The sequence below is a fragment of the Sturnira hondurensis genome, unplaced genomic scaffold (genome assembly GCF_014824575.4).
Source record: "Sturnira hondurensis isolate 20B ecotype Veracruz unplaced genomic scaffold, ASM1482457v3 Scaffold0005563, whole genome shotgun sequence".
In the NCBI taxonomy this organism is placed as follows: Eukaryota; Metazoa; Chordata; class Mammalia; order Chiroptera; family Phyllostomidae; genus Sturnira; species Sturnira hondurensis.
Genome location: NW_028078194.1, coordinates 2,867,701 through 3,156,058, shown reverse-complemented (window position 1 = coordinate 3,156,058; position 288,358 = coordinate 2,867,701). Strand labels below are relative to the sequence as shown.

The 288,358-nt window shown below is 42.1% G+C and overlaps 1 protein-coding gene, 1 long non-coding RNA gene and 1 pseudogene across 6 annotated transcripts in view; 1 reads left to right on the top strand and 2 right to left on the bottom strand.

Annotated features, from left to right (window-relative positions):
- Positions 1-248, bottom strand: part of LOC118988024 (uncharacterized) — an 8,985-nt gene extending 8,737 nt beyond the window's left edge. Inside the window, exon 1 of the long non-coding RNA XR_005066696.1 lies at positions 149-248. This is a non-coding gene — a long non-coding RNA (uncharacterized LOC118988024). The remainder of the gene's footprint in view (positions 1-148) is intronic.
- A 39,481-nt stretch (positions 249-39,729) lies between these two features.
- LOC118988015 (NADH dehydrogenase [ubiquinone] 1 alpha subcomplex subunit 5-like) lies at positions 39,730-40,951 on the top strand (annotated as a pseudogene).
- An 11,192-nt stretch (positions 40,952-52,143) lies between these two features.
- Positions 52,144-165,510, bottom strand: PCGF5 (polycomb group ring finger 5). Of its 5 annotated transcripts, none has more exons than XM_037047329.1 (10): positions 165,413-165,510; positions 111,704-112,009; positions 92,040-92,136; positions 86,637-86,692; positions 86,463-86,522; positions 83,470-83,618; positions 67,908-68,006; positions 66,024-66,113; positions 58,415-58,474; positions 52,144-54,173 (listed from the first exon to the last, which is right to left on the bottom strand). In XM_037047329.1, the coding sequence occupies exons 2-10, from the start codon at positions 111,813-111,815 to the stop codon at positions 54,126-54,128; spliced, it is 771 nt and encodes a 256-aa protein (XP_036903224.1). In that variant the 5' UTR covers positions 111,816-112,009; positions 165,413-165,510; the 3' UTR covers positions 52,144-54,125. The 5 variants fall into 5 exon arrangements, with proteins under 5 accessions (XP_036903224.1, XP_036903223.1, XP_036903225.1 ...); XM_037047328.1 differs by having other exon boundaries at positions 111,704-111,994; positions 165,413-165,506; XM_037047330.1 differs by lacking the exon at positions 165,413-165,510 and adding an exon at positions 114,298-114,481.
- Positions 165,511-288,358: the final 122,848 nt, after the last annotated feature.

Genomic DNA, 288,358 nt, shown 5'->3' with positions numbered 1-288,358 from the left:
ACAAAAGCAAACTGGCTTAAACAAAAAGAAAGACTCAATTGTCTCAGACACTCCAAATTTTGGAAGGATACGAGTAGAACCGGCCTTGGGGATGACTGAACCAGGATTAGAGAGAGCATCATTAGCAGTCAGCCTTTTGATCTCTCACCTCAATGTCTCTCTGCTTGTGTTGGCTTTGTTCTGCACACCGGTTGCTGCATGAGTCGGGAGAGGTGACCACCGGCAGCTCCCAGCTGTAGCCTTGCCACTTTGTGACCAAAGGGGAAAGGGGCATTGTCCTTCTGGCTTGAGAAATACCAGGGAGTGTTTCTGATTGGTTCAGTCTGTTGATTAATCACTCTAGCAAGAGGCATGAAGTAACAGGAGAAGCTCAGCTGGAATCACACAATCATCTCATTGTTGGGACAAGTGTCAGGAGGAAAAGTAGAGGCAGTTAAGAGCAATAGGCCTCTAGCACTTTTTTTTAATGATCCAAATAGGGTCATAATATGCATACTGTTCTCCAATTTGCTTAAACAGTAAATTACACAGGGTGGGGCAAAGTAGGTTTGCAGTTGTTCATATGGAAAATAATACAATAATTAATAAATAATAATACAAAATAAACTCTGTTTTGCATATTCACAACTATAATTCTACTTTTGCCACACCCTGTAATTGTGGACTTCTTTCCATAAACTTGTATTGCCATCAGTTAACTGAACAGTCTATATTCAATGGAACAGAATACTAAACTGTTTTCTTTCCAATCACTTTTTCAACTCTATTCCATGGAATCTCCCTTTCTGACCATTAAGATTTTGGACAGATCTCACAGCTTTCTGGTCACTTATTGTTAAAATGTTATGTCTTGTCCAAAGTAGTTAAAACTAAATCTCCCATCCAATTTTGTGTTCATTCCCTTCCTTACACCTGCCAATGTGAGGCAGACTTTAGTCAGGGGTGTGGAATGGGGAAAGGATGGGTTATCATTTCACGGTTTCTGCTCTCCCTCCTCTGTGAATGGGGTGACAGAATGGGGTGAGAATGAGAGAAAGAGTATCTCTTATTCATGTGACTGTTACTGACTGAATTATGGTCCCCCAAAATGTGTACGTTGAAGCCTTGACCCCCAGTTCCTCAGAATGTGGCTGTCTTTGAAGGTAGGCACTGGGGTATCTAAACGTTTGGCATCTCTGGGCCACACTGGAAGGAAAAGGGTTGTCTTGGGCCACACATTAGATATACATACACTAATGAAAGCTGATGAGCAAAAAAAGGTTTTAAGTAAATTTACAATTTGGGATTGGGCTGCATTTGTAGTCATCCTGGGTCACATGTAGCCAATGGGCCATACATTGGGCACCACTGATGGGCCTTGAAAAAGATGATTAAGTTAAAATGAGGCCATTAGGGTGTGTCCTAATCCAACTGACCAGTGGCTTTATAAAAAGAGGAAATGTGGACACACAAAGAGAGAGTAGGGGCTCAGGTAAAGAGAAAGATAACCATATAAAGCCAAGGAGAACAGCCTCAGAGGAAACCAACCCTGCAGGCTCCTTGATCTTGAACTTTCAGGCTTCATAACTGTGAGAAAACACATTTCTGCTCTCTAAGCCCCTTGATCTGTGGTGTTTTATTATAGCATCCCGAACAGACGAATTTTTGCTGTGGCCGCCGTTGGGTGTTCTTGTGGTGCTTGTACTTAAAAGCTGCCCGTTCATAGGACAGATGTGGCTCCTTCAGCGGACTCACAGAAAGTTCTCCTCAGAGCACAGATTTATGGCATGGCAAATATGCCCAAGTTCAACTTTATTCATTTTCTTTCAGCTCCAACCCAGGATAGTTCATTCCACAGTGTCTTGTTCCTGGGGAACAAGCTTTTCCAGCAGGGTAACCAGCAAGGTGTCTGGAGTCCAGCCACATTCTGAAGACCATTTCACTCTCAGGAGGCCCACATATCCTTGTCACAACCCGGAGTGGACAGGCAGACTGCTCCAGGGCTATGGCTTCTTTGTCCAGCTGTCTGTCTCCTTTTATTTTCTGCTCAAATAGGCAGAGAGGACCGAAGTTCCACTGAATAAGTAAGTATCCACACAGGGACTAAAATGTGAGGACCGCCTTCCAGCCTATACTTCTAATCTCTGTGTGTTTCTTCTTACTTAATTCTTTTGAGGGAGGTGCTCATGAGGAAAGAAAGGTTGACATCCTAAGACTGAAAATTCTTCTTGAACTTTGTTTCTCAAAGTGGTCTGCATGGATATGTACAGATGAAACGGAATTATGTACTGACAGCTGAGTAACTTAGCCAGTCCAGCTGTTTCATACCTGGGCCCCAATTGCTTGAGGCTCCCTTTTGAATGTGGGTTACTTATCACCTTAGTCTCCAGACAATTCTGGAATAACATTCTACACAAATGTTTGTCAGCAAAGGCTGATAAATATTTGGGTGGAATTCAGGTTCTTGGTATTGCTTCATTGAATGTATTCTTACTATTTGAGGGAACATGTGAGTGTGTAAATAAGTTTCATGGTCTAAATTCCTACATTTAAAACTGTTGAATCAAAATGAATTAGCATAATTTTTAAAAGTTACTCTATACATTATCATAAGGTAAACTTATACTTTTTACATTATCATAATTTCTAGATCTGCTAACAACTAATCATGTTTCCATGTAATTAACCTTAATGAGAAAAGAAACTATTTTAAAATTTATTTCAAAAACATTTAAGTAGAATAGTTTTCAAAATACTCTGTCCTTAAGAAAGGTAAGCCTTATCAGCATAGTCTATCATTACATATTCCATGTGTTTTTAAAAACAATTATAAACTAAATTGCATGACTGATGTGTAAGTACAGTTTAAGAATAATAGGCTTCTGTTCAAGATGGTGGTGTAGGTAAACATGGCTCACCTTCTCACACAACCATGTCAAAATTAGAACTAAACTACAGAACAATTATTATTTATAATTGCCAGAAATAGAGTTGAATGGAAATCTAACAACTATGGAATTGAAGAAGAAACTACATTGAGGCTGGTAGGAGGGGTGGAGATGAGAAATGGGCTGGTCCCACACCCACATGTGGCAGATAAAAATTAAAAGGAATATCTCAGGAACGAAGGGACCCAGGCCCACACAGGATTTTAGTGCCAGAAAGATAAGTCTCCATAACTTCTAGCTATATAAATTAGTGGGGATTGAGACTGGAAGACAAACTGCTAGAGTGTCAGGCAGTTTCTTTTAAAGGTCCTGCACATAGACTTACTTGGAGTCACTTCCTCTGAGCTCCAGCACAGGAACAGAGGTTGAAATGTACCAGAGACATTTGGGGAGGAACTGAGGTGTCTGGCATCAGGGCTAGAGCTGGGGGGCAGCTTTCTCCCAGACAGAAGTGTTGGCAGAAGCCATTGTTCTTTTTCTGAGCAGCTCCCCTACAGAGCCACAGAGCCCGCTGACAGCACCATATCAAACCCTATCAATGTGGTTCGTAGTGTTTTCCCCACCCTGGTGATTCCCTCAGGCTCTGCTCCACCCAACTTTTGGGCCCACCAAAGCTGTTTCCAGTGGCTTGCCATACAAATGGCATGTTTTGGCTCATGCTTCCTATTTTCCTAAATTCTCTCAAACAAGTGGTATCTGGCCTCAGCATGCCCTGTGCCTATTGCTAAGTGGCCCCAGGCCCAGCAGTAGCATCAGCTGGCCTTGGTTCACAGTTTGGACTTGCTTGGATGTTTCCAAGGCCAGCACAAGAAGCAGCCAACTGCAGATCACTGTAGCTTAGCTTGGGTGGCCTCAGACAGCACACAGGCATGGCTGACGTTGGCCTGCATTTTCTAGGAGGCCCCAGAGCCTGAATATCCAGTGGATAGCTCCAGATCATGTCAGAGCAACACCATCCAACCACCTCCACAAGCAGCAGCTCACTCATAGGGTAGATTCAGTGGGCCACCAGAGCCCTGTTGAAATAAGTCCTGCTCTTTGGACTTGACCCATGCACAGTTGATCTTCTACAGTGGTCAGAGGTTGGTGGTCAGTGGTCATAGCCAGTCCTTGTAGCTGACCATCCTGGGTAAATCCCTTACATTCACCTGCCAACAGCAATCAGGGTTCAACTACAAGAAAGGAGTATACACAGTTCACTCAGTGGGTACACTTTGAGTATGCAGCTTGGCTATGGGCAGACTGCCACTGAACCCTACAGGACACTAAGTATGTTAGGCCACTTTTTCAAGTCAGAGAGTTGTAACAGCTCTACTGACACATAGAAAAACAAAACAAAACACAGGGAGGCTACCAAAATGAACAGACACAGAAATGTAGTCCAAATGAAAAAACAGAACAGAACTCTTCCCTGCCCCCATCCCCAAAAGAGCTAAATAAAATGGAGACAAGAAATCTACCAGATGCAGAGTTTAAAATGCTGGTTATGAGGCTGCTCAGTGAACTTAGTGAGAACTATAGTCGCATAAAAAGGGGCATGGAAACCATAAAAAACAACCCATCAGATATGAAGGATACACTAACTGAGATGAAGAACAATTTATAGGGAATCAACAGCACACTGGATGGAGCCAAGAATCCAACCAGCAATTTAGAATCTCAAGAAGCAAAAACCACCCAATCAGAATAACAAGAAAAAAATAAGAATCCAAAAAAATGAGGATAGTGTAAGAAGCCTCTGGGATAACTTCAAGCATACCCACATTTGCATCAGGGGGCACTGGAAGAACAAGAGCACAAATAAGAAATTGAAAACCTATTTGAAAAAATGACAGAAAACTTTCCTAGCTTGGTGATGAAATAGACATACAATTCCAGGAAGTGCAGAGACCCCCCAAAAAATGAACCCAAAGAGGCCCACCCTAATACATATCATAATTAAAATGCCAAAGATTAAAGATAAAGAGAGAATCTTAAAAGCAGCAAGAAAAAAGCAGTTAGTTACCTACAAGGGAATTCCCATAAGACTGTCAGCTGACTCCTCAAAAGAAATTTTGCAGGCTAGAAAGGATTGGCAAGAAATATTCAAAGTGGTGAAAAGCAAGGACCTACAGACAAGATCACTTTAAATAGCAAAGCTATTATTTAGCATCAAAGGCCAGATAAAGAGCTTCCCAGACCAAAAAAAAAAAGCTAAAGGAGTTCATCATCACCAAACCACTATTACATGAAATGTTAAAGGATCTTCTTTAAGAAGAATATCATAAATATGAACAATAACATGGCAGTAAATATAGCTCTATCAATAATCGGATCTAAACAACAAAATAAGTGAACAAGCAGAACAGAAACAGAATCATAGATACAGAGAACATTTTGATAGTTGCCAGATGGGAGAGGGGTCAAAGGGATGGGTAAAAAGGGTAAAGAGATTCAGAAGTACAAATGGGTAGTTATAGAATAGTCATGGGGATATAAAGTACAGCATAGCAAATATAGTAGTCAAAGAATGTGCATGTATATGCATGACCCATGGACAATGGTGTGGGAACTGCTTGAGGGACTGAAGGGTCTGGGTGAGAGGGGCAAAGGAGGAAATAGTGGGATAATTGTTATAGCATAAACAATAAAATATAATTTAAATTAAAAAAGAATAATAAAACAGACACACTGACATTCATTCCTTAACTTAAGGTCTAGTACCTTTGATGCCTTGTATCTTCATCCCTAAGGCATCCCCTTTTCTAGACCTTTGGGTGCTCCTTCCAAACAAAATTATTTGAGTGTTATTTAATATTTATTTGGGAGGGGGGTAGAATTGTTTCTCTTGATATCAAACTGAATTACTCTGTGATAGAATAATTGCCTCCCAAAGATGTTTACATCCTTACCTCTGAGACTTGTAACAAAAGGGACTTTGCAGATGTGATTAGATATAATTAGATATAATATAATATTTAACCATTTTTATTTCAATACAATTTCAACCTTTCATAAATGTCAAAAGAATAGTGAAAGAAGCTTGTGTATTCTCTTTACCCAGATTCACCAATTGTTAATATTTTCCTCCATTGCTTTATCATTCGCTCTCATTCTCTTTCTTTGTAACCGTTTGGCAGGACCTTGAAGATATTATGATCTCCCATCCCTTAATTCTTTAGTGTTCAGTTATCAATGCACAGTGAACCCAAGGGACATCAGAAAAGGTTCAAGAAAGCATCTGCCGTGTTTTCCCGGGGAAGAGCAGCGTGGTGGTGCATGCGTGCTTGGCACCAGGCAGACTTCGGTCTGAGTCGAGGTTTATTTAATGATTCTGTTTGTGGAATGACTTCCAATAATTCATTTATTGAACCCTTCTGACTAAGTTACTTAATCTCTTTAAGGTTTTGTTATCTATACAACAGGCATAATAAAGGTGCTTATACTACTTGGTTGTTGTGAGGATTTATGAATGTGTGTGCCAACTTGGTAAATGTCAGCTGGCTGTAAGTTTACAGAGTCTACTCCATGAAGAGTTTAACTTGTCAGTTCTTAGTTTTGTGAGTAGCAAGGGAAAGGCTCAAAATTGCTTGTTTTTAACTTGGCAAGCTAGTCTTTAAAACAGCGGAATCACGTCTCGCAACCCTGTGAGTGGGGGGAATGTGTAAGCTCCCTGGCGGGCATGATGGGTCTAGCTGAAGAAAATGTGTCACCTCAGCATATGCAGCACAGTTACTATGACGCTCTGTGTTGGGAGGACGTATCGCAGACCACAGACAGCAGCACTCAGTGTGGCCTAACTGTGTGCAGATAAACCACAGGTCTTTTGTTTGGCAATAGGTGGTAGACCTACTGGGTCTCCACTGTGTAATGAGATGAGGACAATGTTCAGGAAATCCTGTTAAAAGAAAAAAAGTAGCATTCTATTGGCTGACTCCAGCATGACCAGTACTTAGGCACGTAAGTTCAGGTCAGAGCCCCTGCCTCCCTCTCAGGAGGACACTGTTGCCCATGGGCACGGAGCCTTTAGACCTGCTGTCTGTCCAGTGCTCTAGATCCGGGTACCGTTCTCACATTTGGCCACGGTTGGTCAGGTTTGCTCCCAGCCTAGTCCCTGAGCTTGGTGTCTGCCATATGTTCTCGGCACTGGCTTCTGTAGTGCACACAAGTGGCATCCACCGCTGGCCCCTGAACGCTCACGCTCCATGCCCCAGTTTGGGATATCGGATATGTCCAGAGGTTCATGAGATGTGTACCTTCTCCAGGAGACATACAGAGGAGCCATGCTTGGTAGGAGGAAACTTCTAAATCAACAGGATCAGAAGTTTCTTATCCTGAATGTGCCCAGACCACCACACTCTAGGACCTGACTGGAATCTGGCTCAATATGCCTCCATTGGCTGCCTACTTACTACCTTCGTTTTAACTTCCTAGCCAAGTCAGTCGGTTATACAAAGCAGATTCAGCGGTAGCCCACTTCCGAGTAACAGACATCGCCATCTAGGCTTGGCAAAAATGGAAGTGAGAAATGTGAGTCAGTTGTTTTATTCCACTTCCTAGTGGAGAGAGACAATGTCTCATCCCGTTCGAATCGACTCATTCAGGAAGAAACTGCATTCCAGAGANAAAAAGTAGCATTCTATTGGCTGACTCCAGCATGACCAGTACTTAGGCACGTAAGTTCAGGTCAGAGCCCCTGCCTCCCTCTCAGGAGGACACTGTTGCCCATGGGCACGGAGCCTTTAGACCTGCTGTCTGTCCAGTGCTCTAGATCCGGGTACCGTTCTCACATTTGGCCACGGTTGGTCAGGTTTGCTCCCAGCCTAGTCCCTGAGCTTGGTGTCTGCCATATGTTCTCGGCACTGGCTTCTGTAGTGCACACAAGTGGCATCCACCGCTGGCCCCTGAACACTCACGCTCCATGCCCCAGTTTGGGATATCGGATATGTCCAGAGGCTCATGAGATGTGTACCTTCTCCAGGAGACATACAGAGGAGCCATGCTTGGTAGGAGGAAACTTCTAAATCAACAGGATCAGGAGTTTCTTATCCTGAATGTGCCCAGACCACCACACTCTAGGACCTGATTGGAATCTGACTCAATATGCCTCCATTGGCTGCCTACTTACTACCTGCGTTTTAACGTCCTAGCCAAGTCAGTCGGTTATACAAAGCAGATTCAGCGGTAGCCCACTTCCGAGTAACAGACATCGCCATCTAGGCTTGGCAAAAATGGAAGTGAGAAGTGTGAGTCAGTTGTTTTATTCCACTTCCTAGTGGAGAGAGACAATGTCTCATCCGGTGCGAATCGACTCATTCAGGAAGAAACTGCATTCCAGAGAATTATTCAGATGGTGATTGTGGCTGCTCCTAATTAGACACAGGTGGACTCAGGAGGCCGGGACCTGACCTGGGAGGCGAGCACAACTGTTCTTGGCCACCACACCATGCTGGCCTCCTCCTCAGTCTTCTGGAACCTGTATTTCTCCCCTTAGAAAATGATCACAATGACAGTTACTACCTATTTAGATTTACCACAACCCATTTTTGCTGTTACATCCACCCCACCCCAACACCTATGCCATCTTCTGAGGAGGTGGGTCCTAGCCCCCAGAGGGTGTGTTCCTTGCTGACGCCCTGAGCTGCTGCCAGCGAGCAGGCTGGAGGCAGACTCCCGAATTGCTCACTGGGATGAGGGTGGAGATGGGGGTTGGAAAAGCTAAAGTTCCAGGGCGGAAAATCCAGAAAAAAGACACAAGACAGCAAGGCCCCGAACTGCCTCAGCAAAGGGCAGAGAAGATTGCAGGTTAGAGACCAGATGCTTCCTAAGAGAATTTGGAGGAGTTCACTGGGGTGTGTAACAGTGGGAACCAAACCCCTTCCCCCCATCTCCTATAGAACAGCCATGTCTCTCACGAGTGCTTTTGATGCAGAACAGATGGTCTGTTTACTTACTAGGAAGACGAGAGATGCTGGAAGGATATTTAACTTACGGTGGTGAGCACACAATACAATACACAGATGATGTATCATAGAATTGTATACCTGAAACCTATATGATTTTATTAACCAATGTCACCCCAATAAATTCAATAAAGAACAAGAGGAGAGATACTGTTTTCTGTATCAGCATGTGGCCTTTTTCTCGAGAGAGGTGGCTTGCAGGGACAGTGACATCTGACTTTCTTGTGTAATTACAGTATTTGTCTAATGCCTGTTCCTCCCTGCCTGATCTGTGAGCTGCATGAGGATAGGAGTTGTGTCTTGTTCGCATTTCCCCATGCCTAACACAATGTTGGCACATAATAGGTGTTCAAATATTTGTTGGAGGAACACACAAATGGCTCCACTCAGTGGCTCCATGAGACTTCTGATCTCCAGCTGAAGTCTAAAAAGCAATGTTTCTTTGTCCCTTTGCCCAAGGTCTGCAGGACGCATTAGAAGGCAGCAGCAGCAGCAGCTTCTGGGACAATGGTTTTAGAGAGACACTTTGGTCTTCATAAAGCATTGCTGTTCCATACAGCTGGGGCACCCTGTGCAGGGAAAGAACAGGCCACCAAGACACCCAATCTAATTTCCATTAAGTATAAAGTCACAGAATTTCTATGGGATTTTACATGCTGATTTATGAGGAGAAACATAATGCTTTGCTAGAAGAATTGCGTATGTTCTTCACAAATTCCTTTGTGAAGAGGAATTGAACTCCCAGTTGAACTCATTGGTGGCATAGGAAGAAATACAAAGTAGATGTAGTCACATTAGCCTTTGATTTTTTTCTTCGGGCTAAAAGGAAGCTTATTATATTAAGAAGGAAACTACAATTTGCAATGTCACTGAAAGGGAGCGGTATTTTGAACGAGAAGATGTGGGTTGAAAGTCCAGCTCAACCATTTACCAGCTTTGGAAGCTGCACGTAGAATGAATCCTTGGAGCTTCGGTTTACCCATCTGAAAGCTGCAATATTGCTGTGCTGTGTTTACGTGACATTTTGATGAAATGGTCTAGATGAAGCTGATTTGGCCTAGCCAACTTCATGAGCCTAACAATGTAACAAACTTTTTACCCCTTAGAAGGTTTTTTTTTTTTAGTTTCAAAGCAATGTACACATGAGAATCCCTGTCTCATTCATGTGACCCATTGAAAGCTGGGCCCAGCATGGAAAATTAGGAATCAAAGGTGCATTAAAAGCCAGTGGTAGCAAGTATAAATAGAAGGTGATAATTAAGAGGGAAAAATCATTGTTTCTGGAAAAAAATGCTATTTATTACAAAAATCCATTTGTAGCAACTTCCATATACCCAAGGAGTGACATAATTTGTGTCAAAGGAGGTGTTTTTCTTAGGGAAATATACCGAAGGCTTCTTTGGGAATGGGCTTAGTCTGAAAGGAGGAGAAAGAGAGAAAGAAAATACACAGAGAGAGTGACAGAGAAAGATGGTTGAATTTTTCTACAAAATAAATTAAGGAAATTGTGGGGTTTCTTAGGGACATTTTAAGAGAGGGAAAGTAAATGTCTGAGATTGATGAAAAGAAAAGAGAGAGAAATGTAAGGATAGGAGGGGAGAGACCGAGGACCGGGACGGTGGCAAGCTAAGTCCTAGGAAGGAATTCCCTGTGACAGAGAGAGGCAGGCTAGTCAAGGGGTTTTTGCTTCACTTCTCTGTTTCAGAAAGCAACCAATAAAATGTATAATTTAACTGTATGAAATAGTAGTACTTGAAATGTGGGAAGGTGAAAAAGTGCAAGAAAAACGTTCCTAGTGCACATAATTCTCCCTAGTTGCTGTTTTTGTGCCCGTGTGTCTAGGTGTGGCTTGTTTTGTTTATCCTTTTGTGGGGCCCAATCTGCTTCATCCTCCTGAGGACCTATGTCTTATTCTAATTCTGAAAAATTCTCCGTCTTTATCTTTTTCAATTCCCTTTATTGTCTCCATTTTGTCTTCGTCCTTCTGAAACTCCTACTTACAATGTTGAACTTTATGGGAGATCTTTGTTTCCCAAAACAGGGACGGTTAAAAACACCACCTTCCCTGACAATTTTTTGTGTTCTGGAAACAGCTAACCTCAAAAAAACCACCCTGCCCTGTGTCCTCTGATATGAGACCCACCTTCATCCTTCCTTATGACTTCCCCAAGACTTCCCATCACTCTCTAATTTACCTGCCTCTGCAAATCCCAGGCCTTCTATTTTTTTCATGACACAAGCCTCATCAATGACAGGCCATTCACTGCAATAGCTTGTTTAAAATCATTTCCTTAATTTTCTGGTCCACTTTGTTGTTTCTCTGTCAAGTACATGTAGAATTAACCCGCTCACTCGGCTCTCCCAATTCCTACTTCTATTTCATTGTTTCCACCTCTTTATCTCTCTGTGCTGCTTTGCAAGTAATTTGTTTGAATCTATCCTCCAGTTCGTTGATTCTCTATACAGTCTAATCTGATACTTAAATAGGTTTTCATTTCTAAAAGCTCGATTGTTTTCTCTCTCTATTTATTTTTATATTCTATTATGTGCTTTCACTATGATGTCTTTAATTATTTGAAGTGTACTTCTATTTTGGTCTCAGGATGGCTCTACTTTCTCCAGACCTTAAAAATGCTGCTTCTCCTGTCTGTTGCCCCTGCCAGTTCTCCCTCGGGGTCAGCTGTTTCCCGCATAGTTTGTAATTTTTTTATTGAGGCTGTATTAGTGTCTTGGGGGTTCCTGGAAGCGGTGGTTTCTGCGTGCTCTGAATTCCTCCTACGGAACGACCGTGAGTTCACTCTGCTTCCGTCCTAGCAGTTTCCACAAACCCTAGGCCATTTTAATGTTGATTGACCACTTTGGTGTCCTGAAATAGGACGGTAGTGAAAATTTCGACTTGCTGGCCTTATGTGGTGTGGGCTTTCATTTCTAGTGACTTGGGTAATTTTTTTTTCTACCCAGCACCCTAGTTACCTTCAAGATCTGTTGACACTTTCCCAGCTAGTGGGTGTTGGGTTTTCTAGAAATATGTCATGAGTAGGACAGCTTTTCAAAATTCTCAGCCTTTTAAAATTGTGTTTTGGCCAGAGGACAGCTCTAGTTCTCCCTTTATGTGAGTTTCCTACACTCACAGGCTTTTGAAAGGATCTCTCAATATAAAAAAAGAAACAAACACATCAAACTCTGGTGCTGTAAGGTATAATTTGGGAGGAGTCTTCCATGGATCTCTACAGTTTTTATGCCTCTCCTGTTATCAGAATATGGGGTTGTATCACACAGCTAGACCTGGATTCCCAACCCTGCTTTCCATGACAAAACCTCTTTGATTGAGTGTTTGGGAGGTGCTGACCAAGGGTAGCAGTAATGGCAAGAGCAGTCAAACCCCTATTTCCCACTGTTGAGCACCCAGTGGGTGGGGGAACAAACCTCCCTATGGGGATGTGATTCGGAACCTTGCAATGTCCCCTTCCCTTGGTAGTTACCAATGCTACCACCAGGCTGACTTAGTGGGTGGCTGCCATCATCTGTGTGTCTCCATAGGTCACATGTAGATGTGCACCCTTCGCTTAAAACAGAAAAGAAAAACTAGCCAGGGACATAAAGTGGAGCTAGGAATGCAGTTATTGCAAGAATGCATACTGAGATGTCTTCACACACTCGCTATGGGAGGGAACTAAGTGTCTCTCTAAGATTCCCGAAAGCCAGCTCAAAGAGGAAAACATAGCCGGTTACCCATTTCACAGTGGCTAAGGGATACAAACTAATAACATTGCTCAACTGCTGCTTGGGGCTGCCAATAAACGAGGAGAGTTATTGTGAAGGGCAAGTTGAAAAAATATTTTGCCATGTGCCTTAGCCAGCTTGAGTGGCTGTAATAAAACACTATAGACTGAGTGGCTTTAGGAACAGACATTTATTTCTCAGGTTCTGGAGGCTGGAAAGTCCAAGACCAAGGTCTGACAGATTGAGTTGGGGCGAGGGCTTTCTTTCTGACGTGCACACTGCTGTCTCCTCCCTACACTCTTGCATGGTGTACAGAGGAGACTCTGGTGTTTCTTCTTTTCTAGTAAAGTCAGTAATCCCATCACGAGAGCCTCACTCTCTGACCTTATCTCAACCTACTTATCTCCCAAAGGGCCCCCCTCCATCACATTGGGGGTTAGGGCTTCAACAGGTGACTTTTGGGTGGGGACCCAAACATTCAATGGGTAACAATAGGCCACTTGGAGTGGGGAGTAGGAGATCACAAAGTTTATGCTTGAGGAAGAATAAATATATGCCAAACTGCCTTTTCTAAAGTGTGGGTCTTACCGGATTTTTTGTTTTGTCGAGTGGAGTTTGTAGGTTTGGGGTCAGTGCTGAAGAGAGGTTAAAAGCTAGCCCCGGTGGTCTCTCCCTGCCTTTTCCCTCCTTTTCCCAGCCTTCCCTCTCAATGGAAGCAAAGTGTAAAGCGGCAGCGAGACTCTTCAGCCTGTCTGGGGGGCCCACATATTTCCACCGGGCCTGTTTCCACAGCGAATTTATCCCGGCACAGGTCCTTCCCTGTGTTCCCAGCTCGTCTGTGTGTTGGGCTCGTATTTGCTTCTCTTGGTTTTCTCTTTTAGTTTTTTTATCACCCTCTGATCTCTATTTGTGGGTCTCTCAACCCTTGAATGTTCATACTGATGCTCTCTGCACAGGCGGCTGAGTAAGCCACAATTCTTTTCATGTGTGGGACAGCTCCGCAGGAGTCCCAGAAGTCAAGGGCCATGGCTTTCGGGGGCTGGGTGGTGTGTTTCTGGGGGGTCCAGCCACGGCAGACTTTCTCTGCCCATAGTCTGGGCACTGCTCCCTTCACTCTGCTTTTTATTTTATTTTAGGTTTTTTTCGTTAGAGGTTCTTCAGGAGAACCCACTCCCAACCGATTTTTAATTGAGATGGTGTGAAGAACTGTTAAACCTGGGAATCATGAAATTCAGGATAGAAGCAGCTGTGTTACATTGAGTAATAAATTTACTTTTGCTCTCCAGTCTTCATTTTCAAACCTGAAAAAAATGTTCAAAATAGTAGATTTAAATTTTCTAGAGTGCTATTTTCCAAAGGAACTTTAAAAAGCAGCCTCACAGCCTGGGATGCTGTAGCTCAGTGGATCGAGCACCGGCCTGTGAACCAAAAGGCTGCTGGCCTGGTTCCCAGTCAGGGCACATGCCTGGGTTGTGGGCTAGGTCCCCAGTTGGGGGTGTGAGGGAGGCAACACATTGCTGTTTTTCTCTCTCCCTCCCTTCTCCCTCTCTAAAAATATATAAATAAAATCTCTCAAATATATATTAAAAAAAAAACACAACCTCACAGACAAAGAGAGTTGGCACATCCAAGTGCAGGAGGCCGTGGTGTTGTGATGGTGGGTGCCATGCCCTTCCCTTCGGTTGGTGGAAACCCCAAAGCACCCTGGCCGAGCATCTCCAATTTCAAAGAGCAAAGCTGAGAAGACCACTGGCCTAGATCCGAAGTCAGCAAGCTTTTCTCTGTAAAGGGCTACACAACCCATCTCTTTGGCTTTGGGTGCCGTACGACTGTAGTACTTACTCAACTCTGTCGTGATAGCAGCAAAGGCACCATAGATGATTCTTCAACAAATAGGCGGGTCTAGATTTGGCTCTTAGGTCACATTTGCCAACCTCTGGTCGGCAAAATCCCCAGGTGGTTTTGAGGTTGCTCCAGGTACGTGTATACTCATCAGAGAATTCGATTCCTATTTTAGTTTTAGTTTTTCAGAGGAGGAAGCAACAGACGTCAGCTAGTAGGTTTTCAGAGGCCCTGGGTAAGTCTTCTCTCCATTTTGCCTGCGTCTCCACTGAAGCTGCCAGTTTAATGAACCCAGGCACCATCTTCAGTAAGATTTCTTCCTGCAGCTTCGAGCAGAAAGCAAAAGCAGACTTTTCTTTTAGAAAATTCTGGCTAACTTGGATTTGGGGCTAAATCTTTGGGAAATTAGGGAGTCAGAAATGACATAGAAATGGCATACAAGATATAATTAGTAAACAATAACATAAAACACTTATTATCACTGCCCTCCATATGTTCAAGAAACTAGAGGAAATATTGAATGTAAGTAGGGAAATGGAAGTTATAAGAGATATATCTTACATCCAAATCAAAATTTTAGACATGAAAATTATGTCTGAGGTGGAAAAAATGCACTGGGTGGTAACAATGGAAGATTGGATATAAATCAGTGGATCTGACACATAGTAATATAAAGACCCAAAATGGGGGGCAGGGAAGAGAGAGAGAGAGAGAGGGAGGGAAATGAGCAAAAAAATGAGGGAACTATGGGACAAATCAAGCAGCCAAATGTTTATGAAATTCTAGTCTCTGAAGGAGGGAAGACAGAAAAAGTATTTAAAGAAATTAATGCCTGAAAAATTCCCAAATTTGATGGAAAAAAAATAAACCTGTAGATCCAAGAAGCTCAACAAATTCCAAGTACTACGATCAACATAAAGGAAATTACATCAAAGATACATAGAATCAAATTGCTTAAAACTACTGATAAAGAAAAAATCTTAAAAGCATTCAGAGGGAAAAAGAGACACACATATCACATAACAGAGGAACAAGAATTAGTGTAGATTTCTTGTTGGAAAATGCACCAAACAGTGGAACAATATCTTCAAGGACTGAAAGAAAAGAAGCCTTAGAAGTAGAATTGTTTACTCAGTGAAAATACCGTCTAGAAATAAAGGCAAAACGTCAACTTTCATACATCCAAAAGCTGAAGGAAGTCGTTGCCAGCAGACTGCAGGGCCAGCACTGGACAAAATATTCAGGGTGGTCGGTCCTTCGGGCAGAAGGGACGTGATACCAGAGAGAAAACCAGATAAGCAAAAAGGAGTAAAAAGCACAGGAAATAAGTAAGTTAGTAAATGTAAAGATTTATTATTAATATTTAAAATATTTTTAAAAGTCTGCTGTTTAGTCAATGCATTGTGGGGTGTCTAATGCATAGAGAAGTAAAATGGAAGACAAAATAGCACCGAGTCTGGGAGGGGAGAATGTATGATGCTGTACAGCTCTGAGGGTGAACTCAGACTCTATGTCACTTGAAGATAGGCTTAAGTTACATGTGTACACTATAAACTCTAAAGAAAGCACTAGAAGCCCAAGGAAAAGGTATAGCCACAATTCAAGAAAGGAGTTCTCAAATAATAGTTCTTGAATGTGCAAATAAGCCAAAAGGAAGACAGGAAGAGAAGAAAAAGGTACAAAAACTGCAAAGGACAAATAGAAAACAGACTCTGGAGTATATAGCTTTGTGGTATAATTTGAGATTGGACGGTGAGGAAGGAAGCCTCGGGGCAATGGGGAAGCCCTTATCCATCTACGTCATTGAGTGTGTAGTTAATATATCCTTACCTACGCATCTGTTACTGGCCTAAGGTTGGGAATAAAACGGCGAACAAGCAAAGAGAAGCACACTCGTTGATGACGAAGAGAGAGAAAGCGAAGGTGAGGTCGACTGCGCTCTTGGATCCAGGCCTGCTTTTCTCCCTGTCTAGGGAGCTCCTGCACTTCAGGACTTCTATGCATTTTCGAAGAAGGGAATGGAAACAGGACAAATGAAAGCATCACAAGTCTTACCCTTGTTATTGAGATCCAACCACTTATTTTGAAAAAACACTCCTTGGATTGCTGCCAGTTTGGAGTTCATATATAGAGTTTTGAAAATGTTAATTTTGACAGTTGTTGCTGGTATTCTTTTTGCTTTTGTGGAGGAGGCTCTTGCACTACCATTTCTGCTGAAGTAGTTCTCTGTAACGTTAAAAACTGTATTTCATTAAGCATGTATACATTTTATTTATTTTAAAAAATATTTTATTTCTTTTTTTTATTTTTAGAGAAAGGGGAAGGGAAGGAGAAAGAGAGGGAGAGAAACATCAATATTTGGTTGCCTCTCATGTGCCCCCACTGGAGACCAGGCCCGCAACCCAGGCATATGCCCTGACTGGGAATTGAGCCGTGACCCTTTGGTTCACAGCCTGTGCTCAATCCACTGAGCTACACCAGCCAGGGCAGGATGTATACATTTTAAACTAAAAACAAATAATGCATTACATAAAGGGAATAAAAACATAAAATAAATGTTGGCCAAGTTCTAGAACTTTATAAACACGGTTTCTTTTTTCCATGTAACTTTGAAGTAGTGAGCCGACTGTAGGTCTGTGTGTCCCAGATGGAGGGTTTCCAGGTAAAAGACAGGATGCCCAGTTAGATTGAATGTCAGATAAAAGCAAATGATATTTCAGTATAAGTGTGTCCCAAATATTGAATGGGATACATTTTTTACCAAAATATCATGTTATTTTTCTGTAAGTCAAGTATAACTGAGAATTCTAGTTTTTGTTTTTGCTAAATATTGCAACTCTACCCAGGAACAATAACAAAGTCTGGGACTTCAAGGAGCAGGAAGCCTTCCCCACTGGTGTTGCAGGCCCCTGAAAGGTTCCTGTCCCAGCTTTCAGCTGTAACTGTGGTTGGAGGGAGGAGAGCCATTGGTGCCTGTGAGCAGGTGGGTTTCTGGCACTGAGGAAGGGGAGGAACAGTGTGGGGGAGTGTGGGGGGCTACAAATGAGAATGACCTAGAAAGCTTTCACTTTCTCTTTTAAAAAATTTATTTATTTAATTGTTGTTCAAGTACAGTTTTCTGTCTTTTACTCCCATCCCCAGCCCACCCCCCCCCCAGTGCTCCCCACCTCCATCCCATTTCCACCCCCGTTAGTTTTCATCCATGTGTCCTTTGTACTAGTTCCTGTAAATCCTTCCCCTTTTCCCCTGAGATTCCCTCCCCTCTCCCCTCTGGTCACTGTCAGCCTGCTCTCTATTTCAATGTCTTTGGTTATATTTTGCTTGCTTGTTTGTTTTGTTGTTTACCTTCCTGTTAAAGGTGAGATCATATTGTATTTGCCTTTCACTGCCTGGCTTATTTCACTCAGCATAATGCTTTCCAGTTCTATCCATGCTGTCGCAAAGGGTAGGAGCTCCTTTTTTTTTTCCCTGCTGCATAGAATTCTACTGTGTAAATGTATCATAGTTTTTTGATCCATTCATTTACTGATGAGCACCAAAGTTCTCACTTTCTATTTTAAAATGTTCTGTGCTGCTCGACTATCTTACAAGTATGTATTCCTTTAACATTTTTTTAAGTTAAATTTAAATTAAAAAATTTAGTTTGTATTGAAGTGTAATATATGCAATAGAATACACAAGTCATTATACACAGTGCAATAAATTCACATGAATAAATTCTTGAGTTTATGTTAATTAAAACTATGTTAATTTTTAAACCAGAATCAAGATAAAGATCTAGACTTTGAAAGCCTTTTTTCTCTCACCTTTCTGGAATCCTTACTTACTCTTACAGACCAACTTTCCACCCCCACTCCCAGGACTTGTCTCATTTAAGTCACTAAAGTATTTTTTATCTGGACCATTACACATCCACCGTCAAATGCTGGTTAGAACCACCATCTGTCTTGATATGGTAATGTCCTGTCTCCTCAATTTTACTCTGAGCTCCTTATTATGGAAACCAAGTGTGTTCACCTTTACACCCCAACTCGTTAGCATCATGCTCAATGGTTCAGTGAGTTTTGAATGATAATGATGATGGCTGACATTGATGGATAATATATAGAATTAGCTCCTGAGGGTGCCCTTGGATTGTCCAAGCTTGATTCTGGTTGAGTTGGAGAGAATATTTCCTGAGTTCATTTTAGCTCTAGGACTGCCTTCTATTCTAAGGGGATATAAGGCAGTCATGATTTTGGGCTGCCCGTAAAATACTTTCCGATGCTGATCTCCTATCTTCGCCCAACCTCACCTGGTAACATTGTTTCTGATGAAGTAATAGGCAATTTCCAAACAATGAGGCTTATTTAGAAATCTTTGTATCCAGAGAGCTAAAAGCTGCTAACCAATTGACCTTTGTATAATGATGGTTTCACACCTTGTTTAATTAATGAAAATGTATTGTTGCCTCTAAAACTTAATCAGAATATCAATCCAATGCAACTTAAAATGATTCCAATAGACTTTTCCACCACAGCATCCCAGTTGCATCGTCTCGCAGGCCGAAGGGTCAGGGTCACGTGTTCAATTCCCGGTCAGGGCCCACTGCCTGGGCTGTGCACCAGGTCTCTGGTTGGGGGCATGAGAGGCAACCAATTGATGATTCTCTCCCACATTGATGTTTCTCGCCCTCTCTTTCTCCTCCCCCACTCCTTTCTCTATAAATAAATAAATAAAATCTTTAAAAAGATTTTTGTCTTGCACTTTTCAAGAGGATTCTTCAGTTTTGTTTTATTTTCATACAAATGTATCGAGTTTTATTCTATTCTTTTATTCTCAGATCCCTCATTTATATTGATATAAAGACCACTAGGAACTGAATTATCTCCAGGCCTCTCAGGTATTTTGTGTTTTTAATTGAGACCAGGGCTTCATCCCTATCCTGATTGTATAAAATACCATCTCAGTTTGGAATTGGGGAAGAGGCCAAAGGAGAGGCCATTTTCAGCACAGCGATACAGAGGCCATTTTCCTGTTGTCCCTAGTCCATTATGTGCCTCCTACGTAGGAGCCCTTTTCTTTAACCGAGCTGCTTCCTGGACATACTTTTCCAATTAGGTTTATCCCATAAACCAGGAGTCTTTGCCTCTAGAAATAAGGAAGCCAATTTCCCACAGGGTTCTGTTGTTGGCTAAACCTCTCAACTTTAGTTGAAACCTCAATGATCTTTCTATAGAAAAATCAACACAAGTTACATTGTTTGAATCTTTTAAGGAACAACAATGCTTTCTACACATTCTTACAACCTCAGGAGCCAGGCCGCCTGGTTCCGATGACCTCTCCGGAAATCACCAGCTCTGTGTCCTTGTGGTGAGTTACTCGATCCTTTCGTTTCCTCCTCTGTGAAATGGACAGTGTAACAGGACCAAGTTCAGAGAGGCACAGTGAGGATTAGAAGAAACCCTGGGAGGAAAGCACTTAGCACACCAGATTGTACGCATTGCAGCGAACGTTCAACAAACGGTAGCTGTTGCTGTTACTCTGTTTGGCTTCTTGTTAAAATCCATGGAGTTTTCTTAGATAAAAAGTTTCACAGACATTCCATAATTATAGAGAGCCATCGCCAAATCTTTTAAAACCCCTGCCCTCAGAAGTACTTTGCCAAACAGGTGAAGTTATTTCTTCTCACATGTATCCCACAAATAAGACCTGGTCCGTTTCTTGAAACCAAATATGGCAAAAGGCCTTCAGCAGAAAGCTCCGGAGAGGAGGCGCAAAGGAATGAGACCAAAATAAACTAAATAACCTTTGTCCCTCTTCCAAGTATTTCTGGCAACTCGAGACTAGTTCAAACGGGTGTATTTAGAAAGATCTGGGGACACACTTATCTTCACACTGAGTTGAGATTTTCGTCTCAGCGGGGCATGTACACACTGAATACTGTGACATCAGGGTGAGCTGTCGGTCCCCTCCCAAGACTGGCTTTCATGTTAAAAGAGGCTGAGGACTTATTGTAAAAGCCCTTTTTATCTGCATAGACTCCAGGCAAGAAACACCCTGGTGGTGAATAGAAATAGTCTGATTTAGGGGCCAGAGAGCAAGTCTTTGCGTGCCACCAGCCGTGAAATGTGCCAACTAATATTGCTCACAATAACAAATGAGCACCCCTGGAAAATTACTCCAAAGGTCACCTTGACAACAAATACGTGACAAGGCTATGTCAGCTGGCCCCGCAGGCATGTAAAGTCCGTCGTCCCAGGGCAGTCCTCCCTGATGAGGAAGCCAGGGGTGCCCTGGGCCTCTTGCTCGTCAGTGTTTCTCAACGAGCAGCGTTGTCCATGTTGGCTATAATGGGATTTACCCATCCTTCACCTTGGGAAAGCACATGCTTGTCATGGATGGATGTGATTAAATCTGGTGAATTCTGTCTTTTGATGCTTTTCCACTGAATATTTTGCCCATCCCTTGCTATCTTACAAAATTTGGGGGAATGAATGGCATCGTTGACTGTGACCCATGGAAATGACTGGATTTATTGTTAGAAGGCAAATTAAAGTAGTAATACAAATAAAAATATAATAAATGGTATAATTCACAGCTGTGCAGTGAATAACACGTGCAACAGTACAGGGTGGCCTGGGGTGATTTATCTGTTAGTGAACTTGGGAGAACTGTGTCTACAACTCAGCCCTGTCCTTCTATGTATTTATCTGGGACCTGACTTTCTGCAGAGATTCTGTGTGTTGTAAATGATACAAGAGAGCCCTCCCTGCCCTGGAGGCCTGCAGATGTCCAGCTCTTCCTGTGGTTGAGCGGGCCAGTTTCATCCTGGGGTACAGTATTACAAAGCCCACTGTGACCGCAGGGCTAAACCTCATTCTCCAAACAGCTTGCTCCTTTTGGCCTTTATCTTTCCGATTTTGGGGTCTTTTCCTCAATGGATTCTAAACTTAGGCAAAGAAAAAGAAAGCAATATTTACTGACCCTTAAAGCCCCAACCTTCATCATTTATTGAGCAACTAGTATATGCCAGATTTTCTGAACACATCATCTCATCTGATCCTCCCTCTGCCTGTGATTTTGGCATCATTATCTTCATTTTGCAGAACTGAGGTCAGAGACGTTCAGTGAGTGTTACTTAGTAAGGTGTAGAGCTGGGGTTTAACCTTATAGCCCTCTGATTCCCAAGCTCTGCAGTGGTTTCCAAATAACTAAAAAATATTTTTAATAATTTTGAAATTATTTTTAATAATGTTAAAGTGAAATATTTTAAGTGAAATATGTGAAACAGAAAGGAGATGAGATGCTCTGCTTGTCATGTATGGGGTGGGGTGGGGGGGTGCTCAGAGTTCCACCCACTTCATCTCCCACCTTCCATTCTCTGTGGTGACCCCCGGGTGTGTCCAGTGTAGCTTTTCTGAGCACAATGTGCAAGCAACTGCCTCTCTGGATAGCGAAGGATCTTTGCAAGGAGGTTGCTGAAGCTAGGGGCTGCCAAGAAATAGCTTACAGTTCTCAGTTGTCAGTCCTGGGGACAGCTACGGGGAGCCAATCCCCGAGCAGCAGTCATTGCCAGGAACCAAAGCCCTGCCTCATGTGCCCTTTGTCCTGGGGCTGCCCTGGTCCCTGGCCTGCCAGGCTGGGGGGACATGTAGGTGAGGACAGCCCAGCTGTCTTTTAACTGTCCCTCAGGCCAGGCTGGGACAACTGTTCCCCAGTGTGGGAAGAGCTGAAGAGCTGAACAGAAAAGGGCAGACAAGGAAGGGTACGACCTCAGAAAGCCTTCTGCTTGGCTGCACGTGGACAGACCATGTTTCTGACGGGAAGGGAGCAAAGTGAGGAGGCACACCAGGGCACATGCATTACTCTTTCCTTCTGTGCCAGCGAAAGGCTTAACTTACGAGTCCTGCAAACTCTCCTGCCAGTGGAAGGATCTGGCCATATGGAAAGGTTTCCCACTGTTGCCTTGGCTGGAGAGTGTATTTGTTAAGTTTGCATGTCAGAGATTAGTCACAGGGACATTTTAGGGGGTGAAGTCAGCATCATGGCTCCACGTGAGCGGCGAGCTGGCTCCAGTCACGAGGTGTTTCTGTGAATGGTTTGTTTTCCCCTGCACTTCTTTGCAAAGGAGAATAATTCCTGGGCTTTTCTGGTAACCAAGTCTTTGTTCAGTAACTAAGAAACATCACTTTAGTGATTAATAATTTAGCCTCTAATAATTATTCTTATGACTCTCATCTTAGACAGGTTTTGCATTTCTTGCCTTAGTTAGGCAGAGACTGCTTCCATTCCAGAAGTCCTCTGGGATTGTGATTTACATTTTGGTGGCTCCTACCTGGGCAAGCTCTGCGTGTTGTTTTCATCTGTGGACAGAGAAACTCCCTGCTGAGCCCTGGAGTATGCCTGCTCTGCATACGACAGGCTGCACTGCCCCCTTCAGTTCGGTGGGAGAAAAACTCAAGGATTTTTTGCAGTAGCAATCCCCAGTGGTAACTGGTCGGGTTACAACTAGTGTGGAACAAGTTACCCTCAAATTCAGCAGTTTTAAACAATCATTTTGCATATGATGTTGGAATCAGATTTAGGAACAGATCAGCAGTCGTCACTGAACTGTCTCAAGCTGCTGCCGGCAGATGTCAGCTGGGGCTACGGTCAGGAGAAGGCTCAGCTGGAGCTGGGCATCCAGCAGGCTCACGCACGTGGCCCGCAGCTGGCGCTGGCTGTCAACTGGGATCTTCACTGGGGCTGACCAGAGGCCTACATGGGGCTTCTCCATGAGGCGGTCCCAGGTAGTTGGACTTCTTAGGTGGTGTCGGGGCAGGCCTTCCCAGAGGGAGTGTGCCAAGAGAACCAGGTGGAAGCACTGTGGCCATCTGGGACTCAGCCCCAGAGGTTACACCACATCATTTCCACTGTATTTTACTGGTTACAGTTGGGTTACCACAATAGTTCCCACGGGGAAATGACATAGACACTGTCTTGATGAGAAGGAATTTCATTTACTGTACTCATTCTCCAGACTTCCAAAGAAACTGAGACTACTTCTCCCATTCATTGACTTTCCAGCTAAGTCCTGAATTTTTCCATAGTAAGGGAAGAAATTTTATCCACTTTTACCTTTTTAATTCTTTTTAAAAATATTTTATGTATCTTTAGAGGGGAAGGGAAGGAGAGAAGGAGAGAAATATCAATGTATGGTTGCCTCTAGCACACCCCATACTGGGGATATGGCCTGAAACCCAGGCACGTGCCCTGACTGGGAATCAAACTGGCGATGTTTTGGTTCACAGGCTTGCACGTTTACCTTTAAATTCTCCATTCACAGAGGAGGAAAAGAATGTATCTTCTGATGTTTATTCATTTATTCTTTCATTCAACAAATGTGTTAATTCTGGGCTTGGCACTGTACCAGGAGCGAGGCCTGCGAGTGGGTGCCTGTTCTCCAGGGATGCCCCACTCACGATGTGGTGGAGCAAGAAGGAGAGCCATCGGTTTTAGTACTTCTAAAACCTGCACGTACGCCTTGCCACGTGCAACTATACCAGTGATGAGAATGAGGCTGCAGGTGGGAAGGCAGCAGCTGTTTCTGAGATTGGAGGAAAAGTGGGACAAAGGCAGAGTTTAAAGGGCCTCAGTAGGGCCAGTCACCACAGCTGCGTCAGGGCTGGGCCGCACAGCCCCCCCCCCCCCCCCCCCGGCTCCGGATCAGGCATTTGGGGTGGGGGAAGAAAATGTGGGTAGGGATTCATTCTGGAAATTTTAACTTTCTGCTTGTTGCCTAGAGAGCTCCCAGGGAGGGAGTAGATGTTGACAGACACTATTTGACAAGAAAGGCGAGACTCAAAACCTAATGAAATGCTAAATAATTTCAAATATACAATGACCTGGTGTCTCCATGTCCACCCATCTCCTCATAGTCAGTAAGCTGTATATAACCGAATGTGACCAGTGACATGCTCCAAGGCGTTCGAGCTCCCATGGGCACGACTCTTTTTGTTCATTCATCGGTACAGTAAGTAGTTACCCAGCCCTGACCAGGAACCAGGAACATGCTCACCATAAGGAATGCCTTGGTGAGCGTGATATGTCATATCCACCTTGTTTTTGGAACATAGTTCTGTTTTGGTCAAATGTGCTGAACTTGTGTAAAGAGTTGATTAATGTTCAAACCCCAAACCAGAATAGGGGAGGTCACTCCTGAAAGGAAATTTGATGTGGCTTAAGTAACATCAAAAATGTCACACCCTTGCAGGGTGAGAATGATGCATGTGCCCTGACTGGGAATCAAACCGACAATGTTTTGGTTCACAGACTTGCACTTTTACCTTTAAATTCTCCATTCACAGAGGAGGAAAAGAATGTATCCAGACCCACGTGGTGAGTCCCAGGTTGCTGGTAGGAATGCTGGGACCGCCCAGGCCCTCAGTCCCATGGGATTCAGGGTGAATTCCCTGTGGACTGTGAGTAAGGGTGCGAGGACCAGGAGGCTCGATGCCGCACTAACGTGTCTCCTCCCGGGGACCACGGAGGAAGATCAATTGGCCATTAGTGGAACACTGATGAACACAAACATCCTACCTAAAAAAAGTTAAGACCATTCACGATGGACAGGACTTCACGTCATCTCAGGGAACAAAGAGATTCTTAATGTTACAGTCCGCTTTGTTCTTCTGATTAAAATAGGATCCCCTCCTTTCACAGGAAGAGCATCTGAATCTATTTTCAGACACGTGTTTACGTTTTTTGCTGTGATTCACCTTGTTGTCAAACTGTGTATTCAAATCCCTCTTCAGAAGCGTGTTTACTTGTGAATCAAACAGCCTCCCTTTGCTGTGGACTCTGAAATGGTGTCTGGGAAGGGGGCGTAGGCAGGGCAGGGTGGAGTGCGCTCGCGCAGAAAAGGGAAATGCAAAGCTGACGTTTCAAGGACTGAGGCCTGACAGTTCCTGGCTTATCCTGGGGCCCAGCTGCTCCATTTCTTCCCACACGCAGCTCGGATGCATTTTGCAACAGCAAGAGCTGTATTTCAGAATTTCTGAGTCTGCACGGCATTTGACATTGTCATCTGTTGGACCTCAGCTGTTGACACTGTCAACATTGTCATCTGTTGGACCTTAGGTCCCTAATCATGTGCCTGCAGACACTGTAAGAGTAGAGATGAGGCAGAAACATTGGGGATGTTAGCACAGGCTAGTTATTTCGCTATTCTAAGGGGTAAGTTCAGGTGAAATGTACCATGGCTGAATGCGGACGAGGAAGAAAATAGGGATTTTCAATATGGACTTTTTCTGCCTATAACCTGCAATCTAAGATGACTTCAAGTTCCATGATTAAGGCATTTTCAAGATTAGAAATCCCAAGTTTGTACAAAATCTATGCAAACCACAAAAGGCAGAAAAGAAAGATATTTGACAAGAGGTGAGACTGCTAGGATTAGGATAAAAGCAAATCTGAATCCCCACCTATACCCCGATAAGGTCTCTCATCAAACGTTTTCACAAGACAAGAGGCACCATCCAGCCTAGACACCCTGGGAAGGCTGGATTCCCCTCGTCTGCCACGCTGCCTCTCCCACCAGGTAGCTGTCATGTCAATTGCATCAAGGTGGAGGCTGTTAAACGTTGGTCTTGAGGGCAGGCAGAGCATAGAGAAGCATGGCGAGGAAATAGGAAATGTGGGACCCTCAGACCTCATTCAGACAAGATTGTTGGCCATTACGGGTACATTCCACACCTAATGGGCAAAAGGCTGGGACCATTCAAGCCCTAAGTTTGGAGGCCATAGAATTTGTACCCGTAGAAAGTGGGCTGCTAAATCCTATAGTCTCTAGGGTAGCACCTTCTCCAGTGCTCACCTGAGAGGTGGCCATGGAGGCCAGGAGGCCAGGAGACAAGGGAGATCCCCCAGCGGAGCAGAGCCTGGACGGCCCGGTTGGCTGGGTCAGGGGAACGGTGCTTGCTGTTCCCATTCTGCAGCAAGTACTAGCTGCTGGGGACCAGTGACAACGGCCACTCTCTTGAATGGGAGCATTTGTTAGATTTATCCTTTTGGTGAGGCTTCAGTTGATTTTCACTTACATATGAACTACATAAATCATGTGGAAATATGAACATGGTTTGAACATGGGTTGAATGGGTGTGTCCAGATGTTGGAAAGCTGAAAAAGTGGACTGTGAAAGCCTGTGGTTGGGTAGTTTTCAGCTACTTTCTTCCCTTTTTTCTTCCCAGCAGAGCCATTGTTGTGTTTGGAAGTGACTCAAGCAAGGGGACTGTATTCCTAATTATAGGAATAAATACCGTTTTGTGCTAAGTATGATAATCCCATTTCCTCTGCCATTGGTTGGTTTCATCAAGGGGCTTGAATGTAATTCTGGCTAATGAGTCATGTTGGGTCTCTGAGGAAGATTTCTAGGGAGAGAGGGAGAGAAAAAAAAAACGCATCTTCTCTTGTGGCAGGGCTGCAAGAAGCTCCTATTTCTGGATATGGCTCCTATAGGAGTGGCCTTGCACTGCCCGGATCCATGGGGCGGACAGTCCGATACGGAAAGAACCTAGAAGATCCTTGTTGATGTCTCGGAACCAAGTCAGCCCACCTCCACACTTCCTGTGATGAGAAAGAATAAATTTTCCTTATTGTTTAAAGCACCTGAACTGGGGCTAGTAATTATTTACATTCTAATTCCCATGGAGCACAAAGAAGGAAAACTACAGGTATTGATGAACATTATATTTGGAATTTGAATCTCAAGGCTGGTGAGGAAAGGCTGGAGAGAAGAGCCCTGTGGGTAAATTACTGTTTGCTTGCTTGGTAAAACATTAGAAGGTTGGTGTTGTCTTCCAGGAATCATGGTACTAATTGCACGTAAGAGGTATTGAGCTGTGCACTCACGGAATGCTGTTAGGCTGAAACGAACAATGTGCAGCCTGACCCGGTGTTTGGAAGGGTGGGCTTTGAGGAGAACCATGGCGGGCTTTTCTGTCAGAAGCTATAGTTTGAACAAGGACAGGGGCAGCTCATCGGTTGTTTTTCCTCCTTCATGAAAAGGAAGCAGCGTGTGTCCTCACTTGAGCTGAGCAAGGCAATAGTCTCAATTAAAATTTCGACTTCATAAAAGCAAGTCCCTCTCCTGAAAGGGTCCAGGCAGTTTGCTGAATCAGATCTCTCCCCGTCGTGATCCGTGCATCACCAAGAGAGCACACAGCTCTTTCTACTAGGTCCCCAGTACCGACGTCCAGGCTACCGTCCATGAGTGGAAATAAGGTTACAATTTTTTACTGGGGATGTGACTCAGCGATGAGAAGGATCTATAACCACATGCAACAATGTAGATGGATCTCACAAATGCAAAAGCAGGCAGACGCAGAACAGAACGTGCTTCTTAAAGTGCAGAAGCAGGTAGAACTAATCTCTACGTCAGAAGATGGGAGGGTGAATGCCTTAAGGTGGGGACTTCCTGCAGGCAGGGAGCAGGAAGGGGGCTTCCGTGTTGCCGGAAACGCTCTGATTCTGGATCTGGAGGCGTATTTTGTAAACAGTCGCGATCGCTCAGTGCTTTTTTTGGTGTGTTATAATTCAATAAAAAGTTTGCTGGAAAATTACATAACTGGCCCTGGCTGGCGTGACTCAGTCGTTGGAACTTCGTCCCACACAGCAAAAGGCTGCAGCGAGTTTGATCCTCGGTCAGGGTGGTCAGGGCCGTCAGGGCGCGTTCAAGAAGGTGATTAATCAGTGTTTCTCCCTCCCTCTCTCCCCTGCCCTTCCCTCCCTCCCTGCTCAACCTTCCTCCCTTCCCCTCTCTCCAAAAGCAATGAAAAGGTGTCCTCAGGTGAGGAAAGAATAAATAAATAAAGTTTAAATGTGACATAACTGACTCTAAAATTCATATGTTTAAGAAAGACGGGAAGCAGCCAAAAAATGTAGAGCTATTGCTTGTTTTCTCTTTTGTTTTCATTTTAATCACCCTGCTGAAGCTGCTCAATGCCTGTTTTGGTCAGGGCTGAGGTCATGAGGGACAGAACCAGAATTCCAATGAGCTTCGTCTCCAGGGGAATTGATTGAGTCACAGAGTCTAAGGGAATGGTGAAAAACCCGGCTCAGGAAAGAGCAGGGAGGCAGAGGCACCTGGGGATGAACTAAAGCCAGATTCTCCCAGAGCTGGGAGGGCCCCTCCCTCGTCTCCACTGCTCTGTCCGAGGGGTGTCTGCTCCCTCCTCTCTCTGTGGACTCGGTCCCTCACATGGCCAGCGACATGTCCACCCAAGTTTGTGCTGCGTACCTTCCAGCTCCAGTCACCAGAGGGAGACTCAGTCTCCCCTCAAGTCCAAACTGCCACCCCCCAAAAAAAGAGGTCAATAGCCCACTTTGGATTGGATGTCAACTCTTGGACAAATTAACTGTGGTCAGGCTGATGGGTCATGCAAAATACACACACACACATACACACACACATCGTCTGGCAGAGGTAACACCTGCTTGAGTGCAGTCATAGGGCAATATCATGGGTGTAATAATTTTTGGTTTTAATTTGAACATTTCACCTAAAATGTCATATGGTATGCTTGAGTGTGATATTATTATGTTACAGAATTACATGCTTGTGATTTTGTAATGAAAGATTTTGTGATATAAAGTCACATATGGTTGGAATATATGTGTGTGTATGTACATGCGTATATATATATATATATACTCACACACATATACATATACTCTCATATGTATGTACACTCTCATATATATACACACATACATATACAGTTAGCCTACTGTTTCCAAAGTAAAATGGACTTTTTATAAAGAAAAGTAAGAATATAGAATTAGGTTTACCCGATCCAAGTGTCACTCAAATAATGTTACACATTCGCAAATACTTCCCATTCTTTTCAGCAGTTTTGACCGGGAGGCTGGCACGGGCTAATTGCGTTTGTGATTCTCTTGTTGGTGTTTGCGCTAGAGGGACAGTCATTCCAAGACTCAGAGCCTCTCCAACAAGTCACAGGTGGGGACAGAGCAGGCACGGTGCCCGATTCCTGCACACCCCGAGGCGTGGCAGCGACCGGTGCCGACGGATTTGTGCAGCCGGCACTTCCGAGGCGTCCCCTAAACCCTGCTCTGCGCTAAGTGCTCTGCAGGTGACAAGGGTGTGAACAGCAGGACCCAGTTTCTCCCTCCGCTTCTCTCTCAGTCTAACCAGGAGTTTGAATTCTGCTGTCATCTCAACCCATTTACACAAACCCTAACTTTCGAGCATAGTTTCTTTTCTCGGAATTAGCTAGGAAATGTTCCCCACGTCTCTGCCACAGCCTTTGCATGTTGAAAGTAGCACATGTAAGAATAATCGCTGGGTGTCAGACAGACGCAGCTTTAAACCTGGGCCCCCACTTGGCAGCTGTGTCGCCTCGCAGTGCATTCGCTCTCTGTAAACCTGTTTCCCCATCTGTAAAACGGGGCACGTTCGAGACTACATCACAGGCTGTGGTGGGGATTGAGTGAGAGGAGTGAGTGAGGCTGTGAGGACCTGCGCATACAGCTCGCCGCCCTCAGAGCACGGAGACGTTGCCATCAATATCAGCTGCCGTGTGACCTCAGCGCCGCTAGGAACTCAGTCTCTCTGACGACCCCAGCATCCGGGCTTCCTGCTTGTCTCCATGCCCTGTGCCTGTTAGACCAGGTGCTCCTCAGGGCAGAGCTGAGCTGTGCCTGTCTGTCGAGTGCCCTCAGCATGTTACTGAGTTGAATACGGGTTTGTGTTTGTGACATGCAGCGACCTCTGGGTTACTCACTCACTTGAAAACCCGGCACCTCTGCAGGGGGACTTTGCAGGCAAGTGACGTCAGACTCACCCCAAATGCTCCACCTCAGGCCACCCAGGCATTTGCACCTTGGAAGAAGGAACCTAACACTTTCTTTTCACAGGCTTACCTAGTTGAGGGAGGCGATGGTGGAGATTGGAAGTCGTGGAGGTGTGGCAATCAGGAGCACAGGGCCTCAAACTTGATCGTGCATGAGAATCACGCAGGGGGGTTGGTAAACACAGATTCCTGGGCCCCTCCTCGGCAGATAGGGTGCGGGCCTGAGAACATGCATTTCTAACAAGTTTGCAGGTGATGCTGATATTGCTGGCTTGGGACCATCCTTTGAGAACCACAGGGCAGTTACAGCAGTGTGGGCTCATGCTGGACTCGCTTCAGAACAAGCAGGTAACCCCCGAGAGGTAATCAAATCAGAATCTTCGGGGGATTGGGCTCCAGGCTGTGGAGTTGACCCTGGAATAACTTGGGTTTGAACCGCATGAGTCCGTTTATATGCGGGTTTTTGAAAAAAATCTGCTTTAAGTGAACCCGCACAGTTCAAACTGTGTTGTTCAAGGGTCAAAGGTATTTCAACTCTCCAGATGAATACTGTACGGTAAGTGGAGGCAGCCTGGCTTCCTCACCCAGGTGTCTGGGTAACTAAGAGAAGCAGTGTTCCCATAGCCTTGGAGGGGCCTGATAATTCATGTTCTCATGGCCTTGAGACTGGGTCCGATAAACTGTTCCCAGAACGTCAAGTGGGCTCGCATGCGCAGAATTAGGTTATGTTCTGTTATGTAATGTTCTGGCAGTTTTCCGGCTCTGTTCCCCTCTAGGACTTCAATAGGTAGGGACTCCCTGCTGGGTGGTGATGATGATGAGAGACACTCAAGGGGACAGGTGCCACTCTGGGGAGCAGAGGCCACAACATGAGACATGCATACAGATGTGCACTTTGCAGCATGCATGACTTACCTGCCCGGGAATAAAAGCATGCCAGACATCCCAACGGCTCCATGAATATTTTTCCACCTGCACAAATACCATGAACCTGCCTGGCCTTGAAGGGTGGCAACACAAATGTAATGTGTGTTCAGAGTTCATAACCCCTGCATTACATCAACCAAGACATATGGAAAACTTAAGGGGCAAGGATGAGGGGTTTGGAGGGAGCCTTATACCTATGGAGTATGACCCAAAATTTCTATATGTCAGTCCATTGTGACCAGTACTGGCTGTTAAATAGTAAAAAAAAGTCCCACATATTTCTGGGAAGGTACTCAGGTGATGAACGCAAGGAAATTGTTCAATTACGTACATGCTGGACACGTGCAGCCGTGGAGGAAGATTTAGCACAATTGGGAAGCTTCTGGGTTGGCCCTAGTGGGGACTGAGCTCTCACCTAGCCCAGCGTGCTCGCTCTGGACCCTGCAGAAACAGGGTTAGCTGGGGCACAGAGACCAGAAGACTGGCCTAAAGACCCGTGAAATTCTCTGCCCAAGGCTGGTTTTGTAGGTGCTGCCTGCAAACGTAGCCGTTTGGTTGCTTGGTAAGTGGTTCTTTCTTTTTTTTTTCTCTGTTAAGTTCCCAAAGGTACTTATGGATGAAAATTTATCTTTAGCTGACTAATAATAGCCTACGTTTACAGAGCACTTATATTTGTTGAAGTACTTTCTTTGCATTATTTTTCTTAAGCCTTCTACAAGCCTGCAAATTAGGCACTCTCATTATTGCAGTTTTATAGGAAATGGAAGCACAGAGTGTGTAAGTAACATGCCCAAGGTCATGTATTCAGCAAGTAGCAAAACCAAGATTCAAGTGCAGGTACTAGCTTTGGGGCCTTTCACTGTACCAGTGGTGTTCACAGTGGTGCGGTCCTGGGACCCCTGGGGTCTTAGAGACCCTTAGGAGGGGTTCTACAAAATCAAAATTATTTCATAATAAGACTGAGATGTTACTACATTTCACTCTGATTCTCATGAGGGGATTTTCCAGAGAATATATGATGGGTGGTGAGGTCATTTCTCTGTATGAGGACTTGTGTATTCTTGTGTTTTAAAACATCCTCAGTTTTAACTTACAATGATAAATATTGAAAAATATTAACCCATATAAACAAAAGTTCGTTGGAGTTCTCCATATTTTTAAGAGGTGTGATGGGCTCCCAAGAGCAAACAGTTTGAGAACTGGTACCACCTCAGAGGCGAATGATATCACCCTCATGAAGGGTCAGCCTGGAGGAACTTTGGGGACCTCCAACCAAGCTCTATCATATTACAAATTAGGAAACTGAGGTCCAGATTTTATGTGGTTTACAGAGGTCACACAAAGTCATGTGGTTGACAAAGGTCAACACCAGCACTAGCACTGGGCCAACTCCCACATGTTCTAAATTCTGTCAAAAGAGAAACTGATGCATGTTAAAATGTGTAGGGATTTGAGTAAAGATTGATTTGAATAGGGCAGTATCGCATGTAGCAGGTAGAAGGGAACTCTGAGGAGCTGTCCAAAATACGTGGTTACGTTCCTTTCACCGGGGGCGGGACCTATCAGGCAGGCAAACCTAACTTATTTGTGCCGATTCCATTTCTGGGAGAGCCGAAACTTTGACGAGCTGTCTCTGTTCGGTGACATGGACCTGGCATAAGCATCTCCATCTGGGATCTGTTGTGTTGTTTTTCACAATCTCCACTGATGNTGGTTTACAGAGGTCACACAAAGTCATGTGGTTGACAAAGGTCAACACCAGCACTAGCACTGGGCCAACTCCCACATGTTCTAAATTCTGTCAAAAGAGAAACTGATGCATGTTAAAATGTGTAGGGATTTGAGTAAAGATTGATTTGAATAGGGCAGTATCGCATCTAGCAGGTAGAAGGGAACTCTGAGGAGCTGTCCAAAATACGTGGTTACGTTCCTTTCACCGGGGGCGGGACCTATCAGGCAGGCAACCTAACTTATTTGTGCCGATTCCATTTCTGGGAGAGCCGAAACTGTGACGAGCTGTCTCTGTTCAGTGACATGGACCTGGCATAAGCATCTCCATCTGGGATCTGTTGTGTTGTTTTTCACAATCTCCACTGCTGGGTTTGAGACAAGGGGACCAGGCTGGTCCTTTCTCACAGGTGTTCCTTGATCACCAGATGAGGCTGGAACCCCTGCGTCGGCTTTGTGCAGTGCTTCCTCCGTAGAAAAAAGGCTGACCCCCTGGTGGTTTTGGAATCTGGCCCCAATGTCCACTGTGTTCACACAAATCTCTCCTTTTAAGAAACAGGTCTTTTTTCCAGAATATTTCAAATGAAATAAATATACACCAATTAGTGCGGAGTGGCAATCAGCAATCAGCTCCCTATTCATGCAAGCTGGTGACCCAGAGGCCCCAGTACCTTGTGAAAGCAGCCAGGGGACAGGGACACAGTGTGGGAGGCCTGGCCTCACTATTAAATGCTGTAAACAGCCTTTCAGTTCTCTCTCTGGAGGGTGCAGATCCCAGAGGGATCACTGGGGTGAGGTTTCTCATTCTTCCCAAAGTAGAAGAGGCCTGCAACGTTAAAAGGAACGAGGGAGGCCGAGGTGTTTATCTCACTCATCTAGAGTTAGTGAGAAGGAAATTCGGGCACTTCTCTGATTGTAAACACCTCATTCTTGCACGCCCCTTCCCTAAAGATTGCCGGTTGCATTCTCTGTCTTCACCCTCAAGATCCCCTGGCTTCCTTCTGATTCGCCCCCAAAGGCAACAGAGCTGTATTGAAGGCTGATGGCGCCCCCTGGAGGCCAGGGTAGGGAACTGTGTGATGTCCTGGCAACCACTTGCACCTGCTCCCCTCATTTTAGGGGCTGCTACTGCTCCGGTCCAATTCTCTGCCCTTTCTCTCTCTTTCTAAGTTTATTACACACACACACATGCACACTCCCACGCACTGTTTCATATATGTGTTCATCCAGAGGCATGCACAACCCTCTTTAACCCCTTCAATCATCTCAGCCCTTAACCAGTTTTTGCAGGAGAAAATATAATAATTCCATTTCCCTCTTTTCATTTCGTTTGTGTTGCCTAAATTTAATCACATCTAACAAGACTCACAGGAGTGTTCGTAAAATAATCCTACTAAGGGAAATAATTGGCACCGGCTGAGAAGTAAAATTGAGAGCGGTCGGGAGAACTCCGCAAGGCCAGGTCTGGGTCCCAGGGCCCCAGATGTGGGTGGGCAGTCATTTTGGTGCGTGGGACTGAGGGACTTCCTCGCTGTGGGACTGTAAGTGCTAAAACTGGGGCAGCTGGACACTCTATTCCCAGGAGTGCGTGGTGGTCCAGGACTTTGGCAGCTGGACACTCTATTCCCAGGAGTGCGTGGTGGTCCAGGACTTTCATCCTCTGAGGGCTTTCTGCTCTATCAGTCGGAAGTCAGAGAGCTCAGAGAGAGGAGAGGAAAGGGAAAATAAGCAGCCTTTACATGGTGCGGGCATCTGGGGGACTCTCATACCCTCATGGACGTTTAGGAAGTTGGACTCAGTGCGCTGAGGCCGGTTTTCTGCCGACCCTGGAGTGATTCTGATTTTGAATCTCTCAACAATATTCCTTAAATAATATAAAAGCAATCCAGAAATTTTTCCAAGGGGACATTAATAATTTTCATTTTGTATATTTTGTCTAATTTCTTATCACCCTAAAGAGCTTATGTATCTCATAAAAGCTAAAAAGCAATAGCTTCCTTTTAAAAATTGAGGTATAATTGACGTGTTACACCAGTTCCCGGTGTACAACACAGTGGTTCGATTTGGTTCATATTCCAAAACAACATCACAGTAAGACTGGTTAATGTCCATCTCCACATGTAGTCATGCATTTTTTTTTCTTGTGATGAGAACTTTGAAGATCTACTGTCTTAGCAACTTTCAAATATACAACACAGTATTCCTATCTATAGTTCCCATGCTACACATGACATGCCTAGGACTTAAAATTTCATAACTGAAAATTTGTGCCTTTTAACCACCTCCACCCCTTTCACTCCCTCCTGCCCCACCCCACTTTCTGAAAACCACCAGTCTGTTCTCTATCTATGAGTTCAGTTTGGTTCCTTTTCAAAAAATTTCCATATACAAGCGAGATGGTATTTGTCTTTTGCCTGAGTTACTTCACGTAGCATAACGCCGTCAAGGTCTGGCCATGTTGTCATGGAGTGGTGCAGCTTCCTTGTTACGGCTGGACAGTCTTCCAGGGCGTGCGTAATGCTCTCTTTGGTCAATCACGCACTGATGGGCACTTGGGTTGTTTCCATGTCTTGGTGACTGCAATGAATGTTGCAATGAACATGGGGGTGCGTGTGTTTCCTTGAGTTAGTGTTTTCATTTTCTTTGGATAAATACCCAGGAGTGGGTTTATTAGATCATATTGTAATTTTATTTTTAATTTTTTTACTGTTTCCGTAGTAGCTGCATGAATTTCATTCCCATCAGCAGTGTACAAGGGTTCCCTTTTCACCACATCCTCAGCGACACTTATTTCTTATCCTTTTGATAATTGCTATTCTATCAGGCGTGAGATAATATCGCTTCCTGGTTTCAATTTGCAATTCCCTGGAGATTAGTGATGTTGAACACTTTTTCATATACCTATTGGCCATCTGTATATTTTCTTTAGAAAAATGTCTATTCATATCCTCTGACCACTTTTACAATGGATTGTTTGTTTTTTTCCATCGAGTTGCATGAGTTCTTTGTATTTTTTGGATGTTAACACCTTGTCAGATATGATTTATGAATATTTTCTCCATTCAGTAGGTTGTCTTTTTGTTTTGTTCATGGTTTTCTTTGCTGTGCAGAAACTTTTTACCTGGCGTGGTTCCACTTGTTTATTTTTCCTTTTGTTGCCTTTGTTTTGGGTTTTAAATTAAAAAAAATACCACCTATAAGCTGATATCAATTAGCTTACTGCCTATGGTTTCTTCTAGGAGTTTAATGATTTCAAGTCTTTAATCCATTTGGAGTTAATTTTTGTGTAAGGTGTAAGATAGTGTTCGGTGTCCTTCTGTTGCATGTGGTTGTCCACTTTTCTCAAAATGATTAATTGAAGAGACTTTCTTTCCCCATTGTATATTCTCAGCTTATAATTGTTATATTCTTCAACATGCAGTCCCTATTGTATGTTTATTATGTATTCTTTGTAATTAATTAATTGATCATATTCATGTGAGTTTATTTCTGGGCTCTCTCCTCAGTTTCACTGATCTACGGGTCTGTTTTTAATGTCAGTGCCGTAGTGCTTTGTAATACGGTTTGAGATTAGGAAGTGTGTTGCCTCCAGTTTTGTTCTCTCTTAAGGTTGCTTTGGCTATTTGCAGTTTTCTTTCATTCCACACAAATTTTAGAACTCCAGGTCCTATACCTGTAAAAAGTGCCATTGGAATTTCGGTCAGGATTGCACTGAATCTGTAGATTGCTTCGGGTCAATAACTACCTTTTCCTGTGCACTTTCATGCACTTCTCAGAACAACGTTGCCTTTTCGTTACACCCACCTGACAGACAGGAAAAGCGAGTTTTAAAGTGGCTGACAACCTGCCCAGAGTACGTGGCAGAGAAACATTGCACCCGGGTTTCCCTGATCACAAAGTCTGTTCTCTCCCCCACGCATATTTGATTTCTTTTGAATGTGATCTCTTACCTTATCAAAACAATATATGACTTGAAATTTTATAAGCATCTTTCCCATTTCCATCCCAATAATTTTTTCATAGTCTACAGTTTATCACCCCCCCCCCCAAGTTTCTTTCTTGTGGCCTCAATTCTGTTCTCCGATAAAGTGCAAATGTCCCCTGTAGGTTGCCCAGCTCACCAGGAGAGCTCGGACTTAAGCTTAAGTCATAGCTTGAGCTGATTCTTATGGGGAACCAACTGATAGAAGCCACAAGGGCTGGAATATAATACCTATATTGTTGGAGTTTTAGAGTTGGAAATATAACATTCTTTTGTCAAAAATTCAGATAATGTGGAGCACTCTAAAGCAAGAAATGAGGTCACTTTCCTCCAACTCTCTCCTCGCTATAACAATTTGACATGTATTCTTCCAGATTTTTACAAGGCTTGTACAAATATATGCAGGGATGGGCAAAAGTAGGTTAATAATGATAATAAAGAATACAATAATTAATACATAAATAATAATACAAGAATAAACTCTATTTCGAGTACTCACAACTGTAAGGCTACTTCTGCTCACTCCTGTACTTATCTGTATTATGTGTGTGTATGTGTGTGTGTGCAGGGGCGGTGGACCATAATGTACATATTATGCTTCAACTTCATTTTTCTTCCTGGTCAAGATATGAAATGGAACCCTCCTCATCAGAACATACAGATCTGCTGCCTTCTTTCCAATGCCACAGTGAGATTTATTAATCCTTTACTTCATTGGTGGACATTTAGATGGTTTCTACTTTCTTGCTGCAGTGAATGTTTTTTATAGTATATTGATTGCAGTGATAAGAATATTTCTGTAAGCTAGAATTCTTCAGGCAGGCTGGATCAAAGAATGTGCATGTTAGATTGAGTTTTCTGATGAAATCATTTGAAAGTCATGTAGGAGAGAGAAGGGAAAGGTTGGGTGAAGAGTCATCAAAACAGAATATCAGGAAAAGCCCCTGCCAGTGAAGAGTGCACACAGAACAAGATGGGAGTGTAACTGACCACAGGGTGGTGTAGCTGTCCAATGGCTTTGCCAGTCTCTCATGAGTCCCCATAAATTCCGCAGTTGGACCAAATTATCTGAGCACAATGAAATTACTGTCCGATGGTTTTTATCTGATGCTATTTGCCCTTACTCAGGCTTTATGTTTTGGGGAAGCCCGATAAGCACTGTCGAATTTAACCCACCCAATAGTGTATTGAATTACACTAAATTTATTTCATGCAGTCAGTGAGTAAATATTCTTACAGTGCCCACACTGTGGGCTGGACCCTGGAGATTCAGCAGTGAGTCCGACAGACACATCAAAGTCAACAGGCTAGCTAGCACGGGAGATAGCTATTGATCCAGTCCCACAAACGTGAAGTTGCCTCCGAGGAGGTATCTGATATCTCCTAGAGCTTCTAATCCCGTCATGGATTTCGGGAAGGATTTCCCTGAAGAAACATCCCTTGAGTTGAGTTGGGAAGTATTAAATTCATTAGGTAATAATGACTAAACTGGGCAAAGGGTTGTTTGGAATTACTTAGGGAAAAGGAAGAGAGTGGAAAGCATCAGTATGAGGAGAAACTGGGAAGGACAAGGGGCAGAAGAAAGCCAGGTGAGTCTGGATGGTACTTGTAGATTGTGACTGTGATATTGTGATTTATAATAAGATACATATGTATATTTTGCTTTTCATCTCCATTTCTGGCACAAGGGTTCTTCCTAAAACCCTTGGGATTTCCTGAGTGTTTAGAGTGATGAACATGTCTTGACCTTCATAATAAACCCCTTTCAGCCACTCCTGAGTTTGTTCATGAGTTGATTTTTGGAAATCACCTAAGGATGGGGGCTTGTTGCTAGGGGAACCAACCACGTGACTGAAGGGTTGGACCACCCAGTCTCACCTTCCAAGCCTCCAGGGAGGGGAGAGGGGCTGGAGTTTGAATTAATTACCAAAGGCCAGTGGTTGAATCATGGTGCCTATGTACTGAAGCCTCCATTAAAAAGAAAAGGCAGGATTAAGAGAGCTTTCAGGTTGGTGAACAGCGGAGGTTTGGGTGAGTGGCATGCTTGGGGAGAACATGGAAGCTCAGTGCTCTTCCCCTATGCCTTTCTTCTGTCTGGCTGTTCCTGAGTTTTAGCTTTATAACGCACTGGCAATCTAGTAAGTAAAATGTTTCTCTGAGTTCTGTGGGTTGCTCTGGCAAATTAATCAAATTTATAGCTGGTAAATCAGAAGCACCAGTGACAACTGGGACATGCAATTGGCATCTGAAGGGTGGAGGCAGTCTTGTGTGACTGCCCTGCACCTGTGGGATCTGACAAGGTCACCAGGTTGACAGTGCAACAGTTGAGTTGAATTTTAGGACACCCAGCTGGTGTCAGGTAATTCATTAGTATGGGGACCTTGCTCCCCACACTCACACATGGGAATTTGGTACGGAGTCCCTTGACCAAGCATGAATCAAAATGAGAGTGGAGAAGTGGGTAGAATCCAGAACACGAAGGTTCTCATACACCATTTTAAGGATTATGATTTATCCTAAGAGCAATGGGAAGCCTCTAAAAGGCTGTGAGCAAGGCATGGGGGAGGGAGAGGATGAGGTGGTATAATCAGATTTGCAATTTGAAAACATTGTTCTGGGCTCCGAGAATGGCCATAAGAGGGGACATGCTGAGAGCCCATATACAGGACCATTTAAAAAGCTGTCACAGCTGTTCAGATAGGAGAACACAGCAGACTGGCCTGGGGCGGTGGGAGACTAGATGCAGAGACACCAAGGAGGTAAGCAGACAGTGTTTGGTGGGTTGGTGGGGTGGGGGTGGGGTTTGAAAGGAGATTGTGTCAAGGATGACGCCAAGGTTTCAGTATGGGGAACCGGTTACATTCTGGAACCACTCACCGAGGCTGGGCATACTGGGGAAAGACTGTTTGGAGAGAGGACCTTAAATTCTGCTTTGATAAAGTTTAGTTGGAAATGTCTTTGAAAGAGCCAGGAGGGGGTACTCCACTCTTCGGAGCTGTCGTGGGGGCTTTCTAAGGAAGACTACTGGCCTCGTGGGGTTGGCGGTATGTGTGAGTCCGCACAAGAGGCTAAGAATATTGCACACAAAAATTCTGGATGTTCTTGAGCAGATCCCTAAAAATGCAGCGTATAGAAAGTATGCAGAACAGATTACAAATGAGAAGTTGGGTATGGCTGAAGGTATGGGTATGGAACCAGATGTTAAAACATTAGAAGACCAAACTCAGGGTGGCCAGATAGAAGAGGTAATTCTTCAGGTTGAAAATGAACCAAGTATGGAGGGAAAAATGATACAGTGGAAACCGTGGGAGACATTCATGGAAGGGCCTCCTGCCGGCTGATGGAAATGGCCAATAAAATCATCAGCAAATGACTTGTGTGTTGAGGGGAAACTGATGTCATTAAACGTTCTGTTACATCAAAAATATGTCCATATTATTGACATCTAATAATCAAGAAAACTGATGCATGTCCTGGCTGGTGTAGCTCAGTGGATTGAGCACAGGCCTGTGGACCAGAGGATCTCGGTTCGATTCCCAGTCAGGGCACATGCCTGGGTTGCAGGCTGGTTCCCTGCAGGAACCATGCCTGGTTCCCTGGTTAATTTTCCTGCTGTCCCCCAGCAGGAACTTTCCCAACTGTCCCCCAGCAGGGGACGCATGAAAGGTAACCATACATTAATGTTTCTCTCCCTGTCTCCTTCCCCTCTAAAGATAAATAAATAAATAAAATTAAAAAAAAAAGAAAACTGATGCAGAACATATTTAGGAGACTTGTTAAAACTGATGATTATGGTAATAGGGACTTATGAATCAGTTTTTGTTAAAGCATTCATTCAAATGATTTCAAACATGATATTTTATAAAACGAAGGTTCTATGAGATTTGAAAATTAATTGGGAAAATTTCTATGTGTTTCAATGCACAGGCCATATATTTGATAGGTGAAATAGTTTTAGTGGTATCTCTAACACACTTGATGTTTCTTTATTCTGAAGAAACCAGAAAGAAATTTATTATTGCTTAAACAAATGTATATAGGTCACTGTTTGAAGTGAAGGAGTAAGAGAAAATACATTAAATTACAATTCATTGTATAGTTGAGGAAATTGGTTTTGTATTTGAAAGAAAGATTTCTTATTTACAGTGGTACTTGGGAAACTTTAAAATTTTGTCTCACTTAAGAAATTTGCTTTCTGGCCCTTAATCAAACCACACCATGATAGAGAGAGGATTTCTGTAAAAGAAGAGATAATAAGAGTCCCTAAATTGTATCTGGCACATGGCTTCTGTTCCAAACACCTTAGCTGTGTGGTTATAACTGCGCGGTGGAATCACTGAGTAGTTTTTACTAAGTTTCCAATGAGTGTCGCTGGATGTCAAACAAGATAAAGCTGTTCAAGGAAAGAAACAATTGACAAAGTTTAAGGTTAAACAAAAATGAAATTACTTTTTAGGTATAAGGAAAAGAAAGAGAAAGAGAGGAAGGAAGGGAGGAGGAGGGAAGAAGGAAAAGAAAGAAGAAAGAGCGAGCTGAGAGGGGCTTCCAAGGTGGACTGTTGGACGTCTGGCTCAGAACTCGGAGGTGCAATGGGGTTTGGAGAGGTCAGCCTGCAGTCCTCTAAATCGATGTGGACACTGAAGCTGCAGGCCTGGGTGAGATCACTCAGGGAAGAGAGTCAAGGGCAAGAAGAGAGCCCGGGGCCAGTTCCGGAAGGCTGTCCACGATGAAAGACCCAGGAGAGGGAGGCCTTTGCAGGGCCCTGAGAGAAAATGCCTCAACGTTTGTTCTCCAGACACTTCCCCGGCCTTCACCTACCTCCTCCAGAGAGGAAGAATGAGGATGGGGGAGATTTGCATCCTGAAAGCCAAGGGAAGAGGGTTTTTTCCAAGGATGCAGTGGCCCCCATTGTCGAACTCTGCTAAGGGGAGAGAGAAGCTGGGCACTGAAGTTTGGATTTGTTTGTGAGCCTAGGCGCTGCATCCCCTGGGAGATGGAGAGATGGATCCGCTGAAAACCACCTTGTCTCGGCTTTTCCCTACTTGATAGCCCCCCGTGCTCTGCTGTTTCTTCTATTCAGACTGAGCAGTCCTGCATGTCTACAGTCCTCGCCCTGGAGCCACACGCCTTGGTCATGTTAGCTTTCCTTTCCTGAGAGGGGCTCGTCCTTTGATTTGTCACAGCTACACTTGCACTGCAGTTGAATGTGCTTGAAAGACTTAGCGGCTGAGAAGTCTGTGGTATGTGCAGGGTTCTCCTTTCCAGAGTCGTGATGGCCAGGAAGATCTTTTTGTATGCGTGACCCGGAGTGGTGCTGGGTGCGTAGAAGGCACACGACTCTTGCTTATTTAAAGCCATGATGGTTAAAGATATAGATTCTGGAGTGAGACAGACCTGGGTTCAAATTCCAGCTTTAACGGTCGTTCGCTCTGTGACTTTAGGCAAATCACTTAACCTCTCTGAACCAGTTTTCTCATCTGCAAAGTGAGGACCATGGCGAAGCCTCATGCATTTTCTGAGGATTAAATGAGATGATACACGTGAGGGATTTGGCACAGGGCCTGACAAATATTACACACTTAAGAATCACAGCAACAGTTTCTTCTGCTGTTGTATTTTCATTAGATTGTTGTTGTTGTTGTTGGATTCTTCCAGTTTTCCCAGAAAGCACATGGATTCCACATTGACAGTCTATTTGTCCTCGATTTGTGAGTGAGGGAGGTACTTAAGTCTAAAAGTCATCTGTCGTCTTTCTGCTTTAGACACTTTTCTCTGTGATCCCAAACATCCTGTATGTGTTTCTGTCACTGCTCTGAGCATGCAGCATTCAAGTTTACATGCTTGTGTCACCATCACCGGCCAGTGACATCCTTGAAGGACCTGGGGCCAGCACAATATCTAGCACATAGTAGGAGCTTTAAAAAGGATTTATTAAAGGCATAAAGGAATGATAGTGCACTGACTATCATTAGGCCTGAGCATGGAGCAACCAGGAGACACATCTCCGAATTTGCAGGACTTGAAGCAAGAGTGCCTCATAGTGTGTCCCTAAATGTTTCAGAGTGATACATGAAGTCACACAGACACACTCAGTTCTTACCCAGGGCTCTGCAGCCTAATCCCCAGAATACAGAGCAGCCTGTTCTTTCTCCGAGCAGCCTGCCACCTGTGCGCCTGAGTGGTTTCATGGGCCGGCTGGGCTAGTAGGGGTCCGAGGGCTGGCAGCAGAAGCCTGGACTTGGCACAGGTGCCCAGGGTACCTGGACCCAGGGGAACCCACCTGAACCCAGGATGAAGACTGACCTGTCAAGATCCCCAGGGAGCCAGAGTCTCCCCAAACTGGCCGCCCCTCCCAGAGGTGAGGGAGAGGATGCAGCCATCTGTGTGCCCAGACACTCACGTGGGTGATCCGGGTCTGTGACTTCCACCAAGCAGTACCCTCTTCTGTGGTTTCCCAGGGCAGAGACCATGACCCCACTTTCCTCCCCCATAAGGGCCCCTGTTATATGGTATGTTCCTCTCCCCAATCCTGTTGACTCAATTGGTTACTGAACTTTCAAAAAAGTTTCTTAAAAGACCAAACAGGAAAAAAAATGTGTCGTGTAGCTTGTGATACACAGGGCCTTCTAAAGGGCAGGCCTGGAGTGGGGGCCCTTGGGCCCCAGTCTGGGGATGGTGAAGGCAGGCCATTTGTTTCTGCATTAAGAACAGTGGATTCATGGTGTAGAGTCACTCACTGCTCATCTTAGTCACTCAGGTATTTTTTTCCCCACCTTGAGCACTACCACAGGCCAGGCCTTGTGCTAGGGGCAGGACCAAGGGCTGAACTACACAGACTGGTGTTCAGGGAGCTTGCTATCTGGCTGGATAACGGAGATGAGTGTTACAGGAAGGGAAGTACAGGGGGAAGTAGCCAAGGCAGGGACCAGAGAGGGTAAGTGACTTGCTCAAGGTCACACAGCTAATGAGTGGCAGAACTAGGGATGAAGTGAAGCTCCTGGATCCCTGCCAGTTTTCCTACCATCATCCCACTCAACCCAGAGCCCTGGGGCTGCTTCAGGTGGACACCCCAGTGGCAGCTCTCAGCTGTTCTTCAGTGGGCACATTTTTAAGAACCAGAAACACTCTCCTTGGGCTCTTTCTGTCTTACTCCGCGGTTACCCCCTCCGTCTTTGCCATCAGCTGCTCCCCCCAACTGTTTCCACATGAGAAGCTTGAGAAATGAAGGCAGCCTGGTGCCGGTGGGATGGGCTGAGCAGCCCAGAAGAGCTGTCACCAATGCCATGCTCAGAGGAACCACCTCTGCGTTGTAGGATCTACGAACCGGGACACTGGTTGTGCCTTTTCTCTCCTACTCCGCACCCGCTCGGAGTGCCTGAGAGTCAGCAGGGGTTCAGACAGGGCTTCCCTTTGCCTTTCTTCATTCAGTCCAGCCCTGGGCTCCCAGCGGCAGCTGGCTTGGAAGAGTCTGGCCTGGGTTGGCACCAGGGCCTCAGCCCCTCCGTCTGTGTTGGACACTGCACGACAAGGCACAACAGGGTCTCCTTCCATCTGCCTGTGCCATCAGGAGCTCCATGGTGTCAGGGACTGTGTGTCATCTTGCCTCTGGACAAGGTGACGTAGAGGGAGCCATGTTTTTTAGGGGAGCCTGGACAGCCCCCGTTCCACAGGACAGGAGGGTGGAGAAAGAGAAGTGCCATCATACCCAGTGGTCACGCGCTGCCCAGGGCTGCAGGTTGCCTGGCGGCCACCTGATCCCATTTTCTAGGGAACACTTCAGGGTACGGAGGGAGGATTTACGCGGAGGGTTTCTGCGGAGTGAGCTGGGCTGTGCACACCATTCCTCAGGGCAGAGGGGTGGAGGGGCTGCCCTCACCACCAAGTCCAGTGGGACTGGTGCTCCCCCAGCACACAGGGAGAGCTCGGTGTGTGTTACTGTGGCTACAGGGGCACCCCGCAGACCCAGAGGAATCTAAAGGCTAGAGGCGGTGCTTGCGCCCCAGGCATCAGGCCAGCAGTGGAAGAGAGCCCCTGTCAGGCTGATGGGAAACAGACTTGTCTTTGATGGAGAGGGGGGGCGGGTCACTGCGGCATGACTCTTGGGGGCCCTGAGGGGCACCTGCCGCAGTATCTGCCAGGAGCCACTTGGAAGGGGTCCTGCCTGAGATGGCAGGTTGTGGGCAGAGAAAACCCCTGTGGTAAGAGGTTGTGGGCTGTACCACTGGAACAGAAGGTGAGGGTCACCAGGAACAGCCCACCAGAACAGAGGCACAGGCCCTGCAAGTGAGTGGAGGTTGAAGGGCCCCGAGGGGACCCTGGGAAGAACCCAGAAGGTTGCGAGAGAGGAGGAACCATGATCGCCAGCCAGCGCCGCCTTGCTGCCGGGTTGGGGGCGGGGGGGCTAGGCCTGCCCTGCTGCACTAGGTCTCCCCTCCTCACCCACCTGGCACCCAGACCAGGTTGGGGAGGAGGGGGAGGAAAGCCATCCCCCCTATTTGGGGAAGGAAAGTGACCCTTTATCAGGCCCCACTTTGGAGCAGGGGAGAAGTGTATAACCCTGTAATGAATATTGAAACATTGATTAATATTACTGAAGTGAACTTTCCGATTTCTGAGTTGAGACTGTGTTTTGTGCCGAAAAAGTCCCAGGAATGCTGACATTTTTATCCAATGGAAGGAGACTATCAGAGGCACAAATTAAATAAGTAGGTGTTTTAATTACATCTCATGAGTTCTGCTAGTTCAGTGTCACGTTTACGGTAGGGTCTCATACACCGTGGAGGAGAGACTCCGTAATGTACCCACCCTTAGTTAAACAGCGGTGGACACCAACCCTGTTTGGCTCCAGTGCCCGTGGTAGGACAGGGCTGTATAAAGGGTTCTGTGGGGAGCCCTGCTTAGCAGGCCCTGGACAGTAGAGGCGGCTTTTCAGGGTCCTTTCTCCCACCCAGTCCTAACTGACCCCACTTCCCTCCCTCTGCCTGGCCACCTGCAGGTTTCCTAAGAAGTGGTGGGTGTTGGTGTGGCTGCTCTTCCCCAGCTCCTCGGCTTCTTCCCACCTTCCAGTCTGGATTCCCCACCCCCATCAAGGCTCCTCCCATGACCTAAAAACTGCGGTCACGTGGAATGCAGGCACGTTGTGGCTGGGGTGGGGAGGATTTGTGCAAACTAACCCACTTTTCTCCATGACTGCTTCTGTGCGTCTTGAGTACCGGAGACACTGGTCTGGGACCTTGTGTTTTTTTCTTACCTGGACTAGAGCTGTTGGCTTTTAACCTGTTCCCATTTCCAGTCTGGGCCCCATTCCTTTACAATATGTTCTCCACAAGAGAGCTTTGAAAAATATAACAAGATGTCAGTCCTGATTCCAGTCCTTCAACTGGGCTCAGAATAAATTATGAGCTTGTAAATAGGTTTTAAAAGTGCCTACGAACCAGGCCCCTGATGTCCCCTCCAGAATCCTGTCCCATGGCTCTGGTCACTGCTCCGCCCCTCCTGGGCTCTCTGCGGGTGGCTGGGCTACGGGCTACTCGCAGCTCTAATTGCTGTCAGGACTCTTCCCACGGCTCTTGGCCTATCTCCAGCTTCTTTCATCTCTGCTTAAATGTCATTTTCTCAGAGGTTTGAACCTACGATTCTGTCTCATTTTCTTCGGAACCCTTGCTGTTCTTTGTATTACATATTTGTTGTATGTTTCATGTTCAGTCCTTCCCCATCCTGGAAGCTCCACTGACTTAAGGGTAGAATGTCTGCCTCACCCACTGCATCCCTGGAGCCTGCCACAGCGCCTGGTGTACGGTGGCTGCTCAAGTGTGTCGGCCACGGGAATGCCGAGCACGCTGTGCCGCCTCCGGCACACGCCGGCTGCCGAGTGTTCATCTGCCGTGCCAGCCAGCCTGCAGGGGCCAGGAGGGCCTGAGCAGTCTTCTCTGCAGCTCAAAGCTAAGGAGGGAGGCACTGCCCCTGAGGACAGAATCGCCCTTGGAAAAAGAAGGGACTGTGTTAGGACTCAGCTCCCTCTTTAGTGGGATGGCGAGTTATTTAGATGCACTTTTACATCACTGAAATAGGGCTAAGAATGCCTTGTCGGTGTGTTCTGATGATGAAATGGGTGCGGGAGAAAGGGAAATGTATTGTAAAAGTGCCTACTGTGTGCCAGACCCTGTGCTGGGTCGTTTCTGCATTAGCACATTCAGTGGGAATGAGTTTCATGAGCTACAATGTGAGTGGAATCGCTCTAGTAAAGTAAAACTGGAGTTATTTGACAGTATTTTAGCTCACAGCAAATCGGAGAACACCGGTGTAAGCGTGGGCTGCACTGCGTAGAGAAGGAAACAAGTGTGCCGTCCTCTGCCGCTCCGGCATCGCTCTGGGAACTCCCTGCGGCAGCTCACTCCCCCACACACCTGTGGGTGAGCTGCACTATTCCCGCTCCACCGGCGAGGAAGCAGGCTCAGCCAGGTTAATCGCCCGGTTACACAACAGAATGACCTGCTCTTGAACCCAGGCCTGTGGGGTACCCCAGGGCTGTGAGGAACTGAATAGTGTCCCCCCAAGTTCATATGCTGAACCTGTAACTGCCTTGTATCTAAGAATGTGACTTGGATTTGAGATAGAGCCTTCAAATGAGGTCATAAGGGTGGGGCCCCAATCCAATGTGGTGGATGTGCTTTGGAGAAGAGGTGTGACCCCAGGGGACTTGTTAGAGACGATTGCCAGCGTTGCCTCTGCTTTCTGAATCTGGATTCTTTCACTGGTTCCATGGGTGCCAGTCACGATGCAAATGTGCTGTGTGAAGGCCACACTACCAGCATCCCTCTGAAGCTCATCACCTAATGGGAGGCCCAACAAACATCAGTTACTGTGGTTGCGGTAAGAGAGCTGAGTGTTACCGCAAAGGGAGGAAGTCTGGACCAGTTGGCAGCACGAGAACGAGACAAAGCTTCGGGCATCTAAGAAACAACAGGCAGAGAGATGAATCCTGACAACCCTCCTGACTTGGAAGTCTTACTGCAGCCTGCCCAGATTCTGGGGGCAAGTGTGCGGAATGGTCCTGACAAAAACGAAGCTGCCGTCTAACTGGCCGAAGGGCCTCTCCCCGAGGCCTGGTCACATCTGGGAGGCTTTTCGGAGGCTTTTGTGGTGAATCTAACAAAGCAAGAACCTGTTCTAAGGCAGGTGTGTGCACGTACTCTCGGAGTGCTGTTGGAGGGGCCCTGCCACCTTCAACTGCTCACATGCTGTAGAAAATGCTTAAAATCTCAAAAACTCAAATATCAGTAAAACCTGCTACAGTGATACCTAATGGAGGATACTTTTGAATGGAGGTTACAGTCTACAACCATTAAGGATGACAGACAATAAATTATGCGATCAACTTTTTAATAACAAAGATACTATTTTTAACATGGTCAAGGATACTTGGCTACGTCCAGATTTTTAAAACAGAAGTTCTCTAGCCCCACAGTGCGACCACACGGCTTGTACAGGACATTCCAGAGACCAACAGAAAGTACATCTGAGCACAAAAATAAAAAATATTTAAAGAGAATCTCTAAGCAGCATTTTATTTCTGCAAAACAGACATATATCTTGTACTGATTAAATATCTACAAGTGCTTTTCCTTTACAAAAATACATATATTCTTAATAGACTAAGTCATTAACAATGACCTGGTAATCTTTCACTTCAATTTGAATGATTTATAAGCGAAATTTTACAACCACAAAAAGGTTTTTATTTGTATTAAGATGTTACCACTTTTGACAAAAAAAGCTTAAAATATTCTATATTTCGAAGGAAAATCAGCAACACAACTGTACAGTATATTCTATGATGGTTCTGTGTGACGTGAGGGCCACTCTGTTAAAACTGGTGCTCGCTGTTGTGTTGCCCGATGCAGGGACGAGCAGGACACTGGTGCCCCTCACAGGCTCTTGTGACCACAGCTTCATAAGGACACTTAGGCCCCATCCCCATTCTAAAAAATACAGCAAAAGAAAACTGACCCCACACACTATGAGCCTGACCCCATCACACTGCTAACGTGTACAACTCCTGCTCCAGTGCACTGACGAGAAGTCTGTGGGTAAAGGACCTGTTTACTGTCTCTACAAGGCCCAGATACACTTAGTCTGCGTCTGCACCAGGCTAGTTTCTCACCCCCAGGAGGCTCCGAAGGATGGAAGGAAACCAGGCCCAGCGTCTAACATATCAGTCTCAGTCTCACTCGACTCTGGGTTTAAAGGCAGCTAAAATTAAAAAGCATTCCTGAACAATGTCTCAGTGTTGGATCCTAGAAAAAGGGGCATGACAGGTATACAGACACAGTTTAATAAGCACTTAAATTATTTTTAATTTCATTACTTTCTAAGATGGAAGTGCTCAAGCCTTTTCACTGTTTGAAAGCATAGTAAGAATAGCAAATAAACATACTACTTGTGAAAACTATGTTACACTAGGAAGAGAATCACTTCTAAATTATTGGGAAAATGCCATTGTGGTAAGAAAAACAACCTGTGAAAACCTTGTAATATATATTTAAGTACATTTTAATGAACTTTTTCTGATGGTTTTCCATCAAAATATTACTGAACTATATCAAGGTACATCAAGTAACTCCAGAATTGGTTGGTTATGTTGTGCTTTCAAAGGGTTTCAGAGTCTCTGGTATATTTAGTATTTTTCAATCATTAATAACCCAGACGTGGCAGACACATTCCTTATTGTGTGTCTGTGTGTGTGTATGTATGTATGTGTGTATGTATATATATATATATATACATACATCTTAAAACAATAGTAGCATTTCATGTTTTTGTTTCTAATCCAGAAAACTAAAGTTATGGCAAACTCATTCATTTTTGGAATTCTACACCCAGTATCTTAATGAGTAAAGGTCATTTAGCCTGCCAGAAAATGCCTTATGATAGATAAACCACAGTGTGTTAACAGAGTCTGCCCATTTTTACCCTCTCCGGGGAGGTCACAGAGGGGTCTATCAGAAAGAGTTCTGTCTCTAAGGTGGCCCATAGCACGACGCCCAAGGAGAATGGTGTAAGGAGAGTGTGTCCAACCAGACGCACAGATGCTCTGGACCTGAGACCCATTTTGCCACATTTGGCTGTGTGGCTGAATTCTGGTAACAATAATCACCGAAAACAGGGCAGGGACTTAAAAACAGGCCTTTGAGAAAATTCTGCTTTTGAATAGAAGAGAAGCATTTATGTATGTGAATCCAACAGAATGTAGTATTTTCTATACAAATGAGCACGTGAGCACTCTTACCAAAGTCTGTCTTCAATAAAATCTCTCATGTTATGAAGAACCTGGGAACCAAATAAATGTGATGTTTGTTTCTGCTCCCTCCATGGAATAAGAAGCTTCTCAAATTAGAACTTAAAATCTGCATTTCAATTTTCTTTTCAAAGTATGTCCTTCTCTCACTTTTCATCCAGAGAAAGGCCACTTGCTGTGTTTCTCTTTCCCACCTCAGATTTCCTAAGATCTGTCAAACAGTGCTGGAAAAACAGGAAGCCTATTTGGAAGAGTGTGCGCTGCTAATTGAAAGAAAAACCTGCAACGGATTAATCTCACCATGAAAGTTCATTTTAAAGCCTTTCTTTGGCGATAACTTAGCAATTACTCAAGGTTATTGCCTAATGTAAAATTAAACTGCAATCTGAAAATTCCCAACCTCCAAACTGTTAAGACTGTCTCTCCAACATTGTCATTAATCAGCAGTAAAATGTCTTTGGTGAGATGTATTTCCTTATGAAAATCCTTACAAAAGCAATCAACTTACAGGTGCCCATTTAGGTGTGAAATCATTCACAGGAGACAGGTACAGGTATCTCAAAACGTACGCAGTAAATCTAAAACAAACGCACAGTTGCGATGAGGCACTTTCTCTTAAGTATTTCAATAAAGCTGAACAGTTCATAATATTATATAACACACTTTTTTCTCTTAAAGAATCACTTAAATTTAGATTACATTTGAGTATAATAGAGTTGAGCAAACTCATTACATTTATAAAATGTGGCATATTAGTATGGGACAAATTTTCAATGAATAATGAAATAATATACTTTTTCTAAAAGTAGATAGAAGATACCACCCAAGACAGCAGTACCCAGACTGAATGGGCTAATATTACGTCATCAATGAGCCTTTTAGTTTCATTTGTACTTCTTGAAAGCATTTTGTTAATCTAGAGAAAAGGCCCTATTCTGATTTTTCCAGTAACTGATGTGATTTACTTCAGTTAATGTCTTTAAATAACAGATCTTGATGTCCAAGGTTCCTTGACCCTTTTACTACTATGATATCTAAGGCAGAGAAAACAGATTACAAAATCTTTTATGGAAGTAAAGTTCTTTTAGTTTCTTACTTAAGAAATAACACATTAAACAAAAATTTAAGTTCTAGTTCTTCTCCAATTTTACAGATTTAGATGATTATTCCTATAGGTTATTTATATAAAGAGTATTTTACTAGCACCCTAAGTTTATAAAACTAACCACAAAAGTTGTCTGTACATTTTTCTATACCTGGTTTCTTGCAAATTCCATAACCTAACTTAGGGAATAGTTAGCTGGGGACTTAGTGTATTACTAGATACGAAAGAGGTCCCATACTTAGAAAATCATAGTTGAATATATCAAAAGAGGTCAGCTGAAGAAGGCTGTGGTTCCAGTAGTAATACCGTGTTACTCAGGACCACCATAAAATGTGTACCTTCCCCCAAGTGACAAACGATGTCTTTTATGTCAGGTTTTCACATGTTTTGGCACATATTCCATTGTATCTCAGTAAAAACGTGAATACACTAAAACTATTCTAAATTCCATAATTGCTTCCTATACACAGGGTCTGGCAGAAGTAAGGCCTGCTTGAGTGTGGTCAGTAGGTAATAACATGGGTGTAATAACTTATAGTTTTAATTTGAACATTTCACTTAAAATGTCATGTGGTGTCCTTGAGTGTGATATTGCTATGTTACAGAATTACATGCTTATGATTTTGTTGTAATAAAAAGGGGGCATTATTTGTGCCGGACCCTGTATTTACTTGAAAAACGGTGAAATTACATATGATGAAGCAACAGAACAAATTTAAAGAGACTGTATATATAAAATTCACTTCAGTTTGTACGTTTTGGCTAGGGACCCAGAAACATCCAAGTCTCATGAGTGGTCTTAAAAATGTACTCTCAAAGCATTTTGCTTTAAGTCAATTAAAGTTAACTTCCATATGTAAAATATTACTTCAATCACTGATCTAGATGTCACAAATTTAGAATAAATTTTAAAATTTCTTAGGGATATAGGGAATTAGATTTCACAGGATAAAATAATTTCTGTAGCTAAAGAGTAAATTTAGTTTTTGGTTGAGTGTGATGGCAATGGTCTATTCCAACCATTTTTTAAGATTTTGAATAGAAAAATCTGCCTTTTAAACTCTGCTCGTGAGCCCTTCCAAGCACACACACAATGAAATTGCCATAACCTTTTTCACATAAGCCAGAATAGAAACAATAGAAAATTTAATGTAGACTTTTTGACTTGAAACAAAGATAAGTGGGAAAGAGAATTATGATAGTTCAGCCTTTTATACTATGAAATGCATCAAGATTTAGCTGTATTTTGTATGTGTTTCTTAGCGTTGTACAATGTGTTATTTCTAAGGAGCATTTTGAGTCAGAAGGCATTAATTTGTGGTACATTTTACTAGAAAATGCAGCACATCCACCATGTATACAGTATAAAAACTATGTGTGTAACACACAGGTTGTGCTCATGTCAGACTTCTCAAATATTTTTCCTACTTTTCAAGATTTTTCCTAAGTTTCAGAGGTTAACTTGTTTTGAAGCAATTAATAAAACAATTTCCAAAGAAGTTTCTTTTGAAAACAACTATAAATTTTAAAACATTTAAAATGAAGCTCTTCATATAAGTTAAGGTAACGAGACTTTCTTTGACTTGTGCACTAACCTCAAAATGAATGGAAGACTTAACAAAACTGCAAAATCAAGGACATTATCCCAGCTCTGACCTTAATGAATTTACTAACAAAACAGTAATCCCATTTCCCCAGATTGCTACAGGATCTAAAATGAAATATCCTCAGACTATTACTTTTGGTTAGCATATTTACTACACTGTGTTTATTCTATTGTATGCAAATGTTTTGGAAATGTGATAGGTAACTAACAGTTTTAATCTACAACTGCTCTGAGACTTTTGAGATCCATAAAATAGCTAATGTTATCTGCTCTAAAGATCCTAATATTTAAAATCATCCTAACCCTCTGCATGCCACAGTGACACATACCTAAGGCCAAAGGAAAAAGAGCAACACTGTACTCATTAAATGAGAGCAACGGTATAAAGACACATTCGTAAAATGAGCTACTCAGTGACGGCTTGTGGAACAGCACCCTCTAGTCATAAGGCATTATGAACGGAGACTGACCTTACTTCCACATTAATTTCCTTAGAAGTCAATGTGATCAGCTGCCAACATTCTGAATGACTGTGAAGCGAACTTCAGTTCTCCAGGAATCACGTACATTTTCAATCTGGAGGGCTAACATGCTCTCCTTGTGCAATTGGTAGACTACACTGACAGATGTTTTAAAATGCCTACAATTACAATGTGCTCAAAGAATAAGTGGAATTCTTCCCCAAAGATAAACTATTTTGCAAACAAAAACCTTACTGAGAACAGGACAGTGGCTCAGAAACCACTTTTCTAAATATATTTCCCATACAAAAATTTCAAGATATAATAATTACTAGTTTTTTGTACAGTATACTATTTAAACAAGAATTAATAAAACAGTATGTGGAAACTGCAACACCACAAAGATTAAGCCATATTACTAGTGTAACCAAACATCAGAACAGTCTTGGAACAGGCGAGCAGAACACTCAGGGCTGCATCGTGGCGCACACCTCACTGACGCCGACTGGGACTTGAACACGGGGAGACGGCACAAATAACTTATGCAGGTGGTTCAGTAGCAGAATGGCACTTGGTTTGCTTATAATAGAAATAACATAAATGCGACTGACAATTTAGAGACAGACAATGGCCTTATTTGCATGCTGAAAGACTGGTTGTGTCCCTCTAGTCCACACGCCGTTCGCTGTGCAATCTGTCCAGAGTAAACGAATAGTGCAGGATTCATCTCAGTGGGACCGAGGCCCCCTGGTCTAACCAAAATCAATCCTTGGTCGATACTGCAATACCATGGGATATGACTATAAAATAAAAACAGATGATGAATAAGACTGTGTTTATAAAAACAATGTAGATTATATACAAGAGATTTTAAGAATGAGGGGTTATAATTTCCAGTATTTGCTGATACTAGTGATTACGACAAGGTGACATTAAAACTATGTATTTTTAATTACATTTATCGGGTAACACTGGTTAATAATATATAAATTTCAGGCGTATGACATTATAATTCACTACCGTACACTCTATTGCATGCTTACCACTCAAAGCCCGTAGTTTCCTTCCATTACCATATATTTGACCCCATTTACCCAATCTGCTCTCTCCCACCTCACTTCCCCTCTGGTAACCCCCATTCTGTTATATCTATGAAAACTGTGTAATTTTTAATTGCCATTATTTTTCTAGAATCAGTAAAGTTTTCCATAGTGTACAACAAAGGTCAAGTTTAAAGGCCTAGAGACGTCATGCTGGTTGCGTAGGTGAATACCCCTAATGTAACACCGAGGGAGAGGCAGGGCCCGTGGAGGACTGAAAGCCGCAGTGCCCTCCTTAAGGGTGTTGGATCACCAACCTCAGGGCTGAACGGGCGAGTCTGTAGCTGGGTTCCAACAGAGCTGCATTCCCGAAAGCCCGCTGAGTCACAAACTAACGGACACTTCCCTCTATGAATCTATTTCTTTTTAGTCAGTTTTGATACTTGTTTTTTTTAAAGAAAAACAAGTAGCTAATCTGTTACATGAAACATTTAGGTTTACTGCCTCCTTTCAATAATCAGTTGATACTATTAAATATTTAGATTTGATTCTTATATACTTGAATGGTTCAGACTGTCCTTCTATGTAAAAAAAGGCCACACATCTGGATACGGCACTCGAGAGGAAACGGCTTCCTGCAGACACAGGGGATGCGCTGCCCTGCTACTGCTGGGTCTGCTTTCACCTCGTTTCACCACATGGACAGAGCCCAAGCCAGGAAGGGTCTGGAGTGCCAACTGTCTTCCTTTTCTTAAGGCTGCAGATTCCTCCTTTTAAAATGAAATTCTGAGGAGCTACTTTTATGAAACCAAGAAAGGACTGAAATGGCCATGGACTGTTTCTTCTTCATCTCAGTGTGGGTGAATGTGAAAATCCAGGACAGAGAACCAGTTTTCTTCATGAATGAAAGGGACAGTCCGAGATTCTGCACTCCTGAAAATGACCATTTCATGACTTATCGTAATTATGTTACAAACTGAGAACACTCCGTGTTGGCTCTCTTACCACTCGGCCCAGGATGGGACTGGGACTGGGACTGGAGGGTGGGGATGAGAACTGGGACTAGCGCCTCCCGGCTGAAGGGACAAGGCGGCACCACTATCAGGTTTCCAGGGGCTGCAGTGAAAGTCACAGACAGTCTCTCGGGGTTTCCAAGCTTTAGATTGATTTTGGTAGGAATTTTGTTTGCTCGTTTATATTTTAAACTTTATTTTGTGCTCCCTGAATCAGAGTAGCTGGGAGCGGGGCACAGAAATCTGCGTTTTATGAAACTCCCTGGGTTTCATCTGAAGCTTGGCCAGATCTGGGGACTGCGACCAGACATCCAACCCGACTTCACTGCTTCCCATCTTCCCAGAGCCCAGCCCACAGCATGCCCTTTGTTAATAATCTTCTACCTTTGTTTTCCACTCCTGATTGCTAAATCTGCACACTTTCTGCAAACAGTTAAGTCATTTGCTCTAGAATTTGTTCAAAATATATAGAAAATTCCATCACTGATTTTATAAGCATGAAGATAGAGAGGGAAGTACATTACAATGGCTTGGTTAAGTGCTTGAGGTTTTTCTCAGTTTTGGACCAAAAATGGTTTTGATTGCCCCTCCAAGTAACCAACCATTTGTGTGTGTTTCTTCTATGGCAACATATGAAGCTTAATACTTTTACTGAAATGTGTTACAGCACTGGAAGTTAAGATAAACTTCAAGTTCCATTTGCATTTCAGTTTGTGTGCTGACCTAAGAAAACACGGCATTTCACGCCCCCTCGGGTGGTAAAGTGACCACACTGACCAAGCTTCCACTTCGTAGACCTGCTGCTAGGCCTCGGTCTCATGAGGTTCTAAGATAAAGAGTAGATACTTCTGAAGTATATATTTCAAATGGGATGTTAGAAAACCCTAAAATTAACATCGACATACTGTTTTTCTTAAAAAACAAGTTATTTATCACAAAAATAACTTGCCTTTACTGTAGATTTGGAGAACACAAAAGTACACACACACGAAAAAAAGGAACACCATTTAAATGACACCATCCAAAGATAACTATCATAATCATTTCTGTTTATATCCTTCTAATCTTTTTATTTATGTGCTTACTTGTCTTTCAAAACTGCAATCATGCTACATATATTGTTTGGTAAATAATTTTGTCCATTTAAAAATAAATTTATTTCTTTTTAGAGAGAGGGGAAGGGAAGGAGAAAGAGAGGGAGAGAAACATCAGTGTGTGGTTGCCTCTCACATGAGCCCCACTGGGGACCTGGCCCGCAACCCAGGCATGTGCCCTGACTGGGAGATGAACCGCACCCCTTTGGTTTGCAGCCTGCGCTCCATCCACTGAGCTACACCAGCCAGGGCAATATGATCATTTTTAAAGGCTATGCATAATGCCTTTACGCAAGTGAATTATAAGTGATCAAATAAATCTCTTCTGCTGTACTTTTCACTTTACACCCTCTTCTTTTTTGGCTATTAACAAATTAATTTTGACCCAAGAACCTATACAGTCTAGTCCCGGCACCCCCGCCTACCCCCCACTCCCAGACTGGTTCCTAGAAGTGGGACTGCTGGTTCAAACAGCATACACATTTTAAAAGCCTTCTTGCTAAATCTCTCACACAGGAGAGCGGACTCCAAGTAAGCTGTTCTATTTTTACATTTCTAAAAGAAGTAGGGATGCCTCAGCACAGTGTTATTGAGAACTCAATTTTCAAGAAGTGCATTTATAATGTTCAGTAATAAAAAAAAACAAAGTATTTCCCCTTGTCCCCCAAATTTTGAACACAGTTTTAAGATATGCAAATTCAAGGGTATGACCATAAAGTACGAATTATTTCTTTTTTCTGTTCTTTAAAAAATCTTTTCAATTACAATTTACATTCAATACTATATTCATTTCAGGAGTAGAGCATAGTGGTTAGACAGTCACATACTTTATAAGGTGTCCCTGGTATTTCCAGTACGCACCTGGCACCATACAGTTATTACAATATTAGTGTTGACTACATTCCCTAGGCTGTACTTTATATCCCTGTGACTGTTCTGTACTACCAATTATACTTCTTAATCCCTTCACCTCTTCTACCTAATCCCCTAAACCTGCTGACCTCTGGCATTCAGCAATTCAGTCTCTGTGTCTGAGTCTATTTCTCTTTTGTTTGTTTGTTTACATTGGTCTTTAGATTTTACACATGTGTGAGAGCATATGGCTTTGTCTTTTTCTGACTTATGCATTGAGCATATAACCTCTAGGTCTATCCATGCTGTTGCAAATGGTAATATTTTGTTCTTTTCTTATGGCTGAGTAATATTCCAAACAATGAGGATTTTAGAGAAATGCTGTGACTCATCCACAGATTAAGGCTGATCACAGATCATCTATGGACAGTAATTCTTACTATACTACCCTAGCCCCTTATGTTTTCCAAATTTTTAATATGTATTTTTATGAGATAAACTTTCCTCAGATGCATGTTCAAGTTTTCTTGGTGCATTATTAAATTTGGTCACTATCATTCTGTATTAAAAGCAGTAACTCGGTAAAGTACTTAGGGCAGGACCTAGTAAGCAAGTTTGTAACTACATTTAGCTGCTGCCATTATTCAGCTTCACCTCATGCGGCATTTTATTTTTCATTTGTGGGTAAAGAATTCATTTAAAAAAATAACACACACAGAAGTATTTAGCATGGAGCCGAGATCCAATATGGAGCAGAGGTTTCTCAAGGGATAAAACTGGTAATTATTAAAAATTCCTAACTCATAAACTATGGCCTTAACACATAATTTCATTTTTAGTTTAGTAAAATTAAATAGCTATTTCAAGAGCACTAAAATAACAGAAACCTGTGGGGACTTAATCTGAAAGGAAGTTTTGTAGCTCAGGTGTTTGTTTCCAGAGTCACACATCTCAGGCACCTGAGTGTGGGATGGAAGCAGTCCCCTGGGGCCGCGTCCTGGGGCTGCAGGGACAGGCAGGGACAGTCGTGAGTGCCTCTTACCTGATACAAAGGGCCATCCTGAGGGCAGACTTGCGAAGCTGAGCAGTTCAGACACCGAAACTGCGGAGGAGATGAACTCATCAGATAAGAGGCATCCACAACTGGATACATATTTAAAACTGATAATTTAAAATATTTTAACGTCAAACATGAGTCAACATGATTAATTTTAAGTAAACACTTTCCAAAATATGGTAGTTTTTTAAAAATTGATTTTAAGAACTCAGTGACTGGTAAAATTTAGCTTGAAGTAATTTTAGTAGCTAAGTAAGAGTTTTGCTAATATTCTGCAAATATTTTTACCAAAATGGCAGCCCATCCTTTGCATATCCTCTTCAAATACTAATTCCTGGGAAACCCTCACCTCTTCTGTCCAGGAGGGGTGCCCTACTTCCTCTGTCCCTCCCTAGAAGTGATCTCTTATAGATCTCCTCTCCAACTGCCTCCTGAAAGTGTCTCTATTTAAGGGTATCAGCACTCTGACAGGGACATGCAATTTGCCTCTAACTGTAAGGGGTCCACTTTCTGTTTTAGATTCTGTTCTTTACATTGTTCAGATTAGATTCTTAGTCTCCATTATACTTTAACAGTATCAGATTGTGAGCTCCTTGAGTCTGCAATTTATTTACATTTTCAGTCTTAAGAGTTAAGGCCCAGAACTGGTTGGCATGCAGCAGCACTGAAAAATGTTTTATGAGTCAATCAATGAATGAACATATTTTAAAACTATTAAGTAAATTCATTTGTAAACTAACTTTTAGCAGTTTAACCATATTAAAAATAATTCCCAAATACTGATTTTTCAGTATTATGCTAAATATAATAATTATTATGCTAACATAATTATGCATATGTGAATTCAACATTGCATATATCTTCCAAATGGAAAAAAATACATACAAATGGAAGATGTAAATTAGCCAGGATAAATCCAATATCCCAGAATAGCTTTTAAAAAGATACAGTTTGAAAGAATACTTAAGTAAGCAATAATTAAAACAAATATATTGACAGCCTTTTAAAGAAAAATTTAGAAATTTTCCATTTCCCCCAAACTGTCAGCGGTTTTTCCTCCAGAAGTCAGTCAGTCCTTGCCTTTTGTGCAGGGCTCATCGACATGCCGTACAACATGCCCGCGCTGCTCTCCCGGGCAGCCTTCCCTGCTCTCTCCGAAGAGTCCCCACGCTCTGTCTCTCAAACCTGGTCTAACTGCAAGTCCCAAATAGCGTGTGATGAGTGTAAAGAGTTAAGGTGGAAAGAGACAATTTTACTATTTTCCCCCCACTGATCTCTTTGGTATCAGTCAAGATAGATGTTTGCTTTTCCTAAAACTGCTTGACAATTTGAACAGAGCAAAGCAGGACAAACGTGGCGCAGCAACTTTAGATACAGACCAGCGGGGCTGCTGGAAGACCACGGCCATCTGGGAAAGAGGGGCTGTACCGAGAGTGGGAAGGGAACCCACCCAGAAGAGGTGAGTGGGAAGAATGTGAGTTCATGATGAAAACGAAGGCGTGGACAGAGATAGCAACAGTAAGCTCTCGGATAAGACTAAGTGTAAGAGGAATTATAATAATAAAAGCTAACATACACAAGCTATTAATATCATTTATTATGCCAGGCACACTGCTAAGTGCTTTATTATATCTCATTAATTCTTACTAAAATTTTTCAAGATAGCCAGTGTTTCCTAAATTTTAAGGATCAAAAAACTGAGTCAACAACTAGAAAGCAGGACACACGTGGGAGAAAAGTAGCTGCAACATATGTAAATGAAAGGTTGACACCCAGAACACACGAGGAGCTCCTAGAAGTCAGCAAGAGACAAACACTACATGTAAAATGCAACACGGCAATGGATATAAAAAGAAACCTCTCAGAAGAAATAAAAAACTGGTAATATCAGTATTAGTGAGGATATCAGAAAATGGCACTATTTTATACATTACTGGTATGATTATAAATTGCTCAAACCTTTTTAGAAGACAATCTGTTAGTACCTATCAATATTTAAAACACACATATTCTGTTGTAAATCCGTACCTGGAATCTAGCCAATGAGTATACTCGCACGTGTGCAAAAAGACGTATGTACTGCAATTGTATCTCACTGCCTGTAGTATCAGAACACCAAAGCGGTGTGTGGTAATCAAATTATGCCACAGCCACACAAACAGAATGCTATCAACTCGTGACATAGAATTATTTCAAATTTTACTGATTCTCTGAAAGACGTTATCAAATGAGAAGCTGCAGAACAACACATATAATTCCATTTCTATTTCAAAAAATGTAATGAACACTGTATGTATATTATAAACAGAAACCATGTTTGGTAGTTAGTCAACTAAGTCCCTTCCAAACTGAGATCTAATTCTGTTATTCTACACTCTCAATTCATAGATGTGGAAGCTACAGGGCAAGCCAGTGGTCATGGATAACATCTCAAAAATCCTATTACTCAAAGGATGATCCAAAGGTCAGATGCACTGGCATCCCCTGGGAAACTATTAAAAATGCAGACTCTTGGTCCCTACCGCCAACTTACTGAATCAGAATCTATTATTTTACCAAGATCCCCAGGTGATTTGTAGTTACATAGAGAAGCACTGTTTATTTTTAAAGGTATATTTTATCCCACTAATAGACAAAAGATGAACCAATATTAAAAAGGCAATCTTGTGGATAACGATCTTGAGGCTGTAGTATTGTTACGAACTGAAAAATTTCCAAGAGTAAAATAAAATTGACCAGATACTTGATTCTGAAAGATGAAAATCTTTTAAAAAATGAATCACAAGCCAAACATCCAGAAAGAGCAGGGGCATAAAAAGTGGGCTGAGCTTGAAGCAGAGCGGCCCCAGGCTAAAGGAGAGGCGTGGTGGCGGGTGGTACAGGGCTGTGTCTCACTCTGGAGAAATGGAGGCAGAATCGATTTCCGAGATTCTTCCTAGGACCCTACAAACGGGACAAGGTGTACAGGTGACCTGAATATGCAGTGTCCGTGCCTGAGGCAAAAGACTCAGAGGCGGACGTGGCATCCAACAGGAACTGTCTATTCAGAGACAGAGAAGAGGGCAGAATGTGTAAGGAGATACCCCACCACACTGAACAGAATAAAAAACTGCAACGATGCCAATTCTAGCCAAACAACCTAGAAATTTAATCCAATGGCAATTAAAATCCTATTCTGAAGCTCACCTGAAAAAAATAAACAGGAAAAAACCAACACAATTTTGAGAAGAATTAAGCAGCTTTGCCCTAACATACTGAAATACAGCATAAAGTAACCTAGAAGGCCCAATTATTTGCCTTGCAAGTTAGTTTGAACTGTATTCAAATTTACCCCAAAGGAAATGGATAATTGAGAGGTGTTAGACAGAGGTGTTATGTGATCAGACTTTTATAAGCTGTACAATGTGTAATGCTGGTGCAGAGATGAGACCCACTCAGAACAAAATACAACGCCCAGGAATGAGAAGAAAACACACACACACACAAATATATATATATGAGGGCACACACACATTTGTCTGTGTGTATACAGACACATGTAGATACATATGCAGATAATAGTGACATCTCAAAACAGTGAGGAAAGTTACAGATCATTCAATAATTCATATTTCTGACCAAAAACCCCAACTAAAGTTACAGTCTTAGCCTTGTTGTAGGTATGTGTGTGTAAATAAACAAACCCCAGTGGACTGAAATGTATAATACCAAAATGCACTAAAAGCAAGTGAAAAAACCCCAAGGTGGATGTTTAGCAGAGAAGCTGCCTCAGCCCCAGGCCAAGCCAGCTAGCAACGCCAGAGGGTGAAGTGCTGTGAGTTTTCAGACACGGGGCATCTCGCTAGCAATGGAGGGTAGAGATGGGAAAGTACGTGATTGCTAGTAGGGTTTTAATCAAGAAATGATTGTTTTATTGCTAATTTGTCCATTCATTTCAATGGTCAGAATTCATTAATTACTACTATTATGATTGATAATTAATTGGAACAAGTGCAAAAATGTTAAATTTGTTTAACAAAATCAACTGAGAAACTGAGATTCAAATAAATAGAATAACCTTTAGGATATATTTTATATAACTATTACCTTATAAAATTTTTTCATTCAATTTACTCTTCAAATATTTATTGAGCATCTGTATTAGGCACTGCTGTCCATGCTGAGACTCAGCAGTTAACAAGCAGGACCCCTGCCCTCAGAGCGCATTACAGCTGGAGGACAAACAATAAACATAAACAGGAGGCACAGTAGGCAGATGTATGAAATACTAGGAAGGCATGAAATAGGATCAAGGGGGTGGGGGTTGGGGGACTGGGTGAGAAGGGTGAAGGGATTAAGCGCAGGGAAAATAAAAACTTCATAGACAGACAATAGCATGGTGATTACCAAAGAAAAGGGGGTGGGGGCGGTAGAAGAGAGTAAAGGGGGATAAATGGTGATGGAAGGAGACATGACTTGGGACAGTGAGCTCTCAATACAATATAGAGATGATGTGTTATAGAACTGTACACCTGAAATCTATATAATTTAATTAACCAATGCCACCCCAATAAATTAATTAAATTTATTTTCATTTTTAAAAATACAATGCCCAGGAATTAATATATATATATAATTTTTTAAATGTTTTATTTTAAAAAATATTTACTTTTAGAGAGAGGGGAAGGGAGAGAGACAAAGAGGGAGAGGAACATCAGTGTGTGATTGCCTCTTGTGTGCACACCCTACTGGGGACCTGGCCCACAACCCAGGCATGTGCCCTGACTGGGATTGAACTGGACACTTACTGGTTCTCAGGCCAGCACTCAATGCACTGAGCCACACCTGCCTCGGCTAAAATTTTGATTTTTAAAGATTAAGAGTGCCAGAGTGGGACAAGGAACTGTAATATTAAGCAAAGTCAGGGTCCTCACTGAGGTGGTTATGTAGATGCGTAACTCTGTGACTGAAGGGGTAAAGGGAGCAAGTCAGGTGACACTTGGGGAGGCCAGAGCAAGCCTGGCCACAGGACAGAAAACACAGAGGCTGGGGAGGCCAGAGTGCAGGGAGCCAGAGGGAGAGAAAAGGGGTAAGACCAGAAAGGTATCTGGGGAAAATCATGTGGGTTGTATCTGTAGGTCCCTGGAAGGATTTTGGCTTTTGTCTACATGCTACTGGATGTTACTGGAGAGTTCAAAGCAGAGAAGTGACGTGTTCTCACATGTTCTAACTGCTGCACTGGATGAAGATGGGAGGGGGAAACAGGTGGCAGCAGGAGTGGAAGTACGGAGCCCATGTAGGAGACTTTGGTAGGAATTCAGGAGGATGGCTAACGGTGGCCTGGGTCAGGGTGGTGGTAGAGTGAAGCTGGTAAGACACAGGAGATTCTGATTATCCTGTATACTGTATAGTATTATATGTATAGTGTGGGGGTCACTATATTTGCTAAAAATGGGTAAAAGAAAAAGAATCAGGGTTGATTTCAGGGATTTTGATTTGAGAGACTGGAAAAACGGAACTACTAGCCTTGGAAGGATTGAGATTGTTAAGGCTATGGCAGAAAACAGGTTGGAGGAGGGAAGCAAACAAATACAGGTTTTTCTTGCTGGAAAAAAAATAAAACAGGCTAGTATATTATTTCACTATTGCACTATAAATATAAAATGGTAATTTCTCTATTTATTGGTTTAGTTTTCATGTGAATGAAAAAATCGTGAGTGATAGTGAACAGTTTTTGAACTAACTTTTGGTAAAATATGTCTTAAACAACTAAGGACTTAAAACTTTTGAAATGTGTAATCAAAATCATAATTGTAGCAAAGACTGATTTAATTTATAGTCTATTAATAACAAGTTCAATGCATTAGTTCCTTCTCTGACCTTAAAATAACTGGCAGTGTGGGTGACCTTTGGGCAGGGAATCTCATGAAGGACGGCGAGTGCTAGCGGAGTCTTGCAGCGGATTAACTACTTACACCTCTTCAAACTTAAGGCAAGCCCGTTGATAACGATGGTTCCAAGCACATACTGAAATGCCCAAAGAACTACCAAAGAAAGCCAAAGTTGTACCAATACGATATTAATATTACGTGTAATATTACACTATCTAGACCCCAACAGTGCTGGGTAGTGACTGTTTCTGTAATCTGTACCTGCTACCTGAAGCATTTTAGTTGGAAGGATTAAATGAGGGTGATGTATGCAGTATCATTTAAGAACTAGGAAATGTCATATAAAGGCAAGTAGTAATTTACCAGATACAAAGACAATTAGATGTAAAATAGCTCTAGAGAGGTTTATTGAATTCAAGGGCACACAACTAGTTGGTGACTAGTAATAAAACATAATTTTTTCTTCCTGGTCTTGATAATTCAGCTTCACAAGGAAGCTTGACCCATGTGAGAAAATAGAAAAAAAAATTGTGACTAAGAAGCTAGGAACTTCATTTATGATTATATCACATCAAGACATTTCTTCTTAAAAAGAGCCAAATATCCTTGAATGGCACACAAATAAGGTATTTTGAGGTTTCACAGAAGTTCCACAGATGTTTACATTTAATGTAAGTATGTTTTTGAACCACTATACCCTCATTATATCTGGACTCTGTATGAGCTATCTTTGTGTGAGGCTACATTTCTTAACTTTGTGATTGTTTTTATAATTAATTTATATTTTCGTAAGAAAACATAATAAAACCTAGCTTACAGAGAGGTTAAAATTACAGAGTTTAAAAATATGACATTTTTTACCCTAAATACCACAAAATCTTAAGGGTTAAATGGAAGTCATTTACTCTAACCTTGCAGTCAATCAAAGTTGATTCATGTAATCAGGCTATGATGAGAGTTTCTGTTAGTATCACTACTATGTTCCTTACTCTACATATTAACCTTATAATCCCTAGTCCCTAAAATTTCCCTAATATCAATGTTACATATAATTCAGATGAGATATGCTTGAACGTTCTAATTAATCCTAGCCCAAGATACAGTTCAAAATATAAAATTCTCCTTTTAGGTTTTCTGGATTTTCTTAGGTATTTCTTTTCATCATTTTTCCTATATTGCTTAGGACCTAAGGCACAATAATCTAATCTGGCATCAGAAATCACTGTGAACACATTTATCCTTTGGTCTAATTTTATACTTTCAATATAAATCAGATACCTGAAAAAAGTTTACCTAGATTTTACCCTAACCATCCTCTCTACAGTGACCAGAAAATGATGCTATCAACCATTAAACATACTAGACAGGGCGGATCTTTAGTCTCCTCACCCCCACTCCATATAGTTAAATGCTCCCACATTTTATGAAGGTTTTAAAATATGTGAGTGTCATCTTCTCTGTCTTGAGGTTAGTAGAACTCCGAATATATTTTAATTGGGTTTTAAACTCACCTTAAATATAATAAAACTACATTTAACATAAACCTTGGTCTTGTAGTTGGGACTAATTATCATGGTATAACTGGGAGAAACAATAAACAGAAACCAGTTCTTTCTCTTTCCCTAGTTAGTTTGTTCTTTGAGTTTCTAGGTAACACTGTTAAATTTGAGTAACACAGCACTCCAAACTAAATATACACATAAGTAAATATAAAAGCAATTTACGTTTTCGCCTCTCAGTCTCCATCTTGTCATGTAGATGAATTCCATAGTATGATCCTTCCCCATGATCTCACCATTGCACAGCACATCCAACTTTAAAAAGAACAGTTACAGGCCCATTAACATAAGTAATTTTGAATGGATATCTGTTTTACATTTTTTTTCAAATTTCAAAAAAGACTCAAATAGTTAAAATAGAAATATTATTCATTTACTTAAAAAGAACACTGTTTTTATTTAAAGCAGAAAGAAGTACCATTGAAGCACTTTTTATCTTGCCCCACCTACCTGTACCTCAAGTTCATACACACAATTTTGCAAAGCAATGCAACTTTTCTTAGTCCATGTCTCTGTGCGAGCTTTGAGATTTTGGATGTATTTTTGCAATCGCCTCTTACTGAATGAGAAGAAATTGTGGAAACCTCACTTCTTCACAGCAGTTTTACATTCATCTCTCAGAATGCTTTCACCTTCCCAAGATTTGAAGGAGTAACTTTCCTCTTAGTTTAGATCTGAAGAGGGCACATGAATGAATGTAGAGATGTGATTTATGGGGCCCTCAAGGCATGTGAGAATTTCTGGTAGTTACCTTCAGCTAAGTTGCCAGCACAGTTGGCACCATGCCACTGGCCTGTGTCTGCCAGGGGTCTCAGGCCTCCCTGCTCTGCTTGGCTGGTAACTTGCATTAATACTTACAGGACCCTCTTCTCACCTTGCACAAAATTTCAAAAAAGCGTTGGACTTATCAATGCTCACTTTTGCTCCAGTGTTGCAGGAACCAAACAACCCCCATATGTAACTATAATTGACTAATCAACAAAGCATAATTCAATGTTTATCATAGGTTCCTATAAATTAAACATTTTGGCTCTCTAGCTATTAAGAGCAAACTGACAATTAAATTTAAAGGGTGGAAAGGGTGAAGAAAAACAGGTTTTAAATAATTGTTTGGCTAGACAGAGAACAGTTCTGAACCTTAAGTCTAAATGAGTATTGTTCTAATTGTATTAGACAAATTAATAGCTAAAATATATTGAGTTTTTTGATGATTTATGGTCTGATATGGACTTCAAAATGTTTTTCAGACACCATTTTATGTTCAAAAGAACAAAGTAGATAATTTCATCTTATCTTACCTATAACATAAATTCATAAGCAATGCTGTTACAGAATTTTCAGCTTTCAGGTATTTCACTAAATCATCCCCAACATGTTTGGGCACCAACATAAGGGGGGGGGCAGTAAATATTACTGAAAATCACAGAAAACGTCCTTTGCACTATAACAGATAAGAATATTGTACTATGATTAGCCTCAGGGCACTGTCTCTCTCCTGTAAAGAAATGGGTGAACTGCATTTATGCAGATGCAATATCGAAACACTAGTTTTTACTTCATGGTAAATAGTGCTACCTTCATGTACTACGGGAATAGAAGGAGCAGTATTTACAAAATCCCTTTTGATACTGTTTTACATTTAAAAAAGAAGTCAATGAACAGTTGATAAAAATGGATCTCAAGATTAAGGTCTCAGATTAAAAATAAAAAACAAAAAAGATACCCTAAATAAAGCACACTGGCATAAAAAACAAAAATAGGACCCATTTACTTGAGATACTTATTTTGAGAATACTTAATGTTAGTTAAATATCTTCTCTGATTATAAAACACTAAAAGCATTAGTAGTATGGTCTAGTCAGGTTAAAATAAAAAATACAGATTACATAAATAGAATGTTACATTTAAGAATTAAATTTTTACATGAAAATAACCAAAGTTTCTATAAATTTAAATTAAGTGTATGTTCATTTAATTTTTACTTACTTTGTTAGAATTTCACTTCAGAGGAGAATAATCAAAATGATCCATGTCAGATTATTAACTTACCTCATAAGAACTTGGAAGTTTTAGTTTTAAACTTAGAAATTTTTTTATAGTTCCCACAGTTACACGTGTAGAACATCGAATGAATTTCTTCATTAAACCCTAGAGGAAATAAAGATTACTAATTAAAACATTTTACCTTGTTTTTATAAAGAAACCACAGTTGTCATTTCCACTCTCATTTTATTTTCAAAATGTATTCTGCAAATGTTTCAATTCACAGCTCTTTTATTACTTGTGAGTAAAAATGTTCCTAATTCTTAGATACATGATATTCTTCAAGAACATACTACTATGTGTGCCAAGAAAATCCCGGCAAACAGAAAACTGGCATATTTCTACACATTTTGGTAAAGAATGCATCATGAGTTTCACTGAAAGTAAAGAAAGGTCACAAAAATATTTTATTATACAACGTCACTTCAGAAAGCATTAGGGACATTTAAAAAAGTCTCATAACTTTTAAATGTTTTAAAGAGGAGCAGTGATTTCAAACAGGGTTCTGTGGAGCCCTAGGGGTCAATACAGAGAGGCCCGTTAGTCAACAAGAGTCCCAGCAACTGGTCGTGTAGAATGGACTCCTGGTTAGGGGGAAACACAACCAGTGTCGGACGGGCTGCAGCAGTACTTTCCTGGAAGACAGATAATGTGTCTCGATTTTTTTTTCACCTAATCAGCAGTGCTAATTCACTCTTTAAGGTCGAATATCACTACCACAGAAGAACCAAAGCAGAATGGACACACAGGCTGAAAATGAATTGAAATGGTATTGTAGACCTGATAAACATGAGCCAACCTGTAAAACAAACTTATGCCCCCAAACCTCAGAAAACATCAATATAAATCAAAACCTCACAACTGGATCTTTTATAGACAGAAAGTATTAACTTCTACTTATATGTATAATAAATTAGGTAGACAATTTGGAAATGATCTTATATTCACTGAGTCAAAAGCGGAACTATTTTGTAACTTGACAACCTAAGCGAATAGAGGTCACTGCCTCTGACTGAACAGTCAGGTATTGCATGTTTTATAACTTCTTGTAGCACACCAGCTGCAAATGCCTGCTCTACAGATCTCCGAAAAGTAATGGGCACTTTTTAGGAGGGACAATGACAGTTAAGAGTGTTCAGGAGAAGATGACTCCACGGTAGGGAGAACCTTAGAGAGATGAACTTTTAAAAAGGAACAGTGCTTCTTCCCTGCCATTTTATCTTGTCACCCCACGGAAAGGGAGACATGTGGGGTACACAGGGGGTTAAGGGGCGGCTGCTGCCTGGCACAGCGGGGGGGCTGCCCAGGCCTTGCTGAGCGGACCTGCAGGCATCACCATTTCGGGCACACCTGTAGCGCTGAAGAAATGACTTATGAAAAGAGATTTGTTTTATGTTTTGAGAATGTTACCTTTCCCTTTCAAGAGATAATACCCTTGTGCCTTCTAACTTTTTCCTTCCAGCTGGGGCCAGAAGAGGAACGGTTCAAAATAGCTTCTTTCTGTTTTAATGTTGGCTACCCTACAGCACTCTCTATTCCTGTGTTCTAGAAGAGTTAAAAGACTGTATCTGAAATTAGGTAGTGGTCCATATTGCAAGTTAGGTAGGCTTTCAGTTCCAGGATACAATTTAAAAAATTCTAGTTCTTATGATAGTGATTATTGAGGTTTTTTTGTGGCTGGTTGTTTGTTTTTGATTGTTCCTTAAATCCAGACCCCTTACAATGTTTTTTCTCTCATCTTCAGAATGGTATGATTACTATCTCCACCAGCTAAAGCTTGACTCTGACTTTTTAAAGATTGATATATAATGCAAATATCATAAAAGTCACCATTTAAAGCATACAATGTAGGTTTTAGTATTTTCATGAGGTTGTGCAACCAGTACCACTCTACTTGTAGGCCATTTTCTTCAGCACACAAAGCAACGCCACACCCATCAGCAGTCACTTCTTACTGTTGTTCCCTGTCCCCAGGCCTGACAACTGCTGATCTTTCTGTCTCTGTGGATTTGCCTATTCTGGGTATTTCATATACATAGAATCATGTAACATGTGGCCTTTTGTGCCTGGCTTCTTTCACACTTAGCATAATGTTTTCAAGTTTTATTCATGTTGTACATGTTGTAGCATGTAGCAGTATTTCATTCTGGTTTACAGCTGAGTAATATTCCAATGGGCAGATTTATTTTGTTTACATATTCATCAGATGATGGACATTTGAGGTTGTTTTCATTTTGGGGCTATTATACAAAATACTGCTGTTGTGAACATTCCTGAACAAGATTTTGTGTTTATGTTTTCAGTTCTCTTGGGTGTATATGTATATGTATATGTATATGTATATGTATATATATATATTTGGAAGTAGAGCTGCTGGGTCGTACGGTAACTCTATGTTGAAGTTTCTGAGGAACTGCCAAAGTGTTTCTCACACTGGCTGCGCCATCCTACCTTCCACCAGTAATGTAGAGAATTCCAATTTTTCCACATTCAACCCAACATTTAATATTTTCCTTAAAAAAATAATAGCCTTCCTAGAGGACGTGAAGTGGTATCTTGTGATTTGATTTGCACGGCCCTACTGACTGAAAAGGCTTGGCATCTTTTCATGTACTTGGCCATTTTTATATCTTCTTTGGATATACAAATCCTTTGCCTACTTCAAAAAAATCTTCTTGTTGTTGGTTTTTAAGAGTTCTTTACAAATTCTGGATACTAAAGGCTTATCAGATTTGCCATTTGCAAATACTTTCTCCCATTCTGTAGGTTCTCTTTTCACTTTCTTGATAGTGCTCTCTGATGTACAAAAGTTTTCAATTTTGGTAAAATCTTGATTCTATTTTGTTTTGATGCTGTGCTGATGGTATTATTTCTAAGAATTCATTGCCAAATCTGAGGCCAGGAAAATGTATCCCTATGTTTCCTTCTAAGTTTCACAGTTTTAGCTATTACATTTGGTATTTGATCCATTTTGAGCCAATTTTTGTATGTGGCACGAGGCAGGGACCCAACTTTGTTTTTTCGTACGTGGATGTTCAATTGTCCCAGCACCATCTGCAGAACGGCGCCATGCCTTCTCCTTGGATTATCTTGGCCTCCACGTCAAAAATAAATTCATAATCGATACATGGGCTTATTTATGACTCTCAATTCTATTTCACTAATCCGTATGTTTACCTTTATGCCAAGTTAGGGTTTTCACTGAATCTGAATTTGAATAGGACTGTAGTTTAAGTTTTCCATTCCATGAATATAGGGTGTCTCATTTACTTAGGCTGTCTAAACATTTTGTAGTTTTCAGTGTATCAGTATTGTTTTTTTGGTTAAGTGTATTCCTAAGTATTTTATTCTTTTGATGTTATTATAAATGGAATTACTTTCTTAATTTCATTTTTGGATTGTCATTCCAACTTTATTCCTAATTCTTGTATCCAGCAACCTTGCTAAGATGCTTATTAACTACAACAGTTTTTTTTTTGTGGATTCCTAAAGATTTTCTATACACAAGATCATGCCATCTGAAAATACAGTTTTACTTTTCTTCCAGTCTGGATGCTATTAATTCTTTTCCTTGTCTGGTTGCTCTGGCTAGAACCTCCAGTACAAGGTGGAACAGAAGTGGTGAGAGAAGACATCCTCGTTTCTGAATTTAGAGGAAAAGCTTTCAGTGTCTCTCACCATTAATTATGGTGATAGCTGTGGGTTTCTGTAAATGCCTTTTATCAGGCAGAGGAAGTTTCCTTCTATTCAATTTGTTGAGTGTTGGACTTTGTCAAATGGTTTCTCTTTGTCTATTGAGATGACCATGTGGTCTTCCACTCCTTTATTAATATGGTATATGACCACCGATTAATTTTTGCATGTTGGTCATGGTATATAATTCTTTTTGTAAGCTGCTAAACTCAGTTTGCTGGTATTTTTTTGAGGATTTTTGCATCTGTATTAATGAAGAAAACTGGTCAGTTTTTCTTTAAAAAACCCTTTTTCACAATTTTTATTGTGGTAAAAAACATGTAACATAAAGTTTATCATCTCGACCATTTTTAAGTATACAGTTCAGTAGTGCTTTGTGTATTCACACATTGCGAAACAGATCTTCAGAATTTTTTCACGGTGGCAAACTGAAACTCTCCAAGGACTAAGTAATGGCTCCTTTCTCCCCTGTCTCCCCGCCCCTGGTAACCACAATTCTACTTTGTTTCTATGAATTTGATTAGATAGCTCACGTGGAATCACACAGTATGTCTTTCTTATGACTGGCTTATTTCACTTAGTATAATGTCCTCAAGTTCACCCATGTTGTAGAATATGACCTTTTTAAGGCTGAGTAACATTCCATTGTATATGCCATATTTTGTTTATCCATTTATCCACTGATGGACATTTGGGTTGCTTCCACCTCTTGCCTATTGTGAATAGTGCAACAATGAACATGAGTGTCCAAATATCTAAAGACTCTTTTCAATTTGGGGGAATATATACCCAGAAATAAAACTGCTTAATCACATGGTAATTCTTTTTGTTTTTAGAAATTTTCAGGAAACCTCCATACTGTTTTCCATAGAGGTTGTACCTTTTACAACTTTCCAACAGTCCACAGGTTCTAATGTCTCTACATACTTACCAACACTTGCTATTTTGTTTTCTTTTTGACATTAGTTGTTCTAATGGGTGTGAAGTGGTATGTTTTGATTTGCATCTCTCTGATGATTAGTGATGTTGCCCATCTTTTCATGTGTTTGCTGGCCATTTGTATTTCATCATCTTTGGAGAAATGTCTTCTTAATTCCTTGGCCCATTTTTAAACTGGATTATTTTGACTGCTTTTGTTGTTGCGTTGCAGAGTTTTACATGTTCTGGATATTAACACCTTACCAGATACGCGATTAGTGAATATTTTCTCCCATTCTGTAGGTTACCTTTTCACTTTGCTGATTGTGTCCTTCGATTCCTAAAAGTTTTTATTGTGATGTCTTTGATTTTGGTAGCAGGGGATTGCTTGCCTCATAGATTTAATTAGGAAGTGTTTCCTCTTTTATCATTTGCATGCATTTATGAAAGCTTAGTGTTAATTCTTCTTTAAACATTTGGGCTTTTCTTTGTGGGAACTTTATTACTTTAAATCACTAATTTCATCTCTTTGCTTGTCATACGTCTATCTAGATTTTCTATGTCTTCTAGAGTCGGTTTTGGTAGTTTGTGTCTTTCTAGAAATCTTCCATTTTACCTAGGTCATCTAATTTTTGGCGTACAGTGGCTCCTAGAAGTCCCTTACAGTCTTTTCACTCTCTGTAAGATTACTCGAGATAGTCCTTCCTTCATTCCTGATTTTAGCGCTCTGAGTCCTCTTTTTTTCTCAGCCTATTTAGCAAAAGATGTGCCAATTTTGTTGATCATCAGAAAAACAATTTTTTGGTTTTATTAACTCTGTTGTTTTTCTATTCTCCATTTAATTTTTAACTAATATTTAATAATTACTCTGCTTGCTTGCTTGCTTTTGTTTCTTTTCCCTAGTTTCTTAAGGTAGATTAAGTTATTAATTTGAGATCTTTCTTCTATTTTAATGTAGGTATTTATAGGTATAAATTTTCCTCTAAACACTGCTTTTTCTACACCTCTAAGTTTTGGTATATCGTGCTTTAATCTTCATTCACCTAAAAATATTCTCTAATTGCCCCTGTGCTTTATTCAGACACATTGCTTATGTAGTAGTGTGTTGCTTAATTTCCACACATTCGTAAATTTCACCATTTTCCACTGTTACTGATTTCTAATTTTATTCTGCCATGGTTGGAGATATAATTTGTGTGATTTCAGTCCTTTTATGTTTTTTAAATTGAATTTGTTGGGGTGACATTGATTAGTAAGATTATATGTAATAGGTTTCAAGTGTAGATTTCTATGATTCATGACCTATACATTGCATTGTGTACCACCACCCAAAATCAAATCTCCCATCGCCATATAGTTGACCCCCTTGTTCCTTTACTACTTCCTCCCAGTCCCCTTTGGTAACCACCATACTGTTTGTTGTCTATGTCTGAGTTTCAGTTTAAATCCCACATAAGTGAAATCACATGGTTCTTAGCTTTTTCTGACTTATTCCACTTAGCATAATATTCTCAAAGTCTACCCTTGTTGTTGCAAATGGCAGTGTTTCATATTTTCTTATGACTGAGTTGTATTCCATAGCATACATGTACCATATCTTCTTTATCTAATCATCTATCGAAGGACACTTTGGTTGTTTCCATGTTCCATGTCTTGGCCACTGTGAATACAGGTGGCTGCAATGAACAAAGGGGTGCATGTATTTTTGTGAATAAATGTTTTCAAGTTTTTTGGGTAGACACCCTAAAGAAGGATTGCTGGATCACATGATAACTCTATTGTTCATTTTTTGAGGAACGGCCATATTGTTTTCCATAGTGGTTACACCGGAGTACAATCCCATCAGCAGTGAATGAGTATTGGGAACCACTCTGCCTGGCTTCAGGAGTTGTAACTGCCCCCCATGGCTAAGGCTGAGTGAGCGACCTTAGGACCATAGGCCACCAAGGAGATAAAGCTTATCTCTGGCAGCGGCGCTGCTTCTGCTTCATCCATCTCTGCCCCCAATGCTTGGTCAGTTAGTCAAAGACGGGTAAGACCCCTCAGAGGTGGGGCAACCTAAGCCAGACTCCATCACTTGGGAGGCCCTTAAGAAAGGACCTGGGGGGCTGCAGCAAAGAGGGTGTGATGGACCCTCGCCCCTTGGCTATTCTGGCATAGCCTGAGTCCCCATTTCTGTCTGGGAGGAGCGCTTCCTGGCTCTAATCAACTTAAGCCTAAAAACCTATGATGGGGAAGGCAGTGCATCCCTTTGCCAGCTAGAGAGGGTTCCGGGTGATCAGGCATAAGAAAGAATTCCTAAAGTCCTGTGAAGTCTGCTTTGCTAAGAGTGCTTTCATTCATATGATAAGGGTCCGGGCAGGAAATGAGTATGTCTCCTAAAGTTTCTGCAGCCCCCTTACNGTTACACCGGAGTACAATCCCATCAGCAGTGAATGAGTATTGGGAACCACTCTGCCTGGCTTCAGGAGTTGTAACTGCCCCCCATGGCTAAGGCTGAGTGAGCGACCTTAGGACCATAGGCCACCAAGGAGATAAAGCTTATCTCTGGCAGCAGCGCTGCTTCTGCTTCATCCATCTCTGCCCCCAATGCTTGGTCAGTTAGTCAAAGACGGGTAAGACCCCTCAGAGGTGGGGCAACCTAAGCCAGACTCCATCACTTGGGAGGCCCTTAAGAAAGGACCTGGGGGGCTGCAGCAAAGAGGGTGTGATGGACCCTTGCCCCTTGGCTATTCTGGCATAACCTAAGTCCCCATTTCCATCTGGGAGGAGCGCTTCCTGGTTCTAATCCACTTGAGCCTAAAAAACTATGATAGGGAAGGCAGTGCAGCCCTTTGCCGGCTAGAGCGGGGTTCTGGGGTGATCAGGCATAAGAAAGAATTCCTAAAGTCCTGTGAAGCCTACTTTGCTAAGAGTGCTTTTATTCATATAATAAGGGTCCGAGCAGGAAATGACTATGCCTCCCAAAGTTTTTGCAACCCCCTTACCTGACAGACACTGACTCAGATTAAGCTCTCAGATTTCTTTGAAATGTTATCTATTGTTTGATCCTTGCTGCCTGACATTGATTGATGAGCTTTACCTGTACTCCTGTATGTTCTGAACCCAATAAAAGCCATTGAGGAAGGGGCTCTTGGTCTTTCTCCTCTGAGAGATTGGCCACCTCTCCTCCCCAAGCAGATCATGTCTTGGTAGTTTCACTTTCATCTGTGGTGGACGGGAGTACTTTGCAGGGAAAGTTGCCCCCACAAATGAGAGTTCCTTTTTCTCTACAACTTCTCCAATATTTGTTATAACTTGTCTTGTTGATAATAACTATGTAACATGTGTGAGGTGGCTCCTAGTGAAGCTGAGCATCTTTTCATATATCTCTTGACCATTCATATATCTTCTTAGAACAAGTGTCTGTTCAGGTCCTCTGCCCACTTTTTTTAAGTGGATTGTTTGGTGTTGAGTTGTATGAGTTCTTTATATATTTTGGATATTAACCCTTTGTTGGAGTTTCTGTTTGCAAATATCATCTTCTATTTGGTGTGCTGCCTTACTGTTTTGTTGGTGGTTTCTTTTGCTGTGCTGATGCTTTTTAGTGTGATATAGTCCCATGCACTTATTTTTACCTTCACTTCCCTTGCCTTTAGAGTCAAATATACAGGGTCCGGTGGAAGTAATGCCTAACAGTGGTTGTAGGGTAATAATACAGGTGTACTAAGTTATAGTTTTAGTTTGAGCATTTCACCAAAAATGACATATGGTGTGCTTGAGTGTGATATTATGTTACAGAATAACATGTTTATGATTATGTAATAAAAGATTTTGTAATTAAAAAGGGGCATTACTTGTGCCAGACCCTGTATAAAATCTTCTCTAAGACCAAGGTTCATGAGTTTAGTACCTATGTTTTCATTCATGCAATTGTTTGTTTCAGATCTTGTATTTAGGTCTTTGATCCATTTTGAATTAATATTAGTTTGAAGACAAACTGTAATTAAGTTTCATTCTTTTTGCAGGTGGCTTTCCAACTTTTCCAGCACCATTTATTGAAGAAGCTTTTTCTCCATTGTGTGTTTTTGGCTCCTTCGTCAAAAATCGTTTGTCTATATACATGTGGTTTTATTTCTGGACTCTCAATTTCATTCTACTGGTCTATGTGTCTGTTTTTGTGCCAGTACTGTGCTGTTTTGGATATGGTTGCTCTGTCATATAATTTGAAATCATATAGTGTGATACATCTGGTCTCATCCTTCTGTCTCAGGATTACTTTGGCTATTTGGGGTCTTTTGTAGTTACATACAAATCTGGTGATTTTTTTCTAGTTCCTTAAAAAATGACATCAGGGTTTTGATGAGGATTGCATTAAATCTGTATATTGCTTTGGGTAATATGGACATTTTAACTATGTTGTTTCTTCCAATCCATGAATATGGAATATCTTTCTACTTTATTATACATTTTTCAATCTCTTTTAATAATGCTTTGCAATTTTCAGTATGTAAGTCCTTCACATCCTTTGTTAAACTCATTCCTTGGTATTTTATTCTTTTTGTTGCAATTGCAAAATGAACTGTTTTTCCATTTCTTTTTCTGAAATTTCATTGTTAGTATATAGGAATACAGTGGGTTTTTGTACATTAATTTTGTGTGCTGCAACTTTACTGTATTTGTTTATTGTTTCTAATAGTTCTTTGGTGGTGTCTTTAGTGTTTTCTATATACAGAAACATGTCATCTGCAAAAAGTGACATCTTTACCTCTTCATTTGGATGCCTTCTATTTATTTCTCCTGCCTAACTGCTCTGGCTGGGACTTCCAGAACTATGTTGAAGAAGGGTAGTAAGAGTGGATATCCTTGTCTTGTTCCTGGTTTTAGAGGAAAAGCTTCCAGTTTTCACCACTGAGTATGATATTAGCTGAGGGTTTGTCACACATGGGCTTTATTATGTTGAGGTGCTTTCCTTCTATTATCCATTTTATTGAGTGTTTTAATCATAAATAGATGTTGTATGGCATCAAATGCTTTTTCTGCATCTACTGATAAGATACAATTTTTATCTTTTGTTCTGCTAATGTGCTGTATTATCCTGATGGATCTGCATATGCTAAACCATCCTTTTGCCCCCGGAATGATTCCAGTCCTTTTAAATTTGTTGAAACTTGTTTTGTGGCCTAAGATATAACATATCCTGACAGATGTTCATTATGCATTTGAGAAAAATGTGTATTCTGCTGTTTTGGGGTATTCTATCATTGTTTGTTAGGTCTAGCTAGTTTTAGTGCGGTTCAAATCTTCTATTTCCTTACGGACATTTTTGCCTAGTTCTACCTACCACTGAAAGTGTGGTATATTGTTCAACCATTATTCTCCCTTCAATTCTGGCAGTGTTTGCTTCACATATTAAGGGGCTCTACTGTTAGGTATTTTTATGTTTAACTGTTACATTTTCTTGATGGAATCACACTTTTGTCATTAAAAAATTTCCTTCTCTGTCTTTGACAACTTTTTTCTGTAAGTCTGTTTTTTTTTCCCTGATATTACTGTATCCATTGCTGTTTTTCTGGGTACTGTTTGCATGGCATTTCTTTTTCCAATCTACCTTCAGGCTATCTGTGTCTTTGAGTCTGAGGTATGTCTCTTGTAGACAGCCTACACTTGTACCAGGTATTTTTATCCATTCTGCCAATCTCTGCCTTTCACTGGACAGTATAATCCATTTCCATTCAATGTAATTACTGATAGGGCCAGATTTTTATCTGCCAGTTTGCCATTTCTATTTTAAATGTTCCATTTCTCAATTACTGCTTTATTTCATGTTAAAGATATATTACTTTAATTGCCTTATAACTTCTTTTCCTACATATTTTCAAGTTACTTTCTTTGTGATTTCCCTCAGGATTACAGTTAACATCTAAATTTATAATAATCTAGTTTGGAGTACTACTATCTTAATTTCAACAGTATACAAATATTTACTCATATATACTTCCACTGCCCCTCTCTAAAAAAAAGTTGGAGACAAAAAATACATTGTCTTTTATATTTAACCGTGTAGTTACTGATACCAGTGTTCTTTATTTATTAATGTGGATTTGAGTTACAGTCTAGGGTTCTTTAATTTAGGCCTAAAGGATGCCCTTCATTATTTTTTTTGCAAAGAAGGTCTGGCAGGTACACATTCTGTTAGTTTTTACTTGGGAGTATCTTAGTATTTCCTCCCCTTTTAAAAGATACTAATTTTCTGAAGGACATAGAATACTCAGTTGACAGTTCTGTTTTTCCCCTCATCCTTCTGCTTATATCATCCTACTTCCCTCTGGCCTGCATCTTCTGATGGGAAATCAGTTGCTAAAATTACTGAAGATCACTTGTACATGATGAGTCACTTCTTTATTGTTGCTTTAAAGATTCTGTTTTTCAACAGTTCATGATGTGTCTTGCTATTAATTTCTTTTTTATCATACTTGAAGTTTGTTGAGCTTCCTAGATTTTTAATGTTTTTGCCAAACTTAGGAAGTTTCTGGCCCTTATTTCTTCAATTATACTGCCTGCCCCTTTTCATTTAAAAAATTACTTATTTTTTAATAGAGAGGGTAAGAGAGGTAATAGAGAGAGAGAAACATCAATTAGTTGCCCAACCAGGGACCAACCAGCAACCCAGGCATACGTCCTGACTGGGAATTGAACCTGGGACCTTTTGCTTTGCAGGATAATACCCAACCAACCGAGACACTCTGGTTGGGGCTGCCTGTCTTGTTTTTTCTTGTACTTTTGAAATTTCTATTAAATGTATGTTGATAAGTCTGATAGTATTCTACAGGTCTCTGAGAATTTGTTCATTTTTATTCATTCCTTTATTCCCCTCTTACTCAAACCAAATAAACACAATCTGTCTTCAGGTTTTGGGGTTCTTTTTCTACAGCTCAATATTTGCTGTTGAGCTTCTATGCTGCATTTTTCACTTCAGTTATTATACTTTTCAAATTCCAAAATATTTTTTAAAATAATTTATCTTTATTACTATTTTCTGTTTGGTGAAACTGTTCTTATATTTTTATTTAGATGTTTAGACATGGTTTATTTAGTACTGTGCATACTTAAAATGGATGATTTAAAATCTATTATCTAGTAAGTCCAATGCTTGGACTTTTTCAGGGATAGATTTGGTGAGTGCTTCTTTTCCTGTATATGCACTACACCTCCTGGTTTGTATTTGTGCCTTTTTTTTTAACTGAACACCTTAAGTAATATAACATAACAATCTTGGAAAACCAGACTCCCTCTAGCCCCTCAGGATTTCTTGTTGTGGCTGCTGCTTATTCTTTTTAATGACTTACCTAAACTAACTCTGTAAGTGTGTGTTCTTTACATAATGTGGTCACTAGTTTCCGTATAGTGACTGGATAATGACTGAACAGAGTTCCTTATACACTTGTAAAAACCAAGTCTCCAATCTTTGCTGAGGGACTCTGCGTTTATTTTGGGGGAACGCCTCCAACAGTAAATCAGATTGTTGAAAGCCCTGCCTCAGTTTTCACCTTCTGCTTGTGCAGACCCTTAGGGTCAGCCACAGGGGAGAGCTTAGCACCCTATTCATGTCTTTCCTGACTTTCCTGAGCATGTGTGTGCTTACTCTTCTAGGCTCCCAAGACTACGTCCAAGCTTTTCAAAGTCCCTTGTAAGTGGAGTATTGCAGAACCACCAGATAGGTTGAATAATGACAATTATTTGACATTAATTATTTGACAATTATTTGCAGAGGTGGGCTTTGAAAGAGCTCCACCTCTCTTTTGTTCCTTTTGAGCCTGACACAGTGGGGGATGGGACCAAGGTAAGTCAAAATGGCACAATGTCAGACAGTTTTCTGGATTAACTGGTCCACAGATTTCTGTAAGTCTTTGGTTCATTAGGATTCTGAACAAGTTGATTTTGAAGGGTTTGGCCGTTTTTTAATTGCTTTTACAGAGCAGCAAATTTTTGGAGGTCTTCACTATTTTCACTGCCTTTCTATTCTTAGCACTGGCTTTTAAATTGTAAAAGCAGTAGCTATACCATGCAAGCTATACATGTGACTACTCCACCACCACATTTGGGAATCACATCTTACTGCAAAGGAATAAGTGGCTGAGGAGACTATAAAGAAAAATAGACATTGCTTCCCTGCCTTTAAGGAATTTATAATTATGTTCTAAAGACAATACCAAAAAAGAGTAAAAAACAAAATAAAAAAAAAAACAAACCAAAAAACCCCACAAAACCAAAACCCCAGCACCAGTGCCTGGTATCTGCAGAAACACAATAAATGCTAACTTAATAAATAACCAACTAAGCTCTAATTGAGTGACACATGCAAATCCTATGGAATTTCAGAGATGGGATTCACTAAGGTAGAAAAAACATCACAAAGACTAGAGGTCTCTGCTGGGGTCTTGACAGAAGCACAGGAAGGCGGTGAGAAGAGGCAAGAGCATGCCAAAACAGAAAGACTGTTCAAAATTTTAGAGGGTTTTAATATTCTTAATATAAGCCTTTATATATTCTAGATGCAGAAAGTCCTTTGTCAGGTATGAGTGCCAACATATATGTTAGTACTCATATATAAAGCAATAATTGTTTATCTTGAGAAGTTTCACTGATGGGTACAATGGCAGATAAACTTATCAAGATAGGGTGTAGTTAGTTAAAGGCCTTGAATACTATCTTAACTTGTTAAGACTTGATTCCATAGGCCAGAAGATCGCAAACTGACTACAGCTCTCAAGTCAAATCTGGCTGGACACCTATCCTTTTAAGTAAAGTTTTGCCGGAACACAACTGTGCCGTTCATTCACCATCGTCTACGGATGCTTTGGGGCTACAATGCGTAAGGTGAGTAGCTGCAACAGAGACTATATGGCCCACAGAACCTAAGTATTTATTATCTGTCCCGATTGTGGCCTTGACTCTGGCTTTTACTCTCTGCCTTAAGCACACTCAGGCTGTGGACTCAGCCTTGGGTGATAAAAGAAATTAAGGTACAAAAAATACTTAAGAGACTACTTTGAACAATCTACATATAAGGTGAGCAGCACTAGACTGGAGAATTTTTCAGGACTTATGACAGGCTGAAAGGAAAGAGTAAAAGGTCAAAGATGATCCAAGGTTTTGAACTTGTATGCTTCATTGAAAGAGGGTAATAGTAACTGAAATTGCATGTTTGGAGTAAAGTTAGTTGACAGTACAATGAATCTTTCTTAAAATATGTGCACTTTCAGGTGTTAGGGAAACTCCCACTGGGACACTTACTTTCTTATGAGAAATCGTGCAAAGAAGTATTCTTGACATTTATTTATAAAGATATTCAGCCTTTCTATTGATTTAATTTTCACTACAAGATAATAACTCACGTATTCAAGAGTTAAAGGATGATCAAATCTCTCCTGACAAGAACCTCCCAAAATGGGAATTACAGAAATGACTGGCAATGAGAGAAATGTAAGGTTATTAAAAACCCCAATAAAAACTTACAAAAAAAATGGGTGATCCACCAGAGCATAAAAACAACAGAGAAGCCTAGGAAGGTTAATGGGCACAATGGCCACATCACTAAAGATTTCTGCATTTTATGACATGCTTTATCCAACCAGACTCTATTAATCAAGTCATTATCTTATTGTATTATACTGTTTGTTTACATAAGACCTCACCAAAGTTTTCCTGAGTGAATTTTTTTCTTATTTAAATATCTTCACTGTCCCACATCCACATAGCTGATTTGTATTCACTGACTCACTGTGCTCACATATTCTTCGTTGCAAGATACTGGGAACACTTAATCTAAGATGAAAATTTGTTTTTAATTTTCTAAAAAGAAAATGTCATTAAATGTATTAGTGAAAATTCATGCCCTGGCTGGTGTGGCTCAGTGCACTGAGTGTCAACCTGAGAACCAAAAAGTCGCTGGTTTCATTCCCAGTCAGGGTACATGCCTGGGTTACAGGCCAGGTCTCCATCTGGGGGCGTGCAAGAGGTCACTGATCAGCATCTCTTAGGCTGTTGTTTCTCTCCCACTCTTTCTCCCTCCCTTCCCCTTTCTCTAAAAAGAAACAAAGAAAATCTTTTAAAAAATGTGTTAGTAAAAATTCAACCCACTGGCCTACAAATTATATACAGTGTAAGTAAAAGAAGAGACATTGAATATAATTATTTGAATAAAACACAGAATACAAAGAAAGCAGAAATATTCTCGATGGCTGACATTTGCTAGGACAAAGTGACAAAAATCTACTTACGTGGTAAAGTAGTAAATTTTAAAATGAAAACAAAAGGTTCTTGCAATTAAAAGAAAGTAGGGTGTTTTAAACTCTCTAGTATGGAGGTCCTTTATAAAAAGCTTCAAATAGCAGACAGAGAAAGAAACAGCATTAGAAGTGGAGATTCTATAGGAAATAATCTGGGAGCCTTCCAGAACTTTAAAAGTTCACAGGCATTTTATGACATCCAATTTTACTTCAGAACCAATTAATTATTCATAAAATGTGTTAGGCATGACATGTTTTTGAGTTGCAAATAAAAAGAAATGGAGAGAATCAGATGAGGATGAACAAGAAGGTTGGAGATAATGCCCAACAGGAAATGATCTGAGTCAGAGTTGGTTACCATACTTAAAAAGAGAAAAAATGCATATGAACTCCCAACAAAGGCACAAAAAGGAGGTGGAAAGGAGAAATAGGTGTGATTCTCTGCATCAGCCACTAGGTGGTGGCATTGGCCCAGGACAGTTCAGTTGTGCGGGTTGGAAATCTGGTGCCTGAAGCAATTGCTTGGCCATTTGTAGGCATGGAATGGACAGAGAATGGTATTCTACTTGATTATATTAAAAACTTTGACAGCAAACACTTTGAAACATTAGGGAAATTCATCAACAAATTATCAAAGGTTTACTATAAAATAATTAGTAAAAATACAACTGTACTAGTCCACTCACCTTTACTACATTGTCCCCTGATTGTCCGTTGTTTCGTAAACAATCTAAACATATAGCAATTTGTGGGTCACTTCTGTGATAGTCTTTATCATCCTGATTTTCATCACCTTCTTCATCTTCTTTAGGCCTGTCAACTTTTGAAGTATCATCTGTAAAATTTAAATGAAACTAAAGTTATAACTCAAAGTTGAGATTAAAGTAAAACAATATTTTAATCACTGAAACAAAAATCAGCGTTAAATTCTTTAACTTTAAAATGTTCCAACAGACTCAACAATGACAATATTTTTAAAAACCATCAGTTACTTGTTAACACAGCCTAAGATGTCTAGGCTCACTAGGACATCCAAATAAAAGATTCAGAACTACACCGAGCACTAAAAAACTATAAAACAGCGATTTCCAACTGATGTGCCGTGGCACACTGGAGTGCCACAAGAAATTTTAAAACTTACAGTCTCTGACTATTTTAGTCAGAGACACTGACCTCTTTTCCCTTAGATTGTTGAATAAAACTGATAATGAATAAAAACTATATCTTTTGTCAGATCAGCAAAAAATATATTCTTTGGTGTGCAGAATTTTAGTAATTAGTTTATTGTGTACCATGAGATGAGAAAGGTTGAGAATCACTGGTATAAAATATTCTTTAACTTCTCAAAATTTAAAATTGATATTCATAAAATCAGGTGGTTGACTATGAGTAGAATTATCTTTTTAGACATGTACATAGCTATATAATAACATGCTAAAACTCCATTAAAGAAATCTGAATGGTATACTCACATTAAATCCAAATGTATTTAAGCTATGAACTAACTTCAGCCTACATATAATATATCTGTTGATTCACTCATTTATTGTGCCTTTAACTCTATTAGATATGCACTATGCTAGGCTTGAGGGAACAGTATTAAAAGTAGGGTGTTATCATCATCATCGTCATCCTCACAGTGGTCAGGGACAGGAGGAGATTCAGAAAAGTAAAGGGAACAGATGGAGAAGCCAGATAAGGCCTCTGATGGAAGGGGTAAAACAGACGGCGTGGCCACACACGGGAAAGGTAATACACTCAAACTCTAGGGTGAAGCAGAGATGCAGGGAAATTTTCCAGATAAAATCTCTCTAAGCTGAAACTTGAAAGAATCAGCTAGCCAAGCATTACAGTGCAGGACAGTCTGAGTGAGGGAGAACCCAACAGGCTGGCTCCTCTATGATGACTGACACAAGCATTGCCGCTGTCTCATAGAAAGCAAGTGGGTTATCTTCTGCATATTTATATGAAACCCCCACAGACAGTAGTTGCCTCTCATGAACCACACTCCCACCTCCCAAAAGAGACCCAAATTCTCAACTGAAACTAATGACCAAATATTACAAAATAAAGAGGGAGAAAGAGGGCCCTGGCTGGTGTATGCCTCAGCGGACTGAGTGCCCACTTGTAAACCAAAGGGGTACTTTAGTTAAGCCATTTTTTGTTAGGCTTGGGTTTTTTTAAGTTAATTCATCTTCTGTAGGCTTATTTTGTGGTTGCTGGTTTGATTCCCAGTCAGGGCATGTGCCTGGATTGTGGGCCAGGTCCCTGGTCATGGGCGACTTGTCGACTGGTCGATGTATCTCTCACACACTGATGTTTCTCTTTCTCTCTTTTTTCCTCCCTTCCCCCCCTCTCAAAATAAAGAAATAAAATATTTAGAAAACAAGAGGAAGAAATAATGGGGAAAGGAAGAAAAAACACAAAGTAGGCTGTAGTCCTTCACAAGTGAATCTATAAGATACACAGAGTCATAAACAAAACCTACAGCACAGCTTCTCATGCCGATCCCCTGGGACCCCATCCTCTTTGAAAAGGTAGTCAAGCACCGACATTTACTAACTTTGTATCATCTAGATTTTTACTTTGGCACTAAATGTAATTTACACTTAGGTGAAACAAGCCTTTAGGTTAAGCCATTTTTTTGCAAGCTTGTTTTTTTTAATAGTTAATTCATCTTCTATAGGCTTATTTTGTGGCTATAGATAAAAAATAATCCTTTTCCACCTTATCCCAGTCACTGAAAACTATGCTCAAACTTCCCCTAATACACAGAGCCGGCCCTGCAGTTAAATTAAACTAATGAAACTATGATCCTCATTTTACAAATGGAAAGAGGAAAAGCCTCTTCTCACCCATTTTAATTATGTATAATCGACAATCCTGTGATCTCATGGGAAAACCAGAGGTGGGAGACTGAGCTCACAAGTGAGGCTATAAAAACACACACACACTGTTGAAGATTTCAGTGGCACTTAGGTCATCTTGAAATAAATCTTGTATTAAATATTGGGAAACGATACCCCTTCCTTGTAATTGCAGGTATGTTGTACTTTTCTTTGTGTGAATTACATACTTAGTAAAAGCCTTTTCTCTGCCCAGTAATGTTTGCTACTTTGCTAAAACTATAAAAAATTCACTGATTGCTGAGTCTCCTGGGATCCAGAAGAGAAATTGGGACTTTGAACAGTGACGATGGGAAAAATTGCACCGAGAAATGTTTTTCAAATTTCAGGACAGATGAGCTCCACCTACGAAAACTTCTTTCCAAGAACCCCTTGCTATTCTCTCAGCCACATTGTAGTTCCCTCCCCTATTCAAACCAACATACAAAATAAAATACGACAAAACCTCTCACTGTTCACTTTCAGGCCACGGTTCTTTCTTACTCCAGTTTCCTTTAACTCCCCAGCAAATACTGATGCAATCAGTAGTGAGATTTCTGTTTTACCTCCCTTTTCTCTTCCCAGAGTCAAGTTCTTCTATTTCCTATTTCTTTGAACTGGAGTGGTCTCAGGCTTTTATATAACAGTTTCATAATAAGAGAAGGGTTCATAATATGAATAAAAGACTACATGAATTTTGTACAGTAGAAATTTGAGCTCGAAGAGAGACATTAGATACAAAAAGCTAGCTGATTTGAAAGATGCTGTCAGATACAGATGTAAGAAAAAGTCACCTTGTCCATTTTCTTGAGGCTTATTTTTCTTCCAAAATTCAGATTCACGCTGAAGTTCTTCTAATTTATAAGAAAAAAAAAGGAGTACAAAAATAACAGATCAATCATAAAATATGTAATAGAAATGTTAGTTTCATAAAACGCAAATCTGCAAGGAGCCAAAGAGCAACTTACGTTCTCGCAGTCCAGGGACCAGTTTAAATATGATCTCCTCTAACGTATTATCCAACCTTCCAAGGGAAAGAGAATACACTAACAATGAAGATATCAAAATCAAATACATGAACAGTCTGAGAGCTCCACCTTACAGAACATGGAGAACACGCAGTTTCAGCACCTCTATACCAAGGTCTTCCGCATGTGCGGCGCCCCTATCTCTAGCTTTTCCCATAGTGGTTCACTGGTTACAAAAACGGTCCTAGTCCCCAGTTTTCTCTGTATCTCCACCCTCTGAACATGACCTAAACTCCAACCCCTAATCTACCCACCCCAAGAATATGGGCTAACCTTGAGATATGCTTAGGCCAATAGAATATGACACAAATGACACTGTGCTTAGTTCTGAGCCTAAGCTAAGCCTTCAGAGGCACTGCGTGCTTTTGTTTGCACTCTCAGAATCCTGCCAGCCATGGGAACAGGTGTAGAGGACGAGGTGCCACGCACAAAACCGAGCTGCCCAGCCAAGGCCGCCTCAGAGGCGTTCATTGACAGCCCATCCCAACACGACAGAACCCAGCTGAGGTCAGCAGAGTGGCCTATGTCCTCAATCAGCAGCTAACTGCGGTCACAGGAGTGAGTCCAGCCAAGACCAGAAGAAGCACCTAGATCTGTGAGACGAGGAATTGTGAGGAATAAGAAATGCTTTTTAAAAAATAAATGTTTAAGTATGACATGTAAAGGGTGGTTGGTTCTGCAGCAATAGCTGGTATACACTCTCAAAATCTCTACCACAACTCTGGCTCTTTCCTATAAAGGAAATAAATTCAACTCTCTGTTCTGAGAAATTTAGGCCATTTAGTCATTCTCACTTCTTAGATAAAAAACGTAAATATTCCGCCTGACATTATTCCAGTTTTCTTTTCTGGACAAGAGTGTAAAGCTTCCTTTTCATGGCTTTCATTTCCTCAATCTAATTCTCTTGCTCCCACAATACCCTCTTCTCTCTTCATAGCTTCACTCCGCCCAGCAGCATTACTCCTCCCTAACTACAAACAGGTACAGGTCCCTGAACCCTAAAACACCCAACCTACACTTAACTTACTGTCTTTTCAATCTGGTAACTGTTTCCCAATCTTTTCTTCCAACTGGAAAACCTTTGAAAGCATCATCGACATTATTTCTGTCACATACTGTTTTGCTTCCTTTACTCTGCTGAACTCCCCAAATCATCCATAAGTTCCAACTGGATAGGTTTAAACTTTTAAAATTATTCTGTAGTCATTTTTCTCCTATATTGTTCTCAACCAGTTTGACAGGGTTGTCTAAAACTGCCTCCTTCAAAATGTTCTTTCCTGGTTTTCTTTTTTGTCTACTCTTTTTCTCCCTAAGTATTTTTATTTTCCACTTACCCCTAAATCAAATATTTTCAATGCTCTGCACACTCTGACCTTTCCTGTAGGCTGCCTTCCTTGAGGACCTCATCCACTTCTGTGGCTCTGTACAAACAGGTAACTTATATGTTTAAATTAACTTATACATATTTATATTAGAAGTATATGTTTAATTATAATTAAACTACCACATAAAGCAGATAACTTTTATTTACACACATACTCCATCTCTCTGCTGAGCCCAAGTTCCACATCCCCAACAGAGGCTGAGTGTCTCCTTCCGTTCGTCTGTGTCGCTGTCTCATCAATCCACCTACAAAGTACTGAACACCACTCTTACTGTCTTACTTTTTAAAAGTTGCATTTACAAATAAGACCATATCTCTTTCCAAAAGGGCTCAAAATGTAAGACTTCTTAATGCTCATACCTCTTCCCACTTCTCTCAATTCACACATTTACATCTCCAAGTTCCACTGACAGCTCCTTCTAGATATTTCTCCATCTCATCTTCCCATACTTGTTACCCTTCTAGTTCCTCAATTACCACACTACTTAGACTAGGACAGTGCCGAGCTGTTTTCTTTTAACCTGACCTGTTCATAATAGTCAAATTAGTGCTTAAGATTCATTATTTGCCTGCTCAAGAACTAATTTCTTCCCACCACTTGGTTTCAAGTGTTTACATAACTTGAATCCAACCTACAAACCATAACTAGTGTTATTATCTTACCATCTTTCCTCTGTAGCCAGCAAAAATGCCTTGGGCTTTGCAATCTGTTTCTCCCCCTCACACTCTCTGCCCTGGCTCAATTACTCTTTTCCTACTCTCCAACCAAACCGCTGTTACCTTATTCTTCAAGATTTAACTCAAATACTAACTTGTTCACCAAGCTCCGCCTGACTATTTAATAGCAGTAGCACTTAAAAGTAGCATTTCTTTCCTTCTTAATATTTTTATCAAAGTAATACATATTTATAATTTACAAGTCAAACCTCCCCATAAATCTTTTATTAGATTCCTACAACCCAAGAGGCAACCATGTTCAAATCCAACCTGTTTCTTATAATACTCACTCACTTTCATGTATATGTATGTACACACATATATGTACCCCCCACACACACCCATAGCCATGCTTTTTCTCCTGTGTAGATTTTTATGACATCCTTTTAGAGAAGATTAAGTTTAGTTCTCTGAGATCCTGCAATCCCCACCCCTTTCCTGCTAACATAAACCTTTTCCTTTTATCTTCTGACACAGTCTTATTACCATTTTTTAAAATAACCAGTATTTATATGGTTGTGATTACACACATATTACAGTGTACTATGACTATAGATTCCCCCTCATTCAGCTTTTTCCTTTCCCTGGAGTTGGAAAATAAAAACAAGAAAGCAATTACTATGCACCTATTCCTAAATTCTCTCGAAGAATTTCTTCCCACTTATGTACAAACAGGTCAGGAATCAACCACTTTCATTTCTATTCCTCTGAGATATCCCTCCCCAATCCGGCATATCCTTTAGGAAGGATATGGAATGATTTACTCCACAGTCAGTCAATAAAAGTCACACCTATGTACATACTTCGATTCCTTTGTCCTCTATGCACTTGCTCAACACTATTTGGCACAACTGCAACTCTACTTAAATCCAACTCTCCGTTATCTCTGCACTTTATACCCATGGCTGGGAAAAAATACCCATACCCTTCCAATTTATAACCATAACCCAAATGTGCCTTGAAGGGTGCCAGGAATCATGCACTTCCCCAGCCCCTTTATTCTCTCGCTTTCCTGGACAACACAACACACTTTTTTTCTCTCCTCAAACCCCTACAGCCCTCTTTCTCCATCTTTCAATCTGGGCTGGTAAAGCTATCCCTGCCGTCACCTCCTCATACATTCAGGGCTCCTGGGTCTGCTCAACCTTCACCACTATCAGTTGGCTTCCCATTTCCGCTGTGTCATTGCTCATTCTTTCAACCAGTATTTATTGAGAATCTTACATTCCAGGAGTTATCCTAGGTGCCAGGAATGCAGACATTCTTGTTCTTATTATCTCTGCATTTGCCTTTAAAAAAATTCCTTTGTAGCAATTTTAGTGATTTAGAAGGAAAAAACTTCTTTCTATAAAGGATATCATTGGATAAACTAACAAAAACTGAAATGTGGAAGGCAATTAAAGTATTATACCAATGTAATCATATTGTGATTATGTAAGATAACATCTCTAGTCTTAGGAACTATGCACTAAAGTATTCAGAGGTAAGGGTAGTACTGTATGTAATTTACCCTCAGGTGATTCAGAAAGAAACACAGAGAGCAGCAAAAATGTGAGCATAGGATAAAGCAAATGAGATAAAATGTTAATCTGGGTAGAGAAAATACAAGTATTCCTTGTACTACTTTTATTTTTGCAAATACTTGTAATTTTTAATTATTTCCAAATACAAATTTAAAAAATGTATGATGCTACATTTTAGCCAAGGGAATTAGATTTAATTAAATTGTGACTGGATTCCTTCAGGTATCTAATAGTCAAAACCAAAAGTTAAGATAATTTGTTACAACACAGTAATTATTACCTACTCCATTTTAAAGTGCTGTTTGTTTACAGTTTTTGATAAAAGCAGCAGGAAAAAGTTTTATTTGACAGCAAAAGTGTGTTCTGGTCTCCTCTGCATTATTGAAACCAGGCTCTGGCCTCAGCACTGCTGCCATGTGGGGCTGGGTCTCGAGGAAGGCGGGGCTGGGTCTCGGGGAAGGCGGGGCTGTCCCGTGAACTGCGGCTGCTTAGCAGCAGCTGGCACCCCGTCCTGACCAGGGAAGGTGCTCCCAGACGCTGTTAAACGCACACTGGGGGAAGGGCGAAATCGCCCCTGACTGAGAGGCGCTGATATGAACCCAATCAAGGCGCCTGGCTCAGGACTACAGAATACAGTAGACCAATGGTTTCAATGTTAACATGTCTCAGAATCACCCGGAGGGCTTCCCACCTACGGTAGGCTCTGCTCTTAGTTTCTGATTCACCAAGTCTGAGGTGGGGTCTGAAAACAATCATTGCTAACAAGATACTCATAGCCTGGGGACCACACTTTGAAAAACATTGGGCTAGACATTTACCTGCAGATAAATTAATCCAACTACAGGTACTGAAATAGAAAAAGGTCTGAAATGTAAAACTTGCAAATCCAGATTCATGGAATGATGGCAAACATCACCCAGAAATGAAAATTACATAAAGCTATCTAGAGAACATCTAGAGCAGTTTTTAGATGTGTACTTCCCTACGATACACAGTTTATCTGTGACAGAGCTATGCTATATATGTGACCAGACTTAAGTAAATAGTAGCCATTTAAAAAATTCTGTAAGTTTTACATAAATGTTTGTGAACTCTTTTTTGAACATCTAATAAATTTAAAAGAATTAACAGTACCAAAACTAGTCTTTCTCACTATTAAGTCTGCTCTCTTGCAATACCATGTATTGCAACAAAAGTAGTGTTTTGCACTCTGACTGGTGTGGCTCAGTGGGTTGGGCGCCATCCTGCAGACTGAAAGGTTGCCGGTTCTATTCCCAGTCAGGGTGCGTGCCTGGGCTGAGGGCCAGGCCACCAGCTGGGGAAGCACCAGAGGCAGCTGATCAATATTTCTCTCCCTTTTTTTCTTCCTCCCTTCCCCTCTAAAAAAAAATAAATAAAATCTTTTAAAAGAAAAGAAGTGTGGTGTATAGAATATTAAAATACTAAAAATAGCTACAACTAAATTAACTCTCGGAGCCTGAGATAAAGTTATAATTTTTAATTTGGAAATGTATTTCTTAAATACTTAATATGTACATCCTTACTTTTTAATTCTGCTTAATAAATATTCTAAAATGAAATAAAATGTTTAAATGAAAACCATACATTTCATAAAACCTGTATTAACTGAGTCAAGGTACTAACAAATATTATGCATAATAAAAATTATTAAGTACTTATGTAATTTACTTAGATGCACTATAAAATACATTTACTTACCTCAACATTTCTAATGGGTTTGTCTCATGAACTTGGTTGCCACACCTTGGACAATCATTGCTATCTTCAAAGTGCTGAACGATACAAGTCTTACAGACTAAGAAGAAAGATGGTGTTAGGTTAAAATGCATCATTTGAATTTTGAATGTAATTAGAAAGTCTTTAAAAATTAACTATTATAGGTAGATTACTAATCTTTAGTCAAATTTTAAATTGTAACACTGAAGAAAACCCAACTGAAATAAAGCCTACGGCCACAATGTAAAAAGCATATAGCTTTTTATTGTTTTTCTTAACTGTATTAACAAACCAAATTCATTCATACTACCATAAAAAAGCTAGTTCATGTAATAAAAAGGTTCTGAAAGAAGTAGGACCAAAAGAAGTTTTTCCTTTTACTGATAAAACTGCATTTTCCCCCCTAGAAATTTATTCTAATGCAAAATAAAAAGTTCATTAAAAAATGAGTTTTCAACACATGCATTACTTTTCATTGGCAGGATGCTCCTGGAACAAAGCAGGAGTTACAGCAGAACTTCTGGCCTTTGCAAAGTACAAAGAGTCTATGCTTACAGGGCCACGGTTCCATGGAGCACCGAGCGTGGCCACGGCACCAAGCGGCACAAGGGCACAGGAGGTGGAGGGAGAGAATGACTGCAACGCTGACAGCAAAAACTGAGATTTTAAATGAAGATTCTAAACTAAGCTAACAGAAACATATGATTTGTGAATTTTTTTGACACAAGCCTAAATAGCCTACATTCTCTCCAAATAATAATCTTTCTTGCTATGAATCTCTCTCACTCTTCCTAAGCTCCTACTACCTACTTTGCCAACTGTTTTCACCCCAAACCTAGACATATTTACATCACTGGACTACAGAAACGTTCACCCACTTCCCTGTCCCAACACCCACTCCTCCAATACAGACAGGCTCCGCTGAGGCCCATTCTACAACACAACTGCAAGTGGCTTCTTCTCCCCTGAGGCCCGACACTATGTAAAAGAAGTAAAGATTTATCTAAACAATTGAGCAGGAGTAAACACTAAAGGATTCTTATCACTGAGATTAGGTCTGAAAATTCAAGCATGTTACACACACGAGTCAGAGCAATGATGGTCAGGGAAGAATTCTACTAGGCATCTAGTTTCAAAATCATTACTACATATAGAGAATAATACCTTGGTATCTTCTTTCAGTGACTCAGTAGACAGTTACTGAAGGCCAGACACTGTACTAGGGGTTGGGATGCAGGAGTGAACAAAACAAAGTCCATTGCCTTACGAGCTCACAGTCTCTTCAAGAAGGCAAATAAAAGACTTTAGTAATAAGTCAGACTAAAAAAAGGCGGAGAGTACTGGGGGCTGGCAGCTATTCTAGATAGCGTGATCAGAGTAGTACTTTTGTGAGAAGGTGACATCTAAGCACATTTTTTTGTGAAGAACACCTGAATCCCACTTCCTCTATCTCTTTTTACCATTACATACAGATATTAGGGTAACACCCTTCATTTCAATTCTCTCAAAATTTGTATTAAGCACAGTATCAGGCAGAAAACATTACAAATAAAAAAGCTGAGATATGAATATATCCTATGTCCTCCGAATCTTTTAGTCCCAAAAAGGTTCTAAAAGTCTTCTAAAAAGCCAAAATAATGTTTGGGAAGGGAGGGCCGCCTTGTTAAGCCATCCCCAAGTGGAGGACAGAGGAGCCGAATTCCTTTAGAACAGCGCTAGTATTTGCTCTTTCCCCTAGCACAGTGGGTAAGTCTCTGAAATTTGGGAAAGAAGGCAAAAAACAAAAAACAAAAACCAAAAAACATTAGAGACAAAAATAAAGGGTGACCACTCATTACAAAGACTGATCCCTTCCTGGAGCTCTGATCCTTGTGGTTCAAAAGGTTTATCACGCTCAAGGATTGAGGAATTTCTGGTTGTCTATAGCTTTGGCCAAATGGAGAGACACATGATATGCCTTGGGCAAGCCCTGCTCTGAGTCAGCCAAAGGCCGAGGGTTAGGAGCCTGTCATCCCAAGGACAAAAGTACTAATCTAGGTTGCTGAAGACAGAAATGTAAAGTTCATCCACCCAGAGGTACACAGAGTTTCAAGAATAAGTCTGTGTTAATTGATTAAGACCAAGACACCACCAGTGCCCAAGGATGCTGACAGGGAATATTAATCTATATTCTAGATGTAGAGTGTCCAATATGATAGCCACTAACCACACATGGCTATTGAACACATGCAATATTTCCAGTTTAAGTTGAGATGTGCAATAAGTGTAAAATATAGTAGATTTCAAAGGCTTAGCATGAAAAAAAATCTTGATTTTTATAACTACATGTTGAAATAATATTTAAACACAACAAAATAAAATATTAAAATTATTTTCATTTTTTCCTTTTAAAAATGTGGCCACTAGAACATTTTAAATTACACAGGTGGCTCACACTTTATTTCTACTGAACAGCACTATTCTAGAAAGACCTACAGAGAGCCCCACCTGGAGATGAATTTATACCCCACACCAACAGGCGAGATATCTGGGCTATTTCACTTCTGCAGGTGAAGAAGAGGCTCCCACAAGCCGGGCAACCTGTCCACTCTCATGAGCGGCAGCCCGGGGACGTGACTCTAGGTTTCCTCACATGGAATCACAAATCTTATGTCAAATTTTAAAGATTTTTCAACTTCACAAAGGAAAAGAACATTATGTAGAAATACCATCTCTCCAAAGCATCCTAAGCATCTTTATTAAACCTGATCACCAAGTAAACATGACAGATAAGCCACCCCACAGGGCACGGGAATGTACCTTATTACATGATGTGTTACGTGAAAGAAATTTTAAAAAGATTTTTCAGGGGCAAAGACCAGAAAATTGTTTTTAATTTTTTTCAAATAGTTTTAGAAAGAAAAAAAAAACCTGAGACGCTGAAATACATTTTTACTCTAGTTTTCACTTTTCTTCAGATGACTCAGTGGTGGGTGTCACCACCGACACTATAATCACCAGCACGGGGTGTGTGTACCAGACACCACCCTAAATGCTTCCACACATATTTCATTCAACACAATTTAATTATTTAATCCTCACTACAACCCTATGAATTAGGTGACATTATTAGGCCTCTTACAGATGGGGAAAGTAAGTAGAGAATTTCATCAGTTTGCCAAAAATCCTGAAGTCAAGAAGGTGGTAAAAGCAAGGATTTTAATCAAGAGCCCATCTGCTTAACCAACACATGCCTATATGATACATCTGCTTCTAATTTTACTTCCATTGCTCCGCAATAATTTGCTTAAAAAGCTTTACCCCTTAGTTTGGAAGCCTTAAGTATGTCTACTTATAGAGTCAGAATTCCTTTTAAACTGAATATTTAGCACAAAATAGCTCTTTTAAGTAACTTACTCCTTAAAAACAACAACAACAAAAAACCCTGTAGTAAATAAATACATTTACCTCCCACAAGCTTTTAGAATTAGAACCTGAGAAAACCCAAGCCAGAAGTTCAGTGAGGATTTGCTTTCCCTTAGATATTTATAAAACTTATCACTACAAAACTACCCCCTGATTCTTAATTTTTAATTTGGTTTATACCAGCTATACAACACATTTTTAAATGTCTTAAAAGATTTAATGCCAAGCTCTTTAACTGCCCAACTGTCCAACTGGTTAACTCGAGTGGTCCAAGATAAAAAGGTCCCAGTCTGGGTTAAGACTACACTGTAAGGAGATTAATTAGAATCTTCATGTTCACCAGCCATTCTAGAGGCAGATAGATGTTGTAGCCACAAGAAACACCTAGTTCAGAAAGAGAGTTAGTCTCACCAAAGCCATCTCCAGTTGAAAAAAACACTTAACTAGCAACAAATGTTAACATTTACTGAGCACTAACCAAATATCAGGCTCCAGGCTGAGGGCTGTACATAGATTATGGTATGGACTGTTACAACCTGCCCCCCTGCCCCCAGGCAATGAGGAATGCAGTAGTACTAGGCAGCCTGAGTAGGCTGCCACAGCTGTCCACACCTGCCCACAGCTGCCCAGCTGTGTAGCAGAGACGGCATCCATCCCCAGGCTGTGCGCCTCTAGGACTAAACACCGAATCACCATAAAGTCAGTAACTCTTGATTCTTGGCATCAGTATTTCTTATTTTTTAACTGATCTTTATATTTAGTTGATCACAAACATCATGAAACTTCTGCCTAAAGCTTAGTAAGTGAAATCTTTCGTTTTACCATTTCTTAGATTTGAACTAGGCTGTTGTACAAATTAATAGAGAAAGAGTCATGTGCCAATTAAAACAGTGGTTCTCAAGTTGAGATGGGCACCACAATCACCACTGAGACCTTTTAAAGAACAGATTCATCGGCTCCCTCCCGAACCAATTAAATCAGAATCTCTGAGAGTGGCAATGAGACTCTAACTTTGCAAAGCTCTCCACTAAGAAAGTCAAAAGATAACTGGGAAATCCTGGCCAGAGGAGGCCAGGAGCTGGCCACAAAATCCTCACTGACTAGTACCTCTGACAGGTGGACCCATTCAAATATCTGGACCTCTACCTAATCATAGTCAGAAGTCACTTTACTATTCACTATTAGAAAATCACTGTCACAGGACAAAACACAATCCAAAGAAGATGGGACTAACATACCCTCTCCCTATAACGCAGAGGCCAAGGTAGTGCAGCACAACTGCTCTGGACAAAGGACAACCTTGAGGCACATTGCCTGGATTTGAACCTCAGTTCTGCCACTAGGCACATTACTGTACTTCTTTATACAAGGGAGATAGCAAGGACACTTATGTCACAGGGCTCTTGTAAGGATTCGGTAAGATAATATATGAAAATGTGTAGCCCTGGCTGGTGTAGCTCAGTGGACTGAGCCCTGGCCTGTGAACCACAGGGTCGCCAGTTTCATTCCCAGAAAGGGCTCATGCCTGGGTTGCAGGCCAGGTCCCCAATGGGGGGCACGTGAAAGGCAACAACACACATTAACATTTCTCTCCCTCTTTTTCTCCCTCCCTTCCCCTCTCTCTAAAAAATAAATAAAATCTTTTAAAAGTATATGTAAAATGTGTAAATTAGTGTATGGTAACTTGCAAAGAGTCAGTAAATGTAGCTATAACTACAAATTATATCACTGGATGAACATAAAATCATAACAAGGAGAATCAGATTATGGAATATTAAATGGCAACAGACTGATTAGTTTGATATGTATCTTATGGCAGACGATCTTGCTAATGGAACTTGAAATGTCTATTATGTATTGGGATTAATCCTCTGCAGCTATGACCACCCTAGAGATACAGCCTTACAACTCAAGCATGGTATTTTCTACATATTGCTTCACCTGAATGGGAACTGCCTATATTTGCATGTATGATACATCTTTTTCTGGATTGGAGGGTCAAGACTGACCAACACTTCTCCACTACACATTCCTTCCTTCCTTAACTTTACGTGTTTAACACAATTCCAGCACAGTCCCACTGGTCTAGGAGCTACCGTATTCTGTCTCCTCGCTTTACACCTGCTCTGAAGTACCACTGCATGCTGATTTCACAGTGTAACAGAAGGCTATCCTACATCTCTACCTTCAAGTCTTGCGAGGCTGGGGAGGGTGGTATTCTCCACAACGGGCACAAGGACCGTTTGCTGTTGCTCTCTTGGATATACCCACACCTCTGTGTATCAGAGAGCTAGCTGCCCAGCTCTGAGGATGCAAAGTAATCTACACAAATTTCTCTTCTTGGGCACTAATTCTGCTATCATTGATAATAAGACAACAGTCTTTTCTCTCATGCCTTTGGTGATGTCATTCATTAGTAATGTTCTGTTTATTAAAAGTGATCAAATGCTTTATTAAAATCATCCTAACGCACTGGGTTTATGTTAACACAGAAGTGTGTTTTTTTCCTCCCTTAAACACTGTCACCGACTGTATTTGCTCTTCTTGGTTAACACTCATTTGGTACAGTTTGCTTGGAAAACTTCATCTCTTATCTGCTAAGAGTCTACAAGTAAACTGTAGTGATCTGCAAAGAGAAGAGGCATCAACTTCCTGATTTTGATAAATATTCTTACAGGAGAAACTGACAATATTCTCACAAGAGTTTTCCAGAATATGTGCTTCCATGAGACAGTACTTCCTGGTTTTACTTGTGTTAGGAACTAATAAACACCTTTCTTCTCTTATGTTATAAACGGCACATTTCTTTTGAAGGCCTACGTGAGTTGCAATTTCATGGAGAACACCAAGGATAGCATTACTTTCTACTAAGAAGAATGCCTTTGTTTCACCCTGACAGAGGAGCAGGCAGCAAAGCAGAGGATCTTACATCAAGCATGCCAGGAGACCAAATGTCCAGGCTTAAGGAGTTAAGGGGACTCTAAGGTTCGGGGAGAGCTTGCTGGTTTGCCGAGTGCAGCCACGCCCTCATACCCCTCCTGATCAATACGAATGCTGGGGTGCATCAGAGTAATCATCTCCCTACACATACTCTTAGAGACTTTGTTCTCTACTTCAACTTTTCTACCTCTCTTTTTCATCATACTGATTCAGTTAAACTATTAATCCTGGCTAAATCCAACATACTCTGCTTATACAAGATTGTAGCTGTGGAAGAAAAATATGCACTGTGTTGATTGGTGTCTCACCTTAAATTCATGACTATGAACGCAGAGTGGGCCCTTCATCCGCCAGGCAGGCATACTCACCGCTGCAAGTCCATTATGATCTCCGAATACCTTCCCTCTCTCCTCAAATCCACAACATATCCTCCCCCAATCTCACTCTCCACTGATGACCTCGCTTTCTATTTTATTAAAAACGAAAGTAAAAAAACTGAGACAAAGATAATTCATACCACCACACGACTGGCATCTATACTTAGTGCTCTTGCTTATTTCCAGAACTTCCACGTGCCCATCTGAAGTCACCCTCCACTCTGGACCCCTCCCAGCAACCTAAGGACACGGCTCCAGCGTTCTTCCCTTTCACCCACGTCAGTCTTTTGCTATCCGCTGAAGATTCCCATCAACATTCAAACATATGCCTCATCTTAAAACAAAAATTGCTGACCCCATTTCCCTTGTCAGCTACCACTCCATTTCAGAGCTACCTATACTCCCTCCAATTCTCCTCTTCCCATTCTTTTTTTCACTTTTTTTAAACCTTAAGATAAAATACTCACACAATCATAGCACAATCATCAAAACCAGGACATTTAAAATTGTTCCATTCTTTCACACCTATGCAGGCTCTCACCCCTTACCATTCCATTGAAACTGCTTGACAAGATTATCCACGGCCTCTGTGTTGCTACATCTAGTGGTCTTCTCTCAGTCCCATCTTACTCAGCACAGTTGACTCAATCACCCCTTCTCCTCCACACTACGTGTGTGCTTTGCCTCCCATGATCCCACACTTTGTTTTCTTCCTATCTCTCTGACTCTTCCTCCTCGGTGCCCCAGAGCTGCACCCTCAGTCCTCTTCTCTCCTCTAGAAGTGAGTACTCATTCCTTCGGTACTCTCATCGTTTCAATATGATCTACGTGCTGATATCCTCCAGACTCACATGTCCAACTCCCAACTAGACATCTCCATTTAGATGTCTCAAAAAACGGCCATCAACTTTTCCTATAGGATCTGATGACATCTTTATCCCTCAACTTTCTCATACCAAACTCTTACAGATATCCTTTAAGACTGCCTTAACTCCAGAGCTGGGTGGAAGTGAGCAAAGGGGGAAAACATGGGGACAGCTGTAATAGCATAAATAAAAATATTTTAAAAGATTTCAAAAGACAGACTTAACTCCTTGACTCCTTTTTCTTTCACAACTCCTAAGCAGTTCATTAGCAAATTTGGCTCTACCTTCAAAATATAACTAGAATCTAACCGGTTTTATCACCACCACTGCCACCGCCACCGCCACCTTGGTGCAAGCCACCATCATCTGTTGCCTGGACTTATGCAACAGCCTCACACCAAATCTGTTCAACAGTAGTCAGAGTGATGCTTTCAAACCTAAATCAGGTAATGTCATTCCTCTATCAAAATCCTGCCTGGAATGGGTCATTTCTTTCAGAGGAAAAGCCAGATTCCTACAACGGCCTTATGAGAGCTGCACACTGTGCCTGGGGCCCACATCCATTCCTGTCACCCCTCGGAACTCTCCTTTGCTCACTGCTGTCTAGACACACTGGCCTCCTGACCATTTCTCAACGTGTCAAGCATGTGCCTGTCTTAGACCCTTTGCTCTTGCTATTCCCTGTACCTGGAATATTCTTCCCTCAGACTTGTAAATGCCTAGTTCTTTTACCTATTTAAATCTGGTCAAATGGTACTTTTGTAACCAGGTCTACCCTAAACAGAGGCTTATTTTAAATTGTAACAATTTCCCACTGACTGCCCTAATCCTCTTACCCAGCTTGGCTCTCCCTTTTTCTATACCACTCACATTACTTTCTCTATACCAATCATATTACTTATTGCCTACTATGTTGTCTAATGAATTCCAAGTACCCAGAACTGTACCTGGAGGAGGAGGAGCTAAGTGAATACTTGAAGAATAAACGAGGACACAGAGTTAGGGACAGCAAAGGGAGCCAAGGTTCTAGGACCCACAAGTGTACTATTTTAGTCAAGTCAGAAATTGACCCATGTTTTCAAATCACAGAAAGAAAATCTGAGTTTACTAATTTTTTGACAACTAAAATGAGTTAATTCAATATAAACTAAAATGTATTTTAGTTTTATAAAATGCAATAATTATTTTCTATTAACTGAGTAAAGAAATGTCAGTGGTTGAGCCTCTGAGGGAACATAGCTTTGGTTCACTGGTGTTTAAATTTTTAATATAATATAGTAATCTGGTAAAAACCAGTGTTATGAAGCATCAGTAGTTATGAAAATTCTTTAAAGTACTGAAATGAAATTATCTTTGTCTTTTGTACAGACCAGACTCTACTTACTCTTAAGGTTTACGGTCAGCCTTTCTGCTGGACTCTTAAACATACCTGCACTGACCCTGGCTTCTAATTCTGAACATGTGTTTGAGGTCATATATTTTCTTTCAATCCATCATAATATCAGTCCCAACTCACTCTGATCCAGATCTAATTTATTCTCAGAAGCCAATATGAAAGACAATTTCATTTTTTATCTGTTATCCCCTACTTTTGTTGTTTAGCATCCACTATGATACTTTGCTCAACTGTTTAAACATTCTTTACTATCTAAGGCATAGTTTCAAAAGTTAAAAGAAGAACACATCTCACATAATTCTTCTTTAACATTATTACTAATAATAGATGACACCTAGATTGTCTAAGACCTATAATTATTCTTCCTTATTTAAAAAGAATCATCAAAATGAGCACTATAATCATTTTCATGAATGAGTGACTAGTTACTGCCAAAACACTGTTTGGAACATGTAACCTCAGTACACCGGCAGACTCATTTCTAGTACAACCCTAAAACATTCTATCTCTACCCGCTGAGGCTTTAATATAACTTCCACTTAAGCCTTTAATTTTTTCTTAAAAAAGATAAATAACTTATTTAAACTAAAAAAAGAGAAACCCCCAAAACAAAAACAGTTCACTCATTTCTCCCCCAACCTCTGGCAACCACCAATCTATTCTCTGTATCTATCAGTGTGGAATTTTAAAACCTTTTTTAAGATTCCACCTACGAGAGAAATCATAATCAGCCATTATTTGTCTTTCTCTAACTCATTTCACTTAGCATAATGTCCATTCATACTGTCACAAATGGCGACATTTCATTTGTCCATATCAGTGAGTAATATTCCTGTGTGTGTGTGTGTACCATACTTTCTTTATTCATCCACTGATGGATACTCAGGTTTCCATATCTTGCCTATTGTACATAATGCTGCAATAAACATGGGGGTTCATACATCTTTTCAAGTTAGTGTTTTGTTTTCTTTCAATAAATCCCCAGCAGTGAAATTGCTGGATCATATGGCAGTTCAATTTTGAATATTTGAGGAACCTCTGTCCTGTTTTCCACAGCAGCTACAGTGATTTATCCTCCGACCAGCAGTGCGGAAGGGCACCCTTTCCTCCACACTCTCACCAACATGATGCCGCCTCTGTTTGGTAACAGCCATTCTACCAGTGTGAGGAGATACTGCATTATAGTTTTCATTGCATTGCCTTCATGATTGGTGATGCTGAGCACTTTTTCATGTACCTGTTGTTGGCCATATGTATGGCTTTGGAAAGATGTCTATTCAAATCCTCTGCCCATTTTTAAATCAGATTGTTCTTCTGCTATTGAGTTGTATCGGTTTCCTATATTTCGGATATTAGCCACTTACCAGATACATGATTTGCAATTATCTTCTCCCATTCAAAACGTTGCCTTTTCATTTTGTTGCTAGTTTCCTATGCTGTACAGAAGCTTTTTAGTTTGATATAGTACTACTTGTTTATTTTTTATTTTGGTGTTAGATTCAGAAAATCATTGCTAAGTCCTATGACAAGGAGCTTACCACCTACATTTTCTTCTAGGACTTTTAGGGTTTCAGGCATGTTTTACTTTTAAGCCTTTTTTAAAATCCTCACCTGAGGATATTTTTTATTGCTTTTAGAGAGAGAGAAACAGAGCAGAAGAGGATGACAGGGAGGAGGGGGAGACGGGGAGACGGGGAGACAGAGAAGAGAGAGAGACAGAGACAGAGAGAGACAGAGACAGAGAGAGACAGAGAGAGACAGAGAGAGACAGAGAGAGACAATTCAATTGGTTGCCTTCTCCTATTCCTCTGCCTCCCCCCAAACAGGGGCAATCACACCAGCAACCTGGGCATGTGCCCTGACTGGGAATCAACCAGTGACCTTTTGGTCTATGGGACAATGCTCCAACCAACTGAGCCACACTGGGCAGGGCTTACTTTCAAGTCTTTAATCCATCTTCAGTTCATTTTTTGTTTATTGTATAAGATAATGGTCCAGTTTCATTATTTTGCTGTGGCTGATTTTCCCATTTATTGAAGAGATTATCCTTTGCTCATTCTATATTCTTGGCTCCTTTGCTGTAAATTAATTGAGCATATATGTGTGTTTATTTCTGGCTCCTCTATCCTGTCCCATTGATATCTGTGTCCGTTATTATGACAATATCACACTGTTTTAATTACGATAAATTTGAAATCGGGGAGCATGATGCCTCTAGTTTTGTTCTTTTTTCTCAAGATGGCTTTGGCTTTGGCTATTCGGGGTCTTTTAAAATTCTATACAAATTTTAGTATAGTTCTATTTTTATAAACACATGCCATTGGGATTTTGATAGGGATTACTCTGAATCTGTACATTGCTTTGGGTAGTATGGACACATTTTAATAATACTAAGTCACCTAATCCATGAACATGGAATACCTTTCCATTTATTTGTATCTTCTTTAATTCCTTCATTAATGTCTTACAGTTTTTAATACACAAGTCTATCATGTCTTTGGTTAACGTTATTCCTAAATATTTTATTCCTTTTGATGCAATTACAAATGGGATTGTTTTCTCCATTTCTCTTTTGGTAGTTCGTTGTCAGCACACAGATACACAATAGATTATTCTGTAGTGAGTACGTATCCTGAAAGTTTACCCAATTCATTCATTAGTTCTAACAGTTCTTTGATGGGATCAAAAACTTTGATAGACCTTTGATTTTTATTCTAAAAAAAAGTCTTGACTCTAAAGATCAAATTTTATAAAGAGTACATTATTAGAACGTTCAATTTATATGTTTTCTTCATTATAATGGCTATTTACTAGGATCGATAATACATTCAAATCATGTCTTGGTATGTATATATGTATTTATGTGTATAGAGAGAGAGGCAGGTATACAGTCATGAAAACATAGTTAAAGGGGCTAATTCTATATACAATTTAAATTCACATGTTATTAAAGAAATTTTAGAAAATACAGCCAAGCAGGGAGCACTGGGGCGGGGGGGACAGGGCAGGGAATATAAAACAGAAAACTGTACTTGAATAAGAATTAAATAAAAAAAAGAAAAGAAAATACAGCCAAGCAGAAAGAAAACTAGGAAAGTGACAACTGAGTATGAAGGTGTGTCTGAGTCAGCCATCCAGGACTCAGAACCCAGCTCTCACGTTCATCAGCTGCGTTCCTTAGCCTTTCGGAGTCTCTGTGGAAAACACCGGAATAGGAATCTGAAATATTCTGGCCCCAAACCTCATCGGTTGCTCCTTCCTGTTATTTTGGTCTCTGTTCAGATGGTAACTCTCAAGAAATACCTTCTTCTGTTTTATTTTTCCTCATAGCATTTGATACACATAGCATCTGAAGTTACACTGTTTACTTGTGTATTACCTGTCTCTCCTAATAGAACAAATTCTAGGAGGGCACAAACTACATCTGTCTTGTTTACTGTCACGTTTCCACTGGCCAGAATGAAAACTGGCACAATGCAGGTGCTGATAAACATTTGCTGAATGACTAAACAATACTGCCTAACTAGAAGGGTCCTTGGGAAGATTATGACAATGAAAGTAAAGTTCATGATCCCATGTATGACATTCAATAAAATGACATCCATTAGCTTAATCTTTCATTGCCATTTAACTACGACGTGATTAAAAGTGCAAACTGCCTAGTTCAGGAAATGCTAGTATTAAGAATGTGTGGTCCAGAGCAGTGTTTCTCAAACCTCAGTGCACCACAGGATCACCCGAAGAATTGTCCTTACACAGCTTTTTGGCCTTCTCCCCAGAGATTCTGACTCAGGAGCCCTACCGTGGAGCCCACAGATAAGCCCTTCTAACAAGTTCCCAAGTGATGCTGCTGGTGGATGCTGCTCGTCTGGTGAATGCAGCTTGAACAGTAAGTATATGTAGCATAAGATGTTTAAACATCGAGTATCGATGCATCGAAAGTTTTCCATAACTCAAATGCTTGTGTATTTATAAGTTTTGTTCAAAAAAATAAATGGTTGGTAGTACTTAAATTTTAGTATTTTAGGATTAAGTTATTCCTTCAATCTCCCATATCACCAGATAAAATCACTAAGTTCCTTAATTGTCACGTCAACTATATCTATTACCAATTAACCTTTGGTCTTTGTGTAAGTTAAAAACTAAGTACAACAGAGGGTTGCAGGTTCGATTCCCAGTCAGGGCACATGACTGGGTTGCAGGGCAGGTCCCCAGTAGCAGGGTACACAAGAGGCAACAACACATTAATGTTTCCCTCTCTTCCTCCCTTCCTTCCCTTTGCTCTAAAAATAATTAAATGTGTACACACACACACACACACACACACTAAGTACAACAATGTGTTTTTCCAAAAAGTTCATTCTTAGGGGATTCATGCCATAATCTCTCAAAGGACAAAATGAAGAGATCCTGTCTTGTACCATGGAATTTTATGTCTAAAACTTCTCTTTTTTCCTGAGGAAAGAATCATTAGGTTCTTAAAGCAGACTTTTACCCACAAGAGAATTAAGAATCAACACACTGTATTCTTCACATTTTAACTGCTGGAACAAAGCTCCTTTGTTCTCAGTTGATGTGAACAGTCTTCCATTTTAAGTCAACCACCTATACGGCCACCAGCAAATACACTCTAAGTAACCTCAAAAAGTTTCTCAGGACCCTAGTGCAAGAGCATCCCTCAATCTAAAGCCACCAATCTCTAGTCCCCAGCCCAGCATCTCTCCCTCACCTTACCTAAGGCCCACAAGACTCCCACCTATATACTTTAGAAGATAGTTTTTCAAAACTTGTTAAGTCCCAAACAACACTGTCTACACGCCTTTTAAGCTACTTATTCCTGCATTTGAATCTCTGAAAGGAAAAAACACACAGTAAAATAATGGACTGACTGGCTATTTATTCATTTAGGCTTTTACTGAGCACTCAAGTATTAGGTACTAAGAATATACTTAACCCAAGTGTGTCTATGGTAGCAGGTGGGTGGCATATGTGAAGATGATTTTTGAAGAATGGGTATCTGCTAGCCACGTATATAGGAGAAGTATATTCCAAGCAGAGCAAGCTGCTAAACTAATTATTTGCAAGTGTGTTTTGGAAGGTGGGACAGATTTCTTTAATTTATCCTGAGGGTAAATCTTTAGCTTTAATTTATCCTGAGGGTACTAGCTTAGTTTTAGGAAATTCTGGGTCAGCTAAAGAGTGCTGAAGACAGTAAAATGTTTAAAAAATCACCACTCTGATTCTGGTTAGGAGTAGGCCGCAGTGACTTTGGTGAGAAGTAATGAAGGCTAGAACAAACAGTCACAGGGGAAGGAAGTGAAGTGACAGATTTAAGAGATATTAAAGAGAGGGACCAGTCAGGACTTTGTCCCTATTGTGGTAGTGAGGGTAAAGAGACTCAAGTGTGAAGCCTATTTCCCGTTTGGCCAACTGAGTGTTGGAATCCTACTCACTCATTTGTAGATATGTTGAGTTCCAGGCAGCTTCAGGACATCTGAGCAGACATCCCGTGGGATTGCGAAGCTCAGAGGAAAGGACTACGCCAGAAATAAAGATCTGGGAGAGATCGGCATAGGTAGTTGCTGTCTCAGAGTACGTGAAATCACAAAGAAAGAAAAACACAGATCCAAATACATGTGCAGAAATGCCTTCTTGTCTTATGAGACGTTTTGCTTGATAGAGTGATAGATTAAGTCCAAAGTTTATCCTTTTTTAACCACTCTACCCTGGTGGCTAGCAAGTGCCTGGCATCTAATTGTTTTTAAAAATGTAATAATTGTATGAATGTTTATTTTCTTAGGTTTGTTGAATAATTAAAATTATCTTATAGACTTTTAACCACAGTCGATGTAGATTTAGTTCTTCTAGTGCTAAGTGATTATTTAAAACTAAAAACTCATTCATGTTTTAAATGTTTACCTCATTTAAAATTTTTATCTTTTTACAGAGTGTCCTTGGCCTGCCAAAGGGAAGTGGTGTTCGTAGGGTGCTGTAAGTCCCCCCCAACGCCTTGCCAGGAACCCAGGAGGCAGCCTGCTCTGCCTCTCCGCCTCCCCCGCCCCCTCGCTGGCTGGCCCCTTTCTTCTTCCACCTAGCTGGGCTGCTGAGAATGTCAAGGCTGCTGCAGCCAGCCACCCCGCCGTTCCTTTCCACCCTTCTTGCTACATACACAGGGAAGCCAGTCAGTGTCAGCTCCAGAATTTCTCAACAGAAGAGTGGGAGGGCAACAACCTTTCTGATTTGATGAGAAAAAGAGTTTAACTGCCTTTGCAGAGTATTTTGAAAAAAGAGTAAAGCAAATTCATTTATCCATGTCCCAATGGGAGACCCAATCATGATCCCTCCTTCCCACCGCAATGCACCTGTGCTGCAGCCAGACCCCCAAATTAATGTCCTTGCCTGAAGAGGCCGGAGACCTGTGGCTTTAGGAATTTCAGAAAACACTTTATTTCCTTCCCTTGCATTCCATTCTGCTGCCATATCCTGACACATACCTGTTATTTTATCATTCTGTTTCACTATTTTCATCACACTTATCAACATTCAATTTTATCTTATACATTTTTACTTTATTTTTTATTTTTTAAAGATTTTATTTATTTATTTATATTTAGAGGGGAAGGAGAGAGGAAGAGAAACATCAATGTATGGTTGCCTTTTGTGTGTCCCCTGCTGGTAGTTGACCTGCAAGGAACCAGCCTGCAACCCAGGCATGTGCCCTGAGTGGGAATCGAACCGCGATCCTCTGGTTCGCAGGCCCGTGCTCAATCCACTGAGCTACACCAGCTAGGGCTATCTTATACATTTTTTAACTGATTTCCCGGTCTTTCTTCACTTGACCAGGAAGTCCAGAAGGACTGATTTCCATACCTGGTTTTGCTCACCAGTAATAAAGCTCCATTTATATATTTCAAACTTCCTAATTAATTTTCATAAAGAGAACTACTCTTTACTTACAGTATCATAAACTTACAGTCTTTGTACAATCTTAGTAAGATATTCTTTTTATATGACTAAATCAAGATTGAAAATATTACAAGGTGTCAAAATGTCACTTAGTGCTTCTCCTTTTCCTCTGTCCCATTTGGCCATCTTACTCTCTATCCCATACTGCTCCCAGTCACAATATTACAAGTCCATCCCACATGACACACGAGAAAGCCAGGTAACATCAAAGCCCCAACCAATTACTGAGGAACACTGCTTTGTGGTACTATTTATCAATATAAATAAGGTAATATTTTGCAAGTGTGGTAATTTTTGAATTATAAGCCCTAATATAACTACAAACAACAAGAAAAAAAATAGAAATCCAAGGACTGGAAAGCGCATAAAGGGTGGCACTACAGAACCCTCAGGTCTCCTTAGACACTGGGGTTGAGTCCCTGACTCCATCATTTACTCTGTTCCATGTTTTCTGTTGGTGATAAAAGGCCACACTTGTGATTTACCACTGTCTTTTAATTACACTTCTGTCACTTTCATTCTCTCTCAGTAAAGAGGCTTGATGACTTCCAAGGGGTTTTTCAGGCCAAAATGACTGGTGCAGTTAAACTGTCACTACCCCCTTACACCTTAAATTGCTGTTGCAAATATAAACAACCTTTGCTTATAAACTGATTATTTATACTTCTAGAATTTTGGGGTTTTCCTCCAAAGAAGTAACATTTAAATTGGGATTTCATTATGTCCCAAATACTTTTTCCTTGAGAACAGATATAAAACCTATATTAAATAGGTAGGGGGAGCCCTGGCCGCTGTAGCTCAGTGGATTGAGTGTGGGCCTACGTACCAGACGATCGAACCAGACGATCGTGGTTTGATTCCCAGTCAGGGCACATGCCTGGGTTGCAGGCCAGTTCCCAGCAGGGGATGAACAAGAGGCAGCCATACATTGAGATTTTTCTCCCTCTCTCCTTCCCTTCCCCTCTAAAGATAGACAAATAAATAAATAGGTAGGGGGAAAAAAGAATTTGTGCTTTCTTCTTGTTATCTTCCAAACAGAGTTGGCAGTTATTGCTAGAGACATTCAAATATAAAAGCGATGCACAAATGTTAGAAGCAGCACAACAAAGCAGACCGCAGACCGGGTCTGGGTGCCATGTTGGGTACAGTGGGAAACATGGAAGTATAAGATAAAGTCCCCACTCGAGACTTGCCACGTCCTATTGGCTCTTCCTCCAAAATGCATGCAGTCCAATCACTCTTCCCCACTTCCATCTCACACATCATCACCCAAGGTGAAGGTCCTATAATCTTTCAGCTGACCTGCAGCAATAGCCTTTTAACCGTTCTTCCTTGAATCTGCCAAAAGAATTCCTACCTCAGGGCTTTTTGATTTTCCCTCTGCCTAGAATACTCTTCCCATACATTCACAGAGCTCAGTTCCTTAAGGTTTCTGTTCATATCTCATTATATCAAAGAGGCCAACCCTGACATTCTATATAAAATAACCCCATCTCTCTTATCTACAAGCTGCTTTTGTTCCTCTTCCTAGCATTTATCATTAATGTGGCACATATTATTAGTTTCCCCTAAAATTTCTTGAGAGCAGAGATTTTTATTTTTTTAAACTAACTTGTTCATTGCTGTACCCTCTATGCCAAGAATGGTGCATGGCACAAGTAAGTATTCAATATCTGCTGGATGATATTTAACTGTAATTGTTCAAGTTAAATAATGATACAGGGCAACAACGACTTAGTACTTCCAGATAGTTCACAGTTAACTGCCCACTGAACCGCACGGGCCAGTAATACCCAAAGGAGTGCACACCAGCATCGCTTGGAGAGGTTTTCCAAAACATACCTGCTCAGACTTCCACACACACCTACCAAACCTCTCTGGGCAGAGTTCTGAGCATGTATACGTTTAAACAGCTCCTAGGTCATTCTCTTTTTTAATTTAATACATATAAAATTTGCCATTTTAACTATTTCCAGGTGATTTTATTTTGTGCTCCTGTTTAAAACCACTCGTATAGTATCATGCCAGTTCAGCAGATGGAGTGTAGCTGAAAGCAGGATTAAAAAAGGGAGAGAGAGAAACCATTTTATCTCAGAGCATGAGCTCTGGAGGCAAATACAGGTCCACTACTCATTAGATGTGATACCAGGCAAGTTACTTAACTCTAGGTTTCCACAACCACAAAATGAAAACTTTACACCCTCTCTTCCCACATCTACTCCAAATTTCCCCAAGGTTACTGTAAAGCTAAAGTGAAATCTAGTACATACATAAAGTATCTACTTTTGTGTACATGATATGCATTAAACTAGAATGTTCTGGAATTACTTTCATTGAAATAGAAAAATAAATTCATATTGGCAGGACCAAAAAGTATGTAAAATCATGGCATAAGTGGCTATAAAAATTTCTCTTTCTCTACTAATAGGGCAGGTAAGAAAGAAACTTGTTAGGAATTCCACAGATATTATCTTACAATGATTCTCAAACTTGAGTGTCCTTTAGAATCACCTGTAGAGTTTAAAAAATCTTTATTGTATTTTTTGCCATTTCCATTACCATTTAGTCCCCTTATACCCACTCTCCCCCAGCAATCACCACCCTGTTGTCCACATCCATGAGTCCTTTTGCCTTTTTGCTCAATCCCTACACCCCTGGGTAGCTGTCACCTTGCTCTCCACCTGGAGAGCTTGTTAAATACATACTGATGTGCCCACTCCCAGAGTTGGTTATTCAGTAACACTGGGGTGGGGCCCGCTAATTTGCATTTCTAACAAGTTTCCAGGTGATGATGAGGTTGCTGGTTATTAGTTGAAGGATACAAAGTTTTTGTTATACCAGTAAGTCCTAGAGATCTACTGTACAACATGATGCCTATGAGTACAATACTGTTTTGTGCACCTAAAATCTGCTAAGAAAACTTATTTAATGTTAAGTGTTCTTATCACAAAAATAATAATAAATAATAAGAGGCCGGGAGCGAACTGGGGGAAGTGACGAGTGTTAGTGGCACAGACGTGGTGACAGTCTCACCAGCCTGTACTTAGCTCTAAACTCTTCAAGTTGTAGACATTAAATACTTACAGCTGTTTGTGAGTCGGCCTTACCTCAATCAAGTATTTAAAAAAATGGATTAAAGTATGCATACTTTAACAAAACCTCTGAGAAGATCAATCCCTTCAGTATAAAAAAAATTTACAAACCTAAAATACTTTTTAAAAACTATAACCAGCCCTGGCTGGTGTAGCTCAGTGGATTGAGCACCGGCCTGTGAACCACACGATCCCGGTTCAATTCCCAGTCAGGGCACAAGCCTGGGTTGCAGGCCAGTTCTCGGCAGGGGACACACCAGAGGCAACCATACATTGATATTTCTCTCCCTCTCTCCTTCCCTTCCCCTCTAAAGATAAATAAATAAAATCTTTTAAAAAACTATAACCAATGATATACTTATGATTTTTAGAACATTTAAAAATCAGATAAAAGTCAACTGTGAGAATTTAAATAACAAAAGAAAATTTCATGCCACTGGTATCCCAATGACAAAGATAATCCTGAAAATATATTTAAAGTTAATTCTTAGAATACTCATTGTTTTAAAAGTTAAAAACTAGATAAAAACAAAACATGGTGATTTTAAAAGAGCAAGTGTAACCCATAACTTCGGATGGGTATATGATATAAAAGGTTACTTACAGGTGTGAAGGCATTCCGTCACCGTAGTTGGCTTGATCAGATACCCTTTACAGATATAGCAGGTGATGTAAGGATTGAAATCTTTCACCAAGTGTTTCCTTTGGGTAGCCATTCGTAGTTAACTAAGACTGCCTTCAGTAGTTCAGATAAAGAAGAGTACTGGATGAAAGTCTGATCTCAAGAGCTGGTATGGAGTTCCCAACTGAATAGCCTGAGGCATGAGAACTAGCATCCAGGTCTGTCATGAAATTGTTGGTCATTACTCCTTTTGGTGGTTCTGCTTTTCCATATCTGTTTCCACAACAACTTCAAAGATGAGAAGAAAACAATGTTAAATTCCTGATACTATACTAATACCATCATATTAGCAGCCAAGTGTTGCATGTTCCAAATTTGGTAAACAGGTGAAGAGAACATTTCCCTCACTTTATCCTTAATTTGTAAACCTGCTAAATTTTAATTCAGAATAATGACAAACTAATCCAGTCCCGAAGCCTCAACTCTCACCTTGATGTCACCAATGACATCCAAGGCTATCAACTCCAGTTTTGACAACTTCACATCTGCAGTAATGATTTTTAACTATCTGCTGACTGCTCCATTAAGAGTTCCTGGCGATACAAGTTAAAGGATTCAAAACTGAAGTCATTATTGTCCCCATCAAAATGGTCCGTATTTCCATTTTGTACCCCTCAAGTAGTCTGTTGTCAAATTAAGCTGATGTCCTTTTCCTTTCCATCCACAGCTACCTCACCCATACCGCTAGTCCATCTTATATTCTGCTTCTAGATGGGCAAAGAATGTCAAAGGAAGAATGACAAAGAATGTCAGTGTCTCCTCTACAAATAGAAAAACGTGCAAATTTTGGAGCTTGTTATATAAGACCCTGCACAGGCTGACCTTAACATACCCTTCAACACTCAGGCAAACTGAAATGATCACTCTCTCCCACAGTCCACTCTGCAGGGCCTGAGCCTTTCATTCAACTGTCCTCCCTCTCCTCCGCCTAGATCAGTGATTTCAACCAGTGCTCTCAGAATATTTAAAACATGCAATACCTGACTGTTTACTGGTAGTCAGGGTCAGTGACCTCTCTTCTCTTAGACTGTCAAAAAAATGACAACAGCCATCCTGTGTGAATGAATCAAAATTATACCTATTTTTTGTCAGATGGGCAAAAATATATTTTTTGTTGTGCTGCAGAATTGTAGTAATTAGTTTATGTGTGCCATGAGATGAAAAGGTTGAAAATCACTGGTCTAGATCCTACAAAAACCCTTCTCCAATGCTATCCTTAGTTGAACCTCTCTGTAGTTTTTATCCCTTACTTCTCTCCCATTAGTCACTCTCCTTATAGTTACTCTTCATCTCCTCTATTAGATACAAAAATCCTTGATAGAAACTGATTGAATTTAGTAAATGTATATATAACCTGGGCAGTGTTATTTATCCTAAGTCTGGGGGGGGGGGAGGTTATCCTTAAAATGAAAACGTGTCAGCATCCTAAGAGTGGTGAGGATTAAATGAGACAATACATATGAAACTAGCTCACAGTAAAACTGAAAGTCACTAATCTTTTTCCAGACACATTCAGCATAGCTGACTTGTATATAAGGTTACTTTTTTAAAAAAAAAGTTTTAAAGGTTTTTTATAATAAATGTAACTTCTTAGAAAACCCGACGTGAAAAAGCTGTTTTCCTAAGTTTAATTCTATAAACAGGAATTAAGATAGGTTTCCCTATCTTAACTGTTCAGTCATAGATAAGCATACATAAAGTAACCGGAAAAGTAAAATGCATCATTCCATCCACATATCGCCATTGAGAATGTGCAAGGAACAGGTTCTGCGTTTAATCCTCTCATCAGCTCGGAACATTGTGTGCAGGGTGTAGCAGAAAGGGAACATAACACACGGAGCTCTGGGTTTTGGTCCTTAGAGTTGCATGACCTTCAGCAAAGCATTTAATATCCCCGCCTCCGTCTGCGCATTTCCCTCTATACACTGGGATTGAGGGCGCTGTCTTTCCCACAGGTAGGTTTGCCAAAAAGCTCCAAGTAAGAGAAAGTCCTTCAAAAGAGGAAACTCACGATCCGGACCTGGGGCAGTATGAACACTGTAAGCAACACACCACTGTCACCAAAAGAGAAAGCAAACAAGTCCGTGCGGTGACAGCGCAGCGGCGACAGGGAACTTTTCCGCCTCGTCCAGCGGAGGGACCCGGCAGTACGGCCCTGGGCGGTCCAAGCACAAGTCCGCCCCGCCCGCCCCGCCCGCCCCGCAGGTGGCCCGGCCCCGCGAACGCCGCCGCTCAGCCGGCCCCGGCAAACAGGGGAGAACGCGCCGCCTCTTCCCGGGCCAGGCGCTCGCAGCCCGCCGCTCTCTTCGCCCCGAGGGGAGGCCGCGCCTCCGAAGTCCCCACATCCCGGCCGGCCACCCCCGCCCCAGAACTCTCCCGGTTCAACCCGGCGCGGGCCGCGGCAGGTGCCTGGAGGTGCCGGTGCTGTTCCTCCACCCGGTCCAAACTTGAACTGGGGGTGCGGGGGCGGCGAGGTCCCGGCCCCTCGGCCACTTTCAAGCCCGCCCAGTACCTACCCCGCGGCCGCCGCCGCCACCGCCGCTCCTCGCCCTCCAGCGCGCCGGCCTCACCGGGAAGGAAAGTGAAAGAGAAACAGCGCCTGCCGCGGCCTGGCCGGTGCCGGCGCCCCGTCCACCCTCCCCCTGCAGGCGGGAGCGCGCCGGCTCTGCGGGGCCACTCGGCTCCGGCACGATAGGGCGCGACGGGCCTCGGGGCGCAGGGCCGGTGCCGCCTCCAAGGGCAACTCCACCCACTTTCAACCGCCGGCGCCACTGGCTGGCCACGCCCCGGGCACGCCCCCGGAGCCACGCCCGCCGGCCACGCCCGCCGGCAGGCGCTCCACGCAGGTGCCGGACGCCCCGCCCGCCCTGCAGCTGGGGCTTTGGTCGGCAAGTATGTAGCTTTGGGCAAATTTTTTATTGGTTCTTATTCTCTCCACCACCAACGCATCCCAGTTGTCTTCATCATAACAATATCTGGTATAGTTTTCCTGGCGGGTTTAAAATTATCAGTCAGTGTTGAAAATGGGTCACCCTGAGAAATTGTCTACTGGGCTGCATCTTCCCCAAGCCAGTCCTACCGGGTTGAATGGGCAACAACACGTCATTTGATTTGCACCTTATTTAAAAATCATTAACTTGTTACTCTGTGTTGGGTACAGACAGCACGATCATTGATAACTGTAAACAAGCAGGAGCACTTTCGGGGGGGGGCTTACTGAAAAGGTAAAGAGTTATGACTAAAAGGGTCAAAAGAAAACAAAAAAGATAACTTTTTGTTTGAGATCTACAAAAGACCATTCATTGCAAAAAGTGTATTCAAAAGCATGCATTAAAAGATTCGTCTAAGTCATTTAGTATTATTCTGTGTTCTACTAACTTACAAGTGTCTACTCCAACACTATTTTGCTGAACACAAATTAGACCTGGTTCTTTGCTTCTTAGAAGACTGCAATCCAGTAAATTCCAGGGTAGCAGGGAAAACAGTGTGGTCTCCACCCGTAAAACAAAAGTAACGAACAAAAGTTTAAAAAGTTAAAACTAACATGGCAAAAAGAATCAGCAAAAGGCAGCTTTCAAGTAAAGAGGTAAAGATGTTGCAACTGCATCATCTTTGCTTCTGTAGAAGTGAGAGCAGTGATGTTTAGGGAGTTGATAGTATTTTGGGGGGGGGCTAATGCAAATTATTTGTTTTATGTCCAATTGGCTGGAGTCACCTTCCTTATTACCAGGGTGTTAGACTGTGAGGATGGTTCCAGTGACAAACCAATGAACTCAATTAACTGCTAATCCAGCAGTTGTACAGGTTCAAAGATCCATTTCAAATTTAAAATACACCAAAAAGCAGACTAGGAGAGCTACTTGAAATATCCAGTTCATAATTCAACTGTATAGAGTGGACATAACATTTAAAAATTACCATTTTTGGTATCACAGCTAGAGCAATACATTTTCTGAAACAGCTGCTAATATCAATGACCACATTTTTAAGGCAAGGGTGGTCTTTTTTAAGCCAACATGCCCATTTCCAAGTTGGGTCAACTTGAGTAAGTCACAGCAATCACAATGAGAATGAAAAACAAGTCAGATCAAATGAGTTTATAGCTGAAACATTACTCTTCAGATCTTTCATCTTGGAGACTAAACTGATCAATATGTGAAAAGTCACCCTATTACTAGTGCATTTAAAATATGTAATGGAAGATATTACCATACATATGTCACAACATATACTATACAACTTGGTATTTTCTTATTTTGCACATTAACCTATTTTAAATATATTTTCAAAGGATAACACTAAATGAAGTCCAGGGGGGCTTAAATGTGATTATTGACCAACATTATAAGTGGGGTTAATTAGCACTGAGGAAATGAGCTCGAGGATGGATACTAGGACTTACATTGGCAATGGAGAGAGGGGGTCACAAAGATGCTACAGAGCAGTACCTGAAGACAGATGTGGAGGTGGGCTGCTGTAATTGAAAATGAAAATGGTGGACTTCGGAGAGAATTACAACCTATGTAAGGAAATCTGTGCCTTGTGTCTCCAGAGGCAGCAAGATTTGTAAAAAACGTTCAGTGGTTTCTCTTTTTCCCTCTTTAGCAACCATTCTGCCTTTCCCATTCCAAGAAAAAAATAAAAATAAAATAAAAACCTCAAACATTTATCTGGTTAAATAAAAATAACGACAAAAAAATGCAAGAGAGAATGTTACGAAGGGGCAAATTTCCTGACCTATGTGAAGGTTCTAAGCATTTAAACGTAAGAGTTTCAGCTGCCACGTTGCCTCTCCTTTTCCCCTGGGACAGCTTTGCAGTAACTCACTCTTTAGTCCCTTGGTTCTGATAGGGCTGGAACAAACCATAGAAGCTTCAATATGAGGGGATGGCTCTGATAACAAATCTCAAGTATCAGTGGGACCCTCAAGAGAACAAAGGCCTGGAAGCAACTGGATATGCAGGACCAGGAAAAAGAAAAGGCAGATAAAAGAATCCTAGGTGGGAGTCCCCTTATCACTAATCTGCTTCAGCTTTCTCATTTTACAGATATAGAAGCCAAGATCCTGAGAAGTGGCAAATTCATAAACACAGAGTTGATTTTGGTAAAGCCAAGACCCAAACTAAGGTGCCACTTCCATATTATTTACACCTCTCAAGATAACTTCTCAAGTCTAAGAATTTAAGGGAGGTCTGGTAAGAAACAAATTAACTTAAAGAACATAAAGGAACAAAGGGAGAGAAGAATGGATGAGGAGAGGGCAGGAAATAAATGCTTAGATGGTATTGAGGGGGGAACTGGACACTGGTGATTTATTACCAAAGAAGCATAATCTGAAAGCAATAACTTGTTCCAGTTGGTCATTGATCCAGATTCACCTGGGAACCATTAATGGCCCTTGATAAACCTTGGAACTACTTGGAACTATCTGTTTACCTAACAAATGTTTTCATTACTTTGTATTTTATGTATAGATTTTTATTTCCATCAAGACTGGACAAATGGATGGGTAATTCTGTATGGAAAAGTTCACATTCCTTCCTTATTTAATAAATACATCATCAATGAACTGTTTAATGGCATAACATTTTAACAGTAGGATTATATCTTTACATTTCCCTGAAATAATAAATTATATGACCTTTTCATTATTGTAAATTATTTTATATAAGTATGCTATTTAATATTTTAACACAGAATATCTCTAACATAAAACTACCCTCTGTATTCTAAATATCTTACTACAAAGATTTGAGAATATATTAAAATTTAAAGTGTCCTACTAGGTCCAAATGTACTTATTTTATGGCCATGGATATTACAGCTCAGAATATGTGAATGGCCTAAAAGAAATGATGGAGGGATAGGAGGAGAACAGAGAACTAAAGGACTTCCAATTGCCCTTTCTTGCAATCAATAACTCTCAAGGACTCTCTCTGCTAAATGTCTTCCAAATCCTTCCACTTAACCTACCCTGGTTTAGATCACTTACTCACTATCATCTCTACCTTCCATTACTTCAGCGGACCATCGGCAATCTCCCTACAGCTCTTCTCTGTCAAAATATTCTCCATGGTACAGCCAGAGACTCTTTCTAACTACAAATTTGTAGAAATTTGATCATCTTCCTCTCTGGTTTAAAAAAAAAACCCAAACAGAAAACAAAACAAAACAAAAACTTGTGATAAAGCCAAACACTTAAGCCCATCCTGGATCCCAGTCACTTCTACAGTATTTCCCTCGAACTCCATGCTGTAGCCTTAACAAACCTTCTTACCCTCTAGCTAGAGAGGTGGGTATTCTCTCCAATGAGCCCCAGGTCTCAATCCCCTCGCCTCTCCCCACCAAGTTAAATCTGGCCAACTCTTGTTTATCCTTTAGGTATCAGATAATCTCAAAGGCTACCTTCACAGATACCTCAAAGCTGCTTAAGAGTTTCCTACAAACACCTACAAACACCACAGACCTACATAATAATTTACACTAATTCTCTGAAGTCCCACATCACACTGTCTTGGATTATCAGGCTTACTGGTCTGACCCTCCTACTAGTGTGTAAGCACAATGCATACATTGCATCCCTAGCAGAGTGGATGGCAAACAGAAAACATTCAATAAATACTGACTGAAAAGCCGAATGACTGCACACACTTGGAAACATACTCTGTGTATTCTTGCTTCCGTTTCTTCTTGGAGGGATCTTTACAAAGGATGTGTTAAAGCATAATCCCTGCCTGCTAGGACTACTAATTAAAATCACACCAGGGAGTAGAGACTCATCCACAAGAAACAATTATGGAGTAATTCACCACATTTATTAATAAATTGTTAAGTGGAACCTGACCTAATGACAAAAATGCCCGTTGAAAGATGGAATACCATGGGTGGTTAAGAAGTTAGTTCTATACATGTAAGACTCTGCCAGTTTCTAAGAAAACTAAAAACGGACATGCCTTTTGACCCAGCAATTCCACTGTTAGGAGTATATCCTAAGAACCCTGAAACACCAATCCAAAAGAACCTATGCACCCCGATGTTCATAGCAGCACGATTTACTATAGCCAAGAGTTGTAAGCAACCTAGATGCCTATCGGTAAATGAATGGATCAAAAAACTATGGTACATTTACACAATGGAATTCTATGCTGCAGAAAGGAAGAAGGAGCTCCTACCCTTTGCAACATCATGGAGGGAACTGGAAAGCATCATGCTGAGCGAAACAAGCCAGGCAGTGAAAGACAAATACCATAAGATATCACCTGTTAACAGGAATCTAAACAACAAAACAAACAAGCAAGCAAAACGTAACCAAAGACACTGAAATGCAGAACCTGCTGACAGGGTCCAGAGGGGAGAGGGGAGAGAATCACAGGGGAAAAGGGGAAGGACTCAAGTGAACAAGTATAAAGGACACATGGACAATAACTAAGGTGGGGGGTGGAAATGGGAGGGAGGTGGGGAGCACTGGGTGGGGGCAGGGCTGAGAATACAAGACAGAAAACTTTACTTGAACAAGAATTAAATAAAAATTTTAAAAAATGAAAAAAAAAGAAGTTAGTTCTATACATGTAAGACTCTGCCAGTTACAAAGACTACAAGGTAAAATACCGAAAGCTGTGGTATTGAATGAGAAAGCCAGGGAAAAAAAGGGAAATTAAGTCAATGTACTAAAAGTGGGTACACATAGCATAGGTATGGGGCAAGATTAGTCTGTGAAAGGCTGTACAGCTAGCTGACTATTTCAAAGTGCTTTAAATACATTATGCTAAAGAGACAGATTGACAATTTTTTTCTTCTTTCAGAGGAGGAAAAACTAGCTGTATTTTCTTTACTGTGATGTCAACAGTTGGCTGAAGCAAGTTCCATTTATACTGAAAGAACAGAGACTGTAACTAAAATAGGTACAGACTATAAGGAAAAACTGGATTTACTCCAATCACCAGGACTATGATATTTTAAAACATTATAGAACCACAACTGTTATTTTGGGAGGTCAGATTAAATCCCTGAGGATCATAAGTGAACAAATAATTTAAATGCAGAAACTACAAATATTCCATTAAGTCTGAATATAGATGATTCTAAGTTAGGGATGATTGTAGAAAAGTTCGAAAAAAAAGTCCTACCATAAAAAAAGAAATGAAATTCGATCGAGGCAAATGCATTACAGAAACTTAGTAACATAAACATTTGAATACTAAAGAAGACTAGGCACATGAATTGAAATGGTCCTGACTTTTCAGGTAGCTATGGTTTAGAAAAAAGGACTCTAGACTCAGAGTCAGGAGAACCTGGTTTTTAGTCAGGGCAAGTCACTCAACTTCCTCTGGATTCATACTCTGCTTATGAAAACTGAGATTAATATTGTCATCTCAAACACTAGTTTACAGGGAGGAGCTCCTTTAGATTCTTGTATGTTGTTAAAATGAGCACATAAAAGATTAAATGAGATGAGAAGAAGTGTTTTTGAAATTGTAAACTGTAAAAAATATATGGTATGTGGTAATTCTGTGGACCACCAGCAATAATAGTACCTAATAATTCCATACCACCCAGCAGAGGTCCCGGCACTAAGATATGTGCAAAGATTGTTTGTGGAACAAACAAGACACTCTAAATATGGCGATGGATCCAGCACAAAGCATAAACCAAGGCAAGGGATGGCCAGAAAGTTCTCCTCCTGCTGCAGTGATACTCATCACACCCATTAAAAAAATCAAGCTGGGGCCCTGGCTGGTGTAACTCAGTGGATAGAGCGTGGGCCTGCGAACCAGAGGATCAAGGTTCGATTCCCAGTCAGGGCATATGCCTGGGGTTGTAAGCCAGTTCCCAGCTGGGGATGCACGAGAGGCAACCATACATTGATATTCCTCTCTCTCTCTCCTTCCCTTCCCCTCTAAAGACAGATAAATAAATAAATAAATCTTAAAAAAAAGAAACTAAAGGAAAAAAATCAAGTTGAGGAAACCTAAATATTTCACTAAGCAATTCAAAATCATACAAAGGAAACTAGTTTCCCCCTAGTTAAACATTATTAAATGTTTAATAATCTGGGTTAGTTCAACATTGTAGAAGTGGTGTGCTAAATCTTTACTCATTCCCCTCAAATGAAGGCATAGCAGAAATGTTTTCCTTCAAAATGCAAATTCTCCAGGTAGGGTCACAGTTAAGCTCTTAGGATCCCAGCTTGCCAGAATTAGTAGACTTCTTTGTCCTATATAGGATAGGAGAAAGGCCAGGGAAAGACAGGAGGCTTTAGTTATGAGTTAACTCTCTGGTGGAGCAGTAACTGTAAAATTTTGCTCGCTGGGAGGCTGGGGAGCCAAAAAGAGGAAAGAAAGTACCTGAAAGAGGATGGCAAACCACCCAAGATGATCTTTGCTCTTGTGCTTACAATCTCGTCTTGGATCAAAACCAAAAACAAACAACCCTCTTGAAAACAAATGGTAAACTAATGTGTCCATGCTGTCGTCAACTGTTCAAAGCCTTGATGACAAAGATACTGTTTTTTTTCTTTTTTTTCATACTGGTTATTTTTATATTGGTTTGCAGAAAAACTAAGAAAACCGGTGTAAGTTAAAGCTAAGGACATTAGCTATAATATAAGATAGACATGCTTATTTCTTGACCCTCAGGGTGACCTACAATAGTCTCAGAGACTGTGATAACTTGTCCTTGATCATTCAAGAAGAAACAAACAATATTTGCCTTCAATGGTTTCGTCAGTTCTGTTGAAAGAAGGGACTGGAAAATCTCCTGCCACTTATCAAACCTTCCTAATGAGAAGCTGAAAAAAAGCACCAGCATCCTAGGTCAGAGATGAATGAGATAGCAAGACAGCAGCACAGGAAAGTGGCCTACAGAGCAGGAGTTCCGTGAAGGCAAGGCGTTCTTCACCGCTGGTTCAGCCCGTGAATCAAGTCTGAAGCATAATATGCTCTCATGAAACACGTGCCGGACAAATAACATGCAAATAAGCGAAATCTGACTGCTCAGATTCGGGTTCTGGCAACCTCTTCCTGGCTCTGTGTTATAGGGCAGAGAACTTTTGGGGGTCTCAGTTTTCTCATCACTTCAATGGGTGTGATAAAAGTACAAATCTCAGAGGAGTTTTTAAGAGGATTGTATGAAATAATACAAGTAATCCACTCAGTACATAGTAAGCGAATAAACGCTTGCTGAATTAATTTTAAGAATGTCGTATCTGTATTCTTTCCTGCTACTGGGACAACAATAAAAACAGGATATAATTTAAGGCCTGGTGACAAACAAATACTTAAAAGAAATGCCTTAGTACAATTTACTTGCTTCTAGGAAGTACATGGTGGCAGTGGCTGGTCACCCACCTTTCCTGCCAGGTGCCCTTCTTCCCCCCGTAAGAATTTTAAAATAAGGTTTCTCTCCAAGTGGTAAATGAATAAGGTATGAAAACCACAGCTTAAATTACTCATCTCAAGATGAAATCAAGAAATAGTAGGTATACAGAAGGCTAATAAAGAGTTTTATGAGCACTCAAAACTCCAACTGAGTGACCCGGGTATAGTCTTAGCCACGCAGGACTGGAAACGTGACCTATTTAGTGACCAAAAATGTATTATATTATATTTTACTTTGTCTGAAATAACTTTGTGTAAGTAGGAAAACAATGCACAAGCAGCACATAAAAAGGAAGTGCAAAGGGCAAGGTGTAGACAGTGTGCAGGCAACCCAGTCCGAAACAGGGAGACACTGACCGTGGCAAACTCTGAACTAGTCACCAGAGAAGTATGCTTGACCCTCCCCAGGAGTGGGTCACATGACCTGCACTATCATCCTTCATCTTTGACTCTGGCTCACTCGTCCACAGAGTCACTTTCTGAGTGTTATTTTGTGTTCTCTTGTACCATAATACTGGAAGCAAACACATGAACTACAAGTTAATATTTTGTGACTATTCACTGTAAATTTTGAGGTCTTACTTTTTAATTTTAATAGACTAATATCATATTGGGTGTTGTATTCTTCGGGAAAAGATGTGCCATTTTAGAGCCAAGGACATTAAGAAAATTTGATCAGCTTACCCTGGACCAAGTCAAGTGGTGACTCAGTCAGGGAAAGGGCTAGAATTTTCCTGTATCTCTAAAGTGTATTTCCTTCAATTAAAAAAAAACTTATGGATAAGTCAGTCACAAAAGGACAACTATTATGTGACTCCACTATTTTAGGTGCATAGAGTAGTCAAATTTGTAGAGACAGGAAGTGGAATGGTGGTTGTGGGGGTGGCGAGGCGGGGGAACACACAGTATTTAATGCACACAGAGTTTCGGCTGGGAAGGTGAAAAAGTCCTGGAGGTGGATGGTGTTGATGGTTGTACAACAACATGAATAGACTTAATGCCACTGAACTGTACACATAAATTGGTTAAATGATAATTTTTTGTTATGTATATCTTAAAATAAAAAAAGTTATGGGGAAAGAATCTTTTTTCTTTAAGTAAAAGAAAATCACCAACAAACAGAAAGACCCTTGGCAAGCTGTTTCATGCCCGGACCTGACCTGACCTGACCTGACCATCTGCAGAACTGTGTAAGCCTTGGAATACATTATAACCGCCAGCAGGCCTTGAAGTTCTTCGATTGTACAGTTGTACAATTTTGAAGCAGTGACTAAAGAAGCGGTCAGCAAATTTTACCTGTTACACATTAGATGGTAAACATTTTAGGCTTTGTGGGCCACAGTTCCAACTATTCAACTCTGCCCACATATGGGGCAAAAGCTGCCAAAGACGACATGTAAAGGAATGTATGTAGTTGTGTTCCAATAAAACTTTATTCAAGAAACAGACAGTGAACCAGATTTGGCCCATGGGCTATATTTTGCCAATTTCTGAGCTGGAGAATATCTCTGTGAATGTGTATAGATAACAGCAATTAAAAACTTCCTATATCCCAGGGTCGACCACTTCTCCAGTTCCAATAACTCTTGATGACTGTTTCAAACCAGAACAAGTAGTGCAGCACCTTAACTCACAATTTCTATGTTTCAGGCAATGAATAGAATATAGTGATTTAACTAACCAAAAGGTGATCATATCGTCATCATTCTCACCATCACCATCCTCAAATGGCTCAGAGAATTAGAAACTGCCTTTTATTCTTTGTAAAGGTTTGTCACAATCTCATCTTTCTCCTATGTCACAATGGAGAAAGTCTACCAACAAAGAGAAAAGGAATATTAAATCAAAACGCCCCCTCCTATTTGTCAAGGAGCAGGCTTTGCCTCTCACCTCTGACCTCAAGACCCCAAACAGTCCTGGTGGCATTTAAAGAGAAAGTGTGTTTCCATTCTACATGAGATACTGGAATGCTGATCTAGAGAAAACACGGGCCTTCGAGGGGCAAACCACCTGCTTACATACTTAGAGATAGTGCTGCAAACTGACCTGGCCTGGCCAGGTCCCGCTGGAGTGTGTATGTGTGGGTATGTCCACGCCAGCCTTGCTGCGGCCACCTCGGCACCTGCATCCTGGTCTGAGAAGAGGCCCTGGAGGACAGGATGGTGAGAATTCACCATCTCATCCCCCGTGAAGGACCGCAGCTGCAAGGAGAGAGGACACGTTTGAAACAGGGATACTGCAGCTGTGGGAACTAGATTTGGCCCGACAGACTACGGACACACACAGGATGCTTCTAACGCTCTGATGGTGAAAGGAATTTACGCTGACAGGTACTGACAGTGTTCTCCCCCACTAGCTTTTGGGATGACTGTGAGAATCTATGAACAAGGTAAAAGAGTTTCAAAGTACATTTCACACAAGTCCTCAAGACTGAGGTCCATTCACTACCTATATTGTTGAATTACAAAAGAGGAGGCTTTGATATTTCATCATTTGAATACGAGCATTTTAACTTACTATATTAAGAAACTCAGAAAAACCCAAGGCAGAGAGGTAATTACCTGTATCTGCTCATGCTTTTAAAAGGTAAGTTTTGTCGAGTATTGTTGTTCTTGATTTAAACAACGTATAATGACACTTCACTTCCCAACAATTTTATAAGGATGATGCTTATCACACGTACTGACAAGGGGGTTCATTGGAAGCTGATAATTATAAATTAGTAGATCACCATTTCCTTCCCAGTATTTCCTGAACCATTTATTCCTTAATCCTTTTTCCAATGAAGTCCAAAGTTTTAAGTGGAATACTCATTTCTACCAGAAAAGGAAAGAATTTTTGTAACTGAAACTGAAATTAGGCGCATAGGCAGGAATACTTGTATGAATGCTCTGTGTCACATAAGTTAATTCACTTGAGTATCTTACAGTATCTTACAATAAATCAGTCATTAATAAAACTGAAGAAGTAGAAGTCTGCTTTTAGAAGCTGACATTTATAATACCCATAGCAACACTAACATGAGTATTTCACACTTTTGTACTTTATTAACACCATTGTTCTAATATGCCACATTAAACACACACATTCCACAAACATAGTTACTAAATATTGTACAAATTTATTCTAAATGTGTGTTATGGGTTGAACTGTGTTCCCCGAAAGACACGTTGTTGAAGTCCAACCCTCTAGTACCTGTGACTGTGCCCTCATTTGAAAATGAGATCTTTGAAAGTATAATCAAGTTACGATGAGGTCACACTGGAGCAGTGGGGCTCTTTCGCCTATGAAGCCTGGCGTCCTCATGACTCCAGGAGAGAGACAGAGAGAACGCCATGCGAAGGCACAGATGCACAGAGAGACGGCAGCCACGTGACAATGCAGGCAGAAACTGGAGAGGCAGCACTAGAACTGCACGTTCAAGGTCGGAGGCGGCAGGGGGGGAGGTGTAATTTATACTGCACTTAATTCCATACATTGTTTTGAATCATTTCAAAGGAATCAGATACAGATGAGTAGTTACACTACCTGGCATAGAACTGTATATAGCCAAATAGTTACAGAGATTACTTGATACATACATACATAGACATATGCATATATACATGCATGTGTACACATATGATTGCATATTTAAAAGATCACATGGACTATGAACTAGAGAGGTGTTTTTCAAACAGTACAGTCACACTCACTTTGAACTGGTTCTCTCTTTTCTGTTTCAGAAGACAGATACAGTCAAGGCTCCATTAGCAACTGCTGGTGTGGGTACACACGGGGCCCCAAATTCAGAGTGCTACACCAGACCTACTAGCATTTGTAAGCCCTGACCTTGAAACCACGGAAATGGTACACAAGAACACTCCATACTCCATACGGAAACAGCTATAATATTCGGCATCAAATACAGACAGGGAGCACTTAGGAAGTAAAGCTGACTGTGATAAAAATGTGTTTTGTAATATTATCCTTTGAAGATGCCGTGCTGTATCCTTTGTAATGCTTGTGCCATAAAAATTTTCATACAATTTCCACCCTAAAGATAAAACTGAAGTGCAACTTACTCACATCTTTACAAAGACAAAACCTTAGTAAAAATTCAAACTTCCTACTGCACGAATTAAACTTCCTTTCAGCTAAAAATCTCATGGTTTAAGAGAAAGAAAAGCTTCAAGGAAAGGTATGAAGAGAATTCCTGTTTTCATCTGGAGAGCTGCCTTCTGTTTTCTCATCCACACAAAGTGTAAACACAACAGAATTAGCATGCGTGTGTTGACTAAGTGGGGCAGGACAATTCTTACAGGGGTATTCCCAGTTATTTTCCATTTTGATTCATTCCGATTCAATTTTCTGTCTTCTCCCTGTCAGCACGGCAGCCTCTGGGTACACAATATAAAATATTAACCAAGAAACAAAAAGACAAGGAAACAATCTTCCAGTTACTTCTGGCCTAATAATTCACTTCCTCTAACTGACAGTAAGAGTTCTCATTGGCTATTAGGGGACACTGCCGAGTAGTAGTCTGGCCAAATTAGTTCTGAATGACTGTCCTGCATGAGCATCCTTCAAATCTGTGAATGAGACGTAGTGAAAACAGAATGGCGTTGCTCAACAACCCCCTGCCCACTTTTCGGTCTCCTCCTGTGGAGTCTGGAAACAGCGGTGGCACCTCTGAACGTCTGTCTTCAACTCCATCCGGGTAAAAGGCAGCTCCTCAGAGCCTCCTCAAGCTTCAACCCATGAAGTTTCCAACAAGTGGACACTCATCCTGCACATCAAAGTCAGCTTCCGGAAGCAAGGCTGCCACTACTTCCTTCCCTCGCCCAATCGTGGATGTGATCAACTGGAACAAGTACCGGGCACCGTGAGACAAACCCAATCATGGTCCTCATTTTACAAATGAGGGAACCGCGGCACAGAGAGTTTGCATGACAACCAGGATCACACAGCTCGTGACCAACGGAGGCAGGAGTGGAGCCCAGCAAAGCGGCTCTAGGACCAGCCGTCCTTGGGCTGCCGGGCCACCTCCCAGACCATTTGGCTCTGAGGCGCCTGTGGGGCCTGGCACCAGACAGCTTTGGCACCTCATCACCACTGTTTCCAACACAGAACTTCTACTCCACACCTGGACCAGGCTCCTCACTGTCCCACAGACAGAATGTGAACACCAACCTCTAGCCTTTGCTTATACTGCTCCCCACTGAATGGAATGCCCTCCCCCCTCCTCTTCAACATCTCTTACGGCCAAGTGCAAGTTTGTTACATCTTCCCAAACGGTTCCCTCTTCTAGCCCTTCCAACCTCAGGTGAGTCTCTCTTTCCTGCAGGAGAGCAGTGCACCTGATATTTCACCAGTGTGGTGTCAGCACTGATGCTTCCTGTTCGTGCAATCTGTCCGCTCGGACGGTACACCATCTGAAGGCAGGGCCAGGCAGGGCCTAGCACAGGTCTGTGAACCTAGCAGATGCTCAATAAATGCTGGCTGAGTGTATAATAGCCTCTAAGCAGTACGGAAAGTAAAACCAGTGCAGCGCGCGGTTAGGAAGTAACACTCTAAGAAATCATCTTAAGACTTTTTGAGTAAAACTAAAGGCGCCCCTAACTCCCCAAGTACTCGACCATCTCGCAGACTATTCCACCAGTTCATCACGCCGACTGAGGAGGCACTTCTGTGTTTGGGTACAGCAGGTCGGTCTACGTATATGTGTGCTCATCAACTTCCAGGGACTGGTACTCGAGCAATGTTCCAATACAGCACTGGAAATATAATGAGGGATCCAAGTTTGTTGGAATCAAAATGATGTTTTCAAAAAGCTGGTAAGATGGGAAATGAAAATACATCCAGTTGCCATTCCATTTTGCTTTGGATCATTTATTCAGCATACCTGCCCAGTACCTGCATGTTAAAAGTTGTTCTGGGCACGGTGAAGGATGCCACCACAGTCTATCTGAGGGGGGTGTGTGTGTGTGTGTGTGTGTGTGAAGCAGCTCACCTGAGAATTCTTCAATGTCAGAATAAGATATTCTTCTACATCGGAAAGAGAAAATAGATGAAACTTGCTCTCTCACTACCATCATCAAATTTTACACACACTTTTGAGAGGTGATAAAGATAACAGAGATCTGGATCAGAATCAAACATTTCTGATTTTCAGTGACTTTTTTTAAAAGAGAGAATGGCAGAGACCAAACAGCAGAAAGCAGGTGTGGTCTAATTGGTAGCAGGTGTCTAGCATTCAAGGCACTGAAACAGCTTTTCTGTTTTCCACAGGGGCTTGGCCCCCAGCCATGGCCGTGCTTCCGAATACCCTGTGAGTGGCCTGCACAGACCACAGGCTCCGCTGGCTCCATGCTTCTATAGCAACCAGGGAGCCTCTGCGGGCCAATCATCCCAGATCCAGCTAAGCCTGGTGGCATCTTCGAACAAAGAAAACATAAAGACATCTACTTGTTTACGCATCTAACCAGGAGATTTCCAGGTTAGGTTTCAGAAGCAAGGTTTTCATAGTGTGGCTATATTAAACACCCTCCGTAACACACACATCACTCAGAGAAGGATAATAAAATTTCTACTAACTCCATATAGTTCCACGAGCAACAAGCATGCGCTGTGACTAAGAAAGGCATCACAAGACCTAAGGCACTTTCTGGTAGAGAAAGGGGCTCTCGTAGCAGGTAGATTCTTCGCAATAAGGGGAGGAGTGCGTACCACCCCTCAGCAGGGAGGGGCGGGGTGGCTGGAAGGAAGGGGGAGCAGAGAAAGAAGAGCACAGGGGGATATGAAGTTGTGAATCATTCATTCATAAGTCAGAAACTACCCTACCTTTACTCAAGTATAATACTCATCAGCTATCTTTGCGCCAGAAATGGCAAAATACACCAATAGCAGAGATTAAAACAAACAATGAACACAGACAAAACATTCGCTTTTGAAATCTCCCAGGTTCTGTTAAATGAGTTGGTATGTGCCCATGGGTTCCCGCTCCCTCACTCTGCAGTGCTTATCGGTAGCTGCGAACCTAGGGTGACGGTATAAATGTTTTATCAGCAAGTGTCTTCGTTCAGGCTGCTAGAATAAAATACCATAAACTGGGAGGCTTATAAATAGCAGAAACTGACTGCTTGGCTCTGGAGGCTGGAAGTCCGAGATGGGGGAGCTGGCACAGTGGGTGTCTCAGGAAAACCCTCTTCCAAGTTGCAGACAGCAGACTATACTGTTGTAGCCTCCCATGGCCAAGCGCGGAGCAGAGGAAGCAAGGTTTCTCCTGTGTCTAAGGGCACCAATCCGTTTCCTGTGGACTCTGTCCTTATCCGTTCATCTAACCCTAATCACCTCCCTAAGGCCCGCCTCCTAAGGCCGTCCTATTCGGTGGCAGGATTTCACATCTGAATTTGGTGGGGCACAAACATTCAGTCCAGTACAGGAGGAGTTCTCTGAGTTCTGAGGCTTCCTCCAAGACCTCTACTGGATTCTCTTGCTTGAAAGTTCTCTTCTATAAATAAGGAAGACCGCATCAATTCTTAAAAGAATGAAGTAAGGAGAAATGTAAAACTCAGATGACAGGTGGGTATATAGAATCATGTAAGAAAAAAAGGACTGCTGGTAAAATTGTAAACAGATTAAGCAAAATTACTAAGCAATGCAAAATACCATGTACATGTCAAATTTTTATAGATGTGGTAGTTGCACACTGCAGATGGCCACAGTGTCAACAACAATCTGTCTAGAAATGGCTTTAAAAGGGAAAAAGAAATTATTTGCCCCAAAGCCACTGAATCTGCCAACGACAGGAAGCTCATCATGCCTGTGGAGCAAAAAAAAAATGAACATTTATTTTTTGATGAAGAAAGCTCAAATTGCTTGACTTTCCTTGGAATCAGTCAAGTTCAGTCTGACTAACAGAGAGTGGTGGTGGGGTCACACCCTCCACTGGGGTAGTCACTGTTTCCCCGATCCCAGATATCAGCAGCTGAAGGCAGCTCCCGGAAAAGGTCAGGATTTCTAGGGAAATGCAAAACGAGCACCAGTGAGGGGAATGAAGAGTTAGTTCCTTGTTATCAAAGTTGGTTGGTTTCTGAGAACTAAGCAGCTGGGGAGTGGCGCTTTTCTCCTCACTGCCTACCAGAGCTCACATGCATTTCGAAACATCAGTCTCTTCTGTGTAAATGAGGCAAAAGGTTCATCCTAAGACAGGGAGAGCAGGACATGTTTTAAGCCTTCCACATCAGCCTATAGACTCGTCCACCTTTGCTACAGCAACTGCAGTCCATCCACCATCAGCATCAGCACCACCAGGGAGCTCGTTAGGAACGCAGGATCCGGGGCCCCCGGTGATTTGTACACAATTAAAATTTCAGAAGCATGTGAACACACTAAAAATATTTCTTCCTCCTGGGAGTAGATATTTCTATCCCCAAATGCTAGGGACCAGTGCAGCGAGACAGGCCAATCTGACAATTTGAGCATCAAAATGAGTGACAGTAATGGATTGCAACACCCTGATTTATTTATTGTTTGTTTGTTTATGTGGGTGTTTGCTTTTTAATCCTTACCTGAGGACATGTTTACTGACTTTAGAGAGAGGGGAGGGAGGGAGAGAAACACCCACGTGAGAAAGAAATATCAGTTGGTTACCTCTCAGATTAAGCCCCCAGCTGGGACTGAACCTGCAAGCTAGGAATGTGCCCTACTGGGAATGGGACCTGTGACCTTTCAGTTTATGGGGTGAAGCTCCAATCAACTGAGCCGCACCAGCCAGGGCTAACACACTGGAGTTAAAGAAAAGAATCCATGAGTCTGTATGTCCATATTTATAATAAGGAAATAAACAAATGGGTAAAGTGAAAGTTCTTACTATAAAATACCAACTTATAAACATATAAGGAGTTAAAGTGAGAAAATCGCCATTTTGCAACCAACATCTTTATCATGGATTCAGGCAAGAATCTCCAGAGACCCTAAAATGATTTGGCAGAAGTTTGTTGGGGAGTCGAACAGTTACATAGTTTTGCAGAATCTCTCAACAGTTTATTTCTAAATTACAAAGGGGAAAAGGTCCCTTTCCAGTGAAGAAATCTGTTGGACATTACCTAAACCAAGTGGTCAAATTTAATGTCATGCCCACCTGGCATCAGGTACCTGCTGAGGGGCTGCACCTAGGTTAGGATGTCACCTGTGTCGTGTTTCTGTCAAAAATGCATAATCTAACTCTAATCATGAGGAAATATAAAACAAGCCCACATTGGGGAACATCTTACAAAACAAGTGGGTATACTTTTCAAAAATGTTAATGTCATAAAAGTCAAGCAGAAAGATGAAAGAGGCTTGATAACTAAATGCAATGTGTGGTCCCAGACTGTTTCCCGGACTGAGACTTCCGCCCTGTTGTTACATGAATATTGTTGTTACAAAGGACATCAACAAGACAGGTCTGACATTAGATAATACTATGGTATCAATGTTACATTTCTTGAATATGGTAACATGAATGGTAATATGAATAACATGAATGGCAACATGAATGGCAACATGAATGGTAATATGGTAATATGAATATGTGTCTCCTTTTTAGGTGAAACAAACGGAAGTACTTAGAGGTGAAGGGTCATATCTACAACTTATTCTTAAATAATTCAGTGAGAGTTATAACAATATGCATGCCTAAAGAGAGAGCAAATGTGAAAATGTTAACAAATGTTCAATCTAGGTATGCAGATGTTCATCGAACGATTCCAGATTTATCCAAATAAAAAGTTAGAAATAAAAAAAAAACCAGTGAAAATTAATGCAATCACTAATGGTCCCCACAACCTTCTAGTAAAAGAATATAGAACATCATCACCAATTGCACCACCTCCTTAGACAAGTAGTCTTAAAATTGAATACAAATGGCAGACTGAAAAAAGATTTTTCTAAAGTTTTCTTTTTAGGAAAAAGCACTTTCTAGACTACAAGCCCCTTCTTTTAAAATGCACCTTCTAATTCCTTCTACTATGTGCAATGGTGTGTTACCATCATAGGAAATAGGGCACTGTTCTCATGAAGCTCACATTTTTGTAGAAGGAAGCAGACAAGAGACAAATAAAAAATGTCAGGTAGTTGTTGAGTGCAATAGGGAAAAATGAAGCTGAGAAGGACTGCGAGGTGGCAGGGGGTGTGTGTTATTTAAAACAGGGTGGTCAGAAAAGGACTGTAGTCAGGTGACACTGAGCAGACAGACCTGAATGAGGTGAGCTACTAACCTGTGCAGGTAACTGGGAAAAGAGTATATCAGGCAGAGGGCCATGTGAATGTGCAAAGGCAGGAGGTAGAATCCAGCTCAGCTGGAGCAGAGAGGGGAAGAAGGCAGGCGCAGAGGTCAGAGGTCATGCAGGCCCTTACAGGCAACCATCAAGACTTTCTGGTTTACCCTGATGCACTAGTTGCTGCCTCCCACCTTTTCCATCCGTCCAAAGTCCCGCTGGCCCTGGACAGCCAGCTCTGCAGTCCCGTCACAAAGGGAGCACCGAGGGGAAGCCCCCAAGTTTGCTCTGCTGTGTGTAAGCCTCCCAGCAGGCTTCTCCTTTCTGCCAATTCCTTCTTAGGGTATTTCCTCTGCACACTAGAAACACACTCTGTCTAACTCCTTACTCCCTTCTGTACTCTTTTAACTCAAAGGTCTCAAAAATGTTCCCGTTGGTTTGAGAAGTTAAAAACAAAATGAGCCCTGATACAGTTGGTAACGTTCAGAGTTACACTGATGACACCCAGTGCTGGTTCCTGCAGATGTCCTCATTGCTTCCTGGGTGTCGGGGTTCGAAGGCGAGGGAAGCAAACACAGCATTAGTGCCACGAGCATAAAAATGTCTTTGCAAAAGCCCGAAAGTGCTTTAGAAAACAACTGTACCGACTTCTCCACGCTCCTTTAATCAAACCCACTTTTCTTCAGGTTCTGCTGGGAAGCTCCTGGAAGGCAGGTGTCATCCTGTTGTCTTTTATTCCTAGTGACAAGGACAGAGCCTGGCATACAGCAGTTCTTCAATAAATATTTATGGGACTATTTTACAAAGACTAACACACCCATTTCTTGGTAAACTGATAAAGACTACCAAATATTACTATACTGTGCCTTTCAACGCTATGAACTGCAAATGTACCGTAAGTGATTCGGATGCACTCTTGTGCCTGGCATGCTGCTTGGCACACAGTAGCAATTCCCAGGTATTTGATGGATGGAGGGATGGTTAAATGAGTTCCACAGGCCCGCCCACACATCAGACAGCAGTTGTGTGGGATGGCCTGTGAAACTCATCATTTATGGTATTTCTAACATTGCTTCTAGAGGAGGAAGTATACCTTGAGCTTGGTTCCTAACAATTAGTTTATATGTGGACTCTGGGATGCAACCCTGTCACTTGGGATGCTGCCATCTGGAACTGCAGGTATATTTCCCCTCACAGACCATTTGTGAGGGGAGGCAGGTCCCTGCTCTGCGTGGGCTGAGCCAAGTGTACACAGATTAAAATTTCCTAGTAATCTGGAAACTCAGAAAAAAGGAAATTCACTCAATGGTGTGCTTTCTAACTATTTGGAAGCAACTGTGCTTAAGGATGAATGATGTGGAGAACCAAAGAAATAAAGGTTTTGCCCAACTTAGTAACTCTAGTGGGAGGTAGAAATATATTTTGATACTTTAAATATAATACTTATAAATCTCCTCTCACTGGACTAGAAGGACTGGGATTGTAAATCTGTATGACATGTAATTTGGTTTACCCATACATTTTTTAAAGTTGCTTCTACGGATACAATCATAAATTTTTTTAGATTATATGCATATATAAATTATGTACATATATACGCATATGTTTCTCAAACTTGGTGACCTACACATATCAAATCAATACCAAAAGTACTCATTTTCAGAAAAAGAAACTAAGTTAAAGAGGGAAGGAATTTGAGAAAGAGTAAGAAAAAGGGCAGCGCGAAACAATGCATTGGCAGTGGGGGAACTTTGCCACATACAACTAATTGGTTTCATCCTCTTGGCATTTTCTGGGTTCCCACGTTTATTATCTTCTGAGAGTTTTGAGAAGGAAAGGTTTGTCTGGATGGAAATGACTCTACAATTTCATATCAGTTTATTCCCCATTGCAGCAATTTCCAAGCAGGCTAATTAAAAAAAAAAAAAAAAAAAAGCAGCCCTGGCTGGTGTGGCTCAGAGGATTGAGCGTGGACTGCTAATCAAAGGGTCATCAGCTCCATTCCCGGGCAGGGAGCATGCCTGGGTTGTAAGCCAGGTCCCCAGTAGGGGGCGTGAGAGAGGCAAACACACATTGATGTTTCTCTTCCTCTCTTTCTTCCTCCCTTCCCCTCTCCCTTTTCAAAGATTATATATATATTATAATCTTTATATATAATATATGTAAAAAAGATTATATATATTATATATATAATATATATATAATCTTTTTAAAAAGATTTTATATAATAAAATCTTATATATATATATAANCTGTAATTTCATATCAGTTTATTCCCCATTGCAGCAATTTCCAAGCAGGCTAATTAAAAAAAAAAAAAAAAAAAAAGCAGCCCTGGCTGGTGTGGCTCAGAGGATTGAGCGTGGGCTGCTAATCAAAGGGTCATCAGCTCCATTCCCGGGCAGGGCGCATGCCTGGGTTGTAAGCCAGGTCCCCAGTAGGGGGCGTGAGAGAGGCAAACACACATTGATGTTTCTCTCCCTCTCTTTCTTCCTCCCTTCCCCTCTCCCTTTTTAAAGATTATATATATATATAATCTTTTAAAAAAGATTTTATATAATAAAATCTTATATATATATAATCTTTAAAAAAAAGCAAAAAAAAACCACCCTAAAATGCTGCAGAGAACAGAAGAGTTTGAAACAAATGACTAATAAGAGACCTTAAAGGCGATGCTATGTCTCTACGATTCTCACAGCTTGGTGTAGTCCTAGATTAAACATCCAACCATGTTCAGCACTGACAGCACTTGAAATCATCTGCCTATAATCAAGTTCTAAATGGGTTCCTTGTTTGGTAATGAAGCGAAAGTGAGCAGGCAGAGAATCGGCTGGGCCCAGCACCTACAGGTGCTACGGCAGGTGCCTGGAACACAATGGTGAACCAAGCAGACATGACTCCGTCTTTGTGGAGTTCACATTCTAGAAGAATTAAATATTAATTACATTAAATATCAAGTAAACATTAGTTAAGGGCATCTAAAAACAGTTGAGAGCAGACTTCTAACAAAAGGAGGAGAGACTAACATAAAACGTTCTTCTTGAAAGCCTTAGGGTCACATAACCTTAACAATCCAAGTGACTTTAAAGGTCGTAAGTCCAGTTTGTCACCCAACGCTGGCATCCTGTTGAAGAGGTAGGTCCCTAACCAATAGCTCTCTTCCCCTAGTGCGAGGCTTGTCAGAATATTTCATAAGGACTAAAGATGAATGGAAATGTATATACATTAAACATTATATTCATAATTCTAAAAATTTCTTTAGAAATGCAAACAACTATTCAAACACATGTTCTCTAAAGTTACCGCTATCTCATTTGTGGTTGCAGTCACATGAAATGGGGCATTTTTACAGACTCGGTAAACTACATAAACAGCACCTAGCTATACAATCACATTACGAAACTGCAAAGAGCACTACACGAGCTCACACTAATATCACACACTTCGGAAATGTGGGTCTTGCTGAAATCACTGGGTTCACAATTAGACTTAACCTAAAACAATCAGGTTTCAAACTTCAACTACCTATGTTTATTTCTGTTCTTCACAGAATGCCTACATTAAAAGAATAAAAGGCCTATAAAATACATTTTAATTCTTTTAATTTCAACTTTGAAATTACAATGGACAACAAACAAAATTGTTAGAGAAAGTAGAAAACAGTAAGAAAGAAAATTTCCACTAATAAGCGGCTGGTTTGTTGGGATACAGTTTTTAAGAAGTCAAAAAGGTAACGCATACAAATATAAACTGGGCATGTGTCAGAAGCTTCTTTAAATCATTAATGAGGAAACCAGCAGGACCATACTTCTGGTTCAGTGGAAGATGAGAAGACTGAAGTATTGCATGTGAAAGACAGGATATTGAAATAGGATTGCTGATTTACATACAAAACTGGTTAAGGTCCTATAGTCAGGAAAACTCTAAACTTTGAGGGTTATCTTCTCTATCAGACAGAAATCACTAGCAAGTTTTCAATCTTCAATTAAGATTTACCTGGACAGAACCTGGGTCCTAATCAATAGCAAACAGGAAGTTAAAGAAGGCACATTTCCCTAGAGAACTGTGGGATCCTTTGCTGCGCATGTCTGACAAGGCTCCGATACTACCCTCACAGGACATGCAATCATCCCCACGCCTAATTTCTGAGGAGTCAGTAATACTTTCAACACTAATATGCAATAAACCCTCTGCCACACAAAACCCTCCCGAATGGGTTGGTCTTGATGGTGGAATGGTCTAGAGACCTAAATTGGCCCTGAAAATGCTTGACACCAAGGAGTACGCGGGTGGCTGGTAGCGGAACATCTCCCTCCCCACACCAAAGCTGCAAATCACTGTGTGCTTGCTCACCTGTTAGTTTTTTAAATCATACATGGCCTCTGCTCTTATACACTAGAAAATTTCCCACCTTCCCTATGTTGTTTCAAGTCATTCCCAACAACACATTTCTTTACTATTGTTCTTCCTTTTAAAATTCCCCATGTATGAATACTAATACATCAACATTTAAACCAAAAAATATCTAACTCGTTCAAAGTAAATACAAGTTCTGAGTGACAGTTTGACAATAAGCACCGAATTATATAGGATAAAGGTCAAGCCCTCCACCGTCCACCTCTTGTTCCAATATTAAGAGGTACGCTGAAATATTTATTACTTAAGATCAATACGTCAACAACCTCTGCTAACTGAAAACGAGTTCAGTAACAAGAAGGAACTTTCTAAAGGGTTCTCAGGAGTCAATATGGTAAAAACTTCTGGCTCTATATTATATTATTGATACTGTATCCCTCATTCAGAGCCTCAATAATTAACAATAACGATGGTTGTGATACAATGTGCCAGATATGGTGCTGAAGGTTTTACAAATTTTGTCCTATTTGGTCCTCACAATTCTGTGAACTAGTTTGTATTATTAGCTCCATTTTCACATGAATAAACTAAATCCCAGAAAATTAACTTTCCCAAGATCACAATGGGATTCAAATCTGGGTTATTTAGCTTCAGAGTAGCTTCATAGTTTTAACCACATCAGAGTAGAAAACAAAGAATTATAAAAGGAGATACAAAAATAATAATAATAGTAATAATAATAATAATGGCATTTGTATACTTGTATGGCACTTTTTATATGTAAGCATAATTCTAAGCAATAAACATATAAAAACTTACTTATTTCCCACAATAACCCTATGGGTTAAGTATAACTAACATTCCCGATTTATAGAAGAAAAATTGAGGCAAAGAGTGGTTAAGTACTTGTTCAAGGTCACAGTGCTAATAAGATGCAAAGCTGGGACATAAACCTGGACCTTCCTTGAAGCCATGCTGCTTCTTGTAATGATTTAAAAAGAACAGTGAAAGTAAACAGTCCTAACTCTTGAGAACCTCCGAGGTTGGAAATCACCACATTAAAGCACAGGACCAAAACTAAATGTTCTTACTATAATAAAAAATCAAGAACAGATTAAAAGGTTTTCATTCGGTCTTGTTAAGACGACAAAAAAGTAACACACTTAAGCAAAATTTCATCCAGGATGATTTTCTTATAAAAAAAAATGTTTTTCTGGAAAGCTAACTCAATACAGAACAAGTGAGGTTTACAGTAGCTTTTAAACCCTTGCCTAATAAAAACTGCTTTTGTTCTTGCAGCTTTGGGGTTTCTCAGAATCCCTCAGGGGCTGTGGGTGGTTGAGGAGGAGGGGGAAGCTAGGACCCTTGCTTCCTTTTCCACTTTCAAACCAGTAGCTGTTTCCGTCTTTGACAGATTGGGTTTTCCCATAAACTTTCGCTTTGATGTGACCTAGGCTCCCATGAGAACCTGGTCTGACTGGGCAGGTCTTCTTGGCTTTCTAGCCTGCCCCATCTTCCCCAGAGACTCACTGTTGTACTTCACGCATTTCTCTCTCTGCCTCTCGGATCTTGTGTCCCAATCACTCTCCCACTTGACCTTACTTTCCCATCCTCCTCTGCCAACAACCATCACTACTACAGCTTATAATCAAACCCTTCCTACACAGCAGGCTTTAGGTCAGGTGTTTTTACATCACTGACTTAGTTTCTACTACTGGCTCTAATTTATAGGGAGGAAACTCAGGCCTAATTCACCCACTGTCCGAGACACCTGCAGGGTGCAGGTAGAATAAAAAACTAGATGGCTCACTCTGATGGCCCCCAATTTCTAAGTCCACACCAACCCTTGTTCACGTGCCCACTGAGACTGTTCCAGACTCAATCTCTTGCTTTCCTTCCGGAGCAGCCCTTTACAGAAGCATCTCAGCACTGACATAAGCAACGCTCCTCTTTCAATGCAGTCTCATCCAGAGTTGATGAGAGTGCTTCGGGAATCTCCTCTTGCGTTCCTTCCAACATGAGGACACCTCTCCTGTGTCCTCAAGGCTCAGCTCTCCATTTGAACACCTGTAACTTGTCTTCTGGCTCTGGGAGCAGGCCAGGCTCACACAGAGAGTGAGCTAGGGACCAGGGCAGTGAATGCCTCCAAGAAGCAGCCCTCATCAAGGACCGATGGGGAAGTTGCTGGGATAACAGCCCAGCTTCCTTGCCCTCTGAGTAGGAGACTCTAGTCTGTGGACTGCCCCCTTGAGTTCCCATAAGGGACAGAGCTCCAGGTGTTCAGCACAATAATTCTCCTGAAAATGCACCTTTATTGGCTTCCTTTTCCTCCTGCCCCACTTGCCCACTCTTTTGGGGTTGGGGGGATTCTTCTCCCCTTTTCTGGGGAACACCTCTCAAATAAACCACTTACTCTCAAATCTTGTCTTGGGGTCTGTTTCTGAGGAAACCAAACTGAGATTTCTTCCCCTGTATTACTCCATTTCTCCATCCATTAAAACAGGGGGCTGGAGAGAGGATCTCTGTAGCCTCTTCAGGCTCTAATATCCTATTTTCAATGAAATACAGCAAATTTTGATATCAAACTAAAACTGGCAATGGAGGTTACTTCTTAACTAACACACTGCACCCTGTCTGGGAGCCGCAGCTGAACTGCACCCACAGTCGGTGGGAGGAGCTGGATGCACTGCCCAGGTCTGCCCAGGTCTGCCCCTCTCACAGCCCTTGTGGGGATGCGGCTGGCTTCAGCCTTTATGTCCAAGGTCATGCACTCTCCCCAGGCAGCCAACACACAATGCTTGAGGGATGCTGAGGCAGAAAAGCCTGGCCATCCCAACCCCAGTCAAGACAACGCTGAAGAGCGATTCTAGCTCCAGAGCTCCCTGTGGGGCCGACCAACACGGTCACCGGGCCTACACACCGCTAAGCTTTGCCTTCTGCCTCTCGCTTCCTTCCCACCCTTTGAACACGACTCCCTAACAAACATCCTGAGAGCTAAACTCCACCTCAGAGACAGCTCCCCAGGGGACCCACCCTGTAACAATTACATTTTAAATTTTGTTTATGTCATGAGAATCACAGACTCTGGAACTTTGCCTGTGGAAGCCGGGCTGCTCCTTTTAATGCTCTAAGACCAGAAAGTGGCAGAGACAAAGGGGGAAAAGCTAGGTTTTTTAATAAAATGGGAACTAGGCAGATATAAACCAGCTCTGTATGAAATGCAGTTTTGGTTTCTGCACAAAAACGAGAAATACATAAAAGGTCAGCATAGGTGGTGAAACTGAAAGCTGAGAAGTCGGATGTGGCAGCCACAGAGGGTGCTCAGAGCGAGAACGCTCTCGTGGACCAGTAGAACAAGGACGGTCTTGCCAAGGAGGAGAAGCAGACCAAACACACCCAGTTAAAACTCATGGGATAGAAACAATCCATTTGAAAGAGGACCCTTTATTTCCAGAGACTACCTTCAATTTATAAAAGATTATACCAAGGTATGACAAAGGCAAATGCCACCCTGGGAATTCCCACTAATTAAGCTCTGGGTTGGACCACTCCACCGAAGAGGCTGCGGAGAGTCCCGTGATGCTATTAGCGGGCAGGGCCTTTACTGAGAACTCCCCAACAAAACTGAAAGAAGAGATCGCTTTGCAACCCGCCCCTCGCCCCTCGGAGGGGTGCTGCTCTGCCAGCTGTTGTGCCCAGCAGGTGGTGCCTCACCACGACCCCTGGTGGGCTGTGACCTCCTACAGAATAAGAGGTGCTTGGGTAAGGAGGGTAAGTGAACTTCAGAATAAGGTGGACAGGAGAGGCATCACAGAGCAGGTGATAACTGGACAAAGACCAGAAGGAGATGGGAATTAGTCTGATGGTTCTCTGAAGGCAGGGTGGCTACGCAGAGGGAAATGAAAGTGTCATGGGCAGAAGTAATGCCGCTGCCAGAGGAGTAAGACAGTAAGACAGTAAGACAGTAAGACAGTAAGACAAGGAGGCCAGTGTGGCTGAGAACGAAGAGGGCACTGAGGTCAAGGAGGTGACGTCAAGTTCTGTATGGCTTTCTGGACTGTGGCTTCTACCTGGAGAAGATGGAAAGCCATGGGACCATAATTAGGTAGAGTGATATCATCTGATGCTTCTAGTCCCCTTCTCTAGAGTGGTTTTGCTCACCATCTGGCAAATTATACATTTCATCTATTTACTGACTATCTCAACCAAGTGGAATACAAGCTCCATGAGGGCAGACATTGTTTTGTCTTCTCTGTTCACTGCTGCCGATTTCCCCAGTGTCTGGGACTCAACAGATAATCAACATTTACTGAATGAATGAATGAATGGCACGCTTCTACTTTCTCAGAAGATCTGTGCTTAAATCAGTATCGTGAAGCTGAAATGACACATACTTAGGATCTCTTTTAGGCACCCAAAAGAGGTCCTAAAACCAAACATATTTCTAATTTCTAAAAACTGAATGCCTCGATGCAGGGGAAACCCACAGAAACGCCAGCAGTTTGGGAGATAGCACATTTACGGAACTCATTCATTAAACATATACTGAGCAACAGCGTCTACGAGGTGCCCACTAGCAGGTTTAAAATGAATAGGATTTCACAGATATTGCCTTCCTCAGTGCTACAGGCTGGCTATTCTCAAGGCAGGAGGGGAGACATGAGGGGGAGTGGGGGAGAAGCATTTATAAAGTACTCTACTTCCCTGTTTATCAGGATGGAGAACCCCCTTTGAAAATCACTGACCTAGACTAGGCTGATTCTCAGGGGTGCCTTCTGGGTGCATGTTAACCTGTTAGCAGCATTTATTGCAAAAAATCACTCTCTCTTCCTTGATATACTTTCCTCACTCCCCTTCCTGGACGTCACCCTCTCTTCGTTTGCCCCCTACCTTCTTGCCTGATCATTCTTGGTGCGCTTTGCTATTTCCTTCCCTCTTCCGGCCCTCGTGGCATTGAGTGCCAAGTGGTTCACTGCTTTGCCCTTTTCTCTAACTCTGCTCATTCTGTTAGGGAGCTCATTCAGTCCCGTGGCTTTAAATGCCATCTCCATGCTTTCACCATCCAGCTCTCTCTCCCCCACCAGCCTCCCAGCCAACCATTTACTCTGCATTAGTTTTCTATGGCTGTTGTAACAAAGTACCTCAAGTTTAGTCGTGTACGACAATACAAATTTATTATCTTACAGTCCTGCAGGTCAGACGTGGGTCTCCCTGGGCTAAAATCAGATGCTGACAGAGCTGTGCTCCTTTCTTGAAGCTCTAAAAGGGGATTTGTTTCTTTGCAGTGTCCAGCTTCGAGGGGCCNTCCCCCACCAGCCTCCCAGCCAACCATTTACTCTGCATTAGTTTTCTATGGCTGTTGTAACAAAGTACCTCAAGTTTAGTCATGTACGACAATACAAATTTATTATCTTACAGTCCTGCAGGTCAGACGTGGGTCTCCCTGGGCTAAAATCAGATTCTGACAGAGCTGTGCTCCTTTCTTGAAGCTCTAAAAGGGGATTTGTTTCTTTGCAGTGTCCAGCTTCGAGGGGCCACTCACATCCCCTCTGTCTTCAAAGCCGGCAACACTGCATCCCTCTGACAATTCTTCCAGAGTCACACACCCCTCTGACCACCACTGGGAAGGGTCTCCCCTTTAAGGATTCATGTGATTAGGTTGGCCCCACCTAGGTAACCCAGGGTAATCTCTCTATCTCAAGGTCCTTCATTTAACTACCTCATGCTAAGTGAAATAAGCTGGTCAGAGAAAGATAAATACCATATGGTTTCACTCATATGTGGAATCTAATGAACAAACTGAACTAGTAAGTGAAATAGAGACCGACTCATAAAGAGCAGCTAAGGTGGGGAGGAGTGGGAGGGAGGGGGTAGAAGGATTGAATAAAAAGGAAAAAGGACTCATGGACACGGACAACAGTGTGGTGACTGCAGGGGGTGGGGGAGGGGAGAGGTGGGGAGTATAAGGAGACTAAGTGGTAAAGGAAAAAAATACAAAAAAAAAATTTAACTGCTCTGCTGGTGTGGCTCAATGGATTGCGCGCCAGCCTGTGAACCAAAGTGTCGCTTGTTCGATTCTCAGTCAGGGCACATGCCTGGGTTGCAGGCCAGGTCTGGCCCCCAGTAGGGGGTGGGCAAGAGGCAACCACACATTGAGGTTTCTTTCCCTCTTTCTCCTTCCCTTCCCCTCTCTCTAAAAATAAATAAATAAAACATTAAAAAAGTAACCACATTTGCAAAGTCCCTCTTGCTACCTAAGGGGACATACTCACGGGTTCTGGGAATTGGGGAGCCGTTATTCCACCTCCCACACTCTGCACCTCCAAAGGGACTCAGACAGACACCTCATCCTTGGCACATCCAAGGTGAACGCCAAGGCTCCCCTGCACTCCAGATCTTCTCCACGGACAGCCTTCCACATTTCAGTCGATAGCAACTTCGTCTTTCTAGTTGTTCAGGACCCAAACTGTAGATTCATCTCTGACTCCCCTCTCTCTCATATCCCACACCAAAGTCACAAAGAAATAGGCTTGATCTTCAAAATATATTGAGAATCTGACAATTTCTCATCACCTCCACTACCACTTGTCTAAGCCACCATCATCTTGCCCAGAATTTCTGCTGTCACTTCTGAATAGGTCTTCCAGCTTCTCCCCTATAATCTGCTTAAAGAACAGCCAGCCATGAGCCTTTTAAAAATTAAGTCAAATGATAATGTTTTTCTGATCAAAATGATGCAATGTCTCTCTAGCTCACTTGAGAAGAAAGCCAAAGCCCTCCACCCGAATTGTCTTCCTGACCTCACCTCTGGCTACCCATTCCCCTGTTCTCTCCAGTCCAGCCACACTGGCCACATGCTGTCCCTCCAACAGTCCAGGTGGACCTCACTTTAGGACTTGGATTTCCTGTTCTCTGTACCTGGAATACTCTTCCCTGATACCCTCGGCTCATGTCCTCATCCCCTGTATTAGTTTTTTGTTTGTTTGTTTGTTTTAAAGGTTGTTTTTTTAAGATTTTATTTATTTATCTATAGAGGGGAAGGGAAGGAGAGAAGGAGAGAAATATCAATGTATGGTTACCTCTGGTGTGTCCCCTGCTGGGAACTGGCCAGGCATGTGCCCTGACTGGGAATTGAACCGCAATCGTATGGTTTGCAGGCCTGCGCCCAATCCACTGAGCTACATCAGCCAGGGCTGTATTAGTTTTTTTTATTGTGATGAGCAACTACTACATATTCAGTGGCTTGAAACAATAGCCCTACTATCTCCCAGTTTTGTGGATCAGAAGTCCAGGTACAGCATGGCTCAGCTGGTCCATGGCTCAGAGTCTCACAAGGCCAAAATCAAGGTGTCAATGGGCCTGGATTCCTTTTTGGAGGCTCTGAGGAAAAATCTGCTTCCAGGGTTATTAGGTTGTTGGCCGGATTCTGTTTCCCACAACTGCAGGACTGAAGTCCTGTTTCCTTGCTGGGTACCAGTCAGAGGCTGGTCTTCGCTCCACTTGCGTTCCTCATGCCCCCGCTTCAGCATCGGTACATTGGTACGCTGAGTCTCTCCAGCGTTTTGAGTCACTCCAACTTCAGCCACAGCTCTCTGACTGGAACCACTACCCTACTTTTAACAGCGCACTAACTGCATTAGACCACCCAGATAATCCAGGATGATCTCTGTATTGTAAGGTCTGTGAAATCAATTAAAGCCGTAGAGTCCCATTTGCCATGGAACTTTGTGCATGGGTTCCGGGGCTAGGGCGTGACCATCTGCAGGGGCCTTTCTGCCCCCCACACCGCCTGTCCTGGCCGTGGTGTCTCCACTGCAGCCCTGCTCTCTACTCCCCACCCATCATTCCTTCTCCTTTTTCGGATCAGCTCATTTTTCTACAGCTCCTACCACCTTAAAACAAACCACATAACTAATATTTACTACGCTGACTTATTTTTGTGTGTCTTCACCTGATAGGAATAACTCCATCCCATCGAGAACCTTTGGTTTGTCCACTGATCATCAGAAGACGACCCAGCAGGCACTCTGCGAGCACTGTGTTTCTTGAGTACATAAATAAACTTAAGCTACCCTAGAACATTCCTTTAACTCCAGTTCCGCAGATTTTTTTTTAATTTCAACAGTTTTAAAACACTCATTTGAACAGAGATTCTTAATTGATGATGAGGAATATGGGTAAATATCAAAGATCTGATCTCTTAATAGTGCCCCACAGCAAAGGTCAATAGTATCTAACTAGCTGAGTTCTCACTGATAAAAACTTTCAGCAGTGCACGCTAGAAGGAAATGTTTTATTATTTCTGCAACAATAAGAACTTTATTTTTTATGCTATTATCCAGATATGCAAGCAAAACAAATTGAGTTATTGAGTAAATCTGGTCTCAAAACGTACAGAAAGATAAATGGAATAACGTTGTCATACATGCTTTTAAAAAATCTCTATGAATGCCTGCGGGGCGGGAAAATCATCCATACTGAGGAAGTGCCAGGGGAAAAGCCAGAGACTTGCTGAGGTTTGAGTTCACTGATTGCCATTGGTCAGTTTAAGGCTGGAGAGAGAGATGACAAAGCTATAAATCAAAAAAACACAAGGATAAGCAGCCTCTGGGACAACTTCTAGCATTCCAACATTTGCATCTAATTGGTGCCAGAAGGGGAAGAGAAAGAGCAAGAAACTGGAAATCTATTTGAAAAAATAATGAAAGGAAAATTCCCTGATTTAGTGAAGGAAATAGACATGTCAGTCCAGGAAGCACAGAGAATCCCAAACAAGATGGACGCAAAGAGGCCCACTCCAAGACACATCATAATTAATATGCCAAAGGTTAAAGATAAAGAAGAATCTTAAAAACAGCGAGAGAAAAGCAGTCAGTTACCTACAGGGTATTCTCATAAGACTGTCAGCTGATTTCTTAAGAGAAAGAGAAACTTTGCCGGTTAGGAGGGACTGGCAAGAAATATTCAAAGTCATGAAAAGCAGGGTCTTACAGCCAAGACTGCTGTACCCAACAAAGATATTATTTAGAATCAAAGAGCTTCTAAATCACAGATAAAGAGCTTCCCAGACAAGAAAAGACTAAAGGAATTCATCATCACCAAACATTATTACATAAAATGTTAAAGGGAATTATTTAAGAAAAAGAAGAAGTTCAAAACTACGAACAATAAAATGGCAACAAGTACAAAATCTATCAACAATTAAATCTAAAAAAACTAAGCAAACAAGAACAGAGACTGAATCATGGATACAGAGTGTTTTGATGGTTGCCAGATGGGGGGGGAGGGGGTTGGGGCAACGGGTGAAGAGGTGAGGGGATTAAGAAGTACAAATAGGCAGGTACAGAATAGCCACGGGGATGTATAAAGTACAGTGTAGGAAATGGAGTAGCCAAAGAACTTATATGCATGATCCATGGACATGAATAATGGTGTGGGGATTGCCTACAGGAGTGGGAGATGCTGGGTGGGGATGGGCAAAGGGGAAAAATAGGGACAGTTGTAACAGCATAATCAATAAAATATAATTAAAAAGGAAAAATAATGAAAGAATTTTGGAGCCAAAGGCAGTCTAGCAATCAAATCCTAACTCTATAGAGGAGGAAACTAAGGTTCAGAGAGCGTGACTTGTCTAATTTCACACAGCTAGTCAAATACATATATATATATAACTGTTGCTTAAGGATTTTGACAAAATCTGTAAGTATTTATAGATATGGACTTGTTGCCAGCTGGAAGCCAAAAATGAAGGAAAGCATATTTTAAGGGAAGAATAAATAAGACATATTTTGAATGAGGTTCTCACACAAACACAAAAGACAGCAAGAACTGATGCAAAATAAGCTCCTACATTAACTAAATCACCACCTTCTGTTTTCTGAATACCTACAAGAAGAATGCAAAGGAGCACAATAATTCAGCTCTATATTTAAAGCAAGAGACTAGAGCTTGTTTGGTCTTTTTTGAAGACAACCGTGTGTTCACTTTTGTGAACCCCTCATTATGAAAAAATAAGATTGCTTTATTAAGGCAATACACACAGGGTGATTTACTCAATGGGTGAGCATCAGTGTTATGCGGAAGGAGAAAATAAGTCTATTTTTGGAGTCACCAATCAACTTCCTCACCATGGTTACCGGCCGTGTTTCATAACTTCCCAGAATCACAGATGATTCAAAATGACCTTGATAATAATTTAGAACAAATCTCATATTTTATACATAGGGAAACTAAAGCTTAGAGAGGTGGGAAAGACTGACACCACAGCCCTTTAATGACACATGATGACATAACTCAGGTCCCCTCTACTCCTAGGGAGAAAGCATCACCTCGGTAAAAAAAGGCACCCCTTATTTTCTCTCTGGGTTTTTCATTTGTCAACTACATGAAATTGTTTTGGCAGTTAAAAATCTCCATATGTTTCTACATGATTGGGAAAACCTTTTGAAAACTACATTTTTATACTCGTAACTTCAATACAACTTGAAAATATAGATGTGTTCAACACTGATTCAGATGTTTCTTAAGGTTTTAACCAGCGTTCTACTAGACAAACAGACCCATCTAAAAGAAAACAGAAAAACCATGTGCGCCACGTAGGACTCTGTGGGGCTTGCTAAGCCAGACAATATGCATATTCTTTGATCTCCTTAATTTCCTTCCATTTTCACATAGATATATACGTATGTACACACTTCACATATATGTACATATATGGAAAAATCTTGTTAACTTGAATATTTGGCAGAGGTAGATCCGACTAAAAATCAAAGCAATAAAATTTTTCATGCCATATACTACTAAATGGAATTCACTTTTAAAATGGCCCTCATCCAGTAAGAACAGATTCTCAGCACTTTAGGGAGAAATCTTGTACTGGATCATCCAGCATTTATTACATGTGTCTGCTGTGTGCCAGGGACTGTGGTGTGAACCAAAAGACCACAACCCTGCCCTTGCTGAGTTCAAAGTCAAACAGAGGCAGGTCAGAGCGAATACTTGTCACAGCGGGCGGGCTAAGCGCAGTCAGAGTGGCTCATTAATGGGACAATGGGGATGGAATGGTGGGGGGTGACCAGATACCATGCAGGTGATGAGAGAATGCCTTGGAAAGAAAATTATGGACAGGGCTTCTTAAGAGAACGATTTTTCCAGGCAAATAAGGTAACAGTCATGTCCTGGGTGGAGGACCTAGCATGTGCAAAAGCAGAGACTGAAACGTGGGGTGGCTTCGTCAAGCTGAGTGGCAGAATGCAAGGCTCTGCCTCCTTCACACCTGCGTCCCTGCGGACAATGCTGAGTGGTCACACTTTATACCCACCATCAGACTTCCAGCAGTCACACTTCGCATCCCCTATTTGAGATCTATTCTCCCATTCTCCCAAACCACCTTTTCATGCCTGCAGTGTTTCTTCCCCAGTCCTCAAATAAGACGTGAATGAACTGCTATCTAGGGAAGTGACAGCTGAGAGTGGAGAAAAGGGAGGGCCAGGTCAGAAGGCTCTACATGACACCCTGGAGATCTGGACTTTGTCCTCAGGCAGATGACAGAAACCAGAGAGGACTCTGGCAGAAGGACTGTAAGGGTCAAGAATGGAGGGAGCAAGGTCCAGTGAGGAAAGTAACATGAATGAGACTTAACTGAAATCAGTGGCCATGAGGTAGACAAGATCATTTTAAGAAAATAAAATCTAAGGCCTATTTTATGATTGAATGAAGAGGAGGTGGAGGAGAAGATTCCAATTTCTTAGCAGCATAACAATATTTACTTTTAATCTGCTAGATTTAAAGCTTATTGTCTCCAAAAATTACAATTAACATGATTTTAATATACATAGAACTGTATTATCTGCTTCTAGGAATATCCTTATAATAATAACAAAACAATTAACCTTTGAACTGAGCTAAGACCTCTGATTTCTGAGAAAATCAAATCATCAATCTGCCATTAGCACTGGAAATTCCTGAGAATAAACAATCCCTTCATGAAGATGGCGAGTCACTCACTTTTTAAGACAAATTAGGTGCCCAAAGAAAATGCACGGAAAATACTCTAATTNCTTTTAATCTGCTAGATTTAAAGCTTATTGTCTCCAAAAATTACAATTAACATGATTTTAATATACATAGAACTGTATTATCTGCTTCTAGGAATATCCTTATAATAATAACAAAACAATTAACCTTTGAACTGAGCTAAGACTTCTGATTTTTGAGAAAATCAAATCATCAATCTGCCATTAGCACTGGAAATTCCTGAGAATAAACAATCTCTTCATGAAGATGGCGAGTCACTCACTTTTTAAGACAAATTAGGTGCCCAAAGAAAATGCACGGAAAATACTCTAATTTTTCTAAATAATTGGCAAATGAAAAATACAAATACGTTTATAAATAACGTTGCAAGAGCACATATTTATAGGTAAACATATATATAGGATAATAAGAAGTTTATGAATTCTCTGAAGAAAACACAAAGCATCACTGTTTACATCATTTTTCCATGATCTCTTACTAAAAGGATGTAGAAACCAGGAGGATCCCCTGTATAAAGAGATACTAACTTTGTATTTGCTCATCATTTCAAAGATCCTGCCTGTATCGGATGGCATCTGGGTTTTAATGAAAAGGCCAGTTTTCCTTCTGAGGCCTGCCTGCTCTGTTAGCTGCCTCCCCCTCCTCTTCGGGAACCTGGCAATCCAGGAGGAACCCCTCCTCTGTGGACTGCACCCATAAAGCAGGTGGATTCCTATCACGAAGGCTCTATAAGGTGCTTCCCAGACTGCTACAAAATCCACATAAGAGCTTTACCTGTGAGGCGGACACTGGCCGGCAATGTCCGCGGTGTTATGGATGAGACGAGACAAATTCACATGGACTACCGAGTCCTGTGGAGAGAAAGGGACGACATGGCCACTCTCTCAAGGGGAGAGCGCCCCGACCTTTGCCTTGACAGTCTTTTACTGGCTTTCTAATAGCATACATCAAAGGTTTTCACATTATACGTAGGTTTGCTTTAGGTAATTACTTTTTCACAGATAGCAACAGAAAGGATGTTACCGATTACTTTTCACAGATGAACAAGGAAAAAATGTTGCAAATGCAAGGGAATGATAAGAGTAATTGGTCTGGTTACACTTCAGTCCTTGGGAGAATTAGCACAGACTTCAGGAAGTTACTTTAAAGATATGCAGTAAGCATTTGCTGCCTCAACTCAGGGTGAGGCAGGGAGTTTTAGCAAGAGCAAGTCACAAGCAGCCTAGATATAATGCAGGCCTGATTCCCCAAGGGAGAACCAATCTGTGGGTTTGGCATCCATGGGTTTTCCCATAGGGCTGGGCTACATTTGCCATTGCCAAGAGGATCGGTTCCCTATTACCTGAGTCACTGCAAGTGTGCAGAGCTCGTAACAGTGGCTCTCAACCCTGTTTGTATATTAGTGTCACTTGAGAAGTTTAAAAAAATACACACACACATACGTAAATATGTATATTCTGTCTAGGTCCCACCCTAGACCAATTAAGTCAGAATCATTAGGGACAGGTCCTAGACGCTTTTGAAGAGCAACGGGGGCTGACAACCATTAGCAAGAACCTTGCTTTTCTAAGAGTGATCTGTGGACCAACAGCATCCCCCTGGGAGCTTATTAGAAATGCAGAATCCCAGGCCCCACCCAAGATCCAACGAATTTGAGTTCACAATGTAATAACGGCCTGGGAGAGTCTGGCACTAAGCGGCAAGCTCTCAATAAGATTTGTTGATGAGATGAATCAACCCCTCACCTTCAGGGTCCCACTGTGATCCAGCTTCACACACATACTGAATGTAAGGTAATCCCCCAGAAACTGTCAGGACACCTCCCCACAAACTGGACAGCGCGCTAGAGGGAAGTTCTATCACATTCCGGGGCAGGCACTGATGTGATGCGCGACCCTCACAGGCAGATCTCTGACACTCCTTGTTCCTGAGGACTCTGCGTCTAGGGAGGCTGGAAATGGGACTGGGAAGAGTTCAAAGGACACCTTAACCATGCCTGTAATCACTGGTATCTTTAAAAACCCAATGTTGGTTAGACTTTTTTTAAAGAAGTTTTTCCCTGAGGTCTTAATGTTTCTCTCATTCACATAACATTTTTTCTTTGAGGTATATTAAATCTCTTTAGTCAAAGATCAATGTAACAAGATGTGTAACTTTGGTAAATACATAATTCTAATATTCCTTTATCTCTTGCTTGCTAATCACCTTTCTAAGAATTGCCTCATAGAAAATTGGGGAGCTATGAAAACTGCTGGTGACCCCAGGTGTAAAATGCCACTATTGGTGAACGTCTGGTAGACCACAGCTGGGAGTATCGGGGGGCAAAACCCGAAGGAAAAGACCTTGAGGGCAGTCTGAGGATGCAGCTGATTGAGATCCAGGAGGCCACACTGAAGGTAAAGAAATAGCAAAATGTCATTCAAATTCACCTGAACTTGAGCTTACTCTAAATTACTCTATAAGAAATTACTCTTAAAATTACTCTATAAGAAATTCAAGATAAGGTCATCAATTAAAGAAATTTCTGCAAAACAAAAGAAAGCAAGTACTGGCTGTCTGTATAGCCATTCTCATTCTTCACAGTCCTCCAAAGGACCTTTTCCGTGTCTCTCCCTTTCTTTCCTCCCTCTCTTCTGACACAGAACAGACCGAATTCATTCAGAATTGAGAGGTAGAGAGGATCTGAAGGACGGCAAGCAGGCAAGACACATTTAAAAAGCAGGAGCAAAGGTGCTTAAACTACTAGACTAAACACCCTCCCTATAAATCAGGAGTTGGGGTTCTCTGAGAAGTCACTGACTCCTCGGGGCCTAACCTAAGCCAGGTTGGAATTCTGGGATGGAGGAAGTCATTTGAATTTTTAAAAAGCTCCTTCAAATGATTCTGAGACACAGTGGGGGCTGGAATCACAGTTCTGAGGAAGGAGTCTAACTTCGAAACAACATTTCTTAACCTTTAGCATATATTTTTGAAAGCTCTGGATCCATGTAAATCATTCCCTAATCCACTTACTAGCACTGCGTTACTTTTTTCTTATTAATTCTACTTTGATCAACATGACCTATGCAGACTATTTAAAAACTCAAACAGTACTACCAGGCTTAAAATGAAAGCACAGCAACAACCTGCATTACCTCTCCACTCACCACCAAAACCATTTCCCAAGGGCAAACTACTTAAAAAGCATTTAGTTTCTCATTTGACATTTAATATGTATCCTAAATAATATATATATACTGATATTTCTTGACTTATTACTTTTTCATTTTAATTTAGTATCATATTTTGCAGTGTATAATGTGCACCTTGTTGCCCAAATTTTTGAGGGAAAAATAAGGCTGTGTATTATACATGGGTATAATTATTATTACATACTATGGGTATGATAATGGGTATAGTAATCCCATGTATTATGTGCAAAAAACATGAGTGAGCATTATACACAGCAAAACACAGTAATTCGCATAACTACTGATGTCCTTTTATGCACTGGCTTATCCTATTCTAGTCTCCTAATACAGTTATGCTACCATTTTTTCCCAGCCTCTCTTGCAGTCATGTATGGTCAGGGTTGATATTCAGGCTGTATGTTTTAGTACCATTGTACCAACTGGTATGAAATTGCTTCCAGACATTGGCTGCTAAATAGCAGCTGCCCAAGCTGCTCTCACACCCTCCCAGGGACCTTCTCCTGGCCCATGGCCCGTTCTCTGGCAAACAAAGGGCTAACATTTGATATAGCAAGGAGCTTCCAGAACACTTTTTTTCTTCTTGGTAGTTCTTTTTAAAAAATTAATTATTTCTATTTTTCAAATACAGTATTATTCTGTATTAGTTTCAGATGTCCAGCAATGTGGTTAGAAAACTGTGTACTTTACAGAGTGGTCCCTGACGTTTCAAGTACCCAGTCACCCACCTCCCTGTGAACATTCTGTAACCAGCAGTTTCACTGCCTACTGTCTGCAACTTTTTCGCAGCCCACCCAGCCCCCTCCCCTCTGACAACTGTTGGTCTCTTCTCTGTGTGTATGAGTCTGTTTCTATGGCATTTGTCTTTCTCTGTCTGACTTATTTCACTTAGCATAATACTCTCTAGGGTCCAGCCATGCTATTACAAAAGGTAAGATTTCATTCTTTTCAGGGCCAAGTGGTATTCCACTGTGTAAACGCACCAGGGCCCTCCTGCTCTACCCCAGACATGTGTTATGACTGGTCAGTGTCTGGGTTACCACTTGTTGAACACGCTGAGTATTGGCCCTAGGTGTGGCCTTGTGATTAAATTTTTGCCACTTGAATATGAGTGAAAGTGATGTGTGTCACTTAAAGACATGGGCCCTAAACCTTTGCCCCTCACTGTTCTATCTACAAGCTGGAGCATGATGTGCTACCCCCAGGTTTTAACCAAGCAGATAAGAACAATGTCCTAGAAGATGGCAGAGCAGCGAGATGGAAGGAATTAGGGTTCCTGAAAAGCTGCACGGAGCAGAGGCATCAACTCACTGGCAATGCTCCTTCTCAAACTGTCACACAGGGAAAAGTAAATTTCTTGTTCAGGTCACAGTCCCATGGAGTCTCCATTATAGCAGCTTAGCCATATGCGTGGCTTAGTCGTACACTAGTGATTTGTTATTATGATTTATGTGAGTATCACTATCTGCTGAGCCCAGCTCACTCTATGTGTCTTTTCTGCTGCTGCTCTTTCTCTGGAGTTTACAGTTGCCCTTTTAAAATTTACTAGGTGTTCTGAGTCCATCCCAGATGCTCCACGGGGACTGGAAAGCCCCTGTAAAGAACGCCTTGCATTTGGTCAGATACATCAGACGGTCTCTCGGTTTCGTTTTTGTTTTCATCTGGAAAATCCAGGAGTGGCTCTTCCCGCTATTCTGGTCGGGACTGGCTTCTCTCTAGGGCTGTGCTGTCATCTTCAAATTTCTCTCATCATCCTAGAATTTTCTTTTGCTTTCCGCCTATGTTTGACGCCCTGTTTCCAGAAACCCATTTATTATTCTTTCTTGGTTTATGCCCTCATTTTGGTAAAATATATCACCTGGCAGTTTCCTGTAAAATGATGCATAGACATGTTTTTGAGACCTGTCACACCCTCAGACTGTCTTCAGTCTATCTCCCACTTGACAGTTCATGCTGGAAATTCTAGATTGTAAATAGTTTCTCTCAGAATTCTGAAGGGATTCATCCACTGTCCTCAGGTTCCTGTGTTGCTGTTAGAAATCTGGTGCCATTGCAATTTCCTTTTTTTTTTTTGCATGTGGGTCCTCCTCCCCACTACCCCACCACGTCAACATGAGATTTAGGATATTCCCATTTTTCTTGGCATCTTGAAATTTTACAATAATATGTCTTATGCATTGATGGATCTTTTTTCATTCATTCTCCTGGCTATTTTGTGAATTCTTTTAGTCTACAAATGTATGTCTTCCAGTTCTAAAAAAAATTTCTTGTATTACTTCTTCAGCAATTTCCTCTACAATTTGTAGAGGAAACCTCAGCAATCTGTAGTTTCTTTCTGGAACTCTTTATTAGTATGATATAATCCCTGCTGAACTGATCATCTAATTCTGTTTTTTTCTCTCCTTTTTCTTTCTTTTTGCTTGTATCTCTACTTTATCTTCTGGTCCTTCCAATATTTTTTTTACTATGCTACTTTTAACTTCCAAGATCATTATTCTCTGACTTTTTTACAGCCCTGTCTTATTGCATTAATTACATGTGTGTTAGTTTTGATTATTTTCATTTTTATTCCTCTCCTTGTATTTGTTTCCTCCATAATTTCTTCTCATTTGTTCTGGTTTCATATCCATTAGGTATCTGTTTGTATTTAAGAGTAAGGCTCTACAAAGCTCACTGCAAGTTCCATGCTCATGGAGTAGAGGAAGTAGGGCTGTGGATTAGTGGGCTCACTATAGTTTGTTTTGCTGTTGTTGTGGGACCTCAGCTGTTAGTAGCTAGAGGACTTTTCGGTAGGGATCTTCATTTTCCCCAGAGGAGTCCTGTAATATCCTTCCCAGCATCAAGGGAGGTAAAAAGAGCATAGGGTCTCACTGTTCGGTATGCACAGTTCACTAAATTTGTGTTTTCAGTTGAGCATTTCACCCTTCTCCTCTATCCTGCCCGGAATCCCTAAATCAGGAACATTGTTCATTTACTTCAATTCCTCCAGAGAAAAAATGTCCAGTATCTGGCAAGTACTTCGTCTTGCTGTACGGGACAGGGAAAATTAAGTGAGGGCGCAGTTCTTTTTACAGACTGTCAATCAGTCCCTTATTGTCAGCCCTAGGCCACAACTCAAAGTCTAATTCCAGAGCCTTTCCAGGATTTGGGGGAATAAACTAGCTGCTTCTTCCCCGGTATCTACTCCCAACCCCCTGTAAGACATTAAGTATCAACTTTCTCCATTACACTAAGTCAGTTGCCCCTGGTCTGCTTGTTTTTCAACCTCCAAAATTTGGTGGGCATCTCCCATCTGCTGTTGCCTCTTCTCAGGTTTACCATTTCTATAGTGGTATCTCAGGAGGGGCTGACAGTAAACACATGCTCGGCCCAGCAAATTCTAATCTAAAATCCCTGTAACTAAATCTTACCACCATACAAACTGCCCCAAAAGATGAGCCTTTATCAATTTTTTAAACACTTGCAAGTTTTCTGTTTTTATAGACACACCTGATTAGCTAAGCTACTTTCCCAATGATTTCAATGTTTGTCATTTTCTTTTTTAATTATAACAAACATATTCAAGAGTATCCTTTTCTGGATAGCTCAAAACACTTTCGACTTATTGACTCATCTAGTCTTAAAAGATAGTAGAATTTGGAACCCTAGATTATAATTAAACAAAGAAAATGCAGATTTCCACGCAATAAGGCTGTTTTCACTGACCGGTCTGTCCTTGCCACTTCAAATCTAGTTGAGGGTGGGCTGAGCTGAAAGGTATTAGTCTTGATAATGATTAAGTTCCTCCTAAGAAGATACGTGACTATTACCGCACACAGTCATCACCAATACTGGAGACTTAGCTGTTTTGCTTCTAAAGATGGGAAAGGGAGGGATGGATGGTCAGAACACTTACAAAATAATTAAGCATGGGGACTTTTCTCACATTCAGAGGATTACAATTTTTTCACTCCCATCCAGAGGGCACTAATCTGACGATTCTTAGCCTGAAGATTTTGCTCTTTAAAGCTGAAAACTCAGAACTTGTCCTAACCACTAAAGTCATAGTTATAGAAATAAGAAATAGCTAATAGAGTAAAAATAAGAGAAAATTAATATTATACTTTTGATCTAACTCCACTCAAAAGGCGCACATATTCTACACTTATTTTTGCTTCCTGCCAATACTCATGACCTCCCTGAAAAAAAACCCACATTTTTTTCTAAAGAAAAATAATTCCTATGAGGGCAAAAATTAAAATGTTTTATTTCTTAAGCTGGGTAATAGTTACATGGATATTCACTTTTTATAATTAATGAACTGTACATTTATATTTCAGAAGTTATACAGATTTTTTAAAATATTTTATTTATTTATCTTTAGAGGGGAAGGGAAGGAAAGAGGAAGAGAAACATCAATGTACAGTTGCTTCTCCTGAATCCCCTGCTGGGAATTGGCCCCTGCTGGGAACTGGCCTGCAACCCAGGCATTGTGCCCTGACTGGGAATCGAACCGCGATCATCTGGTTCGCAGGCCCGCACTCAATCCACTGAGCTATGCCAGCCAGGGCCCAGAAGTTATACAGATTTATATTTTACAATAAAAATACTTTTAAAAGTTAAAAGAGAAATAAAAAGGCAAAAATTTAATTTGTCAGAAAACATAGTGCTTTAATCTCCTTTGGCCATAATTATTAGACTCATTGACAGGGACAAAGGAAGAAAGGTCATCCTGATTTATCTTGAGTGCCTAAACCAGAGTCCCACCAAATTTCAATAGCCATCTTAGTTGTTTTATTTGAAACACTTTATTTTAAAAAGTTCTTAAACTTCCTAGTTGATGTTGCATCCCTTAAAGTGATATTGACACCACTGTATAAGACTATATTGAAAAAGCTTTCACATCCAATACCTGGGAAACAGAAGGGGCATTATCTTCTCCCACGCTGCAGATAAGGAAACTAAGGCACTCAGTAGTTATTAGTAAGGTCACACTAATGGTGACAGAATAAGGACTAGTTTCAAGGGTCAAGTGTCCAGTAAGGGCTCCTTAAACAGTTTATGAGGAGAAAGACCTTCCCACTTTTCCAAAGTGCTGAATTCAAACACAGGGTACCAAAACTGGAGGTTTCTGCTCTGACATCTCCAGGTTTCCTGAGACGCCCTGGAAGGATGGGAAGATCCACAGGGCTCGGCTGTGAAACTGATTAACTCACTTCTAGTTAACAGAAAAACTCGCCTGGTGTTTCAGAAGCTGGTTTAACTGAAATGCAAACAAGAGAGTTAAGGGAGGTCAATACTTTATGTTTAAAGGGAACAAATACCTCTCCCCTACTCTCATACAGTTTCCAAGGAGGGACATTCCTGATCCACTCCGGCCTTCCTGCCCTACACCACCCCCATCCCCTCTGAGGCGAGCAGGTGCTGTGGCTGGTGTGTGACCGCCTAGCCTCTGTTTCCCAGTTCTCAAATGGGTGGAGCTTTTCTACTGAAGATGTTAGGCAGAAGCGATTTGGACTCTTAACCTCTCTCTCTGCCAGGGCAGCGAAAGGCAGAAACTTGGGTGTTTCTGCTCTGTAGCCTCAAACTTTCCATCCAGTAGGGTTGAAGTCTAGATTAGGATGTAGATAGTGCACCAGACTGTTTTAGGCTTCACTAAGCAATGTTCTCTAAGTTTCGCGGGCAACAACGTTAATATTTTGTTTATTGACTGATTGTCATCTGTTCCTTGATTGGTGAGGAAGACTCAGTGCTTTCCATGGGTCCTTCTCAGAGGTGCCATCACCTGCCTTTTGGTTAGAACTCTGCGCACATGGACTTGATTCCACAGCTCTCCACGAGTGGAGTTCCAGGCCCATGGACACTGGTGTCCTAAAAGCAGTGGGTGATATACCAGATAAAATATCAGTATGAGCAATGTTTGAGATTTTATTGTCTATGCTTTCTTCTAGGGGTTCTATGGTTTTGGTCTAACATTTAACTCTTAAATCTATTTTGAATTTATTCTTGTGAATGGTATAAGAGGTGGTCTAGTTTCATTTTTTTGCATGTATCTTCCCACAGCATTAATCAAATAAACTATCTTTAACCCATTGTATGGGCTTGCTTCCCTTGTTGAATAATAATTGACTTTAAAGGTATGGGTTTATTTCTGGGCTTTCTATTCTGTTCCATTGATCTACGTGTCTGTTTTTATGCAGTACCATGTTGTTTTGATTACTATGGCCTTACAGTATAGTTAGATGCTAAGTAGCGAGATTCCCTCAACTTGTTCCTCTTTCACAGGATTGCTGTTGCTACGCAGGGCCTTCTGTGGTTCCATATAAATTTTTGAAATATTTGTTCTAGTTCTGCAAAATACCTCATTGGACTCTTGACGGGGATTGTATTGAATCTATACATTGCTTTGGGCAGCATGGACATTCTGATGAGGTTAACCTCCCCTATCCATGAACATGGTATGTGCTTCCATTTATATCTTCTCCAATTTCTTTCTTCAGTGTCTTAGAATTTTCTGAGTACAGGTCTTTTACATCCTTGGTTAGGTTTATTCCTAGGTATTTTATTCTTTTTGAAGCAATTGTGAATGAAATTGTTTTCTTAATTTCCCTTTCTCTTAATTCATTATAGGCATATAAAAATGCAACTGATTTCTGGGCATTAATTTTGTATCCTGCTACTTTGCTGAGTTCACTGATCATCTCTAGGAGTTTCTTGGTGGAATCTTGGGGTTCTTTATGTACAGTATCATGTCATCTGCAAATAAAGACCGTTTTACCTCTTCCTTTCTAATTTGGATGTCTTTTATGTCTTCTTCTTGTCTGATTGCTGTGGCTAGAACTTCCAGTACTGTGTTGAATAAGAGAGATGAAAGCAGACATTCCTGTCTTGTTCCCAGTCTTTAGGGGAATGCTTGTAATTTTTTCCCATTGAGTATGATGCTGGTAGTAAGTGGGTTTGTCAGACATGGCCTTTCCTCGGCGGAGCTCTCGTCAGTGGAGTTCCAGGTCCACAAACACTGGTGTTCTAAAAGCAGTAGATGAGCTGAATAGTGAGGAAGCTTTCTAAGATTTTGTTCAGTGGACACTTTACCTCTTCCCTACACAATGGTACGAAACTGAGATTCTGAGATCCCAATTCTTTCCAGAGACATACACCTGTGATCTACGTAAGTTATAATCTTTCCAGAAAGTCTTTAAAAGAGGTTACCATCCTCATCTTTTAAATGAAGAAATAACCTCACTATCTTTAAGGTACTTTCCAAATCTATGGGTTAAAAGTTTGGAAAGGCTTTAATAATAAATACATTCCAGAGTGTTTAAAAGTCACTGACATTGATATATAATCACTTTAACATCTTGACCCCATAGTTCCTTAAGATCAATGACCTTCTACCTTACACCTGTGTCACTTTTCCATCCTCGAATTCAGCCACACTTAGAATTTCCATCATCACTCATAGGTGATCCCTCCACAATGGTAAGACACCCTGCAAGTTCCTCACATACTCTTTGCCAATAGCCTCAGAACCACCCCTGTACATTACTGTTTCTCTTTTCTTTGTTCTTCCTAAACCAGTCACTGACGACACATTCTAATTTCACATTTCCTGCTCATTTTCCCAGCCCATCTACACTGGTTTCACTTGCCTATTTGCAAGGGCCTGTATAGAGTTGGTAGTTCCAATGATACTCACCCACCTTCATTTCCAACTTCCTGAGCACTGCTGAAGAAAGCCAAAAATACAGGGAAGATCTGTCCTGTCACAAGGCTAAGGCCTTTTAGCAGCTTGTCAGGGCCCTCAACCCCTTTGGCTCCTGTCACGTGCAAATCCACAGCTACTCCCAGCCCTTCCCACTCTCCTCCACTTCCCAGCTTTACTTCTCTCACTCCCAGCTTACTTTCAGCAAATCAACTGGTCTCCTCTGTTAATTTTTTTTCCCAAGAGAAAGGAACCAACTCACTTTGAACGCAGCCAGCTCCCTCCCAGCTTCCAACTTTCCTCTCTAAATCTCAGTTTCTCTTTGCTTTCATTTAACCTATTTTTCCTTCCGCATCACATCTGTTTTTCCATGAGTACTTTACCTGTGTCATGACTAGGGCCATCAAATAAGGTATTATTCAAAAAGAGATTTTCTGTTAGAAGAAAAATAGGCACTATGTGTCCAAATATTTGTTAAAATAGTGTTCCATAATTAGACTAGGATAACACTTGTGAACCGAGACCGCCCTGGGCAATCAGGATGCACGATCACTCAGTTTTACTCCTATCTCCCCAACCTGCGGAGGGCCTGGTGCATTAATGATCCTCCCACTCCCTCTCTTGATCTTCAGTTCCTTCCTCTCCACTGACAGCCACCACGTTCTCAGGACTTAAGGTTTTCTTTTTAAGAAGGTTTCACTGGCATTCTCACCACGTCAGGTCACTGTCCTCTCAGATTCTCACATCCAGTCACGGCTGACTGGGACTTGCCCCATCTCCTTCCCATTCGTGCACTCTTCAGGCATTGGCTGACTTCCCTCTCCACTGAGGCACTGCCCCTGATCCTCAAAGGCCATTGACAGTGGTCTCAAGAACAGTGACCTCTTCCCAGCCTTCAGTCTCAGCCCCTCTACCTCATCAGCCTCCTCCAAATTTTCCTTTGTCATATTTTTTTTAAACTCAGTCTCTTCATTGTTCATCTCTTGCTTCTTTCTTGTCAGCATCTTATCAGCCTCTATCTGTCTCCCCCCCCTAAGGGGGAGGAGACACAAATAATGGTTTACCCAAGGCCCTACCTTGGCCTTTTCTTTTTTTTCCCTACACTCTGACCCTTTCTCACAGCTTCCCCATCCCCTCAAAAGGATGTCCCCAAATCTTCCTTTGTTTCTAATGACTCCCATGCATCTAGACTGTCCATAAGCAGGAAGACATTACAATATCCAAACCCAATCATTTCCACTAATGACACAAATTTCTACTGAACACACACTACTTGCAGTGCCTTTACGTGTGGCCCTCCCTGACTATCTCCATTCCTGCCATCACCACCCAAAGTCACTCAGTCTCAGATCTGACTTCTCCCTCAATTCCCTCATTCAATTAGTCAACAAGTCCTGTTGAATTTATTTCTATCCAACCCACCTGCCCCTACTGTGACTTAGACTCTCGCTGCTTCTCTTCTGGAGAATATCTTCATAATTCCCTAACTTGGACAACCCAGTTAGGAAGTTAAAATATGACTCTTAAGCCTCTCAAAGAAACAGCGTCCATGTCTCATTAACCTATATAGTCCTTATGCTGCCCTGTAGATTCAAAACTGAGAGACTAAAGCATTAAAGAAATATTAAGTTAACTCTGTATCCATGACATAGCATAAAAATAATAAAAATGTACTTAATATCATCAGTTAATTATGCTAAATTCTTAGGAACGCCTAGAAACTAGCCATTTTTACAGTTCTCCTGGTTAGGTCACTATGAATCATTTCATTTAAACTGGAATTACAGGAGAATGACGCATTCTTTATTGGTTTCTTAAACTGTAGAGATGGACAAAACCTTAGAAATCACTTACTCCTCCCCCCGTCTCCTCTTCACCCTCATTCTCCAGGTGGGAGAACTGAAGCTGTGAGAGATTAAGCTCTTGCCATGGCCACACAAATCAGAAGTCTCCATTACAGCTGTTACCATTCATCAAGAGCCTAGTGTACACCAGGCACTGTACATATGTCTTGCCAGTCCTCCAACAACCCTTTAGAGTCAAGTGCTATTGTATTTTAGAGACAAGAGAATGCCTGAAAAAGTTGGGCAGCTTGCTACAGAGAGCCAGCCCCTTTTGTCAGGAGCAGAGCCGGGCTTCAGCCCCAACTCCATCTGGCGCTCAGAGCCCAGGCTTTTCTAACAGACCCTGTGGCAGAGGCAAGACCTACCAGGGGTCTTTCCTACTGTTTCTCCAGTAGGGCCAACTAAGCAAGCGTGCGCACTTATAAGTTACGAGGTATTTTATCTGAAACTTTGGAGGCAGGGAAACTAAATAGTAGCTTCATTACCATGAAAGTTCTAAGGTTAATTACTGCCAGCATTCTGACTGTCAGAAAACGTCTTATCTGGAAATGAGATTTGTGTTCCTGCGTTTTCAATTCTTAAGAATACTTTTGACTTAAAACACATTGTTTGTCCAACCACATTCAGCAAGTACTGGTTGATCCCCTAGACGTCCAAGGCACACGGGAGGGTGTGAGATATAGTTTACTCTCCGAGCAGTATAGTTTACTCCCAAGAGGCAGACAACCAACTAATGGCCGAAGTCACTCTTCCCCCCCCTTATGGGAGCTTTGGCTACTCGGGGACTTCCCACAATACGCCAGAACCCTTGGTTCTCATCCCTGCCCGGCATCTTGGGCAAGTCACTCCCTGTGCCTTAGTTTCCTCAGAAAAGCGATTGGTAAAAAGCAATGAAGTATGCCAAGCAATTTTAAGGTCCTTTTTAGCTTTAAATTTATCTAAGCTCACTCAGGAGAGTATGCTTCTGTAAGCGACCCCAGCGAGTGTTACCGAAAGGGAACTGCTGGGTGTCCAATCTTCCAGCAGTGACTTTGGAAGTTCTGAGCTCTTAAAATATTGCTACAAGATTAAGGCTGGCTAATATGCCTCCCAAGTTTATTGTTTATAATAATATAAAGTTTACCCTCCAAGGAGGTAGTAGTAAGCACTACATTCAAATTGCTCTCTCATGATATAATTGGCTTATTATTATAGCTTTAAGTTGTTATAATACACTTAAATTGTTTAAACTATAACTTAAAATAACTCCTTTGATCTACTCTCCCGTGGAGTGAAGTTAGCGACATCAACAAGAACAGCGTTAAGACCTCCGCAGAGACACAAACCTTGTATTCATTTAGTTGAATCAATACTTCATATTAAGTTCTACCTGCCATGGACCTTCCCAACTACAGCTAAATCTGAGGTTGGGGCACAGGCCTTGGGGAGAGAAGAATACAAAAATATCAGTATTTTGCTGATTCCATTTCAATATCCTGCACTTTCGTTTTTCCAACTAGCACAGAGAATATTTTAATCCTCCACTGACTTACACAGTAACACACTTTCCCTTGACAAGGCTCCACACGCCTTCTCTTTCTCCATACTCAGCACCTTGGGATGTGATACACAAACCCATCTTGTGCTGCAAGTTAACGGCACAGAGGACAAAACCAACCCCCAAAAAAGTGGAAGAAAAAAATTAGAACTGTTCCATCTTAGCGTCTGGCCCACAAAGGCACTGAATTTCAACTGTCAAAGATGTTTCTACCAAGAAATCAGGAAAAATGAATGTATGTATTCACTAGTCAACAAATACTGAGTGCCAAATACATGCCAGGCACAGTTCTAAGTGCTAAAGTTGTAGCAGTGAACAAAACAGGCAAAAATTCCTGCAAGCCCTGGCTGGTGTGGCTCTGTTGGATTGAGCGCCAGACTGCAAAGAACCAAAAGGTTGCCAGTTTGACTCCTGGTCAGGGCACATGTCTGGGCTGCCAGCCAGGTCCCCAGCTGGGGGCATTCGAGAGGCAACCAATGGTTGATTCTCTCACACATAGATGTTTCTCTCCCTCTCTTTCTCCCTCCCATTTTCTATCTCTAAAAATAAACAAACAAAACCCTTTAAAAAATTCCTGCCAGAGTGGGGCTTACATCCTAACGCAGAGATAGCATTTAAAGAACCCCTAAATAAAAATCATTTCATAGAGTGATGAAGTACTGTGGAGAAAATGAAATAGAACTAGAGGTGGTTCTTAGGGCGAGGAGTAAAAAGCTACTTAAGATGACCCAGAGGGCCTTCCTTGCTAAGCAGAGTACTAAGTGATGAAGAAATTTTTACTCAATCTTACAAGGGTGAGGTGGGGTGGAAATGAGTCAAGTTAGTCTTTCAGAGAGGTCACAATGATCATAAATTTTAATGGCAAACTATTAGGATTTAGCTTTTAAGCTCCTCCCACCCCACCAATACCTTTAAGTTGGACTTTTCGACTTAGGAACCACTAAGATCCACTTATTTTTCTCTTAAGATCCACTAACTTTTTAAGTTTTGCTAATTACTTTAGCGTTACTTAAGTAGAGGCACTTACTAGAAGGATTCTCTCAGAGCCCAAAACCCCACTTGACACCATCCAAATTCTGAATGAGACAGGACCCAGCTCTGCGGCGAATCAGCGCTCCTCCACCGACTCATTAGTGCAGCCAGGTGGAATCTTGTAACCCTTCCAAGAATGTGAAACAAGCCTCTGGAAATCTGCAGAAACTGACACCCCCCGCCCAAGTTCCCCCCAAATCGGGGAAGCGGAGAAAAAATAAACTGTCAGCCTTGGGCATTAACTCTTCCCCGCCCCTCCAGGCGTCTTCGCTGCAGTAGGACCGCTAGCTAACCCTGGGTCAGAGGCACGCAGTGAGTACGCGCGAATGTATACCCTGCATGAATCATCGGTGCCCGGTCCGCGGGGCGATGATTCATTCAACGCTTTGGAGCTTACGGGCACACGTTCCGGGCGTACTACGACGGCCGCACACGCAGCTTCCTTAATATCAAACAAATGTTTCAAAGTACAAACGCCTGGAGCCAGAAACGTGTACACCCAAGCCACGCGGCCGACAGGAAAGGCACGTTTCGGCCGCTGACCGAGTGTTCCCGGCCCCGGAGGGGAGCGACGGGCACGTCCGCCCGCCCCTTCGGACCTCATCTCCGTGCCACCCTGGCACGCGCGCGGGCGGCGCTCGCAGGGGCGCGGAGGACGCACAGGTGGGTCCCTGCCCGGCCCTGCCTCCCGCCCCTCCCGCCACTCGCGGCTGGCCGACGCTCCCTCGCCAACGTGCAGCCCGCTCGCCCCTTTCCTCTCCGTGACATCTTATATAATAACCCGAGCGGATCAAAACGGAAGCGAGGCGCGCTGCCGGGCCCGTTCCCAGCGGGGACCAGATGCTCGCGTCCCCAGCCCAGAGCCCCCCACACTAGGCACCCGGGCGCGCGGCTCCCGGGCGGGGGAAGGGCCCGAGCGCCGACTTCGCTCGTCCCTCCTCGGAGAAGGCGCTGCCGTGGCCGGTCCCCATCAGGAAGCAGCGAGCGTCACCAACTGCGTCAGCTTCTTCAAACACATTTATGGTCTCCTTCTAGCCAGGGAGCCGGCTGCTCCCTTGGCGGGGCCGCGACCGCGGTTGGAGGGAAGCCCTCCGGGGAGGAGAAAGTTCCTCCGAGCCCTCTCGTCGCCCGCACGGTGCCGGGTCCCGCCGCGCCTCCCGCCCGCATCAATGTCAGGTTGGGCAACTTGTGACCCCCGGGGGCCGGGCCGCCCCTCCCGCCCGCCAGGCTCCCCGAGAGCTGGGAGCTCCCCCCAGCCCAGCGCAAAAGAGCGACGTCAGAAACTTCCCGGGGCCGCTCCAGGCGGGGAAGCCGCCCGGGTCCCCGCACATCGCCCTTACCTTGCTCTCGAGAGGCCACGATCCGGGCGGGCCGCGCGGGGCGCGTGGTGCGCGAGCGCGCGCGCGTGGGGCGGTAGGTGAGGGAGCCCGCGCCGGCGGGGGCGGGGCGGGGCGGCGGGGGTGCGAGCTGCGAGGGGCGGGGGTGCTGGGCTGGGCCGGCCAGCCGGGCGGGCGGGCGCGAGCAGAGCGGAGCCGGCTACGGCGGCGGCGGGCGCCCGGCGAACGAGCCCAGGGGGCGGAGGAGTTGCCGTGGGTTTGTTTACGCATTGCTGCCCGGCTCGGGGCACAGCCCGCACTCCCTGATTGGACACAAACTGGGGCACAGCCTCTCGCTGCCGTCCGCCTCGCCTCCTCCAGCAGCCGCCGCGCAGCTTGGGGAGCACCCTGCCCGGCACGGCCCGCGGCGGCGCCCGGGCCTGGAGGGGACGAACCGCGGCGGCTGCCACGGGCTGCTGTGGAGCCACATGTTTGCCCAGAGCTCGTAATCGCCCACCTGTAGTAGCCGATTGGCAAGGAGAAATTGGAAACTTATGACACTGGAGACTGGATATCACCCAACCGTAGAAGGGGCACTCCCTCGTCCCCCGCCCCCCAGGAGGAGGAAACTTGCCCTTGAATGGATGGAAAGGAAGCTCAGATGTTGATCTGCCCCTTGGGTGATGGTCATGCCCAGGCTTCTTGCATAAACTATCCCCAGGAGCTGCAGTTCCTTCTCCTGTCTCCAGCTTCTCTGCTGATAATTCATCCCTCTGAGCAGGAAAGTTGCCATCCTAGAAGTGACCTTGCCTCCGGGTGCTCAAGATCCGCCAATGACTTCCCAGGTCCTCCAGCCCCAATTCCTTATCTCCGAGTCCTTCACGCCGCTTCCATCTTTCAGTCTCTTTCTCACTGCCCGAACGTCACCCCCACAGCCTGGTTTACAGACATCATCTCAGGTGCCTCTGTCCTTTCACAACTGATACTGATCCTGCTCTGTTCTCTCCCAGGAAACCGGAAAATCCCAGAGCTCCTTCCAATTGTCAAACCCTGAGACTCAGCTGGTCTTCTACGTGCATCCCCTCCCCGCCACAGAATCCACCCTACCTCTGGCATTAGCGTGGCTCGAGGGTCAGTCTGTGCCTACTCTGTGCCCCCACTCGTCCGTGGATTCCTGAAGAACGGGAGCCTGGTTTCACAGAACTCGAGAGACGGGAGAGATGAACGCTATGAGGATGAAATTGTCTCCGTGTGTCTGCAGCTCTGCTGGGACTGTAAAAACTCAAAAGGGTCTCCTGATAGCCACAAACCTCAGCTTGCTAAAAACAGACACATCCAAAAATTTGAGGATGCCCTCCATCTCTCCTGTGTCCCCTCCCCACCACAACTAGCAATGCATCCTCTATGCACATAATGGGCACTTGATAACCCTGGGAGTAATGAAACTCGGATGTTCTTTGAGTTAAGGTTCAAGTGATCAAAGTGAGTACACATGAATGGCTGTAAACCCAGTCATTTTACAGATAACTCCTAGGCAGAGTCCCTCAACTCTGGCAGTTAGTGTCCCTCTCCAATCAGACACTGGAGAAGTGGACCCTGACCCTTCCTGACTCTTGGAATGGCTGGATTTCTTCCTCATGATGTGCTGCTTCCACTGGGAAAGTTGCCTTTCAACTCTGAAGGTGAATCCAAATGAGAGTCAAGTTTTCTTTCCCAGAAAATTCAATAGTGAGAGTTCACTGCAGTGACTTAGTTACATGGGGGCTGAAAGAACTGGAAGTGCAACCTGGGGAAGGTGAAGCAATCCTGAGATTAGCATCTGCTTTGTTTGTGTCCCCCCCCCGCCCCCACCCCACCAGGGCTGGAGGGACATGGGGAGGAGGCTGCCAGACCATGAAGGGCTTATCCAGTGGGAGTTGGAGCCTGGAAGGAAATGTAACTACTAGGGTGCCTCCCAAAGCAGAGAGTGGGAGAAACCCCCTGACTTCTTTTCTCCAATACTGCAGGGCCACCCAGTGGTAAACGGCCGGAGAAGCCAATGGACAAGATGACAGAGGGCAGAGGGCAGAACCCGGATAAGACGGATCAGGGGCAGAGCAGGAAAAGGAGAATGGGCGTGAGAGAGCAGTGGCAAGTGACTAGTGCACCCAGCTTGGGTGCTGCGCCTGATTACCTCTGGGACCCTTCCTCTGGGTTAGATTCTCCAGGGGCAACACAAACATTTTCTTTCCGAGCCACACAACTCCCTCTTTCTTTTTCCTCTTTGCTTCCATTTCTATGTCTATTCTCTTCTCTCTCATGATTCCCTTACATTTCCTTTGCCTCTCTTACTTTTCTAGCTCTGCCTCTCATTTTTCTCTTTGTGTTCCTATACTTGTCTTATCCTCCTGACGTGTCTCTTCCCCGCCAAGCCTCTTCTGGCCTCTGCTTGGGCTGCTCCTTCCAAGCAGGAGGGCAGCCTTCTTCAGCATGGCAGATAGGAGGTTCCCCTGCTAGGTCAGGAAGTTCGGAACGACCACATTGTTGCCCCTCTAGACACCGTGTTAGATGTTTCACATGTTATCTCATTTAATCTTCAACGCACACCTATTAGCTGGGCACCGCTGAGTATAACTTTGTTGGCTTTACTGTTGCCCATTCTCAAGGGCAACTGTTCCTTGCATTAGTACAGCTATTTCTCCCAAATCCCAATCTTTTAATACATCTCCACTCTAAATCTCAAATGGTTGAGAATGGCTTTTGAAAGATAGGTAGAATTTCAATAAATGGAGATTGAGGAATGGCATGCTTGGTGGAACAGTGAATATTATCATCCAACTTATCTGAAACCCAAAAGACACCTAGTAAATAAAAAACAGATTTCAGAACTTTGTCTTTAGATCCCAGACAGACTACTCAGAAACCCAGATTAACCCTAGCTGTATTAAGCAGAGATATAATTCATACAATTAAAATCATAGCATTTTTAAAGCCGGAAAGACATTGTCTGGCCCAACTTGTCCATCTTTAAGTGAGGGAACTGAGGCCTAGAAGACTTAGGTAACTGGAGTATTACGATAGTGAAACATGAGCACTAGAGCTTGGCTCCCTGTCTTCAAACCCCTGATCTGACAAACGTTAGGCTATATGACCTTGAACTTATTTAAGTTCTCTCATCTGTAAAATAGGAAAAGTGTTGACAGAATCTACCTCAGTGGGTTGTCGTGAGAAATGTTTTTACAGGTAAAACACATAGCACAGTGCCTGGCATATAGTCAGTCCTCAATAATTACTGGTAAATATTGTGGCTCCCCATAGCTATTCAGCTAGTAAATACCCGAGCCAGAACTGCCCCTTGACTAGAGGTTATGTCTTAGGGTACTTGTCGAACACCACGTGGGAGTGTATGGCGCCCCTCGGACCACAGAAGTTCTCAGTGATCCTTCTGGCTCCCATTCTTCTCCACTGCCTGCCGCCAGCTCTGCCGCCTGCCCCAGCAATCCTGCTGTGCCAACAGTACTGCATGCTGGGAAGCTCCAGAGAGGAGAGGGTCATGAAAAATTAGCAGTGGACATATATTCATAGTCAACAATATAGTTTACAAGCTCAGATATGACTGTAATTTTACTAATTTAAATGTCAAAGGACCATTTCAAAAGGACAACTCAAAATTTTAAAAAAAATAATTGAACTAAAGGCATTTGAATTACTTGTCATTCATCAGCCTACAGAGTATCAAACCTACCAGCTTAAATTTTGGCAGTTCCTTAGAGGAATTCACTGGGGCCAAGAAAAAGCCTTCTTCTAATTGAGTGTCCCATCCTTCAACAAAATTGTGACGGAACAGAATCTTCCCACCCTTCCACTTTTCCTTCCTGAGTCCCTGGTCCCACTTTTCAAAACCCCAGCACCATGCAACGAACCACAATTTACTTGCCTTTTAATCTCTGGGACCCAGCTTAGTGTCTGGGGCATAGCAGGCACCCACGTGTTGCTGAGTTGTCTGACTGGAGCAAGGCCACACATTCCAGAAGCATCTCTTCTACCTCCCCCTTCAAATCCTTGTCTCCTCAGTTGACTGTCCTTGTCAGCCTGCCACACGAAGTGACGGGAAAGCATGACAACAGCTGAATGTGCAAGAAATGTGCACTTTGCAGTGCAAACTACATCCAAAGGGGGGTTGTGTTAATGCTGTAAATCCAGGTAATATTTCAAGAAGGTCAGGAAGACACTTTGGGGGCAGCTGGACTGTCCCGACACCTTCACATTGCATCACGCAAACTAAGCTTCTTTCTTCTGTAAATAAAAACTATTTGACTTTCAATGTTGCATCTTTTAGTTTAGATTTCTTAGATTAATTTCTAGATGACCCCGATTCTACACATGGCTATATTAATTATCCCGATCAAGTCGTATCTTAAAAGGCATAATTTTCTTTAATCTCAAAAAGTCAATCATTGCTCCAGTTTTCTCTTTCACTTCAAGGCCAGAATAATGACCCCATGCCTTGGTCATTCACTGACTCTTTAATCTCCAAAATCTTTCTTTTTCGAAAGATTTTGTGTTTCGTCTGAATGCTTCCTCTAGGAAGCTGGAAGGAATCCAAAGGATTAGTTCTAGATCAACTACTTATTTTATCAAAGCTAAGAGGTGTCAGTGGCAGAACCTCAGGTTCCCAAAGCACTTATGCCGTGCTCTGTGTACCTAAAGGTGAACTTCCCGTGCCCTCCTGACTGCCCCATTTTCGCCCATCACCAATACCCTCTGGGCCCGTTAGGGTTAAAATGGATGATCTTTGCCTCTTTTCTTCAGGCCCCCTCTTCCACTTTCAGGCATCTGTCTGACTTGCCTTTCTAGTCTGAATTGGCTCATGGTTCAGGGTGGTTTCTCTTCATAACTCTGTTACTACTGATGGTTTTATTGTTTCTCTCCAACCTCTCCCTCCTATAGCAGACCCCTCTTAATATAATTTACATTTTTTAGAGTTGCATGTCTAGCTGTTTGTCATATGTCAAAATCATATGTCATTTTGCCATATGAAATCAAATTCAACATGCATTTAGACTATCAATAAAATACCACTTCCTGGCTGTTAAGCGTCTCCAATTCTGAAATGTATCCCGGTAACTAACTAGGTAAACCTGGACAAGTTGTTTAACTTCTGTGAACTGCAATATCCTCAGTCTGTTCATTGGTGCCATTATTAGTATATGTACCACACTCATAGGATCGTTTGAGAATCAGATGGAATAGTAAATACAAAGTACTTAATAATAGTTGACAATAGGTATTATTTATTGAGGTTTTACTATGGACCAGGCATTATTCTAAGCTCCTTAAATGAATTATCTCATATCGACCCTACACCACAGATTCCATTATCATTTCGAAATGAGAACATTGAAGCCCCCAAAAGTTGTAAAACTTTCCCAAGATCTACAAGCCAAGAAGTGCATGAACTAGGCAAAACTGGGCAGTGAGAGCTGGACAAACCTGTATGCTGCCGACCACTACATAGAGGGTGCTTGGTCAATGGTGGTTATTGTTGTTTATCATCAGTATTATCACCTTAAAGAAATAAGAAGCCTTTCTCTGCTTTCCTTCCAGATTCCTTTCAGAAATTGAGACTTGGTATTATTTTAGGAAGAGATAAATAATTCATGATAATCCAATGTGTGGGCTCCCACTTGTTTCTGCTTCCCGAAGAGAGGCTGGAAGGATGCTCAGGAGTTCTTACATGGCTCAGGCCCTGCAGGCACGCTGTTCCTCCCCAGCCCCACTGGGCCCTCCAGTGTCCTTGATAAAGTCACACAGGCGATCTCTGACCCAAGAACAGTCCACTGTGGCAGGGCATTCTGACTGTGCTTATGTTTCCTTTAGGGCTTTCTCATGAGTGAGACCAGAACATCCTTTGTGTCTAGCTGTTTGTTTGTCTGCCTGCCTCAGCCATTTCGGTCTCAGAAGACAAGTTGGGAAAGAGAATTTCCCCAGTGGCATCCCAAAATATTCTCCTTTTGGTCTCTACTATATTATTTCAATTTCTTCCCTTCAATTTTTTGCACCATAATCAGCAAATGGTCTGATTCAACTGTCTTACTCCCTTTGATGATGCTAAAAGCCAAACCAACCCCCTCACTGCTGGTTTGGGTGTCCCCTTCCGAGTGCTGTGTGAATTCTTCCTCGGTCTGCTGTATTTCCGAATTGTACTTGACACACCATGTCTCCCATTGCTTTCCTCAACGTCTATTGCCCCCGGAGCATCTGATTGTTTGTACTTGAACATCCGTCCTTTATGGATCCTAGAATTATAAAATGCTAAAACCAGGAGGACTTTTGTAAATAACGGAGGCCAATCGATGCCTTTTACAGTAAGGACCCAAGGCCCAGAGAAGACAAGCGTCAGGTTCAAAGGCACGTGGCTTGTGATGGGAGAGAGAGAGAACCAGACCCTGTCCTTCTGCTTCACTGGTTTCTGGTGAGTTAGATCATGATCCCTGGAAACAACAACAGGAGGAATTTAGAAGCATCTTTTACTACACTGTTTGTGTTTTCACATCAGTGGTTTTCCTAATACATTTCCAGGATGCTTGGAGGAATAGGTACTCTGTGGTAGCAAAAATACCACCGTGATAAGGTGGTAAGAATTCTAGAACTGGGACTGTGTCCTCTAATGACTATTTTTCTTTTCTAGTGGTGCTTTGTACAGTGTACACAGCAAATTCTCAACAGTGATGATGGTGGTGGTGGTTAACGATGACCAGGTCTCATATTCCTCTGCTCTCAGTCCTTTTCTATAGTCCCAGCTGTTTCTGGGTTTCAAGCCTTGTGGAAGCCTGGTGCGTGTGGAGTAGAGTTCATGGGGGTGAGGGGTGGCTATTCGGTAACTGTGTTCCACAGTGATGGTGTCGATAACTTCATCTGGTGAGAGATTTACCCCCAAGCACACACATGCGCACACACATTCTGAAACTTTTCAAAACTTCAGGGAGCGTGTTCCTAAAATAATGCCAGCTATTGAATAGAAGAAGTATTGTCTGGTGAGGTAGTTTGAAAAAAAAACTGGATGAAACAGAATTAAACAGGGTTAATTGGTTATGTTTTTCATTGAATTCTCAGGATCTTTAAAACACTAATGTGAATTCAGAATTTCTAAGGGAGGGTGACAAAATATGTAAAATTTTCCAAGACACATTTGACCATCAAATCATTAATTTCTTAAACATCTTTCTCATGGGATTGATGTAACCTAGAATAAACTTTGGGAAATTTTAAATATCCTTTGGGTTTCAATTAGGGTATATAGTACTCCATTTGTTCTAAAACTATGTGTGTCAAGTGTTAAGATACTTTTCCCTAGGTCTTTAAATTTTTTTTTTAGATATAATGACTTAGCCTGTGCCTCTTCTTTTCATTATTTATTATTTCAGGGTCAGGCTGTTGTTATATCTTAGTCTGAATTTCTCCAGATAGAGAAATCATAGGTTGTTTGACCAGATACACGAGCCGTTCAATTCCCACAATCATTTCAACTGTCCTGTTGCAATCTCCAGTTTTCAAGGTGCTGGGTCAAAGGTTAATGATAACGATAATAATGATAACTAGCATTTTTGAGTGTGCATGATGAGCCAGATATTATGCTAACAGCTTTACATATAACTTCACACTTAATTGCCACCACAACCCTATAAGGTAGATATTACTATGTATTTCCATTTTACGATGAGAAAAATGAAGTGCACTTAGATAACTTTGCCCATGCAGGTCCCATTTAAGGCTGAGAAGCTGGATTTGAACCTGATCGTGTTTAACTCTTACGGATTACTGGGCACTGCCCTTCCAGTGGTAGTTCTATTTTTTAATATAAGTGCTGTGTCCCCAACCAGAACCCTTTAAAAGCAGAGGCCACATGGTCTTGACCTCCATGCAATCTTCTGTGCTTGACACAGCACCTGGCATGCTGTAGCCACTACTCCTGTGAAAAGAAAGATTAAACAACTTGCTCGAGCCATTCAGCTGGTGAACGATGGGCCCAATATTTGAAACCATCTCCCTTACACAGACGTCTCACCTCCTGGATTTCTCGCCAGGACCGTGTTTGGTGCACCAAGTGGGCTCTCCTTCCCGTTCAAACCCCTCTCACTAGGCCTTTGAGGTCGTCCCACAGAAGGAATTTTGTCTCCCCCAGCCCTCCAACATACTCCTGCCGCCTTCTCGCCGACAGGTATTCTAGACCTAGTGAATGAAATCTCCCCATAATGGCTAGAACCCGGGTAAGCAAGCAAGCACTTTGGATGCTTCCAGGAACATTTTGCGGTAGAGAAAGGCTGTGTGATGATCCTTGGAACACGGGTAATGTGCGGATGGAGACAGAGGCTGTGAGCTACCACGATGAAACAGGTGAGGTGATGGATCATCTTCCTCTGGAAGCTGGCGATGCTACCAAAAAAGTCAAATGGGTAGACGTCAATGATGTACTCAAGCTTTATGCCAGCCACTCCCAATTTATTCAATTTGTGGCTAAGAAATGACATGCTCACTGGAGTGAGGATGTGTACCCTGATTTCCATGCATGGTGGCTTGGAGTCTCATGTAAGCCAAAGGCTTTCAAATGAACATGGGTAGATAAGAAGCAAAGAGCCCAGAACTCCCCTTGAACAGGACAAGAAGGGTCACTTCTTTTGGTGATTATTTCCCAAACTGTTCACAGTCTGAAGGCTTTGTATTGGGGAATAATATTAGATACATTTGGGGGAATGGAATCACAACCTTTCTGGCTTTCCAACTGGAAAATGAGTAATATAGTCACCTGTTGTATGCATGGCCTTAACCAGATTAGAGAACTGGTGCTCTTTGAAGAACTATGGGTAAAAGAAAGGTAACTTCTCACCAACCACAGCTTCTACTTGCATTGTAGATCAGCCAGCTGGCATCGGTCATTTCTTTTACCTGATGTGTTAAATTGTGGTCTAATCTAATGTATAATCTGATTTTTTTGGATAGCATTTATTTTTCAGATTTAGCTTTATGTGGTGTTGCATTTGTTGCTTTTAAGTATGAAAGTTCTTTGGTTATTTTTATTTTTAGCACCTTCAGTTTTATGGAGAAAATTCTATCTCTATTTTAGTCTGTAAGAATCAAGTACTCACAAGCCAGAAGCACAGTAACAAAATGCGCTGAAATCCAGGCTTCTGGTCATCAGAACTGCTGTGTCTGAGGAGAATGGGCTAAGCTCTTGACATTTGTTTCCTCTCGTGAGGTGTGGCCTTTGTCTCAGAGGACCCTAAAAATGTGAATTCCTGTCACGAGAAAGCCTTCTCATGAGATGTATATATAATCTCAGCCTAATAAAAATACTGTTCACACCTGCCTTTTCTTAATTATATATGTTACCTAATTTTGAATATAATATATAAAAAGGGGAAGATTGACAAGACTTTCCTCATGGTTATATGTTATGTGAATGGTAAAGTCAAGTGTCAACGTGCTAAGTTTTACTCCTGGATTTGCCACTAACCAGCTGTAGGGACTTGGGCAAGTTGCGTTACCTATCCAAGTTTCCTTGTAACTTATATTTCTGTAAGTGTTAAATTGACAGCTATGTGCAATAATTTTGTATTATATCACTGGAGAGAGAATAAGACTTAGGCATTTATAAATATTATACATATATAAAAGCAACTTATTAAAAACAGAAATAGGAATTTAAGTATGAGAGAAACCTGAGTCCTGCTATGACTAATTTCTTTAAGAATAGTTTAAGAAAATTGTTATATTAGTTATCTGTTTCTACATAGCAATATTACCTCAAATATATGCCTTAAAACAACACATATTTATTATGTCACAGTTTCTGTGAATCAAGACTTTGAGCACAGCTGAGCTGCTTCAGGGCATCAAAGATCATAATCAAGGTGTTGGCCTGGGCTGCTCCCCTATCTGAAGCCTGACTGTGGAGGGGCCTGCTATCTTGCTCATCTAGCTGTTGGCAGCATTTGGGTTGTTTCGGGTTATTGCATGGAAGGCCTCAGTGTTTTTGGCTGTTAACAAGAGGCAGCCCTCAGTTCCTTGCCAGTTGGCCCTCTTCACAGGCCAACTTACAATATGACAGCTTGATTCTCCAAAACCAACAAGAGTTTCCTAGCAAAATGGGCTACCGCGTTATGTAATGTAGTCATGTACATGTATTCATGTACATCCTGTCACACGTACTGTGTTCCATCGTTTAGAAGCAAATCACAGGTCCCATTAATACTCAAAGGGAGGGATCATGTAACACATGAGCACCAGGAAGCTGGGATCATGAGGATTACCCTAGAGTGTTATCGACCACAATTGGAAAAATATAAAATGTATGTGACGTAGGGTGAAATTCCAGAAGCCACCCTTCCCCTAAAACATGTCTACATGTAAACCTTGCAACAAGGGAAGCATCGTGCTTCTTGCTCATTGTTTATTTTATATTATGCAGCAGAAAGAAAGAAGGAGTTCCTACCCTTTGCAACGGCATGGATGGAACAGGAGAGCATTACGCTAAGTGAAATAAGCCAGGCAGGGAAAGACAAATACTTTATGATCTCATCTTTAAGTGGAACCTAATCAACCAAACAAGCAAGCAAGATAGAACCAGAGACAGTGAAATTAAGAACAATCTGATAGTAACCAGAGGGGAGGTGAAAGGGGATGATGGAGGGAAGCAGGGAAGGGATTTCAGGAACAACTATAAAGGACACATGGACATAACCAAGCGGGGGTGGGGAGTGGGGATGGAATGGGGTGGGGGGGAGGTGGAGATGGCTGGGATTGGGCAGGGAGTGGTGGGGAGAAAATGCAGACAATTGCATTTGAACAACAATAAAATGAAAGAAAGAAAGAAAAGGAAGGAAGGAAGGAAGGAAGGAAGGAAGGGAGGGAGGAAGGGAGGGAGGGAGGGAGGGAGGGAGGGAGGGAGGGAGGAAGGGGAGAGAGAGAAAATGCTGCCATGCACAGCTCAGGAGATATCTTGACTTTTCGCTCTCTCTAGCCAGACCATCCCCCAATCCAACTCACCAAACAGATACTAAATATGACCCTTCACTCTCTTTACATTGTCTTCCTACCATTCTCAGTCACCATGGTCTTTCGCCTGAACATTGTTTGAGTGCACCTCTCAGCTGGGCCTCAGGACCCTACTCTCGACCTCCTTTATGGCCCACTCTTCAGACAGCAGCCAGGGTGCCTTTTCTTAAAATATAAATCAGACCCGGTTATTCTCCTGCTTAAAATCTTCCATGGGATTTCTACTGAATGTAAGTAAAGTTCCAAACTCCCTTTATCTGACCGATAAGACCTTATGTGAACCTGCCTCTACTTGTCTTTCTAACCTCATCTATTTTATCACATGTGTCTTTATACACAACTGTATTGTTTATTTTGTTATAATGACATATATTTTAGATTTTATAGTCCAAAAATAATTTAAAGTAAATAAAATTAGTATTATTAATAATCTAACAAAGAACACAATATCACTTGAATAAGGTAAAGAAAGTTTTAATAAAGCCAAGTACTTGGGGCTAAAATTATTTTGAATGAAAGAAACATAACTTACTGTTTATAGTTTTATGGGTGATCTATTACATCATGTATCAGACAATGAGATCCAAAATGAAATATCTTAAATTAGATGAGCTTCTGAAATAATATAAAATCTCAACTTAAACTAATATGCTTTGAAGCTGTAGAACAGAACAGATTTGACTTTTAAAGTGGTGAATTTTATTATTTCAGGAGGGGGCAGGCAAAATGTATTATATATGTGGATTATTCATTGAATTTAATCAAAATTTGAAGTTATAAAATCACATCCAAAATAAAATCTAAAAATAGGATGACACGTTTATGTTACTTTTCTTATACTTCTAGTTTGTGAAAATCAGGAAAATTCTCTTTTTAATTATTTGGGCCCAACTTATTCATTAAGCATAGACTACTCAAGCCACCTGGGAATGTGGGCCCAGATGAGATACGGTAGGAGAGCACAGCCTGGGGAGAAAGACTGTCTGGAATTGAATCTGAATTCTACAGCTCCATAGCCAAATGACTCCATTCAGCATCTTCCAACTTTCTGAGGCTCAGTTCCCTTATAAATAAATAGGGATGACCTCTTAGAGTTATTTTAAGGATGAAATGTGGCAATTTATTAATTGATGCATTATAGATATTCAGTATATGCCATTTCTCTCTCTCTCTTGATCACCACTTGGCTAATCAATCCAAAGTAACATCAACTGATCTACTTTCTATTTCTATTCCCATTACGTTAGACCTGGGATCAAGTGGGGTAGAAGGAAAAAATGAGAAAAACAGCATAAAGGCAGAGTCATCAAGCCTTGTCTGACATAGAGAAAGAATGAGACAAAAGTCCCACATGAGGCTAAGATGTCAGTTGGAAGAGATAAGTTATGGAGGAATGCTAGAGAAACCTGTGTTTATTTGTGGGTAGGTAAATTATGGAAAATGACACAAGATTTTTTGGTGGCTGATATTATTTACTTAATGAATAACTTATGCCACTGTTCTTCTCCCCTACATTTTTTAATGTAATGAATATGCATTTGAAATAGAAAATCTTCATGGCTGTTTAGGGTATTTCAGAAAATTAATTGTCAGGTACTGAATGTAATGCAAATTTATTACTCATAATTCTCACTAGAAGTAGTTGTTTTATCTGAAGAGTATTTTTCACTATTATGTAATTTCCAGAGCAACAGGGCTTTTGGGGGTTTTTTGAGATTACTTTTGGGAAAAAAAGACACTGCAGTTGCTTGCAATTTAATAAAGAAAATTCTTTCATGGCCTTCCACTTCAGTATGCTGTTAGATTGTGTTGGCATAGTATAGGGAGACTCATATTCATTTGTAAGTTGTATAAACTCTTGGTGGTTTTAATGCTGTCATAGGTTCTAAAATATTGCTGTATAATTTTTGTTATAGGGAAGTATTGTTTCATTAATTTTGCCTAATTTGGTTAAGGACCTACCAAATCAAACTCAATAAAAGCTTTTTCACTTTCTTTTTTAACTCTGAAAACAACAGCTTATTCATTGGTTAACAATGACAATACATGTATTTGTCTTTGCCCCTAGTTCCTGGCACATGACTCCTGAAACTCTTATAATTTCTTAAGCGATAAGAATGCTAGGAGCATCTTTTGCTCTGATGAGGTGACTCTAGGTAGGCTCCTGTTTGGCTCTTGGGTGGGGACTTGTCAACAGAAAAACCAATCCATGATTAGAAAGTCTACAGTTTTTAGCTTCCCCAAACCCATCTCCCATAGAAGGGAGGGGCTACAGGGTTAGTAACTGATCACGCCTACGTGAGGGAGCCTCCACACAATCCCAATAATATGAAGTTCAGGGAGCTTCCAGGTGGGTGGGCTCATCTACACCAAGAAGCTGGTGCACCCCAACTCCATGGGGACAGAAGCTCCTGTGTTTGTGACCTTCCCCGACCTTGCTCTATATAGCTCTTCATCTGGCTGTTCATCTGTATCCTTTATCACCTCCTTTAATAAACTTCTAAAAGTGTTTCCTTGAGTTCTGTGAGCTGCTTTAGCAAATCTTGTTCTTCATGTTTGTTTAAAGGGGAAATTCTACATTTCAACATAACTCTGATATTAGATGTGTTTTTTGGAAGAGAACCATTACACGGTTAAAGTTTTCTTCTGTTCCTCTTTGCTAAAAGTTTTTTTTAGATATTGCCATTAAATTATATTGAATACTTTTCTTTACCTACTGAGACAATTGGAAACGGTTTCCCTTTGTTCTATTAATAGGATAGCTTACACAACACATTCCGTGTGTTCTCGGGCTAACCCAAGTTTTTCCTGGTCATACCAGATTAGTGGGAAGGTATGATGGGGGATCTTCTTAACTTTATATACATTTTATGGACAATTTTAATTTTTGCAAAAGAACATTTATTATTTTGATAATTGTAAGGTCTTGCCAGAAAAGCACTATCAAGATCTATCATTGGGGCAAGGGCCCAATTTGAGTGCCCAGCTCAGAGGTGCTGGGAGAGTGGTAATCCATCAAGGCTCCTATCTGCCTGGGGAACGCTATTCCTGGGATAAATGATGAAGGGAGTTTGAAGCTGATAGTCAGGTTCTAGGATACTTGTTGTATGGCTCAACCGAGTAGACAGAGTTGTTCAGCCTGTGGGAGCAATATGCCTCCAGGAAGGTGGGACACTCAATGTGAGGAGAAAAAAATTTATTTAAGTGTGTTCAATGCATGGATGGTGCTGACTGATAATTGTCTTTTCCACTTCTAGTCCCACTCTGCAGAGATCTTACCAAGTTTCTTTCCTAAGGTGGCTAAGCAAGAAATAGGCCGTGGTAAGAGTTGGAAAATTACAGTAATCAACCACTCTCTCAGACCTAAAAGACTGGATAAAAATAGTTTGTCTTGGCTTCTACTTCTTCAGTCATAGCTATAAGGGGAGTATAGCCCAGCACCAAAGGCAGTAGAAGGCAGGGACAGAGTTGCGGTTCAGTGGGGTTCTAGGCATGTATTAAAAGAAGCCGTGCAGAATGACAATGGTTGAATAACCCCCAAAAGGTCATAAACTGGAAAGTGTAGGGTGTCAACTATGATCTCTTGAGGCAGATAGACACAGTGACCTTGGTGCACTTATTACCCACTTACATGCCGAGAGGGGTGTAGCTCAGAGAAACAAAGGCTACACAGAGGGCGATGGGAAACGATAAGGCAGCCATGGTAACAAGCATTCCTGCTGCCCCCCTCGGGCTCCCCAAACACTTTATTAGTGCCAATCAGAGTTGCTCAAGTCAGCCTCTTTCTCCACCAACAGATTGGACTCTTGGGAGGTTGGAGACCATGGTGTGTGGAATCCTTTACGTTACTTTTCATATTTGTATCCCCAGAGCACTTAGCCTAGTATGTGCTCAACACATGCTTAGAGAACTAAATGATGAGCCTGGGCTGACATTTTGTAATATGGAGGGAAATTACTGAATTAGACTAAATGATAATAGGTGGGGACTAACACCCCGAAGAAGGATTTATACAGGTTGTAGCAGTTCTCCTTGAATCTGGCCTGGATATATAAATAAAGAGTTTGAGATAATACAAATGATTCCTTTAAAAAGTTAGTCTTTAAATCCATAAGGAAAGAAATACGTTGTATTCTGTCCTGAGTGGGGCTCAGGAATAGCTACAGAAAGTGACTGTTTGTGAACTGTTATGTAACAGTGACAACTTGACTGAATTCAGACTCTAGAGAGAGAGGAAAAGTAAGAAAAAAATCCATCAAGATACTTAATTTTAAAAAAGAAATAAGACTAAATTACTAGGTGGAAGTAAATGCTTATAGTTTATAGAATAGTACGACAACTTTAAAAATATTTTCTTGACGAATGCATGTCACCGGGTTTACAAGTTAGGTGTTGGAGGGAAAACTGCACATTGTTCATGAGAGCAGTAGACGAAGTCACTGGAGGTAAAGGATTCAGGGAGAAGGGAAACATTCTACAAATGACAGAAGCAGGAGAGCATATAACTTCTGTCAGATCCAATTCACATCAGCACTTAGGCAGTTGGAATCACACAGGACAGGAAATATCATTTTAATAAGAACCATCACTGAGGGAGTGGGACTTGTCACTGGAACTGCAAGGAATACCAAATCAAAGATAAACTCTTTGGGGAAATTGTTCTGTAAGGACAAATCATGCCTGAAAAATGCCCTAGGAATTCTCAAAGGATCACATGTATCTACAGAGAAGGAAATGTGTAGAGGTGATCGATACTGAATATTGTCAGCTTTTCACTGGATTGCACACTGTAGATAAACCTGATGTTGAGATTTCATGAACCTGAGGGCAATGTTTAGTCAAGGGGCAGATAGTTGTCTTGGAGGCAGAAAACATAAAAGGCTAAATGGATGCCCTTTAGGGGTTATAAGTACAGAGGGAAAGCTCTTCAGCATCTTTATGAATGACCTACAAAGGCAAAATCTCCAAATTTTCAAATAACGCTGAGTTTCCCTGAGAAGTGAAATAGACGATGTTCTCCCATGAGGCCATGCAAGTCACCATAAACTCCACTCAGGAGCCTCAGAGCAGGCAAGGGTCAGATAAGACACTTGGATAAGAAATAATCCAGTTTATACTTGAAATACATTGGGTTTATACCATAAAGAGGTTGTTCTCTGCTAGTCAGTGGTGATCAACAAACAAGACCTACAGGCTGACTTATTCTAGACCAGTAGTTCTCAAGTCTATGGGTACCGGGACCAAAAAATTAAAATTTATTGAGGACTCCAAAGAGCCTTTTACTAGTTCATTTTGAAATTACAAGAGACTCATTACATGGTAATATAAATAAAATAATTTTAATTAACTGTATTTTCCAAATTAAAAACCTGGTGAGAAGAATGGAATTGTTTTTATATTTTTGCAAATTTCTTTAATGTGTGACTTGGGAGAAAACAGTGGATAATTGTATTTGCCTCTGCATTTAAGCTATTGCAATGTTGTCTTGGTTGGGGTAGAAGAAAATCTGGCTTTACAAAGATATACAGTTGGAAAAGGAATACATTTTCATGTGCTTTTTTTAGATAATTATAGATATTTTTCTTTGATACTATGCTAAAACTCACCAAGTGGTATTTTTTAGAGCTTCGTTGCAATGTGGAATCTGAAATCATATTAGTTATCTTTTCATGTTCTGTCATATTAAAAGTCATTGGTTTACCTTGCACTTTGAATATTTTTTAAATTTAAACCCATGCATAATTTGTTTAACAATGAATTATTAATTTGGAAATTACTGAGTGACCGAATTCTATAGATCTTCCAAATGTTGATGTTTCATTCTACCATATAAAAATGCATTTGTTAATATTACTGGGTTTCTCACCAGAAAAATGTTTAAGCATTGAGAAGCTGTCCCATTCACATTTTCAAAAATTCAAATTATTGCTTGCAAATGCAAATTTTATCACTGGCAACAAATACTGTCAGTTTTAGTTCTTTGAAACAACAGGTTCACTTCATGTATTTTGTAGAAAATTACAAACACTATAGCGCTGTCAGACATTCTTTCAAGTAAAACTGGTGTTTCATAAAAAAATGAGTATAGCTCATAATCCAAAGGGCATAAGTTATTTATCTAACACTCGTTTGTCACATGGGATATTAAAAAGACATGTTCTCAAGGGTTAAAACTTAATAAAATTACTAATTTTTACTGCCCCATTAAAGGCATGCTTAAGTGAAACTGGCTTTTGGGAGAGCGGGTATGTCTTAAACTGTGAGGACACCACGATGAGGAACACAAGGGCCACCAGAGATGGTGCCCGCAGTGGGGCCCACCTTCGCTTTGGCACCTCAGTGCTCGCCCAGCACAGTAACACGTGCGAGTAATTCTTCAGTAACTTGATGAAATGGTTTTCACTTCTCAAATACTCTGCAAGGGTCTCGGGGACACCAGGGTTTGTGGTCCACTCTTTGAGAACCACAGTCTTAAGCTGAGCCCTGAATGCACTGCCTCACCGTGGCTAGCCAAGACCATGCTCGGTCTCATCAGCCTAGGATTACAGACTAAAAACAAAGTACTTTATAAAAATTAGATATCGGCTTCTCTTCTGTAGCTGGAATACCTTTCTTTGCACATAGGGATGATTATTTGCAGAGTAGTAACCATAATTATTCAGGAATAGAGGAACTAACTACCTGTAAGAGAAGAAAGACTAAAATAACTAGGATGTTATTTTGGAAAGAGAAGGGGTTTGTTTAAAGTTTAGGAAGTCTCATTTACTTTGGGACTTATCAAGTACCTGTAGAGTTCTGTGTCATAGGAAGGGGTATATATTCAGGTTCCTTCCCTTATAAGAACTAGAGGACAGTTGGCAAGGCAGGATACATAACTATAATAAAGGAAATGAGGATTGACAAACTAAATGGAGATACAAGGCAACGGCATGAGAATCGCTGCAAGGCAACGTGTGATCCAAAGCTGAATGAGCCGTACAAACGGCCAAGGCACCACAGTCTCGGGTGTTTCTCACTGGTCCTGCCCCAGCACCTGCCCCTGCCCTGCCCCTGAGCTGTATCTCACTGTCCATCACCAACAGTCACTCCCCACCCCAGTCTCCTGGTCCTGCAGCCAGATCTCTGCCCAGCAAGATGGAAAGTGCTTTTCCTGAGTGGTGTGGCAGGGTAGTTCACGGAGCTCTTAACTCCTGTCGATCCTTGCTGTTTTCCTTAGTGTACCAGGCTTCCAGGCTGTTTGCAAGGCGTACTTCAGAAGCTGCTTGCGGTGAAAGCAGATTTTTCCTTGCTTTCGTGAAAATCTGAACATTGAAACTGAGAGGATTATGCCACGTGACATTGGCAGTGCTATAGAGTGAATGTCCGTGTCTCCCCAGAATTTATACGTGGAAACCTACGCCTTGACATGAGGCTATTTGGAGGTGTGGCCTTGGGGCAGTGATAGGTCATGAGGCTGCAGCCTTCACAAATGGGAAAAATGCCCTGATAAGAGACATCCCAGAGAGCTCGCTCGGCAGAGCCTGGTTCTGCCGTGCCAGGACACGGTGAAAAGATCGCCATCTATGAACCAGAAAGTGGGCTCTCACCAGACGTGGAAACTGCTGGTGCCTTGATCTTGGACTTCTCAGCCTCCAGAACATACGAAATAAACGCTTGCGTTTTAAGCTTCCCAGCCTGTGCTATCTGTTATAGTAGCACAAACAGACTAAGACAAGTGGGGAAGGAAGAAGCCAAAGCAGGTGAGAAGTGATTCCTGAAGACGGGATTGGGGCTGAAGTTGGTGAGGAAGAAGAGCCAGGGAGGTGATGGGAATCCTGGGGGCCTGCCTGTGGGGGCACCTCCAGAGGCTTCCTTGTGTGTTTCATTAGCTGCCACTATGGGCCAGGGACTGTGTAGACAGAGCCCTAGCAACGAGGGCGTAGCTCCTGCCACAAGGACCATCTTGAACAGCGGTTCTAAATTCTGTTATTTAACTTTCTCATGACATGTGTCTCTTTTTTTGTTATTATTACAACTAGCTAGAAAGCGTCCTTTTAATACTTTATGTGCTCCACGGTACCTATCCCACGTTCTCCACTTGGAGGGCAATCGTCATATTTCTCTCTTCCATTATTTCTTTTGTAAAAGAACATTGTGGAGGAGGAAAAATAATTTTCTCTCTACCCTTCTGAGTTCTTAGCTGAACCCCTGTAATGAGAGAGAGAGACAGATTAACAAGAGAAAAACAGAGTTTATTAACATACACACCCCATGAATACATGGGAGACAGAGAGGAATGACTAGCTCCCTGAGATGGCTCAGAATTCAGACTCCACAGGGAAGGGGAGGAGGAATGTAGGTGGCTCAGAGGAGAGTAAATCATCCTGGGAAAGACAAATGAGCCCCAAGAGGAAAAGATGGGCGGTATGATAGCTTGTGACAAAGTTTGTCTGGGTGTGGTGTCCGTGTCTAGTCTGCTCTCCCGTGATGAGTCTACCTTCTGCGGTCAGTGAAATTCCTGGATTTACGATAATTAAGTTCCTTTTGGAGGGTCTGCCTTTGGGCAGGTAAGGGGGGTTCAGAGGAAGCCTATCCCCACACTTGCTGTTTTTCAAGTGCCTGTAGCTCAAAATAACCAACATACCAAGGCAGCACATTTTGGAGTAGCGAGTCCTGAACTCCTACAGTCGTATTTGGGGTTTTCCGTTCTGCTGCCCTTCAAAAGTTTTTTTGACTCTTTGAAAAAAATATGTACCATTAAACATTAAACATTAAAAAGAAATATATGCTTATTATAGAAAATCTACAGAATGTAGAAAAACATAAAGAAGTCGACAAACTATATCACCCAGAGACAGTAACCACTCACACTGGCTGCACATTCTGTTAGTGTTTTTTTCCATGTGTGCATTTGGGTGTGCTTGTGCAAAAGTGTCTGTGTGTCTGCGTTATATTTTATGGGTTGATTAAAAAATAATTGAACAAATTACATTTATCATACTATGCATGTGTCAGAAACATTATGTTTGTACCTCTTTTCTTCATAGCCTTAAGGGAGTGCAGGAACAAGTCCTGACTGTCGCTGTCAGTGATGACACGCTAGGATGAGTCAGACTGCATGTAGCATTGACTGGTGTGATGTGGCAAGAGGGGCATGTATTAAACATTTGTAAGAGTCGAGAAATAACTTCAAGAATTTCCTCACAAACAGGTTTTGATTATATGCTCATGTATCACTTAGTTACTGAGTAGTTCATTTTCGTACAGATCCATTTCTTTTAAAATAATTTTGCATTTAAAAAATTAAGATCTATCATGTGTACAGTTTATATCCTGCTCTTTTTACTTGCCATTATATTGTGACTGCTTTCCTCTATCACAAAATATTGTGTGAAGAGTATTGTCCCTCTTTATCCCTTTCAGGGACAGACCCTGCTCACCTCTCAACCCCTTCGTGAATAGCACTTTGGACCAGAGGTAGGCATCTGGCACGGGGGAGAAGCCAGAAGTTCAAGTATAGTCATGAATTAGTCTCTCTCAAGAATTTAGTCTGGCCCTGACTGGTGTGGCTCAGTTGGTTGGGCATTCCCACAAAACGAAAGGTTGCCAGTTCAATTCCTGGTCAGGGCACGTGCCTGGGTCATGGGTTTAGTCCCTGGTTCAGGTGCAGGCAACCGATTGATGCTTCTCTCTCACTTGGATGTTTTTCTCCCTCTTTGTCTCCCTTCTTTCCCCCTCTCTAAAAATAAATAAATATTTTTTAAAGAAAGAATTTAGTCTGAGGAACACAAGCTGTGATAAACATGTTGATCATAAATTGTTTGTGTCCGTGTATGATTATTTCTGTAGGGTACATTCTTAGAAGGTCAATTACCTAGTCAAAAGAACTGGCCGTGTTAACTGCTTTAAAAGATACTGCCAAATCACTCTCCAGGAAAGTTATATTCACGTGTTCCTGTGTTGTAAAATGCCTTTCTGATGTCCCTTTTTCAATTCACATCAGGACAAAAAAGTTAATTTATTTGAGAGGTCACTGTTAGCATGGTTCCCATAAAAAGAGGGCAATGAAAGCTCACAGAAGGGACTTAGTCAGGCTGTGTGATTTCCTATATTGATCTGGGTACATTTTTTAAAAGCCTCAGTGGAGCCCCAGTTTCTTCAAAGTTCTGCTTCGAGTAGTTGCCAAAGGATCTAGGTTAGGCAGCGAATCTGTGGCACTAGGAAGGAAGAAGTAGAGTGTGAAAAGGGCCTTGGAAAGAGGCAGGCTTATGTTGATGGATGGGTTGGGAGAGAAAGGAGTCAGTGGCTATCATGTTTCCAAAAGTTTACTCTTTGCCCATCTACCAGGGTTGGAAGCACCAAAGGGCGGACTGTGTCCCTTGCAACATTTAGCACAGTGGGGACCTTAGTGAAGATTTTTGTCACTTTGTTGCTGAGAAGAAATAGTGCAATATGCTAGAGGAGAGAGTATGCGTCTGCTGACACAGTTGGGGGCCACATAGCCTTGCTCACGTCCTGCTGTGGGAGGGGACGGAGGGACCCTAAACACTGGAAAGTTGCAGGGGCTGCAAACTGCAGCCCACACACTGGAAGTGAGAAGTGCTTTTTTTTTCAATCATTGAAAAGGTAAAAGAAGAATATTATATGAGAAAGTTTCATGACATTCAAATTTCAGTGTCCATAAATTAAATAATTGGGCAGAGGCTGTATGGCCCAGAAAAGCTAAAATATTTGCTGTCTGGCCCTTTGCAGAAAAAAAGGTTGCCTCCTCCCATGAGAGAAGAACAGCTTCCATTTCTTGAATATTTACTGTGTGCCAAGTAGAATAGAAATCATTTTACATGCATTTTCCTCATTTAATTTTCATAAATCTTGCTATTGTTAAAAGATAAAAGAGGCGTACTCTAAACTTTTGAGTTTATTTGAGCAAAATTCTATTTGAATGGGGAAGCATCTAACCAGCAGGTAGAAAGGAGCTCTGAGGAGCGGTACAAAATTAAAGACTTTTCTAGGCAGAAGGGAGCAGGAACAAGGAAGTTATACTGGGCAAAAAAGTGAGTGCTACTATAAGGTTACTGTCCTTTAGGGAGCAACGGGGGTCTGTCACGTAGATGACCAGGTGACTCCTGATTCCCTGGTGTGAGATTCCATGTCTAGGAGAGCTGAAGCTGTAATTAAATTAAGTCTAGGTTTGGTTGATTCGGGGCTTAGCCTAAGTGACTCCATGTTGGGTCTGTTGTCTTGTTTCCAACACTATAAGATAGTGGATGTCTCATTTACCCACATTCTACATCTAGGAAAATGGAGGAGGGTTTTAAGAAGTTAAGTTTTCCTTACCTGGTAAAACGGTGGAGCTGAGTTTCCAGAACCAGGTGTTTGACCAGAGAATCTGAAAGTTTGATTGTGTCATCTGAAGAGTGATCAGTGGACGTCTTTCTACAATGTTCTTTAGGCTTTCCTGTCCGCTCCGAACATTGCATCATGCCAAACCTGCAGCTGGCGCGAACTGTGAAAGACCGTGGAGAGGGCCTGGTGCAGCCTCTGTCCCTGAGCAGGTAGTCAACGAAGTTTAACTAATAGGAGTATGAAAATGTAAAATAATGATTTATAATGAAGTGTCTGAAGGATTTATTTTGTTTCATACATGATAAGCTATAGTTACGTTATCCTTAGGTCAAACTCATTGCCTGTTTTATGCACACCACACTGAAGCACAGAAACACAAGTAGAGAGAAGCCACATGGACATGTACGCATACCTACCTCTTCAAGGGCACTACCTATTTCCGAGCTTTCTCTTGAGGTAAAGCTTTTCCCATCACTTGTACCTCTCCAATGGTGGAGTGGCTGGCACTCTTTTCTCTTTCCTTTCAGAGTGTCTGTTCCTTTTGATTTCTACTGTGGCTCTAGTTTTTTTTCCAGCTCTTGCTGCAAGTTTTTCCCTCCCTCCTCCCCGAACACTTCTCTAGTCCATCTCATTTCTAATCTTTCTGGAAAACTCAAAAGGCTTTCTGCCCGAGGAAAAAGGAAGGCTTCCAGCATCAGGAAGTTTGACACGCCCATGCTGCAGTAAGTGGGACCATATAATGACACCATCGAGGTTTTGACACTTAGATGTTTCTTATGAACCATATAGCTTTGTAAACTCCACTTTTTTCAAAATCAGAAATTCTTAAAGATAACTTAAATTCTTTAAGTCAACCTCATGACTGTTGTTAGGCTCTCTGCTAGCGCCTCCTTGACAGATACGTGCTCAGATCCACTTGCGCACTCCTAGTGACTAGGGGCTAACCGTCTCCCAAGGGAGTTTGTTCCCTTGTGAGGACCTCGATTGTTCGAAAGTCCTTCCTTATGCTGAACGGAGTTGGCTGTTCTGTTACATCTATCCAGCATTGTCAGGCATCAAGTAAAAGAAGTCCTTCCATCGAAGAGCCATTCACACATTTACAGATAATCATCATGTTTCTTTGAGTCCTCCCTTCTCCCCTTCAGCGTAAATACTGGTTCTTAGCTCAGGGAGCTGTCCTTGGGAGGTATTCATTCTGTTGTCATGACCTTTTAAATCACTAGAGCAGCACTGAACAAAACACACCTGACACGGTCTCCCCGGCACTAATTACGGTGGGTCAGCACAGCCTTTCAGATTAGAATAAAAAGGAAGGCAGAACCCGTAGAAACATCCAGAATCAATCATGTATCTTACTACTAATGGTGAGAGTTATGTAATCCAAAAGCAATCATAAATACATGGGGAAAAATTGGAATATTTTATTAAGTACAAGAGCATGTGGAGTCAGAGGGAAAAAAACACCCACTTCTCTTAAGACCCGATGAAATGCAAAATCCAGACAAATGGCCAATTTGGGTAAAAATTGCAGACATCTATGAAAAGAATAAAAACTAAATAATGTACAAAGCTTGAGTCCAGGGAAATAAGTTATTTGTTCCACTTCTATCCTTTTTTTCTACCCAATAAACACTTCAAAGTTATAAAATCATTTTCATAAAAACTTGTTGAATTCTAAGTATTCCATCAAGCTTTCCAAAGAAGAAAACTCTGATGGTTCTGTCACTATCGAAGTCTCTGGTCGTTTTGTAATTTCATGCAGAGAAGGCCTTCCTCCCGTTGCAGGAGACAGTGCCCCCCCAAGTTGTGCAGTATAATAAAATGGTTAACTTAAGAGTTAAACACGTTGTAGCCTTGAAAAGATTTAGCATAGCATATTTTAAGAAAGTCAAACCCAGGAGGTTGGCCAGTCAAGATCGTGGTATAGGTAAACATGGTCCTCAGAATCACCCACAATCACGTAAAAATTACAACTAAGTTACAGAACAACCATCATTCAGAATGCCTGAAATTTAGCTGAACAGAAGCCCCAAAACTAAGGACTTAAAGAAGAAGCCACATCGAGACTGGTAGGAGGAGAAGAGATGTGGAATGGGCTGGTTCCAAACCCAAGGGTGGCAGATAAAAATCAGGGGGGCATCTGAACCCCAACAAGTGATGTCCCAGCCCTACATGAGAACCACCAGCCCAGGGTTCCAGGGCCAGGAAGAGAAGTCTCCATAACTTCAGTCTGTAAAAACCAGTGAGATTTGAATAAAGTTGAATGAGACTAAGGGCATCTAGAGCCCCAGGTGGGTCCTCTTAAAGTGCCCATGCATGGATTTACTTGGACTTACCTCTTCTAAGCTCCAGCACTGGGACAGCAGCTCAAAGACATCAGGGACATTCAGGGAGGAAGTGAAGTTTCTGGCATCAGGGTGAGGGCTGGAGGGGTGGCCTTCCTTCAGACAGAAGTGTTGGCAGAGGCCAAGGTTCCTTTGCTGAACCCTCCCCACAAAAAGAGCCAGCATGTGGTGCTGTATCTGAGCCTCCATCAACTTGGCTCACACCGTTTGGCCACCTGGTGATCCACTGACGCTCCGCCCCACACAACTTGCAAACCCACTCAAACCATTCTCAGTGGCTTTTCCATACAAATGGCACTCTGGCTCATATTTGACTTTTCCTAAAGTCTCTCTAAGAAACACCATCTGGCCTCAGTATTCCCTGTACCTCTCATTAAGTAGCCCCAGGCCTGGCACTAGTGGAAGCTGGCCTTCGTTTGCAGCTTGGCCTTTCCTGAGCACCTCCAAACCCAGCACAAATAGCAGCCATGTACAGATCGCTGTGCATATCAACCAACAATTACTTTAAATGCAAATGGATGAAATGCTCCAATTAAAAGACATATGGTGACAATGGATAACAAAACAAGACCCTTCAATATACTGTCTACAAGTGACTCACTACAGATGACACACACAGACACACACAGACTGAAAGTAAAGGGATGGAAAGTATATGTCGAAAAGGGAAACAGGGCAAAACAAAAAAGCTGGAGTACCAATACTTATACTAGGCAAAATAGATTTTAAAGCAAAGGGTATAACAAGAGGCAAAGAAGGACCCAGAAATTTCACTCCTGGGTTTTTATCAGAAGAAACTCAAACACTACATGGAAAAGATATATATATCCACATGTTTATTGCAGCATTATTTACAGCAGCCAGGATATGGACACAAACTAATTGTCCAGCAGTGGATAAAGAAGAAGTGAGGCATATATACATTAGAATATAAGTCACCATAAAAAAGAATGAAATCTTGCCATCTGCAGCAACACAGATGGACCTAGAAGGTATTGTGCTAGGTAAAGTGAGTCTGAGAGAAAAACGAATGCCAGATGATTTTGGTTATATGTGGAATCTAGAAAATAAAATAGACAAGCAGAACAGAGGCAGACTCGGGGAGTCTGCAGGGAGTGTTTTGATGGTTCTCAGATGGGAGAGGGCTTGGGGGGATGGGTGAAAGAGGTACAGGGATTCAGAAATGCAAATCGCTGGTTGCAGAATGGTCGTGGGGTGTAGACAGCAGCATAGGGAATACAGTCAATAACATGTAATGGCTAGGAATAGTGTCAGATGGGTACTGGATTTATTGGGGTGATCACCCCATAGGTTATAAAAATGTCTAATCACAGAGTTGTACACCTGAAACTAATATAATATTGTAAGTCAACTATAGTTTAAAATAATAGTGATAATCAAACCCAGTATATTAATATCTTATATCAAGAAATTGACACATATTTAGTATTTTGTGTATTTGAAAGAGTAGTTAGAAGGTTCTTTTTGAGTCTAATTACACATTTTTGGGGGGGACTAATTACACATTAGTCCCACTAAAAATGTGTAATTTAGGATGTGACTTAGATTTACAATTTTAAGTGAAAATCTTACTAAGTGTATATACAGTATTGAAACATTTAAGAGAACTTGAATCATCATATTTATAAATACAATTTATTATTTTTATAATAATGTCATAAGTACTTGAGAAGTTCTGTCTTTTACTAAATCAGACATTAAAGAGATTTTAAAAATGTAATGGACTATATTAAATTTATAAACATAATTTAAAAGTTTAAGTTTTTAAGTTTATAATTAAGGCCAAATATTATTAAAAGCTCTTTTAAAATTATTGTTAAACTTACTAGAATTGAAAAATAGGTTTTGTAAGTTTAAGTTAAAAGCTTAAAAATTAGGTATTTAAAATAAGTATCTTAAAGCATTGTATATTGAAATTTAAGACCGAAATCAACCCCTTAGTAGTCTTTTCAAAAGTTACTTCCAAGGCAACAAAAAAAGTCACATTTAACTAAGATTTCCCTGATCTTGACACAGCTTCCTACACTGGGCCAGGAATGTCAGACCAGGCTGAAAAATTCTTATGTGTATTGAACTTATGATCAGTTGATTAGTTCCTAATTTTCCTCTTTTTGGATGTTTCACATGAATCATTGTCAGTTTAGGGATACCTACCCCTGAACTGGTGCAGCTGACATTTTGGATGTGAATACAGGACTCTGCATTTATTGCTATCAATTTCCATCTTGTTCGCTTAGGACAATCATTCCTTTCTCACTAAGATTCAACATTGACTGAATGAACTCTTTTCCTTTCTTTCTCTACAATCTAGTCTCCTGTACTAACTCTTCTTCCCCTGATATACCGGCCACGCTCAGCCCCCTCTACATTTACCCAAATCAACTTCTCCTTGAGAGCACAGTCAGTTCCTTACTACTCTCCTCTTTCGTGACTTCCTGCAGCAAGTATGGTCTACCACTCATTTACCCCTTTGTTGCATGATAGCATACATGGACGGACCTTTTTCTTCCAAGCTGTTAGCCCTGGAAGGGCAAAGACTTTTATTTACCTGTTCTTCAACAGCTAGTACAGAGCTAGTGGGTGATCAATAGGCATTTGTGGAATGAAATAATTTCCTTAAAAGTATCATTGCACACAGCCTACATTACTACCTGTGTACAGATACCTCCTCAAACATACAGACTTGTCTGACTTCTCAAACTCCTGCTAAAGTATCTCTCTAGTTATAGTAATAGTACTAGTTAATATTTACTGAATTAAACACTTACCATATGTGCCAAACACTGTCCTTAGTGCTTTTCTTATACTAACTCCTTTATTCTAAACAACATTTGTATGAAAGAGATACTATTGTTCTTTCCATTTAGTTAAGGAATACGTAAGTAGTATCCTCAAGGTCACACAGGTAGTGATAGAACACACTGGGATCTGACTGCCAACCGACTCACTGGCTTCAGGACCTGCACTTCACAAAACGACCAAGTATAAACTTAACTATGGTGCCCTTAAACAAATAGACCCCCGGATATTTCTCCAGCAGAGTGGGTTTATTTAGGAACATCTAAGAATTACAATTTTGGACATGCATTTTAAGGGAGAACCACGGGCCAGTCCTGAGAAATGGAAGAGAGGAAACCCCCTGGTATAGCGGAGAAGGTGGGTCACTGTTGTAAACGAGGAGCTCTTTCTTTGGGCTCCGAGATTGATGCAGCGTGTGAGAGCTCCTCCTTCTGGCCTTCCAGCTTAGTTTTGAATGAAGTCTCTGTTAATTAATTTTTACAAATGCAAATTATATGGAACCTTAATATTGGAAAAGACTTCAAGTATCCTCTTGTGCCAGTGATCTTCAGTCTGAAGCACGGGAGCATTTGTATTCTGGAGACCATGAGGAGATTTTTCAAGGAGTACTTAAGTATGGATATTTAAAGAGATCTATTTTCAGCTCCTTAAATTCTATTTTATTATTAAACTTGATCTTTTCATAAAATTTTATCGGCCAACCTGGGTTGAGGGGCCGGGTGAGAAAGGTGAAGGGATTAAGAAGTACAAATTTATACTTGTGAAATAGTCATGGGGATGTAAAGTACAGCTTAAGGAATGTAATCAGTAATGTTGTAATTACTATGTGTAGTGTCAGGTGGGTACTGCACTTTTCAGGGAACACTATGTAAGGTATATAAATGTCTAACCACTATACAGTACAACTGAAATTAATATTGACCGTTAGCTGTAATCGAGAAGCAAAAAAGATGGTGACATAATACAGGTGGCTTGCTTCCTTGCACAACTACATCAAAATTACAACTGAAGTATAGAACAACCACCACTCAGAACCATCAGAAGTCTAGTTGAATGGGAGTCTGACAGCTATGGAATTAAAGGAACCACGTCCATTCAGACTGGTAGGGGGTGGACATGCAGAATGGGCAGGTGCCACATCCATGTGTGGTGGATAAAGATTTGAGAGGGGTCTCTCAAGAGTGAGTAGTCCCAGCCCCACACCAGGCCCCCCAACCCAGGGTTCCAGTGCCAGGTAGGTAAGTCTCCATAACTTCTGGCTGCAAAAACCAGTAGGGGTTGAGTCAGTGGAGGAAACTTCTGGAGTCCCAAGTAGTTTCTCTTTAAGAACCCGTGCACTGACTTAACCAGACTCATTCCCTCTGAGCTCCAGCACTGGGGTAGCAGCTTGAAAGGCACCAGTGGCATACAGGGAGAAACTGAAGCGTCTGGCATCAAGGCAAGAGCTGGAAGACAGATTTCTTCCAGACAAAAATGTAAGTAGAGGGCACTGTCCCTTATCTGAACCTTCCCCCAACAGAGTCACAGAGCAGGTGCCATATCTGAGACTTCATCAACCTGGCTAACACTGTTCGCCCTGCCCTGGAGATCCCCAGACACTCCATCCCACTGAACTTACAGGCCCACCCAAGCTGCTTTCCATATGAATGGCTAGTCTTGGCTCATGCTTTGCAACTTCCTAAATCCTCTCAAATAAGCAATAGCCAGCCTCAGTGAGCCCCCAACCTCCATACCTCTTGCTAAGTGAGCCCTGGGATGGGCACTAGCAGCAACCAGCCTAGATTTACAGCTAGGTTTTGCTTGGAATCTCTAAGCCCAACATGAGTAACAACCAACTCAGATTGCTTTATAGCTCAGGCAGTGTGGCACCAGGCAAAAGACAGGAGGGGGGGGGGGGGGGGGGCTGACCTTGGCCTGCACCACCCAGGAAACCCCAGAGCCAATGCACCCAGAGGACAGCTACAGACAATGTCAGAGCACCACCTCCCTGCCCCTGCACAGCTGATCCTCCACAGAGGGTGGAGGTTTGTGGTCAGTGGTCACAGCCAGTCCTTGCAGCTGACTGGCACGGGTAAATCCCTCCCATTGATCTGCCAAGAACAATCAAGGCTCAACTACGAAAAGAGAGCCCACATGAAGGGTGCACCTTGAATACCCAGCTTGGGAGATAAGGGAAGCTGTGCCACTGGACTCTACAGGACACCTATCACATTAGATTCTGCTACCAAGTCACAGAGTCATAGCAGCTCTACCTAACACATAGAAACAAACATAGGGAGGCTGCCATAACGAGGAGACAAAAAACCCAACCAACCAACCAAACAAACAAACAAAAATATGGCCCAAATGAAAAATACAGATCAAAACTCCAGAAAAGGAGTAAACAAAATGAAAACAACCAATGTATCGGGTGCAGAGTTCAAAACACTGGTTATAAGGATGTTCGAGGAACTTAGTGAGGACCTCAACAGTACAAAAAAGATCCAGTCAGAAACAAAGGATACACTAATTGAAATAAAGAACAATTTATAAGGAAACAATAATAAAGTGAATTAAGCTGAGAATCAGATCAATGATTTGGAACATAAGGAAGCAAAAAAAAAAAAAAAACCCCATCAGAACAACGAGAAGAAAAAAGAACTATCCCCCTCCCCCAAACAAGGACAATAAAAGCAGCCTCTGGGACAAGTTCAAGCAATCCAACATTTGCATCATAAAGCTAGGTAGAAGGAGAAGACAAAGGGCAAGAAATCTACTTCAAAAAATAATAAAAGAAATCTTTCCTAATTTGATGAAGGAAATAGACATGCAAGTCAGAAAGCACAGGGAATCCCAAACAAGATTGCAAAGAGGCCCACTCCAAGATACACCATAATTAAAATGCCAAAGGTTGAAGATAAAGAGAGAATCTTAAAAATAGCAAGAGAAGGCCCTGGCTGGTGTAGCTCAGTGGATTGAGCGCGAGTCTGCGAACCAGAGGATCGCGGTTCGATTCCCAGTCAGGGCACATGCCTGGGTTGCAGGCCGGTTCCCTACAGGCCAACTCCCAGCAGGGGACGCACGAAAGGCAACCATACATTGATGTTTCTCTCCCTCTCTCCTTCCCCTCTAAAGATAAATAAATAAAATATTAAAAAAAAATAGCAAGAGAAAAGAAGTTGGTTGCCTACAGGGGAGTTCCCATAAGATTATCAGCTGATTTATCAAAAGAAACTTTGCAGCTTAGAAGGGATTGGCAAGAAATGTTCAAAGTCATGAAAAGCAAAGACCTACAGGCAAGATTGCTCTATCCAGAAAAGATATAATTCAGAATTGAATGGCAGATAAAGAGCTTCCCAGACAAGAAAAAGCTAAATGAGTTCATCATCACCGAACCATTATTATATAAAATGTTAAAGGGACTTATTTAAGAAAAAGAAAAAGATCAAAACTGTGAACTATAAAATGGCAACAAATACATATCCATTAAGAATTGGTCTAAAAAACAAACTAAGCACACAAGAAGAACAGAGACAGAATCATAGTTATGGAGAGTGTTTTGATAGTTGCTCAGTGGGAAAGGGATGTGGGAGAATAGATGAAGAAGTGAGGGATTGAGAGGTGGAAATAGGTAGTTACAGAATAGCCCTAGGTTCAAAAGTACAGTCTAGGAAATGCAGTAGCCAAAGAACCTATGCATGACCCCTATGCGTGAACAATGGTGGGAAGATGGCCTGAGGGAGCGGTGTGGTGCTGGGTGGAGGGGGGCAAAGGGGGAAAAATTGGGACAACTGTAATAGTACAATTGATAAAATATAATTTTAAAAAAGGGAAATAGAAAAATAAGTTTCATCTGTCTGAGAAGTGGCTCATTTTCCCACTTTACAAAAGGAAAATGTGGTCCTTATTTACATAAAATCTTCCTTTGGTGACTTGCTTTGAGGTGTAAAACTTCCTGGGCACCAAGCCAAGGGCAGTCTTAATTAACAAGGGCTACGGGAAGCCCAGGACAGACAATAAGTTGCAGCTAAGCACTATCAAGCCCTATCAAGAAAAAAATAATGAGGAATGACAGAGAATAACAAGGGGACTGGCATCTACTTAGAACAAGTGGTGAGGTGACACCTTTCATTTAGGTGATAAATAAGATGAGACTGAAGAATGAGGCCATTTTCTGATATTCTGTCCCAAGAAGAAAAAAAGGGAGGAAATATTTGTTGAGCACTGCAGAATACCCGGAGATTCATACCATATTACTAATACCCATTTCACAGAAGAATAATTCTAAAATTCAGGAGGCTGAACAACCTGATTAAAGTCACACAGGATTCAACCCCATGAGGTCGAAGTGTGTGCTCACATCAGCACCTGGTGACTATTGCTAAGGAGAATGAATCATCAAAGAAAATAATCTTCTGCAAAGAACTTGGAATTGATGCTGGAAGGACTATAGCAAATATTATAGAGAAAGTAGGCATGTAGCTATGTTCATATGAGTTCAGGTGTTCCCATTGAAAAAATGCTAGGCGCTGAAGAAGAATGGGGTTGTAATTTCTGACAGAGCCATGGTCAGGAATCTCTGAGAAAGCATGGAGAACACACTAGAGGTGAGTAAAATTAAATGGAGCTGTGGCAGTCGCTCATGAAGAGAACAGATCTGTAGAATTGACATTGATCTTCCAGCAAAATTCTGGGCAAGCACATCAGCAGAGAGATTAAGGACCCAAGCTCCAGCAACAGACAGACTTTAAAGGAATAAACCTCAGTTCCTCCACTTTCTGGTTGTGAGCATATCACTTAACCTCTGGCAGTCTCAGGTTTTTCTGCTGCAAACAGATGTTGATAACGACCACTCCATGGGACTATGGTGATGATGTAATGAATTCGTGTACGTAAAGCATTCAGTACAGTGCACCGTAGATAAAGCATTCAACAAACAATACGTATTATAGTTACATTTTCTTAAATATGTGATTAGTCAAATGACGGGTGAGTGTTCAGAAAAGGAAATGGTGATAGTCAACCAGTCATTCATTCTACAAATATTGTATTTATTGAGTGCCTACTAGGGCTCTTTCCTGCAGAGAAAAGAGAAACTACAAAAAGGAATTGCAATTTATAGCATATCTGAAAAAGAAAGATTTGGCTTATTCATTAACTGTCCCAAGTTTCCATGACTGGTTGCACTGTGTACAGTTTTTTTCTGCTTGATCTGTCAGGGAGGTTGTAATTCTGCATTTTTATACGTGGCATTGCAATCTATCTGTTGCCATGGAGAAACAAAGTGAAAAGAAGGCAGACCCTGGCTTCAATACAAACAGTGTCAAAGAACAAATATAGAAAAAATAATGAAAACAAATGGAAAAAGCAAAATGGCTTTCTGCTTGAATGTGTATGCGACAGCGTGAAATCTCTTTTGTCATGAGGTAAAATAGAAAGTAGAATCAACACCCCAAATTCTAAATACTGGTTTAAGTTTGCATTTTAAAATGCATTAAGCTAACCATGAAGATATAAGCAGAATGGAGAATATATTAATTATAAGTTACTTCTGTACTTTATTTTTGGGGGTGGTTTGAGGTAATTTTATAGCCAGTTTTTACTCCGGTAACCTGGCACCTGGGTTGGAATTGCAAACATTATATAAGGATGTGTGGTTGCTTTTCATTTAGACTTGCAGAAAACAATTTTAAAGTTTTGAGTTGTATCATTAACTTTGCATTCTTTTGCTTCAAACACACAGCCTCCTGTAGAAAGACATAGTTCAAGGGATGATATTAGAGACAAGAAGGCCACCCGTGCTTATGGGGCACCTACCACACTTTGTACATTTTCAATACATTATTTCACTTAACACATAATAAACCCATGAGGCTCACATTAGACAAAGCAACTAAGACTCAGAGAAGATGTGTGATTTGCCCAAGATCTTACTGCTAGTGAGATGCAGGTCAAGTATTTGCAACTTGAATCTTCTGACTCTCAACTCAGGCTCTGACTACTTCATGATGCTATTTCTTACCAGAAAATCTGCTTTAGAGGCCAGAGCACAGGCTGGGAAGCCAGAGACCTGGTTCTCAATCCTCACATTAAAAGACATGGGTAGTGAAGAAATTACCTTACTTTTCTAGGGTCATTTTCTTAGCTGTAAAAGAAAAAATGGAGGGCGAGAATGCCTGGGGTCAGCTTCCATTGCACCTACAACCCTGTGATCTATGGGCAGAGGTGGATTTACTATGAAGCCAATAAAACTTAAGCTTCTGAGACCCGCACTCGCATGGCTCCTGTGGGTGCTGGTAGTTGCAGTTGCAGGGAGCTATAGAATGTTCTAGGCAGAGAGGAAAATCCAGATTGTTGTCAGGAAGCATTTCTATGTAAGCATTTCTGGTAAATCACCTAAAGAGATCTCAGAGGAAAGGCCTGCATTTCTATGAGGAATTTGAGGTCTAAATCAATACTTACTTTTCTACCTAATTAGTGTTCACAATTTTTCACCCCTTTTCCCAAAGAGAACTTGTTTAAGCACCAGGATGTGTCTGAGTGTGGTCCCGTGGGGGCTGGCAAGGTCTCTCTCAGCTGCCAGGACCCACATGGCTGCTGGCCTTCTCTGTACATCCCAGTCCTGTCTGGACACTCGCTCCTCACCCTCTTCACTCACATGACGACTCTGGACAGCTGCCATCCTGGCTCGGAATTACCCTGAGATGTTGCCCATGCTCAGTAAGCATGAGTTCAGGTCCTCCCAAAGCAGAAGTCTTTGATAAAAAACGCCTTGTCAAATAAGGTTGGGAATCCCCATCCATCGGCTCCGCTTGTGGAAAGAGACAGTGGCAGAGAAAGGCTCATAGGCGGGGGGCCCTGAAAAGGGAAGAATGCCCTGGGGAATCAGAGTTTCAGCAGCCTCGAAAACCTCTACAGAACCAAGTGATAACATGGATTCCCTTCAGCCCGCTCTGCCTTGCCCGACCCGTGTTTACCAGTGCAGATCTTTACTGTCTTTGCCATTCCCACCTCCTGCGGGTCTCACTTCACAGTGGGAAGAAATCACAAGCAAGTGTGGGCAACAGATGCTCAGACTGTGTCTACATAAGAATCAAAGCAATAATCTGGACAACTCAGGCCAGAAAACCTACTTTTGCATCAACCTTGTTGATAACTTATTTTAGACATTTTTCTCCTTGAAATGGCCAATAATTGCTCCCCATTTCCACTTTACTTTAAAAAAGGAAGCACTCATGTCCCTTGCTGTAGGGGACATAGCAGTGAAAATATTGATGTGTGGAATATCTGAGATTTTCCTGCCTATGTTCTCCTCTAGGACTTTAACAGTGTCACAACTTATATTTAAATCCTTTATCCACCCTGAATTTATTTTTGTGTATGGTGTATGTTGGTGACCAAGTTTCATTTTTTTGCATGTAGCTGTCCAGTTCTCCCAACACCATTTGTTGAAAAGGCTATCTTTACCCCGTTTTATGTTACTGCCCCCTTTGTTGAATATTAATTGACTGTAGAAACTTGGGTTTATTTCTGGGCTCTCTGTTCTGTTCCCCTGGTTCATGTGCCTTTTCTTATGCCAGTACCAGGCTGTTTTGATTACAGTGGCCTTGTAATACATTTTGATATCAAGTATTGTGGTTCCTCCTACTTTGTTCTTCTTTCTCAAAATTCCTGCAGCTATTAGGGGTCATTTATCATTCCACATAAATTTTTGAACTGTTTGTTCTATATCTGTGAAGTATGCTATTAGTACTTTAATAGGGATTGCATTGAATCTATAAATTGCTTTGGGCAGTGTGGACATTTTGATGATGTTAATTTTTCTAATCCATAAACATGGTATATGTTTCCATTTGTTTGTGTCTTTCTTAATCTCTTTCTTCAGTGTTTTGTAGTTTTCTGAATACAGGTCTTTTACCTCCTTGGTTAGGTTTATTCCTAGGTATTTTATTTTTCTTGCTTCTATATCAAATGGATTTTTTCCTGATTTTTTTTCTGGTATTTCATTGTTGGTATACAAGGGAAAGACTAAACAAATGGGATCTCAACAAAATAAAACGCTTCTGCACAGCTAAAGAAAACAGCATTAAAATGAAAAGAGAACCAATCGTATGGGAAAACATATTTGTCAATGATACTCAGACAATGGTTTGATCTCCAAAATACACAAAGAACTCACATGACTCCACTCTAAGAAGACAAGCATCCAATTAAAAAATAGGCAAAGAACTTGAACAGACACTTCTCCAAGGAGGACATACAGAGGGTCCAGAGACATGTGAAAGGATGCTCAGTATTGCTAGCCTTCAGAGAGATGTAAGTTAAAACCCCAATGAGATACCAGTTCACACTGGTCAGAATGGCCATCATAAACAAAGCAACAAACAACAAGTGCGGGAGAGGTTGTGGGGAAAAGGGAGCCCTAGTTCACTGTTGGTGGGATTGCAGACTCATGCAACCATTGTGAAAAACAGTATGGAATTTCCTCAGAAAACCAAAATGGAACTTCCTTTTGACCCAAGAATTCCACTGCTAGAATTATATCCTAAGAACCCTGAAACACCAATCCAAAAGAACCTATGCACCTCGATGTTCATAGCAGCACAATTTACAATAGCCAAGTGCTAGAAGCAACCTAGGTGCCCATCAGTAAATGAATGGATCAAAAAATTATGGTACATTTACACAATGGAATTCTATGCAGCAGAAAGAAAGAAGGAGCTCCTACACTTTGCAACAGCATAGGTGGAACTGAAGAGCATTATGCTGAGTGAAATAAGCCAGATGATGAAAGACAAATACCATATGATCTCACCTTTAACAGGAACCTAATGAACAAAATGAACAAGCAAGCAAAGTATAGCCAAAGACATTGAAATTGAGAACAGGCTGACAGTGATCTGAGGGGGAAGGGGAGGGGATAATGGGGGAAAAGGGTGAAGGGTTTACAGGAACAATTATAAAGGACACATGGACAACAATGGGGGTGTGGAAATTAAAGGAGGGAGGCAGGGAGTGCTGGGATGCTGGGGAGGGGTGGAGGGAAAAGGCAGAAAACTGTTCTTGAACAAAAATAAAAAAATCTTTTAAAAATCACTAGCAAAAATATGCCCTGGCTGGTGTAGCTCAGTGGATTATTGAGCATGGGCCTGTGAAGCAAAGGGTCGCTGGTTTGATTCCCAGTCAGGGCACATGCCTGGGTTGTAGGCCAGGTCCCAAAAAGGGGACATGTGAGAGGCAACCACACATTCATGTTTCTCTCCCACTCTTTCTCCTTCCCTTCCCCTCTCTCTAAAAATAAATAAAAAATATTTTAAAAAATCACTAGCAAATAGATAGATAATGAAGAGAAATAAAGTTTCCAAAAACAGAAAAGAAAAATAAATCCAGACAAACAAACAAACAAAAAAAGAAGCAATCACCTCCGAGTTCCTTTCCCAAGCAGTTCAGTCACAAGAGGTAGAGTGGTTGAGGTAGAATGAATCTTTTCAAGGCCTGCTGCCTGGTTTCTTGGAAATATCTTGATTTTTAAGGAGAGCAGTGCCTGCAGAATTTAGATGCAGGGCCCATGTCTGTTCCCTTCCTCCTTCCTACCGTCCTGACCATTACCCCCTGCCTCTGCCCTATCATCCAGTTCCAATGCTCTTGAACCCCCAGTGGCTCTGCTTCTCTTACAGCCAAGGCCTGGAGGTTCAGGAAGAGCCAGAATGAGGTTCTGTGAGTGCCCAAGTCATATTCTGCTTCTGTCTTCAGAGACCCGTGCTATCCAACAGAACTCCCTGCAGGAGGAGTTCTGTAGGTTGGAAATGCTCCCGGGCCATGCTGCCCAATGTAGTGGCTGCTAGTCATATCTGGCACCTGGGATTGANTCATCCAGTTCCAATGCTCTTGAACCCCCAGTGGCTCTGCTTCTCTTACAGCCAAGGCCTGGAGGTTCAGGAAGAGCCAGATGAGGTTCTGTGAGTGCCCAAGTCATATTCTGCTTCTGTCTTCAGAGACCCGTGCTATCCAACAGAACTCCCCGCAGGAGGAGTTCTGTAGGTTGGAAATGCTCCCGGGCCATGCTGCCCAATGTAGTGGCTGCTAGTCATATCTGGCACCTGGGATTGAAATTGGTTCACGTGGCTGAGGAACTGAGTTGTTCATTTTACTTCATTTTAATTTAAACTGAAACAGGCTCGTGTGACTACCAGCTACCATGCTGGACAGCACAAGTCCAAATCCTCAGACTGCATATACCGCAAGCCTGTGGATCAGTCCATGATCTCAGTTTTCAGAACCCACAGCAACAGGTATGTGTATTAACACACTGTGAACAAGAAGGAACTGGTGGTATCGAACTTTCCATAAACATCTGAAATGGGCTACTTTACCTTTGTTGTTCTGTAATTGATATTAAAGCGAGAGGCATGCTCACCAGGTGCCAAGCATCATAAGTATATATTTGTGCGTGCATGTGTGTGTGTATGTGTGTGTGTGTGTGTGTGAGAGAGAGAGAGAGAAATATTCTGCAGTCTTCTGCCTCCCAGCCCCTGATCAAGGTCTGTTAGGCTAATAGAAGTGAAGGCTGAGAGTGCTGGGTTGAAGAAACAGAAGGAGTACAGAGGGGGTGCACCACATTAGGTACACCTGTATAGGTACACCTCATTATCCATGCAAGAGCTGGAGCCTATGGGGATGGAGGAATGTGAAGATGGTGTCTGAGAGGCAGGTGGAAGGCATTAGCCAGGAAGGCAGGAGTGTAAGAGAGAGAAAGAGATGAGAGACCGAGGTAGCTGCCGCCCAGTGTAGGACCCAAGGGTCAAGGATTTCAGGTCATTTTGCTTTCTCTGTTACATGCTGCAATAATAATTACCGCAGCAAACACTTTCTAAACTACGTCCCAGGCACTGTTCTTTACATCTAGTTATTCATTGAACCTGAGACTCTAGGCTTCATCTGTAGGAGAAGCTGAGTCCCCAGAGACTCAAGACCATTAGGACTGGAGGTTAGAGCAGAAGCAGGAATGATGGTCAGAATGGTAGGGTGGAGAAGGGACAGATTAAATTCTGTAAGCTCTGTCTAGCCTACCTACAATCAACATAGGTTTCCAAGAAACAAGGTAGCAGGCCTTGAAAAGATTCTAGAGTACTTTGGTTGCTCTGCTTCTTATAGTTTCTAGACCTGTAAGGCAAATACTATTATTACTTTTATTTCACGAGTCAAGAGACTGAGGCATAGAGATGACCTAAGAACTTACCCAAGGATATGCAACCAAGAAATGAAAGAGCCAGGATTTGATCTCAAGTCCATGGCTTAATCATATGTGTCCTGCCACTTGTAAGCCCCATCTGTCATCTTTTTAAAAAACCTCATACTGATATACATTGCTTTTCAAGACACTGTGGAATTGATTTCTTCTTCTTTTGAGTGTGACACTCTGACTAGGAAAAGTGGGAGGATGAAGGGCCACTTTTATTTGAGGCCCCTGATCTCCCAACATCTTCCAGAGGAAGATTATCCCTATTTTTTGTAGATTCTGTGATAGTAAATGATAGTCAAAATCATGTCCCAAGTATTTGAAAAAAAGCCTCTGGATTCTTCACGTTCTTTCAATTACACAGATGTGTTTTGCCTCCATACCTATAGATCTCTTGTAGCTTTTGAAAAAACTCATTTTTTTCTTCAAAGGAAAATTTTTTATTTACCTAAGTGTTGAATGAGGAAGAAGACATTGAGGAGGTTTGACAGGGAGGGAACAGGCCACACGTTTTATCACTCTGCCTCCCGACCCGAAGCTGGCAGTCCCTTCCAGGGCTACTCCACGTTAATTATGAGGGATGGGTCCCAAAGGGAGCGATGGCAAAATGAAGATGGTTTGCAGAAAATGAGATTTGTGAGCAGAGGCCAAAGGAATTGGAGTCATAAATTTCAAGCAGCTTTCTCAACTTTTCCTTACTGAAAATGACTTGGAAAGCTTTAAAAAATCCGTTGCCCAGGGTCCAAGCCAATGGTCGCAAACGGAAGGTCTGTGTAGTAGCCCCTGAGTCCTGGCCTGGGGACAAAGGCTAGAGAAGGGACAGGTGTGCACGTGAGTGTAGCAGATTACATTCCCACAAGAGCCCCTTAGCAAAGCAGGCGGTTCTTGATGAGCACTGGTGGCCGAAGACCGGGGTTCAAATTCTGACCTTGCCTATATAGTTGTATGACTTGAATCATGTCACACAACTGTTCATTGATTTTTCCCAAACTTTAATACTATCATCTGGAAAATGTGTGTGTGTTGCTACTGTATGACTACCTATTGTGTGGAATCGACTTGGAGGATTATTTAAAATAATGATTGCCAAATTAACCTGGCACACAACATGTGCACAATAATATTTCAATAAATATTATTTAAGAATAGACTAAGATTTGGAATGAAAATGCCTGTCAGGTGCAAGAATGTATCACCAGGGGAAATAATGAATTTTGCTCTGGAGATTTGAAATGATTTATGATTTCCCTGACATTGAGTACTGCCCTGTACCTTAAAGTTTCCTTACAATAAAAGAAACTGGCCATGACATTATTTTCCAACTAAAAAAAATGAATTATAAGATACACCTTTCTTTTTAAAGGAATTTTCATCAACAGAACACTTTTTATCAATGAGGAATTTTATTTCTTAATTGCATAGGTGCCCATCAAACATGACTCCTTCCAAATGCTACAAAGCATTGGGCGTCTCCTGAAACATCTGTTATCCGTTAAATGGCTGCCATGGAAATTCTTTTAAAGGCTGAGTCGAAACCAGACCGGCATTAAAGTGCTTTAGAAGCATCAAGGAATTAATTCTCTTCAAAGACATGAAAATAGTTTAGAGTTGTGACTATAGCCTTGAAGGACACGAATGACTGTCATTCTAACAAATAATTACTCCTCTTGAAAGCGAAAGGTAAAGTTACAGAGTGTTAACCCTCCAACTTTGACAACAGAAATACCAAAATACATGCAAGTGGACACATACGTTCTTGGGTTTCATCTCCTGAAGGAAAAGGACTCCTGACACGGAGTGCTTGTCCTGCTTTGTAGAATGTGGCCAGTCAGTGTCCAGGGGTGACCACCAGAACACACATGTGTTTTATCCCGAATTCTCAGAAGAAAGAGAAGAGAACCTTTTCCAAAGAGGAGGTTGAATTTAATAGACTCTGAGTGCCCTTGCCCAGAATGGCCTGGAGCCCACAGCAGGGCCGATGTACATGCTAGTCGACTCCAGTCAGTAGAGCCCCGATTGATGACAACATCTGCCTACTTATGTTTATATGAAGAGGACAAAGCTGGTCCTGCCTCTTGATAAGCCTGCTCAGCTGCCTCAGTTTCCCTGGTATGCTTAACAGAAGGTTCATCAGAAGAGACTGAGGTTGACCTTCTGTGAGGCCTCCACCAGGGACATTCAGACCAAATGCTGGCAGTGGGCCTACTGGTGATGATGGATGCTTTATTCTACAGTCTCCGTGCCACGATTGGTGTGGCTGTCCACTTCTGCCAGCACCAAGTCAAGTTCTATTTCACCGACAGATCAGTAGCTTGGAAAGAGGTTGACTTTGACATCAAAGAGACCTGTGCTTCTGCCCATTCCCAGCTGTGTGCCCTTGAGGGGGTTAATTAACCTCTCTAAGGTCAGGTTTCCTTAGCTATACAATGAGAGTGATAAAATTTATTTAATTAAGGATTAAATGAAAAGGTGCATTTAAAGCACCCAAAACTTAATAAGCTTACCTTAGGTCAGGAACATAAATTTTTTAAAAATATTTTATTTATTTATTTCTAGAGAGAGGGGAAGGGAGGAAGAAAGAGAGGGAGAGGAAACATTAATATGTGGTTGCCTCTCACTCACCCCCTACTGGGGACCTGGCCTGCAAACTAGGCATGTGCGCTGACTGGGAATCGAACCAATGACTCTTTGTTTCACAGGCTGGCACACAATCCACTGAGCCACACCAGCCAGGGCAAGAACACAAATTAAAAAAATTTATTTTCACTCATAGCCCACTGATAGTCACTTGTTTGGCAAATGATGCATTAATTACGAAAAGTTAGAGAGTGGTATACAGAAAAACCTGTGTTTCTGGAAAATGATTGAACTATATCTAAGACATAATTATCAATTCCATAGAAAATCAGGTTATAAAACTATGTGCTTCTCATGCTTGTTATAAAAACATACACACATATATGCATGTATAACCATATATGCATGGGAAAAGTCATGGAGAATAGGCAACCGAAGATCACCAATGTATCTGTGGTGAGACTTTATCTCTTTAGGTAAATAGATTTTCTCATTTTTCTTCAATGAATATGCATTACTTATGGAAACATTTCATTGTACTTAAATGGCATTGCTCATTTAAAATTAACCTTTAACCCAGTTTCTTTTCTCACTGGCTCTCCAGGTGCCCCAAAGCCTTCCTCCCTGTGATGTATGACCACATCACAAAGAAGTAGCAGGTGTCCAGGCCTATGTCTCAAGGTTCTGGATTTGAAAGACAAGGGAGGGAACACTTAAGGAAGGACCAAGGAAGGCTGCCCCTTTATTATCCTGCTAATGGTGGTTGAGGGGGGTGGTGCGGTGCATTGCTGGATTGAGCACTAACAGAATGTTCAAGAAGCAAAACAAAGGAATTGTTCCGAATACCTTCAGGCAGGAAAAGGAGAGGCTAAGTCAGGGAATCATCTTCGAGGCAGGAAATCTGCTTGGAAGCAATGTTTACAAAGTGTGCAGGGACAGCCAAGGAAGGTCTGTTACTCCTGGGCTTCTCCCTGTGTCTCTGCCTGATCTGTCTCAATTGGACTGTCCCATCCTGTACATCTTTATGCCATGCCCCACCCCCACACCTCCAGATGCACATGCGCACATGCACTTCCATGGTGTTCAAATCCACCAAGACATGACGCCCTCCTTCTAGCCAGGTTGGATTAGGTGAGTGGTCTTCCTGGGGGAATCTAGCGGCCGCATGAAAATCGAATACAAAGCATTGTTGCCAACACTGAGTAAGCCAATATTGAGCTGCGCTGGCAATTCTAAAGAATGTCAGTGATGTAATACTCCCAGCCAGGGGCATCTGCTCACCTTCAAACCCTGGACCCTCCCTCATTCCCACCCATTGGCACACTTGGACCAGGGGCCTGGTCTGGCACTCCTAGATTCTCACCTCTATCCCCAATGGGCTGCCACTGGTTGGAGTGGAAAGAGGGACCAGCGCCTCTCCTGCCACGATGCCAAGAGGCAGAGGCCATCACGGCAGAGCTCCTTGGGTCGATCATCATTCTCCAGCCTTCGCTTCCCACCCCCAGCTCCCCCCCACCCCAGTGGTTCTGAATAAGGAAGGAGAGTGATTCATGAACAGACTCTAATTCTTACACTTTTCATGGGGACACATGATCTAGACTGGGTGTGCAGGTATGTTAGCTATTTAGGAGAGGGTAGCTGAAACACAATAGTTTCCCTTCTGATTGAATCTCTCTGCCACTGTTCTCCCTGTATTTTTGTCTGTGGCTTCTTTCTAGAAGTCTGGAGTCCCCAAGGTCCCAGGAATGTTCCTCCTTTCTCCAGCATGGTTACATCCTGTGGTGGCACTTGGCCACTGGGATGGAAGCGAGGCCTGGAGGCTCTGTGGGGAGAACAAAAGTGGAAGCGCGGGCAGAACAGATGGCCTGGACGGGGCGGGCGAGGAGCCGAGGCCCTGAACACAGATAAAGCAGGGGTTAGGAAGGCAGACATGTGAATTGAAGGAATGAGGCTGGCTGGTGTCAGGGTGTAGACACGGCGCAGTCTCTCTTACTCGTCTAGGAGTTCTGGCCTTCTCAATGCAACACTCTTTCCCCCACATTGCGGGGGGTTAGGGCTACAGACAAATATTCCTCACACCTGTGTTAGAGAAACAAAACACTTGGCTCCTCATTGAGGAGAAAATCAAAAGGGAAGGGACAGTGCAGACAGAAGCAGGCTCATCCCTTGTGAAGGGGGGGGGGCACAGCACTCCTGTCACCGTGGGAATGACGGTGAATTCAAGTGGGGTCTCCTGATTTGACAAGATAACTGGCAGTCTGGGCTCTTACATGAACTCTTCTGATATTTGAATGTTGGTTCAATGACAAACAACAACAGCCGCAGCCTTAAAGGACCAAAGAAAGCACAGCAGATGTGGCCCTAAGGCCACTGTATTTGATGTCTGCATCAAACAGAGCTTCCTCTTTGTTCCCCCAGGGAGGTAAGATAACAATTTCCTGTGGAGGCTGGGCCTTCCTAGAACCGGTGCTGCTGTCCCTCCCTCAGTGGGGCTGGTCCCATCTCACAGCTGTGCTCCGGAGATAACAAATGACCCCACGCAGTCACCACCCCCTCCCCTGATCCCAGCAGTTAGTCCCTGGGGAGTATTCCAAGGTTGCAGATGTTTACGACTTTTCCTGCGTCACTTCTACTCTTCTTGGCCTGAAGGTCGTGGCCAAAGACAGCTCCAGAGCGTCTACTTAGAAGAGATCTTGGGTTGCATCTAGTTGGATGGAAGATGAGGCTTGAAACTGTCTTTGCAAAGCACTTTATATTAAGGTTGAGAAAAGGATATAAATTGTCCTTATCAAATTTTGAAGAGAGGGCTGCCTGAGGCCATGGTAATATCTCCAGCTCCCCAGTGGAAACAGTCTTAGGATAAGATTAGATGCAGCTGGTCACACAAAGGCATCCGTATACAAGCAGGTTTCATTGTGGTATCTTTCTCGGAATAGTCATATTCTGGCAATTCTTTGAAGCCAAAGTATTTAATCTTTCCTTTTAGGATTAAGTACAAAGACCTAAGATCACTTGCAAAGCCCAGTTTGATCTGGGCTCTGCTTGCCTCACTGTCCTTATCTCCTACAACTAACTCACCCCCCACATTGAATGGGGTTTTGGGGGGGAGGTTTTGGTTCCTTGAGTATGTTACACACTCTGTGGCATGTCTTTTTTTGGCCGACTTCTACCTTCAGGCCACCTGAGATGTCACTTCCTCCAGAAAGCCCTCCAGAGGGTGTGGGAAGTGATCCTCTCCTTTCCCGCACCCTCAGGACAGGACTAAGCACCCTTCCTACGTACTCTTCCCAATTACACAACTTAACTGTACTAGATCGTGCTGTTGCAGGTGGGTTCCCCAGGAAGCAGGTGCAGAACTATAGTTAGGAGTGGAGAAGATTGGGGAGTGACATCTGCAGAAAGAAAAAAGGAGGGTATTGGTTTCTTACGGCATCCACAACAGATTACCACAAACCAGGTGGCTTGAAACAGCAGAAATTTATTCTCTCACGGTTCTGGAGGCCAGAAATCCAAACCAAGGTGTTGGCAGGGCTGTGCTCCCTCTAAAAGGCTGTAGGGAGAATCCCTCTCTTTCGTTCCTCAGCTTCTGGGGGCTCCAGCCATCCTTGGCTGTGGCTGCGTGACTGTTTCCCCTGCCCTCTCCGTGTCTCTCTCCTCTGTGTTTGTCTCTTATCAAGGCACATTGGAGGCCCATCCCAGAGGATCCAGAATGGTCTCCTCATCTTAAAAAAGCCCTCACTTATTCACATCATGAAAGATTCTTTTTCCAAGTAAGGTTGTATTCAGACTCCAGGAGTTAGGGGATGAACATGAGACAGGATAGTGAGAAGCTAGGAAAATTCCTTGGCAAGTGGAATAAAAAAAAACTGAGACATATAGCTGAAAAAACTGGCCAAGCCATTTGCAGCTAGGTGCAGATGGTCGCCAGGGCAAAAGGACCTGAGTGCCTGGGGGGGAGCAAAACTGGGAAAACAATGATCTCACCCTCAGAGTAATCTTTCCTCCCTGGAGATAACATCTAGCCCTCAGCTGCAGTTCAGCTCCAGGCCCAGAAAAGCAGCAAAACCCACCCGGCTATGCCAGAACCAACTGCAATGACTAAAGACCCCCCTGAAAGGGCCCACCTGGAGAATTGATGAATATTCTGCTTACACCCCCCTCTGAGACCTCCCCTAAGTTTCCTACCTATGAGAAAGCTATACAAGCTTCAGGACTAAGGACCCAGTGCATGTGCTCTCCCTCTGGGGAGCGGCCCCAGCCATTCCCGGCTTCTTCCACTACTTCTTTCTTCACAGGCACGTGTCTCCTACACTCTAAGGCAATGGGCAGCTGGCAGCTTGTCCCGGGCCGATCCCCTCACCCTATCCACCAAAGCCCCCTTTTCTCTGACTTCCCCGTGAGCTAAGGCAGCCAGCCAAGGCTCTCCTATTGCTTCCTCTGTGCTAAGCTCCTCCTTGTTTCACTGTCCCCAGCTTTAATAAATGGATCCTCATAGTCACGTGGACGGGTGTTGTGAAATCTTTCCTGCACGAAGTCAAGAACCCACATTCGACAGATGGCTCAAGGCAGACTCACTCAGGGCCAGGCCCTGGTCCGATAACAGACACGTATATTTGGGGGCCACCATTCAGCCCACTAGCGGGAGGGAATATGCCTATTGCCATTGGTAAGCCAAGTTACAGACTCTTCTATTATCAGCCCTCATCCCAGAGGAGAAGCAATACTGGTCCACTTAGCGATGCTGCTCTTGCCCCTCTTGCCAGCACATTCTCAACACCCGCGGTTAGTGGTGTGTCCTCTGCTTGGCCTTCTAGCCTCACTAATTCACCCATTCCTGCAAGCTCCCTTCCCTGAGCATTTTAATTTCTTCCCCTGTGTCTGGCATGGCAATCGGGACTTTCAACCATTCAGCATCGGCCATTCTTTTCTCCAGGCTTCTAGGAACCACTCTAGCAGAAAGTTTGTATTGTTTTCCTGGGTGCTTCCTATATCTAAGGGAGTGACCAAGGCATGAAAAAACCTCTCTCTAATCCAGACCTATGTCCCAAGCACGCTGATCTCATCTTGCATCTCCTTTGGGGTTATGGCCACTTTTCTCTGTATCAGGCCTGACAAATCCTTGCCTGGGTTATGCTGTGACTTAAGCCTGAATACAGACCTGATGCCCAGGAGAGGAAGAGGGAGCCTCTGTTGCCTTTCTGGGGCAAACCCCATACACTATTGAACTACATCTAAGACATAATTATCAATTCCATAGAAAATCAGGTTATAAAACTATGTGCTTCTCATGTTTGCTATAAAAACATACACACATATATATGCATGTATAACCATATATGCCCAGGAATGTTCCTCCTTTCTGCATGTTGCTCCATGCAGTCTTCCTGCACAAGGAATGTGCTAGCTCTTCGTGGACAGGGGGAGCCACTCCGCCAGGCTTGGCAGGTTCAGAGGAGTTTAGAAAACGTCCAGCCAATCTTCCAATCCCCTGTCTCACGGTCCCAGGTTTTGCCAACTAGGGCCTGCCTTTGGCATACCAGCCTTGCTTTGGTTGGGCATTCAATTATCTTTGAAGTATAAGCATCCATTAAATTCTGTGCTTCATCTTCAGCTTTTCTGCCCACACATAGAAGAGGGCTTCTTTGTAGAGACTCCTTTTGCACTTTGTTTTAATTGTTAACTTCTTAGCTTTTCACTATCCTCCTGTAGGGCATCAGTGCCCTTGGTGGTAATCATCCAGTTCCATTACCTATATACTTACAAGTCTCGAGGTAATTTCACAAGCTTGAATCACTGCATTCTGCTCTGCCTTCATGATGCTCCAGTTCACCCCTGGAGAATCAACAACCATCTAGGTTTCACGCTAAGGACTATTGCACACCACCTACCACTGGGAACGGGGGTGGGTCCTCATTACTAGCTGGGTGGTGAGGGATCCAGTCCTCAAACCTCTGCCTTGTCACTTACTTTCTCAGATTATTCTTGGTACCAACTCTTGCAAGTTGAGTTCTCTGGGAAACAGATACCAAAATGGAGGTAGAAATGCCAAGGATGTATTAGGGAGTAACACCTGTGAAAGGAAAAGGGGCCAAATCACGATTGTGTAGAGAGAGCCACCAGACCAGAACAAAAACACGACAGAGTCTCTGCCAACACAACAAGAGCTCTGGAGCAAAGATTGCCTGTGAGCACAGTCTGAGGTTGAGTAGCGGTGGGAGGGCTTTATGCCACTGCCTTGCTAGGTCATTGGCTGAGGAGTAAGGGTCCCGTATCAAGGATGGGATGCTATTAAATTTGCACTGCAGATAAACAAATTTTTGTAGCATAAGTATGCCCCATGCAATCATCGTTTATCTGAAATGCAAATTTAACTGGGTGTCCTGTGTTTTTATTGGCTAAATCTGGCAACTCTAGCTGGGGGTCACCCCAAGAAGTGCATGCTCTCAGTGACCACTGCCTTGCTCCTCCATTGCCTGGGGCTGCTCTAGGTGACCTTGGCTTGGAAGCAGAGGCAGACCTGAGGGCACTAACTGCTGGAGGCTGTCGGCCAACCACACTCCTGGTAGCAGGGCAGCAAGTCCTTTCATGAAGGGGGAGATAAGCAGAAGAGCCCTGTACCTGCCCAGTCCTGTTCACTTTAACTTTGTACCCCTTGCTAGATATAAGTCCAGTGAAGATGAGGAAACTGTCCCTCTTGTTCATGTTGTGTCCCTAATGCCTACCACAGTGCTTGGCTCATGGTAGATGCTCAGTTATTACTTGTTGAATGGGGTTAATTATAATTAAGGCTTTAGGGAGGACATAAAGAAGTGCTTGTGTGCTGTCCCCAGGATCACACTGAGTTCGGGTGACCCTTGATGGCTTTCCATGTTGTATGTGCATTAAGCAGAGGTTATGGGTACAAGATCAGCTTTAAGCTGTAAAGTCTGAGTTCACAGCCACTGAATTCTACATCAGAGCTAATTATTCATGGAGTTAATTAAATGCTTTCTGAGTAAGTAAAGAAGGTTCTAATTGAGGAATTCCAAGAGAGACCTTGTGGATGAAGGTTGTACTGCGAATGTGTCATGTCTGTTATCTCCATGTCTACATCCCACAGAGGGCCCAAGCTGACAGATCCCGCACCTTTCATTTCAGCAGAACCATATCACTTCTGTCCTCTAAGCTGGACGTCCTTGCCTCATCCAACTCCAGTATGAGCTTCCACCCAGTGAGTAAGTTCTGCAGATTCCACCCCGCTTTCTCTCTGAAAGGCATTGCTGCCTCTCCTGCTGCACAGCTGCTTCTGTGGTTGGGATCTTCATCATCTCTCACCAGGAGAAGAATATGCCACTTGGCCTCCCTGCCTTTGGTGCAATGCCCTCTCCGATTCATCTTCCACATTATTGTCAGGCATTTAGCTTTATGATTTTAAAATAAATCACATCCAGTGAAATCAGTCAACTCATATTACTTCCTTATTTTAGATTTGAGTTGTTCCCCTGCTTTTAGGATCATGTCCAACCTTATCTATTCCTCTGCTTGCCAGAAAGGTTTCTTACTCCGTTTTGAACTATGCAATCTGATGATGTCACACTCTCACTTTACAAAATTGATTGACTCCCCATTGCTGATACGATCAAGTTCAGCCCTGTCCGTGGGGCTGATACGGCCTCTGTAGGCTGGACCTGCCTTCATTCATGCCACACACACCCCCACACCCCGGCTGTGGCTTACAGTCTTACGAGCACATCCCACTCTGCCATATCTACCAGCTTTTGTTCAAACTGGTCCCTTTGCCCAAAATTCCTCTTCCTCTGCTCCTCTTGTTGCCTAGATTAGCACTTCTCAAGGTTCATGGGTGTCAATCACCTGGGGATCGAGTTAAAATTAATGTGCTGATTTGTTAGCTCTGAAGTGGGGCCCAAGTCTGTTTCCAATAGGTGAGGCAGATGCTACTGGCCCAGGAAACCACACTGTGAGTAGCAAAGGCCTAGACCACACTTGTCTTTCAGGTGTCACTGAAAGAAGTCCATTCGATACAGGTTAGTGCAGGGTTTATCATCTCTCTGAAACCTTTCCTGAACCTTCTGGAAGTAATTGACACTACTCTTATTTCAAAATCTGCAGCTCCCATGGCCTTTGTCAAAGCACCGGTGACATGCTGTGGCATTTTTACTCCACATGCATCTCCCTCTCCTAGACTATACGCTCCTTTAGGACAGGACAGGACAGGACAGGAATGGTGTCTTATCATCCTGGGGCTGCCAGCCTTCAGCACAGTGCCTAAATTCAACAAAAGTTTGCTGAATGAAGGAATGTAGCATCTTCCTCAGAAAAATGAAAAGTATATTCAGTACACCTAAGATTCTCTCCCTAACTTTCTGATGTGAGACTCCAATATACTAAAATAGAACTCCTTTGGCTACAAGTACCCAACCCAAATTTGCTTTTTCACACTGGCTCAATTAGCTAAGAGGAAGAAATACTGGAACACGACAGGGCCCTGAGATGCCCCGAAAAAGGACCTGTTGGCCTCTTCCTCAGAAGGCATCACTGGTTGACTCGGCCCAAGTCGCCTTCTGGGCATCTTTTATTTCTGCTGGTCTCTGCTTCTTTGTGTGTTGGCCTCTCACTCTCCCCCAGCAGACAGGTCTGTTCCAAGCTGGTGGGATCTGGGCCCTCATCACACTCAGTTTAACATCACTGCAAAGAAATGTGTTGTGCCCATGCCTGTGGCCATGGCAGAGTGTGAGTGTGGGGAGATAGGACTGAGTGGTGAGAAGTAATGTGTGCACGTGTGTGTCTGTGTGTGCAAGTGTGTGTGGAGGAAGAGTGGGAGTGAGCAGGAGGTCTGTCAACAGAACAAATAAGGTGACGATATTGTTACTACTCTAAGAGGAACAGCTACTCTAGTCGACTAAGTTACTGTGATTCAGAAAAATTGTCATTAACAGAGAGGGACCAAGGGAGGGAGACAGACAGGGGGAAGGGACGCAGGCTGGGAGGCTACAGTCCTCTGGTCCCTTTTACCTCTCACTAGTACTGGCAAGTTCTGGCGCAGGCTGTCTGAGGTATTCGAACCGAACTTCCACGCTCGCCAGTGCCGTCTCAGGGAGGGTGCTTCCTCACGCACGTGCAGAGTTCAACAGCAGCGCTATAGAAGCCTTGTAGTAAGTAGCAGGTGTGACTTCTGAATACCTACTAGCTTTGGTTTTTCTCATCTATAAAATATGACTAATAATAACACCCACCTCATAGAGGTGTTCTGAGGCTTAAGCAGAATTATAAATGCAAAGCGCTAACATTCGCTGAGCTAAAAGTAAATACATGAAGCAGGGACCACTGTTCTTGTTTAAAGGTCCCCTGGGGCTAAGTAACTTGCTCTGGGTCACACAGCTTGCCGATTATAGGTAGTCTGATTTCTGGCCTGTGTCTTTTCATACTGGAGTGATGTGTCTCCCTCCTTGTCCAGCCTGTTTTGCAGAGGAGCACAGCTTGACCACAACTCTCCGATCTCCCGGAGGGAGGAGAGCGCTACAGTGAGACGTGTTGGCTGAGGGCCACACACAGTCATTCTATCATTGCAGCGAAGTCTTTACCTCTAAAACAAACTAAAGTTGATGGAAAACTCTTGGGAGTGCATTTTTAAATACGAGACATGGTTTACCTACAAGAAATATTTCTCCATGAAAAGAAAATAACCTAGCGCTACACCACATTGAAATACTGAATTGTTTCCAGTGCAGTTGCTCCCTTCCAGTTTTCCGTCTGTGAGCCAGCTCCCTCCCATGTCACTGTCTTACAAGACCGACCGCTAGGCTGGCCCAGGAAATACCAACTCATTAATATTGACCTAAGCAGAAGCACTGATTGCTAAAGAGAAACAACACGATGTATACGTAAATGAATGAGGATAGCCTGGGGATTATCCGCCAGTTGATGTCAGCATCTTCAGGTACACATAATCCACAAGGAGGTGATAGGTCATTTTCACTCACCACGGTCCCTATACCTGTCAAGGATCTTTCGCTAGAACAGAAGCATCGCTACCCTTACCCTTGTTACTAACCTCAAGACAAACAGAAAATAAAAAACCCACTCAGAAACAAGATACAGGGAAAACACCCAGAAAAGTTTTCTTTCTTTCCCGAATACTGTTCTATGATTACTTTTACATATTTTATATATTTCTGTATTTTAAAACCGTTTGTTTTTAACCATTGTCTTGATCTCAGTAGCCATAAAGAAAATATTGAAGATGAACACGTACATACAAACACATTTACGTTGTCCCTAAGATTCTTTAGCCACTCTGAAACTGTTTCTGGAACAATTAAGTTGAATGGTTTGTCCGTGTGCCTGAAAGGATTCTTGAATTCCTAGAGAAGTAACAAGAGCAGCGGCCACATCCTGGGCAAACACAGGTACCAGGCAGGGGCCAGGAAAGGTCTTAATATGTTTCAACTCATTCGACCCTAACAGCAACCCTATCAGGTAGGACCTTCTATTTGCCCATTTTACAGATGAGGAAATCAAGGCTTAGGTTATCTAGCCTGAGGTTATCCAGCTAGTACATGGGGAACTGAGATTTCAATCCACATAACAATAAAAGAATAATTAACACTTATTGAGCACTTATCGCTTTTCCAGGAATGCTTCTAAATGCTTTACATGTGTTAATGTAAGTGTTCGCTCATTAAAGATGTTGCCTTATTAAATTGTTTTCACCTGGGCAATTTTCTGCTCAGAGAAGTGGAAGAGGCTATGGGTCATGCAAGGGGGTCAGGCCAAGGGATCTCCAGGATCATTTCCAAGTGGAAAATTAACATGTCTGGGAGGGGCTTAAGGGTCCAGGAAGTCCAGTCAATACAGGTTAGTGCAGAAACTTCTTTGGCTGCTGTAGGACATCATTGACCCTTGTCAATGTTAAAGGTCACTGCATACCAGTGCTGGTTATATTTACACAGTGGGCTAAAATTAGCCGCGTGCTCTCCTGGCAACCAGGAGGATATATAAGGCTCCCCATTTATCTAGCAATGCTAATTTAGGCAAAACCAAAAAGGGTCCTTCTGCTGTTCTCAGTGGATAGGCATTCAACAACAATAACATCCTTTTCCCTCCTCTTCCTCTTTTCTACATTTTAGGAAATTGCAAATATAAATCCAAGCTAACTTCGGTTCAGCACAAAGACTTACAAACATGAAAGCCTAATGGGAGTTCTGTAAGCAGGAGAGTGTAGGGACTCCTCTCTGGTAGAAGCAGAACAAAAAGAAATTAAACCATGTTACTACGTTCCCCATGCACACTATAAGAGCCATGAGCTTAGAAGGGTGCCTGTGGGAGCCACGGCACTGTAAGTGCAACTGGAACATTTCAGGGAGGGGAGAAGGAAGGTCCTGAATTCCGTGGTAAACACCACCCAGTTGGAGGCTGTCCTAAATCCACTCCAGGCCAGAGCTGTGAAAGTTGCTACTTCTGTGCGGTACCTACAGTCCATCTTGAAGAAGAGTCGTGCTGTATGGGTTCAACATGAAAGGGTGATGTGATCAAATAGTAATGTCTCCCAAGGAGTAATATCAGGACATAGGGTGGGCATTTGTGGTACATCCAGCAGAGCCAGGGAATGGGAGGGAGAGTGCGGTAATGAGAAGAACCCAGGCTGAGGTGGTAAATAGACGTGGGTCCAAGCTCTATGACATGCCTGAGTGGCCTGTGAAGGTAGCAGAGAATTGACTTGAATTTACTGCTCAACCTTGGACTTGTTCATAAGAGGCACTATGGTCCAAATATCTATCTGTGTTTCCCCAAAATTCGTGGGTTGAAATCCTGTGCCGGTGTTAGGAGGCGGGCCAGTAGGAAGTGCTTAGGTGTTGAGGGCGAGTGTACACTCATCACCACTGTTCCTCTCCACAGCTCTTTCCATCTCGTAAAGCTGAATATAGTTTTATCTTCTATTGATTACTTTAACACATTTGCAGTTGTTGATATGACTGATATGGTAGAAATTAGGTCCTTCATATTGTTTCACATTATATGTGGTAGGAAGAACAACGGCCCTTATGCTTTTTGTTTTTAGAGCTTAAGTAGAATCTCACACTGCATGATTCATTTTCTTTGCTCTATTTGTCAGTCTTTGTGTTAGTGCCACGCTGTTTTGATTACTCTGACTTATGAATACCTCTTGATGCCTGGTAACGTAAATCCTCCAGCTTGCTTTATTCCTTGTGTCTTAGCTTAGGTCGTAGATACGTACATCCCTGCATACACACATACATACATGAATGGTGTCCTGAGCCCTCCATCACAAGATCGTTGTCATGGTTCTGTGAGTTCATAAAGGTTAAGACATTTTTCAGGAACTCGATCTACATTGACTTCCATACCTCACTTTCCTACCCCTGACGAAAATAGCCTACAGCCAGACACAAGCCCAAAATTCCTCCTCACCCATGGGCTGGACTTCTGGGAGCTGGAGGGACAGAAGAACAGCAGAGGGGACAGAAGAGCAGTCTTCACTGGAAAAGGGGATCAGCCTCCCAGAAATTTCCCAGATCAAACGCAGTCTATAGAGGGGTCAGAATTTCAAAGCTCACCCAAGACAGTGGCCACTCCCATGAGCTTAACTGCTTTGGTATAATGAAATGATTTGTGATCAGACCACCTGGACTTAAACCTCAGCTCTTTCACTTATTAGGTGACCTTGGGTAAGTCATCCCATCTCATTCAGTTTCTTACCTATAAACTTGGATAATATTATTTTCTTTGCATATATCATAAGATCACTTAAATATAATTACATAGGATGGGAGCAAGGATGAAGAGCATGGCTGTGGAGAGGACATGTGTGGTGTAGGCAAGATCAGAGATACAGTCAGAATTGCCTGTGGTTGATGGGCAGAAGCAGAGCTCACAGCAGGAAAATAACGTTCAAGGCTGGCCACAAAACTGGGTCAGCATGGCAGGGGTTAGGAGGAGGCTGAGCCCATGGGCATGGGGTGGGAAGCAGAGTGCACAGGGACAGCGCACATCAGTACCACAGAGAGTGCTCTGGTTGTGGGTATGGGTGTAGTGGGGGTATAGACACTGATGTGAAAGAAAACTAATAATAAAATAAAGAGCCAAGTCCTGAGCAAAGTGAGAAGGAGGAGAGTGGGCATTTTTCATCTGCATCAGGAGACAGGAATCGGCAGGTAGGGACAGGTGTAGCTAGAATTGCTCATGGGAAGGAAGATCAAAGAGTTCCCACTCGGTGTTTTCTAGTTTTATCAATGAAGTGTGAGATAAAGTCATCGGATGAACGTAGGAGTAGAGGAGCATGAAAAAGCGAAGGAAGTTGTGGGGCCTTTTCCTTTTTGTATAATCCAATTGTGGGTAAAGGAGCAAGACTAAGACTATCCTTTTAAAATGGAAAAGTGTAGATGTCTCAAATAACTTCTTCATTGTTGACCTCTGTCTCGCCGATGTCTCTTCCCTTCTGTCTGCAGCCCTTCCTCCCCCTCCATTCTGTTCAGCATCCGCTCCCCTCTCTCCGCAGCTCCACCCTTTCTCAAAGCCCTGGTCTCTCTACTGCTTCTCCCATACTGACCATCACTGTCTCAAATTTCAACAGGATTTATTTTTAGTATTTGAGACTAGATTTGGGGGATTAACCAAATTTCTTATGATTTCAGTTTACCTTCTTTGTTGGCATATTAGTAATAACTCTTTCCTTTGTTATTTTAGTGACAGCTTTAAGGTTGCAGGGGTGTCCAGTCTGTGGCCCGTGGGCCACATGTGGCCCAGGATGGCTATGCATACAACCCAGCACAAAACCATACATTTACTTAAAACGTTGAGATTTTTATGTTTTTGTTCGTGTTTGTGTATTTAATGTGTGGCCTACGACAACACTTCTTCTTCCAATGTGGCCCAGAGACACCAAGGTTAGACCCTCCTGGACAGAATTCATCTGTGACATATGAGAGTCCATATTCAAGGGATGTTTTGCCCCTTCATGGGGGCATGTGCACCTTGTAACGATGTACTTCCATTTCTCTCTTCTCAGACTTGATGATATGGTTGTCATACATTTCACACATGTGTGTGCGCAAAACAATTATCCTTTAAAAGAGATTTAAACGATAAATAAAACTCACATGCTTAGCCATGTAGTCACCACTTCTGAAGCTCTTCTTTGTGTGCATCCCTATTTCCATCTGGTGTCATTTTCCATAATTTTTTTATAGTGTGGGCGTGCTGGTGATGGATGTTTGCAGCTTTTCTATTTCTGAAAAATCTTTTCATTTCAACTTTGTTTTAGGAAGATATTTTCTGTGGGTATAGAATTCTAGTTCAAATGTTTTTCTTTTTTCAGCAATTTAAAGATATGGCTCACTGTCGTCTCATCACTTCTGATGAGAAATCTGTAATCCTTTTCTTTGCTCCCTTGTTTTTTTTTTTCCTGCATCCCTGACTTTGAGCTTTTGATTATGGTGAACTTTGGAGTACTTTAAAAATACACATTTCTTGTACTTAGAGTTCCTTGACCTCCTTGGATTTGCAGGTTTATAATTTTCATCAAGTTTAGATAGCTCTGGTCATTATATCTTCAAATATTTTTCTGTCCCTTCCCTCAATTACGCTTCTATTAAACTATCTGAAGTGCCCCCATGGCTCATGGATGCTCTGTTCATTGTTTAAATTTCTTTTTTTTCTCCTTTACATTTTGAATATTTTCTATTGTCCTGTGTTCAAATTGACTAAACTTTCCTTCTGCCGTATCTGATCTGCCGTGAATCCCATCCAAAGTAGTTTTCTTCTGAGATAATGCAGCTGTCATCTCTAGAAGTTGAATCGGAGTCTTTAAAAAAAACTCCACGTCTGTACTAACCCTTTTGAACATAGGAAATGTAGTCGCAACAGCTGTTTTGATGTCCTTGTCCGTTAATCCCAACAGCTGTGTGAGCTCGAGGTTGATTTTAATTGATTGGTTTTTTCTCCTCGTTATGAGCTGTATTTTCTTGCTTCTTTTCATGCTTTGTAATTTTTATTGGGTGTCAGCCACTGTAAATATCACTTTGTTGGGTACTGGATATTTTTTGTATTCCCATAAATATTCTTGTGCTTCCAAGCCCCACAGCCCTGGAATTTAGTTAAGTTATTTAGAAGTACTTGGATCCGTTGGGGTCTTGCTCTGAAGATTTGTTAGGCAAGACTGGAACAGTGCTCAGTCAAGGGCTAGTTGTCTCCAACTGCAGCAGCGAGAGGCTTCTGTGCACTTTAACAAATGCCCCCGGCATGATGAGGTTTTCCAGCCTGTCTTTTGGGAAAAAGGTGCTCTTCGTAGCTGCGTGTGATTGCTGAGCACCACTGTCTCTGATCCCTTTGGGTGTTTCTTTCCCCAGCCTCATGGAGTTTCTTCACATATGTGCACTGATGATTAGAGGAATACGCAGTGGGGACTCTCTCTTGAGATCTTCAGTGTTCTCTGCATCCTGCTTTCTCCTCTCCTGTATTCTGAGCTGCAAATTCTAGCTACTTTAATCTTTCAGACTCTCAGTCCCACCCCTCAACTCAGGGAGTCCATTGCACTGCCCTTGTGTTTTCTTCTCCCTTGAACTGAAACCTGTGAAGCCCCTGAAGTCACTACTGAAATAATCACAGCGCTCATCTCGTTTGTTTCCCAGCTCTCAGGGATCCTACCCAGCTTGCTGTTTAGCATCTTGAAAACTGAGTTCATATATTTGGCCCAGTTTTTGTTTCACGTGGGAGAGTAAACCTGGTTTCTGCCAACTCCATCTTGGGCTAGAATCGGAAGTGGCAATCTAAGGTTAAAATACTTCCCGGACACAGTTATTGTGGAGCCTACATGGCTGTGAATTGTGCTGCGTGCAGGCCCGAAGGAGCCCTTGGCCGCATTCTTTGGGGGGCAACGAGTGGTGGTTCCAACCCCCCTTTTCAGAGGACCCAGTTTCCCTGTAAAAGCCATCATTCTGCTATGCTCATTCTGGGTTGGGCTTTGGTGAAAGTGGAGCCCCAGCAAAGCTGCAGCCTAATTTAGAAATGGCAAATTATTGTAGTTTCACAGAGACCCTCTCTACCACCCACCTAGGGAATTTAAAGGAATGATAAGATCCAAGGACTATCAGCTGACTTCGATCATCAAAGCTCCAAGTCATCTCTGCTGTACTGGACTTAGAAAGGTTGAAAATTCATAGGCTTCTGAGCCAAAATGAGATTCACATTCAACGTAAATAAGAATTTGTCTGTGATTCCGCAGTTTCGGTCCCTGACCTGATGCCTCCTGAAAAAATAGAAATGTCAGTGCCCAGCAGCGGTGATGCGTGCCAACTGATACAGTGACCTGAAGGACCAAGAAGGCACCGGCTCCACAGCTAGCTGGCAGGCTGCCATTGCCAGTGGGAAAATCATTCCTGTGTGATAAGACAGCGACAAATGCTGTCCCTGTGGCTGTGATTAGAGTGGGCTCTGCATTACGACACAGTGCTTTGAGTTTTGCATAGCAGTCATTTTTGCCAAATATTCATAGGCTTATTTATACCCTCCCAGGCCTCGTCTGAAATCAGGGAGTTTAGAATTTCAGGCACAGACTATTTTCCTTTTTGGGAAGAAAAATTAGTGGAAAAGGAATAGAGAGATTGAGAAAGGAATGGGGAAAGGGAAAAGTAGATGATTCTGTAGTCAGCCTTTAGAAGAACTGTGTGTTTTCTCTGCATGCTGGGTAGAAGAGAGTTGCTGATCGTCTAGGGCATTTTCAGTGTAAACCCCAGTCCCAGGAGGCTGCATTTTTCCTATCCCAGCAACTCAGAAATGTGTGTTGAATGAATGAATAACCTATGAAAATGGTGCGATGTCCTTTAGGGCAAAGAGTACACATTGTCTTTGTAACTGAAAACTCTAAGCAGGGTTCCTGGCACATAGAAATAACCCAAATACATGTTTTTGGATTAGTCAATGGGTGCTCAAAGGAAGGGAGGAAGAGAGAAAGGGAAAAAGTGTGGAGGGAGGGAGAGAGGGGATGAAGGCAAGGAGGAAGGAGGGCAGGAAGGAAAGAAGGAAGGAAGAAAGGAAGGGAGGGAGGGAGGGAGGGAGGGAGGGCTGGTTTGAGAACAGGCAGGCGGACTCCCCATCCTACTTCCCAGGACCAGTGCACCTGCCTGCCAAGAAACAAAATTGTTTGTCTTCTCCGGCTGTTTGTTATACCTGCTTTGGGACCATAACTCTCAGGCGCTGATGCTGAGCCTTTCTACATTTTGTTAGCCCTTGGTAACTTACACAGGTATCTCAAAATTGTCCAGGTGGCACTGGCAACTAGGAAAACTTAGTAGTTTACCTTGGGAGGGATTGCTATCCTCTCAGATAGCTTTCTGAGCTTTGTCATCTCTAGCCTCTCTTGTACCCTCTCCTAGCTGCGGATGGTGTGTGTATAAGAGGAAGCTACGGGAAGACAGCTTCCCTCAGAGTCCTCTGGAAGCCCATCTATCGGCATCTTTTGGCTTCCACACCCCCTTCTACATTCACATGGAGCTCTGTTCCTGCTTATGTGAACATAAGAGCTCATGGGTTTAATGCTCCTGGAGTTGAAAAGAAGAATGAAAGTTTACCTTGGCAAGATTATGAAAGGGGACTATGGGCATTTAATCTCCCTTTAAATTGTGCACAATAAAATCAGCAGAAAAAAGTCTGTCCACATTCTCTCTATGCCTAATAAATGAGGGACTAGTCTGAGATTCAAGAGCTTTGGTCCTGTCTCATCTCTGCCTCCAGCCAGCTGTTTGCTCATCTGTGCTACGGTCTCTTGAGTTCTTCCTGGCTGTGGCTCTTCTGTGATTCTAGGGAAAGGTCTGGCCACCGCACCTGGATAGCCTGGAACTCGCTGCTCCAAGTAGAGCTTGAGAGGGAGTACACTCTGGGTAACCCTGTCCCCAGGCTGCCCGTTTGTTTTTGTGAAGCTTAGCACTTTGGCGAGAGAGGAGGGTAACCTGATGGATGTCAGAGGCACAATTACTAAGGAATGGACCCCTCAGCACAATCCTTTGAGACCATGAAGGTGCCTTCTGTTCTGCCTGCCCCCGGCCCTCACTGTCGACACCAGTACCTTCACTCTGCAGATGGGCCTTAGCTAGTTCTCGAGCATAGGTGGGGATTACCCTGGCATAAATATAAATCTGGTGTGACTCTTGGATAAGACGAAAAACAATGATATATCCAATTGAATCTCTATCTACCAACTCCGGAATATCCCATTTCTGTTTTTCCTTAAAATAATTTTAAATCTGTCTCAGAGTTCTCATCCTGCCAAACTAATAGGAAATCCATTTTAGTTATTACTAAGGCTCCATTCTGATTGCCATTGGGTAAAATATTCCTGGGTCTTCTAATAGCACAGCATGACCATGACCCCTCTGCTAGTTGGTTGACTGGGTACTAGTTAGACCGCCTTTGTCCCAGTTCAAATGGTTCCTCACATCTGGCCTCTCTGTTGCCAACCATGGTTATCTGTCACGAGACTCGGAGCTGGTGTGCCAGGGTCCAGCCTCCATACCACTGCCTGGGAGGTTGCCAGAACACCAAGCAAAGGTTCCCACTGTTTATCGGTCCTGAAGACCTCAATCCTCTTCTTTGTGTGAAAGAAAGCCACCCCCCCTCTTGTCAAGACATTCCTCTGTCTTTCTTCCTCTCTGTCTTTCTACAATTTCTGTGTAAGGCTTTAAAAAAACCTAGATGCTGGGAAATGGCATCCAGGTTTAAGTTAGCGTACAGGCTTGGTTACTATGACAAGACATCCAAGTGTGTGATGACTTGAACAGCAGCCAAGACATGAGCAGTCGAGGTGGCTTGGCTTCTTCTTCATGTGGTCTTGCAGGGGTGGTGGCTCCTTCTGTCTTATCCTTTCAGTTGTCCCCAGCTGTTGCTCTCATCTGTGTGGCCAAAACTGGGTCACCTCTATGACCGTGACCCAGCCAGCAAGAAGGAGAAGGAGAGGAAGCCAGGAGCTGTAACTTCTCTTTAAGGAGATGATCTAGAAGTCTCATGTCAGTTTTATCCCCAAACCACTCACTGAACTAATAAACAAGACCATACCTGGCTGCAAAAGAAATGTATTACTGGAGGGAATTCTAGCACTAAGAAAAACAAGGAGAGGATACCTATCAGGGACAATTAGAGCTATCCGCTCCAAAGACAAAGGAAAATACAAAGGAAAGAAACTATAAATGAACAATTTAACAAGTTATCTTATTATTAACATCAACAGCATTGTCATTCCCTCCTCATTATTGAAGACCTGCCACTGTGTCAGAGTTACGTGTATTATCCTCAGTCCTTTGCAATAATTATTCATGGAAACGATATCCCTCATGTTACCCAGGGCTCTGCGGTGACTTTTACTGTGTATATTTACAGAAGCAAAATTGCTTCTATAATTTGGGCTGCAGGTTGGCCCCAAGAGACCTTTGCCTGATATTTGGACAACAGTGAAGCAGCTGCCACTTCTCCATCAGGCACGTTGGCAGCCCCCACACATTGTCACTGGCCTGCAGGCCCCCCTTATTGGCGTGGGGCAGCACCCAGGCTCCCAGCTCCTCATAGCCCACTAGATGTTCTCCTTCAGCTTCTCTGAGGCCTGGACCAGGTGTGTGTGCGGCTCCATGATGGACACAGGCTTTGTCACAGGTGCCCAGTGTCATCAAGGTGGAGAGAGCTTGTCTTTGTGGGATCGGTTTGTCCTCACGGGTCCCACTTGCCTTTGTGGGTTCTAGTTTGTTCTTGATGCCCCCCATTTCCCGTGCAGCTTTATCTCACAGTCTGCTTCCCGAGAAAACCGACCTGAGACGCCTTCTTCTTCACGTGCTCCTCTTTTCATGTCTGAGATCCCACTTTCTCCTGGCCTTTCTCCCACTTCTTTATCAGCTCCTATCTGCTTCTTTTCAGGCTGTCATCTCTCTGCCTTTTGTAATGAGAAGTTTCTTGGTTCTCTTCCCAGCTGAATTCACCTGTTCCTGTTTCCAAATGCCATCTACGTGATCACAAACCCTTGATTTATGCACCTAGCTGACCATCCTTAAGGGCTCTATTCTCTTAGGTCCAGTTTCCTCCTTGACATCTGCACACAGATGACCTATAAGCATCTCAAACTTGACCTTTCCAAAACGAGACTGTTTTCTTCCTTCTGAAACCTGTTTCTCTGCCAGAGTTTTCCACCCGAGTACACCACATCCTCCCCGTGGGTCCAGCCAGACACCAGGCTCCATCCGTGACCCTCTCTCTCCTTCACCCCCTACAACTAAAAGTTCAGCAAGCACACTCTCTAATGTCTTGTCATAGCCATGCAGCTGGGACCAAGTCCCAGAGTTTCTCTAGGCTTCCCACTCCCTGGTTCCACTGTGAGAACAACTCCACAGCATCTGTCTTAGAGCAGGCAGGTGCTGAGCAAGGTCTCGGACCTAGGCTGGGTCAGCTCCCAAAGTGTCCTTTGAGGGATATTGAGTTTCCTACCAAGGCAGCAACCTGTCTGAAGGTCCTTAATGCATTATCATTTCAATAATAAAACTATATTCTTTATACCATTTTCACTAGCTAGACATATATATATATATATGTATATATACTTTGTTATAATATAAATAGTGCATATTTTTGTAGGGAACAGGGGGTGCTTTACTTTGCTCACAGGCCCTTTTTCCCTGGGAATCAAGAATAAGAAAATGTTACAGAGTTACAGCACCGAAGCAAGCAAACAGAAGTACAGTGTAAACCTTCGCTTTACACAATGTGTTCAATCAAATATTTACTGAACACCCACTTTATACTAGGAGCTCTGCTAAGTGCTGAGAAGGAGCTCACTGACAAATAAGACATGCCTCTTGTTTTCATAAAATAGGTAAGAAAAAAGGCACAATAAAAGAATAGTTAAGTAACAAGGGATTCAGTATTGATACCTTGTTTATACAAAGCAATGTGGAGAAATTGTGTATCAGGCTTGCTTCTAAACAATGCTTTGCAAGTAATTATAAGCACAAGGACAGGGCAGTAGGAAGAGATCCTTCAACTGTTTCCAGCCCCGCTGAGTATGCATCTCGGTGAGCGCCTCAGCTATTAATTTCCACGTTAACTGGAAAGTCTTGGGGAGGTAAGTGCATCAATACGTACAGAGGTAACGAGAATAATAACAGTACATGCTGAAGTTAACTACACAGGCAATGCTCTTTGAGGTAGTGACGGTTCCTGAGGCTCAGGGAGGGCACATGGTCTCGCACCGTGTTCGTGGGAAGAGGTGGGGCTTGAACCCAGAGCTATTTGGCGGTGACTCATACCTCAAAGTCAGGTTGGAAACTTGCCTCGTGCCTTAGTACCTCCTTCTGAGAGGGAAGAATGAAGAAAGACTTGAGTTATACAGGGAGCCAGTTGCCTGGGGGCGGGGGAGGCAGCATCAATTCCACCCACAAACTGAAGGGGAGAAGGAAGGGTGTGCAGGTGTGTTTTCAAGCCGATGGCTGGAAAGTCAAGTCTCCACCTGAGAACACATCTGTGTAGGGGGCCAGGGTGTGTTCCATGCAGTGGCTGAAGAAGGGAACCTGGAGGTTTGTCGCGTCTGACCCTTGGTGGAAGAGTGTGTGGGAGAGTGGTCTGAATTCTGAAGATCAGTTCACACATTTGAGAAGTAATCCAGGAAAGTGAACTTTAGTTTTTAAAGAAATGAACAAAACTCTTCCTTGGGAATCCTTCTAGCAGGACGCTCAGGGGCCCCGTGCGCAGCGCCCACTCCGTGGCAGTTGCTGTGCCCCAGCTCAGGAGAGCTGACTAAGTGGGCAGGAACTTCGAAAGCAGCTTGACATCCTGTTGGTGGTTGGGAGTCTGTTACACTATGGACATCTGTAAATGCTGCAGCCAGAGAGCTGGTTGCTAAGTATTTACCAGCACACCGCTGCCTGCAAGCAATGAGGGTTTTAATTAGCACCCTTTCACCTCCTCTAGGGACCCTGGGAGATCAAACGTGGTGAAAACTGGGAGTACACTAGGTAGAGGGGAAAAATGGGGAATAGAGAAATAGATTTAGAGCAAGTGGTGAACGTGCCACATAGTGGTCCTGCATATGGCTGTACGTGAGTGTTAGCTGGAGGACTTTTAAAGACAAAGACCTCTAGATCCAATGAAGTACCCAGCATATTGGACACTTGGAGTTGATAAACATCTCTTCCTTTATGTGACAAAATTTTTGAATAGTAATTAATTATGCAATATCAGTAATAACTGGTTGTTATATAAAACACATAAAAGTCATGTTTATGTAATACATGCATGATATGTTATATCTGTATACATATAACAAATAAAATAAATAATGCTATATATAACATTATTTTGACTCATTTTTATTTTATAAATAGTTAACCATTGAAAAGAAAGGACAACTTTTAACTTAAAAATATTATTCATTATAATAGTTCATAAATGGAATGAAAATTAACCATTCCAAAATAAAATGTTGTATTTTACACCTTATGCTCTATTTCACCATTTTAAACTTGAGACCAATAAAAACTCTAGGTCCTTACACAGAGTGGCAAATTTGAAGTAACTCAAATCCTGTTTCTTGGTCCCGATGAAGACGATTACCATGTGTTATTCTTATAGGACCACAGGTGTTGAAAACAGGAATGGACCCCCAAGCAGGCCTCCACTCCGACTGTTAAAAACTCCCTGGAAACAAACACGTGTCAGTGCGACTGTGCATTGGGGGCTGACTCTATTACTAGTGGTTTTCCAGATTAACTTCCACATAGACTGGGATGTTTATTAAAGAATAGGTAAGACGATGTCAGATTTGAAGCGTGAGTACATATGACCTAAACTCAACAGCAAGTGCTTAGACCAAAGAAAGATTCCAAAGAACTATTTAATGACTAACGTTGTCTAGCACAGGGTGACAGTAATACTGTTCTTTAAACTCTCTCAAGACAAGGCGTCCACTTACTACTTGCACCTGGGAGTACTCTTCCCGCCGCCCTGCCCTTGCCTAGATCTTACCGCGAACCAAGATAGCCGGGATGTCTTGGCAGGGGAGCGCCTGGGAGTCCATATCTGCAAACCAACTCTCGCACGTGATTCTAACCGTCCGCCAGGTTCAGAACATTGACACCAGAACAACAAAGGCAGAAATACCTGCGACTTCAAATCAAAGGCAGAGGCTGGGATATCTGAGGAGCTGCTCAAGTCTCCAAATTCTAGAAACCTCATCCCCAGTTACACTGGTTGGCAAATGAACTATTACTGAGAACAATCTTGTTAAAAGAAACTCAGTGTAAGACTATAGAAAGTTTTTTTCACTATGTCATCAAAGATATTCAACATATAGATATTTATATGTTAAAACAATAAAACACAGGCTTTTATTTAATGATATATTGCATAAAGTCTATTTTTGGCTGTCTTTCTGTATAATGTAAAGTGTTTTATAAACTATTCTCTCTCCTTATTGGTTTCTCTGCTCCTTCTCTGACCATCTCAGAAAAGCCTACTCTCAAAAAAGCCAAAATGTTCTTTAAAAAATCTTGTTAGATGTTCCTTCTCTACTCACAAAGCTCCAACGGGGTTTGCACCTCACTCAGAGGAAAAGCCGAAGTCTTGCTATAGCTACAAAGCCTTACGTGTGTTCCCCTCCATCCCACCAGCATCCCCTCTTCTCATTGCATCTCCTCACTGACTCCATTCCTGCTCCATTGGCCTCTTGCTATTGTTCCTCCGACGCACTAGGCATTCCCACCTCCCGGCCTTGGCTCTGGCTGTTCCCTCTCTGTCCGGAACACTCTTCCCTCCAGAACCCACATGATCTCCTCTCTCATCTCCTTCAAGTCTACATTCAAATCTTCTATATGATATAAAAGGGTTTTAATTTGTCTCCATCCCACCTCACATCACATGACATACCATATAGTTTACTTGCTATTTTCTGTCTTCTCTACTATATTTTTGAGAGCGGAATTACGTTACACTCAGTCCTGTGTCTCCATTGCTTAGATTGCCTTGCACATGACTGGCATTTAATAAATATTTCTTGAGTGAACAAATGAATTAAACTGCACACAAGCAAATAATAATAATAGTCCTAAAAATCTCCTCTGACCCAGCCCTTGTTACTCAGTCACACTTGCAGACGAAACCACTTGAAACTTTTTAAGCTGTTTACATTGTCAATCCGCCCCTTGCTAGGATAGAGCTGGATTTGATATACTTGCATTTCCCCTTGTTCATCTACATATTTATCTACCGTAATGTGGTTATTATTAGTATTTTTAGTTCTTTTGTCACCTATTTATCTATCACAATGTAGTTACTATAACTTTGTAATGTGTAACTTAGTTATATTTTACAGTGCATCTATTCCATTCTCTGATACAGTCTTTTGTCTCCTCTGTTCTCAATATGAAGATATTAGCCTCTTACTCTTTCCTTTTCCTTGTGCTTCTCCCAGTTTTTACTGTCTTTCCTGGGGCATCTGTTTCCATCACCATAACATGACTTAAATTTTATGTCTCATAACTGAACTTTTCAAAAACAACCTGAGGAAAGTGTGGCTAATTTTAACAGAAGTTTCTCTTTTTCCACCTCACCTCCCCGACCCCTCATCTCAGTTTTAAATTTGGACAGAAACAGTGTTGAACAAGCCTGGGATATTTCTAGAGAGTGAGGAGGGCAGGCGACTCCTCCGGAAGCAGGCCGGGGAAGCCTCTGGGGGATGCACTGGCCTTGGGGCTGGGCCCAGCTGCACAGGCTCTGCCACTTTATTTTCCACACCTGCCTGGGGATGAGGGTGGCACCTCTGGGGGAGGACTGAGGTTACCAAGTTCCCAAGCCTGAGGTGCCAATGCACATCTTTCCGATGAGAACAGAGCTGTTGGGCCAGTAGTGACGTGCATATTGTCAAGTCTGACAGACTCTCTCCCAGGAGACAGACACACCTGAGAAACCAAATTATAATCCAAGGTAGCTTGGTGAGCGCAGAGTCAAACGAAGGAGCTGGGTGAAATGGATGTTAGATCCTAAAAGACACAGACAGCCTGATCAACCCTCTCTCAAGGGAGAAAAGGGTCCAGTAATGTGGCCTCAGGGTCTGTTGTCCGAGTTCTCCCTCGCTGGTGTTTGTTGCTTCCTTCCTATGTCTCCATTACTGACTAATCCCCAAATAGATTTAAAATTTTCCACAATTCTCATTACAATGAAGCCTAATTGTTCTGCAAGGCATTCTCCCTAAGGTAAGTTAGCACATCTCTGTATTAAAATAATTCTCCGAGACCTATCTTATTTCCCTCACTCCCAAATTTATAGCCAGTCACATCACTCTTGCCTTCAGGTAAGAATATAATGTCTATTATCTATTGATTAAAGGCATCCTGGAAATTCAGTAGCTCATAAATACAACAAACTGAACATCGTACCTCTGGAGTAAGCACATTTCTGAAATGGATGGAGGCATTTCTGCAACAGCCAGAAGACTTGTTGGATGTCAGATCAGGTTCATGCTTGGCCTGAACATGTTTATAGCTGCTCTGACCTAATGATTTACCACCAGATGGTCTATCAGATTTTAAGGGGAGCCAAACAAAGAATATTGGAGTTAATCTACTACATACAGGGCTTAAGGTTGCTTTTAAGTTATTTACCATTATATAGAACTATATAATAGTGTAGCGTATGATACAGCAAAGTGTAAGAAAAGGAGGAATTAGATAAATAAATCTAAAGAGAAAAAATTACATACATTGATTCACTTATGGAACATTTACTTAATATTTATTGAGAATCTACTACTTGCTATGACTCATACTAAATCCTGCAGATGTAGTAAATGATGAACAAAGCCTATCATAATATCTGACCTCATGGAGCTAACAATCCAAAGGAAAAGATAAAATTAAACAATAATTACCCAAATGATTAAATAATCATAACTGTAAAAAGGGCTATGAAAGAGAAGACCAGTGTGCTGTGAAGACATAGACAGAAAGGACTGATGTAAGCTGGGCATTGGGTTGGGTGCAGATGACAGTTCTGAGAAAGCGATGTACAAGGGGAGACCTGAAGGATGAGCACGAGCTAACTCGGCAAGCGACTGGGACGAATGTTTCACGTGGAAGGAGCAGCAGGTGCAAAGACTCAGAGGCAGGCAGGAGCACAGCATCCTGAAAGAAATGCGAGGCCAGTCTTGGTAAAGGGTATCCATCAAGAGACTTAGATGAACAAGATGAGCACGGGGAGAAAATAGTGACATTCTTCGCTGTTACCCGTTATACTGCTTTCTGGATGGAGGAGTTATTGTCTAGTTCACAGGTGTAGAATTGAGTTACCTTTCAACAAGAAAGAAGTCAGTGTTCTGCTCTACAAGATGGTGGAGCTTTTAGATAGACTAATGACACTGAGAGTTGGGACTTCATCTGTTCCATCTCGTACAAGTTCAGTGTCTTTGAAATAAATACTGCTCCTGCAAGCAAGAGTGCCTGAAATTTTCTTGGTAGATGGCTGTCAGTTAGAGAATTAGGTCATCCTCATGAAGAAATGCTTTCTTCCCCTTTTCTGTGTCCTTTGGAGTTCTTCCCAGCTATCAGGTACACCCTTAGAGTTCAAGTCTGCCTTAGAAGGATATGGGTTATTTATGTACGTCTTTTGCTGAAAAATTAAAAGAGCAAAGGAAACAAAGCTTGGGTGCCCAGACCAGTGGTGGTCTCATTGGATTTCCTTTCTCTTTTTCTTTTTTAATTTAAAAGTATCATCCAAAATTCACTTTGTTTTCCCACCCACCCAGATCTCTTGTTCCAATTCTTCCTGTGTCAAATCTCCATACACTGACCCATGCACTACTTCCAGTTTCAACTTTCATGGCTATTATCCTTTCATAAGAATAGGTAAGAATCTGTTTTATGCAATTGTGCCTAGTTGTATCTATATGTACATCCCTAGGGTATGAGGGTGTATAATTATATGCAAATACAAAACTGTTGAATTAGGTAGGTGTCCATACATGTATCAACAAATTAATATGTGTGTAAGTGTCTCAGTGTTATAACACTGTAGGGCTGCATTGTCCAACACGAGTAGCTATTACCCATGTTTGCCTACTTAAATTAACTCTAATTAACTAAAATTAAAAATTCAGTACATCCATTGATTTAGCCACATTGTAGGTGCTCAAGAGCCCCTTGAGGCTAGTGGCTACCATAGTGAACAGAACCCATATACACCATTTTCACTATCACCCCAAACTAACTAGGTAGCGTTGCAGCAAGGTGTCACCACCCCCAACCCCAGTGCTGCCTTGGGATGCAGTTTAGATTCCTTACTATGGCTTACAATGTGCAGACCTAGCTCCTCCTGACTTCTGTCTTCATGTTTCCCTGCAAACAGTGTTTTCTGCTCTTGCTGAACTTCCTTTAGTCCCTCGAGTGTTCTCCATTCTACTGCCAGGTTTCCAAAATACTCTTTCTTCTCGCTAGAATACCCTTTCCTTTCTTCTTGCCACCTGTCTCCTGTTCTTAGGTTGAATTTCACTTCCTGGGGAAGTCCTCCCTGGTTGGGAGGCTCTGCAGTGTGCACCGTATTCTTATGCTATACAGAAAGTAATGCCTTAAAAAAATATTGCATGTTCAGTTACACCAAATTTCCTGGTGGAGCGTAGACTCCATGAGGCCAGGGATGTGTGACTGTGTCTGTACAGCTTAACTCCCACACACCAGACATGCAGTTGGCACTTAGTAAATATGAGTTAAATAAATAAATGTCTGGTATGCCTACAGCCTTGGAGGTGGAAGTATATTTTTAAATTATCTATTTATCTATTTATTTGAAAGAGGGGACGGGAGGGAGAAAGATAGGGAGAGAAACTCTGATTGGCCACATCTTGCACACACCTCAATAGGAGACTCAATTGCAACCCAGGCAAGTGCCCTGACTGGGAATTGAACTGGTGATCTTTTGCTCTGTGGGATGATGCCCAATCAAATGAGCCATACCAGTCAAGGTTGAAGGTGGGAGTATATTAAACTGCATCTGTAACTATGATGTAATGTTGGGGCAATACCATATTTACATGACACTGATACCAAGATACAATCAGACTGCATGAGAAACAGAAGTGAACAGTGAGAGTGAAGAAGGTGAAGATAAGAAGATGGGGGATCAGAATGACAGAGAGAGAAGAGGATCCCCTAGGATGCAGAGCACAGCTCTGATGCGATTCCTCAATATCCAGCCAAGAGGAATATTACTTGGCCATAAAATAGAGTGAAATCTTGCTATTTGTGACAGCATGGAGGAACCTAGAAGATATTATCCTAAGTGAAATAAGTCAGACAGAGAAAGACAAGTACCATATCATCTCACTTGTATTGGAATCTAGAAAACAAAATAAACAAACAAAATGGAAACAGACTCACAGATACAGAGAACAAATTGATGGCTGCTTGTGGGGGGGCTCTGCCTGCAGGGCCCCTCTGGCCACCAAAGATGAGAATAAGTCTACCAAGACATGATCTGCTTGAGGAGGAAAGGTGGCCAATCTCTCAAAGCAGAAGGGCCAAGAGCCTTTTCCTCAACGGGCTTTTATTGGGTTAATTTTGCACAGGAATACAGGTAAAAGCTCATTAATCATTGTTAGGCAGTAAGGATCAAATAATAGATAACACACAAAGAACTCTGAGGGCTTATTCTGAGTCAGGGTCTGTTAGCTAAAGGGCTAGAAAACTTGAAACAAACTCCTTTACTGCTCGGACCCTTATCATTTAATTGAGAGCATTCTTGGCAAAGCAGGTTTCATAGAAGTTTATGTTTTCTTTCTTAGGCCTGATTGCCCTAGGGAACCCGCCCTTTCCAGCACAGGGCTGCACTGCCGGCTCCCATCTGCCGGCTCCATGAAGCCCCGTGAGGACTGAGGGGTGGGCTCAATATGAATTGCTTTTCTCATGAGAGTCAGATCCACCACCCCACTCCTTTATCCATAGAAAGTGGGGGAGGAATAAAGAGTTGAGTGGGCAAAGGTGGAGAGAAAATGTTGTGAACTCTCAAATATTAATAATTTATATCCTGTGACATGTAAATTCAAGTGTATAAATTAAATTCCATAGAGTTCTTCTATGGGATGGCTTTAGTTCTAATGTTCTTATAGAAAATTGTGCTATGGGATTCTCTTAAGGTACCATGGGGATAGTTTAAGAAAATAATACAAAAAACATTTTTCTTATACTCTCTGTGCCCTGACAGTACAGAGTAACTAAGGAGGGTTTACGGGATTGGTTTCCTTCCAGGGTACAGGCCATTCCATGAAAAATGGTTGGGGTACTTTTTTATGTCAACAAATTAAGGGAAAAGAGTGCCTTCATACCATGCCTGGCACACCGCAGGGCTCAGTGAGAGAGTTCGATGGAAGAAAGCAGAGCAGCAGTTCTCAGCCCTGGCTGCACACTGGAAGCATGTGGGGCCCTTGAAAAAAACATCATTCTCCTGTTCCTGCCCCTGAAATTCTGATGCAGTGGGCCCCAGGTATGGCCCGAGCACTGGCATTCGTAAAGGCTCCCCAGGGGTTTCTACAGCACAGCCAAGGCTGAGAAACACACCCTGGTCTAGATGAGTCCTCACATACTTCCCTTCAGATTTTACAAGGATGCCATAGTATTTTTGGTTCAGCCATGGGATTGGAACATCTGAGGTTAATTAATCAGTTTGAGATAGAAACATCATCATGAATGCTTTTTCTTAGATGTCTACAAAGGAGTGTGTGTGTGTGTGTGTGTGTGTGTGACAAATTTCTTCTGAGCACTTTGACGTTTAACATCCGCAGCAGGGTTCCCATGTTTGGAAATCTGGGAGCTTCTCCTCAGGCAATGGTACAGTCTTACATCTAATTCAAAGTAAAAGTGGTAGTAATTACTAGTGCATATTATTAGTAAGTAGAATGTAGCAACAAATCGAGAAAGGCTGGCTTGATAGTCCTCAGTGGTACTATCATTTTTATATACCCACTAGGTTCAAGATTAGTTTATTAATTCTGTAGTAGGTTAGAGGAATGGAGGCTGCTGACAATCATTTCTTCATTCATATTTTTGTTCAAAAGCCATCTGCTGAATGTCTCCTGTGTACCAAACCCTGGTTAGAGTTGGGGATACAATGGTGAATAAGTCACCCTGTCCTCAGTGCAGCAGGAAGAGACAAGTGAACTAGCACTTGCTCTAAGTATGGGACACTGTGAGAGTGCAGTATTGAGACATCCAGCCAGACATGGTTGGCAGGTTGGGGATTTGTGATGGGCAGGGCCTGATGGAAACAATTACTCTGGGGAGAGTGGCATCCATGGGAGAAACCACATGACTTCCTTTTGAGAAGGAGCTTCCTGTTCAGCTACTGGAGTGCCATTATCTATATCACCCAGCTGCTAGTGCCGTGAGGATTTGCTCTAGCAGAGGAAGTGACATAGGTCATGTGCACAGAGTGGAGTAAATAGCAGTGGGAAAAGGAGAAGGAAGAGGTAAGGAAGGGATTCGGGTCCAAATTATGGAAGGCTTCGGAGGCCATTGTGGTAACACTGGCTTCTACTCAAAGTAATATGTGTGGTAGGAGGGTGTTGAATGAGAAACAATATAAATTGATGTATCTTTGATGACATCCTTAGCCCCTGATTTTGCTCCAGCCCACTTCCTTCCCTTCAGGCAATGACACCCAGCCCTCCAGGACTTGGCATCTAGAAAAGTAGTACCCCTCCTGGGTGGCTCCTCCTCGGACAGCTTAGGACAGCCTCTGTGCACTGAGAGTTTCACAGAGTTAAATATTTCATCTGACTGCAAGAGTGTTACAGTCTCATGGATAAAACCGAAGTATTCTTGTGCCCCAAATTGTGGAAGATCATCAAGCATCAAGGCCAGGACTTATGGAAAGGGAAGGCCAGTCTTTCTAGGGTGACAGGTAAAATAAATGGTTTTATCCTTGGAAAAAAATCAACATTTCTACTTGTTTTCAAGTTACAATCGCCTTTCCTGAATTGCCCAATCTGGCTTGGCAGACAGATGTTCCCAGAAAGCTCCTGGTTGAAGTACAATCCCAAATTTGGAGCATGGGTATCTATTTCCCATTCTCTGCCTTTTGGAGATTTCCAAGTAGAGTTGAGTTGAGCCTAGAGGGAAAAGTTCAAGCAAAAAGAGAACTATTTAGAAAAAAAATAATTTCTCCCTGGAGGAATGATTTTTCTGTCTAGAGATAAGAAAGGTTTCATGGTGTTTTCCTCATTTATCATTCTTCCTAGGATTTCATTCCCTTAGCTGAACTGAAACCTGCCTTGAGAAGGCCCATGTCTTGGTAGCTTCCCATTCAGCTTCAGGCCCCACACCAGGCTTTCATATCCTTGTAAACCAATTTTTGATAGATTTCTTGGCAAAAAAAAATTCTTTTCAGCACCTGATCCCAGAGAATGCCAGTATCAGGAACATAATTGCTAGGAATGCGATGATGTCTATTCTAGTCTGCTGTTCTTTTCTCGACTCAAGTTTCTGAGCTAACTTGACCTTGACTATCCTTGGCTCCAAATGCTATGATCAGGACAATGACAGGGGTACCACCACCACTGGAAAATGACCAGAACTGACACTTCACAAATATTTATGATGGATACACATAAAAATGTTTAGCATTACTAATTATCCAAAAGAAGAAGGGATGTAGGCTAGACAAAATCAACAAAATTGCAAACCAGAATGGCTCACAATAGGCGATTGGTTAAATCTGGAGACCATGGTAGATCTTGAGAAGTTCTGTTTATAAAAAAGTTTTTATGAGCATTGCAGGACACAAATCTATATATGCAAATATGTTTTTAACATTTATAATACAAATGTTTACAAACAGGAAAATACAAAAGAATATTTGTTTGGGGGTGGTGTAATTATCAATAATTTCACTTATAATTTATTCCAAATATTTTTCTGTAATTTGCAATTTTCTAAAACAAATATATAGTCACAAATAAAATAAAAATAAATTTTAAGAAAAAAATAAATGAAAGGGATATTAACATATACTACTATACAGGTTTTCTTATAGTGTAATTTTCACAAAAACAGTTTGAGAAAATACACTTAGGAAGTTGACTAATATTGATGTTGTCTTTTCATTGCAAGAGTATGAACGATGTGATAGCAATAAAGCGTTTTATATGAACTTGTGATTTAAATGGGTGGACCGTCTCAGTTAACCTCAGGACCTGTTCTATAGCTTCAGCATGTCTCTTTTTGGCCACCAAGGCTGGAAGAGTGTAGGTACAGCTGCTGCCATTCTTTAATTAGTGTTAGTTCGCACATTTAAAAGACACAAATTTACCCTTTTCCTAGCCCTCAACCATTTTTAGTGAAAATGGGAGAAACTGAACAACAGAAAAGAAAAAAGGGAAGAAGAGTCGGGAGTGGCCCTAGGGGAGAATGCGCACTGGGAAGATCATGAACGTGAGAAGGGCAATGCGGCCACTGACGTTTACAAAGTTCTTCCTCTGTTCCGGGCTCAATCCTAAGTGCTTTGCCTCAATGATTTCTTTCATTCTTTTAGAACTTCTCGTGCGTGGTGTTGTTTTCTCTGCTTCATCGATGAGGACCCTGAGACTTACATAACTGACTTGCCCAGGATTATACATGCCAGTGGAAAGTGGAAATGAGATTGAAACTACCTTCCTAACTCATTCTGAAAACATGCTCAGATGTGAGTGCTTGTGTGTGGGTGCCTGGTGAACATGCCGTTGCCAGTGATGGGGTTTTCCCCATCTGTTCTCCTGAAGCTGAAGGGGCGAAGCGACCACTCCATGCCACCGGAGGCAGCACCAGAACGCAAACAACCCGATTACCAGACTATGTAAGTATATCGTAATTTCGACTCGAACTGGCTGGGCAAAGGCTTTGAAATTGAGCACAAGCCCGAGGTGCTGGCAGCCATTATGGGTGAAGAGGGAGTTATAAAAAGCGAGAGAAAGTACGAGGAGCTGGTTCAAGGGAGAGCCCCGGGGTGTGCTCACCAGGAAGCATCCACACCCACGTGGTGATTCCCAGAGGCCCCGGGACCCCCACTCCCTCAGGATCTAGGAGTGGTTCTCCAAGGGCGGGTTAGATGGTGTAGCTGCCTCAAGACAAGAGCAGCCGGAAGACAGTATTCAGCTTTTGGAGTTACGTAGCAATAAGTAGGGGTGGGGAGAAAGATTCAGACTCAGAGAGCCAGACAAAAAAAGACCTGAGTGGGCTTCCTTAGTCCTAACCCTGGCTTCCTTGAGAGATGTCTCATTCTCCTTACTTTATCCTAAAGTTACTTCTCTAAATCAGTGACCTGACTGTGATGCTAGAGGTCGACTTATAGTAAGAGAGATGAAAAACAAAGAAGCAATAATGGCAACCCCAGGATCATGGTCCCACCCAGGGCCATTAGGATTTTTTACATTATTTTGATTGTCACGAGACGTGGAGTTCTCTTCTGTGTGAAAGCACTCCCTGCCAGCTAATGGGAGAAACACCACAGAGAATGCTCTCTGGGGGAGCTGTTTGATGAGGGTAAAAATCAGTGCATTTTAATCTTAGATGATCCAGTGATTGACTGTCTTCTGCAATTTAACAAGACTATGAGTTCTGCCCTGATGGGTGTGGCTCAGTTGGTTGGAGCATCATCCTGTAAACACCAAGGTCACTGTTCAATTCCCTGTCAGGCCACATGCTTGGGTTGTAGGTTTTGTCCCCATTCGGGGCATATGCAAGAGGCAACCAATTGATGATTTTGTCTTACATCAATGCTTCTCTCCCTCTCTTCCCCTCTCTCTAAAAAATTTAATATATAAAAAAACTATGAGTTCTTAGAGGTCAGGACTGATGTTTCGTCTTTGTTGGGGACATGCATCATTTACTTTATACTGTCTTTTAAAAACTATTTTTGAATTTATCAAAATAATATGTTTATTGTAAAACATTAAAGCAACATAAAGGCACATAGATATAAAAGCAAATATTCTCATTTATAGCCTAGACCCCCTTTCTACTCAGCCTCCCCCTGTGCTAGGAGGTAACCATTGGTGATACCAGAGTGTATGCTGCAAGATTTCTGCCACGCTTTTACAATCCTCCCCATAATGATACATGTGCACACACAGTTATGGTGTGATGTGACAAGTTACGGCTTTTCTTTTTGCAAAAATAAGAGCATACTATGTATTTCATCTGCAGTTTACAGCTTAATCCATCACACATAGATTTTATGGCCATCAGTCACAATTCTGATTAGCATTCATACGTGGGAATGACTCAGATCTCCTCCCTTACCTCACATGTTTGCCATGAGGATTAATTAGGAGGTACTCAAGGATTTAAAAACAAAATGGTACCTAAGGTTTTGAGATGGCCACCAATTTTGGAGGGAGACATTATATAGGTGAGGTGGTGAGTTCCAAAGAGGACAAGGACAAGGAAATAATTTCTCATTTTCCCACTCTGAATGGGACACTTTGTGATCTGCGTTTTATAAAAACATGAAAGTGAGGTCAGGCTTGGCAGGGAAATTGCTGGCTCCGAGCTCTTAGGACAATTAAGAAACAGCAGGATCATTCTGGCACAAGCTTCAACCAGTTGGCAGAAAAAATGCCTCTTCTGCTCCTACGGTGACTGGCAACTCTAAGTAAATGGCTAAAATTGCCTTTGATGTCTGTTGGCAACTTCTTCATTCAAGTTTTTGAGTCTTGTTGAATTCTCTTAGGTATTGGGGCATCTCCTCTATTATGGTAAATCTGACATCTGTAATTATTTCAAGTCATATAGAACAAAAATTCACTTTGCCAGAGTTGGGAAGTTTTGCAACCTTGCTCAAATCTAGAAATATTTTTCCCCTTAAACTTTTCTTTTTTGAAGGCTTTGTTGTCATATGCAAAGACCATGTTTTATATGATTAGTGACATTCTAATAGGCATTTTGAAATATTAGAAATAGCTCCTGACCCCGGTTATTATCTTTGCTGAAGTCCAAGGACTTGGAACCCCAGGTAGGGCATTATTAACTTAAAATGTCCCTACTCACAAAATTAGAAGCTGTCAATAAATATCATTTCTCTTCTAAATTCAATTTACATTTCTCTCTGAAGCTACATTGCTCCTCCTATCCCCTGACCTAGCCAGAGCAGCACCAGTGATTCCTTGCCGGCTTGCTGCTGTAAGTTCAAAGTCAAGAGCTGTGCAGTATAATGGTTGAGTGAGGCTTGGTGCTTCAGTGGCTGGTCCAAAGCCAAGTTCCACCACAGGTTTGCTTAGACCCTCCATAAAGTAGAGAGGGTGGTGGTACCTACCTCATAAGTTTATTGAGAAAACTAATGAATCCATTAATAAAGCATCTAGAACACTGCCTGGACCAATAAGTATTAGTTTTTACTGGATCTTTTGTATTGAATGACACTCCCTTTAACTTTTGTTGTTGGGATGAGGTCAGTAAGCTGTTTATGCTATTGAGAGGGAAAAATCTCATCTTGTTCCTTGTGTTGTAACAGAAACAAAGAGGAAGAAGATGGTATAAGTCCAGTCACTGTCTCCCTGTCTCCTACTCTAGGTCAGATAAGAGCAGAAGCCTGGAGTCAGGCTGCCTGGCTGGATTACTCATGACTTGTGCCATGAACATGTTTCTTAACTNGTATTGAATGACACTCCCTTTAACTTTTGTTGTTGGGATGAGGTCAGTAAGCTGTTTATGCTATTGAGAGGGAAAAATCTCATCTTGTTCCTTGCGTTGTAACAGAAACAAAGAGGAAGAAGATGGTATAAGTCCAGTCACTGTCTCCCTGTCTCCTACTCTGGGTCAGATAAGAGCAGAAGCCTGGAGTCAGGCTGCCTGGCTGGATTACTCATGACTTGTGCCATGAACATGTTTCTTAACTTTTCTTAGCCTCAGTTTTCTCATTCATGTAAAGGAATAACCATTTCCCCTGGTGATAGGGCTGTTGGGAAGAACAAGATAGTATGAACAAAGTACTTACACATGGTAAGTACTCCATCTAGTTAGCTACTAAGATAATTCAAATGTAACAGATTCAAGGGCACCCACTGAGTGAGTACCTACAGTGTGTCCATTCTATTTCATTTCACAATAACCAAGTAGATTGTTTTGGCCAAAATGGAGGCATAGGTAGAAATGTTTCACTTCCATGCTCAACCAAAAGAAGAACAACAATCAATTTAAAAACAAAAAACAACCAAAGCTTCCAGAAAATCAAACTATATGAAAGTTTGACAACCAAGGAGTTAAAAAACATTCATCCAGACTGGTACGAGGGGTGGAGATGGGCAGCTGGGCAGAGAGGATGAATGGCAAGCCAGTAGACCATGTGGATCAGGCAGGGACTGAGTGATTGGGCAGTCCCACATTTGCCTGCAGATGAGCTGGGAGAAACAACTGGGGAGCCAGACAGATCACAAAACCCAGGGTTTCAGCACAGGAAACTAAAGCCTCAAAACCTATGGCTGTAAAAATCTGTGGGGGTTGTGGCAGCAGAGAAACTCCCAGTCCCTTAGGAGAGTCCACTGGGGAGGCCCACGGGGGTCCGAGAATGTACACAAACCCATCTACCTGGGAATCAGCACCTGAAAGGGCACAATCCACTTGTGGGAAGCCAGGGAAAAGATGGAAAGTGGGGCAAGAGCCCAGCAAGCAAGCAAGCAGCATTGTTCTCTCTCTGACCCCTTTATCACAGACAGCTCCACAGCACAGCAAAGAGGGTTCCCCGACACTGGTGAATACCTAAGGGTCTGCCCCTAACAATGTAAGAAGTGCACTGAGACAAAGAAATATGGCCCAAATGAAAGGACACGTAGATAGAACCAAAGGGGGTAGGTTTGAGGGTGGGAGGTAAGGATGGTTGGACAGAGGGACATGATGGGTGAAAATTTATTTATTTACTTATTTTTATTGTTTCTCAAGTACCTGTTGAGAAGGTCAAGTTAAAGGAGTTCATCATTATTGTACTTGAACAACAATAGAAAGAAAGAAGGAAGGAAGGAAGGAAGGAAGGAAGGAAGGAAGGAAGGAAGGAAGGAAAGAAGAAAGAAAGGAAGGAAGAAAGGAAGAAAGAAAAACAGATCAAAACTCCAGGAAAAGAACTAAGTAATGAGGAGTTGGCCAACCTATCAGATGCAGAGTTCAAAACATTGGTAATCAACCCTGGCTGGTGTAGCTCAGTGGATTGAGTGCAGGCCTGCAAACCACACAATCGCAGTTCGATTCCCAGTCAGGGCACATGCCTGGGTTGCAGGCCAGTTCCCAGCAGGGGAATCACAAGAGGCAACCATACATTGATATTTCTCTCCTTCTCTCCTTCCCTTCTCCTCTAAAGATAAATAAATAACATCTTAAAAAAAACATTGGTAATCAGAATGCTCACAGAAATGATTGAGTTTGTTTGCAAAGTGAAGGCAGAAATGAAGGCTATACAAAGGAAAATACACAGGGAACCAACAGTGAAGGGAAGGAAACTGGGACTCAAATCAAAAGTTTGGAACAAAAAGAAGAAATAAACATTCAACCAGAACGGAATAAAGAAACAAGACCCCCCAAAAAGTGAAGAGAGATTTGGAACCTCTGGGACAACTTTAAGCACTTCAACATCTGAATCACAGGGCTGCCAGAAGGAGAACAGGAAGAGCAAGAAATCGAAAACTTATTTGAAAAAATAATGAAGGAGAACTTCCCCAGTCTGGCAAAGGAAATAGATTTCCACGAAGTCCAGGAAGCTCAGAGAGTCCCAAAGAAATTGAATCCAAGAAGAAACACATCAAGATACATCATAATTAAGTCATCCAAAATTGAAGATAAGGGGAGAATCTTAAAAGCAGCAAGCGGAAAGGAGATAGTTACTTACAAAGGAGTTCCCATAAGACTATCAGCTGATTTCTCAAAAGAAAACTTGCAAGCAAGAAGGGGCTGGAAAGACATATTTGAAGTCATGAAAGGCAAGGACCAAGATTACTCTATCCAGCAAAGCTTTCATTTAGAATGGAAGGGCAGAGAAAGTGCTTCTTAGAAAAGGTCAAGTTAAAGGAGTTCATCATCACTAAGCCCTTATTATATAAAATGTTTAAGGGACTTACAAAAGAAGATGATCAAAACTACGAACAGTAAAATGACAACAAACACACAACTATCAACAACTGAATCTAAAAAACAAAAACAAACTAAGGAAACAACTACAACAGGAACAGAATCACAGAAATGGACATCACATAGGGGCTTATCAGCGGGGAGAGGGTGGGGTGAATAGGGAGAAAAGGTACAGGAAATAATAAGCATAATTGGTAGGCACAAAATAGACAGGGGGAGGTTAAGAATAGTGTAGGAAACGGAGAAGCCAAAGAACTTCTATGTACAACCCACAGACATGAACTAAGGTGGGGGACATGCAGAAGGATGGCATGGGGAAGGACAGAGGGAGGTAAAGGGGAGAAAAACATTGGGACAACCTAATAGCATAATCAATAAAATATACTTAAAAAGTAACCAAGGATCACTCATTATCTTCAGTTAAATGGTAAGGAAACTAATGTTCTGGAAAGTCAAATTATGAGTAGCAGTTCTCAGTGTTGGAAGGTGATGGAGTTGAAATGTGAACCCCAGTCTTCAGAATCACATGCTAGCATTCTTCCTTCCATACCTTTGAATATCTCCACGCACCACGAATATCTGGTTAATCTAAGGGCTCTCGTGGTTAACTGATAAACAGGATGGAGGAACTGTTAGTCCCCACCTCTGCTTGCTCCCAGAAACCTTTTCGGTTATTCTTTAATGCCCAGCCCATATGCGAATGCACTTGCAACCATTCAACAATATAACAATTTTCCATAATCATATTCTTGGTTTCTTTCCTCTGAAAGTTTCATGAACTTTCTAGAATGTGTAAATGACATTCTGAAAGTTTTCAACCAGGAAAACTTGTCCTTTTCCGTTGAATCTGAAACAGTGAGTTGACTCCTCTCCTTCCTGGAAGGCTCTTTTAAAGTCATTACAAATAGCATTTATCTTTACAATTCTCAAGTGACCTTTAGTGCAAAGATTTCTTTCTTCTTCCTGGGATGGGTTCTGACATCATTCTCCAGAAACACAAAGGCCTCCACTAGATTGATTTATCCTGCTGAGGCTTTGGAAAGGGTCTCTTCTTCTCTGACCATGTCTTAATTCAAACTACGGGGGAAAAATATTTAGCAATGTTTCTCTTTTTCTAGTTTTCCGTAAGGTTGTTATTTTAAAAGCTAGTTATTCTAACATCTACTTGGAAAACTTTATTGTCCCCAGTCAAAAGTATGGCTTTGTATCTTTTAGCCAATTACTTCTTATCTTTGTCTACTTCTGCTCTTTTTTATTCAAATCAGCCAGCATCCGTTCCCAGGAGTCTGTGCCAAGGTGCCACCCAGCTCAGAGGAACTAATCTTTGATCTTTTTCTTTTGCCTCTTCTTGGTAACATACATTAGTTAACATCTCAAAGTGTCCCACAATGCCGTGATTCCCTTTGCAAATTTACATGAGAGTTAAAAAAAATTTTAAAGAAGAAGCTTATTCATACTAACTGCTGAATTAAGGTATCCAAAAGCTATGTGGGGTTTTTTTTTTTTTTTTTTGAGTTTGCTCTTGTCTGCGTACATGTTGTGTGGCTGAATGGGAAAAGAACTGCCAATTTAGCACAAAACACAGGGCTTTTCAGTACTGGCTCCTCTCGTGTCACAGTCCTTGGTAAGTTACCCAGGTAGCTTTTCATGTCATGGGCACAATGGTGGAGGCCATCTCCGTAGGTCAAAATTAACGTCAGTGTCAAGGCACAGGGAGGCACAGTTCTCACCAAGGATAGTCTCTGATACTTGTGGTTACTTTTCTTTAGCTTTTTACTGCAAACAGGTCCCGACTTAAACCACTAATGAGGGTTTTACAGTTTTACACTGAAATAAAATTTTGTCCAACATTTGAAGAAAATCTTTTTTATTTATGCATGATGAGTCGTCTGAATTCTAACTCATTATTGTAGGCATTTTACAAGTGAGAGTGGTGTAACTCATGTAAGATGGGGTGGAAAAATAGTTTTTAACAGTGTTGAAAAGGATTTTTCAATCTCTCAATCATTCAATCAACATGCATTTATTTAATGCGTGCTCCAAGTCAGATACTACATCAGACCCCAGCAACATGGTAGCAGGGAAAACAGACACAGGCCCCGTGTTCCAGGGGCTTAGAGCACAGCTGGGACCTTCTGCTAACACAGCAGCAGTCTGAATGTGAGTTGTGGCTTTTCTAAGCCAGGTTTCAATCTTGCCTTGGAGCCATGTAAAAATGGTGATCCCCAGCGAAATCCGACGGACAAAGATTCTGTGATCCTCAAGCAGACTTTATCTCCTGGGCATTTCCTAAGGAGCTTTTTTACCCATGAACCTGAATAAATGAATCCTTTCTATGGTTTGGAGAACAGTGGCTAGCGAAAAATAAGAATTGATGAATAACTGCCTGCAGCCAAATACAGTCTACTACTTGTATTTGTGTGGCCTGTAAGTGAAGAATAGTTTTTACATTTTCAAATGCTTGAAAAAAACAGAAGGAGAACACGGTATTGTGACACATGATCACTACATGAAATTCAGTTTCCAGGCTCCATAGTGAAGTTTTATTGGCGCAGAGCCGTGCCCATTCATTTATGTATTGTCTGTCGTCACTTCTGTGCTGCAGCAGCAGAGCTGGAAAGTTACAACAGAGACTGTGCAGTCTGCAAAGCTTAAAATATGTATTACCTGCCCCTTTAAAGGAAAGGTTTTCCCACCTCTGATCTAGAAAATTTTCTAGTGCTGTCACTCACACTGCATACCTATAGTCATTTGCCGAGAGACACACTAACTCTAAACAACCCCTTCCCTCACATGGTGTGAAAAGCAGGGAAACTTTAGAAAAGGAAAGAGAAGGGCATATTTATAAGCAGTTTCAAATTTTGTTACACCACAAACTTGGGTGCGCAAGAAACATAGTATTGTTTTCTGTAGTGAAACTTAATGCACTTAATGTCAGAACACACAATCTTCTTTTTTAAAATATTTTATTTATTTATCTTTAGAGGGGAAGGGAAGGAGAGAGGAAGGAAACATCAATGTATGGTTGCTTCTGGTGCATCCCCTGCAGGGAACTGGCCCCTGCCGGAAACTGGCCTGCAACCCAAGCATGTGCCCTGACTGGGAATTGAACTGTGATCATCTGGTTCGCAGGCCCGCGCTCAATCCACTGAGCTACACCAGCCAGGGCCCACAATCTTCTTTTTGAATTACATTTTTATTGATTATGTTATCAAAGTTGTCCCGATTTTCTTCCCTTTGCACCCCCTCCACCCAGCACCCCCCACGCCCTCAGGCAACCCCTCCACCATTGTTCATGTCCATGGGTCATGCGTGTAAGTTCTTTGGCTACTCCATTTCCTACACTGTACTTTTATATATCCCCATGGCTGTTCTGTACCTACCTATTTGTGCTTCTTAATCCCCTCACCTCTTCATCCATTTCCCCAGACCCCCTTTTCATTGGGCAACCATCAAAACACTCCCCATGTCCATGATTCTCTTTGGTTTTCTTGTTTGCTTAGTTTGTTTTTTAGAGTCGATTGTTGATAAATATGTATTTATTGCCATTTTATTGTTCACAGTTTTGATCTTCTTTTTCTTAAGTAAGTCCCTTTAACATTTCATATAATGATGGTTTGGTGATGATGAACTCCTTTAGTTTTTTCTTGTCTGGGAAGCTCTATCTGCCCTTAAATTGTAAATTACAACTTTGCTGGGTAGAGCAATCTTGGCTATAGGTCCCTGCTTTTCATGACTCTGAATACTTCTTGCCAATCCCTTCTAACCTGCAAAGTTTCTTTTGAGAAATCAGCTTACAGTTTTATGAGAATTCCCCTGTAGGTAACTAACTGCTTTTCTCTTGCTGCTTTTAAGATTCTCTCTTTATCTCTAACCTTTGCCATTTTAATTAGGATGTGTCTTGGAGTGGGCCTCTTTGCATCCATCTTGTTTGGGACCCTCTGTGCTTCTTGGACTTGCGTGTCTGTTTCCTTCACCAAATTAGGAAAGTTTTCTTTCATTATTTTTTCAAATAGATTTCCAATTTCTTGCACTTTCTCTTCTCCTTCTGCCATCCCAATGATGAGAATGTTGGATCACTTGAAGTTGTCCCAGAAGTTGCTTATCCTATCCTCTATCTTTTGAATTCTTTTCAATTTTTGTTGTTCTGATTGGTTGTTTTTTCCTTGCTTATGTTCCAAATTATTGATTTGATTGTTGGCTTTATCCACTCTACTGTTGTTTCTCTGTAAATTGTTCTTTATTTCCATTAGTGTATCCTTCATTTCTGACTGGATATTTTTTATGCTGTTCAGGTCCTTACTATGTTCCTTGATCCTCCTTATAACCAGTATTGTGAACTCTGCATCTGATAGATTGTTTATCTCTGTTTTGTTGATCTCTTTTTCTGGAGTCTCAATCTGTTCTTTCATTTGGGCCATGTTTCTTTGTCTCCTCTTTTTGGCAGGCTCTTTGTGTTTATTTCTATGTATTAGGTAGAGATGCTTTGCCTCTGTATATTGGTAGTGTAGCCTAATATAGTAGCTTTCCTGTAGGGTCCAGTGGCACAGCGTCCCCTATCACTTATCCTGGGTACTTGAGGTACACCCTTCATGTGGGCTGAGTACACCCTGCTCTTATAGTAGAGCCTTGGTTGCTGATCAATGAGAAGGATTTACCCAGGCCTATTAGCTGCAAGGATTGGCTAAGACCACTAATCACCAACCTCCACCTTCCATGGAGGATCACCTGTTCAGAGGCAGGGTGGTGGTGCTCTGATGTAGTCTGCAGCTGTTCACTTGTTGTGTTGGCTCTGGGGTTTTCCAGGTGGGGGAGGCCAAGGTCAGCTCCCATCTATGTTTTGCCTAGGGCTACCCTTCTTGAGCTATAAAGCAATCTGAGGTGGCTGATACTTGTGCTGGGCTTGGAGATTCCCAGGGGAAGCCAACCTGTGAAATTAGGCTGGCTCCTGCTAGTGCTAGACCCAGGGCTCACTAATGCCAACTGTTGCTTGTTTGAGAGGATTTAGGAAGTTGTGAAACATGAGCCAAGACCAGCCATTCATATAAAAGAGCAGCTTTGGTGGGCCTGTTAGTTGGGTGGGGTGCAGACTCTGGAGATCCTTAAGGAGGATCAAATGGTGTTAACCAGGTTGATGGAATCTCAGATATGGTACAAGCTTGCTGGCTTTGTGGGGGCAGGGTTTAGAAAATGAACAATGGCCTCTGCTTACCTTGATGCCAGTTACTTCAGTTTCTCCCTATGTGTTGCTGGTGCCTTTCAAGCTGTTACCCCTGTGCTGGAGCTCAGAGGGAGTGAGTCCCTGTGTGTGGGTTCTTTAGCAGGAACTGCTTGGGGATCCAGCCATTTCTTTCACCAACTCAATCCCTGCTGGTTTTTGGAGTCCAAAGTTCTGGGGACTTATCTTCCTGGTACCTGAATCCTCAGCTGGGGACACTGGTGTGGGGCTGGGACTTTTTGCTCCCAAGATATTCCTCCCAAATTTTTATCCACCACATGTGGGTGTGGGACCAGCCTGTCCCACATCTGTGCCCCTCCTACCAGTCTGGATGGATGTGGTTTCTTTAATTCTGTAGTTGTCAGACTTTCATTCAGCTCGATTTCTAATGTTTCTGAGTTATGGTCGTTCTCTATCTTAGTTGTGATTTTGATGTGGTTGTGCAAAGAGGCAAGCCATGTCTGCCTATGCCGCCATCTTGACCAGAAGTCCATTTTCTAAGGTTTATTTTATCCTCATTGGAGCAAAAAGGGAAGGGAGATAGAGAACGAGAACATCAATGTGAGAAAGAAACACTGAGTGGCTGCCTTGTGCATGCAGCTCAGGGAGGATTGAGCTTGGGAGGATTGAGCTTGCAACCTGGACATGTGCCCTGGCAAACTGTTATGGGATGATGCTCCAACCAACTAAGCCACACTGGTCAGGTCATAATATGTAATCTTAATCATTTCTAGAAAGCCTCTGTGCTTTCTCTGTCTTTTCATCTTAGAGTTCAGTTAATTCTGGATTTCCTCTCTTGCCTTTTTTCTCCCCTAGTGTGGGGAAATTTTATGGCATTCTGGCAAAGGCTGCATGTTCTGGGACATTTTCTACCTCTTGTTACTGACATTCCAGAACTGTTACAGGCACCCACTTGATCTTATTGCTTTCTGCCTCAACGTCCCTTTGTCACTTCTGCCAGATACTCCCAGGACCAATCAGTTCTCCCGTACTTGTGAATCCTTCTCAAGTGCACTGCTCTTCCATAGTTCCCTTGGTGCTGCAGAAGATCGGTCCACCACCCCAGCCTTTTCCAGCCTTAGCATCTAGGATGATGAGATGGTAACCAGGTCTGTAGGACAATGTCTTTGCACTAGATAATGCTGTCCTTCCCCTTCACTCAGCCAGCCTCTTGGATGGAAACACTCCCAGGTTTGCTATTGCTCTTTCCACAGTGGTGTCTCTGGAGGTGAAAGAACAGGATGTATTTTCTTTCAGTGCTATGACCCAAGGCAGGGAGGGCAGAGGGGGAGGAGGCTTCTGCTTGATAGACCTTTCAGAAAGGATCCTATATGCATTTCCCAGTTCTGTGCATGTTCCAGCCGGCTCAAGTCAGACCTACTGGCTGTTTGATTCAGCAACTTTAGGTTCTGGTTAGCCCAGATGGAAAATCAGTCCTGGAAAAACGAAATTGTGAAAAAGCAAGGCAGAAAAGGTCATCTACCCCCTCATAAATCTAAACACACTAAGTCCATTGAAGGACTTGCCAGGAAAATGCTATTTTCAGTTTTCTCTGTGGGTTCAATTTATCTTCACTGCTAAGTAGTCAAGTTGAATTAGATCCAGAACCTGATACAATTCTACTCTTTTTCCTTGAAGGAAGTCACCCCACCTCCCTGTCAGGGACCTGACTGCCCTGTCCTCAAGACTAGCTTTCCTAAGTGAGGAATCACAGCAGATCTACCCTTTTGATATCTGAATTGGGGGATATGTAAGTTTCCCTTTCTCAGATAAAGGAGTGATTTTCTCTTTTCTGCTATATCTCACTAAGATGAGAAACAGTTACTCGGTATTGCACGCTACTTCACTGGGTTTTGCTTTTTGAAGAGGGTAGCTTTTCTGCATCTTATGATTTTCCTTGGCCTGAAGCACAGCCTCACCTGTTATCCTGACCATTCAAGTTTGGAGATTTGAAAGATATGCAATAGAATGGAATACAAGAAAGGACATACCTGTGCAGGCTACTTGGATGGCCAAGTTAACCTTAGTGTCAATGAGATGCTGGAATACTTATGGGGATACCCACATCTTTACAGTATTACAACAGTTCTGCGTAAAGATAAAATATACAATGTTTTAAAACATTCTCCATATTTTTACTAATAAGAAGCACAGTTCCCATCTTATAAAGATAGGAGCAGAGTAGAAAAAAGAAGTCTAGGGGATTTCCCACCTGAATGACAATGTAGAAATTGATTTCAAATTTTCCATATAAAAACTACTTGTTTGCTCACATTGGTTGCATTAAAAAGGGCAGCTGTCCTGAGGCAGATCCCTTTGGGACAGAATGAGAGAAACCTCTCCTTTGAATTCCCTGTGGTGGTCTTACTACATAATCACAAAGTCTTTGATACACTTCCCTTCAAGAGGCGATGCTTACTTCCCCTCCCCTTGAGTGAACTGTATTTAGTAACTCACTTCTAATGACTACAGTATGGCAGGTGTGACTTAGTGCCACTTACAAAGATGGAAACATGAGAGGTATGATGGCTTTCTCCTTGCTTTCTCTTGGATCAGTCCCTGCAGTCCTCTTAAGCAATCCTGTGGAGAGGCCCACCTGGTGAGGAAGTAAGCTCACCTGCCATCAAGCGATGAGGAACTGTGGCCCCTTGCCAAGAGCCATGTGAGTGAGCCACCTGGGAAGCAATTCTTCAGTCCCAGTAGAGTCTTCAGATGACCCATCCCTGGCCAACACCTTGACTGCAACCCCATGAGAAACCGTGAACCAGAGCCACTGAGCTAAGCTATTCACGCATTCCTGACTCACAGAGGCAGTGAGATAATAAATATTCATTGTTTTAAGCCATGAAGTTTTAGAGCAACTTGTTATGCAGCAGCAGTAGCTAATAAATTCTTCCTTGGATAACACTTTATTTATGGTGAGATTTTATTATATACATTGTTTATTGTATATACATTCATGTATAATGGTAAAAAAGAAGAAGCTAGTAAGCTTTCAAAAGGTATATGGTTGATGAAATAAATTACCATACTAGTTCGTACCTGAGCTGCCTGAATTTGACCAGGTACGGTCAAAGAGCTTGACCATGTTTCTAGATAGTTTAGTGGATACAGTCAAATACTTCTTCGTGTGTATCACCTGAGTGGACAAAGAAGAAGTGGGGTGCAGGTTTGTCAATTCCACTTCATTACAATAGCAGGGTTAAGAAGATATTGTGATGGTTTTGCAATATGCCTACAAATTCTTTAGTTCCCCCTCCACTGGCAGCAAGGAGTCTCTGCCCCTTTTCATGGAGTTTGGGCCAACTAGAGTGACTTGTTTATAGCCAGGAGATGGCTCAGTCCACAGCCCCAGCTAAAGGCTCAGCCAAGAGCCAGAATCAACTGCCAGACACATAGCAATGATGCTTCCCCAAGATTTCAGCCCCCGCTAACAAGTCACTCCCAACTCTCAAGTACCTCCCGCCTGCACCAATGCTGAGTCTTTGATAGACTCAGATACCTGAAGCCCCAGATACCAGGGAGCAGAGACAAGGTGCACCCTCTGTGCCCTGTCCCAGTGTCTGTCTTGCAGAGTTCATGAGCATAATAAAATGGCTGTTCTATGCTACTAAGGTTTAGGGTGGTTTGTTACATAGCAATAGGAACCAGAACAGACACATGGAAACAGTTCTTCATCTTTCAGATTAGTTGAAAACAATCCAATTTGGAGACAAAAACAAATTAGCCAACGGAGTTTAAAGAGGTAGGCCTTCATCCCCTTTAAAGGCCTGAACTTCAGGGCAAACTGTAAGGGCCAGTAGGAGAGTGGCACCAGAAGAGACCAAGTGGACAGACAGTGTATGATTTTGGCTCTGTTGTAGTTCGCTGCTGCAGACGCATCTCTCTGCAGAGAACTTTAAGAGCTCATTAGGAGTGTGTATAGAGATAGGAGCAGTAAATACCAATTTCATCTTTGAATCTTTCCCCTAGTTCAAAAAAATTGCAATTGTGAAAAATTCCAAACAGAGAATTACAGAAAATAATGAGACATATATATTTACAACTATTACCCAACTCCAAGGCTAATATTTAGGGGTATATTTACTACATATCTATTTGTAAATAAGAAATTAGCTTTTAGACACACCCCCACTCCCACCCAATTCCAACTTATCCCGTCCCCAGAGGTAACCACTGTTCCAGAGTTGGTGTTTCTCTCTTGCTTCTGCCTTTGCATTATTTTAAGACTAAATAGTTCTGAAAGTTATAATTGCATTTTTTGAGAGCCAGTTTTAATGATATTGCCATTAATAAGTGAATTGATTTGGTTAAGATACTACAGAGAAACGTTCGCTCTCTCACTTATTAATGGATTAAAAATCCTAGGATACATGCTCTCCATCTAGTGGTAAAAACAGGATAGCCATAGATGCACATATGTCTGATGTAGAGGAATGGACACATACAAAGTGAGGTCCCTGGATGGGATGCTCTTCTAGCCTATGTGAAGAATACACAGATGGACAAAACAGACTCTGGCACTCAGGGTGCTCCCTGTCCATAGAAACAAACACATGAGGAATCAGGAGGCCCAGAGAGGCCAAGTAAGGCTCAAGGTCATGCAACTGGTGAGTGGCAGAATAGCCACTCGGTCTCTTAGAGTTCTGACTTCAAAGCCCATTCTATAAACAGCAAACCTTAAAGTATTTCAAAACGTTAATCTTATGTGAGAGCAAATACAGACTTTTTACAAAGCAGAATGCAAATTTTGATGAATTATAAGCTTTAGAGAAAAGAGTCTTTGAATAAACTTGGTCTTTTTCTTGGGTGTCCCCACAACCTCAAACCCAGGAGTTTCTGTCTTTAGGGGTTCTGAGGGGAAAACTTTGGAAACCTCTGCTTGCGAATGGCATTCTAGCATGGAGCAAAACCTAGTCCAGAGAGGGGAGCAGGGCACTTGAAAGACCATCAGTAGCCACAATATTAAAAAATGTTTACACCTGGATCAACTGGGCACTTGCCAATCAGAACAGTGTGCTGACTGATCAGACCCGGCACTGAACATGGTAACCACCTTAGCCACGACTACACTTACCATCTTTTTCTTGAAAAAAGAAGCTTATGTATCCTTGATAAAGAAAAGAGATTGAGAGAAGGGCAAGGGTTTCATAAACTATCCACTGGAAGTTCCTTTAACACGTCCCAAATCTGCTCTTTCTCTTCCATTATCCTGCCTCTATTAGTCTCCCAAATTAGAAACCTTGATGTTATCTTCCACTTAATCTCTTGATTAGACTAGAATCCAATCTCCATTTCTACCACTTATCCCATTGGTCCCCTGATCCTACTCAGAAGAATGAAGAGAAAATAAGGTGTGCATGGGGCAAAAAGCCCAGCACATATGAGTCCAGTGGGAAAGGAAGTTTCTAGGTGGAAGAAATGGACAGAATAACAATGGAAATGGTTTTTGCAGAGAACGTGACAATCACATAGCAGATGAAAGGGAGAGCACAAGAAGGTAAAGTCAGAGAGATGGTCAGAGGTCAGGCTATGGAGGGCAGAGAAGACCTGCTGTGTGGCTGGGTGCTGTTGGAGAATCTAGGTAGTAAGGAAGGAGCACGTGAAAAGATGTGACTTGTGTTTTCAAGTGAAGACTCTGATTGCAAAATGAGTTCTTGGACGGCAAGACTGGAAACGTGGCATCTGGGAGCTTTTATGGTTGTAGAAGAATGAGATCGTGGTGGTGAGACAGGGCATGTGGTGAAACAGGTGCAGTCGATAGAAGCTACAGGACCAGTCAACAGGAAGTAAGATCACCCCCCACCAGATTTATTACTTAAAATCAGCAGAGACCAGCTTGATCCAACACGGAGACTAATTTCAGTTTAGGTGATCCCCAGCCTCATTATAAACCCATCATAATGCTATGGCATGCTGAATGACACACCTTAAACCCCCTGATCAGAAACAGAAGGCCCGTATCAGGATACAAAATGGCCAAAGGAGTTCTTCTGAGAAGTCTTCACCACTTTCCTAGAAAGATCCTGAATACTTTCCCTCTTATGGAATATCCTACTCCCCCCCAGTCAAGTGAATCTCAACAAAGGAAGCAAATTCTGCTAAAGGGGTGCTGAGGTGCTTGTGGAGTAGCCTACTCTGTCTCAATTCTTCACTAATAAACTCAGTTTCACTTTAAACTCAATGCTGGCTCATGTTTCAATTCTTTTCTGTAGAAAGCCAAGTACACAGTGGGTCAGAGACACTCAGGTTCCCGAAACTCCAGAACACCTGCATCAGTAGTTTGGACAAAAGTGGTAGGGAATGTGGAGGCAAGAGAATAGATTTGGAACGTGGTCTGTAGGTAGCATCCAATGGGGAGTCATCTGATATTACCTAGTCCAACTCCTTCACATTACAGATAAGGAAACCAGGGTCCTTAGAAGCAATGTTGAGTCATCATCTATAAACAGCAGAGCCACTCTGACATGGGCTTTGGATTTCCAGCCTAAAACACTTCCCTTTGTACCACTCTAGAGTTGGCTTTTCATATCAGTGGGTTCTGGGTCCATATATTCGATCAACAGCGGTTGGAAAATATTCAGAAAAAAATTACACTGTTACTGATGTATACTATGTAGCTAGACCTATGATGGTTGTGTCTGTACAGAATTTTTCCTTGCTGTTATTCTCTAAACAATGCAGTATAACAACCATTTACATTGTATTAGGTATTATAAGTAGTCTAGAAATGATTTAAAGCATATGGGAGAATGTGGGTAAGTTATATGCAAATACTACATCATTTTATATAAGGGACTTGAACATCCATGGATTTGGGTATCCATGAAGATCCTGGAACCAAGCCCTTGGGGATACCAAGGGAGTACTGATATATATATATATATATATATATATATATATATATATATACACACACACACACACACACACACACACACACACACATGTGCCTTTATCTTTCTCACTAGATCATAAATTTCCTAAAAGCAGAGAAATTGCTTTATACTTGAGTGACTAATTCAGCTTTATTTTTCAAAGGCTATAAACAAGCCGCATGGTAGACAAAATGTTATTAAAATGTAGTTCTACACTGCCAGGATCACTCCATCCAAGGCACATAGAAGGAGCTCCTTGACACACCTGAAATTAAAATAAGTTTAAAAACATACAAATGTTCCAATCTACATAAAGCAAAATCCCATTGAGATTCAAACTCTGAGAGAATTTAACTTGCTGGAGTGGAAAGAAGGAGAAATACTAGAGGAAACCCCCATTCGCTCCTTATAGAAGATCATAGCCCTCTCTTGCACTGCCCAAACTGACCCCCACCCTAAACTGGAGGAGGAACCTCACATGAGCTTTCTGGAGGTTCACCCACCCTTCCCAAGATTTGGCAATAGACACCCTGGTGGAATGGGTGAATGAATGACAGTAACCCCAGGGAAAACTTTTTATTTGTACTACTGCCTTTAGAATGATAAAACGGAGTGTCTGAGCCTTCGTCTTAGGAGGTGATTTTATCCAGAGGGACATGCAGGGCCAGGTGGAACCCAGGGAAAAGCAAACCAAGGGGCTGATTTCTCATAATTAGTTCTGGTTTTGGCTTCAGACTAAAATAAAGGAAAAGGGGGAGAGACTTCAAGTTTATATGCTGTTTGTTCTAATTCACTGAAATAAAGGAGCAAAGAGGGATAAGGGACATAAACAGGAATAAATCATAACTGGGAATAAAGTCATAATTAAGAATAAATAATATTCATTTAACTGAATTATGTACTGTGTTATCTCATTCAGGAGTCCAGGCTTGACAGGTGATAACTAGAGTGATGTGCAGATTCAGTCCAGGTAAGGGAACCCTTTCCACATAAGGGAAAGGGTGATACAGTTGGCAGAATCAAATGCAGCCATCTGGTAAACCTCTCATGAAAAGATGCTACTTGGTTTCAGAGGGCATGCCAAACATCTGTGCTTATTAATAATCATGAAGTCATTGAACATTAGCTTTGAATAGCTCAGGTACTAATGACAAGTGAATTTAAAGTTACTCCCTATATATTACAAGGTCTAACACAACTAACATCCCTTTTTCATGATAAAATCTTTTATTATAAAATCATAAGCATGTGGTTTTACAACATAACAATATCACACTCAAGTATAACATGATATTTTAGGTGAAATGTTCAGATTAAAACTAAAAATTATTACACCTATGTTATTCCCCTGCCAACCACACTCAAGCAGGCAGTACTTTTGCCAGACCTCATGTATATATACTTTTCTCTAGGTATATGCTGTGTTGGGTGAAGTCTTTCTTAGGACAGACTTCTTCGGTACTTTCAGCTTCTCCTTCTGTGTCCTTCTCCCTCCCTCCCTTATCAGGTCTTCTCACCAAACAATGTCCAGGGTTCCCAAATTATCCCATCAAGTCCATAGATCCTCACACTTCCTCGGTACCTGGATCGCATGTATCTGCTTGGAGGAAAACAAAGTGATTGAACTCATATTCATGCTACAGGGTAGATAACTGAATGTGTTAACTCACCCATCCTTCAAATGGACAGATCTTAGAGGCAGAATTTGGGGGAACAAAGGCCATGCCCTAGCACTTTCAACATTATCATGTCCTCTTTCATTTTCATTGCACTTATCACAATTCATAATCATGTAATTTATAATTAACTGGCTAATTTATTTCTTTCAATTAGATGACAAGCTTTCAGAAGGTAAAGCCTATGTCTATTCACATTTCTTAGTCTAAAGCACCAGGACAAATGCGGAGGAGGAGATTAATAAATACTTGTACGAATAACAAAAAAAATCAGTAAATTAAATTTTCAAATACAGCTGAGACTAACCTTTCTCATATTGGTTCAAAGGGCAAAAGGAAAAAGAAATAGTGGCAGAGTCTCAAAAAAATGAAGATTCTTGTAGGGAGCTGCTGTTTCATTTTAAAAGACAGCACTGCACATATATTTCTTTAAATTAAAAAAGAGAGAGAAAACAACTCATTGAGGCTGACAGGTAGGTTTCAAGGAAGCAAGTCCCAATTAGTAAATACCCTTTGCTTGCAAGGTATCACCTCTTAGATCAGCAAATGAATCAATACTATTCTTTCCTGCCTCTGTGTTCTTTGCTGTGATGAAATGAAGGATTTGGAAACACAACAGCCAGCCTGAGCCCTGTGTTTTCAGCTCTGCCGCTTACATCCATGCCCCCACTCTTCCCATTCCTCCCCCACCCCCCCACCCAGGGCCTGTCTTTCTAACCACTTTATGCCCTTCTTCTCGGCTTCCTCAGTGATGAGATACAGGAAGAGAATGTTGGATGTAAAATTTGCCAGCTTCAGACAAGGCTCAGCCTGCACTGCAGAAGTGTCCTTGCTCTGCCTGGGTTTCTGTAAAAATGAGATAAAATAAGTAAGAGCTGGGTGCCTAGTAGGCACTCAAAACATGCAAGTTTTCCCCTCCATCCTTCTTAGTTCATAAAGCACTTCTGAACCACAGCTGTCTAGCAAGGATCTCTCTTTATCTTCTGGGCTAAAAGGGAGGCTAAAATGTTTGTAATTAATTAAACTGCAAGGCAGTGAGCTGTAGCTAGAAATGTATATATGTGACAAGGAGCTAAGAAACTCTATGTGGCAATAGCCTGTAATTCCCTAGAGAAAGGACTTCTTAAAGAGGGTGATTTAGCTTTAAAGCATTATTCAGGTGCCTTTTTAATATTCCTACTGTTGCTATGGAAATCACCCCTGTAAAAAGAATGCATGCAAATGTAGAATGTATTGCCAGATGCATGAATAGGGGGTGCACACAAGTGGCAGGCATGTTGACACTTGGTCTCTAGCTACAGACATAAAGAAAGAAGAACGAGAATGTGATTGAGGAGTATGAATGGAGTTCTGTGGGGTAGACACCACCAGAGATAACCCAGTGCCTGTTAAACCCCGTGGTCTTCAAGAATGTCCAGGTCTCCACTCTGCTACTTAGTATGACCTTTATGTCTGTTGTCTTAGCATTTCCATGATTAGCATTTCCTTTCACTGTCAATACCATCCTGGTTCAGTTGATAAACCAAATATTCACACAATTACTACAGAGTATAATTTCCCCCATAAAATAGGAGAAGCATCGCTAGAGTGATCCTGTTAGATCTATGATTGATTATATGTTATGCACAGGCTTAAGTCACTTACTAAGCTATTTTCTGGGTAGGAACCATCTCTTGCTTTCTCGGCATGTCTATCACTTCCATCACAGCTCCAACTGAGCAGCTGTGCCCGCACCTCCCTCCCCCTGCCCACAAGAAACAAGTTGTCTGTTAACATTTCACAGGAAAAGAAGAAAGTTGTGTTGAGTCATGGATACTGGGCATTGGCTAGGCTCACTCAGCAGTGAAGCAACTAGATCTTACATGTTAGCCTTCCAGATTACATATTTAAAATTTGTGCTGCAAGGAAAAAATTAATTGTTGTCTCTTTTGGCCACTTTGCAGGCACATCATTCGTAGTTTCTGGATGCAAGTGACCTGAATTCAAAAGGACACTGGGGACATTACAGAATCCTTGTGGAAGGCTGGAGAACCAGGCTTAGAAAATGAGCAGACACAAAGTGAAGTATGAGAGCCAGTCCTCAGCCAAGATCAATGCCACAGAAGTTGTCCGATGTGGACAATGCTGCCCTTCTACTGAGCATTCGACCCCACTGGAGGCACCAAGGCATGGTGTCCCTACTGACAGGATGCTGCTGCTGTCACCGCCCAATGGCTAATCCACGATCCCATCTTCTTTGCCTAATTAGTCTCTGAGTCTAAGTCCGAGATGTGTGCATCTGATGGGCCATGCCTAGTTTGGATGCTTAGGCTCTAGCTGCAAGTGAGGCTGGAAGAGTGAATTGTCAGTCCTTTTCAGCTTCTGTAGGAAGAGATGAGTACTGTCTCCTCCCAATTTCACAAACAGGAAGGAAATTCAGATACTCTGCAGCCAAAACAGTGTCTGCCACAAGCAGAGAAGGTGAGTATTAAATCTGAGACTGCCAAGGCCTTGCTATATAATATCCTTAGAAAAAAGTTCCATAAAAGTCTTTTGAAATCAAGGTCAAGTGTTCCAAAATGAAGCCTTAAAGTAGGACTCCCTCAGCTTTGGTTTGTTTTGTTTAAAAAAGAATAGCCCTGGCTGGTGTAGCTCTGGATTGAGCGTGGGCCTGCGAACCAAAGAATCGCGGTTCAATTCCCAGTCAGGGCACATGCCTGGGTTGCAGTCCAGTTCCCAGCAGGAGACACACAAAAGGCAACCGTACATTAATATTTCTCTCCCTCTCTTCTTCCCTTCCCCTCTAAAGATAAGCAAATAAAATCTTTAAAAAAAAAAAGAAAATAAAAAGAAGAGATAGCCCTGGCCGGTGTAGCTCAGTGGATTGAGCACGGGCCTGTGAAGCAAAGGATTGCCAGTTTGATTCCCAGACAGGGCACATGCCTGGGTTGCAGGCCAGGTCCCCAGTAGGGGACACATGAGAGGCAACCACACATTGATGTTTCTCTCCCACTCTTTCTCCTTCTCTTCCCTTCTCTCTAAAAATAAATGAATAAATACATTTTTTTTAAAAGAAGAGATAATTTTCAATTGTCCAATGGTTTGGCTCTAAAACTAACAGAGGAAAGGGGAAGAAGGAAGAAAGAATGCCCATTAACATTCTTGGGGACAGGGGACGTTCAAGAGTCCTGGATGGAGGAGGAAACATAGTTGCCAGTTTTTCACCACAATCTGCCATAAATCCCAAGCAATCACGGAGTGTGTGTGCAGTGGGGGAGGGGTGGCACAGTGGAAGATCGGGAAGGCATTGATTGGGCCAGGAGACACAGAATCCCAGCCACAGAGAGAAGGTAAGGACGTGACCTTCAGCAGGGGAGAGAAATTCTGTGGTGAGTGTTGGCTCCAGGGAGTGGTGTCCTTAACAAATCTCGAACATCTGGGTGCCACATATAGCAGGTTGTGACTCAGAGGCATCCCGGAAGAAAAAAGACAAATGGATGATTTGAGGTGAAAAATACACAGGAAGGGTCATCTAATTGTGGGACAGGCCAGCTGTCAGGATGAGAAAATTTCCCAGTGTGTCACTTTGGCTATAACTGATAGAAACCCAATACTAATTAGCTCAGGCAAAAGAGAACTTACTAAAAGAATAACGGGGTGCCTCCTCTGGCTGCCAACAAAAGGGTGAAGGTGCAGTTGGCCCCCAAGGATCATATGTCCCCAGGACACACTGTCTTTTATCTCTGCCTCTCTCTGAAGGGAGATGTCACTGCCCTGGATTGCAGACCAGAATCTTTGGTTTTGCTGGGGAATACAACTGCTCGCAGGGCCCAGGAACTGCTCATTGGTTTCCTCCCCCAGAAGGGTGATGGCCCTTTTATTTAAGTTCTTATTCTATAGAAGTACTCAGGTTAGGCATTTCAATGTAAGGTTCTGGCCACTTTGGACAAGTACTAGTTGTGGGCAAACTGCCAACATTTTTACCTCCCCATCGGATGATTGGTTGTAGATAGCAAGGTGGTCCTCATTGATCCATCTGGGGTTCCTTTCCCTGGGATCTGTCAGCTATTCAAGAAACAAAGCCATGGAACAGACAAAACTGCTGGGGTCCCATGCCTGTGAGTCAGGGCTGTTCTCAGAGAAGAGAGGACCACTCTGTGCTCCAAATGGTGTTTTACATCTAAGAATTTGATGGGAACTTGGGCACAGAGTCTTTCCCTGGGAGGAAACAGGTAGTAGCAGTGCTATTAAATACCCTGCTGGGCTGTTCCCCATAAGGAGTGAGTCGACCTTGGAGAAAAACATGCTGTGAGCACTTCAAGGCCAAGACAATGCCTTTATCAGCTCTGGATATGTCACAGAGCCCCTGTGGCTGCTGCACAATGGCAGGGTGGAAGGTAACTCGTCACAAACTCAATACAATAAAGTACTGGCAAGGAGCATACCTTTAGTCGAATATAGGCAACTGCCCATCGTGTGTGCCTCACACCAGGGAAGGGAGTGAGATTAAAGGTGATCTGGGGCACGAGGACCCTTAATGGCATCATAATTAGGGTTTTCAGGTTCTCATTCCATGCCCGACTCATGATCCCATGTTTCCACATTCCATCACTGCCTATTGCAGCCTTCTGGTTGGTTTCACAAGGGCTGGCTTGGAGTTGTCCAAATATAAATGAGTTTAGCCATGGCTGGTGTGGCTCAGTTGGTTGGGTGTCATCCTGCAAACCAAAAGGTCACAGGTTCAATTCCCAGTCAGGGCATGTGCCTGGGTTGCCGGTTCAGTCCCCAGTAGGGACACGTGCAAGAGGCAACCAATTGATATTTCTCTCTCACATTGATGTTTCTTCTCCTTCTCTTTCTCCCTCCCTTCCCCTCTCTCTAGAATAAATAAAAGAAAAAAAACTTCCTAAAGATTTTATTTATTTAATTTTAGAGATGGGGAAGGGAAGGAGAAAGAGAGGGAGAGAAACATCAAGTGTGGTTGCCTCTTTTTAAAAAGTGAGTTTATCTTTTCTGCCTACTATTCACTCCTAACATACCTAAGGCGACACTTGAATCATCAGAAGGCAGTGATGAGACAAGCTGTATGTATGTTCCAAGCAACTGCCCTGAGAGATTCTGGATGAAATGGACTTCATCACACAGTTGTTTTGATATCTTACAAACAGAGCCACAATTTGTAGTTTGGAAATAAGTCAGGGTGCATTTACCTGATATGATACCATCTGATGTCAGCTCATCTCCCAGCCTGGCCTGGCTCTGCTGGAACCAAACCCTCAGGAGAACAGGTTATGATATTACATTTGCAGTTCCTAGTGCTGGTAGAATTTTCACAATGATTTTATAAACAAGAGCGGGTAATTCAGAAGCACCTGAAAACTGTAGTCAAGTTTATCCTTCACTGCTCATGAGAGCTGAAACTGGTATCTGCCTCCGAAGTGACGTGGGCTACCAAACATGTTATAGGAAGTGATGTTTCCGGGAGCCAGTAACATGCTCCCTCTAACTCCTTCTACGTGAGTCAAGTCTAACAGCCTTCTTCTATGGAAAAATAAAGCTACGTGAGTGGATTCAACTGTCATTTGTTACTTAAACATGCCTCGGGTTCATCCTTTTCTTTTTTCACTTGTACTCAAGTTTCTGACTTTTGGACACATTCTTGTTATAAAAAAATTGAAGCTCTGTCCTTGAGCCAACAAGTCTACCTTGTCACGTTGTTTGCTAATATCAACATCATCAGAATATAAAGGCTGAAGCAAGCAATTGCATTTGAAACGGATGCCGCCCTGAGTGGGACCAGCAGAGAGTGAGAACCTCCTGGTGGAGAGCCTTTAAATCCCCTTCTCCGTTCTCATCTTCCCCACCCTTCCCCAGCTGTCAAGACCCCCTGGAGCAAAGGTGGTGTCCTATTCCCAAGCACAAAAGCTGCCCGCCTCCTCACTTAGCGTAAGCACCACGCTTTCACTCTTCCTGTCCCCACCCTGACAAAGCATCATCTTAGATCGTTTTCCCACCACCAGTTCCCCCTGTGTGGGAGAAAAAAGCAAACTAGACATACAGGTCTGAGCATCACACTTTCCTATGGGCTTCCTGGCACCCACTGTGCTGTTGAGGCTCAGAGAGCTCGGTTTAAAAACCAAATGGGTTGGCCATATCAGATTTCCCTATTTTTTAATTTATGTTTAACTAGATATAATCAATCAGCTCGGTGAGTACATCTATGAGTATAAGCACATTCTGTGTATGTGTCCTCGTTTGGGATTTCTCTTCCGTGTTCCCAGTAATGGTTAGAGTCAGGAAGCTATTTCTACCGGACATTTTTACCTCAGGAGAGGCCCAGAAATGTCTCTCAGAGCCCCGCATTTCAGAACAGTTCGCAGCAGCCTGTAGAAAAGTATCCAAGAAGCGATTTCATTTCCATGGCAGCCAGGACCCAGACGCCAAAGCTTCGTAGATTAAAATCAATGCCTGAATTGCATTCAGAAAGCCTGAATTGCCTGTCAGACTTCAGGACCAGCCGCGCAACGTGATAAATGAGGTGAAGAGCCTCATCCGGGCGAGGGAGTGCGGCTGCATTAGCGAGCGCTTCGGTGTCTTTTCAAAGCAAGTACCAAATGGAATGAATTACTGGGGAACAGCAAATGAACGTCAAGAATTTGAGATGCAGGCCTTATAATTTACTAATTACTGGGAAAAGATGAACACAAAGTCAATGTGTGAAAGAATGCGGTAGGGGGAAGGGTGGAGCAGGGAGACAAAGAGAGTGCGAAGCACAGGCAAGAAGGCTCCTATTTCCTGTCCCAGCAAAAAGAGATGGATTTCAGAGGCATGGATACCTGGTCCAACTACCAGCTTGGTTATTTCCAGCCTGTGTCATAAACTGCAAAGAGTGTTCAATAAGATAAATGTATATAAATACCTAGTCAATAAACGTACCTCCCTTTCCTCAGGCCCCTCCTATTCCTGTCTTATTTAGTGTAAATAATCACACTAAGACAAGCGGTGTTGCTCAGTGATCCAGTGTCAGAGAATGAGCCTCGCTTCTTCCATAGCAGGTCATCAACATTTACGGACAGTAAAGCAAGGATGGAGTGGTGGAGCACTGAGAAATCCACAGAGAAGTCTTCACAAAGACTGGGTTCACTATAAAGTTACCTAAGTAATACAACGTCTGATGCTGTTTCCTGCCTATTGGTACAAATCTGTCCAATGGCAAAATAACAACCCACAATTTCATTCTTCAGTGTCCTGGCCTCTCTCCTCTCTTCTGTGACACTACCATGTTCTCTGAGCCCAGGGGGAGCTGGGCACAGGAGTCCATCACCCATGTGTTCCTCCTCACAGCTCCAGCAGCCAAGATGGGGACTCCTTGGGGTCTCCTGTCTGCTGCGAGGAAGGGAACCATGTAGTAACTGAGCAAGACCTGGGATGGGAGCCCAGAGATGGAGAGGCTCTTCCTGGCTCACCCGTCAACCAGTTATGGCAAATGGCAAACTCAGACCAACGTATTATCTTTCAAAATATTCTTACCAGTTCTTTAGAAGAATATAAAGGAAATAGCTTATTCCCCACCCCCCACCCCCCACTGCTCCCTTCTTGGTAATATTACTGTTGATTTTGACTGTGAATCTGGCTGCTCAACATACAGACTACATTTCCCAGCCGATTTTGCACCATTGCCATGTGACGAAGTTCTGGCCAACGAGATCAAAGCATAGGTAGTGTGTGCAAATTCCCAGAAGTGTCCCTGGAGAGTATGTATGTCCTTCTCCTGCCTTTCCACCTGGTTGTCATGCATTGGGATGGCTGAAACTGGAGCAGCCATCTTGACCTTGATGTGAAAGCCACATGCTGAGGAGGGCAGAGGAATGTGCTAGTAGGAACCTGGGTCTCTGACGTTGCTAGGAGCCATGCCAACCCTAGACTCTCTACATTTCTTGTATGTGGATGGGGGAAAGCCACTGGTACTTTAGATTTTCTGTTACTAGAAATTGAACCTAATCTTGATTCATACAGATGATTATAGACGTGTTAATGAAAAAGATTCTTTGTGCAAGTAAATTCTGGAAATTCTGTGTGCTATAGGTCGTTCTTAAAGATTTGCAATGTTCCCTAGTATATTACAGGCTGCAGGAGGTCCTCTGTAACGAATAATAACATCTCTTATGAACCTTTCTCATGAGTGTGGTCCATGGACCAGTGGCATCAGAACCATCCAGGAGCTTGTTAGAAATGCAGAATCTCAGGTGTCCAAGCCTTACTGAGAATCTGCATTTTAAACAAGATTCCCGGATAATTTATCTGCACATTAAGGTTAGGGAAATAGTGCTACTGGTTACAACCTGGATAATGGTGTCCTGTGGTCCTGGAAGAAAAGTAGCAACACACTGTGGGGGTTATATCTGGAGCCCCAGGAGTCAAGGAGCAAGTATGAGTGATTTTCAGAGCTGCAAACCGGTCCTTAGCTCTGCAGGCCTGAGAATGCTGCTGCCGACCCCATGAGTCCTCCAGGGAGCAGCCCCCTGCTGCTGCTGCACACCTTTGTGCTCTTCGACAACTTTCCTTGGCAAGTCGCACCTGGATCTGCAGGAGAGGTAAGGAGGGGCCTCCAGGAGACACAGGGCCACCTGCCAGAGGCTACAGGGACAGCTGGGGGACAAAGCATCTGCCAGCCGTTTTCAGTAATTTACAAGCTCACACATGGACACCGAGTCTAGCCAGGCAAACCATCAGTTGAATTAGGTTACATTGCCTGTGAAAAAGTAACCAATCGGATCAGTCCCATTTACTTTCTGCATTACAGTTTATCTGGTGGTAGGAGGCAGTGGTAAAGATCTTGTTCTCTGGAGCCAGACTTCCTGGGTTTGGGTCCAGTCTAACCACGTGGTAGCTACATGGCTCTGGTCAAGTCACTTAACCTTAATCTTTCCAAGCCTCAGTTCCATCATCTGTAAAATGGAGATGAAAATGGTATTTACCCCCCACATCTATTGTGAGGATTATCATAATAAATGCGAAGCACCTACTGGCACATGTGAAGCACTATAAAAGAAACAATATATATACATAAACTTATTATCATTATAATTGGAGGATTAACAACTAATTCATGTGGATAAAAGTCTGAAAATAAGGAGAGAAGTCTAAATATTATAAGTTAACCTGAAGTTTTTCAGCCTGGTTCCTCCCATGGGCACTAGCTAAACAAATGATTGTCAGTTTCATTAAAGCAGAAGAGAATTTTGAGCAAGCACATACATTTAATAAATGTCCCCTGAGATCTGCGCTGAGTACTGTGGGGAATGCAGTGATGTAACAGATGAGGTTCCTGCTCTGTGAATCTGTAGAAGAGAAAGACATCTGCACAAATATCTTCATTAGGAGACAAATGTTGAAACTGCTATACTATGCTCTGTGGAGCCAGGACACATAATAATAGGTACTTGTGCCAAGAATTACTTAAATATTATTTCTATGCCAAGCTTATGATGACACTATGAATCATTGTCATTTTACAAATCAGTGGGTGAAGCCTCAAAGACCTTAAGAAAATTGCTAAGTTCTTATACCTGCCAAGTGAAAGACTGGGATTTGAACTCAGGTCTGGTTGATGCCAGAGTCCTAGCTTTTTCTAGCACACTAGACTGACTGCAGAGAACAATAAACACTTTACAGAGAAGGTGACATTTCAATAGGGCCTTCAAGGTGAGTCAAGGTGAGTTGGGATCAGAGGAAGGGGGCTTGTGGTGAGCTGAAGAGCCGTCCTGGCCCAGTGCAGAGGTGGATAAAGCTGCCGGTAGAGGAGCCCGGGGCAGTAGGGGCAAAAGAATCTTGAGACATAGAGATGGGAAAGTTCACAGGGGTAACATGGTGGAGAATTTTGAATTAGAAATCTAGGAGCTTGGACTTCATTCCATAGGCAACTGTCAGCAACTCCTCAAAGAAGAGGAAGGAGTACCTGTACAGGAGGGGACTCCAGAGTGAGGAGCAGGAGGTACGAGGGGGAGCTGAGGAGGCCATGGAGAGAGCACACGGACCACCTTTTCAGGCATCCAAAATCTAAAAATCCACACCAAACAAAATAACCCACTGTACGTGCAAAGCTAAACAAGCCTGCGGTGAGCCTGGCCTTCCAGTGAGCAGTTTTCAAATTCTGTGAGGCAGTGGTATCCCAACGAAGAAGAGGCTTTCGATCAGGAGGCTGTGACAAAGGGCAGAACTCAGACACGGGCAGTGAGTGGGGCGGAGTCTGATGTATAGGTAAGAAATATAAAAATTGTTCTATAGATTACCAAACAGCTGGATTTTCCTTCACTACTGCTTGCAGTGGGGGAAAGAGACACACTAAGCGTTATCTACAGGTCTGCTTTTGAAGCCTCTGAAACTCAAATGGATGGAAATACTTTCTGTAATTCTTGTGATTTAACTGAACGCAGCCTCACAGCCTGCAAGGGAGGGAGGGTGAGGAGAGGAGAGAGGATGGTTAAATAAAAACAGTTCTATTCTTGGCATGCTTTAATGACAACCCCTCTTCGAAATATTTTTCATGCAATGCCTTTTCTGTTCGGTGTCATTGGAAGTGTTTTTAATTTCAAAGAGAGGCTGTGGCACAGGCTGTTAATCAATGAAATTCTGGCATGCTTTTCTGTGAACGCGGCTCATTATTTATGTTTACCACTGACAGAGATGAGTTCTCAAGCCCCGGCAATATTATCATTCATGCCTGGTTAATAAAGGAAAAAAACAAATGTGGTAGGAAATTCATCCTGATGCTGGAGGGAGGGAGACGGACCTATCTCTGGGATATTTCATTGTCTCCAAGGCCCTCCCCGGGAGTCACAAGACAGAAATTTGAGGCAGAGAAAGCAAAATAGCACAGTCGTCTGGACTAAAAAAAAAATAAGCTTCAGCCGAAATGCCGGATAATGGTATTTATGTATTCTTTGCTTGCGGGTTTCTGCATTGCTTTCTGTTATGTATGCGCGGGATGCAGCAGGCGACGCCAGCGTCTTTGTTCCTCCGAATTCCTGCTGCTGGACACTGCCAGGATTTGGGGTGGGGTCAGCCCAGGGCCACTTTAGCCCCAGTGAAGGTCTGCTTTATTAAAGGCCTGCTTGTCCCTCGCCTGTTTACTGCTGCCTAATACAACACTTTCTTTATCTCTTTTTGGCTCTGCCCCAGAGAAAGCAGGGAGACCTGCTGCTGCTGGGATTCTAGTTTCAATCTCCAGGCGGTCTTAGGGGGTTTAGGGGCTCAGCACGGGGAAGAGCCAGGTCAGGATTCAATTCCGTACATTCCATGTTCCAATTTAAAGTGACAACAATGATGATGGTGATGCTTGGGATCTGCCTGCCGAGCTGTCTCTTCCTGTGGTTCTTATGAGGGACTCTGCTGAATCATTCCCCACTCCCCTACTTGGTGATAAGACCTATATGGGAGAGCTGACAGACGTGAGAAGTGAAGACTGTGAACATGGAGGGGTGTTTCCCTGGGAAAACTGGCTGATAACTTGGGAATGCACGCTCTGATTTTATCTGAATTATTACCATGTTCTCACTGATTTATCTGGCCTAGATAGTCACTGAGCTAATGGGCCTGGTCAACTGTAAGCCAGGGTGGTTTCCTGAGCACGTGACCTCTGCAGTGGCACAGGGCTGCATGCTTAGAAGGGCCCTGTGCTCAGCTGAATGCCTTGCTGTCACTGTCTTGAAATTTCTTAATACTTTATAAACAAGGAACCCACATTTTCATGTGTCATGGGACCCCCAAAATTGGGTAGCTAGTCCTGACTGTAGGATCGGATCTTGGACCATTCCCAAGAAAGACAACCAATAGTGGAGAGAGTTCTTCTTTTAGGCTCCCCAGTGCTATTCCAATTTTCAGGGGATTAAAGGAAGCGTATGACACAGTGACAAGTATGAATGCTTGCAAAATCCTGAGATCTGTTCACAGTGGATGAGCTGGGCTCACTGCTTCTGTGCCAAAATGTGGTGTAGCCTTGAAATGACCGCCCCAGCAGAGCTAGAGTGTTCAGAGAAGAGGGTGATTGGCAGTGGCAGATGCAGCTGCGAGGTCAAGGAGGGGGAGTATAAAGAGGCTTTTGACTATGCCCTTGAAGATGTAATTGGAGACCTGGAGAAGCTGTAGAAGAGACCAGGGAAGGCTGGCTGGAATTAAGAGGAGAATTCCAAAAGTGGACTTGGAGATAGCAAGAAAGAGCACACTCCGGGGAGAATATAGTGTGGATGAGAATTGGTGAGGGCTGAAGATTTGCAGGTAGGTGTCCTGCACCAACCTGAAGGTCACTGGAAGGTCACGGAGGGCAGAGGGAAGCTATGATAATAGAGTGGGGAAGGAGGGAGAACAGGCCCGGGAAACTGAGGTTACAAAGGGGTGGGAAGAGAGGAAATAGATATCACAGAGGACCCAGGATCCTCTCCACTGCCACCATCCCAGCTGGTAAGATTCTGAGCCCTGAAGAGGGGAAGTGGAAGGAAGATGCTAAGCAATGCTTCTGAAATCTGGTCTGGTTACATCTGTGTCAGAATCACTTTCTGAGGCTTATTGCTAGTGTGTTTTCTGGATTCCCTTTCTCCCTACCTCCACTATCAGAATGCATCAGGGCCCCGAGAGTGAGAGGGCAGGCATCAGCATTTTGTTCTGGAGTTCCTAAGTAGTCCTACTGGTAGCAAACATGTGAGAAGCAGGAGGAAAGAGAGTACAGCTGGTGGGGTTGGTATATGGTGCAGGGCATGAGCAGCCAAGGCTTGACTGTACCATACTATGAGGCAGAGGTTGGGTCAGAATGGGGCAGTGGGAGGGGGCACAAGTAGCCCAGGACTCCAGGTGTGGATGCTGACCCTTGATGACTGCAATACGCATCTGCCACAAAGGGAGATTCCTGACACAAAGTCCCCAAAGAGGCCTCCTGCCAGTCAACTTCCCATCAACCCTTGCCTGTCTGGGAGTAATTGTTTCCTGACATCACCAGGGCAGAAAAAAGCTTTTTCCAGTGAAGACTATGTTCCTGAAAGTTGTACTCCAGTCTGTGTTGCTTTTGCTTGGAGGTAGTCAGTCGAAGGAGCATTCAGATAGCTCCAGCCCTGTGAGAGCAGTTGTTAGTATAACAGGAAGACCAAGTGAGCTGAGTTCACAGAGCATGCCCAGCACTTGGCTTGGCTCTCAAGCCAAACACTGTTATCTGGTCACTTCTTCCTTTTCTCGTCTAGTGCCTTATTCAAACTTCCCTCCTTAAACATCCAGGAAATGTATGGGCCTCAGCGCAGACAACATTCCTTGTAGTTCTGGGTCCAGCCTTTCAGTCCTAGATAAACTTGATCTCTCTTTAGGCCACAGATTCTGCAAGCCAAAGCTGACAGGATTTATGCTTACTTCTTACATTCAGCCTCTTATTCAGTTTCCCTAGCTGCCAGCTTCCTCTTCTTTTTAAGATTCCTTTGCAAATCCTTGTTGATTAATCCCCAATTGATGTCTCACTAATCTACTGGTGATTCCTCCCAGGCAGACTAGATTTGCCTTTTAGCTGTCTGATCTCCAAAGAACCTCTCAGTGCACCAAGAATCTCACAGTTTCTTAATGTTTTTGACAGTAGTTTTTCTCCAACTTTAATATGCAGACAAATCATCTGGGCATATGTATTCTGATTTAGGGAGTCTGGGATGGGACCCGAGATTCTGCTTTTCTATTTTTTTTCTAATCCTCAACCAAGGATTTTTTTTATTATTATTGATTTCAGAGGAATAGGAATAAAGAGAGACAGAAATATTGACATGAAGAAGAAACATTAATAGGTTGCTTCCCATAGGCACCCTGACTAGGGATCGAAACTGCAACTATTTTTTGCTGTAGGGGATGATGCTCCAACCAATTCAGCAACCCAGCCAGGGCTAAGATTCTGCTTTCTAACACATTCCCAGGTAGATGCTAATGCTGCTGGTCCACTCTAAATAGCAAAGTTTTATAGGATAAGTAGCTCATAATTCTTTTCTGTCCTGTTCTACCTGCTCTAGTTTTTTTACAGTCCCATTTCTCCACTTTAAACACAGTGATAGGGGAACTCAAGAGTTAAAGATTTTTAGCTTCAGTTATAGTTGATAAGCTTAAGTGATTAATGCATGTGAAAAGCTGTCATTCCAGGAACCAGAATGCTTGACCCACGGGATTCCAGGTTGACAAGCAATCATTGCCAGGCTGCAACTTGTCTGGTTAACCTTGTTCTAAACCCTTACCTACCCTTTCATTCTCCTTATGAGATGTTATGGTGGTGTTTAGGGTACATAACCCCACCGTCTTCTCAGATTGCCAGCATCTGAATACAGTGCCTATAAAGATGCAATCCTTGTCTCTACTTATTGGTTCTGACAGTGACAGGCAGCATGAATGCTGACTTTTCCAGTTTCAGTAGAATTATAAAAATACTCTTTGGCAGTTACAGAATAGTCACAGGGATGTCAGTACAGCATAGGGGATGTAGTCAGTACTATAACAACTATGTATGGTGCCAGGTGGATATTAGACTTATGGTGGGGGAACATTTTGTAAGTGATATAAATCTCTAATCACTATGCTGCACACCTGAAACTAATATAATATTGACTGAAACTGTAATTGAATAATGAAAAAAATTTTAAAGAAAAAAATCTATCTGCGGTTTACTTAAATTTATTTTTTTTGCTTCTAATCAGATTGATCTCTCCAAACCAGCTTCAAGTTAGTAAAGCTCTGAGATAGGGCATTGGCATTCCACACACAGGTTTCAACCATTTCTTTTGCATTATTTTCTTGGGACTTTATTGCAAATGTCTTGTGCACCAGGCGCAGTGCATGACAGAGAGAGGAGAACAGTGAACGGTAGAGAGCTGTTAAGAAGCAGCTTCCTCCAACACTGGAGCGCAGGGCGGCACAAGTTCCCGAAGGTTGGCCTCAGAGAGGCCGAGTTCTCCAGGCCCTGGACCATGTGCGGGGTTGATCTCATGCCCTCTGTCTCCACAGCTCTCTCACCAGCACCCTGTTCCCCCATTCCTTTGCATTAGCGATTGGTAAGTAAAAGGGAGCCAAGGGCTAGAACCCTTGATTTTGGAAAATAAAATCATACCTTTCCACTGTACTTAGGATTCAAAAACAACATTTATTGCTCATAAGATTTACATTATAAATGCATATTTAAAAAAATGTTTACACTATGTGAGTGAAGTGAGTGAATCATCTCTCTAAAAACAAAGCTTTGGAATAGTAGCAAATGTATCACAATGGTAATATTTGAGGATAGGGAAGTTATTAAACATATATTCTGGCTCTTTCCTATCAGTAAAATCTACTTGTTGGAATGATTTACAATTATTCAGAGGCATCTTCATCACTACTTTCTCCTTAAGTGTCTGAAGCGGGCTTCGGTTTTCACAATTTTACTGAACTTGCACTTGCATGGACATAGGCCATCGCTGGGTCTAATGATTCCTCAGTCTGTTTGCTTTCCCTCTCCAAGCATCTGATGTTATGGGCTTTACCCTTCCTTCCCCTGGCTTCCTGACTATTGGGGTATGCTGATTCACCCACATACCCAAGCCCATCTGAAGCTTACTTTCTGTCTGTTTTCCTCTATCCACCCCAACTGCACATGCCAAGGCAGGAACCTATTTCCAGGACTGTTCTTTGTCTGCCTTCTGTCCCTTGAAGAGCTCATCTATTCCTGGGGCTTTAATTATTTGCACTAGGCAGTTGTTCACAAAAACTTACAACCTCTAGTGCTGGTCTAGTCTTCCATGTCTCATTGCCTATTCCACTCTTCATCACTTACCTCCAAACCCTTCCTTCTACCCAGTTTCTCTATTTTTGTTTGTAGCAAATGCAGTTTTGCAATCACAAACTCAAGAGATCAAGAAATATTATATTTGTTATTTTTTTAAGGAATCATTATGAATCTGACCCTAGACTTTCATTGTCTCAAGGTGTGAGGTAATTCAATTTCCTTTGTTCTAGGATCTAATCCCTGCCCCTTAAAGGTTGTGCCAAGATCCCTCCTAAGTTCTTCAGCAGTGCCTAAGAATTAAGGAAGTTTCAGGTGACCAACAAGATGCTCTTTACCCCAACTCACAGGCTCCCTGAATATATATATCTACCTGCTCTGCTGCTTCCATGTCACTCTTGAGGCCCATGAATTTTTTTGAAAGATGTGTTTCAGTTCTTCCTTTAACTTTGCCCTTTCTCGTCTTTCTGAGTAGTTCTATTCTAAAGGGATTTCATGGGGCAGAGCAAAGTTGGAATCCCAAAAGAGGGATTCTCTTAGGCACAACTTTTGGGAGTGTGGAGGGGAGAAGCCACCATGCCCGAGAGCAAGATGTCAGAGACCAAGGAGAACGGCAAGCGCATCTGCACAGGAGGGAGCCCAGTAGGGTGGCTGGTGTAGAAAGTCAGAGTTCTAGAGGCTTCAGGAAGGTGTTCAGATGAGAAGGAAACCTAAGGTGTCAGAGCCTGAGCAGTGCTAGGAAGGAGAAAACTAGAAGGAACCTGTGATGGTGGACTGGTATCAGAGGCAATGATGTGAGCTCATGACTTTATGTATTGAATTGGCCAAGAAGTCCTTTTCATTTTTTCCCATAGGATGGTTCTAGTGGTGTTACCGAACAAGGGTCCGAGGGGGAGGCAATACTTGGCCCACCAAGGGATGCCAAAAACTGCTACAGAAAACAGGGGCCCCTCCCAAGGACGATATACTAATATCTATTGGGCTCTTCTGTCCGCCGCCAATTGGAAAGACATCTCTCAATGCCAGAGATTTGTGAAAAGGAACAAAATGTTTATTTAATGCTATTCAGGCCTAATGCCTTCCTTAAAATATTAAAGTCTTTAAGGGTATACACCTACACACACACACACAGCGCTCCCTTCTCCCACTGTCCCAACTCCGGGTACCATAAATCAGGAAAAGAGCACACCGTTTTTTTTTTTCAGGTTGCTGGCATTGTGAGCTGCGTCGTCTGCCTGTCCAGGCAGGATCTCCAATTAATCCAAAGGCATGCGGCACCTTCCACTGGCAAGAGTTCTTTATACCAAGTTCCAGTCAAAGTCTCTCCTGGTTTCCAGGCCACAAAGCCAAAGGGAGCACGCCAAAGCCGCGTGGGCCTCTTCTACCAAAGCCGCACTCCACCAAAAGCGCACGTCTTTCTTCTTCACCTGGCCGCAGGGATCTCCATTCTGGCAAAGCTACGTGGTCTTCCCTTTCACCTGGCCAAGAGGGGGTCTGCACCCTGCTGAGACCCGTGTGGCTCTCTCTCCTAATGGCTACGGGGGGGGGGGGTTCCTAACTCTGCTGAAACCTTGTGTCTCTCCCCCTAATGGCTGCCGTGTCTGGGCTTAAATCCCCCGGTGCCCATCTTCCTCTGTACCCCTATTTCCGACTCCTCCCACGATCAGTTACACCTGCCAGTATTTCTGTATTATTATAAGTTTACTGGGCTGCCATTGTTAGTCTGGGCAGGTATGGTCCATGTCCTAGAGCCAATCTCCTCCAAGCCCCCACGCAGGCGCTGTAACTCAGGGGATCTGCCCCCCAGTCACATCTTGGGGGGAAGTGACTTCATTCCCCTAGCTCCAAGCATGGCCACAGCCATTTAACATATCCAAGTGACCCGCCAAAGGCTATAGATATGTTAAATGACCAAGCCATGGATTAGCTTCAGGGCTGTGGCTTTACAAAACAGCCCCGCATGTTCCTGGTCTATGTGTCCCTTCCCCCAACTCACACCTGTGGGGGGAAGGGGTGAGGACACCTTATACGTCTCTCCAATATTCCTATACACTTTGAGTTCTGGACACTATTCCAAATCTTTCCTGGGCAACCCCCCCCCTTTGGCTGCACCCTGTATCAGTGGTGCTTAGGTGTCTTTAACTTCACTCAAAACAATTGTTAGATTGTATTGTGACAGCTGTCATATCAGTGTACATTTAAAAAACTTATCAAAATTGGTGAATTTTTGTGCAGCTATTTTAATATTGAAGACGAAAGAAGATACAAAACATTTTCAGTGTATTATGCTTTATTATTTCAAGAAGGCTAAACACGCAACTGAAATGCAAGTAAGATTTTTGCAGTGTGTGGAGAAGGTGCTGTGACTGACAGAATGTGTTAAAAGTGGTTTGCGAAGTTTCTTAGCGCAGTTGACATTGTGGCCAAATAATTCTTTGCTATGGAACTGTCTTATGCATTGGAAGCTGTTTAGCAGCACCCTTGGCCTCTACCTACTAGAAGGCAATAGCAGGAGATAGCGGACATGTTCAATATCCAAATTGCTAAAGCTATTAGTAAAAATGAAAGACGTGTCTTTTATTTTATGGGGAAAGTACATGGACTTTTGGCCCACCCAGTATGTACCTGTGAAGATTTCCCAGCTCTGCCCACCGAGAGGGCCTGGGAGCAGCAACATCCCAATAGCAGTTAGCAACCGTTTTGGCTTCTAAATACCATTCTCCACTAAAACAGACCAGGGCCACCAGTGAACTAGCAATAGAAGTGAACTTAATCAAACTTATAAAAAGAATCCACAAAAGCACTATAGATTACATTATACTTCATAAGAAAAGACAGTAGTTCCCACATAAGATGAACAAAGCAGGGATGTCTACGCTCACTGCTACTATTCAACATTTGTATGTTGAATACAAATGTACATCATAATGTTTGACATCTTAAAAAAAAAAAAAACATTTCTGGCTGGGAGGCTGCTCCTCCTGAGGCTAGCTAATTCTTAGAGAAAGCAAAGGGCTCAGCTGGAAGCATGCCTTTGATATGCAAACTAACCAATTCAGAGCCAAACCTCTCCTATCTCGCCCAGAGCACCACGGAGGCAAAATTCCTCTGCCTTAATCATCCCAGAGCCAGGTACCAGGCAACTAGAGACCACCTCTGTAGCCCAAAGCCTGCGGAAATTATTCAAACTAACCAGTCTTCAACTCTTCACCCTGCCCTGCCTTGTCTTTTCCGCAGAAATCTCCATAAAATCTCTAGCCTGGGCTTTCTCCCTGCCCCACTTTCTGCCTCCTGACCACCTGAGATTTCCCCATGTGATCCTGCACAGCACACTATGCCTCTGTTTCTAGGACCTGTAAGTACAATAAACTTCTGTTTTTCTGAGCCCCTCTTGTGTTTTCTCTGTGACTGCCTCTGACTTTCTATCCCACAAAAGAACCAGGACACATTGTACTAGGTGTTCTAGCCAGTGCCATCAAGCAAGAAAAAGAAATAAATGCTGTCTAGATAAATAAATGAAGATAAAAAATATTAACAGATGATGTAACTGTCTATGTACAATAGGTTTTCTATGCAAAGTAGAAGTAATGTGAGTCTCGTGCAGTTGCAGGAACAATTAGAAATTGAAATTCCCAAACCAGAATCATTTACAATGCGTTAAAAAGATGGAATTCTTAGGGATAAATCTGACAAAAAACATGTGAGGTATGTACAGTGAAAACGACAAAATGCTGCTGAAAAAATTAGAGAGGGAGGACTAAATAGTAGGATCATGAATTGGATTATGGATCCAATATTATTAAGACGCCAACTTCTCCCAAATTCATCTTTAATTCAATGCAGCCCAATAGAACTCACAGCTGGCTTTTATTTTTGTAGAAATTAGTGAGCTGATTCTAATATTCATAGGGAAATGCCAAAACCCTAAGATTGTTAAACCATATTGAGAAACAAAGAATAAAATTAGAGGGCTTAATACTACCTGACCTCAAGATGTTTTCTAAAGTCATAGGAATCAAGGTAGTGTGGTATTGGCATACAGAGCAAAGGAGAAAATACAGGAATAGATCTGAACACATGTGATAATGGATGTTCCACAAAGGTGTAACAAATGATGTTAGAACAATTGGATGTTTATACTCACCTTTTTTTAATTAAAAAGATAAAAACCCTTCAATCTATAATTTGTACCATATATAGAATTAACTAAAAAAGGGGTCATAGACCTAAATGTGAATTCTAAAACTACAACTTTCAGAAAAAAGCATAGAACATCTTTGTGACCCTAGCTTAAACTAAGATTTCTTAAACTAAGTTCAACACCAAAAGCATAATTCACAAAAGAACACATTAATAAATTGGACATTACCAAAATTAAGGACACTTCTTTGAACGACATGGGTAAGCAAATGAAAAGAGAATACACAGACCAGGGGAAATGTCTGCAAATCATACATCTGATGAATAACTTCTATCCAGAATTTATAAACAATTTTCATATTTAAACCCCAAAGTCCATCAGTAGGTAAATGCATAAACAAATCATGATATCATAAACAAATCGTAATAGAATATACACAGCAATAAAAAAGCATGAGCTATGGATATAACAACATAGATGAATACCAATATAATTATGCTGAAAAGAGTCAAAAAAGAGATTATACTGCATGCTTCTAATAATGTACACATCTATAAAATGAAAATGAATGAACAGGAATCGAAAGCAGATCTTTGGTTGCCTCAGAGTGTGGGTAGAGGATGGAGAGAGGTAAAAAGCAATTAGGAGCATGAGGACAATTTGGGGGGTAGTAGATATGTTCATTGTCTTTATTGCAGTGATGATTTCAAGGATGTACACATATGTCAAAACATCAAATCGTTCACTTTAAACTTAGGCAGTTAATCATATCTCAATAAAGCTGTTAAAATAGTTTTAAAATATTTCAAAAATTCAGACAAATGTGAAGGGCAATGTATTCAATAAGAAACATCTGTGTACCCACCATTAAGTTTTGGCAGATCTTAACATAGTTCCTTCTGAATTTTTTATATGAAATAAATCATTAAAGATACAGTGGAAGCTTCTATGACCCCTCCCAAACCCACTCTCCTGTTCCCCCCTTCCCGAGTGTAATCACTATACTGACTTTAATGGCTGTGAGCCCATGCTGGCTTCACCCTTTTGCTGTGCAAAGCAAAGGAACCATCTTTTCTGAAGCTAGTTATCTTCCTGCAGGGCAACCACTGAGCCAAACAGGATACACACTTCTCTTTAGACCCTTTTCCTAGTCTCTTGGAATCCACCTCTGCTGCCCTCTCTCTCCCTGACCTTGAAGGAACTCCTTTCTCTGCTATTATTTCTCATCACTTGTAGGATATCCAATGTCATTTCTTTGTGAGTTTCAGCTTAATAAAAGACAAAGGGAGCTGATAGCTCTTCGTGCAAAAATCCTCCAAGCAAAGAAGTGTGAAAAGCCTGCCTATTTTGTGGAATTAGTGGGGTTGGGGATGGTGAGGATAGTTAGAAAAAACTCAGAGAGCAAAATGCACATTGATATTTCCAAAACTATCTTACTCATATGAATGGTACCATTCTATTTATCACCCAGATTCCAAACCCCACCTAATTCACTGATAGCCATTTATATAGTTTTCACATCCAGCCATCCCTTACTGTCCATTCCTCATTCAAAATGCCTTTCGTGATCTTCATTTACCCCTACTCCAGAACTTTACCTCACAGTTAGCCCTTGGCTCCCATTTTCTTCCTTCCCACTCCATTCTGCTGACCCTCAATGCTTTCTGCAAAGAAGCAATAGGGAAGTTTTCTTAGAAGAACACTTTAAACATTTAGGGTCCTGCTTACAGATTATTCAAAGCTCCCCACTGCCTAGAAAACAAGGTTCAAGTTACTTAACTTGGCAGTCAAGGCCCTTTCCAATTCAATCCAACCTAGACATAACTCCCTTTTCTTCCTATATAATGAACCTGCTGCTCTAGCCAAGCTGGTCTACTTCCTTTTCCAAATAGCTCTTTCACTTCCCGCTGCTTCTCTTCCTTGACTGATAATTTCCCTTCTTTGAGGATTAGCACCAGCCCTTTCTATCCCATCCAGCCTTTCAACTCTAGGTCACCACTATCTTTTCCTTTTGGGAACTCAAGCTGTTTATTAGATCCATGCCAAACCTTTGGGCAGTCAACCCCAGTTTGCTTTATGAAAGTTTTATTTTGCTACTTAAGTTTTCATATATACATCTAGATTTCTTTCTCTATTAAGGCTTTCCTACATATGTTGCATAGATATTAATCTCTCCAACTGCTCAAACCAAAGAGTTAATCACATTCAAATAATTTTGGGAAAGGACTTCCGGCCAAAATGGAGGCATAGATAGATACAATTTGCTTCCTCGCACAACCAGAAGAACAACAACAAATTAAAAAAAAATAACCAGAACTGCCAGAAAATTGAACTATATGGAAGTCCAACAATCAACAAGCTAAAGAAGGAAGATTCATTCAGGCCGGTAGGAGGGGTGGACACTGGCAGCCAGGGCAGAGAGGACACTGCAAGGCAGCTGGCGAGGCAGCAGCTGGCAGACTGGGTGGTCCTACATTTGTGTGTGAATAAGCTGGGAGGAACAACAGGGGAGCAAGACAGACCACGCAACCCAAGTTTCCAGCTCAGGAAAAGAAAGCCTCCAAACCTCTGACTGTAAAATCCTGTGGGCATTGCAGCAGCAAGACAAACCCCCAGCCTCACAGGCGAGTTCATTAGCGAGACCCACAGGGTCCTAGGACCTACACAAACCCATCCACCTAAGAATCAGCACCAGAAGTGCCCAATTGCTTGTGGGTAGTGGGGGAAGGGACTGACAGCTGGCAAGAGCTAAGCAAGCAGCATTGTTCCCCCTCTGACCTCTCCCCCACATACAGTACCAGGGTACAGCAATTACATGGGTTGCCATGCCCCAGGGAATACCTGAGCCTCTGCCCCTTATGTTGCTACATTTAACAGGTACACCGAGGCAGAGAAATATGGTCCAAATGAAAGAACATATCAAAACTCCAAAAATAGAACTAAGCGATAAAGAGATAGCCAACCCATCAGATGTAGAGTTCAAAATATTGGTAATCAGGATGCTCACAGAAATAGTTGAGTATGGTCACAAAATAAAGGAAAGAGTAAAGGCTATGCAAATTGAAATAAAGAAAAATATACAGGGAACCAACAGTGAAGGGAAGGAAACCAGAACTCAAGTTAACAATTTGACCAGAAGGAAGATATAAACATTCAACCAGAATAGAACAAAGAAACAAGAATTCAAAAAAAAAATGAGCAGAGGCTTTGCAACCTCCAGGACAATTTCAAACATTCCAACATCTGAATCATAGAGGTCCCAGAAGGAGGAGAGGAAGAGCAAGAAATTGAAAATGTATTGGAAAAAATAATGAAGGAGAACTTCCCCAATCTAGCAAAGGAACTAGACTTCCACGAAGTCCAAGAAGCTCAGAGGGTGCCAAAGAAATTGTACCCAACGAAGCATATACCAAGGCACATCATAATTATATTTCCCAAGATTAAAGGTAAGGATAGAATCTTAAAAGCAGCAAGAGAAAAGGAGACAGTTACTTACAAAGGACTTCCCATAAGACTATCAGCTGGTTTCTCAAAAGAAACCTTGCAGGCAAGAAGGGGCTGAGAAGAAAACATTCAAAGTCACAAAAGGCAAGGACCTACATCCAAGATCACTCTATCCAGCAAAGCTATCATTTAGTATGGAGTGGTAGATAAAGTGCTTCTCAGATAAGGTCAAGTTAAAAGAGTTCATCACCACCAAGCCCTTATTACGTGAAATATTGAAGGGACTTACATAAGAAAAAGAAGATGACCAAAACTATGAACAGTGAAATGACAACAAACCCACAACTATCAACAACTGAATCTAGAGAAAACAAAAACAAAAACAAACTAAGCGAACAACCAGAACAGGAACAAAATCACAGAAATAGAAATCACACGGAGGGTTATCAGTGGAGAGGGGGAGAATGGGGGAAAAGGTACAGGGAATAAGAAGCATAAATGGTGGTTATAGAATAGACAGGGGAGGTTAAGAATAGCGTAGGAAATGGAGAAGCCAAAAAGCTTATATGTACGACCCATGAACATGAACTAGGGTGGGGTATGTGAGTAGAATGGGGAGTGCAGGACAGAGGGGAATAAGGGAAAGAAAAAAAATGGGCAAGTGTAATAGCATAATGAATAAAATATACTTAAAAAATAATAAACTGATAACTAGCTAAAAAAATTGGGGCTACATCCCTCTCTAAAAGATTCCCACTGTATATTAGCATATTAAAAGATCTGAAAGTCTCATACCAATGAGACTTTCCAATTCTCATTAATTTCTAATTCACCTCTTTGCTTATTTTGTGATTCTTAATCATCAAGAAAAGCTTTTTTGTCTTGCAAAAATACTAATATTCCTTAGAGAAGACTTTGGAAAGCATGGAATAAGACAATGAAGTCCTTACCCATCATTGTAGCCCTACCCTGGCACCTAGCCCAGTGACCTAGCACTTAGTAGGTGCTCAGGAAGTATTTGAGGATTTGGCAGCTAACATTTTACTCACTTACTGACCTAAACTCTTCTAAGAGTTTCTTCTGTCCTGTCTTGAGAATGCAATAAAACAAATAAATAGCCTCGCTTCCATTTCTTATTAAATGTATTGGCAGTGGACTCTGAAACTAATGGGATTTCGAAGTCCTCTGTATGTTTCTGTACCTGCCCGGGAAAGATAGCCTGTGCTCCCGCACAGCGGAGACGTAACAAATTAACAAAATTTTCCACTTCTGGTGCACCAGACCCAGGCTTGCTCATTGTCATTTAAATGTTTGCCTTGTCATTTTATTTCACTTAGAGAAATGAGTCAGAGAGAAGCTCGGGGGCCGTCTGGACTCCACAGAGGAACTGACCCAGAACTTCTCTTCAGATGAATCCTATTTTGAGGTCTAATTGTCTAATATGTGTGGGTTTGGATGTACTTTCTCGACAGCATGTTGGATAGGAAAGCTAATGATTTGAATCTGAATCCAAGATAGCAAAAGAAAAATAACTGCAATTATTTCAATAGCCAAAGTTGTGGTAGAGTTACTAGTCATTTTAAGCCAAAGTTTGATCTTGGGATTCAAAAATAATAGGAAATTTTAGAGAGGAATGACAAAAAGTTAGTGATTTTTTTTACTTAGGATTTTTTTCTTAAATTACAATTAATAGGTGATATAAATGTAAATAATGTATCTTATGCATTATACAGGGTCTGATACAAATAACACCCTTTTTATTACAGAATCTTTTGTTACAAAACCATAAACATGTAATACTATAATATAACAATATCACATTCAAGCACACCATATGACCTTTTAGGTGAAATGTTTAAATTGCTCTACATCTTGTGTGATACATTCATGTACCCTTCCAACCACACTCAAGCAAGCCTTACTTCTGCTGTATCCTGTAGTATACATCACACAATATTTTACATACATGATATATTTTAATATGTATGTGTGTTACAAAAATTAAGCATATACAATCGAATGTGTAGCAAAAGCTGTCTCCTTTCCATCTCTGTTTCTCACTTGGCCAGCCCTCCCCAGAGGTGCCCTTTCTAAAAGATGCTTCTCATACCTTCTAGAGATAGTCTGTGCATAGATAATGATATACTTATGCAATCCAAAATGTTACGATACGATTTACACCTTTAACCTTGCTTCTTCTGCTTTAACATTGGAGGTGTGTCCATTTCAGTACATGGAGAACTGCTTCTTTCTAATGGTTCCAGTGTGATTTCACTATTCAGGAGTATCATTATTTTATTTCCATATCGATGGACAATTTTATTTAAAATCATTTGATATTATAAATGATGCTATAATGAGTAGTTTTATACATATGTTCTTTCACAAATATGTGAATAAAACTGTGTAAGGAATTCTTAGATTTCGAAGTTTTGGGATCATGAGACAGACATATTTCTAATTTTAATAATCTCACCAATTTGCTCTTTTTAGTGGTCACGCCAATTTAAAATTTCACCACCATTGTATGATAGTGCCATTTCTCAATACCTTTGTCTACATAGCATGTTATTGAATTTTTTAACTTTTTCCAATATTATAAGTGAGAAACATTGCAATAATTTAGATTTCTTATGTAAGTGTGATAAAGAAAAGCATTTGTTTAGGTGAAAATCCTATAATATTTCCTTTTTTATAAATTGTGCACATTCTTTGCCTATAATCCACTGGATTATTGTCTTTTTCAGATACAAGTTAGAGATTATTTCAAGGAATACTGGTTTCCTTTCTTCTACATCAGCTCTAAAATTTTTTTCCCACCAAAACAAGAGCACCCTTACAGAGTAGTACATTCTATATCATCTCCCCAAACTCAGCCAGTAGACTTTTCCTGTCTAGAAGTGGTGTACTCTCGTGGCTTGTTTACATTCAGGCAGAAGTAGGCCTTCTGTCTGTCACAGCTGGTGAAATTTATTTGAAGAACGGCCCTCCCATTTCCTCTAGACCAGAGGTTACAAACTGACCAGCCAGGGGCCAAATACAGCCACAACGTGTTTTACTTGGCCAGTGTGGTATTTAGAAAACATTTGAATTAGTTGCCCACATTAAAGACAGTGGAAGCTTTTACAGGAATGTCTAGATTTCTGACTTCTTTTGAAAAATCACGAGATCTGGCCCAGCTGCATTTCCCCAGGACAACAATGGACGGAGCCCGTGGGTATATAATACAGGCCTCTTTCATAGACCTCGTGCTTCTGTGCTCCTAAACCAAGCCTGCTTCCCTCTTTGTGTCCCCTGCAGGCTCCTGGAGGTGTTTGCCTTTGTAACCTCTGATGGTTTGTCCCGAGAGTTTTGCCCACTCTCCCTGCAATTAGAAGGAAAAGATATCCCCTCAAGTGTCTTGTCTCTCTCGGTCTCGGTCTCGGGTCTTTACACTTCTCCACCCAGGTCAGCCTTTCTCCCTTTTCCCCTTTGAGAAGCTGTTTCCCTATATCCCACGGAGAATTCACCGCAATCGCTTCAAGCCCTCGCGGCCCCCCTTTCAGCCCTTCCCTTAGCGATGAGGTCTGTTCCCTAGGATGCCTTCCGCACAAATTGGGGAGACGGAAGACTGCTCTACTAGGGCGTACAATTTAAAACACTGTTAAACAGACTTTGACAAAGTTTGGGGAAAGATGGATGAGAGCGCATTTCTGAGGTGTCTTTTGTGTACTAATGGATGCTTCAACACAAAATATTTTCTGGGATGGTGTAGATTGACCCAGGATTGGTTGGCTCCTCTCCTTCCTTACTGCTTCTCATAGTTCAAGTTCTCAGCTTCTACCTAAGCTATTGCCTAGGCTTTACAGCTTGTCTTCCTGCTGCCATTATTCTCTATTCTTCAATTCTATTCTCCAGACGTGATTTCCTACAGTGTGACTTTTATTTCATCATTCCCCACCCCTCTTAAAAACTTTCACTCGCCCTGGCTGGTGGAGCTCAGTGGATTGAGCGCGGCCGGCAAACCGAGTATCCCAGAGTATCGTGGTTCGATTCCCAGTCAGGGCACATGCCTGGGTTGCAGGCCAGTTCCCAGCAGGGGACGCATGAGAGACAACCATACATTGATATTTCTCTCCCTCTCTCCAGCCCTTCCCCTCTAAAAATAAGTAAATTAATAAAATCTTAAAAAAAACCAAAAAACTTTCACTCATCCCTATTGCCTAAATGTGTCATTGCCAACAGAACTCTTAAGGCCCTTTATAATTGGGCCTTAGGACTTCATTTCCAACCAATTTATCTACCTTGTGATCTAGTCATACCAGACTCTTTGCTAGTCCCCAAGCACACCAGGAATGTTGTACCCCCATGCTGAGGCTGAATTCCTGCTCTCTCACATGGCATGTTCCCACTCATACTTCTTCTATGAGGCCTTCCATTTTCTCCTACTTCTCTCCCTCTTCTATATTTCTATAATATTTGTCACATTGTCTAAGGTCCTTTCTTTCCCATTAGACTATGAGCCCTTAGAAAGTATTTAACTCATCTTATTTATCTTTGTGTTTCCAAGACCAAACACAGTGTCCGATATATAGGGGGTGTGCATGAAGTGTTTGGCCAATAAAAGAAGGAACCACTAATACTTGAACTTGTATTCATTAGCCAGTCAGCCATTTGGTAGCTTCTAGAGAATGTCATCCCCCCTTTTCAGCCAGTGGTATCTCCCTAACTGTAAGCTTCATTGAGTCACTATTTTCAGTAGTTTTCCAGTGACCTCAGTGTAAGGACAAGGTCTCACTTAGTTCCTCAATACAGCGTACACTGTCCTTCATGCTCTGAGGCCTTGCCTGCCATTCCCGTGTCAGCTGTTGTCACCCTCCTGCACTGTCCAACCTCACAGGAAGAACCCTGAAGAGAAGCCTGCTCTCTAGGTCCAGGCCTCAGCATTTGTTCCTCGCTCTTCCTGGAGGGTCCTCCCCTACCCCTCCCCTTCCCCATGGCTGGGCAGACAGGACATCATGGAGAAGGCTTCCCCGATTCATCTGCCTTGGACTAGGTTGGGTGCTGCCCATGTGTCTCCACAGCAATGATCATACTGTGATCTCTGTCCCTTCAGCCGTCCCAGCTCCCCCCACCCCTTCCACTCTCAGTTCCTCAATGACAAGAACTGTCTTTTTCATCTTTTTATGAATGGTGGGAGCACAGTCTCTGGCACAAACTAGATACTCAATAAATGTCTGAGGAATAAAAAAAATATGATTAAGGGGAAGTAACCTGATAACATACAATTCATAGGACTATGTCAATGCTTAACTCTATTCTCTGCATTTAAAGAGAGGCTTTTAAAATGAATATTTATAATAGCATAGTCAGGAAAACGGGAACCATGCTAGGTATTTCAACCAGAGGAGATGTAATACAGGATTTTTTTTCACAAATGTTGGAAGGCTGGAAGAGCAAAATGGAAAGTTAAGGCAATCTGTTTATTAATAATTGTAGGAAGAAGCTGAGGTAAACCAGCTATCTCCCCGAGGATACTCAAGCTAATTGATGAGGACTCAGCAGCTAATTATAGAGAGACAATCTGCCTTTGCTGTGTTTTCAGCCTATCAGGGAGCAGAGACACTAAAGTGATATCAACAACAATGTGTTTTGATGGAGGGCATCTGGGGAGCTCCAGGGCCACAAAGCTGGGGACTTAATTTAGCCTGGGATAGTGGTACTCAAAAGTGTATTCTGCAGAGCAGCACTACTAAAATTACCTGCAAACTTGTTTAAATTACTCTCATCCCAAACCTACTGAGTCAGAATTAGGTAAATGGGGACAGAGATGAGAAGAAGGAATCTATTTTTAAAACAAAACCTCTTTCAGTGATTCTTATGCACACACAAGGTTGGAGAGGCCCTGCTAAGGAGGTCTGCATGGCCTAGATCTGGAAATAATGTTTACTCTGAGAGTGGAAAATGAATATGAGTAGGTACCATGCAAGGGGGGCGGGAAAAGATTATTCCAGGCCAAAAAGATAGTATGTGCCAAAATCTAGAAATCTGAGAAAGGCAGATTTATGGCAAAAACTAACAATATCTGGGTAACAGTGGTTAGAGATGAAGAATCATAGAAGGAACAAAAAGAAATTAGAAGGGGGTAGAGCTGGCCCCGATCAGTTCTGATCGAATAAGGTGAGATTGGCATAATTAAGAGAATGATCTTGTGCTAATCTTATAGTAGCCTGGCTATCAAAGCAACTTCATAATTTATGAAGAATGGAAATGAGTGAAGCTTCTTTAGAGAAGAGGAGGGTCCAAATTAAGTCCTGGCGAACATTTGTTGTCTGTGTCATGAGAACTGTCAGCCAGACTCATTCTCACTCCCTTCTCCCTGGAAGGAGACACGTTGAGCCTACGCAGTGTAGTCTGGTCTAGAGCTCTCACCGGCTTTCCAAGGGAGCATCTGTTAAT

Coding starts and splice junctions, on each gene's coding strand:
- PCGF5 (XM_037047329.1), bottom strand. CDS start 111,815: ATGGCTACCCAAAGGAAACACTTGGTGAAAGATTTCAATCCTTACATC. Junction 86,693..92,039: donor AACCCATTAGAAATGTTGAG/GTAAGTAAATGT, acceptor TTCCCTTGGAAG/GTTGGATAATACGTTAGAGG. Junction 68,007..83,469: donor CAGGGGACAATGTAGTAAAG/GTGAGTGGACTA, acceptor TATTTCCTCTAG/GGTTTAATGAAGAAATTCAT.